Source organism: Haliotis asinina, chromosome 6, assembly GCF_037392515.1.
Source record: "Haliotis asinina isolate JCU_RB_2024 chromosome 6, JCU_Hal_asi_v2, whole genome shotgun sequence".
In the NCBI taxonomy this organism is placed as follows: domain Eukaryota; kingdom Metazoa; phylum Mollusca; class Gastropoda; order Lepetellida; family Haliotidae; genus Haliotis; species Haliotis asinina.
Window position 1 is genome coordinate 2,882,950 of NC_090285.1, and position 234,585 is coordinate 3,117,534.

A 234,585-nucleotide genomic window follows, 5' to 3' on the forward strand; every position below is an offset into this window, starting at 1 on the left:
CTGCAATATCAGACGTCACTAACTGACATTTAGTACGCTTTATTTCTCAAGAGCACATGTCCACTTTAAAGTCCAGAATGACCCCAGACCATTTCGTACTTTCAGCTCAAAGCTGAGGCCATAAAGACCTTGCTCAGTCATCCTAGCCGCGAGTCTACTTTCACCTTCCTCGTACGACTGTTATAGACACGTTCCCGAAACCAGACATATCATTTTGTATTACTCACCAACTCTGTGATGAAGGGGATAAGTTACCACCGAACTGCTGTCGCCATCGTTATTAAAACAGGCCAAATGAGGCTCAACCATAAATTAGTATTGCAATCAACGTCGGTTCTATAAGAGCTGGAATGTAATAACGACCTTATCATTCAGCTGTATCAATTCAGTTACCGTTAAAACCATATAGCATACCGTGGAAAGGTAAAACATGAAGCTACTGAACGACGGAGACTGCAGATTAACACAAAACAGGTGTCTGCATATATATCACTGCATCGGGTGGCTCTGTTTGTCTGCAGGTTCAATATGGTGGTCAGTGATGGTGCTTTAAAGATATACATATATTGGACAGCAAAAGAAAAGCAACCCTGGCTTTTGTCAAGTTTTTAAATCTAATAAATAAATAAGACATATACGTGAACCTTCAGTGTAATGAGATTTTTTCTGGACTGTGACGTTTCTTTTGCTGTTCAGTATAGATATGGTGGTCGGTTTCCGTAATTATTTGGGTCAGTGTGGTAGTTCAGAGGTTAAACCTCTTGCTCGTCACGCCGAAGGTCTGGGTTCGATTAACCATTGTGTGAATCCCATTCCTGGCGTCCCCAGCCTTTATATTGATTTAAAGTGTAAACGTGAGATGTAAGGTAAGTATTTGTATTGTCTCTCAGATCTGCTCTCATATAACGGTGTGTCCTCGTCCTGCCGACATCTTCCGCTGCGAAATTAAGGTGGCATTTTGAGGTCGACGTACCCTGCTCATTAATTCTGCCTGATCTCATGAGAAAAGGATTACACGCTATACTTTTACACATGACATAAAGATTACACGATATCCTTTTACGTAGCTTAGTGGGTCCATTGTTACAGCATTACCTATATACTCAACGTCACGCGGACGTGCAATGTCGTGATATTCATCACAGGACGCATGTTTTGCAACATGGCTGACTTAACCCGCATTTAACACCAAAGCGCTTGTACAAAGCACACCTAAATCCAACAAATTTAACACGGGCTGGCCATATTCAACTCAAGGCAGGCAGTGGACACAACGACGCTCCATCGTCCTCCCTTTGGCAAGACACTGACTGGGCAACGACTGGGCAGAGGTTAGAATCGACTTACATATAGTTGGTACTAACATCTAGATCTAATCCTTAAATATAAAATCATACAACTGTGACGCTGTAATTGAGTCTTGCAGTTCTAGGGGTTCCGGGTCCTTACTTATCTAACACGTAAAACTGCAAATATAATGTGTTCCTTGTCCTTATCTATCAGGATATTATCATAGGAGGCATTAATAGCCATGACACCGGTATAGTGTTACTGGGACTTTCTACGCACTTGGCGGAGTGACGGTGCAGATTTGGGGTACTCGTCATTATGCCTTGCCTCGTATTGTATCAAAGGTCGTTTTTCTATAAAGCAGTGTGTATAATTACAGTGCCCACTGTGTGACCTCTGTGAAGGACATACAGACATTGTGACAGTCCGTTATCTCGGTTAGGAACCATTCAAGGTCACGTTGCCCCACACAGTTACAGCCACATAGTGCCAATAAAAATTCAGGGCAATAAATACATAACGACATGAACGGACGACGACAGGCTATTGAATCAACTGATATGCGGTTAACTGGCATGTTACAGAAGCAACTCCGGGGGATTTTAGCTACCCCGCTGTAACCCTTCACATGTGGGGTGGGTTCTAGTTAACCCCTGTATCCCGTCACATGTGGGGTGGGTTCTAGTTAACCCCCTGTATCCCGTCACATGTGGGGTGGGTTCTAGTTAACCCCCTGTATCCCGTCACATGTGGGGTGGGTTCTAGTTAACCCCCTGTATCCCGTCACATGTGCTTTAAGTTGCATACCGATCCATCCTACTGATCTCCGCTATTAATTACTTATCAAAATGATGATGATATCAAAAGACGCAAGGGGTGTGGAATGGTTTGACTCTTTATTTTTGTACTTCTGTAACTGAAATTGATGCATTAAATAAAATTTATTCATACGGAATACACATATACAAGGATACTATATCTATATCTGCATTCAATGCAGTGGCGCATTACTTCATTAGCACATATTCAGTTTGTGGGAGTGTAAAACACAATCACCATACTCTGAGCAATTGTCTAGCACAATCAATGTAGCCCATTCATACGATGTCGCCTAATCTCTCCTTCTCCCGGCCTGTACCGTTGTATTGTCCCTTACACCTTAAGAGCAATTATAGTCGATAAAGTCAATTTATAGTCGATAAAGTTCCAGGATAGTTGTTACTGACAAGAAATGGTATTGGTATATTTTTTTGTTTCTCAGTATTTGTCTGCTAACCTAATATGAGGCGTATGGAAACTGCAGACACGTACAATAATAAATAATATTTCTTAAGCAGCGCATCAACGAGCAGCTTCTGAAAACCTTTGACAAAATATATGTAATTAAATGCGTGACGTCAGTGACTAATAGTCTTAAATGGGTGACACCAGGTAGGCCCTGGGTTTACCGTCGCTGTGACAATATAAAAATGTCCACTCACGTTTCATCACGTGAGATCTGTGATGCCATAATGGTTAATGAGCCTATTCAGCTGAAATCATGCCCCTGCATCAAAGTTTGAAAATAACGTACGCTTTGGCATGTCCCTCCATTTTTATATAATTTTATATTTTGCGACACCAGTATCGTATAGAATAATGTGTTTGTGGGGAGGAACAGTGTTTACCGTCGCCTTTATGTTTTTTGCTTATGTAACTCATATTGCGATATGAGTAGGTGCTGATGGGTGTCCACCCGTCCAGACTAATACCCGTTTCAAAGAGCTACGGCATTAATCGAAATGCCTCGGTTAAACGGGAGACTATAGCCGCCTCAGAGTCCTTATTTTGCCTCCTCATGGGCAGGGTAACAGGACGTGCCAGTATAACGTCATTTACGTATGACGTGGCCCTAGATCGAAACACCGACCTTCCTCACTCAGGGCTGGCGCTCTGTCCACTGCATCACCGAGGCGGTAGGTGTTCTAACAACATTAGATGTCAGTTCCTCCTCTGGTTCAACGAAAAGGGAAATATTTTGTCATATCTCGTCATTTCTGCTGAAATTAGGTTATGTGGTTATACATTCATCCATTTCAATTACCTGTTCGTGTTGATCTACCCTACAAACCCGGAATAGTCCCAAGTAGCGGTGTTCACCATGTATATATAATATCCTTGACCTTATAGTAACCTTTTTAGGGTTTATATGTGGCCTAGGATAATTATAATACCTAGGATTGTTGTCGGGGAATTAGCTTGGGACCGCACACCTTCAAAATAACCAAGAGAAGCATCAATTAGTGGCCAGTCTTTATTCGGTGCATTTCATGAGTCATCACATAATAAACATTAGCAAAACTTGTACAAATAATACATATGAAAGCCATGTGAATTAACAATTACACAAACCTTACTGACAAAATACCTTACAATAAACAATTGCAAGGATTACACGGAGGTGAAAACAGCGCAGCTGACAAATAAGCATAGAGACTGATGAGGTAACGTTTTAGTAAGATAAGTAATACATGTGTTATCAATAACTAAAATAATTTTCTGTTTGTGGAGGTCGTAAATGACAGGGAACACAACTTAAAGGGCGCAATATAAATACACAAATAATATACATGTCAGTGTGCTAGTTGAATCATATGACCACATTTGTACATCCAGATTATCGTGGAATACAAAAGATCATATGTCGAACATCATGCTATTGAAAGTGTTCAACGTATATATAATTAGAGCTTAACAATACTGAAAACGTAGCAATATTGAGCAGCAGAATGCAACAACAAGGCTTAAGCGCGCTCCCTAGTTTTGCGTGTACAGTATAGTTATCTCATGTAATACATTTGAATTAAAGGCACACAATAATCATTTAGAAACACATTCACTGGTATACATTTGATTGTAAACACGCAATAAAATATACAAGACGTGCACAATGATTTCTCTGCTTCCATGCCCGATTATATGTAAATGTGATTTATTAAAGTTAGATTATGCCTGACGCTACTAAATTATACTATAAGCTATTTTGACGTAGACTACATATTTAGGGTGGTGCTACATGGTCATACCTAACTAAAATATTCCCTGGTGTAGTTAGCCTATACTGCATAGTTTAAGTGAGAGTATATCGTATAAACTAACAGTACGGAAACGCAATAGAAAACAGAAAACATGAACATAATTTAGGAACATACATTGAATGAAATGAACATGGCTTACTTTCAAAATAACCAAGAGAAGCATCAATTAGTGGCCAGTCTTTATTCGGTGCATTTCATGAGTGAAGTACCCCGAATAAAGGCCGTTATATATACCACCGATGCTCTCAGAGTTCGTGATATGGACGCAAGTTCAACTGAGTAATCCTTAAACAATACTTACAAATGTTACTAATCTACACTGCGGCCTATCTGAATTTGGAGATTACCAGCGTAGCTTCAAAGACTTGAGAATGCAGAAATGACTAAAATTATCTATCTGTTTTCTCGGCGAGAGTGTTATCTTAGCGTAATCTTTACCTTTCTCTCTGGACATGTGTTCTTAACGATTAGTACATAACGCTTATCAAGTAACTTAGTAATTAAGACGAGCGCATATCTCACTGGCGGATTAATATACTTGGAACGGACCATGCCTGTAATCTTAAAGCTTAACACACAATGCTAATTATCGTATAACCTGGAAAATGAAGATCACCAATAACAGATACAGCGTTCGGTATTCTCGTTTTCTGAGAGAAATATACAAACTGTGTTGTTTAGTTCTATTCTATAAACTCAGAAATATTTATGTAAGACCGCGGGCTAGGCGGCTGACTTTGTGTGCTGGCGATTAGGTGCCTGACTCTGAGGGTGCGAGTTCGAATCCCGGATGGGACTCAACCGAAAAAAAGTACTAGAATTTGTACTCTACTAAGAAAGTGAAATCCCAAATATGACATATGTTGCATTTGACCACTTTCTAAATGGCATCGTGTAATCATAGCTTTCGGCCGTGGGAACCGTGCCAATTTACACTCATCAGAGGGGTACACAAAGTACGCAGTCTAGACTACCAGTTGTCCGACTTTCATTGGAAGTCGCGGTGGCTGAGCGGGCTAGTCGGCTGACTTTGTGTGCTGGCGATTAGGTGCCTGACTCTGAGGGTGCGAGTTCGAATCCCGGATGGGACTCAACCGAAAAAAAGTACTAGAATTTGTACTCTACTAAGAAAGTGAAATCCCAAATATGACATATGTTGTATGATATATACAAGCATTTCATTCCACCATCAGCTGCCTGCTGTAGGTTTATCAGAAAGCCCCATTAACCACATCCAATGTTGCGTAAACATTACTAGTTATAGCATGCGTGTACATGTATGTTTCAGTTATATAGCCAGGTTTGGATAATGAGGGGCTGTTCATGCCACAATACACACCCGGTGAATATCCAGTGATAACCCGGTAATCAGAGCGGGACCGATTTCTTTTCATAATGGTCCGAATACACAATCAAATGTTGTTGATAATGTCCTATACTCTAGTTATAGCCCTGTCGGTTTCCAGTGCTTCAGTCAACAATATGCCAGTTATTGGAAGGATGCCAGACACGAATATAGTCAGTTACCCAACCCACTATTCGCCGTTTACGATCAACATTGTACACGTGGAGCAAGATTGTTGAAGTACAGTGAGGAGCAAATGAAATACAACATCGCAGTTGATTGTATGTTCTGTTTGCACTTACAATCTGTTCGGTTAGCGATACTATATCCAGTATGATAGATGTCCACAGTAGTTTGCGAAATAGTATCCCACTGTTGTTATCCAGTCTGACTAGCCATGCTTGAAAAATACTAGCCCTCAAAATAAATCACTATACCGAAATTTTGATGTAGAAACTGAGCAAAAGATTACAAAAATGGATGAGAATAAGATATTGTCGGCACGACATGGGTTTAATCATTAAGTAGCTGATACGACGAACATTTTTAACAAGTCGGTGTGAGTGATATATTTACAAAATGACTCCATCAAAGTATACTAGCTAGCCAGACCGGTGACTGTGGAGATTTACTTGCAGCTAATTCGCACGCTGGTCCACGGCATTGTCAATGAGATTGGGCTAGGTACCTGTGCTCCATCTCTGATTCAACGTCCTGTAACACTGATATTAATATGTTTACTGTGGTCTCCCATGCGGTTATTTACCAGTTGACTGATACCAACTCACACGTGGAGCATCCCGTGAGAAGGCAGATAATGCAGATTGATACAGTCATTGTGTCGTGTAGCTCACGATACAGCATGACATATACACGTCACAGCATGACAATAACTAGTCTCCGACCACACACCAGAAACATGGACCATGGCTGTGACCTCGAGGTTCATAGTGCACGTATGAATATGTAAACACATACGTGTACCTACATAACTTCAAGAACTTCGAGTTGAAAAACACTGCAGAAAAAGCACGGACCCAAAAACTAATTCAATCATCATCCACTGTTTTGGTGTAAGGTTTTGTTAATTTTCACTGCTTTATATCGTTTACTGAAATCAGGACAATATTATTTTCAATTTGTTTTACATAAGATTAGTGCATGTGTAACCAACATCTTTTCAGAGTATAGAATATTTTGCAACATAGTTACATTTAGCTTAGAACAATCGCTTGGAGTAAAGAGCTATATTCACATTAGTGATACTAAACTTTAGATGGAAAGTACATGTCAGATATTCTATGATTTGGGTTGATTGCCCATCAGTTTTTGAAAAGTATCATGAGATAGCAACCGATCTCTTGCTGGGATCCAATTAATTCCACAGGACCAAATGTATCAGTAAGACCAGATCGAAAAATTACACAACTTTAAGAATTAAACTAGTAAATTGCAAAAGAGGTCGCTCTTGACTTCATACATATATCTTTCTTTATGCTGCATTGTCATCTAGAAATCTGCATGACGAAATGTCTACTGTGATGCCAGTAGGTGTACCGTAAACCGACTACTTAATGAAATATTTATTGAGTTGAGAGGGAGCGAGAGAGAGACGTATTGTTGGAACTGTGCACTGGGTGTCAGAGGACCCTGCAACGGATTCCTATAAGTAGTATATTAACATTTTTTACCACTGTCTCGGTATATATGTGATACAGAATGTTGTCAAATGAGGTCACATTTGGTTCTCTAAGTTTTGCCTCTAAGCCTTAAGCATTAGTTTATTCAGTTTGGAATCCATGTTGCTATGGCAATGCTTTGTACCTATCACGACACATTTCGGTGAGTTTGTGTCTGTGCTTTTGTGGTGCGTGTGTCTGAAAAAAAGAGGGATGGAGATAGAGAGAGAGGGGGTGGGGGTGGGAGGAGCTAATTAGCGAAACTGAAATTCATGCCTTTGAAGGGCCCAGCACGTGACATTGAGATAACGCCACATCCTCAAAGGGGCCTCAAGTGACCCGGATGTTCTATGACGTCACCGTATTGCTGTGACCCAGCGCTCGACTATAAAAGCTGGGTCGCGCAGCGTGTTTAGCAGATGTTTGTCTTGCTGCGTCAGTGAACGTACGGGCAAAGTCGACGCTATCAAAAGCACTTCTACAAATCCCATTTTTATCTCATTTGTTCCCAGTTGTTAGTCCGAGAATCTAGCAAGATGGCCCAAACTCAACCCCGCCAGAACTTCCATGTGGAGAGTGAAGCCGGCATCAACCGCCAGATCAATATGGAGCTGTACGCCAGCTATACCTACCAGTCAATTGTAAGTATATACCGCGCAGTAATGACAGCCTGTTACCGATGTAATCCAGGGGCTGCCCGTCAACGCCCATATATTTTCTAAAAGCTTTACTGCGAACTTATATGTAATACGTATAATAGATGACATTTATACCCCAGACGTGATATAACTGTCGCTTATATTCAATAACTAGCGATGCTTGTACAATTACAAAGCTGTAATGGACAGCGGTCGCATTCGGTATTGCGTCGGCGATTTTACATGAGGTGATTGTAGGTAGTTGACTGACTGTCATGGAGGAAGAAGGTGTTGGGACGAGGATGTGTGGTTCTCATTGGCGGTGTGTCAATCTATCAGGGGCATTTTCAACATGACGGCATTTCGACAGTTACACGCACACGTATACTGACCAATTGTGACACATCCGGCATATTTCTACTCAAGTCCTATTATATAAATATCGAAACTGAACCCCATGATGAGAGGCGCTATATTTACAACCTCTAGAGAAGCGGGGAAGGTCGCGTATCACGTGATCGACCCTGTTTCAACTCACGGGGCATAACACGTGACTTCCCATGAGTGAAAATATTACGGCGTTGTGCTTTAACATGATATTTACTCTTTGTATACATGAACACGATTTTGACGGGACAGTGATCAGAGCTGTGTCAAAATAGCATGTACGTATATGGCTCGTGACTTATGAATACGTCATTCTTAACGTATCCTATTACTGAATAGGTGAATTGAAAAATGTCCCAGGTGAAAATGGCCAGCCTGTTATCGTTAGAGGAAGAATGAATCACCACTGCGCGTCCAATGTCGTGTTGCACTTTCATAAAAACAAAGTTTGACTAGGTCTCTGATGATTCATCGCGGAGAGAGCTCTAAGACGAAGCATCACACATCACGAATTGTGTCACCCATTATCTCAAATATGACACATTATCTCGCACATCACACTCCATGTCACTCTTGCTTACATGCTGTCATACACATCCTATGATCACAAATCGCAAATACAGCACACATCGCCTCACCACACACTGGTTCATATACCACATCACCAGTAGTCTTACATAACACTCACATGACACATTGTCATCACTCATGTTTCCAACTGTCACACATTTTCACACTTCATCACACATCTCGTTCGAATCATATGCATGATATCATACATTGTCGCACCTACAATACACATACTCACATGTGTGAAGATCCGGATTAGAATAGGTCTTCACCAATCCATGCTTGCCACAAAAGGCGACAATGCTTGTCGTAAGAGGCACTAACATCATCGGCTGGTCAGGCTCGTTGACTTCATTGTGACGTCTTCGGTTTTCATTTGCATAGATCAATGCAGGTACTGGATTGCCTGGTCCAGGCTTGATTATTTACAGACCGCCGCCATATTGCTGTAATACTGTTTAGTGCGGCGTAAAACTAAACTCACTCGCTCACCCATTCATCACCCATTTTCTCAATTGTCACACATCCCATTCGATATTATACAAATGCCACACATGATATCACACATTCTCGCACATACTGTACTCTCACTATATCAGTTATTACCAACCTCACACATTGTCAGACATAACACCTCACAAACTATCTGGCATATCACACACCCTTGCCTCACTTCGTTTTAGACGCCATTGTATTGGTCTGTACGATATTACAACTGTGTTGCCACATGTCCTCTAGCTGGCCATACCAGCACACACTAACATCTAAACTAGTGTATGACCACTGCGTGCTGACGGGTCAGGATAAACAGGGACAACACCATGACCAGTAAGACCATGCACAATCACTGAGCCACGGTCACACGTTCAGTCGACAGGTTACACACACGGTGTACTTAATCTGGCAAGGTCCATAGACAGCATCTCTCCTGTTACCGAAACCCTATTTATCGACTAAGTGTCATGGTGGATACACAATCATGTATTTTCGAAAAAGATCAATACGTTAACGGTAATAAATGTGGTTAAAATATAGACCTTCAGTATCTAATCAATAGACCCTCTCCCGACGTCTGTGCGTCACACCAGAAGGAAAGAAGCTGTCTGTCCCCGAGGAAACAGCGTACACAAGATTCTTTCATATCCCCGTTTACCATGGGCACAAACAGCCTATTCACAAATCGGTAACCGTCCGACCATCAAACGGCCCAAGAGTCTTGTGTATGTTTACCCATGTAAGGTATTGCCCTCTCTTGAAACATTAATCATTTTTGCTTGGTCGAGTCTGCCAAGACTTTCGTGTTCGCAACGTAAATACTGATCAATAATAAATAGCCTTCCTGAGGGAGGATTATGTGTATGTAATTAAACATAGAAGACGTTTCCTGTCTCCAATTTGGAAATCATTTAGCTGCCGATTCCGTATTGTTAATGTTACAAATACTAAAATGAATGAGTTTGTAACCAGTTGCTGCACCCCTTTTGCCCATCCCACATTACCACGCATGTTTCCTGAACGTCAGATAATACAACAGAATCTCGAACTCTCTAATCAAGCTAATAGTTATTAACGTTAACATCGCTTTTCCGACCCGGTCGTCATCTTATGAAGGGCTTTTGTAAATAGGCCTGAAAGTTGTGACAAGTGGACATCTCTGTAATAAATGCTTGTCATGTCCCGTACTCGTGACATGACTCACAGCCTCGTTCTGATCAGATCTGCTATGTAGCCGCCGCCATTGTTGTAATCGTTAAAATATATATGTACGGGTGTGGTTCTCCATGTCGGTTTAACGTCAGTTGCTGTTGTACCTAAGACTAGGAATATATATCAATACGTGACTTTAGGGCTTACACAGACAAATATCATGGGCGTGTTCTTGGTCACAATTCACTGAATGTAAGTCCCTTAAAGATGATAAGACATCTATTTAACACCCTTCAGCTCAGTTAGGCAGGCAGCACCTTTTTGTTGTGTGGACAACTGCACAGGATTGTGCAAGTAGGTAGAGGAGGATTTAAGTCCCCACCTGGAAAGGGTGTACCCTGATTAAACGTGTGACTGTAGACTGGGTACGATACCACTAACAGGAGACCTTTGCATCTTCTAATCGTTAAACATTCTGATGTTACCATGGAAACACCCGGGAAGAACATATACACTGCTCTGTGCCTAAGACACGGTTTTACATTCACTGACAGCGTGCTATGTCCCACAGATGCTGAGTCCCAACACCTGTTGCTGATAATTCCATCTTTGTATATTCCCAAGGCGTCCCTGTAAACCATAGACATATATTCCCAGGACTTGACTACATTCAGTGGTCATATTCTAGATTTTGCAGTGCATGTATTTGGTAGGCACATGTCAGTAGCAAAAGTTTGCTGTGCCTGAAGTCATCTGGCGTGCTTCGAAATCAGTCTAGTTCACTCTTAACACAGGAACCATGTGTGATGGTTGTGGTTTGTTTTGCAGGGGTTTTACTTCGACCGCGATGATGTTGCCCTGCCTGGCTTCAGCAAGTACTTCAAGAAGGCCGCCGAGGAGGAGAGAGAGCACGCTGAGAAGCTGATGAAGTACCAGAACACCAGAGGAGGTCGCATTGTCTTGCAAGACATCAAGGTCAGTTGACCACGAGATGTGACGCTGGGCGTAACGACATGGGACTGATTGTTTAGGTGGTATTCACTGTCTGGGGATACAATAACGTTCGACTGTTGAGAGTGTACAGCGGATAAAATAACAAGATGGCAGAGGGTCAGTAGGTGGGAAAATGTTCTGTATTGTGTTAGATGTTTTGGGGTATTTCCGGCATTGGCTACTGAGTATAGAAGAGTATTCTGGAGCAGAATCTTACAGTTTTCGTGTTTTGCAGAAGCCTGACAGGGACGAGTGGGGCTCCCCTCTGGAATCCATGCAAGTGGCCCTTGCCCTGGAGAAGAACGTTAACCAGGCCCTGCTGGACCTCCATGCCGTCGCCAACAAACACAACGACGCGCAGGTGAGAAGACAGTCGCACCTGTACTTCAGTCAAATCATCCTCTGTATTACGTTACGCCATAGAGAAGAACATGTCAGCTATTTGAATGTTTGATAACTATATAGAGCTAACCCATCAGTGTTTAAATTGTTTGGCTTTGAAGAGTTATGAACTGTTTTTGTTAAATTTGTCAGAAACTTTAATTTACGAACAAAGAATTGCAGAAATCTGCGTTTGTTAATATTTGTATAAAAGCGTTATTAAAGCAACCCGCATCTTGGACAGTTAACACTGGTCGTAAGTCTCCTTGGCAAACAACTACAACCACTCAGTCTCCATCACCCACCATTAGCGTCTCTCCAGCTGATCCACTCAGTCTCTATCACCCACCATTAGCGTCTCACCCCCGTAAGTGTCTCCCAACCATGACTGACATGTCCCTCCTTCCTCCACAGATGTGCGACTTCTTGGAGAGCGAGTACCTGGAGGAGCAGGTGAAGGCCATCAAGGAGATCTCGGACCACATCACCAACCTGAAGCGGGTCGGGACTGGTCTGGGTGAATACATGTACGACAAGGAGTCCATGGAGTAATACCCAATCGTCACGTGGACATAGCCGCTTGTCACAGCACCCAGTCAGCCCTCTAAAGCAGTCACCATCTCTGCCTGTAATTCTGGGGCCGTGAGGCCGTCCTTTTAATTTCGTTCATATTCTCGTTGATCAATGTTTTGTTTCTGTTGAACAATTTTATATGTTTTGTTAGGGCTGACATAACTTGAAAAAAGAGAATAAAAGGGTCAAGTGCATCGAAGTCTACTTCCTGTTGTCATTCGCAGGTTTTCTAGGTGTGGCGTTACAGGTGTCAGTACCCATGACCTACTGTAGGTGTTCTAGGTGTGGTGTTACTGGTGTAAGTATCCATGATCTACTGTAATTCAAGTTGTATGATCAGCACGCTAGAAACACTTTCAGCTGTGTAAGAACGCACACTAAAATTGTCGCTCTCTACAACAAAGAAGAAGTTGCCTATGACGTCACATTCTTTATACTTGCATCAAGGAGGAATTCCATGGATCAGATTCTAGATTTTAAATGAAATATTTTAGTTATTTCACTGACCCAGGATTGTGTTTGCTGCTTGGACTTGAGAACCCCCGCTATAGTAGTAGTCACGCAGCAGCTGTAGTAGTCACGCAGCAGCTGTAGAAGCCCCTAACTCGGGCTGCACCTAGCAGCCGCAGGCAAATATGTCGCCATCAATGCGGACTTTTGTTTCTGGCTAGTAATATCAGATATCCATATTCGTCTCACAAACAAGTAGCAATTCACTTCTACATTTGGGAAAAAAATCCATAAAAACATCAACGGCCATGACCTCAAAGTGAATCTTAGATCAAACAAAACACATGACGATTATAAACAATTCAGAAAATAGAAAATCAACAAAGCATCTGCCTCAGCTCACTCAAATGTCTGTCTGCTGCTGCCTCTCAGTCAATGACACAGCAGCGCAGGTTTGGCCAGATTGAAGTTAATGAACTTTTCTTAAACCTACACCAGAGAGGTTAGATGGGGTCCCTCCTAATCACTTGGCACCAAGGATATCTGTGGTAATACAAAACAGACTTTTTAGCACAACACCATCATCAGACAACGTGTCCACCAGGTAGATTTGGGGAAGTAAGTGTATGGCACCGCCTTATGTCACGCCCACCGGTGGGTGAAGAACTTGCACGTTGACCCTCTGGGCGTTCACTACAGGATTCTTCATAAGGGTGACATTTTATACTTGTGGATCCACTTTTCGTCAAAATGTTCATCATAGAATACTTACCTCCGTTACGATTTAAATCTGACAATGAAACTCTTGCAGGCCTCCTTTCTGTTTCCAAATTTATTACATGTCGCCGCTACGAATCGGCATCAGGCCGTGAATTTTGTGTAACTATTTGAAATAACGGAATACTTGCATTGTTTTCACTTACAAATTAGTTACAATTCTGCATTCCGACTCGGTCGGATATGGTATGTGCAGGACCACCGATGACGTGATCACAAAGGGTGTAATAGTGTAAGGGAGATAATCCTTACTGGACATTCTCATGTACCACTTTTGAAATATAGTGTACACAGCACACCAGTCGCCTCAGCACCGTCATGGTAATCGTTATGAAATCATATTCTGAAAAAGGAACTAAGACGATGTACAAATGTAGGCACAAGTCACTGTGCCATTGCAAACTATCACAATGCCAAGCTGGACGAAGTTCTGTCGTTGCTATTACCAGGCAGATTGCATGGTCGATCAGATAATGCATATTTGCAATAATTAGCCCAGCTAGCTGAAACTGATCCAACTCTGTAGTGAAAACAACAGCTGTCACTGTGACTAAATCATTGTTGTGACCTCGTGACCTTGCTGTGGACTGTATAACGTCGGCCCTGGTTGCGTGTAGTCCAATGATCATAGCTGCAGAACAGTCCGCTTGTATCAGAAACGGGCCGATCAATTGCACATTTTATCATTGTACAAAATTGCCACATAAATATAAATAGTACACAGGTTTATCATTTACTAATACCCAACAGCTTTCTTATATTTGAACATTTTCCGGATTCCACCAAAAAAGTTGTTTAATCATCTTTGAAAACGCAAACGTTGTTGTCTGTGGCAGTGGTGGAACTGATAGGTCCTCTGACACCCAGTTGGCAGTTCTGGATCTTCATGAAAGATGAAGAAAAATTATTTCATTGCCTGAAAACATAAAACAGGCGCGTACATTATAAATACAAGGTCGCCTTATATTCTCTGTAGAACATTGACGAACGTGTAAGACCAAATATACGCAGAACAAGTGATCATCATTAATACCCGAATTTGAAATCAGGAAAATATTCGGCTCAACTGGTGGTATGTCCTTCATTACATCGGTTACTACGCAACACATCGCGCTTTCCACCTTGTTCTTGCGCTCGCGTGGTCACCGGAAGTCTTCAAAGTAGAAATAACATGTGGCAAGCGCCGGAACCACTCACTTAAAGAGCGTTATAACATCGACGCTCTGGGATTTTAACACTGAGAAATAATATGTGTGGATGTTTCCAGAACCTATGGTGAAATGAGCTGTTTTCCCAAATCCAATCCAGTTATTTTTAGTTTATTCTGATTAACAATGTCATATGCGACACAGGGGCGTGTAACGCTAAAAGCTGCCATCAAGGAATATACATGTACTGTCACTAACGGGGTCCAGTGTTTAGCGTCGCAAGCCACTGTGATATGCAATGCCATCAGTGAGAAGCAAACGTATAATCCCTAAACTAAGCCAGATACAAGGTGCAAACGATGACAATACCAGACCACATCGAACTCGAATGATTAGGGACTTCTTGCAACAATATAATGTGCATGTGAGGCAGTGGCCAGACTATTCACCGGATCTACCTCCAGATGAATATCTATGGGACATTCTTGGACGATATATTAAGTACAATCATGGAATGGCACCGACTCTTCGGGTTCTTGTACAGTGTCTTCAGACGGAAGAGCTGTTGATTCCACAAGTTACCCCCGCGCCCTTGTAAGGCCCATGAGGCGCAGATGTACAGGATCCATCAATCAGCGTGGAGAACACACTAACTATTGATTCTGCGACTTTCATCCTTTTCCGCTGCTAGTACTGGAATAGCATTCTGTGATATTTGCCCATAAATCCATTACATGTCTTAAGAAAACATGTGGTATTTACCCTTGTAATAAACCGACCCTGTCACTTAAAGTTCGCTTTGTTATACTCTGAGATTTGGGTGTTCCAATACTTATTGTTGGTAGTATATTATCAATACACTTTATGGATGCCTCCGAGTTAACGACTTTACCAATGTGTGTAAACTAGTTAACACATATTAATGCATAAATTATGGCACAAGCCGATCACAAATAATAGAAAAAAAATCCATAAATAAGATTTAGACTCTTTACTGAGCTAGTGCTAAAAGAAGGTACACAGTGCGTTTTATCGAACTTGAAAACAAAAGTATAGACAACTTTTTAATGTCTACTTTTCAGTATCAGTCATTCAGTGGTTATATCAACAAATTAATCGTTGTTATAATAACATACGGATACGCATACTGTTCATACGTATGTGCTCGTGAAGATCAGGGTTAGAACTGATCTTCAGTAACCCATGAACTGAACAGGATCGGGTGATGAGGCTCGCTGACTTGGTTGACACGTCATCGCATCCAAATTACGAGATAGATGTTCATGCCGTTGATCCAGACTCAACTATTTAGAGATTAACACCACATAGACGGAGACTGTTGATTGCGGCATTGAGCAACAAGCAAACACCACAGGCGTGTGAGCCAACATCTGGAGGATTCATGAACATTGGGTACACAAGTGTGCAGCATGGCCTCGATGCTCGATTCATCTCACCCGTCGTTTTCTCTTTCTCACTTCATAATCTGAGAATCAACAAATAACGTCTAAATTGTGATACAAAATTCATAACAAACGTGACTGTATGTATAATCTATTTTTAACTGCGTAACATTTGAAAGCTTGGACAAATACAGTGTGTTATGTTGTGTGTCAGATTCTTAGACAAGCATGAGCCTTTAGTGCCACGGCCTGCCAGTCGTGTTGCCAGGAGTGACGGGAGTCCTTGGTATTATGCCTTTGCAGGAGGGATTTTGTGCGACAATCATTCTGTTTACACAAACCTTCGTAAATCCTTGCAATAGTCTTGTCGTTGAAATCTTGATCCAAGGGAGGTCATTCTAGATAACGTCGTTGAGAGGCATTTAGAAGTTGGGGCAGTAAGGAAGAATGGCAATATGTGGATGAACAATTTTATTGCTATGAGAGAGACGTTTCGATGTAGGTTCTAAGACCGTTATCAAGCAAGTGATGAACAGCATAAGAACATAGGAGTTAGGAAGACTTTGTACAGTGAAGCCTGAGGTATACATAGACGGGGGATATCAGTGATGAGGATGTAGACATAGACGGGGAATAGTGAGTGAGTGAGTTTAGTTTTACGCCGCACTCAGCAATATTACAGCTATATGGCGGCGGTCTGTAAATAATCGAGTCTGGACCAGACAATCCAGTGATCAACAACATGAGCATCGATCTGCGCAATTGGGAACCGATGACATGTGTCAACCAAGTCAGTGAGCCTGACCAACCGATCCCATTAGTCGCCTCTTACGACAAGCTGAGTCGCCTTTTATGGCAAGCATGGGTTGCTGAAGGCCTATTCTACCCCGGGACCTTCACGGGTTTAGACGGGGAATATCAATGATGAATATGTAGACATAGACGGGGGATATCAATGATGAGGATGTAGACATAAGCGGGGGATATCAGTGATGAGGATTTAGACATAAGTGGGGGATATCAATGGTGAGGATTTAGACATATGCGGGGAATGTCAGTGATGAGGATTTAGACATAGACGGGGGATATCAATGATGAGGATCTAGACATAGACGGGGGATATCAATGATGAGGATGTAGACATAGACGGGGGATATCAATGGTGAGGATTGAGACATAAGTGGGGGATATCAATGGTGAGGATTTAGACATAGACGAAGGATATCAATGATGAGGATGTAGACATAGACGGGGGATATCAATGATGAGGATGTAGACATAGACGGGGGATATCAGTGATGCGGATGTAGACATAGACGGGAGATATCAGTGATGAGGATGTAGACATAAGCGGGGGATATCAGTGATGAGGATGTAGACGTAAGCGGGAGATATCAGTGATGAGGATGTAGACGTAAGCGGGAGATATCAGTGATGAGGATGTAGACGTAAGCGGGAGATATCAGTGATGAGGATGTAGGCATAAGTGGGGGATATCAATGATGAGGATGTAGACATAGACGGGGGATATCAGTGATGAGGATGTAGACATGAGCGGGAGATATCATTGATGAGGATGTAGACATAAGCGGGAGATATCAATGATGAGGATGTAGACGTAAGCGGGAGATATCAGTGATGAGGATGTAGACATGAGCGGGAGATATCAGTGATGAGGATGTAGACGTAAGCGGGAGATATCAGTGATGAGGATGTAGACATGAGCGGGAGATATCAATGATGAGGATGTAGACATAAGCGGGAGATATCAGTGATGAGGATGTAGACGTAAGCGGGAGATATCAGTGATGAGGATGTAGGCATAAGTGGGGGATATCAATGATGAGGATGTAGGCATAAGTGGGGGATATCAATGATGAGGATGTAGACATAGACGGGGGATATCAGTGATGAGGATGTAGACATGAGCGGGAGATATCATTGATGAGGATGTAGACATAAGCGGGAGATATCAATGATGAGGATGTAGACATAAGCGGGAGATATCAGTGATGAGGATGTAGACATAAGCGGGAGATATCAGTGATGAGGATGTAGACATAAGCGGGAGATATCAGTGATGAGGATGTAGACATGAGCGGGAGATATCAGTGATGAGGATGTAGACATAAGCGGGAGATATCAGTGATGAGGATGTAGACATAAGCGGGAGATATCAGTGATGAGGATGTAGACGTAAGCGGGGGATATCAGTGATGAGGATGTAGACGTAAGCGGGAGATATCAGTGATGAGGATGTAGACATAAGCGGGAGATATCAGTGATGAGGATGTAGACATAAGCGGGAGATATCAGTGATGAGGATGTAGACATAAGCGGGAGATATCAGTGATGAGGATGTAGACATGAGCGGGAGATATCAGTGATGAGGATGTAGACATAAGCGGGAGATATCAGTGATGAGGATGTAGACATAGGCATGAGTTGGTAGTAAGCTGGAGATATGTAATAACCTTGGTGGCGGTTGATCTATTGCTGAAGTCTTCTCAATACTGTGGTCGTGGTTGTCTTTGATGTGATCTGATAGGGCTGATTTTGAGTCAAGTTTACTGAGGTCTGATGCCAAAATGAACTAGATGTCAAAGTGAACTAGATGTCAAAGTGAACTAGATGTCAAAGCGAACTAGATGTCAAAGTGAAGTAGATGTCAGAGTGAACTTGCCGCTGACAGTAGCTAGTTTGCATATGACACGACATGAGTGTTCCCCCTGACGGTAATTGTGTAATCATAGCAGCATGTGCTGTCCACATGTGTTTTTGCATAATAATGAGATATGCTCTTTCGTCTCCGACAGCGCGAGGTATGGCATTGTTCCCAAGCTTCCACATCCAAGCAACCGTATCGATGGCCATTCTAATGTATCCCATCCCTGCACAGGTAATCTTGCAAGCATTGGAAATACAGGACAATACATACACACAAATAACAAATATTTTCACTGAGGGGTGACCATTTCCTAACATGTTTATTTCCATGTGTAATAATTTTTAAACAAAATTACAGAGATGACGATACAGCAATTTATTGAACAGAATGTTGTGAGATGTAAGATGCAGGTTGTAACATTACTAATATTTTGGTAAACATTTTCTTTGAGACCAGAAATTGAATTAATCTGCACAAGTAGCCAGCTTCGCAGGTCTGTCGTCTTCGCGAGTTTTGTGTTTCTATAGGCATAACATCACATTTTGTGGTACATTGTACATTTTTGCCATAGTATATCACGTCTTGATCTTAAAATTGTTCACATACATTCTTTTTTTCATTTTTTTGTTGCTGCGTTGAAATCCATATGCTTGTGTCTAAACACGATGTACTGTGAGGAGGTTAAACAAGGTCACATGTACTTCAATGTCTCTACTATTTCAAGCAACAGTGATACATCTTGCATTACACAAGTTTAATGTTCTCACACATATTCTCGATAAATGTCACTTAATTTATAGTTATATTTCTATTTACATTCAACAACATAACGTGAGAGAAAGACAAAGTTTTTCATGGATGACATTGCGATGCGACGATTTCGGAACAACTTCCTACACGGTTGTGAGGCAACCACACCACAGAACAGACTTAATTGTCCATCTATCATAGGGATTAACAAAAACAACATCGCGGAATCCACGAAAAGGACAAGCAACAACAACAGTGGGTATTGATAATCCATATAGCGGCAACTGTTCTTCTGTTCACCATGTTGCTGGTATCGCCAACCCAGCATTAAGTGTAGCACCGATTGGTCTGTTAGTGGCGTGGGAAATCAACAAATGAGCGAGTTCAGTTTTACGCCGCTTTTTGTCGCAATGTTCCAGCAATATCACATCGGGGTACACCAGAAATGGGCTTCACTCATCCCACCCATGTGGGGATCGAACCCGTGTCTTCGGCGTGTCGATCGAACGCTTTAACCGCTAGGCTACCCCACCGTCCTTATATGTGGCGAATCAAATTGGCTGATAACAGCCAAGACATCGAGTTGACATTGCGCAAACCTCGGCAGTGGATTCAAGAGTCAGGTCAACATGCGATTGTGTCGCATGAAATGTGGCGACTTTTTTATATCCAGTGATAAATAGTTTCTGTAAGATCTAGGTTATCAAGTCAGGGCATACGAAAAAGAACACACATGTTGAACCGAAATATCAGAAACTTCCACGCCTGACAGAAGCTGTTCGCACCCACGTACGATAAAAATGTATATGTGTCGTCAAAATGGCTTTCATAATATTTAACATTCTTTTGCAGCTGTGACTGGTTCTTTCATACTCGTAATGTCATTTAGAATCAAATTGTCAAAAACTTTCTGACCTTGTGCTTGAATTCTGTTTCCTCGCACTGGTTACATGAAGGGTTATTGAATAGGGAACACAAACACAAATCACAAATCAGTTGGCTCTTCAACTTCCGGTTTCATACCTCGCAACGGTATCATAAGCCTCGACTGTCCGACGTCAAGCACGCTTCCAGTGTTTCACAAATTGGTATCTTGGACCAATTCGGCATTTCAGAAGTCACCAACCTTACCTCTCCATCATTAAGCAAACAATTTCTCTTGTTTACTAGAGTGGGAGAGTTTAGTTTCAAGCCTCATTAGGAGAACCATATCGTGTATTTGGGATACACACTCTGAAAGGTACTCACTCAATGAAGATACGTGTGTCACCCGCAATGGGGCCAGTTTTATTAGTTACGAGATTGCATTCTCTTCATTGTTTCCCTACATTTATAACGTTGACAGGTAGGTAGGTAACGTAGGTATTCACGGTTTATCAAACCATTTCCCATATTGATCTGTTGACATATCTGCTGACACTAGCTGTAGGTCTATAGTGACCGCAGTCCTAATGACACTTGGATCAAATACATGTATGTATGGTCAAACGACACAGAAAATAAATTTATTTCACACTTTGAGCATCTGTCATTAGTTATTCCTGTACCCGTCAAGTCTGTGTTTTGAGCCCACTTATCTTTATTACTTTCAAAAATAAGTACTGCAGTCTTATGGAGCTGAAAACAGGTCAACTCTTGACTCTCACCTCACTTACACGAAGGCCAGTGTTGAAGGCGATTGTTCTCTCCTTGCACACCCAGCCTAGTTTGGATGCCTTGCCATAATCGCCACTTTCGTATCATACTACCTTTAAATTTGTAATGCTACACTATTTTGTTCTAGCGTTATGGTTAAAAGAGTTCGTTTGTCACGCCGAAGACTCGGGTTCGATTCCCCACATGCGTACAACGTGTTAAGCCCATTGCTGGTGTTCCCCGCAGTGATATTGCTGGTGTTCCCCGCCGTCATATTGCTGGAATATTGCTAAAAGCGACGTAAAACCAAACTCACTCACTGACTATTTTCTGCTACTTGTAAAGTGAGTTGTATTAATCTACAAACTTAGTTACTTTGCAATACAGCATCTCAACTCGTGATGATAGTTGGTTTTACTAGTTCTCTTACTGAGGGATTCCCGATTAGACGGAATTAGCGGAGCAGGGCACCCCGATGTCAAAGGTGATCATTGCTCTAAACTGATCGCAATTATCATAAACTCCAGAGTGCAACAGTTTACAGGAACTAGATCCAGATTAAATTTGTACAGCTCATTTATAGTTGTTCCAGGCACCTATATGCACGAAATAAACTTGCAAAGAAAGGTTCACCGGCAGATATATATTTATTACGTTCCCAACCGAATCCCCTGGGTCTGGCCCTAGTTTCCGAAGCTGGCTTTGCGCCAAGATAGTCGTAAGTCTATGAATGTATGGCATGTACGCCTGTCGTAGCGCTAAGAGAGCTTCGAAAATCTAGACCCTTGTCGTTGTGCGTGATATCAACACATTGTCTTCCAGACGACGGGCTCGCATGTTGACTCTCGTCTGGTTTTAAAGATTTGCACCTCCTAGAATTTACACTCTGTGTCCAGATACAAGTGTAGAAAACTGTGTGTGTTTCAAAACTTTATGTCTCCAACCATGAATGCTCTGAGCTTACTGATTCTGTCACCTCGTGAGAACGCATTGATGTCCCCTACAAGTAGGCTCTTCTGAAGATCGGGCTCGAATTTGGCGGCTGGAGGGTTGCGTCCGTAGGCAATGGCGACTTCCCTCAGATAGTAGGAAGCGCTGCCACAACACAGACCGATGTACTGTATGCCTAACTCCCGCGCTTCTGCAGCAAACTGGCGGATCTCAGCTCGGGAACACTGCAGGGGAGATAACTCTGCAGGGTACGCCTTGCTTCCTAGATAGAAGAATGATATATCCTGATCATATCCATGATACACTTATTGTTATAGAAATTAATATTTATAAAAGTTTACATCTTGCCCACAAGATTATAATGAAGCAATGGAGACACATTTCACCTGGTCATTGGAATTAAGGTAAAGACTGCAGCAAGAACGCTTGATTACCTGTGACCGGGTCTGTAAGACACTGGAAGCACTTCTGCTGAGGCGTGGTGCGGAAGGTGACAGGAAGTGCGGCAATAGGGCCCTGGGTAAAGAAAATAGTACAGCATTTAATATATGATGGCAAGCTTATTCAAATCTAAGATGTTATAGTTTAGGTAAAGTTCTGAATTTAAACCGTTAAATGTACAAAGAGACACTACACTGTCATCAACCAGGACTCGCCTTTCCTGAATTCGATCGTGAGCAAACAGACTCCATACTTTTGCACTAAGCAGTTAGAGGTATGTTTACAGACCCACCAGACGGTGCATTCACCTTACAAGCCTGTCGGATCTGCTGACCCACAAGAGAGTGTACTCATCTTACAAGCCTGTCGGATCTGTGGACCCACATGAGAGCGTACTCACCTTACAAGCCTGTCGGATCTGTGGATCCACAAGAAAGTGTACTCACCTTACAAGCCTGTCGGATCTGCTGACTCACAAGGGAGGGTACTCACCTTACAAGTCTGTCGGATCTGCTGACCCACAAGAGGGTGTACTCACCTTACAGACCTGTCAGATCTGGTGAACCACCAAAGAGCGTACTCACCTTACAGACCTGTCAGATCAGGTGACCTACCTGAGAGCGTACTCACCTTACAGGCCTGTCGAATCTGTAGATCCACAAGAGAGCGTACTCACCTTGCACACCTGTCCGATCAAGTGACCTATCTGAGAGCGTACCCACCTTACAAGTCTGTCGGATCTGCTGACCCACAAGAGGGTGTACTCACCTTACAGACCTGTCAGATCTGGTGAACCACCAAAGAGCGTACTCACCTTACAGACCTGTCAGATCAGGTGACCTACCTGAGAGCGTACTCACCTTACAGGCCTGTCGAATCTGTAGATCCACAAGAGAGCGTACTCACCTTGCACACCTGTCCGATCAAGTGACCTATCTGAGAGCGTACCCACCTTACAAGTCTGTCGGATCTGCTGACCCACAAGAAAGCGTACTCACCTTACAAGCCTGTCGGATCTGTGGACCCACAAGAGAGAACACTCACCTTACAAGCCTGTTGAATCTGCTGACCCACAAGAGAGAGCACTCACCTTACAAGCCTGTCGGATCTGTGGACCCACATGAGAGCGTACCCACCTTACAAGCATGTCGGATCTGCTCACCCACATGAGAGCGTACTCACCTTACAAGCCTGTCAGATCTGTGGATCCACAAGAGAGTGTACTCACCTTACAAGCCTGTCGGATCTGCTGACCCACAAGAGAGTGTACTCATCTTACAAGCCTGTCGGATCTGTGGACCCACATGAGAGCGTACTCACCCTACAAGCCTGTCGGATCTGTGGATCCACAAGAAAGTGTACTCACCTTACAAGCCTGTCGGATCTGCTGACTCACAAGAGAGGGTACTCACCTTACAAATCTGTCGGATCTGCTGACCCACAAGAGAGCATACTCACCTTACAAGTCTGTCGGATCTGCTGACCCACAAGAGGGCGTACTCACCTTACAGACCTGTCAGATCTGGTGAACCACCAAAGAGCGTACTCACCTTACAGACCTGTCAGATCAGGTGACCTACCTGAGAGCGTACTCACCTTACAGGCCTGTCGAATCTGTAGATCCACAAGAGAGCGTACTCACCTTGCACACCTGTCCGATCAAGTGACCTATCTGAGAGCGTACCCACCTTACAAGCCTGTTGAATCTGCTGACCCACAAGAGAGAGCACTCACCTTACAAGCCTGTCGGATCTGTGGACCCACATGAGAGCGTACCCACCTTACAAGCATGTCAGATCTGCTCACCCACATGAGAGCGTACTCACCTTACAAGCCTGTCAGATCTGTGGATCCACAAGAGAGTGTACTCACCTTACAAGGCTGTCGGATCTGCTGACTCACAAGAGAGCATACTCACCTTACAAGTCTGTCGGATCTGCTGACCCACAAGAGGGCGTACTCACCTTACAGACCTGTCAGATCTGGTGAACCACCAGAGAGCGTACTCACCTTACAGACCTGTCGAATCTGTAGATCCACAAGAGAGCGTACTCACCTTACAAGTCTGTCGGATCTGCTGACCCACAAGAGGGCGTACTCACCTTACAGACCTGTCAGATCTGGTGAACCACCAGAGAGCGTACTCACCTTACAGACCTGTCAGATCAGGTGACCTACCTGAGAGCGTACTCACCTTACATGCTTGTCGAATCTGTAGATCCACAAGAGAGCGTACTCACCTTGCACACCTGTCCGATCAAGTGACCTATCTGAGAGCGTACTCACCTTACAAGCCTGTCGGATCTGTGGACCCACAAGAGAGAGCACTCACCTTACAAGCCTGTCGAATCTGCTGACCCACAAGAGAGAGCACTCACCTTACAAGCCTGTCGGATCTGCCTCAGAAGTGGCAACATCGTGGCCGGCCCCCGGGCACAGTTCAGCCCCACGACCGCCGCTCCCTCCTCTTCCAGCCTCCTCATGGCCTGGGGGAAGGGGACGTCGTCTGTGGTTCTGTCTGGGACATACGCCGCCATCGTGATCACAGCTGGAAGACCTGGGTGATAAGGGGAGACAACAGATATTGCTATTAAGTGCCTGTGGGTCAGGTTTTAAGTGGAAAAGCTATAATTGATGTCCGACAGAGGCATTGAAACTATCATGATTGTTTAAGTACTAGTTGATAGTATGTGCCAGTTGTCTTCTACATAAAAGATTGGCACATTTACCTTTTCCATACTTCCGGATGGCCTCCAGAGCGAGGCTGGCCTCACTGCACGAATCGAATGTCTCCGCAATAAAGTAGTCCGCCTTGCCTTTAACAGCCCACTCTACTTGTTCCTGGGGTAAGTATATTTTTCAAATAAAAATGGTTGGTGATCCACTCTCAATTACCAGGAGTCACAGGATGTTAATGCATTAAAGATTATCAAACTCAAACACTAAAAAATTATATTTAGCAATAGGCCTCGGTACGCGTTCCCCAAAGTGACCAGTGTAATTGGTAATTCAACATTCGCTATTTCAGTCGTTAGTTGATATCAGACTACATACCTTGAATATAAACTTAACCTCTTCCACAGACTCAGTATTATCAGGGTCATATATTGTTGTGTTACAAAGGTTTCCGGCCATTAACTTTCCCGTTCTGTCTGCAACATCTCGCGCGATCTCCAGAGCAGCGAGATTTAAGACCTCGAGATCATCTTCCCTTCCAACCATTCGTAGCTTTGCCCGGTGGCCGTAATACTGAAGACAAGGAATATATCAGCATCATCGTAGGTTCGGTGACCTTAATTCTAACGTGGATATCAAACTGCATGAACCTGAAGTTTGTTTCTCACTATATAGTCGGTCATCTCTCGTTTTCACAGAATAACCGCATTCGAGGTTTTTGTTTTGTAGGGACAGGTTTTACTATTTTGCTAGAAAGTTTTACTTTTCGTTAGTAAGACCTCTTCCCAGGTTTTACGTTCTGTAGTCATCTTTTCCTAGCTGAACATCTACATTCAAATTATACATCAGTGTTTGAAATCCACTGAAAAATATCGTTCAGGATTAAGGTCAAAGTGCAAATGATTTCCTAAGCAAAAATGGAACTGCATCTCTCCTATTTGTAGGTAAGCGCTCTACCGCAAAGCCACCGGACCGACGAAGAAAATGGGGCTGAATTATCTATTCACAGTTACTGTCACTAAATCGATTTTATGTGAGGTTCAGTTATTGTTTATGTAATTTCAATAAATGATCATCTACATTGTAATTATCCATCACTGACGGTATATATGTTAGAGACACTTCTCGGGATTTTCTCCCCGTCGGGTTTTATATTGTCTAACAAAACCTCGGAGGCATATTTTGTCCTGTACTACACAAACCTTCCAACCTGAGCAAGGTTACAGAGACCTAAAAGCCAGAGTACCTCATCAGTCTGCATTCACGTACAGTTAAGTGACATCAAGTGCTATGTATGATGAGCTGGGAAATAAGCATTGGCAGCCCTGGCAATGGATAAAAGAGATTCACCAGAACATGTCTCCATCTGCAGAACGGATTACACAATGGACAATAACAGACACTAATAATTGACTTAACGAGCAATATATACCGTAAAGGCCTCCACAACGTCACTCCCGGCATGGACAAATTCTTCATGGAGATTTCGAACTCTCTCCGGATGGTCTATCACCACTTCAGGTGTAAATGCCCCGGATTTGAGAAAACCTCTTCTCTCCAGCTCCCACATGTATCCCTCCGCGCAGATGACGTTCTCCCCATTTCGTAGTCTTTCCACCAAACCTTTCACTTGAAATATAATTGTTTTGGGAATCAGAACAGACGACGCAGAGGATAACGATTGATCGAAGAAGCCTTTGTTGTAATGGAGCAACACAATCGGCGATGATATTCAGCCAGGGTCTGTACAGAGCTCGACTGCTGTATACGTGCAGTTACTTATACTTACCTCAACATATTTCTTCTAAACACCAATGTGGGAAAGACACCTGGTTATATGGTAAGTTGAGTCAGTTAGGTTCTGTCAAGCAAACGTGTCCTCTCCCCAACTTCTCTGAGTGACATTTTATAAGTTTGGAAGTACTTTAAGGATGGCAATTTCCTCTTCTGTACTCACGAGATAAAAGAAGGGGCTATCTAGACAGTCTGTTCTATATTGTTCTCCTTGTACAATAACATGCAGCACAAGGATCGACGTTAGTCATGTCAGTCACCGGATTGTCTCGTCTAGACAAATTATGTAACGTCTTGATTACTTGACCTGTGACCTTTCAAAACATCTATCAAACGATCTCACCATGGTTGGAAATATTGAATGGAAGAAATGTGTCAATAATACCTATAATATTTGTCAAGGAGACTTTATATGACTCCCCGACAGAGCCGATCGTACAAAACTTGCTGCACTCCTGTTCTGTGGAGCTGCATAATGTACCAGCTGATTGTATTGTCAGGATTTCAGATTTTGGAGGGCCTATGTAGACTGCATAAAACAAAACGCCTGCCAATCGTAACTGCTCGTCTCTTTGCGTAACCTAATCGCGCGTAGCAAAAAGCATTTCAAAACTTGAAATTGGCGGAACCGCTGAACTTTGAAACTTCGCTCAACTATACCAAGCACAATTTACACATGAACTTTGAACTATATGATGAACAGCTTTCGCCACTGAAACATATTTGCAAAGGGTATGACCGCATTGCTGTTTTGCCCATGGTCACATGTCCCCCAAAACATCAAGTACATATTCAGCTAGTTTGCCATACAGACCTTGGAACAAACATATCGACGAAAACCCATGCAAGTCAAGATTATGTGGCAGGTCTAGATTTACACAGCTTCAGGGCTCGTTTTCATTATATCACATTTTCGAGGGGTTTTTTTTGTTTGTTTTTCGGGGGCTTTTTTGTTTTTTGTATTTGTGTGTATGTGTGTGTTTTGTTTTGGTTTTTTTAGATTATTTGTTATAAACTGTTTTTCAATGAAATATGTTCATTTTAGAGTGGGAAGTAGAGTAGCTTTGTGGTTAAGCGTTCTATTTAGTGCAGGCTCTATTTAGTGCTCGACAGGTCAAGGCCAAGGTCGTCAGTGGCGAACGGGAACGACGTACTTCTGTTTGCGATGAATATATGTACGATGACTATATGTACATCAACTCATTATGACAGTGAGGTGTGAGTGTCTCCGAAAGAAAGGCGATTAGCGCGTTGGCAGGTGTCATCAGTTCAACATGTTTTTGTGCACGCCGTTTGTGTATACTGCGAAATGAACAAGAAAACAGGTGCGTTACCAGTGCTAATTCTGAGCAGGGAATGGAGAAATCACGATTTTTCGAGCTTCCATTGAGGCTTGCTCCCAAAGTACTGCTTCGAATTTTGTGCTGTATGTCTCACATCGTAGTTATCTGTTGGCTTGAAATGTGTGCATAGTTTTCATAGGATACATACATTGATCATTGCTGAATTATTCCCCCTGAAACAAACTTGGGGTGTTGGCCCACATCCCTTTCCTTTTATACAGCGCTTAGACGCCGTTAGTGAAATTACATACCTTGATGGCAGTTTTTAACGTTGCAAGTCCCTGTGTACTGAACCACTCTTTCAGGTATCACAATGGGGACATAACTTAGCGTCCATGTAAGCTGCCAGTTATCTGGATTAGCCCCAGGTATCCTTGACATATAGTCAACCAGTTCTCGCTGATTCCAGGTGACCCAGATTCTGTACTGAGTGCGGCAATTACCGTAAAGTCAGTAAACACTGTGCCAGCATTGTGTGTCATTGTCCGTTCATACGTATGCAGCAATTCCAAAGTGGATTTTTTGCACTGGAGAGGTTCCAGTGACGTATATTTGTATTTTTCAATTATCCAACATATTAAGTTTGGCAAATATGCAGTAAATATACATGAGTGCAACACATGTCGATTGTGGGAGAAGTATTTATGCGTTACACCTGTTACTGTTTCCCACCAGCACTGGGCAAGGTGTTCAGCAACTGTATATTTGGATCAGCCTTAGACAACCTGACACCTTAATGTCAAACAACCTGTACCAGTATACATAGTTCAGTTGGAATCCAGGGATAAATTTGAACTCATCCATGTTGTAGGTATTTCAACAATGTACATGTTTATAGAGTCGGAGTATTCGCTAACCAAAACACACCACATGTATCAGATCTTCGAGTCAACTCTCCGAAGTGTGTATGTCCATAGCTGATATGAGGATTCTAGCCTGACATGTGTAGAACGTAACGCAGTCTTTCAGTTAGGTGGCGCTGTTCTGTAAAGTACCCGCCTATCTCGGGCGAGCACAAAAAAACCAAGGAGACTCCTCAGTTCAGGAAGTGGCGATGTCATAACATTGTCTGTGTGTTGGAGGACAGGAATGAGGTGGGAATATGCTTTTTGGGTGTGCATTTATTGAGGAAGTGGCGATGTCATAACATTGTCTGTGTGTTGGAGGACAGGAATGAGGTGGGAATGTGCTTTTTGAGTGTGCATTTATTGAGGAAGTGGCGATGTCATAACATTGTCTGTGTGTTGGAGGACAGGAATGAGGTGGGAATATGCTTTTTGAGTGTGCATTTATTGAGGAGAAATATGTGCATCATTTGCGTAGTGAGAGAATATCTTCAGAAGACAATATCGCAGTCTTGGCAAATCAGTAACAAATGTAACAGACATCAGAAGTGGGACAAGAATAAATGCACTTACGTGGTGTCTTCTCTCAATACCAGAGAACATGTGTACGACAAAAAAAAACGACATAACTCGATACACCCTTAACTGACGGTGCCCGGAAGTGAAATAGATTAATTATTGCCTGCTTGCATTCGTTATATAAATTGTTTTGCATTATTCTGCTTTGATTGCGTGTGACGTAACATATGTGCCCCGTATAAACACATAAACATATAAACAAAGACATTTTGCGCTGAAGATTGTTGCTAAAACACAAGACATCACAAGACAACATAAAAGTATGGGAGACCGAGGTTCGGCCAACCGATTTATGTGAGAAGACCGTATGTGTCAGCAGACTGCCTGCCGTTATCTACCACAACTCGGCCACGTGTCGCCACATCATATTGTATATATTGTACTTTTCTAAATTTCGGGGAAACAGAGTACCAGAGGGTGAATTTGTTTGCTTGACCCTTCCCTCGCCAGCGCATTTGTCTAAATGTCAGAAACAAACAGTATGTATTCGTGAGTTAGCGCAAAACTGAGATCAAATTGAATAAATATGTACATTTACGCAAAATAACGGTTTACTATCAGTGTTGTTGTCGGGTTACATCAGAAATACGTTAAGTACATATACGTATCGTGTTGTGTGCTGCAATGATAACGTCAGCAACATGAGACCCGGGATGACTAGCAGTTTATGAAAGTCCTACAGGTGTTAACCTAATGGACTGTGTTAGTGACCAAACTTACCTGTCGATGCCATGTTGTGTCTGTCTCCACCAGACGCTACAGACCTTCTGGTTTTGTGTGCCCACCACTGTGTGATAATGGTAGGTCCCAAGTCACGTGTTAGTCTATTGTTTCCGGGTAACAAAACGATCGCTATTTACACAAATGTCAACAGAATATGTTTTATGAAACCAAACAAATGATTGAAATGAAACTCCTCTGTAATAATGGACCATCTACTCATGTGCACAGCTCTAATATGCATATACAATATAATGATGAGATCTGTTTACCATGAATTATCTGTTCATCTGTTTGCATATCGTTAAATATGAGTGGAAAGTGCAGTTATAGCTACTATGGCACACTAAAAGAATGAGCAACAGTAACCTACCTGTTTATTATATGTCACCAGCATTGGACACAATGTTGGGCATTATATTTTTAGGAATGTCTGAATTGCAACTAGTACGAAAATTCCGAAGAAACACTAAAATTGTTGTCGTGCTAATTTAGTAAATATCCAAAGACGATACACTGACTGTGTACTTGTTGGCAATTGTGCACGTGTGAGAGGGGAACGATTTCATCACTAGGCTAGTCCCAAAACACCTGCGTCGGGACTACCCTCGATCACCCAGTTTATTGTCTTTATCTATTAGGCCACATTGTCCAAGGTCTAGACAAGAATTTTAATCGATAGTGTGGTCACATTTTCCCTTCACATACTCAAGTCCCTTCGATGGTCGCGGGAAAGACAATCAAGACAGTTACACTCAGCGTTCCAAACATTAACCTGGATCGTGGCATGACTGAGCTTATTTTTTGCCGCTCTCCCGAAATAGGCCATCTGAAGTGAGGAGACTAGATCTACACTATACGACCATTGTCTTCGTCCTAGTCTTCTGAAGGAAATCTCACTTCAAACTGTAATCTAGCCGCAGACTGGTCGATAGCTACCACATAACAACTAAATCTCACTTCAAACTGTAATCTAGCCGCAGACTGGTCGATAGCTACCACATAACAACTAAATCTCACTTCAAACTGTAATCTAGCCGCAGACTGGTCGATAGCTACCACATAACAACTAAATCTCACTTCAAACTGTAATCTAGCCGCAGACTGGTCGATAGCTACCACATAACAACTAAATCTCACTTCAAACTGTAATCTAGCCGCAGACTGGTCGATAGCTACCACATAACAACTAAATCTCACTTCAAACTGTAATCTAGCCGCAGACTGGTCGATAGCTACCACATAACAACTAAATCTCACTTCAAACTGTAATCTAGCCGCAGACTGGTCGATAGCTACCACATAACAACTAAATCTCATTTCAAACTGTAATCTAGCCGCAGACTGGTCGATAGCTACCACATAACAACTAAATCTCACTTCAAACTGTTATCTAGCCGCAGACTGGTCGATAGCTACCACATAACAACTAAATCTCACTTCAAACTGTAATCTAGCCGCAGACTGGTCGATAGCTACCACATAACAACTAAATCTCACTTCAAACTGTAATCTAGCCGCAGACTGGTCGATAGCTACCACATAACAACTAAATCTCACTTCAAACTGTAATCTAGCCGCAGACTGGTCGATAGCTACCACATAACAACTAAATCTCACTTCAAACTGTAATCTAGCCGCAGACTGGTCGATAGCTACCACATAACAACTAAATCTCACTTCAAACTGTAATCTAGCCGCAGACTGGTCGATAGCTACCACATAACAACTAAATCTCACTTCAAACTGTAATCTAGCCGCAAACTGGTCGATAGCTACCACATAACAACTAAATCTCACTTCAAACTGTAATCTAGCCGCAGACTGGTCGATAGCTACCACATAACAACTAAATCTCACTTCAAACTGTAATCTAGCCGCAGACTGGTCGATAGCTACCACATAACAACTAAATCTCACTTCAAACTGTAATCTAGCCGCAGACTGGTCGATAGCTACCACATAACAACTAAATCTCACTTCAAACTGTAATCTAGCCGCAGACTGGTCGATAGCTACCACATAACAACTAAATCTCACTTCAAACTGTAATCTAGCCGCAGACTGGTCGATAGCTACCACATAACAACTAAATCTCATTTCAAACTGTAATCTAGCCGCAGACTGGTCGATAGCTACCACATAACAACTAAATCTCACTTCAAACTGTAATCTAGCCGCAGACTGGTCGATAGCTACCACATAACAACTAAATCTCACTTCAAACTGTAATCTAGCCGCAGACTGGTCGATAGCTACCACATAACAACTAAATCTCACTTCAAACTGTAATCTAGCCGCAGACTGGTCGATAGCTACCACATAACAACTAAATCTCATTTCAAACTGACCTCGTTTTGTCTATGCAATATGTCATACACCAGGACATATCGCTACATGTGCAGAATACACCAACACCATAACATGTGTTTTTTATCCTTCTCCATCATTGAGATCCGGTATCTGTAGGGTCTGGATTTTTCAGCCAGTTATTTTATTTAACCAACTATGCGAAGAACCCTCACCTGCTCCATCCCCACAATGTACGCCAAATGTCTTCCACAAACCTTTGGAAAATTCTGCTATGGCCTTCAATTTTTGTAACCCCCTATCCTTTGGACTTCCTGGTGTAGGTGCAAACCCCACCCACACCCCCACACACACCCAAACCCGCACCCTGCCATAGAATGTTTAATAGCATGCATGTGAACAACAATTCCAGATTTGCGACGATAATGATGTCAGTTGCGGAAATTCAGTTCTTGTCACGAACGGCCGGTGTGATTAATGTTACATAATGATGCATACATAGTCGCTCATGGTATACACGGGATGGTGCAAATGTTTGTAACTAATGTTTCTTATGAATCTGGAAGTGGTTTTGTCGCTTTTCCAACAAACTGCTTGAAGGGTAGCCATGTATGTATTTTATTTGTGTGAACATTCCGATGTAGGTCATCTAGGTGTCCTCATTGAAAGAGAATCGTGTTGAGCAATAAATGAGATGTACTTTTCTAACGGATGATAACAGATTAATGTAATCATCATACTGGGTCATGAACAAGATATCAAACATCAACACCAAGATACTACTCGATTGTAAACTCGGGAAGAGGCAAAGAGCTTCAAAGGAAAAGCGCTACTCTACGAGTAGCACGATGCTTGTCGAAGATTCGACTGTCATGACAAGGTGGTCAGGCTCGCTGGATGACCAGTTATATACATGTGATAGTATTCCATCTGCGTCACATAGTGCTCCTGGTATCGGTCACCAGATTGTCCGGACCAAACTCACTTAACAATTCGATGACGTAATATATAAGTGAGAGGTTGCTGAAAGCATTGTTAACCCCATAAAAGAACAACCATGACATTCAGCTATACAATGGTCATAGCTACTTGAATATGGTTGTAGATTTGTGACTGAATGAAAATCATGCCAAACCGTTTACTCGCTTTCCTCCTACTTCGCCTATTTTTTATCCTTTCGGGTTCGGAAAATGAATAAGGTGATGAGGGTATGTCATGCCTGGTTGATTACTCAGGATAAGGTGGGTATGGAAGAGTCCATATATTGTGATCAGAGGGGGTTAGCAACCATTGGGGGAAAAAGGAATGACTGAGAGAGTGAGTTTAGTTTTACACCCCATTCGGCACTATTCCAGCTATATGGTGGCGGTCTGTAAATAATCGAATTGGGAACAGACAATCCAGTGAGCAAAGGAATGAGCATCGATCTGCACAAATGGGAACCGGGAGCTGGCATGGGTAATGGAGACGGTCTGATATACCACGAGTGGCGGTTAAAATGTTGAATAATACACATTTCACGTGAGTAATTATTAAACATGGGATTGGAAATCCGAGTGCACAACCAAGAGAGGAAATGGGAGCATACCTTCGATGATGGCGATATTGTATTGTGATATAAAAAAATATTTTTCGAACCGAAGCGAGGGAAGCACGTTGCCAACCTTTGCTCGCTTCGCTCGTATATATGAAGACTGGTTATATTCTCTACGCTGCGCAACCCCATTTGCGCTACGGTTTGCATGTGTGAACATGTGGGGACATGTCAACCTGCTCGATTGCTTTTTCCTAGTCATTCGTACAGACCGAGGCAAATATATCCAAGAATGCCCATGCAAGTCTAGAAAATGTGGCAAGTCTATATTCCCTTAGCTTTTGAAAATGAAGAAAGTCTCAGGGCTCCATTTCATTATATTATCATTGTTTTAAGTATGAACGTTTTACAGTAACATATGTTCATTTCCCAAAGAACCAGGGTCCCGAACATACTACCTCATAAACGGTAACTCAGTCATGATTTGGGGTGGGCAGGCCATATGTGCTACATGGATGACATTCTGACAGTGTACGCGAGACCATTTGCTGGTGAATGGAGTCGGACTAAATTTCATCATGTACAATAACTCGCAACCCCACCGTGATAATTGGCGCAGATGACCCTTATCTTCATGGCATGGCCAGTTCCTAGTCGAGACCCCAGCCCTATTGAACGTGTGGAAGGAGTTACAGATCGCCCACTCACGTCGGTACGTTGTTTCGGCAACTGTGCGGGAACTCATCAGTGCTCTTTCTGAAGAGCGAACAATCTTTCCTTGGCAACCGACGAGACATGTATGTTCCTAGAAGACCTTGTCAGACTGTGATTTATTCATAAAATCTGTCGACAGGCAAGGTTGCCTTTTGCCATACAACAGAGGCAGACAATTAATTAACTTGTATTGCAGTGACGCTTAGTAAATTTTGAGTAGTATATGTTAACAAAGGCTCCAACAAGCAACGCAACCCCACAATGTTGTAAGGTCTATTTGCTTTGTAAGGGACCTGCCTGCCACCACTATCACTGTATTCTGGAGTGATCCTGATGTGACCCATATGCCTGCACCCAGTGCGGCCGCCAGAACCGCAAGTCACGATGAGTCAGCATATACAACTGACTGACGAACTGTTATTCTGTCTTCTCTAGCTTACCGTATTCTTCCATCATGGGACCTTTGAAGATCCGAGTTAGAATTGATCTTCAATTACCCATGCTTGTTGTGAAAGGGGACTTACGGGATATGCTGGCCAAACTCGCTGACTTGGTTGACACATGTCACCGTATCCATAAAAAAGTGTAAAGTGAAGTAAAAGTGATTGGCGCGATGTAATTCTCTAACCCCTATCTTACCGTGTCCTTCCACCATGACTGATGAAGCAATTGTGGAATAAATATTCACGTTGCATTGTGTGACATATTTTAAGCATAGATTTGAGGATGACAGAAAGGTTGTGGTTACCATGGCATCTGTTGCTCGTCCACTACTATTCCCTCATGTTGTACATACATCTCAATATGTTTGCATTCCTTCGGAACTACAGATTATTGCGTCCATGTTTCACTGTGTCTAAATGTCACGTGTCTACAGTAAGAGGAGCCGTGTGACACCATGGCTACATTTCATCAGTACCTTATGGCTTTTGAGAAATTCAAAGTCTGAAATTGTAGTCGGCAGTCAAGTGATTTTCCTCATATTGTGATCAATAGAGTAATGTACGTTCCTCACACTGAGTCGGTATTTCTTCTTGACTGCGTTCCAATTAATGTACTTACTTGGCTGTATACTTACTTACCGACTACAGGGTCAACATACTAATGTGTCAACATACCAATGTCCTAACATACTAATGTGACAACATACTAATGCACTAGCATACTAATGTCCCAACATACCAATCTCCCCAATCTCCCAATCTCTTGACTGCGTACCAATTAATGTACTTACTTGGCTGTATACTTACTTGCCGACTACAGGGTCAACAAACTAATGTGACAACATACTAATGCACTAACATATTATGTGTCAACATACCAATGTCCTAACATACTAATGTGTCAGCATACTAATGCACTAGCATTCTAATGTGTCAACATACCAATGCATTAACATACTAATGTCCCAACATACCAATCTCCCAACATACTAATGTGCCAACATACTGATGCACTAACATACCAATGTGTCAACATGCTACTGTTCCAACATACTAAGGCACTAACAAACCAATGTGTCAACATACTAATGTTCCCAACATACTAATGAACTAACATTCTAATATGTCAACATACTAATGTGTCAACATACCTATGCATTAACATACTAATGTGTCAACATACCTATGCATTAACATTCTAATATGTCAATATACCAATGCATTAACATACTAATTTGTCAACATACTAATGCACTAACACACTAGTGTGCCAACATAGCAATGCTCTAACATACAAATACTAGTATGTCAACAGACCAATGTGCCAACATACTAATGTGTCAACATACTAATGCACTAACATACCAATGCTCTACATACTAATGTGTCAACATACCAATGTGCCAACAAACCAATGCGCTTGTAAACATACTAATGTGCAAACACACTGGTGCACTACCATACTAATGTGTCAACATTTCTATGCACTAACATTCTAAAGTGTCAACATATTAATGAACCAACATACTAATACATACTAATGTATCAACATACTAATGTGCAAAGTTACTTATGTGCAAACAAACATTGCAAGAAGAATAAACTTGAGTGTCCTCGGTGTATTTCCCCTGCAGTGTTTATGTGAAAGCAGCGTTTATGCAGCTATCTAAAAACGAGGGGTTTGTCCATATCGACGATGAGCAAATCGGTGCTGATTGACGGCTGTGCGTGTGTCTCGGGCTGTCATATTCAGCTGTCAATAAACACCGGCAAGCAAATCGTCTATCTCGACAAACCTCGAGTGAATGGATAGCATAACTGCTTTGTTCCACGCCCTCAATGCATGTTTTCAAAATCTGCGCGGGAAGTTTGAATTTGAAATCATTCTGTTTCACACTGTCGCGATGTCAAGTCACGAGTGGGATGACACCATTGACGACATCACATTCTCACAAATATGGACGAAACTGAAAGTAAACTACTTAAAAAGAAACGCATAGGTAGCACGGTATTTTTCCATGTAACGTTTCGAATTTGAATCATTGGTGTCTATGTAATCAGTATATCTATGGTGAACGCTGTCTGCAAACATTTCCGAGTTTGAATCCATTGTCATTGAGGGCAACTCGCCAAAACGCACCAAAATCTGTTTTCCGCAATAAATGGTGAACGGGAAGAAATTCGTGTGTTTCCATTTTGCAAAGTCGGGGTTTTCAATGCTCTTGCGACAGTTGACAATCTTAAATTTGGCGTTAAAGTCATGCCTTGACTTACTGAGGCTCAGCGCAACAATGCGATTGATCATTTGGAAGCTGGGGGTCTCAGTATGCGATTACAAGCCAACTAAGTGTGTCACAGAGTACCATAGCAAGAACTCTGGCATCACTACCAGCAGCAAGGGTCAACACGTGATCGCCCCAGGGAAAGTCGACCCCATCTGACCAGGTCCGCTCTGGACAGTTTATTGGGCTTTGACATTTGCGGAAAAGGTTCCCGACTTCAGTAGTGTCAGGACTCAGAACAATTTCCATTTTCAGACTGTGAGGAACCGCTTACGTGAAGCTGGTATTCATTCCAGAAGACCTTCGCGAGGACCTGTCCTTACACGTCAACATCGGCAACAACGCACACGGTGGTGTCGCCAACATCTCCCATGGCCATTGCAAACGTGGAGAACTGTTATCTTCAAATTGTATAAATTGATAACAATTTTCATCTATGCGTTTCTTTTTTGAGTAGTATATATAGTACACTGGAATGGGATGAGACAAACGAAGACACAATTCTTTCGTAAACTGCTGAGGTTGTGGAAACTCAATCAGCTGTGTTAGATGGGTTGACTCAGTTGTCAAACACTTGACTCAGTTGTCAAACACAGACGGTGGCGCAACGTTTCCTGAACTTATTGAGGTTATGAAACAATATGACCTGGGCATGAGCAATCCAACTCATGGGAACTTTCAACTTGATATGTGGCATGAGTGGTGATCAATAGGCCAATTACCCATGATTATGTTTAGATGAAGTTTTAATCAATTGCATGTGATGGTAGCGTGGTGATCGACAATGCAGGCCTTGTCTAGATATATTGTGCTGTGAAGCGTTTCATGTCGGGGGCCATGTCAAAATGATTTGTATTTTTTTTAAAATATTCTTTAGTCCTCGCAATGACAGGAGGCCTGTGCGTTACCGTCTCTGCTTTAAAATATGAAGCGCACGTAAAATTGCTGTGTATCCGACACTGCACTGGCAGCTTCCAGCTAACGATGTTTCTGTTACTGCGATTACACATCTGTAATTGGATTCACATAGGTATTATTTGTGTTTACTCTATGAAATAAATACTGGCGTCTGTTTAGCATTAGTTCCACATCGTGTCAGCGAGTGATTATAATTAATTGTTTGAAAACAATCACTTTGTAAAGACAAATTAGGTCTAATGGACCTGACGAAAGTTATATCAATAGGTTTTCCACTGTTTATTGTTTTACTCTACTTCTCGGTAAACTTCATTTTTTCAGACCACTGGTCCTGTAGGACATCGATGGTGTTCACGATAGGTCAAAGACGTATATTCACGACTATAGATGCGTCTTTTGGTAGGTGAAAGAAACACTAGTAAAATACATAGCAACTATAAAGGGGAAGTACTCATTTACAGATGGCGCTGTGCTTCCAGCTAAACCTTACGACTGGGTACATGTCTATGTTTCACTTATAGTCAATCTATGTATTGGAGAACCCGTAATCCCACGGTGCGACCGTTTTAAGTTGATTGACCCTATTTCTTACTGTTACACATTTTTTATTTATGTTTCATAGTAATAATACAACTGTATCATATCTACAGTTGTATCAAAGGAAAGATTCTATTTCTACGTTTCAAGAAAGCCTTTCCCATAATGCAATGGAGATTTGCAAAACAATCATGGCGTCGAAATTTTCTCTGATGGTCATCCAAGCAAGTTTAATCTGAAGCCTCAATTTCGTCTCAAAGGGCGGATATCCACTCCTCTTAACGTAAGCTTACATGATTATAATATCTGAGTTGTTTTCAGTTACATAAACCATTATCAATGTGGGGAAATCCACTCGTTCATTGTGGATATTGATGTTGTGCTCCTGTGACTGGGCTGTGGAATTTTCAGGATGCTCTGTTCTTGTCTCTTTTCGGGTAAAATAAATAGAGTCGTTTTTCCTGTGTGATGTCAGTTGACAGAACAAATTAATCCCGTCTCCTTCACGGTATTTGTTTTCGTGAGTACTCACAAAGCAGGCTCGACCAGACTGACATGATTTGCCTCTTTGATCAGACTGACATTTTAAACTTTACGTTTTAAACATGGGTCGAAAATGGTTGAACAATGACACTTAGGCCTATATAGTACATTCGATGGTAGTCTGGATGAACTCAAGATCCCAAGCATTCCGTTGCTTGTATAAGACAAGTACGCTCATCTGATCTTGTTCTGTTACATACTGATATTGTCAATGTCATCATATCCGAAAGGCACAGAATGCTCCTGAAACTTCAGAGTATCAACCACATATATTTATTGTCCAGCTTTGGTGTAAAACAATGAGAAAAATATGTATATATCAGTATCAGCCCTCAACATGTATGCCCCTTAAGCACCTAAAAATAACCTAGTGACTCATTTCTATATTTACTGTAACATGTGGAAAGAGTAGATTCTCGTGATAATGGGACTACATACACGGATTTTGTGATTTTGTGATCTTGATGATGTTCCAATGAATCAAAGTGAAACCAAGTTTGCTCACATGGTTTGGGGTCAGATGTTCAGAGCAAGGATTTAACCTTGCTACTTTGTTTTTCGAGTATTCATTTTCAACGGTATAGAAGGGCAGTTTTGTCTCACAGAATTTCTGGGGATTGATTCTTTGGCATGTTCACAAAATATCATTTTTATTTCATCATCTGCTTGTTAGACATGGCCTGTTCATCCATTTTCTGTACCAAAACCTGTTTCCCTACAATTACCTATTTTATTCCAAGAGGCTTCATGTTACACAGACACAGACACACACACACACAGACACACACACACACACACACGGAGAGAGAGTTCAGCAACACATATATCTCTCTCTCACACACACACACAGAGTTTAGCAACACATTCCATTTTTGTAATATATTACGTTTTGATCATGTTCGCTCATGTTCAAACTCTTCAGTTGTGTTAATGTATGTTAACTTTTCTCCTTAATCATTTATTACGAGTAGTGTCTTTTTGTTGTGCATATCATGCATTAACATTATAAAGTTCTTGTAGGGTACAAAAGAAAAAAACAAAGCAAATTATTGTCATATGTTTTATCATGGGCCTTACCTTGCTCATGTTTAATGAGTAAAGAAAATATTTATGAATGTCAATGTGCTTAGCCTAACATACCTACTTGTAATGAGTGGTAAATGACAGGCATACTGAATTACAGACTTAACATGGTAACCTTGTTTTCTTTGACAGAATGTCCAGACAAACAACTGATTGGTTGTATGGTCCAGTCATGTGAAACTCTCAAGGTTCTTGTGAGTTATCGTCATTAGAAAAGCAAATATATGCACCCAACTACATGTATAATCAATGTCTAACTGCAGAAAAGTGCACTGATGCATTTCAAGTACTGAACTTTACAATGTTTCTGACTCTAAGTTATAAGAACACTTGTCATCATGCTCATGTGACTGTCATTGATGATAATTATTTGGATGAGTGCTGCACTGAATATGTTAATGCCTTCTTTGAATATTTTTAAGAAACAGGACAGTCTGAATTGTCTTTTCATATTCAATGTGCATTTTTGGTTTGGTTTGCTTGTTTGAAGTCCCGATCATGATGATAACCAAGTAGTTAGTCATGAAAAAATGAGATAAATATGCTAGAGCCACATGTATTCTGCAGTGAGACATACATGTATCCCCAACCCTGCAGGTGTATTCAGTGACATGTACATGATAAAAGTCATGCCTAACACCTTGCTTCATAGATGCAGTTAATCATCATAATAAAAATTCATCATATGTGGATTCAAGGTTAGAGGAGGTTCCCAGAAACCCATGCGGGTCTGATTTATGGGTATTCTGGGTTAGAATTGGTCCTGAGCCAAGTTGTCCAAGGCATCACTAGTTGTTGTACAGAGTAGTGTCCCTTGGGTTCAAATTCAGGTTCGATACTTTCAAAGGTTTGTTAGCACCAAACCCGTACTGGTAGGTTTCACCAAAACTATAAACTTCTATGTATCATTTCAGGATTTACTTACTCTACACAGACATTAACATACTGGTATGATCCAGTTGGTTGAGGTGAAACGGTATGCTCTTACCACAGTACACTCCCTTCGATTCGGTCCATTTTGGTTCATGAGATATGATCATAATGCAGAAAATTAACAAGAGCCAAACCTTATGTTGTTTACTAACTAGAGCTGTGACAATATATTGTAATATCGTTATTTGTGATACTTTATCAAATGATAATTATATCGATGTGTTGTTTCATATCGTGATGCGTGTCGGTGACCGTAAAATTGTTAATTTTCATTGGAAATTGACAGTTATGTCAAAATGTACACTGTTACTTGATACCAAAATATACGTTTTAAAGAAAATAACTAAAGATAGCATATCGTGATGTGTATCGAGTCAAATCATATCATTCCAAGATATGATTTCCTCTATCGTCACACCTCTATTACTAACAGAGATAAAATGATATTTTAATATATTTTATTGAACAAAACTGACATTTTATGATGAAAATAAAAAATACTGAATTATTGGATTGCATTGAAAACTGAAAAGATATTACCATGGTACACCGTTTCACCTCAGCATCTATTGATGTTGAAATATTTCTTCTCTTTAAGATACTCTGGATATACGATGTTATCTAAATCTAGTCTGAATACACATATACCATGCAGTAGGTTACTTGACTGACTCATCTTACCATGTTTAACACTAATAACAGAGTATTTTGAAAACAATTCAGCATGTTCAGTGAGAAAGTTGAATATCTATGCAGTTTAAACTCATGTCAATGATGTCTTATCTTGTTTCATAATGTGGACTGAAATGTAGTTTACTTGGACAATATGTAATCCGGCTAGATATAATTCAGATATGATCTGCATGTATTCAAAGTTCAGATTTGAATGCAGTGTACAATTATGTATGCTCGAGTAGATTACAAAACAGAGTATTTAATGAACATGATGATCTTTACCCCTTTCTGATCCATGGTGCTTGTTGAAAGTCTGCCTAGAGGCTGGTCTAGCATGATAGTGGTGATAGGTATTGATAGAACTGATGGAGAGCCTCCCTGGGGCTCGCTTTCCTTTATGATATAACACGGTGATATTTGCCTATGTCCACTGGCCACACAAGGTGACTCATGTCAGGCCTCGCTGCCCATGAGGAGAATGTGCTTTGTCACATCACCACTCACTGGATGTCTCACTACAGGCTTTTGTGATCGACTCCACGCTCTGTTGTGTTTATGTCTCCACAACAGTATTGTTAACATCAGAGTTGGTTGACATGACAGTGGTAAAGTATCCGGTTACTCAGTTCACTGTTTATTTTTACTGTTTACCTACTTTCTTCTGATCAAACATTGTTATGTAGCTGGAGTTTGATGTTACGACACTGATGGCAGCATCGTCATGCCTTGGTAGGTTCTGCTGATTTCTTGTGTGTTTATTAATGTTGTGACCTTTTGCATTTCGAAGGAGGACATCACAGTTATAATTTGCTGGATTGTTGTAAATTTCATCATAATGTCTGCCAAAAGATGAATGCAACTTGGTGTTCCGTATGCTGAATGTCATTCATCTTGTTTTCAGTATCTTGACGTGTTCAATAAGTCCCTTCCCACCCCAAGATTTTTTAACCTTGTTGAGACTTATGTCAAATTGTTGTGAAGTTTGGAATGTGAAGTTTGGAACATAGTTTTTGAATGTTAACAAGTTTATGTAGCTTCACACATGTTGCTATGGTAACCGCTTACTACCCTCTATGAACAATTTATATATTGATTTGTTGTGCTACTGAGCTCCATTGTGCTTTCCCAACACCAATAGATTCACATTTCACAACATGCAGCACTAACTAACCTACAGTTTACTCTGAAGTAAAAATATCCAAATCTTTTCTACAGCATTGATATGATTTCCTTTTCAGAACACTGTCAACATGTAGTGTTTGTTTGTGAGTTAACTTTATGTACGTTTGACAAACAAAACAGATTAACATTAATGTATTAATAGATGAATATTATGTGTATTCAATTGTTTCAAAATGTTCTCATCACATGCTTGTATCTGTTATACCTGTGTGTGTTTCAGAATCGGGGCTAGTTAAGCATACCAGCTGGCCAGCGGACATTGCCGTCGTCAGGTCCTCCACTCTAGCATTAGGAGCAGAACTGGGATGGCCTGTCGTAGGCATTGCTCACATAGTCATAGGGAGCATAGAGACCATAGAGACCATAGAAGACTATATGATAGTAACAGTGATGAGGACACAGACTTCTCCGAGACGGATGACAGAAAGAAAACCTGCATAAAAAGAACAAGGTATGATTGTATAATACCATAGTTGTGGCCTCTCAGGTTCAAATGTATACAGTCGTGCCACATTTATCCGAACACTGTGTTTTTATTGAAATTGTCCAGATAAGCAAATTTTCGAATATCTGAACGGGCCATATACACAAAGAAACATATAAAAAAAAAACGAACATAGTAGGCACCAGACATAATCTTTATTGATTACACATGAACATATATCAGTGCATACATAAAATGTCTCATACCCATGTCTTCTTGTGGTCCTCATTTGATTGGATAATATCCACATGACAAAAGCAGTTAGCAATTGTCTTTTCGCTCACATCTGTCCTCACAGCTGTCAAAATTAACACAGTGTCACCTTGCTACTCAGAGGTAGTCAATCTTCTCACGCTTCAAAGACTGATGACCTTTTTCATGTTACGGCACGTGAGGCCCTTGGTAATTGCATGTGTAAACATACAGGTGCTGAGCCATCCGGATATATGAGACAAAAATGCACATAATTTAGTGTTTTGTATGTGAAAATGACCGTACGGTTACGGAAACCGGATTTCTGGATAGGTGAGTAATTTTACAACATTGTGAATTCGTTAGAAGGAATATTTGTTCGGAAGGTGAGTTTTCCGGATATCTGAGGTTCAGATAAACATGACACGGTGGTATAGGAGAGCTGTAAAAGATTCTGCAGTGACACACTGAGTCACTTGACTGTGTGTAATTGGATCTTAACAGCATTTATCAGGGATGAACCAAGGTTCCTCTGATGAAAGTTTGATATGTAAAAGGCCGCTGTCATGTGGCTGTCATGCTGCTGAGTATGGCATGAAGTATCAAGTTTCCAAGCACCATTAAGTTTGCAGAGGCTGAGATAGTGGAATGTGAATAGTTGTTACTGCCTCATGATGTAAGAATTCAACTGGCCTACAGTTTACCAGTCAGGTGAGAGGCACCCAACACCTAACAGTACTTACTACTTGATATTTTATTGACTTTATGTGGTGTTTCTGCAGGACTAGACATGAGCTCAGCCATCAATAATGAAAAGAAAATCAACCAGTAGACCCCACCCCACCACTTCAAATACTAAGTTTGATAGACAGCTATTCATTCTGTTCTCTCCTCTGGGGATAACAATGGACATCTAAGACTTATGAGGGGCTGAAAATTATGTGTGCTGCGATACTTTATTCAATGTATATATTTCTTGCCTGGAGTAGTGTTAGCACTGATACTGAGTTATGTAATACATGTCATGTTGAGAACTGCAGCTTAGTACCTCTTTCTCTCACCACCCCGCTCTGTTTTCAGTACAATTGGACAACCTGCCAGATCCAAGCCTTGTCTGGTAAACCGTGTACGCTCTCTGAGCTTAGAGAACACGAGCAGCAACGAGGAGGGTGGGGCATCTGATGGTCGTAGTGCCTCATCCATGCCTTTCTATATGAGTCGCAGCTACATGCAGTCGGGAGAGGTGGGCTCAAGTCGCAGTCAGAAGGTGTGTTCACGCTTGTCTGGTTCCTCCAAGAACTATTTTACGCTGGACTACGGGGAGCAGGCAATGGCGGCTCCTAATTTGTCCTGCAATGTGAATATGAATATGAACATTAAGATGAATGGACCTTGTGCTCCACCAACAACCAAGGGAGAGAGACTTACACTTGTTGTGGATGAGACACGATTTGTCATTGATCCTGAACTCTTCAGGGCAAGGCCAGAAACTATGCTGGGAAGGTAAGATAGGAAATGTCATTTACTGATGACGCTGAGTATTTATATCACTATGACCACCAGACAGTGTTGCCACACTCATTAGTGTGTGTCACTTGTTTCTAAATATGTGTTGTTTTACAGAATGTTCACGTCATCACTTGAGAACAAATTCACACGTCCAAATGAGAGGGGAGAGTATGAAGTAGCTGAAGGGATCTCTGCAACAGTGTTCAGGGCTATTCTAGTAAGTGTTATCATCCTCAGGGCTGTTGTAGTATTTCTGCCCATGTTCAGGACTTTTCTAGTAAGTGATATCCTTCTCTGCCAGTAATCAGTGGTGTTACTACTGTTAGTTTTCAGTTTTTCCAGGACTGTAAGCGATGTCCTCTGCCACTGTTTAGGGCTATTCTAGTAAGTGATATTCTACTCTGCCAGTGTTAAGGCCTTTTCTTAAGTGATAATTCGCATATGTCACTTTTCGGGGCTATTCTGGTAAGTGAAATCCTAGTCTAGTGAGTGCCAGTGGTCAGGGCTATTCTATTGATATCCTTCTCTGCCAGTGTTCAGGGCTCTTCTTGTGTTATCCTATTCTGCCATTGTTCAAGGCTATTTGAGGAAGTGATATCCTACTCAGCCAGTGTTCAAGGCTATTTGAGTAAGTAATATCCTACTCTGCCAGTGTTCAGGGCTTTTCAATTGAAACTTATCCTTCACTGCCACTGTTCAGGGTTAAGCTAGTGATATCCTTCTCTGCTAGTGTTTACAGCTATTCTAGTGAGTGTTATCCTTCACTGCCTGTGTTAAGGGCTATACTAGGAAGTGAGATTGATATCAGTTAGTGTTCAGGCAGTGTATGAGACTGAAAAAATGCCAGAAAGCCCACAAGGCAGATAACTAAAAATGTTTTGCTGGCCCTGTCAACATGTAACCAGCCCTGTATTAAATATAGGAAACTGAGATAGGGTGGAATTACTTTTTGTGAATTAAAAGTAAACATGTGAAAAGCAAATTTAATAAAAACATAACTTGGTGGCCACTGTTGATTCATTTGGTATCACTGCCATCCGAATCAGAAAAGCGGAAAAGAAAGACTTTGTTCATTGGCTGAAAGGTGATAGAGACATTGTTCTTTGATCACACAATGCCTTTGATTTAGAAAGTGGTCAAATGTAACAAAGGTCTTATTTGGGATTACACTTACTTTGGAAAGTACAAATTCGAATTCTTTTTCTTTGAGTCCCATCCATTTTTCGAACACCATCCATTTTTGTGAAAGTCATGATGGCTGAACAGGCTAGGCAGCTGACTTTGTGCGCTGGCGATTAGGTGCCTGACCCTGAGGGTGCGGGTGTGAATCCCAGATGCGACTCAACCAAAAAAGTAGTAGAATTTGTACTAGATTATCTAGACCAGTCACATTTAGTGTTAGATGAATGGGAAGTTATGGTTTGATTGACCATGAACTGTAGAGTTCGCCTAGCGACCACAATTGTAAAATATTTCCCTTTGTCAATGACATGATCAAATGTATGCCCTTGGAAAATGTAATGTCCCACAGGGCTGGCTTTAAAATAAAGTTGTAAGCCCGCCATGTAACTAGCAAGCAGCGGGCCAATAGGCAGACGCTATTTCATACACTTTCTCTATAGTAAGTGACATCCTTCCCTGACTAATGTTCAGGACTGTGTAATTGTGCCATACACAGTATACTACAATCTGTGTGTATGTGTGTGTTTCAGGAGTACTACAAGACCGGCCTAGTGAGGTGTCCACCAAGTGTGCCTGTCCAAGAACTCCGCGAGGCCTGTGATTACCTCCTCATTCCATTCGATGCCAGCACAGTCAAGTGCCAGAATCTACGTGAGTAGTCACTCCCTTGTTCAACAATATCTACACAATACTCTATACACTTTTTACAGTCATCGCCTTTACACTCAACTCTGCACTCTCATCCTTTGCATGTTCATCACTTGTACCATCATCATTCTACAGGTAACACTCATTGCTTTTACACTCAATACGTGCACAATCATCACTTGTAAACTCAACCTTTATACACCCAACATCTGTACACTCAACACTTGTGTGCTAAACTTTTGTACACACAACACTTGTGCAATCATCACTTGTAGACTCAACATGTGTACGATCATCACTTCTACATTCAACATGTGTACAGTCATCACTTGTGCACTGAACGCTTTTAATCAGTCATCAATTGTACACATGCACATGAAGACTCTTTTCATCCAGGAGAATTCTGTCTAGCGTACGCATATCTGACTGAGAGACATAGTCATAACTGACCAAGTGGTACATGAGTCAGAATTGTGCCTAAGGAGGCCATGTTTCATTGTATGTGATGTCTGTCTCCAGGTGGTCTTCTCCATGAACTGTCCAATGAAGGTGCTAGAAAACAGTTCGAGGTATTCCTAGAGGAACAGATCCTACCAAAAATGGTTAATAGTGCTCAGGTGAGTACCATGTATATTTGTTTCATTACTTAACTGTGGCCCAGGTGAAGGAGGCACTGTCATTTGCTGTGCAGAGTTCTCTCCCTTGGGCATGTCCGTAAGGATGTTAAATGAACTTTATAACTTACTGCTCAGTGTGGAGAGCTTGATTAATGCATTATTCACTCACATATAATATGTATCATTTATTTGCAAATTAGATATCTCAGAGAATGATATTTGATAAAATAATAATTTTTAGATCCTTACTCATGCTTATTATATTTATCCCCTCCCTTTATGCGAAGATAGTGGAACACTTGAAGTTCCCTTCTTTTAAAGCGGATGTACAATCACATTGACCCACAGGAAGCCTTCCCGATTTCTACCACATCAGTCACAGGACCAGTCCTGTTTGTGATGCAGTTTAGACGATGCACTGTGTGAATGCACCCGTTCACGAATACTTTCACTATCAGCTGTATCATCTCGATGCAGTTTAGAAAACGTGCCCTTCATCAGTCGGTGAGTGCACACATGCATGTATCTTGCTACAGCCACAAGTATTCACCGACTGCATGCTCGGTTCGTCACAGATGTCATCAATGTTCATCCTCTTCATCGGATGCGGCCTCCACACGCAGGCCTATGTGAAAGTATTCACAGAATGACGATCACTCAAGGGATGCACGCAGACAAGAAGATCACTTCGATATTCAGTGCAGGCATTACGTTCACTGACTCTTTCAAACACTTGTGAATGCATTCATAGGAGAAATAGAGATGACTCATCAGAGAGTCTGCGGCTTACATGAGAGCATCCTCGATATCTCCAGGGTATGCGTTCCGATAAGTCTCCACTATACCCTGGACGCATCTACAGGTTGGCCCGAGAATTTTATTACCTCCCTTTGCAGGCTCCGCATTCTCACAGTAGCCAAACAGCTAGGCCACCGTTATGGCCGAGCTTGCCAGTGTCAAGAAAGGTAGCAGTCGCAACTGCGAAGGTTTGTGAAGGATTTTTTTGGAAATCATACAGACAGCTTTATAGGTCCGAAACTTTAATAACATACAAGCAAGGACTCCTTTTACCTCTTTCAGAGAACCTCTACATGGTTTGCGTTGCCAAGCTTAATCGGTTAGAGATAATTTAAAAAGCGAAAGTGAGTTGTGATTGGTTTGCTCAACTTTTCAGAGTATACACCTGATTGGATAAAAAGCCAGCCAAGGGAGGTAATAAATTTATCGGGCAGAGCCGTGGATGCGTCCAGGGTATAGTGGAGACTTGTCAGAACGTATACCCTGGAGATATCGAGGATGACATCAGAGTGGGTGGGGGAAGAAGTCATCTTCTTGGATTCAGAGATTACATCTTGGATTGTGATTGGGCTAAACCTCACTTCACCTTTGAAGTCTTATGATACCCTCACATACACGATGATCTACAACAACTTGACATCTTGACCTTTCCTCAGATTATGCTGATGACCATGGTACCTGACAACATAATCTACGATTTCCCATAATGTGACGAAGTATCAGCATCGGCACATCCTGTCCTTCAGCCCTCAGAGATTTACTCCACAACCGACTCGGCAACTGCCCTCAAGCACTTTCAACATTTCAGCAGGAAGGGTTCCCCACATGCTTCATTAGGACACTTTGACTTCAGATACAAGTCTTCTTCGCCATTAAACGTGGATCTTCATCCTTCACAAGAGCATGTGTGCGAACTGTTCTACTAGACTGACGCATTCGGAATCAGCGTACCAACATTCACCGTTTAACGCCAGAAGTTTCTGCTTCGAAGAAGATTAGATGATTTATCTATTCTACTTACATCAAAGAAGTATCAACAATTCATCTCCAAGCATGTGGCACTTAATCAGGTTGTCGTGCACCAGTAGTTAGGATTTGAACAAGATTGTTTCGATGCTTCATGGAGCCCAGTTACTAGTCAACCAACATGGGAGAGTGTACCAACATGGGGACGCATGGGAATTGCTGCTCAACATCTCTATAAGATAACAATGGTATAATCTTCAGTTAAAAGAACACCGACACAACAACTAGGACAGTCTACCTGCGTCAGTATTTAGCAGCGGAAGGTTTCGCGCGCTTCTGCTCAGTTATCTATATCCATGCTCACTCGTGTGCTCACTCCTGAGGGAATCACAGACTCCACAAGATTTCACGTTGATCATTTGGCTGCAACACTGATGAAGTCAGATCTACAATGTGAATGGTCCTCGAAAGATAACACCCTGCACAGAATGCAGCTGTTGTTCACCTGTCAGGAAGTCGTTTAGAGATGTAAACAACTCTTCAACGTTGGAACCTTAGTTCTGCCGCTACAGCCAGTTAGCTATAAATAGACTTGAATCAATGACTTGGGTCTCTACATAAAGGTATGGCACATCCAAGGTGCATGCAACATCATGGCAAATGTCATATCACGTCCTTTACAACCATCTCCAACGGAGTGGATACATCAGGAGGCATTTTGACTCGTCAGTCAGACATTTGGATAACCACAAAAAGTCCACACATATCTCCAGTACTGGATCTGTTTGCATCAGCAACAGTGGCTGTCAGCATCTCATGGGAAGGAATGAATGCTTATGCGTTCCCATCTCCAGTCGTACTACTGAAAGTCATCAATAAGAGAAAATAGACAATGCTGCAAGTGACTTGTGTCAGGTTTCCAGTACTCAAGGAACTATTACAACCATCACTGAGACTCACAGAATGGTTGAACCTACTCGTCCCTACACCCATCAAAAACGAGTTCAGACTTTGCTCAAACTACACGTATGGATCGTGTCAAAGCCTTCTTGAAACATCAAGGATATTCCGCTAGAGCAGCAAAGGCTGTCACTTTAGCTCAGTGTAGATCTACTTGCTCCTTATATGACAATAAATGGATGCGATTTAAGATATACACCAAGCAGAAGAGCTTCACTACAACAAAATCCACACGTCCTCAAGTAGCGGACTACTTACGTCACCTATGGCATACGAGAAGACTTAAAGGTTCTACACTTCACATCCCAGCATTATTGACAGTCCTTAGGGGACTACATGATACACAGGATTTATCATTATGCCCAGTCAGAGCATTGAAAATACATCTTCAATGAATTTAGTCAAGGAGACAGAAGTTCAAACACCTATTCATCCCACTATCTACTGAGACACCATCGGATGTATCCTGCAACACTATCTCAGTATGGATGAGAACTGTTTTACAGAGGACCTACAAGGCAGCCAGACTTGAGCTCCCAACCACCACGAAGTGAGAGCCTTGGTCTGCATGGAAACGCTCACTAACATCTATAATGGAGGGCTGCTTTTGGAAATCAGATTTAGTGTTTGCCAACCACTACGAACGGGACATCGCCATGTAGGACATCACTAATAACAAACTAATGTTTCCACAAAGGTGCTGAGTTTCACTCACCCTTTTATCACATGACTTGTTGAGACCAAGATGCTGTGTGGAGTATAATGGTTAAGAGTCCATGCACACACCTTGAACAGGCTAGCATGAGTGATGATGACCCTGAACTCACAATGAAGATACTTGTACATCACCACTGAAGACCTTGCTGGCATTCACTCATTTGGACCACTTGTTGTACCACAACAACTAGCAATTCCACACAGGCGCTGAGTTTCACCCACCCCTTTTTATCAAGAGTGTTGATGACCCTGACTTCTTTATCAGCTGACTTGTTGAGACTAAGACACCGTGTGGAGTAAAATGGTTGAGAGTCCCTGCACACTTCTCGAGCAGACTAGCATGAGTGATTATGACTCATTAGTCGTAATGAAGATACTTGTACATGTGAAGGGTCACAACCTGTCTTGATAGGAATCTTGACATACAGTTGCATGAGACACTAGCAAGATGCCAGCTGATCTATAAATCATCACGTTCCAGTCAGCGATCGCCTTCACAAGAAGAGAAGTTTAAGTGGATGTGATCCTCCCTCTTCACCCCCCTGGAAGAACAGGACCAAATCACCGCTAGTACAGTTCCCGAAGTGGGTAAATACTAGACATACTCTCATGTCAGTCAACAGAATTCAGCGTGGCCTGAACCACCACTGCCGCCGTCAGATTCTGTACATGTAATAAGCATGAGTCAGGATAAGGAAAAATATGTAATTTTCTGAATAAAATAGATATTTTTCACTTATCCTGATGTATGACATCAAGCCCTCCTTACCAGCCCACTCAGACACTTTGTATTCTCGTGTGTGGCTTATGGAACTACAGAGAGAGTGACAAACAGGGCTGGTCATCAAGCCCTCCTTACCAGCCCACTCAGACATTTTGTATTCTCGTGTGTGGCTTATGGAACTACAGAGAGAGTGACAAACAGGACTGGTCATCAAGCCCTCCTTACCAGCCCACTCAGACACTTTGTATTCTCGTGTGTGGCTTATGGAACTACAGAGAGAGTGACAAACAGGACTGGTCATCAAGCCCTCCTTACCAGCCCACTCAGACACTTTGTATTCTCGTGTCTGGCGATGGAACTACAGAGAGAGTGACAAACAGGACTGGTCATCAAGCCCTCCTTACCAGCCCACTCAGACACTTTGTATTCTCGTGTGTGGCTTATGGAACTACAGAGAGAGTGACAAACAGGGCTGGTCATCAAGCCCTCCTTACCAGCCCACTCAGACACTTTGTATTCTCTTGTGTGGCTTATGGAACTACAGAGAGAGTGACAAACAGGACTGGTCATCAAGCCCTCCTTACCAGCCCACTCAGACACTTTGTATTCTCGTGTCTGGCTTATGGAACTACAGAGAGAGTGACAAACAGGACTGGTCATCAAGCCCTCCTTACCAGCCCACTCAGACACTTTGTATTCTCGTGTGTGGCTTATGGAACTACAGAGAGAGTGACAAACAGGGCTGGTCATCAAGTCCTCCTTACCAGCCCACTCAGACATTTTGTATTCTCGTGTGTGGCTTATGGAACTACAGAGAGAGTGACAAACAGGACTGGTCATCAAGCCCTCCTTACCAGCCCACTCAGACATTTTGTATTCTCGTGTCTGGCTTATGGAACTACAGAGAGAGTGACAAACAGGACTGGTCATCAAGCCCTCCTTACCAGCCCACTCAGACACTTTGTATTCTCGTGTCTGGCTTATGGAACTACAGAGAGAGTGACAAACAGGGCTGGTCATGTGACCAATGTGGAGGGGAATGGGGAGGCTTCCTCTGGGTGAGTGTGATTGTAAGAAGAATGCAACTTCAAGGGATTTCAAGTGTTCCACTATGTTCACATAGAGGGAGAAGATAAGCATAATAAGCCTGAGTCAGGATAATTATAAAATATCAATTATATTCAGAAAATTACATTTAGGATGTTCCATCATTATGTGTTATTGTACCAATATGGCACAGCTGTGAAAATATGGTTCTATATGACATATGGGTTTTGTTTATGTTTCAGCATGGTGACCGTGAGTGTCACATCGTAGTGCTTACCGAGGAGGATATAGTAGAATGGGACGATGACTACCCTCCTCAGATGGGAGAAGAGTACTCCCAGAGTAAGTGCTTGTTTTTTGTCTCCTGTCATCTGAAATATTTTCAGGACAAAGCACTACCACTTATCTAAACATATCACTGAAAAACTGAAGATGTTGATAGGTCAGCTTTGTGCCATGATGACACCAGTACTTTACATCTGGGAAATTGCCTCAGCTTGTATAGAATGGAGGAAGTGTAATGTCAGTATACTGTCATCAACAGCTGTAGTAAGATTTCTGACTTTCACAACCTGATGTTCCTTTCTGTATTTCATTTTCTTGTTAATGACAAATGATCTAGTTTGGTTCATTCTTTTCCTTTACAGTTATCCACAGTACAGCTATGTACAGATTCTTTAGATATATAGAAAATAGAGATGTTGCCAAGCAGGTTCTCAAAGAACGTGGGTTGAAGAAAATAAGACTTGGCATAGAAGGTGAGGAGGATGCTTACATATACACTATGCTATTGGGAAGTGGCACTGTCCTGAGCTCCATGCTTGTCATCAAAAGGCAGTTATGTGAGGTTGAGTTTGCCTAAGATCCAGTAGCTAAGGTTACCTAACCAGCGGAGGTTATCCTGCCTGGGTCACGGGAGCGTTCACAAGACCCAATGTAGACCAAATTGTTTGTAGAGGTCATGTAGGTAGAATTGGGACCTCTGTAATAGGATGCTACTACAGAGCAGATGACAATAAACATTTGAAACCTCGTTTCCTGTTCAAACATTATATAAGATGAATGCTACGTCATTGTTCCTATATATATGTCGTACATCTGATATTCAGTGACAGTTGGCTGTACCTGCTTGTATGCAGCATATAACACATTAGATGACAGTTGCTCCTCTATGTATGTAATACTTGTGACATTCCCAACTTGTGTTCCAGGCTATCCAACCAACATGGAGAAGGTGAAGAAGAGACCCGGTGGGCGACAGGAAGGTATGTTAGTGCTCAGCTGTAGGCACTTTACTCCAGCAGATGTGTAGAGGTATTTCAGGGTGAAATTAGGATAGAGTGATGCAGGGTCTCTCACTGTCAGACCTCCATAAATTCTCTAACAGGTGTTCAGAGACGATCTGTCTGACTGACTCTAGCATCTGGTCTCCTCATATTCCCCAAGGTCAGGAACACATTGGCCACACATTGTCAGGGACACATTGGCCACACATTGTCAGGGACACATTGGCCACACATTGTCAGGGACACATTGGCCACACAGTTCTTGATACTGATGGAAATTTATCAGTGGGGTGGCACAATTTCTGCTAAGGTTACACTAAATTATCATTCACTTTTTTTTTCCCACTTGAAATAGGTTTACCCCCAAGTTTTTGTTCATGACATAAAAAGAGGCGATTCGTCGTGCTCAAAATTCTAATCATAGCTGTAATTCACATCAAAGCCTAATTCCTGGAGCCTAAAGCCTAATTGTCTTCATATAGCCAATACGATTGTTCCATAAACCTTTTGCTTTGTTTGTTCTTTGCCGAAGATGTCATTATGTGTCAAAGGTGTTATATCAGTTACACACTCTTTTGACTCGCTGTTTGCCTAACCTTAAGCTCTTAATAGGTTACCTGTGAAGGTCCTGGGATAGAATAGGCCTTCAGCAATCCATGCTTGCCATAGAAGGCGACTATGCTTGTCGTAAGAGGCGACTAACGGGATGGGGTGGTCAGGCTTGCTGACTTGGTAGGCACTTGTCATCGGTTCCCAATTGCGCAGATCGATGCTCATGTTGTTGATCACTGGATTGTCTGGTCCAGATTCGATTATTTACAGACTCACTCACTCACGTAATAGGTGATTCTGATACTTCGGCTGTTAACACAACACCCACTCCCTCCAGTGTTAATCCCATCTCATTCACTCTCATCTATCTCCTACAGTTATCTACAACTATGTTCAGAGGCCTTTTCTTCGCATGTCATGGGAGAAGGAAGAGGCCAAGAGTCGCCATGTTGACTTCCAGTGCGTTAAATCAAAATCCATCACCAACCTAGCGGCAGCTGCTGATGCCTCACACGACCAGGGTATTGTACAACAGGACCAGGATGGAACCATCAACGTTATTCCACCCCAACCCTCCCCTTCCGAGCCGTACCCAGATGTACAGCTGCCACCAGAGGGCGATGCTGACTGACTAGCTGGAGTTCATTACTGCTGCTGTTTCGCAGATGCATGTTTAAAGTAATTGTGAAACCCTAAATGCAACTTTGGAGTGTTCAATGTGCTTTTCCAGAAAATGTTATGATACAGTCTCATATGTGAAGTAAATTTCTATGTCGGCTGATTGTAGAGAAGACCAAATTATTGTGTTTCTTGAAATAATGGTGGCGGTAAGCTTCTGAACAACTGGTTAAACAGATGAATCTGTGTCCTTCATACAATTGCATCCTTCAAAAGTCATAGCAGTCACTGTTGCATTTTGAGCTTCATATAGAAGGATGGAAAGAAAAGAACATGTTTCACATATAATACAGGTAAATTGTTGTGACATTTGTTAACTTTGTGTCACATGTCCAGTTTCTGTTGCCAAGATAGAGTGGTATCTCTGTTGCAAGTCTTGATGTGACCTGTTTAACACTTGTAGCTGCTAGCCCAAAATGAAGTATGTTCTTTTCTTCATCCTGACAAAAACAGGCAGTTCCCAGTTAAGATATTTTAAAATGTATTACATATGTCAATGTGTTCACTTCATACTATTACATACGTCTATGATATGTTTTCCTTTATTTATCTGTAAATGTTGAGTATCTGTTAATATATATATACATTTATATATATACAAGTTTTGGTGTTTGATCAGAAATATATACCCTTAAAAAGTGTGTTATGGTATCGTTTAGACGAACCAAAAGTAGAGTTTTTTTCACAGCCAAATATTTCCTGAAAATTTGAAGATTGAGTTCTTTCATTTTGATAAATTAAAGATTGGTTTGTAAGTTCTCACTCATGTTCAAGTGTCATTTTCAACACTTGTTGTACTGGACATAAATTTATTAAAGAAGTTCATTTTTATTGATTCCCAAGAGTTTGAAAAGTTATGTTAAATATCTGTCACAATGTCAAAGGTGTTGATGATGTCGTCACAGAATGTGATTTGTAGTGTTAAAACTACTTACTAAGTAAGTAGATAAGAAATACCAGCTTCAGTCTCCTCCAAGTATGTGTGGCCAACCACTTGATGGTTCGTTATGTATGATTGTCATCTATTTACGCACAATATATCTTTAATAACATTTGTTAATCATTTTGAATATAGCCAATTATAGTATTTGCTGCTGATTTTCATCCTGGTATATTTTCTGTCCATCATGATGATGTCGTACTGTGGAGTGAGTCAATGTAAATGGCATGTACCATGGAGTGACATTTTTCAGTGTGAGCTGTGGTTGTATGTCTCACAAGTTGATTCATATTGCATTGTTGTACTTAAGATATTATACACAGAGTATGTCCTTTGTGTGGCATTTAACTGAGTCACATTGGTCAAGTCCACCTTTATGGTCTCTTCCTACAAAAACACTGGTCATACAAGGAATTGTTGACATAACTTAGCCCGAGTGAATTTCAGGATGAGATAGAGGCAGAGTTGAGCTCACTTAACCTTAAGCTTAACCTTCCGTCAAGCTGATAACCTTAAAGTTTATTCTACATTCAGCCTTTGGCAATTCACATTTGCACATTATATTCCTTTAGCCCTAGACTATTACAGTCTATAGAGGACAGGTAGGAATACCTTTGGCTTGTAGGTTTTTAGGGCTATAATTTAGAACCTGTTCAGAACCTCATCCAATGAAAGTCAAGCAGGACTGGCTGCCAATCTAAGAACTGTCTCTAAACTTCAAAATATTTTTAATTTCTGTGACTGTTTTTTTTTTCACATAAGGACTTTTTATTTATTTCTTGGGGTGACTACTGTTAGTTATTATCTTACATCATCCCTTTTCACACATATTTTTAAATTTGTTTGTTGAATAACAAGGAATTCAGGTTTTTTTCTATTCCTTATGCTAGATCTTGATCTCTGCAACATAGTGATGGACGACGGCCTTCAAGGATGTTTCCAACTGTGCTGACAGAGCACTGCTTTGAGTGTATATCTTCAAACCATGTGTGTTAATGCACTGATAAGACTCTTGCTTTTTGAAAGACAAAATGTTTTTGCTGTTTTGCTTTTGAAAATATGTTTATTACAAACCAGAATCTATTCAGAGACTGTCTGTATGACATGTCTGTATTAGTAACATTTTTGCTCAGAATATCCAGATTTCTTTTTATGTTAATACATTTTTTCACTGTACGTCCAGCAAGGCACTGGAACACAAGACAAATTTATCAGCCTACTTGTAGTGATATGTAATTGCAACAGATTGTCATTTATATTTAATCTAAAGACCTACATGTATGGTATAGTCAAAACATGAAAAAGTATTATCATATAGTCATGGGGAAGGATGTTATGTAAGTATCACAGTGTTCAAAATAAAAACGCTACATTTGCTGGCAGGACATTTTGTAGTATCATTAGGTGCAACAACCAGTCAGAAGTCGTATTTCATAGACATTGGACCATGTTTGGTGTAATATGGAAGCAATGAAAGTTTTTGTTTATTGCAAATCAGGCGAGAAAGCCCAGGGTAGTGATGGTAAATAAGGTATTAGGTGCATATTGTGCCAGTGTAAGTAGAATGCCTGTTGAATCTGACCCCAGAGACCCCATGTCTCTAACACTGCTGTGTTAATGAATTCTGTGGAATAACATTGTCTTTTATGTAACACAGCTGTGTCAATGAAGACTTGAATAATGTTATCTTACATGTAACACAATTGTATTAAAGAAAACTGTGGAATAATACTGTTGTGTTAATGAATTCAATGGAATAACATGCCTTCTTTGTTAAACAGCTGTGTTAATGAAGACTTTAATAAGGCTACTTGTAACACAGTTGTGTTTCAGAAAACTAAACTGTGGAATAACACTATTGTGTTAAGGAAAGGCTGTGGAGAGTTCAATGGTGCTTGTATTACCTTGTATATTTTGTACAGTTGTCTCACTAGTATGTTGTCTTGTATTCAGCTTTTGTTTATCAGTAGCCACCCTCTTACAGGGTACTAGATAGTGCAAACCAAACACTGATATAGACTGACGTTTCTTGTGATGGTTTACCAAAGACTGCCAGCTTAGTGTGTATGGTATTGTGGCTGTCTTGTGAGCACTGACAGAGGAGTTGGCCATTAGTGCTGTCCACATCTGACTAGAGTTGTTTCGGTTGTGAGTGATGCCAACTGAAGGACTGTTTGCTTTGATGCTTGACGTGTGTGTATTTTTACTAAGTGGATACAATATGAGAGGTAAATGCTTTGAAATGTAATGAATGATCATGTAAGAATTCTGTCGTTATGTTACTTTATACACATGCAACATTGGTACTGACATCTTGTAACATAATGATGGTCCTTCATAGAGTTTATAAGATTCAGTTTAAAAACAGATCCTTAGTACTAAATGTGATGAGAAAGAGTTTTATTCAAATCACCGAAGGAAACTAGTAATGCCATTTGATGGTGTTGTACAATAGCACTAGATGGTTGACATCGTGGATGTCAGTGACACAGTTGTACATAAGGTGACTCACATCTCACTGAGGACACAGCATCCAGTCATGTAATCTCACTGTCATCTATATTTCACAGCCACCCACCCATGATCACACTCACTTCTTTACCTTCGTTGTTGATACCCACATGCATACAGATCTGATGTTTCACTGTAAGGGAATTGTCAGCACATGGTTGATGTGGCCTTGTACAACACCATACCCAAAGCATAATCACTTTTTCAGAAATGTTGCCAACACTTTTCTTCTGTTGAAACACCCCATTCTTTTCTAAATCTTTCTTTCACCACTGTTCCTAACTGCAGAATATGTTAAATTGCCCCATCCTCCTTGCTACCAACACCACAGGTATGACTGACCTCAGCTGGATCCGTCTTAGCCGTATGTATCTCAGTACATACTTCAACTACAGTAGACCTGTTCTCCTTACATGTTGCAACTGGAGCAACTTTGTCCTCAGAACTACATTTTACAGCTGCAACTACTTTGTCCTCTGTACAACTTGCTACAGTGTCAACAGCTGCAGAAGCATCGAGCTATTGCACATTATCATTGTCTAATAAAACATTAATCACTGACTGAGATTTTGTCGTTTTGTTTACCAGTGGAAGAAGACCAACGGTGCTGACGGGAGTCAAAGAAGAATTCCAGCGTGTATAGAGGCTCAAACACTGATCAAGTGAAAAAGCCTCAGTCGTGTGAGGTTGCCGCATTTCTCAGGTGCTGCTGGTTTTCTTACTGTGTAGGTGGCAGTCTCAAGACACATTTTCAGGGGTTGAAGGAAAGCAATATTTCTAATCCTTGAAAAGCTTAGTATACTTTACTTTGATGAAGGCAAAAACTTGCAGTATGAGTGGAATACAATAAGTCGTGAATATCAGCTATGATGGAATGTATGCTCATCATGACTACGGCACCACTCTTGGTGTTTCGCAGTTTCAGAAACAGTGATTGTTGTGAAGCACCACTGGCGACCTTATCAGTATCTGTTCTGCTTACCCTTGGGCAGAAGAGATCAGACAGTCGCCTCGTACGGGCAATCAAGCGTCGAATTCCCAACATCGGAATTCTTTTCCATGGGATGCCCGCGTCAATCCCTCACATGTTGAACATATCGGAGTTTAAACTTGACGTCCATGCTGGTCTCCAAGAGGTTCCATGGGGATACTTCCTGCGATGGTGTGCTGCGAACATCTGTGAATACTGGTGTACGTACTGTCAAGAGGGGTAATTTTGAAAATGTAGCATGACGGCGCAATCCAGTTCTTCTTGTTCAAGTTGTTGATTGCGCTGACTACTGAGTGCCCCTGGTAGTGTGATCTAAAGAAAAGCAACCCCACAACATCACTGAGCAACCGCCAAAGGGTCCAGCTGCATGCAATAATCTCCTGATCATGTTCCTTAGTTCCATCCGCGACAACGACCAGAATAGAATTCTAGAATACAGCGGCTTTGTCAGACCAATGAACCTTGAGCATTGTCCTCAAGGTCTGTGAGACCAGCAGCCCGGAAACTCCTACCAATGGTTCTGGTGGAGAGTAGGACCGTGTCGTCGTACAGCATGTGTCATTAGACGTATTGCCAGACGTTTTAGTATTCGGTCATCACGGTTATTGGTCGTCCTTGATCTTCCAGGTTTAGGCAACTCGGTACATCACCGTAAATTCCTCACAAGTCGTCTAATAACTGCGCTGGCGAAACTCAGCACCGACGTTGCTAAAGGATATCCCTATCATGCATGGAAACGACAAAATGGTTACTGTTTAGTACTGGGTTTCTTTATAACAGTTCCGACAACTGTATCGAAGATACTGGAATTAAGGAATTTCTACCCCCATACGCTTGGCACCTTGGCAACATGTCAACATATCATTCGTAGATGTTCATTATCCTCTGGAATGGTCGTCTGTTTCGACGAACGTATCACATTAGCCTTGGGTTGAGGTGGTGCTAAATATATTAATGCGTATCTGTATGTTATTAGAAGTGTGTCCACGACAGTGTCACAACATAGTCCTTAATATGTATGGTACAGTGTCGTCAATACCTTGACAGAAATGGCCAGTAAAGTCGGACACATCATCAAGTGTTGTAAAACTAATTTAAAGCACAATGCCGTGGTAGCGTCCGTACAATGTCGGTTACAGTCAGTTCACTGACGAGTATAGAGTCAACACAGTGTCAGTACAGTGCTGGTTACGGTCAGTTCGGTGCCAATACCAGGTCAGTGTCGGTTTCAGTGTCAGAACAGTACCAGGGCAGTGTCGATAACAGGACATCGTGGGGCACAGTTTGTGAACAGAACTGGAGACGGGCGTGGCCGGACGGCTGAGTGGAGTATTGTGTATTGTGGAGGGGTGGTCCCATACTGGAGAGAGCTCCTCTGCTGTGATTTATGACTCAGCGTGGCATGTTTATTGAAAGAATGTTTCCCTGTTACTCTTTGTAAATAGTTTACATTATCTACCCTTGACACATGCCGGATGCCAGTTTTCAACACCCACACTAGTGACATCCAGCAGGTAGCGTGACTAGGTCATCGGGCTCGAGGACTGAGGATCGGGTGGCTTGACCATGTGGTTCTGTGAGTCATTGTACCCCGATGTGCATCACTCTATCAACCACTGGGCTGACCAGCCCGGTGACGACTATATCAACAATCGAAGCGAGAACATGAATGGTTGGTTTCGGTCTGTGAATAATGAAGTCCGAAACAGATAAGCCAGTGATCAACAGCATGAGCATCGATCAACGAAATCGGGATACGATGACATGTGACGTGTCTACCAAGTCAGCGAGGTGACCACCTCATCCCTTTAGTCACCTCTTACACCATGCATGGGTTACAGAAGACAGTTCTATCCCGAGTTCTTCACGGGTAGCAAGTACAAGGATACGGTATACACTTGAACACCGTATCGCATAAAATAGAGCCCCAAACAGAAGTTTGATGCCTACATCAAGTACCTGACCACCGAATATGCATGGTTCTCAGGCAATATCACATACATGTGAAGAATCAGTGCCCAGAAAGGAATGAGTGAAGAGTGAATTCTCAAGTGTATACTTTCATTACACTGGTACTGTATGCATTTAGTGACGTAGCTGCTCTCGGAGACCATAACATGGGCTGCTGTGGGACAACCCCTACGCTTACTTAGTAGAATTATTTATAATTTTAGTGTACTGACGACATTGTTGTTTACAGGGGGGACACCCTGAAATGTACTACATACATTGTACCTATGTGGTGTCAACCAAAGAACTGTCTCCTCGTTTCTGTCAGGGGCGGTCTACTGGTCTAGTGGTCTAGTCTAGTGGTTACAGTGTTCGCTCGTCACACCGAGGGCCCATGTTCGGTTCCCCACATGGGAACAATTTGTGAAGCCAACTGCTGGTGACCGCCACCGTGATATTACTGGAATATTGCTGAAAGCGGTGTAAACCATACTCCTACACACCTTTCTGTTAATGCATTTGCATGCAAAATCCAGTAACAGGAAACAAGGAAAGAGTTTATTTACTCCCTGCACATGTTTTAGAACAAATGACAATGTTAAACAATAAGACTTCTGCCACAACTAAATTGTTATGACTCACCGTTTGTTCGGAATGACTGTTAAGAACAGCCCAACAACGGTGAGTGGACGGGTCGACAAGGGCGATTTCTTTCTTTCTTTCTTTTTTATTTATTTTATTTATTTATGTTTTTGACGATTTGAAATATCTATCATCAACAGGATTGGTGGACAACACATAGTCTCCTTTATGAGTGTATATGAGTACCACAGGGCGCTTGTTTGTTAGTATTTCTTATATTACTTATTGCTGCATATAATGAAACACAATAGGAATAAGGTGGGCTATGCTGTATACAATACCTGACACCGCTCTACATCCACTGAGGCGCGGAATGTACCCATCCCTGGTGTATCGAACTAGGGCGACGTGGAATAAACTCAAGTGGTGGTTCAAGAAGCCACAAATCATCTGAAGGATCGAGCCCGGGCAAGGTTGACCATAACACTCCAGAAAGTGTCAGTGGGCGGAGGTGTACAGCCATTATGGCTTGAGCATACCTTCTTGCTTTTAGTTTGTTATATATTAGTTTCACCTTGTAGTACCGCACACGAGGTATAGCGAACTAGGGACGAGTCTTCTGTGGGTGTGAAACAGTCTCTTTCGGCGATAGGTGGCTACCAGTTCTACATCTGTCTGTTGTCTCTCGGGGTAAGTGTTCCTACCTAACATTAGGTCCCTCTAATCCCGACCCCCTTTAACCGACAGTCGGCTTTATCTGACGCTATTGTTGGTAGCAAATCGAATGAATTTAGTTTCAATTATTTAGTCCGACATCTTCGTTAAGCCGACAATTTGCCGTGTAATGATGATGTCGGATGAACGACTTGACTGTAAATTAATCCTCTGTTCGATTCGCATTGTTGGTATTTAAAAGATATTGTCCTGATTTGAGTTAAGTTTTACGCCGCTTTTAGTAACATTCGCACATTGTACCCATGTTTGGATTTGACCCGGGTCTTCGGTGTAACGAGCAAGTGGTTCAATCCCACCGCCCCACTCCTGTCGTGAGCCGTCGACGCTGGCCTCGCTGCAATTGAATAAATGCTCCTGCTGTCGATCACTGGTCTATTCTGTCTGTTGATCTGTATGTTTATCTTTCACAACAAAACTGGTGCCAGCTGGTGTTTGGGGTATGTTCACTCATTGTACCTGGGTGAGTAAGTTGGGTAAACACTATGCCAGTGACACGGTGCCAAAACATTGATTACATTTCCTGTTGACTTGGTTCTGTCCTATAGAGCAGCTTAGTGCAATAATCAGTCCAGAATATTTAGACTATCTCATTTAACTTGATGCATAAACATTAATCATTATGATTCGATACATCTTTAGAAGCACTTGTATATTGCAATATTACGCTCCTTCTAATCCTTGCACAAAAATCCTCGTTCAGCGTCTTCTGGAATCAGTATGGAATTAACGAAGGGGAAGTCAGTTTGGACCAAAAGGAGAGGAGATTTTATGAACATAAATTGTTTGCATGACAGGAGAAACATTCAATTTTGTGTCGGTATTTCCCTGTAATTGTGCATATGAAGCACCTGTGAGACAGCTTCTGGATCACCACCACAGTCAGTGTTACTATAATGGCGCTACTTTGCTACTGGCCGTACTGTGTGGACATGTTGTGTGAACAGCTACATCGGACCCAATCCCTCGTACCAAGATATGTGGCTTTCCCAAAAGATGATGACCTTGAATAGGTAATTATGGGATTTGAATACGCTTGGGGCTGCCCCAATTGTGGAGGAGCAATAGATAGTACCCACATCCCAATCCCTGTACCTGTTGCTTATAGTGATTACCTCAACCAAAAAGGTTGGTACTCCATTATTCTACAATCAACATGTGACTACAAATACATGATCACAGATATCAACGTGGGTTAGCCAGATCGTATGCACGATGCACGTGTATTTGGGAAGTATTCTTTAAAGTAGAAACCAACGATTATTTTTCCTCTCGACCAAAGGCACTCTGCTGCCAGGATACAGTGATAACTCTGTCCATCATTCTATTGGGAGATGCCGCATTTTCGTTGATGACCTGGCTAGGGAACACTTACACTAGTGTCCCGCAGGAGCTCAGTGATTATTTAACTCCAGGTATAGCAGGGCAAGGATGACCCCTGAGAATGCCTTTAGTCGTCTTAAGGGATGAGGGCGTCGCATCCAGAAGAGACTGGACATCGACGTCGAGTTTGTCAGCACATGGTCACTACATGCGTGGTGCTCCATAATCTTTGTCAAATGACACATCGACGTCGAGTTTGTCAGCACATGGTCACTACATGCGTGGTGCTCCACAATCTTCGTCAAATGACACATCGACGTCGAGTTTGTCAGCACATGGTCACTACATGCTGCGGAATGAGACACGAGAGGTTTGTAGACATGGTGACAGATGCTGACTACGGTTATGACGGTGGTGACGATGACGTTGTACCAACAGCAAACAGCCTTAGAAATGATCCGGCAACGTCTTTGTAAATGCATAAAGAAGTATGTGTAGATGGAAGTTATTTCTATATGACTCTTCATACAGTATTTTCAGTACTCTTAGGAAGCTCGTTTACACTTTGAAGTACACTTATGGCCATTTTATGTTGCAGTGTACACTATTTGAGCATTAAAAGAATACTTCAGAGAATTTTTGCGTTTTATTCCACACCAAACATAAGAAAATGTTTTAACCATGGGTGAAAACAACAGATAGAACTGCACTTGTAAAAGGAAAGAATGTGAAAGAAGTGATATTAGAATATTAAAATTATGAAGAGGTCTGAAACCAACAGAAACACTGTAACATAATTCTGGAAGTCTGACAATGCACTCTGAAAAAAACTAACGGTGCGCTCTTATCAACAAACACTAAAATATACCTTTAAAAGGAAATATTGTATTGTAATTGGCACATTGTTATCCGTAACCCTGAAAGAAAAACATCATTCTTTTGAATTATAAACTGGTACTTGGAATACAATAGAAATGCCCGCATTTTCAGCCAGTATTCACGTGGCATAATAAGAACTGCCACTTTCACCACATGACAGAGAAGAGTAGCTGTAGCTTGGTGGACATGCATGATTACAGTCGCTACTGCCTGGTTACATGTTGTTTTGTGCCATGAAAAGATTGCTGCCCATTGATTCTACCAAGGGATCACTTCCATCATGCGGAACTGGTGCTGGCGCGGCGCGCTTGTCGCTTCTTCTCACACTTGTGTTCACGTTCCTCACGCTTCTGACGTACTTCCGACTACAGCTTAGCTATATCATCATTTTCACTGTCATATGGAGGACCAAATGTGTTGTCGACAACGACGCTGGAGACATCGGCCATTTCATCCATCTTCCTTGTCACTGTTCATGGCATCCTCCTGCTGTGTGTTTACTTCTTCCTGAAAGTTTCGTGTAAAATGTACCCAAATGTTTACCTTTACCGCTTGTTTTCTGTTGTTTCTTATGCGCTCTGATTGAGTTCTTAAATGTATGCATTCGAATTGTGCGTTGATGATTAGATTTCCCAAAGCCACTTCTGTTCATCTCTTTGAGACCACTGTGTAGACTGATCACGTATTTTTTTGCTTTTGTTTTTTGTTGTTAGGGGGAGGGAGTTGTTTGTTTGTCTGTTTGTTTGTTTGCTTGCTTGTTTGCTTGTTTGTATTTATTCTACGGGATAATTTCTACATTCCTTCCATGCCAACAGCAGGCACTCACTTTCCTCATCAGTCTACAATATGTCACGCTATGTTGTCCCTTTTCAAACCATACTGTTACAAAAAATAAATGCAACTGACTGCAGCCAAGACTACACTCATTTAAACCAGACAGGTCATGTGACGAGCGCAGTTTCATTGAACCCAGACAGGTCCTGTGGCTGTATACTGAGCCATTTTACGTAATGTATGAAGATTTTCATGGACGTGATGCCATTATTTTGCTTATAAGAGTAAACAGTGTGAGATCGTTTATATGACAGCATATACTTGTGGAGTAAAATACTCCAGGAGTAAGTAAATATAATTATATAAGCAAAAATACTCACGTAAGTATATATGTGCATGTGAAAAGGACTTAGGTTAAAGATATGCTGCTCTCCACAAAATATACAAATCGATGTTATTAAAGTTTAAAATTAAACTTCATTTATGAATACCATTTTCTTAGGAAAGTAGAAATTGGTATTCAGTATAACCAGAGTTGGTTGTGGTGTCTACTTTCACTTTCACATGAGAAACTTCAGATCGACTAAAATAGGTCATTGTCTGAATAGGTTAACGAGACTCGTGTTTTGGCTAGCAAAGTGAATCAGGTTTCAGATGTGTGTCAGCTTCATGCAACGGACGAGGAAAGATATGGTGCTGACAAACCTGGACACGCATTGGGAGAAAACTGTGGATCTGTGGATCCTGGCGTGCGTAAGGGACGCGACTCTATACAGCTACGTGGGCGTCCCAGTCACCATTAACGTGCCAGAATAGCATACTTATCAACGGTTGCCATTCTTCCGTTCTCTGTTATCCGTGTTTAGATGAGTGACAAAGTATGTTTAATATCTGTAATTCATGAAGTAGAATTATAAATTGTGATTTAACTTTGTATAATATAAAATGATGACATTGCATGCAGTGCCGTGTATGTTTCAGTTGGGTCGTCATGATGGCAGGAATGTACACAGCCATGGGGTGGCTCGCCCCACTTCTTCTCCTGCTCCCCCTAGCTTCTGGGTGTGGTCGGGGTGTCATCCACATCAAGGACAATGAGTACCGAGGAATGCTTATCGCTATAGAGGAATCGGTGGCCGAGGACTACTTGCTCATAGAGAAATTGCAGAGCATATTCACCAACGCGTCGCAGTACCTGTACCAGGTCACACGGTAGGTGTCTGGTTACCTGTACCAGGTCACACAGTAGGTGTCTGGTTACCTGTACCAAGTCACACAGTAGGTGTCTGGTTGACTGTACCAAGTCACACAGTAGGTGTCTGGTTACCTGTACCAAGTCACACAGTAGGTGTCTGGTTACCTGTACCAAGTCACACATGAGGTGTCTGGTTACCTGTACAGAATCACACAATAGGTCTCTGGGTACTAAGTCACACACTATGTGTCTGGTTACCTGTACACAATTACACAGTAGGTGTCTCGGTACCTGTTCAGAGTCTCACAGTAAGTGTCTTGGTACCTGTTCAGAGTCTCACAGTAGGTGTCTTGGTACCTGTTCAGAGTCTCACAGTAGGTGTCTCGGTACCTGTTCAGAGTCTCACAGTAATATTGAAAGTTTTCATGGTAACGTGAACCCGAGGAATTCACTTGCTTCACCGAAGGCTTCAGCAATGCAAGAATGGGCATGCAGTAGGGACTTTAATGCACTCCACGGACTGTGAGAAAGTCAAAGTGGTGTCCTGATGCCTGTCCTCATTTTCACTAGTAGGTATCCAGGTACATGCACCGAGTTATTACCTGTTTAAACGTGGGACTTGAGTATAGTGACTATCCACTCGTCTGAGAAACACACCAAGATGCGGTGACCTATCCTCAATGGATACGATTTGTACTACTTGTATTTGTGTTTCATTTTTCAAGAACCACCTTCAGGTTATCTATTGCAACATATGTCATATTTGGGATTACACTTTCTTAGTAAAGTACAAATTCTAGTACTTTTTTTCGGTTGAGTCCCATCCGGGATTCGAACCCGCACCCTCAGAGTCAGGCACCTAATCGCCAGCACACAAAGTCAGCCGCCTAGCCCGCTCAGCCACCGCGACTTCCACATACTCAACCGAAAAAAAGTACTAGAATTTGTACTTTACTAAGAAAGTGTAATCCCAAATATGACATATGTTGCATTTGACCACTTTCTAAATGGCATCGTGTAATCATAGCTTTCGGCCGTGGGAGCCGAGCCAATTTACACTCATCAGAGGGGTACACAAAGTACGCAGTCCGACTTTCATTTTGTCTAAGTCGCGGTGGCCACCGCGACTTCCACTTCCACTGAGCGGGCTAGGCGGCTGACTTTGTGTGCTGGCGATTAGGTGCCTGACTCTGAGGGTGCGGGTTCGAATCCCGGATGGGACTCAACCGAAAAAAGTACTAGAATTTGTACTTTACTAAGAAAGAGTAATCCCAAATATGACATATGCTGCATTTGACCACTTTCTAAATGGCATCGTGTAATCATAGGTTATCTATTGTTTCTGAAGCGTATTAGAACAGAGCGTGCCCTACACACGTCCCGTAAACACACACATGACTATTCAACTTCATACACCATCTTTCAGCCAGCGAGCATATTTTAGTGACATCACCATCCTTGTTCCCAAGTCGTGGTCAGACAAGCCTCAGTATGAACCACAGACGAAGGAGACTGTAGACAACAGCGACGTTCTTATTGACCACGCAGATGACAGATTCAGCTATGGCAACCGACCTTTCGTAATAAAGACGACACCTTGCGGCGAGTTGGGGCACTACATGCACCTGACCCCAGCCTATGTCCTGAACGACACAGTTGCAGATCTGTACGGTCCGTACGATAAGGTGAACAGTACTCATAGAGGATACATCTAAACGGTGATGCTAATGTCAGTACACAACTGTACTCAATACCCAACTTAGATCAGTGGACTATTGACAATCTGATATGGTGTCTTGCATTGCAACGTTTTCACGGTCTTCCGGTGTTCTTTAACATTTTTTAGAAGAATATATCAAATATTTTGCAGCCTCCATTTCGAACATCTTAAATTACGAACTTCGTTTATTCACAGACCATTAAGTGGGTTATACCAATGTATGAAGTTCAATAGTGCATTCATTATATATTCATAGGTCATGTTGTGGTGGTTGATAGTGAAAGGCTAAAACAAACTTCGATTGACGTATGTTCCTACTAGTGGCTGTGTGCCTACTAAAACACGAATCCCTATGTCTGTCTGTCTGTCTTCCTTCCAGGTCATTATACATGAGTGGGGACATCTGCGATACGGAGTATTTGACGAGTACCCGGATGAAAAGTCTTCGCAGCAGTTTTATGCAGCTAGTAATGGCGAAATAGAAGGAATCCGCTGTTCAACGGCGATACGAGGAAAGATATATATTACATCATTTCTATTGTACATGGCATTCGAACATTCTGTTTTCTCAATTCTTATTCTTCTTTTTTTTTGTTTGGTTGTTATTGTTTTTTGTTTGTTTTTTGTTTTTTGTTGGTTTTTTTTTGTTGTTTGGGGGGGGGGGGTGTTTTGTTTTGGTTTTTTTTTTTGTTTATTTGGGTTTTTCCATGTCAAATCCATGACAGATTAATCGCAACAACACTAAAGAACCAGGTATTCATCGTATCAATCAGTTAGAACAATCTTATCGTACACCGCCACATGACTGAACAAGGTCGGTTGTCAGAAAGAATATTGGCGTCCTTGACTTCTTCTGAATACTATGTGCCATGACCCTGTGATATCGTTATGCCTGGTGTCGTCATGCAGGTCGCTTCTATGACGTGGTCAGGCAGACGGAGGGGTGTCAATACCAGAACGGACTTCCGGACAGCAACTGCCGGTTCCAGCCCTACACAGAAAACATAGGAGGAGAGTATGGCTCCCTGATGTACTCACAGCAACTGCACCATGTGAGTTCTAGCGTTCTATAAATCCGTTATTGAGTGTTGTAATTGATGTTATTAATGTGAGAATATTAGAGTAAAAATCTGAAATATACTTCTAAGTGAACGGGGCATTTCAGACTAATCAATATCTGTAAGTGACCACATAATGAATAGTCTGTCAAGAACTTCAGTTTGTTCAGTTTGAACTCTACTTGAGAAGCAATTTTCATAGGCTCCCCAACGTTCTTTCATAGCATCTATGATTTTCCCTTTGTGTCACCAACATATACAGGATCGCATGGTCAGGCTCGCTGACTTGATTTACACTCGTTATTGTATCCCACTTACGTTGAACAATGCTCATGATGTTGATCGCAGGATTGTCTGGTCCAGATTCGATTACTTACAGACCGCCGCCGTATACAATGTAGCTGGGATATTGCCGAGTACGGCGTCAACCAACCAACCTGTTATATGTGCTTGACTCTGTTTCAGATCGTCCACTTCTGTGACAACGACCCTTCCTCCCCGCTCACCCTCCACAACCGACAGGCTACAAACAAACAGAACCAGATGTGTGACGGTCGGAGTGTGTGGGAGGTGAGGTATTCTTTTTCATGTCACTTATATCCCTGAGGTCAATGTGTCGTATGTAAGATGTGCGCTGCTGCTATCTCCTAAATTCTGGAAATTATGCGTAATCCCTAGTGTCACACAGAATACAATTACACCGCAATGTTGAACATTCGGTCCTCTCACACAATACAATTACGCCTCAATGTTGGACATTCGGTCCTCTCACACAATACAATTACACCGCAATGTTGGACATTCGGTCCCGTCACAGAATACAATTACGCCGCAATGTTGGACATTCGGTCCTCTCACACAATACAATTACGCCGCAATGTTGGACATTCACACATACTTCCATTCACCAGTATTCCTGATACATTCCCTTGTCCCGCCCAAGGTTCTGGTGCTTGACGAGGTAAGATAAATTCTCGGTCCATGCTAAAGATGTCTGTTCTCTTACACGCTTTTTCAATTCAACATTTGCCAAGGTGATGAGAGAGCATGGCGATTTTGAGAAGAACTTCAACCCTCCCCGCAACGTCACGTCGACAGCGCCAACGTTCCGACTGGTTAAGGAGAGCACCAGGCGGACTGTATTGGTACTGGACACGTCCGGGAGCATGGAATCCTTCGGAAGAATCTCCAAACTTGCCAGGGTACAATTGGCCTTCAGCAACACATAGAGAGATTCAGTGGTCTGAGTGACTGCCATGGTTGATGCATGTCCTATTTTAGTTCCGTAGGTAGAGATCCAGGAGTTTAATCGGTGGATTGCCTGGTCCAGGTTCGATTATTTTTAGACTGTCTTCATGTAACGGGAATGTAGCTAAGTGTGGCGTTTTACGACAAATACAAAACTAGCTGCATTACCCAACATAATGTAAGGCTCACAATTGCAAATTTCCGGTAAAACATCCGGTTGGATCAATAAAATGCCTGGTAACACGATTAGAATAATGGACCTATGCTTTAAGTGGAACAGTATGAGTATAAAATGACATAGGGGTGGTTTCATGTCTGCACATATGTCTGTACTATATATACTGTTTCTGTTTTCCCCAAGGCGGTATCGAACTATATCTCTCGCGTTCTCGAGGACGGGGAACAACTTGGGATTGTCTGGTTCGACAGGTATGCCACCATCAAGTCGCATCTGCTCGTTGTGAACAACGTGACCAGGACTGAACTTTTACAAAATGTTCCAAGAACTGCAAGTGGAGCAACTAGCATTGGAGACGGTTAGTCGATACGCGCTGGATATGTAGATTCAGGGACATGATATGCGATATGTACGTATGCTATATGCACTCACACGCGCCTGGGTCTAGATTTTCAAAGGTCTCTTATCGCTAAGACAGTCGTAAGTGCCATACATTAACATTGACTTATGACTATCTTAACGCTAAGAGAACTTTGAAAAATCTAGACCCTGACCCGGTTACAGAATGTTGTATAATACGCAGACCATCTCGTCGCCTTGGTGCGATAGGGATGTTTGGTAGAGGTATGTGTCAGGGGAAGTAGAAACTACAGTATTTACGTTACGCATTTTTGCAGGCATCCTGAAGGGTCTGGAGGTTCTCGCATCTACCCAGGGTGGAAACATGATCCTTTTGTCGGACGGCATTGAGACCCACCCTCCCTACATCCGGGACGTCATTCAACAGGTAACAACAACCCAATGTCTAGGTGGTATTGTGTTGTATGACGCCATATCTACATGGTACTGTGTTGTGTGACACTATGTCTAGATGGTACTGTGTTATGTGACGGCATGTCTAAATGGTATTGTGTTGTGTGACGGCATGTCTAAATGGTATTGTGATGTGTAAACGTCATGTATGTCCAACAGGTGACAACACCCACTCTCAATGTCTAGATGGTACTGTCTTGTGTGACGCATGTCTAAATGGTACTGTGTTGTGTGATGCCATATCTAGATGGTATTGTGTTGTGTAGACATCACATCTAGATGGTGCTGTGTTGTATGACACCATGCCTAGATGGTATTGCGTTGTGTAGACGTCATATCTAGATGGTACTGTGTTGTGTGACGAAATGTCCAGATGGTATTGTGTTCTGCAGACGTCATGCGTGTGCCACAACACGTCACCAACTTCAAGTCATGGAGTCTAGTTCAGTCTGAAGCTGCTGCCGATGAGGTCCATAATTCTGACACAGCTAGATGTGAGCTCTCGATGTAGGTTCTGTGTTTCAGATTGCCGATGCTAACGTGACGGTTGACACGATCGCTGTAAGCGCCAACGCTGACGATCAGCTAGAGATGCTGGCGCAGACGACAGGCGGCATCAGTTTCTTCCAGTCCGACAGCGACATCTCTAACGCGCTCAATGATGCCTTCATAGCCTCCGCTGAGCGAGGCAAATGTACGTACATATGTGTTTGGTGTCCTTCTGGAGTATGCGTGACACGATACACCTCGACCATACAAGCTGAAGAACCTGAATTCTTGGCCAACCTTCGTTAACGGTTACACTTTCCCATAAACCAAATCCTTAGGATGCTAAACGGCGAACTGAACGCAATCCCGGAAGCATTCGGGCACGATTAAGATTTCCGTGACTTTGTTTGTCTTTGAAGAAACTCACAATATTACAGCTGAAAAAAGGAATACCATACAATCATATTTCTTGAAGGTGGGCGAATCAAGTGTTCACTAACAATACTAGTATTACATTCAATTCTCTACATCCTGAAACCGTTTCAAAGGGATGTTCAGTCCGCCTTTGCTGCATCTACAAGTTCCTGGCAGGTAAATGTGAATAAACGAGTCAAAGAGAGAATATTCAGATTTCCACAATGTCATCTCTTCTCTGCTGCAGCTGCCCGTCAGAGAGCCGTGCAGCTGCTCAGCCAGTCCTTTCTCCTACAACCAGGGGAGAGCTATACTGACGTCATCTTCTTTGACTCCTCCATCGGTGTCAACACTGACATCTCCATTGGCTACAACACTACGGTGCCGGTCGTTGTCATGGTGACGCCTGGTGGCCATGTACTGAACTCCTCGTCCCCTGAATATACCAACGAGGCATCCTTCAACACGTCCAACTTCCACCTCAAAGACTACAAGGAGGTGAGGATGGCTGGATTTTATCTCATATTGATGAGGCTGCCAGCCACCTTTTGGAACGGGAACGACTTTACGCGGGACGTATCGGATGGCACGCGTTATGAAAATATATAGGTGTTTCGTACGCAGATTCTACATTTTGGAAAAGACAATGATTTCATCACCAATATATCTGTTTTTAGATAGTTTACAGTAATTTTCACTACGATTACACCTTTCCATACGTGTATAGATTTTTGTCAATGACCGTTATTCTTCCATTGTTGAGTGAACTCTGACTCTTTTGGCACAAAGCAGTTCAAGAGTTAATCGGAATTCGGGATTCAGGGTTGAACAAATGAGAGTCCTAATGCAACATTAGGCGGTACTTACGACTCAGGGCTGTGTTCAATGGGTGGTACATTCTCTACACCTTAATATACTCGGTGAGGTAGCTGGATCCGTGTACCCGTTTTAGACCTCGTGTCCCCAGCTACCTGTGCTTGCCGTCTTTAGTCGGGTGTTCAAGCTCTGTGTGACTGCATAACATCATACTCCTTTGGACTGGATCAGTCACTGGCCTGTCTGGTCCAGAGTCAATTATTTACAAAAATAGTCACCAGCGAAAGTTCGTTCGTGCCAAACATGGAATCACTCAAAGGTTTATCTATCTACAGTTTATTTATCAACTTTAATTTTGTGTGTCGTCACTTCCATCTGCAACGTTTTGAAACATGAGTCGGAGCAGGTGGTTAATGTCAGAAGGTATGTAATTTATTACCATGACGACTTCAGAGACTCTATTCTTCCAGACGGGAGGTCTTGCTGTGAACATCACCAACACACACGAGGAGGTCCAGGTGATGGCCTTCACCGTATCATCACGAGTCAGACAAGGGCAACAAGCACCCATTCTGGCGCATGCGCAGTGGGGCAGATCAAGTGTCGCCTTTCCGCTATTTCAGAAACTGTTTATCAGCGTGTCACAGGGTAGCCTACCTACTTCTGATGATATACAAGTACATTCATGTGAATTTTATATCTCCTGTGTCCATGAAATGAATGGGGTTGCGTTCATTGGAAGTTCTCGTAACAGACCCAGACATATTGTGAAAGATATTGTAATGATAATCCAGTTTAAACTAAGTTTCATATATGAATGACGTCGTTTTACATACCCTTGGAGTTCGGCCTGTCGAACCTCAATGCCCCACCGCCCATTCTGCCTGAAATAACATTTTTGATCGAATAAAAAGGCAACACGTTACATTCATATCTACATTCTTTATACATCATTTCAGGGTTATCTCCCTTACTGAAAGCGACGGTGAACGTTACACTGGAGCAGCCAGGACTGACGTCCGGGGAGGTGACAAGCGTTCCACTCATGGTCAGGGACAACGGCGCAGGTGAGGTGGCCCGGGTCTTCAGACTCCGCCATGCACTTGATGGCAACAACAAACCTGTACGTATCCCACCGATAATTAGCTGGGCGCCTTTATAGTGAATGGGTATTGTTTTACGTCGCGTTTAGTAATATTCCTGCAATATCACGGTGGGGTACATCAGAACTTAGCTTCACATAATGTATTTATGTGGAGACTTCAGCGTGACGAGAGGATGCTTTAACCACTCTTCTATATATTGTCAACTATGAGGTTAAGCAACAAACCAAACAAACATACTCATCTGAGGAACGCTGTTTGTTTCATATGACAAGAGCCTATTTGCATTTCATGTATGATACAACCTGGCATGAACGTTAAAACAGATGTTGAAGACTGGTTCTCACTTATTCCACGGTGATACGTCATGGGTACATCTGTTTTGCTCAAAGAGCGACCATCGGCAGACGAATTAAGTGTATGAGATGTCTAGACGTTAGCCACAACATACAGTCGCATCTCGTGTGTTTACTGATGTTCTGTATCAGGCGCTGATGCGACAAAAGATGATGGCATCTACTCGGCTTTCGTCACCAACTTCACCAACAACGGCCGCTACTACGTAACCGTGACTGTCAACGACAATGCGGCGACTGTGGTTGCTACTGATCGCGTGGTAGGCGTAGGAGCAGCAGTGGGGGATGTCGGCGGGAAGATGGAACACACGCAGCAGAACGTGGGGCACTTCCAGAGGTCAACATCCGCCGGCTCCTTCAGTCTCACTGGCTTCGCACCTGGTGGGTTGGTCATGTGGTCAAATATGTGTGAAAGCCCAAGTTTGATTCAAGATATGGTGAGAATATGTTGTGTTGCTATTGTCCCCACTCTGATATTGCTAAGATACTGTCTAGGTATTAATAATAACTGGTTATGCCAACTCGTTTTCTCATGAATATCCATTGTGCCCAGCTGTGACGTGGATCCACCTCCCGCAGTCAAGTGGATGGCGGATCTGGGCAAACGGCGGTTCGATTCCCTGCAGCGTCACGTCAAAGACGTTTACAGGTGGTGCTTATGGCTAAGTTGCCTTGGCATTACAAGGAGGAAACAAAGACTGGTCGGCTCCCAGTACAGCACCCTTTGTGTGAGTTTCTTGCTCACAGCAATAAGCCAGCTGTGTCTGTACATGTCTGGACCAGAGAATTCGGGGACTGAGCATCGATCTACGTCATGCATCAGCCAAGTCAGCGTGTCTGACCTCCCCATACCGTGTGTCCACCATTCTTACCTAGAAACACATGTGAGTGCAAAGACATTACATTTCACCGCGTGGGCAGACACCGGGATGTGACTAGATTGTCTTCCTGACCAGTATATCCCAAAACGGAACATTACTAGGGGTTTTGTGCTGTATTTTATAAAGGTGTTAATGTTTCAGAATTAAATGCACATCTTAAGATCCGTAAAATAAATATGTTAATTAGTTTTCATTATGTACTTTCTGTGGTTTGTTCATTGCGACTGATGGCGTGTGTTGTAGGCAGTGACCTGTTCCCACCTTGCAAGATCTCCGACCTCCAGGTGACTGTCGTAGGATACAAGGTGGTCCGGCTGGAGTGGACGGCGCCCGGAGACGATCTCGACTCTGGCACAGGTAAAGGTCGGAGTTAGGTACACAAAACTCCACTTCCGGGTACTACCTATCTGTATTTCGTGCCCATTCTACCACACATACTGAATAAGACGGGCATGTTAATACCAGGGTTCTGGGGCCCAATCCACCAAACGTTCGTAAAGTTACGATCTGTCGTAACTCTAATTTACGAATGTCGTAGCGCTACGAACGTTTTGTGTGGGTCAGAACCCAGGACAACAGAAGGGCTGCGGTGGATGTGGCCATGCAAGCACAGTCCCTGGACCTTGTCATTGGTCCTTCTCTCCAGCTGTGACTGTAATGTACTTTAGTAACAATACGAGATACTTCAAACATTCAAGAGCATCTATCCTACTGAGTTGTACCCAGAGTCAGACGTTCTTTCACAGTTAAACAATTGCAGAAACTAAGCGCTAGTCTCAACGACCACGGCACAACCTTTGCAGTTTCGTTAACACGGGGCGTACCCCTCACCTGCAGTCTAGATGGTAGCTGTTTCTATATACAGCATTATAATATATCCTCAACTGGTACAGTATGCCCTTGATGACATCTATGGTATTGACACGGCTACTAGTTGTGACCTTGTGTTCCAGCTGCCGGATACGAGCTGTGGATGAGTACTGAGTTTGACCCGCTGTATGACAACCACACGCTGACCACACTAGTGACCAGAGACATGGTGACCGAGGGGGATCTGGACAGCCCAGCGGCGTCCGGGACGCCAGAATACATCGTTGTCAAGCTGGATAGGGACGGTAAGGATTGTGAGCAAATGTAAGCATAAAACAAAAGGGAAGAGACAAATTACATAGTGGCAAGTTAAGATCAACTCCTTATTTACCTTGACTCGCGGCTGTATTATCATGGAGCATCGTAATGTAAAGCCCAGATTTTCATTTTCCACAATCTGTGTCATGTATACATGGCGTGGGAACCATATGAATAGGAATTGGTACAGGAATGTGAATTACTAATTAATTAATTAGAACCAAAGAATTCCACGGTATTCTACCTGCTAAAGATTTTCTTTATGGGAAGAAGAATACAACGGCGGTTGTTATATGTATGATTCAAAATTTTAAGGATGTGATGTTGACATTTTAATTATTATCATTGATATGATCTAGGTGATGTGACGTATTATTTCACCATCCTGGCGACTGATGATGTAGAACAGCGAGGACAACGCTCCAACATCGTCAGCGTCTCCATGAAGCACGTGCAGCGCCCCGACGACGTGGACGTGGCACTGATTGCCGGGGTAGTGACGGCTGTCTGTGTGGCGGTTGTAGTTGTTGTTGTCGTCGTGGGCGTAGTGATATACCGTAAGAAGAGACGTGGATTCATTGTGACCATCAGGAAGAAGTACCTGGGCTGATGTTAGTCATACAGCCTTGCAGTTCAATCTAAGCATTTACATGAGGCCTGGCTTTCACGAAATCAGTTAAAGGAACAGGCTCAGGATTTAACGAGTATCATCTGGAGTTCAGTGGCGATCAACCTGTAAATATCAATGTGTTCTGGGTTTTCGGTGGTGCAAAACCAACTTCTGGAAGTCGGATTTCCTATGCAGTACGCGTACATGTACACACAAAACCAACTTCTGGAAGTCTCAGAGTCCCCATCGTAATACAAACACACGGGCGCCCACACACACTTCATGTAGGTCGTCTTTAGTGAAAAGATAGTTTAGTATTTATGGAATTGTTGCAAGTTCATTCCCAAGTTAAAAGTTAACAGAGACATAGATGGGTACATAACTGAAGTGTGGAATACGTAACCGCGCGAGAATAGTGAACAATCAACCAATCCGCCTGAAATACGCAGGATTTGGTTGAAAGGCAATAACATTACTCAGCAGCGATGTAGCAGAAGAAAAAATTCCTTGACGAATTTTCAGAATCTGTTACAGTCGGATGTCTTGTGTAAGACACGTGTCCCGTTCTTGAAACCAGGAACCTGTGGAATCAGGCACCAAAGACACATGTCATCTCTGAACTGTGATAAATCTTAGACATCTCCCTCGAACCACTCGTATGTAGATCACAGAGCACGGCGTACTCAAAGCGTCTCCTGTGATCGGGTGACAAGAGATCTTCTCGCAACGTTCTCAATATTGTACGAGCGCCTCAATCAAGTTTCTGTCCCGGACAGTGAACAGCATTATGAATAAAGTCATGCCACCTGTTAGTGTTGTCGAGCATGTAACTGTAACAGGACATGGTATTCTTCCACGCATTCTTCATTAATGAAACCAGGTTTTACCAGTAACTGGGATACAATGACATGTTAGTTGCTCTTACGCATGGGTTACTGAAGACCCTATCCCTGATCTTCACGGGTCCTGTAAAGAAGAAGTGGTTGTCATTGGTCTCGTGTGTGTATTGGAGATTCTCCAGGTCTTCCAGATTATTTACTGTCATACAGGCGACAATATACTGATTTTAATGCCACCGTCGAGTTGACCGTGAAGATTGATTTCTTTAACAAGCCGTGCCCGTGGTGTGGTCCGCTTTGCTGTGCATGTCAACGTATGCCAGCTGCGTTGGTCCGTACACATATGAATGTTTACAAACCGACATCCTGTAAAAAGAACATGACTGCGTGTAGGTTAAACAACAAATAGATGCCATCTATACTAGACTAACACTTAATCTTGAGACGAGGGTGGCCATGTGGTTAAAGCGTTCACTCGGCCGGCACACGATCTGGGTTTGAATCCCTACATGGATGCAATTTGTGAAACCCATTTCGGGTGTCACCTACGTCATATTGCTGTAATATTGCAAAATGTGGCATACAATCTTATTCACTCACTAGGGCTCTGAAAATATATGAAGGAACTAGCAGCTACATCTCACTTGAAGAGGAGATCCAAGGAGTTGGGACGGTTGAAGGAGACCTGAACCTAGATTTTCGAAGCTCGTAAACCTATGTTAATGTATGACACTTACGACTATCTTAACTCTAAGAGAGCTTCGAAATTCTAGGCCCTGTTTAGTATTACCACACTGAATGAGCGGAAGGGACAAAATATTATACCCCTATTTCACTGGGCCGCGACCTAATTGCAGAAGCAAAAAATGGTTCCATTCCCAAATTTTCCGGAACATTTCCCCCATCTTCCCTGCCTTTCCTCGAGGGAACGCAGTTATTACGTAAGTGTTCCTCTTCGGTAATCTTCCGGCAGACCAACATTTCCCACAATGTTCAAAAGCACGTTCGAAAAAATCATCCGTCGGTGTTCCGCGGGGTCAAAGGTCAATCCGTAATTATTCCGCCTTTCCGCATGTTGTTCATACTCATTCCTTTTATGAACGCAGATATCGCAAGCCTTCCGCGAGTACTGCGCTAACCTTCCTTCCCTTTCAGTGTGATGTAATTCGGCCACGGGTTAATTGCGTTTACGCACTGATGAAAACACAATACTCTCGCTCACACACGGAAGGAACGGAATATACACGGAACACCGCGAAAGGCACGGAATACACACGGAACACCGCGAAAGGCACGGAATACACACGGAACACCGCGAAAGGCACGGAATACACACGGAACACCGCGAAAGGCACGGAATACACACGGAACACCGCGGAAGAATTACGGAGGTAACGAGGAACATGGAGGAACGTTCACGGAACTATTCCGGGGTGGTCGCGGAACACAATGACCGTTTGCGGAAGACGGAAGAATTGCGGAATAATTGCTCCTGGCATAAATACTGCCGAGCTTGACTGTCTGGTATTGATTTGCAAGACATCTCTGCTGCAAGTCACTATGCCCAGAGCCAAGAAGAAAGGTACCAAAAGAGGGTGGCCACCGCCACCAGAACCCTCTTGAGCTCCAGACCTCATGTATCAAGGGTATCAAGGGTTCCTATGTATCAAGGGTAGCGTTCAGGTAGCGTCAAGGCAAAAGGAATATGTTTGTCAGCGAGCCACGTGATGGACATATAATAATAAGGTACAAATACAGTGTTCCTTAGATACATCTGGAACACACTCACGTATCTTGATCATACGTTTACTTATATCATAACAACATACCATGACACTAATACTGATTCTAATACTGAATACACGCGACATTGATGCAGAATCAGATGTTGTTGGTGTTGTTGCTGATGCCACTGCCACTGCCCGGAACAAGAAACCCAGAGTTTACATGAAGCTGAAAGATGAAGAGGCCATGGTGGATTTCATCTCAGGGTTAACGAATGTATGTACAACATGAAACACCGATCCTGGCGTGACAAGCACCAGAAAGCGAAGGTATGGTCAGACCAGGCCGATCGTATGGGGAAGATTTAAGATGAACTGAAGCAATGGTACCTGATTCGATTGGGGAAATTGTAACGGTGGAAATCTGGACAAGCTAATATACAGATGTCTGACAGGAACAGGTGGATTCATGACAGGTTCATCTTGCTCTGCCCACATATCGTAGAGGTGCAGAGGAGGAACGCTGTGTCCCTCAAAGCGAAGATCGTTCCTACAGCTGGGTCCAACACTTCCACATCCTCAACCCCTGAAGAATCACCATCCACATCACAGGAAACAAAGGACACACCACTCGACATAGAGACCAGACCGACATCTATCCACGGGCACCTTGTCGAGTAGTTGGCGTCTACCAGTGGTAATGTAACGATTGAGGAGCAGCCCTTGCCGTTATGACACAGGCTTCCACCTGATTGTGGTTTTCGAATGGCGACATGCTTCCCATCCGAGGCTCCCATGGCATGAGGTGGGTTCCATCTATCCTGGAACTCCCAGCTGAGTGATCTCCATTCCTGTTCAGTGTATGGACACTGTATGACGTGGTCTTTGTATTGATCAATAATAGCCTGACATGCCTCGGATAGTAGTGTACCCTGACGTTGTAGGCCAGGGTTGGCCGTGAGCAACTCGTCAAAGAGGTGAGGTAGGACCCGGAGATAACTGAAGAAGGATTGGTAGTCTGCGTGACTTAGTTCTTCCATGAGATTGTCACACTTCTCATGACCTATTCTTCGCTCCACCCTCGGACATAGACGTACCCAGAAGCGTTTGGACATGTATATGTCCTTCGCCTTTGTCGTCTTCTGCAGTGTATCACTATGTCACAAACTCCTTCATTGTACTCGTAAGACAACATGAGGTGGAACAAGTCAGTGTTCTCTGTAGTTGGGGGAGCTTCTTGAAGTGTTACTGGGACATCTACACTTGCAGAACTGAGCTTCCTGGGTCGGATCCGTGTATTTATAGACGGAATCAGGTGAAAATCTTTTGATCTTTGCCGATTTCATCTGTAGGAATAATGCATTCGTTCCGAAATTAAACGTGGTTGACGATGTTATTCCGCGTGTTTCCGCAATTCTTCGGACGTTCTTCCTTCTCAGACTTAGTACCGTAGCTATTCCCACAATGCTCCATGGTTTCCGTTTGTGCCCCCCTAACACTCCGAAACATCCTGTAACATTCCGCACACATTCCTACTTGTTGCGCATTTCTTCTGTGGGATATTCCGTCATTAATCGTAGGTTCTTCCGTAGTTTTGTCGCAGTTGCTTTGTGTATTCCTTAAAAATCCGAAATGTATTCCGAAGGAGTATCAAATTACAATTATCCGTAGGATTATAACCGATTTTCCGTGCAAAAATGCCGAAGACTATCCGACTATCGGCGCACATCCGCGATGCTCCCTCCACGCCGCCGTCCAGTGAAATGGGGGTATTATTATATTTCGAGGAATTTGGGACAAAGTAAATGTTAACGGGCATTTATAGTGCACTAAGAGAATCGATCATGGAAGACCAGGCATGATGTGTCCTTGATTTGCCAGCACCATGGCTGCCAACGTCGCTTCCACCAAAGACGTAAATGCCTGCGGTCTGATACCGGATACCAATATGAACACCCAGAAACATACAATCATATTATGTACATGGACGGTGCTTCCTCGTACATGTTGTTTTACACCGCAGACCAAACCGTTACATTTATACAGTCTGTCAAGTATACCACTACATGACATGAAGTGAATGAGGTTAGTTTCACGCGGTCCTCAACACTATTCCCGCTGTATGGCAAGTGGTCTGTAAAGTAGCTAGTCTGGACCAGGCAATCCAGTGATCATCAGCATGAGCATAGATCTGCGCAGCTGGGAACCGATGACACGTGTCAATCAAGTCAGTCTGACCCCCCGATCCCGTTAGTCGCCTCTTATGACAAGCATGGGTAACTGAAGAAATGAAGTACGGGTAGATTACAAGCGTTTCATAGTTTTGAGGAATACATTACGGGATTATAATACAGTAATTATTAGACGGTTGGAAACACATTTTGTATTTGTGTAATTAGCCTTGTTGCTCAAACACTTCCGAGATCTGTGACAAAATCAATCATTTCTTGTTAATAATGATAACGCACAAACAACACATTAAAGATTCCGACAAATGTCTGACTTGGACTTGTCTGAATCTTAGTGGTTCACGAATGTTGATGAATAAAAAAGAGCGTGTGTCCGAACTGTCACTGCAACATCTGTTTGGATCAAATGTGGGTCACCTTTACACAGATGAATGGAAATAAAGAAATAACCACTCACGAGATCAATAAAAGCTTTCATTGGTCAGTGTTTCTGGTCACGGCGCACGTGCATGAGCGCGCAAACGGCGTCAGCGTTCTGATTGACACCGGTCAGCGGTCGCGTGTCCAGTCTCTTAGACAAAGGGTGATCGATGAAGATCAAATAATGTCCCTGTCCGCCCCCTTCGTCCGAGACCCCTGGGGTATTCACAAACAGTCGGCATTTGTCTGTTGACTGAATCGTCATTCTCTATGGTGCTAACGAGAGAGGAGACCACAGAATGAAAACGAAGGTCACGCGCCAGTTGTATACTGCAAATAAGGGTGGTGGGAAAGGGCACGTGCATGAGAAAGACTCACCTGACGGTGGGATTAACTGCGCATGCCCTCCGTCCAACCGGCACCGTTCAATCAATAGTTTTGGTCTGAATCGTAAAACAACTTGGAAAGAAAATTAATTCTTGTACACAACTGAATGTCTTTGCATTTGTGTGTATGTATCGAGTTTCCTGCAGGAGGCCATACAACACGTCGGTTACGTCATTGCAGGGAACGATTATCACACATCCCTGGGAACGTCCTTCTCCATGTAGACGGGACTCCGGGGCAAGACTACTATTGTTTAATTCGTTGGCTCATCATACTGAATCATTGGTGACCAAATCGTGTTATTCCGGGACGAGTCGCATAGCGAGCTGACGGTAAGGGTCGAGTGGTGATGAAGTGCGCCATCGTTCATTACCATTAGTTTTTCAGACACAGGTTAAAATTATCAGTGAATCAAACTTCTTAAATGTCGACTGGAGTATAATAAACATTTCTTGAGGATCCAAAATGCAAGAAGTAAAAAAACTGGCTTGCAGCTGAAGCTAAGGGGAATAACTCTATTATCCTTAACCCTCTCGGCCAACGTACATGGTTTATACTCGCTCATAACCTGAAATCCAGAATGTGCACAGCACTGTGGGCAGAATCACTGCTTCAAGTAGCCATCCTTCATGATGCCGAGAGTCGAAGAGTGGAGAGATATGTTCAGACGCCATATATAAGAGGCCAATCCACTGATAGCTACAAAAGGTTATGAGAAAATTCAATTTAGCCCATTGTGCACCTTCTTATTAGTAGGACCTTCGAATGGGAGTCTTCTAATGTATGCACTCATGGAATCGGTTACAGTGACATATGCTGCCCTGGCTATAATGACTGATAGTAACCGCTAGGGCAATCAGGTCTACCGATATCTTTGTCTATATCACTATCCCTAATCTACTGTTTATCCCACTGGTAAAATCGTTCGTTTGTTACGCCGACAATCAAGGTTCCGTTCACCACCAGCCCTGCGTACAAGGTGACTGCGAAAACCATTTCGGGTGCCGCTGTGTGATGTTACCGGTACACTGCCAAAAGGTGCATACTATCTTACTCATTCACTACCATTGGGTCAGTGAGGATCCGGGTTAGAATTCTTCAGCAACCCATGCTAAATTATTGTCGTAAGAGGCGACAAGCTGGATCAGGTGGTCTGGTGCGCTGGCTCATTTCACCGCATCCCACATTAAATGCCTTGATCGATGTTCATGCTGACGACCACTGAACTGTCTGCTCAAGATGCCGTTATTGACAGACTGCTGCCATATAGCTGGAACATAGCTGAGTGCGTCGTTAAACAACAACCAACCACTACCAGTTAACATATTTTGCATATGACTAGACGTAATTCATTGACAGAAAGATTTAATTTACACGACTTAAAAGCATGAAGTTTGTATATTTTTGAAAGCGGCGCACAATCCCCAAGTGCTGACTTGTATAGGGCCACACGTTAAAAGGTGTAAATGTCATGTTACTCTGACTTGCGGTCATTAAAATGACACGACATAGACTGGAGCGCACCATACTGTATCACAGGGTACTGTTCATAATATTTTACCATTGTATGTGGGTGCGGTGGCGTTCTTTGTTTTTGGGGGTTTTTTTAAGTTGCGGGAGATCTAGAAACGAGTTCCGCCTGTCCGACAGCCCGTGCTTCCGCATACTTTGTCCGAAGCATATCTCCTAAACTACTTGTGACAGCTTAACCGAAATGGGTACACGTATCAAGCATGATCCCTAGATGAGCCTTTTCGGGAATAGACCCAGATATGAATTTTATTATTTACGGCTTCCATGGAAACATGACTTAGGCTGTGATTATTACAGATGATGAAGATGTGATCTAGCACGAGGAGATCTTCCAAACTATACATCCTAGCTTCATCAAACGTAGTACATATATCAAGCATCAGCCCAACATGTGCCTTTTTGGGAATTAGACCAAGATATGAATTTTATTTTTTGCAATTTCCAGTTAGCTGTGGCTTTGAGGATGTTATCTTGTCCGGAATTATAAATGCTAGCTTCATCAAGCTTCATCAACGATTTTGACTGAAATTGGTGGTTGTGCCCTTTTCCCGGAGCAAAACTTTAAAACCGTTCACTATTTCATCACCAAACTTAGATAGGTCTGGTCGGTGGGTGGGTGTAGATTTCTGTATATTATTTCATAATTTTTAATATTGTTTTTCCCTTTCCATGGCAACAAGTTCGACCTCGGCTGAATTTGGTGGTAGCGTTTTTTCCAGGAGCATAGTTCTCAAACCTTACAATACTCTTCTTCCACTCTGCCATATGCACACCAAAACATTGACATACTGTAATCGTAATTAGTAGACTTATCCATGAAGAGTATTTGGCCGTTGCGGGGGATATTGACGACTTTGTTTTCTGCTTGTTTTGGGTTGTTGTCGGGTTTTTTTATTTAATCTTCTGTGAAGTATACACACTGTTGGAAATGAGTGAAGTGCCGAATCTCTCTGACTTTATAACTACTCTCAAGATCAGTATAGACTTGTCAATTTGAGTCCCATGCAGTCCCCAACCTGTACGAGCAGATCCCAGCGTTGCTGCAGGCGACAGCAGTGTACAGAGCTCGTCCCTTTCATCCTCCCAGATATATTGATGACGATCTAATTATACTAAACTCTCTTCAACCTGCAAGCTATAAACATTGCGTGTGCACCTGTACAGCGCATTACGAGAGCGTGTGGGTATTGTCACTTAGCCCTCAGGATATTCGACGTCTTTGTAACCCCCGGGTCACGTGACGTCACGACATTGTGTTTTGCAATACGTGTGGCATGCGGATGTTGCTGACAGCAACGTGCATCATTGATAAACATTAAGCGGAATACAATTATCGACGGTCGTTAATTAGCATTTGCCTATCTGCGGATTGATGGCACGCGTTGTGAGTGTTGTAAATAATAGGAATGAATACTGGTGCTTCCTAATTCTGGTCATAAATCTAACTTCGCATGACGAGCTATACTGCTCAAAAACGTTGCGGAACGTTTCACTGCCATTTTGCTGTAATTAACCCGTCGCCAGATTTATGTTATGACAGATTTACTATAGTAACATGCACGAATGTTCTGATCATGTCCTCTCTTCCAGTGGTGTTACTGTAGAGGTCCTCACGTACTGACCACTGACACAGATTCTGTTCCAATAGTGTCTGTAAATGTTCCATGCTGATTAAAGCAAAACTCACAAACTGTTGTTTTCAGAATACTGAAAGATAGTATATATTCTTCGAAACACAACAGTATGGCTAACACATTCAGTACAAACATTAGGTTCGTTCAGTTAGAGTTCTAGTTTAGTTGTAAACGCTGCAACCATTCCGGTCGTGATTGCCGTCTGAATGTATGTGCAGACATGAGAAAATGTCCTACACTCACAGACATACGTTTGATTTATGTATCACACTTTAGTCCATAAAACAGCATCCTAGAATTGAATAGATTAGATATATTTGTACACGCATATACATTTAGTGATTGGTTGAATTTAGTCGGGTGTTACGCAACTTTTAGCACTATTCCGGGAATATCACGGCAGGGGACTCCAGAAATGGGCTCCACAAGATACATGCAGCTTGTATTCAGCCACTATGGCAGTGAACGAATGAATGTCGTAAAACAAACTCTAGTGGAAACTAGGCTGTTTCATTTAGAACGTGATGTGCGCTCAAAGCTTTAGGACAATCCAGTAACGGGTTCAGTTCGCTTAATGTGGTAAATGTAGTTTGTTGTTGGTTGCCTGTACATGCACGTGCATTACATGATGCCATATATCTACATCAGTCTAGTACATCACATACACCTACACGTGCTAGTAGACCGGTATATAATAGACGGTGCTAATATTGATTTGAAGTACCGCATACTTCCTCCCCACAAATCACAATCACAATAAGACGTTTAACGTATATTCGCGGAATCCAATACAAGTCGTGGTTCTGATAGTAGTACCTAGACTATACAGACGCCAGTCTGACTGGACAGGAAATACTTCAAAGTATCTTTATCAAAACACTATTTCTGTCTGTACATCTTGTATAGGGCTTCATACAATGAGTACAATGCGCACCTAAAACTTTCTTTCCACTGTCCGTTTTAATACAAGGGTGAAGTAGGTCTTATTTTATCTACCCATTCATGCGAATCGGACTGTCGGTATTCTGGCGTATCCGGTCCGTTCTTGCACCCTGAGGGCAGTTCACTTCTACATGCATGGTGTTAAACTCCTTGGTGTTCCTGTTTCCTCGACATTGTAAAGCACTGCGGTCTAGTACTGCAGGACGTACACTCTCACAAGAACAGCTTTTAAGTTGTCAAAATCCACACTCCTTGAATGGGATAAAGCTGTCGCTGCCGTTCGCGTGTGTAGTGTACCTGGACGTGTGACTCCACGTTCTGTGACTTTCCAAATAAAGTCCACTCAATACTTTCACTGATTCCATTAAACTACAAGTATATTTCCCTAGTTACGCCCACGTTTGTAGTAAATGTGAAGGCACTGGTTGGTATCACAAGACATATTACCTGTTTTGGTTTTAAAATATGTATTTATGAACGTCATACAACTAAGACATCAAGAGAACCTGCTTGCTTATGTTGGAAAGCAAGTACGAAAAAATATAGTATAATCAGGTTACGCAATTTAGACCCTTTGATGCAGTTGTCCCTTGTAGTTTGTGTTGAAGTTCAACTTCCTGAGTTACCACGCACTGGACGCAAATACCAACTTATTACTGTAAAATCTGAGCTCGTTACCTTCTGTGTGTTGTTTGTGAACATGGCCCTCACGGACTCCACTGAAGCATAGCGTGTACTACAGTCATATACCTGCCATAAGGACTCGCTATGAGCAAGTTCGACAGGATGCGTATACTAGGTGAAAATGTGTGTTGGTGTGCGGAGCGACATGACCACGTGGTTATGTGACGTGTGTGACGTCACAGGGACTACAGGAACGATCACAACTGGTCCAACGTCACCTTGTTCTGCATCATGTGATATATACTGTTGTAGACTAGAGAACGTTCAATACTTTATCCTAAACTAAACTTTGTTCCACACATTATCGTATTTGTTATTGCTGTTACAGCATCCTGAGAAATGTATCCCATCCAATATATAAATATATTAGGTTAGAAATAAACGTTTGCGTGTCTGTATGTAATAAGGATGCTATCACTGTATTCTTGTCACGTGTTACATGCGTCCCATGGTGGAATAATTGACTTTGAAAGACAAATAGTTTCCTTTGCGTTTCCCCGACAAAATTATAACACACAACGCCTGCCAAGCCCTTCTGATATGCAGGATATGTATAAGTATTCTATTGTTTTATGTATGTGGGCCTCCATTACCCACAACTATCTCAACTCACATACATTACCCAGACTTAACAGTATCGTACCATGACTGTTCCAAGGCTGTACTGAGTGCTAGGCCACGCATGTCTTGGTGAGCGCATAGAAAATATGGACTTCATACACTTTTACAGAAATTATAATTTAAACTATTGATTAGTACCTTGTTTACATGAGCATCGTCGATGTGAGTACTCGTAAAAATTGGAAACCTTCCGCTGCCATATTGCATGAGAAAATAGAGGACGTAAGACTGATTTCCGTATGATCGTGTTCACAAATACCGCTACAATTATATCATATTTATCGATTAATTAATGCCTAAATACCTAATTTCGGGATTAAGTGTTGGCGTCAGAATGTACAAATCCTTGCAATTAGTGTCATGCTACACCGCCATGGACGACGTCATTGTAAACACAGCCATCTGCCTCGCTATTCATCCCCTCAGACCGGGGATGACCAGGTTATGGAGCAGACACTGGGAGAATGCTGGAATTAATTCATAGAGGAAGACTGAAGGCAATGGTGGCGTCAAGACATGCGTTGTCTGCCCCCATTTTGTTTAATCCGGACAGCGTGCTCCTGGTGCTGATAACCGGATTAGACCAAACTGGACAGCTGCGTCAGGCGAGTTGACCAAGTCCGGTTTGTTCCCAGATATGTCCGCTTAATTCATTTGTTACATTTTTTGCCTTCGCCAAAGCCTTTCATTAATGAATTTAGCTCATCGTGCTGTTTATTTATTCCTGATTTGATCTCAGCGGGCTGTGGAAATTAATGACAACACCGCGTCCAATTAACTTAGATATTAGTTATCGAAGTTTGAAAGAATGGGGAGTGTTTTGCAGGGGCCACGTTTTAATTTGTCATTGTTTTCTTTCATGCTGAATCACATTTCGGTATGACTGACAGTTGTGAATCACAAACAGACGTAGACAGTTTTAGTGCGTGCGTGCGTGCGTCCGTCCGTCCGTCCGTCCGTCCATCCATACATACATACTGTACTCACTTGTAGTGCTGAGGGTCATCCCCGTAGTGACGTCATGACAACACTATTTAGTTTCTTTATGATTACCTGATTCAACACTGAATACAAGCATGTTACGTTCATTGTGCATTCTAATATTCATCGGGAAATTAAACTTTCAACTGTTGATAAATATCCTAGAATCAATAATGAAACTCGATTTGAACAGAACGTTAAGCAGTGGCAAACGTGTTTGTCCCTCGCGGTTGTGTACGGCAATGTACGCAGGTTGCACTTCATTTCTTTGTTCATTGTGTAGGTGTCGTCACAAAGCTGTTTTCTGTGTACACCGTGTGTTATTGTCGTAAATGATTACAATATATAACTTTCACGATGTACATATTTATTCAGTGCCCTTAGATTGTATGCACAATATTTTTCTACTGATAATAAGATACTGAAGAAACCAAACAAAGGAACACAGGAAAATTCTCATAATTTCCAGATTGAATACGGTTGTGGGAGGAAATTAGCCTGTCATACAGACCCTGAAGTAAATATTTCCAGGAAAGCCAACACAAGTCTAGAAATGTGGCAAGTCTAGATTTCCACAAATGAAAGTCTCAGGTGTCCTTTTCATTATATTTTATTTTTTCACTATGATTTTTTGTTCTGTAATGTATGCTCATTTCAGAGACCAGTTGCTAGTCTAGGAGAAATCTGAGAATAAATACATGAACACATCCATGAAGTGGTGTTCCTTTACTTGTTTCTCTCAGTATAACATGGCCATGTTGCTTGCTGAATAATAGAGAACTGATTTTTCCTAGTTACAATACATGTATTTCAATTTCTGATACTACCGCTTAGCAAACGCATACGTCATCAGTTGTCTCTATTCAAAATTCCAATTTTTCATAACGACATGACAGTTTTATGGCAATGTTTTTATTGCTAAAAAGGAAAAATCTGTGTACTTAACTTTGTTTTATTGGGATTGTTTTAAGGCAAATGATGAGAATATACGATCATGTTTCACCAATAAAACGAAGTTTACTGCAATGTGCCGTGACATTCAAGGAAACTAGTCATTAACAATGATTATAAATGCAGATAAAATTACATCAGCTAACAAAGCTGAGTTTGTTCCTTCGGTTACGTAATTTATGGTGGCATGAAAGAGTTGTATGTTATTACAGTAATGTGTGAATGAATTAGCGACCCGCATTTTAATGTCTGTAGCATTCTCGCTCGTGTTTACATTTCTCCACGAACACGTGTTATCAAAGGGAAATCCCGACAATAACAGAGGTAGTTCCCATGACGTCACGTAACGGGGTCTGCGCACGCATCGCACGAGCCTTACTGTGTGTAATCATTTGTAGCAGGTTTCCATCCATGGCGCAGACGACAGTGGTTAGCTTGCGAGATGTGAATGTATTGAGTGAAAATCTGCGACAGTTTTTGTAGCGTGGATGCAGCAGAATGGCGGATAGCATTGTTGAAGGATGGCTTCGTTCTTTGAATCTTGTACACTACACACAAGCGTTCTTAGACAATGGTTATGACGACTTAGAGGTGTGTAAACAAGTCGGAGAGGCGGATTTGGATGCGATCGGTGTCACCAAGCATGATCACCGAGAAAAGCTTCTGCGCGCCGTACGGATACTGAAAGAAGAGGGAGGAACGGCAGTGTATTTCACTCTGGAGGACCCTATCTCGTCGGAAAACAGTTATGAGGAGACAGTCGTGTTCGCGGATCTAGGCCCTGCACCTGAATCCCCTCCACAGGGTCTGAGCGCCGAGGCCTACGACGCTGGGAAGACAGCCCTGTTGACGTACCCTAAACTTCAACTCAAACATATATTGAGGGACAAGTTAGTTGAAGATGAGATCGACTTGTCTAATCCGCCATTCACTACGACGGTAAGTTATGTTCCTTTTAGAATCTGATTTTCAGTGAAAGTGTGATGCTGCCTCGTGTTGAAAATTGTCTGGGATCGGTTTGTAAAATAATGGATCAAATCGCCTTGGGAAAAAGGGACTGAAAAAGAGACATAATCGATGATAGTTCACATGTAAGCGTTATCACTTTTTCTCTCTTTTATTCCACCGAGACAGAGGATCCTTTTTGTATATTGCATTAAATTCCACACTGTGCAACAAACCAGTAACGAAGTTGCCATTCCCGTACAGGGTAGTGACGTGATCAAAGACATACTTAACGCGGTGATAGCAACAATGGAATGATGTTCTGAAATTATATCATTTATATCGTAGCAACTTCAAGGATTGATTTGGTTCCGGCGGTGGTGAAAATACCGACAACGATCTTCGGATCTGCTGGAAAAAACGAGCCAAGACCTTATAATCCTTCTTTTTCTGAAGAATCAAATGTTATGTTTATTGTACTCTTTTTGCGATCTTGGGAAAGCGGTAATATGGCAACTCTTAGACCATCCTTCAATCCGCAAGACCAATTCATAATCCTTCAGCGTAGAGAAAACTCGGACATCGTCCAACGTAAACAAGCAGGGAATATCCTATCCTTCAAGCAAGAGTGCGAAACGGATTGTTCTGAGATACTGTTCTTTTCCCTGATACAATACATGTTTACACATAAATGTGTGAGGTCAGTCTGTCAAATCCCGACCCCCCACTTAGTCTGGACTCGCCATCTCCCCGGGATCGACACGCCAGGCGGTCTCTTTTGAAGTACAACAACCGAGTCAACTTTCGCTAATGTTTCCGTCTACCCCTACCCCAAGTCATCATCTTTTCACCCCCTTATGGTAATCAGATTTCGTTATAGGGATCATTGTTCATTCCTGTTCATTGAGGCATGACTGACTTGGGTTGACACATTGTGGTTTGGGACTGATTAGATCAGACACGTATATGATACCTCTTTGTTCAGGGTTGTTTCTAACCAGTACAAGTGTGGGAGAACAACATTGTAAACCTTAAGTTATGGTCTCAAAGCAAAGTCAGGGGTGTAGCTGCCACTGTGAAAAAAGAAAAAAAAGACCTGTGCTTACTCATGACTTAGGGGCCATAACTTTTGCTAAAAAGATTTGGCAAGCTCTCAATACTCTCTAGATATTGCAACCTATTGTCTTACATGAAAAGATGGCTTGCTATGAGCCTGAAAGTCTGTTTGACATTTTGTGCAACATCCATACCGAAACATCGCATCATATGCAATAAAGAAGTTGTTATCCATTAAGAATCTTACCCTCTTAATATCAGATTTGTTGAGTTATTTACAGATAATCATGGTATATAATCGTAAAATAATCACCTGAGCTATCTACGTTAATGTTATGTAATTCAGAAGCCATTCATGTTAAGTCCTCTTTAGATAGGCTAAGGAACCTCATTGATAAGATGAGCATGTTTAAGATATGCCCATTTCTTCAGTGGCCTCATTGGCACTTCATCAGGGGCACTTGCTGATAGTAGTTATTGTCTGTGAAGTGCTTATCCAGGTTGATAGCCCCAATGATGATGAAAGAAAGCTTACTGCACTGGTTATTGTTAAGAAATAGAACAAAGTTTAGTATGTCATATAGTTACCATGACAATGAGAATGTAAGCAACCACAATAATAGTCAATGATAAAATACACAGCTGCCATAATCTCTGGCATGGCATATTCACATTAGTGAAATGATGTGATATTAACTTTCAAAATTGACAGTATGGCATTATGAACAGTACATATGCTATCTCCCACTGCTGTGCATCTCATTAGAAACCTTGATTTGTACTGTCTTAGTTAATTAATTCTGCACCTATCTGAGATGTGCATTCTGCCAATTCAGCTATACACTGAGGCAGTTTTCTGAGTCAGTCATGTGTAACTGGGTGTGAGGTGGGATTGACAGAGGATTGAAATAGCATTGCTGTGGTCTGGTGACTATTTTGTACACTGTTGTCAGTTGATTACCATCATCTGTGGCTAATTGCTGTTTTGTCAGTCACCCAACCATAACACATTTGTTATTTATATGATAGTCCAAACGTTAACCACTTCAGTTTATCAAAACAGTGAGTTAATAGTTAATGAGTGTGTGTATTTGTGTTAAGATTTAAAGCTGTGTAGATTTTAAAGCTGTATTGTTAGCAAAGGAAGCCTCTAGCCTCAGGCCATCACAGATATAAGTGTGTAGTTAAAAGTCTATTTTCTGTGTCATAGTGTGAACTGATAAATTCAATAACATGCAAAACTTTTCTATGTGAATGTATTTGTCATCATAACTGTTTCATATATACCGCTGACAGGTTTAACCACTGGCTAAGTGACAGCATGTGAGGAAAACTATTCAATGAACTAGTAATAGAGGTGTGACATCACACTGGAGAGCTATGTAGAAATAGTCAATGAGTAACAGTGGTATGACATCACAATCGTAAGCGAACCATGCCAGTATGGTGACAATGGTTTGACATCACAGGAAAGAATATATGACCCAGGAGAGACACTGTTGTCATCACAAGTGGGCTACATATTCTGATCAGGTATTTTATATGCCAATGTTTCCTGCTGTGAATACAGTATGTAAACTGAGATGTGACCAGCATACCTCCTGGCATATAATCATACCTCTGTTGTCTCAATCATGAACAAGCATGGTTAACAGTGGAGATAAGTAGGGAATGGAATGAATCATGTTAATGGGGATCTAGTTGTTTGTTTTGAAGCAAACAAGAATTACTTTGATAAATATTTCATGATATTCACCAAATGCAAGTAGACTGGCAACCAGATACTAACTGTGGATCCACCCACACCATTGCAGAACCTTGATCATGTGTACAGTCATGGTCTGGCTCTGAGTCTGAGTACCTTTTTCATTACAGCTTTCAGTGCTATCTCTAAGAAAGACATTTCCAACCAAATACAAATCAATTACATTTTTATGAATTATGTCAGCTTTGGTTAATTTTGAGAAAAATGGTTATAGGAATGATTCATCAAGACTTTGAAATTAAAAACTGTACAACCATAAGACATTATTCCTTGTCACTATCCAACATTTACTTCATTTAAAACTGAGGAAATTCAGGGTTTTTTTCTATGAACTTTCTGTGAAAAACGTTTCAGTTTTGACCAGAAATATACTACTCAAAAACCTTGATGATCATCAGAATAGTTTTTACTAATGTCATGCTCTTAGTGACAACTATAGTAATCTGAAAGGATCAGCTGATCCTTAACTAGTTTGAGTCATACAATCAGGTCAATCAAGTCAATAGAACTTATACATCAAGTGAGGCCTTTATTTTTGTAGTAGTTCCTCACAGGTAGTGTCAGCTTGTAAGGTGACCTGAACTTTGTGTAATCTGCAGTGGAGGACATCCATCATAAAGCCTATTCAGTCATATTGGGACGAGAGACACCTTTACCTGGTGCTATGACAGGTGGGGAGGTTTCCCTCTTGTTGGGACAGGTGGGGAGGAACTGTACAACAGGACACCGCCTACAGCGAAGGCATAATGTTTATTCATGTCCAGTCAGTTATGTAGTCTGGTGTAGCTGCCCATTCTGGCTATTGTATTCCTAGGTATTTGGTCTTGATATACAAGTGTAATTTAGTTGGAGTGGACTTTCACCTTGTCAGTGTTTCCATATTTAAACAAATGGACTTTTCATTGATTAGTTATTCATTTTATTTACTTGTGTGGTAAACAATTTCCTTAATCATAGGTTTGTGATACCAAGCTTGTTGACAATGACATTTAAAGGCATATGCTATGTCCTTGACCAGGGTCAGACATTGTTCCCCCAGGTAAGAATAGGAAGCAGGGAAACAAAGCTGTTCAGAGAAGGTTGAAGACATTGTCATTTAGCAGATAAAGTGACTTGGGCCAAGTTTACAGCCACCTGAGAAAATGCATCATTTGGAACTTGAAGGCATATAAAACACTTGTCCATATTAACAACATCCATGGTTCACTTGATGGAGATATTTTTAATTCATTAACTCCCCCCACATAATTAGGAATTTCCTTTGCCTTCTAGCTGTGTGACCTAGTGGGGCCATGTTACCAGCACACTCTACCACCAAGATGTGCATATTTAATCTCGTTAGCCCGCATGCTCAGATCACATGTCCCGCCTCCAGCCAACGCTAACTTTACATCTCGCTTAAAACAAAATTTAATCATGGAACGTTGAAGTTGGTTGGAATCTGAACTTGATTGCATGCTTTAGCGGTGGGTTCCTTATGATCAGGGGAGAGTCCTATGTTTATGTAGTATGCGGAGTATGAAGATGAGTATTGATTATGTAGATGATCTAAATAATATGTATCAGCTTATTTCACGCTACATATCGAAGATGCATTGTTCTGCTTCTAATAGTGTTGTATGTGGAACTATGTACAGCCACATATCACACAGCCATGACATGTCTGTATTATACAGTGTTACACATTGTCCATTTATCACATTGTAATATCTACATTGTATTAATTCATGTATTGTTTTTATATCACATTGTAATATCTACATCCCATAAGGTTGTGTACTGTCTTTATGACAGCACTAAGTTACTGGAGTGTGCTAAACGATTAAAACATACATGTATATAATTTCTGGTGTTTCCTTCCCACTGTGATATTGCTGGAATATTGCTTAAAGCAACATTAAACAAAACTCACACACTCACTATACATATACTAGGTGAAAATAGCAGTAACACATAAGTTCAAGTTTTTTATTCTTCTTACATATGCCAGTATACAAATTTTAGCAGATGGTTAGATATATATGTGTATGGTCAGGTGTAAATTGAACCAAACTGAATGTCAAAATACATCACCATTTACAATTACTAATTGTTTTTAAAATGATCTAATAGAAATATCACACATCAATGTTGATCATGATAATTTGGGGCAGATATGCAATCTATGCAATCAAGACTTATTTTTCTTGGAAATATGATTCAAACATATGTTGGTGTGTGGTGTGTTCATATGTGAGTGTAACACTGACTTCATGACAATGCCTGCCCAATGTTGTTGTATTTAATGCTGATCATATTATCAGATTAAATCCTGAGAAAGGGAGACTTTGCTGCCATCAGAGAAGAAACTCCAGAATAGTTTGATGCATGCATAAATGTGCTTTTGTATGTGTGCAAGAGTTGTGATTTATGTGCAATAAACAATTTTATTTATCTTAATGTTTTAGTGTGATATACATGTTTCACAGACCAAATGGCCAGATTGCTATGTAAACGTTTTAGTCCTGTCATTATGTACCATTTATTAGCATGTGACACAACTGTAAAATGTTTTTCTACTTCAATTTCTTCCATAATATTGTCCTGAGATTGCAAATGTTCAACTGCGATCAGACCCAAGTGTGACCAGTTTTAAATCCCAGAAAGAATGCTGCTCCTGTGAGCTGAGTGATAATCCTGGGTGTCCATCTTGCACGTGTTCTAGGATATGATGATTTGACATCCACGTTAGCCCCACAAGGCTAGTTAAACAAAAACAATACAAAGCCTACCTCTAACATGCTTAGTGTTGTTTTGCAACCTTTTGTTGGTTTTGAGCAGTTTAATTTTCAAATAATGGCACTGGCCCCCACCGCATTTAGTCTGTTTACTCAAAAGACAGGGTAAATATGGCAAGTAAACACAAGGGCTAGCTCCTAGAGGGTCTGATGTGTCAGAGTCTGAAGTTTCTCTCAGAGCTGAGGTATCTGTAGAGTGCAGCCGCATGTAGATGTGCAAACTCAACTGCATGTCTGTACTGCAGCAAGACTTGTGGATAATGTCTGTAGATATGCCACTCAAAACAAGATGAGCACTGCCCAAGTCTTTCATATTCCTGTATTTTATCCATCATGAGAGATTCATTTTGCCTCTATCTGCTCATTTTCTATTGTGTCACATGTGAACGTTATATTGAAGAGCTGAACCTGTTAGACTGATAGTACAGGGAGGTATTAATATGATGGAATCAACGAAAATATCATTTTTTATTAGTTATATAACAGTACTTTTTGAAAAGCTCATACATGTTGTGTTTTTATTATATTTATATTACTGATTCAAGATGCAAGATATTAGTAAATGTGTAAGTTTATTTTCCATGCAGGAACTGTGCTGATATTCTTGAAACTGTAACTGTTTCCATAATAGGTCATGATAAGAATACAAAATACCAGTAGTGTGTTGTATTAGCATCATTTCTGAATAACAGCCCCTCAACAACATGGTATAAATCTATTATATCATAGCTGCATGAATGTGGTATTGCATAATTCTATGAATAATATATGAACATAATAGCTATATTGAGAGATAAAGCCTGTACATTAGATACTATTTTGTGGGTGTTATGAATATGCAAATCATTGATTGGTTTTCTCTGTCAGCAGCGGCTGTGTCTACAAGTGCATTGCTATAACACCTAGTTTCTCCTGGGGGCTGTTTTATGTCCCGTTTAGTTGTGATTGCCGGGAGATCCTTCTGCAGGAGCAGTCCCTTCATTAGACACAATTTCAAAAAGCGAGGCTTCATACTGAACGAGTATCGACACACGAGGGGGCTTTTGTTGAAATCGCCTACCGTTTCCATGGCAGCCATCAAAATGAAAATCATCGGTTTTTGTACCATTATTGATTCGGATGGGATTATTTTTATGAATGAGTTTACAGGTGAATTTCCTCAAGTTAAGAAATGGTTTATCAATACCCGGCAGCAGTTTGCAGTGGTTGAGATAGGGAAGAGTGATAGGCGTTATCATTGGCAATTCACTGTCGATTCTGGCATCTGTGACTTGGAGATATTGACAGGACTTGCCTCGCTTTATAGAATTTTCTTCATACTTTCAAATGATTAATTAGCAACAGGATAGATGTCATAAAGAAAAGTATTTTTCTTACTTTTCAATCTTATCTTAGCCAACAAATGCTTGTCAAAGTGCAGACAAATTTGATTGGATGGTCAGGCTTGCAGACATTGTTGATGCATGTCACCACATCCCAGTAACAGATTAATACTCACATTGTCAGTTTTTTGGGTTTTTTTGTTGTTGTTTTGTTTTGTAAACATATTATATTCATGATATGGAAATAACATGAGTATAGACTGGCACAACAAGCCAATGGCTTATGTGACTATTGCTCCATTAGATGTAACAATACAGTCAATAATTAAATTCAAACAATTATGTCAATCTCCAGATTGTCTGATCCAGATTATTGACAGACACTTGGTATGAGGCAAACACCCAAACAAAATTTGTTAGTTGTTTTGGTTATAAACATTAAATTGACAGCAGATGGTGAGTCTGGTATTTTTCACAGTGGTAGGTGTCTGTCTGTATAGGGGCTTATGTAATTACAATATTGTATGATACCTTATTATGTACTGACTCAGGTCATTCTGGGCCCTGTGGAAACAGACTACTATCCATAGTTCAAAAAGGACATTCATTTTATCGTCACTTAGTATTGAGTCATTAAATAATCTGTTAATTACAGCTTGTATCTTGAGTTAATCTGGATGGACACTGTGTGAACCTGGGTTTATCAGATCAAGGCGAAGCAGCTAGATTGTGACCAGGGCACAATGACCTGAGGAACACAGGTCATGGTGTTGGTCAGTTGACTGCTGGGATTACTGCCTCATGTAAACCTACATCCTGGATCATCAGTAAATTATGTTTATGGAAGAATGTCACTTGTGAATTATTTTCTGACAAGAATCAAAGTTAAATCTTTGGTGCATCAGATTAGAGATACTTTCTGACCCTGCTTGAACTTTACAAACCATTGTGCTTACCAGGGCATGTCGAGGATTTATTTCAGAATGGTTTGACATTTGAATAGAAGGATTTACTTTTGAACAGTGGGAATGATTCAGATAAGAAGAAAAGCTTTCATCTTTATTGCCAAAGTAAAGTGAAAAGCTCGTTTGTCAGTTGAGATGAGACAGTTAGTTCCTCTGTAGACAGTGCAGTGTTCTGTTGAGTGGTTGTGTAAGTGTAGCATAGAAGTATATAAGGCAGATGCTGGATCTGATGTTCTGTAGTCCATTATGTCAACTGGATGGCTCACAAACACTCAGTAGACTAATGAAATGATGTTTAATAATTCATAAAACCCACAGGAGAATTGTTGACATCGCAGTGCTTTCTTTTTGACCGAAGTAAATGAGCTTGGTTGCTGTGCGATGATATGCGCTTGCTTCAGTAACAGTAAACAGCTGTTTCACCAACCTCCACCAGGACAGTAAACGGTCTCATCAATAACAGTAAACAGCTGAATCCCCAGCCTTCACAAGGACAGTAAACAGTCAGTGCAGGATATGCAGTAATGTCCTGTTAGTATGGATATCTTGCACCACCCTACACTTAATGCAAGAACTTCTACAAGATGGTCTACAAGTTGCTAAGTTAGAGTTTCTGAAGTGACATGAATCAGTGTAAGTGCAATGAGGTACATGGTTGCAACACATTGCAACTGTGTAGCACATGTAAGACTCTGTTAAACCAATCAGGAGCAGTGTTACATCACACCTGGTGACAGCCACACAAAGGACCTGTCACAGATGGTATACAGAGATGTTAGGTAATGTTATAACACGAAGGCACTGCCACAGGATGGGGCAGAAGGTGGGGAGGAGGGGGACAAATGAGGATTAGTGTGCATGTTAGTAGATCAATGCAGACAGATGTGCATGTTCTTAACATTGCAGCAGTTAAAAGTAAAATGAGTAATGTGTTATTAATCGCAACTGACTTTTTGTTGTAGCAAGAAACGTTCATTAGCCGATGTAGTTATGATGTAGTGTGATGTTTGTGTGTGTTTTTCATGTGGCAATTTGTCATAAATTTTCAGACATGTATTTCCATAAGGTAAATTTTGTTTGTTTTCATTCGAAATATCTGACTCATGGTGATAGTTTCTGAAATATATGGTTTCAGTGATTTTTCTTTCCTGACATGTTCTTGGAAAAGAAATTCCTCCAATGCGGGTGACATTTTTTACATTTGTTGATATATGAGTAAAGTGAAATTTGTGTAACTTTACACTTTGAGAAAGGAGAAGTTCAGCAAGAACAATTGATGTAACTGAACATGAGTGTGTTTCGCAGCCTTATACAATGCACAGCATAACTGCGACATTATCAGGGGAAGCCATCTTGTCTGTAGTGTGCCCAGACCTATATTGTGACAGCCTTGCCCACTTTGTCTCCAACAACCAGGATCACTTTCGTGACTGTCAGATCAGTAGAGGATGTAGGTTGCTACATGAGGAGGGGGTGGGGGGTGGGGTGGGGGTGGGGGTGTTGGAGGGAGAGGAATCTTGTAACCATAATGGTAGATTCAGAGACCTGAAAGTCATGTGGGCGAAACATAGGGCAGAGTTTAACTGTAAAACCTTTGACAAATCATTTGTACAAAGTGTGGGAAATTGAAACAATGTTTGGACGTGGGCATGGTTGGGACATGACATGTTTTTAAATGGCTCTGTGTTTGTGTTATCTCAGAACCACACCATGATTTATGAATCCTCTTGAGTAAAGTTCTTTGAGTTAGATTGTGTGTATGGCTGAGCATTGATTTTATCATTGGCACTATTCCAAAGCTGACATTTAAGATTAAAAGTTTCAGATATTGTGTTGTTTTTACAAAGAGTGAGTTGATTTTTCAAATATTCCTTTACTTTGTAGTGATTTCCAATGCTGAAAGTGGTTTTTAACACTTTCAGAAATGGGAAATATCTCTCTTCTTAAACCAGGGAGAATAGTTTTATGCCACTTCCCTGCAGTATTCCAGAGGAGACACCAGAAATGGCTTCAGACATTGCACTCATGAAGATATAGGCCAGAAATGGTCTTCAGTAACCCATGCTTGTCATCAGAGGCAACTAACCCCAATTGTGTATATAAAAGACCATGCTGTTCATCACTTAATTGTCTGGTCCAGACTAGATTATGTACAGACTGCTGCTATATGGCTGGAATATTGCTGAGTAAGGTGTAAAACTAAACTTAGTCTGTCGTACAGACCCTGAAGCAAATATATCCAAGAAAGCCCATGCAAGTCTAGAAAATGTGGCAAGTCTAGATTTCCTTAGCTTCTGAAAATGAAGAAAGTGTCAGGGCTCCATTTTATTATATTATTATTTTTTAACTATGAACTTTTTTCAGTAAAACATGTTAATTTCAGAGACTAATTGTTAGTCTAAACTAAACTTACTAGCTTACTTAAATCATTAGGCTACCCCATCACGCCTCCAGCTGAAATGATAGCAATGTGTACTGTCTTTATTGCTGTCACCCATGCTGCTGCTGCTGCTGCTGCTGCTGCTGCTGCTGCTGCTGCACCAGGTATATGCACTCCAGGCTCTAACTACAGCAAACTACCACTTTCTAGTGAAGACCAGGCTTTGTTTTATGCAGATCAATTAGAGGCCTCCTCGATGCAAATACACATGGGTTCAGAAGCTTCTTCAGTCTCCCTATTCTTAGCTGGAGAAGATGTTTGGAGTAAGTGAGAAGTCAGGGTTATGATCCACTGTTTGTTTTTCTGATAAACTGCATTTAGATGAGTCCTGTGTAGAATGCATCAAGTGCTAAAAGTAGCATATCTAATCTGAGCTCTTTGCTTGATTACTTCTCTGTATGACATTACATTCCACTTCTCTCTTCTATCTGTTAATACACAGTGTGGTAGAGTAGCTAAGTGGTTGAAGCATTTGTGTGTCAAGTCAAAGATCCAGGTTCAATTCCCAAATGTGTGAAGCCCATGTCTGGTGCCCCCAGCCGTGATATTGTTGGAGTATTGATAGAAGCAGAGTAAACCCAAACTCACTCACTTTGTGGACAGACTACTTGGTGGGATAGGTATGTGCATCAGGTGGCTCCTCATTATGAGAATGATTGGACATTGATTCTCCACAGGGGGGAAGTATGCAAGTAACTCTCCTGATGTCATCTGTAGCCTGTCCATCACTGCTTGAATAACATGGTGAAATGTGGCATGAAAACATACTCATGTTTACGAATGTGGAAATTGTTCTCCTTGGTTGATGGTTGACATGTTACATGAAATTGGGACTCACTCACCCTGTAAGAAGTTCACATGTACTGGTGGTGAGCATTACAGAGGCCCCTTAGCTGACTTGTGAACCTGCAAAGCGACTCCTGAAAGGCATGCATAGGAAGCACTCTCACAAGATAAGGTTTTCTCACTAAATTTCATTTGATGATGTGGTAATCTGAAGGCTCAAGCCTGATTTGCAGGCAAATGTTGTGATTATGGAGTAGGGATTGGTCCCTGCTTCTGACCTGGGGTTCACCTGGACAGGATTTCCATTAAGTAATGATGAGGCAAAACCTGGCAAATGAGCAAATGGTGAAAAACATTTAGAACATGAATTTTCAACCGACTTGGGATCTGTAGGAAGTGAGAATCAATTTTGTGAAAACAGTTGAGAACCAGGAAGATGGAACACATAATGAAGACACCTTATTTTATTACATCTGGATGGCATTTACTTCTTGCCAGTGCATTGGGGGAATGAAACCAGAAGTGAAGTATCTCTATAACCCTGTAGTATGAATGTTAATGGATATGTTTGTTGTTAAAAAACAACTCTCAAGAAATTTAGTGTTTGACGTATTCATGATTGGAAATATGTTTTACCCACATTGCACCTGTTCCCAAATGGATTCTTACTGTAGTATTGTTTACCAGGTCAGTGAACAATGGTTGTTCATAGTATCTGTTTCTTTAACAGTCGGTTAGCTGAGTGTATAAAGTGTTCGCCTGTCACACAGTATACCTGGGGTTGATTCCCCACATGGGTACAATGTGTAAAGCCCTTTTCTGGTGTTCCTTGTTGTCACATAGCTGAAATATTGCTAAAAAGCGACATAAAATAAAACCAATTTCACTCATTTAACTGTTGTGAGTATATTCTACTGAGACAGGTCGCCCTGATGACCTGTCACTGAGGTGATGAGAGGTCAGACAGTTGCTCCAGGTCATGGAAATAATTCCAGTGTATATTGTCAGTCTTGTGACACTGACAGATGTTTGCATGTACACTTGTGATGAAGAACAGGTCATTCTTCTTGTCACCACTCTATCATGCCTATATACTAGACTTGGTATTTAATGTCACCCTCTGTAACCCGTACATGAATGTGTACAATGCAGTGCACATGGTTCTACCTACAATATGCTGTAAGTATGTTTGGCTTTTAATTGGTATTCATCATGATCTGTTACCAGCCTGCATACAGATACTGCATTGACCATTGCTGATCATTGGGTCTACCTTTTTAAATATTACAGGGTACATTGCATGTTGTGGCAATTTTTGTATATAATGTTGGTGTAGGGGTGGGGTGAAGTAAGAACATACTTAACGTTTTGTATATGTGACAAGAAAAGTCAAATGTTACTTGCTTGGCAGTTCTTTTATTTAGCATGAACTGAATGATAACGAATTTATTACCTTGTTGAGACAGCAGTTGAACAATATTTCAAACTAATTATGTTTTGACATGTGCACTTTCACTTTTGACTGATCCTTTGGTAAGCCTCCAGCAGTTGCTACATTGTGTATACAGTATCTGAAAGTGAGGTGGTAACAAATTTATACCCAACAGAAGACACACACATATCAACATTGTATACAGTGTTTATTAGTGTGTAGTGACATATACAAAACTACTCATGCACATGCAGATTGCACAAGCAAACGTTGGTTGTTGTTTAACATTGTATTCAGCAGGATTCCAGCTATGGCAGCAGTCTGTAAATAATTGAGTCTGAAAAGACAATCCAGTGATCAACTGTATGAGCCTCAATCTATATAGTTGGGATTCAATGACATTTGTCACCGAAATCAACAAGTTCCTTTAGTCACCTCTTATGACAAGCGTGGGTTACTGAGGACCAATTTAGACCGGATCTTCATGGGTTCACAGACCAAAGAAGTGACTCAGAATCTCATCCCTTTAACTGTTGAGTACATCTTGCTTACCCTGGAAGGGATCATCGTTTCAAACATGAGAACAAGCCTTCTGAGTGCATAGCATCATGTCTTCAGGAGCATTCATAGTTAGCACAGTACATTAACAACTTCAAGTTAGGTTACCAGCTGGAAAAGTTGAAAGGGAAAGTTATTGTGTGTTAACAATGTAAAGAATTAGACATTTTAACATACATTAGTCATTCCTGCAAGACAGTTAGAAGTTTAGGTTACGACAACAGGGAGGGGAGGGGAGGATACTTGCCAAGCAATTTGTCAGGAGGATGCATTCCGGCACAGCTGCACTGTGCTACCATGATTCTAATGAAGCTTCTGACATCAGACTCGTCAAAACCTCAACATGAACCCAGGAGAAGCATGCACACAACAGACATAAACAAATTGGTTTCTAACAAGACTAACAGTAAAATATTTACTGTTGAAGCCTGTGTTGTCATGGGAAGGCTGAACAAGGGGCATAGTGGATAAAGGAGCCTGACTTATCTTCAGCTGAAACCAGGGACATGACAGGTGATGATGGTAGTATGTGGAGGGCTGCTACCCTGGTCAGTCTGTCTGTCTGATGAACTGATACCATGTGCCACTGGCCTCTCAGCAGGAGGTGATTGACAGAGTCATTAGTGCAACAGAAACTATAAGAAAAACAGAAGGGGGCCTTGGTCAATGTTGATAATGAAAATACTGTTATCAGGGAGTAGACACATCCCAATATGTTACTTTGTAGCTTTTTTATATCAGTATTGATCTTGGAGTTCCTGTGTTTGCGCCTCTTGCTGCAGGTAGAGAACATTGAGGTCATGCATATGGCATGCTGCTTCTGAAAACTGGAGGGAGGATTTATGATGGCAGGGCAGGATACAAAGCATGAACATGCCTAGTTGTTGGGAAGAAAATGATAACGCGTGGAGGTATATGGTGTGTATCTTAATGGGATATTGGATAACCTCGTGGTTAAGTCATGCATCAAGTGGAATGTCTTGGTTTAATCCAGCACATGGTCTCCATGTGTCACGCTGAAGATCTATGTGTTGTGTGACTTAATGCTAGTGACAAACCCAGCTTACTGCACTGTCCTGCTCTGTTTGAACTATATTCACCCATAGTTTATTGTCACACCAGACTGGCCAAGGATAGAGCCAGGGCAATCAGGCATCAAAGGACCAGTATGTTCATGGTGGGGAAGTTTGTAAAGGTTGTGTAAAAACCTTAATCAGTCACACTTGAGTCATCTTGACAGGACCTGCATCTGTTGCTTATGGGTGTAGGGAGATAGTTCCTGCTCAGGCAGTTTTGATGTCATTTTGGATTAGGTTGGACAGTTAGGTGTCACCCAGACATGAAGCCCCAGTTCCTCCATGTTACCGTAGATGATGTAGCATGTGTTGTATTATCCCAGAACGTGAAGGTGATCGCCACCATTACGACAAACAGAAAAGAAGAAGACTATCTCTTTACAGCTGATGGGACCTCTGAAGCATTTTATGAAGCAATAACAGAACCACCTGAGGTCACACCTCGTAAACAGTGATTGATGTATGCCCCTACAAAACAGTGAGTGTTTCGGTTGCTTCGGGACTGTGAGTGAGTGAATACATTTCTGTGTCTGACAGGGATGTAAAACAGTGATGCTGGCCGATAAGTCCCTGTTGAGTGAGTCCTGTTGTCTGGTTATGTTCTCCACTTAGAGGCTAAGTGGTCCTTTAGCATACTTTGTGTGATATATGTAGAAGTTCCTGCTTGTGGTCACTGCATTCCAGTGGGATGAGTTCAATCCTGGATGAAGCAAACTGTTTGGCAAAGTTGTAAGCAAGACTCCAGAAGTAACAACTAGTCTCTGAAATAAACTGGTTTACAGGAAAAAAGAACTTAGTCCAAAAAAATAAGATGAAAAGCAGCCCTGAGACATTCGTCCTTTTCAGAACCTGTGGAAATCTAGATTTGCCACATTTTCTAGGCTTGTGTAGGCTTGGGTGTGTTTGCTTCAGGGTCTGTGTGACAGAGTAGCAAGACTGTGAATTCTGTGGCATTAAGGGAAGGAAGTCTAGATGACATAGAACCCTTTAGTGTTGAATACAGTGGACTGGTTTTATCACAGTTGTGTTTTCAGAGGCAAGTAATGTCTGAATATACTCCGTACTACCTAAACCGACATCTTCCCTTCAGAATGTGATGATGTTATTACAAGTAAAGGTGGCCACTGTTTGTATGTGCACTTCAACGGTATATTATTTTTGTTGTTTGGTATTTAGGAGTTGGTGTGATGAAAAGGATATACAACTTTTAAATTACAGGTTTTGTACAATTTGAACACCATGATATGTTCTGATTCTTATATACATTAAGGAAAATCAGTTTAGTCAAATCAGTTTCATGAATGACAGCCCAGAGTATTTAGGAGAGGATCTTTTGACTGGCATCATGCACCATGGTCTCATCATGTGTTAGATACTCGCAGGTGAGCATGCCTTGCTGCAGGGGAGATAAGATGCCCAGTTGATGAAGGAATGGTGCTGAAGGAGAATTTAATGTTTACTGTTACATCTTTCCACCCCATCACCCGTCTCCCTCTTATCAGGTGTATCGCACTGATGAAGGAAACCAGCAGACTAGAGTGTATTGTGTTATCTCCTGTGGAATCCTGTAGTTCCCATGTCAGAGTCCCAGCAGGCCAGCTGCAGCTGACCAGCACATCCCATGTTGGCTGATAATGGTCCTGAGTAATTCTGCTGTGGGCTATGGTCAATTTAGAAAACAAGGAGAGATAGGTACAATCTGGTTTTACTTTGGTTATCCATTAATGTTATTTTCAGCTATAATTGTGGTCATTCTTTCTATTTGTAGTTAGTAGAATATTGTTGCTGTTTCTTCATGGAATGCTGTGCAATAAATATCTTATCTTTGTTGATGTTATAACTGGTAATGACCTTTCTGTGTCTGTGTTTTGTAAATTGTGGGTCTTTGTGGATTTGTTTTGTTTGGTCGAGTACAGCCTTGCAAGTGATAGTGTGGTGACCTGACATCATGGGTATAGTAGCACCACTATCACAAACAAATGTGTTGAGTTGTTGTAATTGGCACAGTTGTTGTAATTGGCACTTTTCAGATATACCTTCACGTCAGGTGTTGGACGTCACTGAATTGTCTACTCCAGACTTGACTGTTTACAGACTGATGTCATATGGCTGGAATATTTGATAAGTGTGGCGTTAAAAATGAAATAACCATTAGGAAATATCTTGAAAATCAATGATAACGAAGGACAGTGAATTCTGAATAGATTGGTAGCTAATTGCCCAGACTAATAACAGTGGCAGTATGCTACATGCATGGTAACAGCCCAGTAAATGAAGCAAGTGAAAGGAGCAGATGTAGAAGCAAGGGCATCTTTAATAACATGTACCGTATGCTACCATGCCAACACCTATAAAATATATATATATTTCCTAAAATGGAAATAGGATTGATAGAAGTAATGTAATTTCCTTTGGTCGGTAGATAGGAGAATCCACTGATGAGATTAGTCTGTGGTACGTTGTTGACTAGTTAGGTGAGTGTCTGTCTCATGTCTCACAGTAGCATCAATCTTCTGTGCCTCCCAGCGGCTACATCCCCAGGGCAGGGAATTCCAAGTCACTCCACATTAATCCCGGAAACACAGCTGATTAAGGTAGGTCCGTGACTCTATACTGGTGACATCTCCTGCTCCTCATGTAGGTCAGTTGTCTGTCAGATATACACCTTTTGTCTTTGGCTTTTGTCTATGGCTGGTCAGTGGATTATCCGAATGGTAAAGGTGTATGCTTAACATTACTGAAAGATATGGGTTTGATTCCCCATGTCCTGGGTGCTGTTGTATGGAACAACCCTAGTACTTAGACTACTTAAGTCTGTGTTAAGATACGGGAGTTACAGTCATAGTAGCTCTAAGATCGCTTTGTACAAAGACACCCAGATGTCCCCTGCCTTGATATCCGTGAATGTTCATACAGTATTGATAAAAAGGGTTGTAACAAAAGTCACTCCCTCATTCATTCTTTCACGCATTCCTCAGCAAAAACCTACAGATGTATGGATGTACATTGTTTTGTTATGTATGTTGTAGTTCAAGCTTTGTGTAAAACATGGATGAAATGTGCAATTTTATGCAATCGTTTATGCAGTGTTATTTCTGTTGCACTCAGACCTTGTGCTGTTATGATAATTAGAATAATGAATGAGAAGTCAGTGACAGTGTTGGTTCCATTATTAATAAACTGCAAAAACACAGCGTGCTTCAAAATTCCCACATAACTCAAATAAGCATTAAAATCCAATATTAGTCAGAAATACAGATTTAAGTTCCAATTTGTCATCTTTGTTAATATCTGGCGCTCATTTGGCATTAACGAAGCAATTGCTGTCAATATTACCATCCATCCATGCCATGTTGGAGCTGCTAGTCACACACAAACCACCCCTGTGGACCACTCCCACCATCACAGGCTCATCCCCGGTCAGTCCTCCATGTTCTTCAGCTTCCAATCTATTCTGACAATCCAATATGCCCTGTTGACCCTTCAGGTCACCGTGACCCTGGTCATGTGACTTCCAGAGATGGATTCTGAGATGCTGGCATCGTCTGTCTTCGGTTTCTGGGGGATGTTTCTGACGATCTGGTGGTCTTAATCATGTTTGCCTGACTGTGCGGATGTTGATTAATTTATGGATGATGATTTATGACGCAGTGTTAGACTTTCATTGATTCTAATGTCAACAGAAATGAAATGACATATCTTGAAAAATATGGATATTGCTTTGCTGCCATCTATTGATATTACAGGAAACAGACAAAAAACTACCCACAGAAGTATGAGCATTTCTGCTTTATCAGCAATAATATGGGTTTATCTGCTTTGAATGTGTGTGTAGTTGATGAGACTATATTACTAGTACTCCTGTTTTTATTAACATTTTATTGACTGAAGTATTGACAATGAAAAGTCAGTTTATATAAGACATGATGCTGATTACGTGACTGATGACTAACAGCTTGTTAGAACATGTTTTTACAGAAGAAAATGCTTTCAGTTAACAAACTATGCATTAAGAAAGAGTCAGAAGATTCTCTTCCTTTTCAGGAGTGAAATTCTGATAAACTAGACTTGCCAATCACTCTAGGCGTGCATGGGCACATTGGGTGTATATGTGGAATGGCCTGTATCACAGACTAGCCATAATGACGATAGTGAGTCTTATGCTGCTTTAATGCCCATGCCTGTGTACTCCCCCACTAAACAAGGTTGGTAAGAATGTATCTGTGAACTTCATTGTATTAAATATATCAATAAATCCCTCACTTTACAAACTACCAGTATCAGTCTCGCAGGGATGTTCGCCATAGAGGAGGTGCCACAGTTGGCAGCACATAATGGACCCAACTGGTGTATTGAATTCTCATATAATTCAGACATTATACAATATTTTGCATTTAAGTGCATCTGGCCACACCTCCAAACAAAGGAGTTATTGAAAGCCAGATTCTGATTGACTTCCTTTGCAACATTTCAGAACATTCTGTCATGTTATAGTGTCTCTTGAGTGTCCTAATGGACTGATTCCAAATCTACAAAAAGTTTGTAAGTCTAAAGGGTTTTTTTCATGTGTGAAGTAAGTTGATTTAAAACTTATTGTATCAGCTTAATTTACTAGAAGAGTTTTTATTAGACATGGTGTTTTGACTAGAGGCCAGCCCTGCAGACTGCTATATCCCCTATTCATTAGCATCCTCAAGAATACAATTCTCAAGTGTATATTAAGCTGAATGATGTCCGCTATTAATGTGGAATGCCCTCCAGTTAAGTAGATTGTTCTGTAGGGAAGTAGAGTGAGAAATTCAGATTTCCTGTTATAATGGCCTACAGTCTTGTTATGTGCGTTATAGGAACACCTATGGAGGGGAAAACCGATCACTGCTGTGTGATGAAAGCATATCAGTGTTACCCACAATGCTCGGGGAGTGTGTCCCAGGAGCCGTGTGTTGTGCAGGTGTGGAGGTGCTGTGTTGACACTGTTGCCACATATTAATGAGCCACCTACTTCCACCTAGACCCAGGGCGATGTAGTTCCCACTTGACCATCTCCTCCAAGGAATAACTGTCTGATTTCCATGTATATTAGGTCTTGTAGTCTATTCTGGTTATAATGGCCTTATCACCCAGCAACGTGAGCTCTGAAAAATACAATCATGTGATAAAAATATTGAGGCACCATCTGACATGTCTTATTATTAGTTACATGCTGTAGGCAAAAAGGTTATTACAGTCTGAGAGCTATTGAACAGATCAGAACCTTTCAGCCACTGTACAGCTCCTCTATCAGTAATAGAATGTAATCAACAGACTTTTGACATATTTTGATTGTGTGAAGGTGTGGAATTTAGAACACTGATTTCTTAGCTTAAAGACATATGTGAGTTGAAGAAAGTGAATATTTCTTTAAAAGGATGTATCAAAAGACATTCCGTGATAACAGAAAGAAGTTGGATGTTTCATATGTAAATGTAAAACTCATCAAGTGAGAGTTGAGTCAGTGAGTGAAAATCTTATTTGACCTGAGCACTGTTTCAGCCATATAGCAACAAGACCAAGTCTACATACATACACAAGCCCAACTTCAAGGGAAACAGGTGTTGTCCTTATGACTGTATATCAAACAAGGCCAGGACATAGAATGTGGACATGTTCAAATTAGCTTGTTCCTAGAAATACATAAAATATTTCCTCAATCAACATGCCTGTCAAATTATGAGAAGCAAAGACCTCAGTGGCACTTAACACAACAGGTCTTGAAAAGTAAGACCATTTATGGTAGCAAATTCCTCAATATCAATAGCGTCTTGATCTCATTGGAGATTTGGCAATTCCCCGAGGGATGACTCAAATTGGTTCATCTGCATACAGGAGGCTGATGACTATTGGTAACTCCTTCGTCACTTTTCTTGGTCACTGTGTGTCCAGCTCGTGTCCAGCTTGTGGCCACAGGCGGGGCAGGCCTTAATGAAAAGCCTTCATGCATAGCAATGAGCACAGTGTATGGAGATAGAGACAGGCAGGGTGAGGTCAGCCATTATTGGCAGCCCTCAATCAAAGACTGACAAGCTTTGTCTTTTATTGTGAGGGTCACGAGGGATGGGGTGGGGATAAGAAGGGAATTTGATTTACACCCATAAAGTAAACATACAATGACATTTTATTGCTATCTGGCCATATTTTGGTAATGGTTAAGATTGTGTCGGCATGGAGAATGGGCTTTTTGTGCATTATCCTGACATTCTTAATGGTTAGGTACAACAGCTGTGCTGAAGGCTTTGTAGTTAGTTATACAGTTTACTGTGAGGATGGCATTCTCAATTCTTACTACTATCTGTTTGGTAGCTGTAGTCAATAGTTTGGAATGAATTAGAATATTTTTTCTATATTTGGAAAATATCATCTGTCCGAAGAAATTGATTTTGAAACTGATGGATTTGTTTCTGTCATTTTATGGATTTGCATAATCTTCAAACCAGTCATGTAAAAATACGTTTTTGGAGCAGTGAGGGATGAAATCGGAGATCGAGTTATGCAGTGTTTTACTGATCTTGTGCAGCCAGGTAGATAGATGTATCATGGATAATCAGACTCTTCTATTGTAGAGGAATGTATTAATATACCAAGTCCAATTCATACATGAATATACAAACAGAGAATTGTTTGAAGTGTTTTGAAATGGAGCCAAACACAAAAGCCACGATCACAGATGATCACACAAGTTTCACACATTGATCAGCTGATGCACACTCCTGCCTGTGCCATATATCTTTCGGTAATTCATAGTCCAGACATATAAATGTATTTTGTAATCCTATATTCCCAGTTAAGATTGTTTCGGTTTCAAATTGGCACCATGATGTAACTGGAACCATGGTTCTGCTGAGAATGGTATTCACCAGCTGCTGTTATGGTATATATCACTTTAGCCAGGACCAAGACTTGAACAATGACATAGTGAGCTGTATCAAAAACATTGGCATTCATATCATGCCTGGCCAATAATTCCATTACCAATGTTCATCTCAACTGCAGGGCTAGCTGTTACGAGCAATATCACTTATCTTGGGTGTAATTTATGGCGTTTCTTTATAACAGGCCATCATCAGTGACATAGAACTATTGGTCAATAACACTTTAATCATGTTAGTTGTTGCATCATGTCATCACAGCTTGTGGCCAGATCCAACTGGAGCATCCTTGCAGTAGCAGGCTTCATCTTGGCATTCTTGACCCCACTCCATATGTCAGTCAAGCCAACGAGAGCAACTGTTATTGAACAAAAACTTGTAATCTGCACTTCGGAAGACTTCCACAAAAGATCTAGCCATTATTTAATTACTTCTGAGAGCAATGAGTCTTAAATTTCCTGAAAGATTTCCAAATTGCATTTCTGTTCTGAAGGAACAGTCGATGAACTTTTCTTTAAGAGTTAAATTTCTGCACACTCTAATGCTTCCTATGAACATGTGCAGTATCTGTTAAAAATGAAATTAAGCTTATCCAAGAAACATTTCTACATGCACTTCACCATTTAGATTAAGACTTTGTTATAAATATAAACACATTCATCTTCTCTTAGATGGTGGAAAAACTTTTGTCTACAAGATGTGTCTGAAATTCTTAAGTGCTACAAAACTTAAAAGCATAGTGTGATTGCTAGAGCTTGCGATGTAAACTGAGCTACATTATCTCACATTTAACCAGACCATCTCCACAAGAATGTTGAAAAACACCCCTATGTCCAATTAGGCCATTGCCTAACAATGATACTAAGTGAACAAAACATTGATTAACACTCTGAGGACCCAGATATTTATTGCATTGCATTCCATGAAAAAACAGTGACAATATTCTATAAACTACAAATATAAAGACATTAGTTACAATAAGTCTTGGGTTCTTTTTCTTGATTTTCTTGTCTTAATTTCGTTTAAAGATAGTGTGATTGACGTTTTAGTTTTACACACAAGATGGTAGTGTAGTCTAAATATGGCACCAGTGGTGTTTGTTGAAGAAGTGGTTTATGGCTGTGTGTAGCTGTTAACATGACCCAGGTGATATAAGCCATATATCACTGGGTGCCTCCATGTCACAGTGCCAGAGTACTAGTGTGGTCAACTGTCAGGTTTTGGAAGATCTGCATCAGGTGGTGAGGTTTGAGACATCTTGCTTCCTAATGAGACTAGATGTCAGGGTTGGAAGAAGCAAGGCCAGGCTAGAAGTTTCTGACTGTGTACCTGACATATGTAGCATATAGCTTCTAACTGTTATGATAAGGATCATCTATGTATATCTATATAGTGTTGTACCTTTTATGTTTATATTTGTAGGTTATAGAATATTGGCTCTGATCCTTAATGGAACGTCATGCAATAAAATATCTTATCTTAAAGTGTAGATAATTCAAGAGTTTCATTATCCTTATCACAAAATGTATCCTATTATTTCATTGAATGTCATCCTAGTTTACACAGTTCAGTGGTTAATGATGCCTGTGTTGGACCTGGCGTTGGTAGGTGGAGTGGAAGCATGTCAGTATGTTTAGGTTATGGGATGAGGCTGTCTTCACGTGGATGGAGTATAGACTTGTTATTAAAGAAATAAATCTTCAGTTGCGTAGAAGGGTGTGTATTAGAACAAGTTGCTACTTTTTCATTGCTGACTGCAATACTTATGGAATGTTAGCAAGAATTGACTGCAGTATATACAAAATGGATTGTGCACTCAATCAAATTTGCTGACTGTTTGTATATACTTTACCAAAAAGAATTTTCTTAGTTATAATGATTCTCAAGGCTTCAGTCCATCTGTATGTAGAATGGTGCAGCTGAGTTTTTGGCAAATAATAGCAATAAATTTCTCATCTATATAAATTTCCTTGAACAAAGACAAAATGAATGGCATAGGTCTATATTGGAGGCATAAGTGAGGTTTACCTGCCCATATATCACAGTTTGTAGTGTCCTCTGAGTCACAATGGGGGTGTTATCACCTAATTGGATATAAAGGGTGATATGATCGGCGCCACTGGTGGAAAATGGGCCAGACGAAGTTGTAAACGATAGGAAGGGTATCGATCACGTGTGACACAATTCAAGTTAATCAGACCCATCCACAAAGAAGTGCATGAGTCTTGTTCTGCTGCCATCTCAAACTGGTAATTACACGGACAGCCTCTTGACACCTTCAAAAAGACAATAGTCACCATTAATGGCCGAAAAACAAATATTGAAAGCACTCAAGTGTCTGTGTGGTGCCAAGCTGGCTGAGAGTTCAATGCAGTGTTCTGATTGTCCATTTTGACCACATTCACTGGCTGGCTGGTGCTTGCCGCTGACCTCTTCAGACATGTCCTAATGACTGACCCAAGACTGTGACTGTCATAGAGATTAACTGACAATATTCCCCTTATCCTCAACACCAGAGTATATTTGAGAATTTAAATAGCCAGAAACATCCATACAGACACAACAAAGGGATTGGAGTATATATCTGCCTAAAGCGTGACATGACAACTATTGAGGGACCTTAAGAAATGTAGTGAATAGCCAGAGTAAGTATTTGCTTGACTGGGCACCAGTGATCTTGTTCTGCTGGTCATGAACTCAAAGTAAGAAAGAAACAAAACATATCATATTGTAAAACTGCTTTCATCTGTGTTTTAGTCCCCACTGTTCTCTGATATGGATAGCCATGGTTTGTTTTGTCTTGTCTTGTCTGTGAAATCCTATAAAGTGTAAAAATGTTGGCAGTTGTATTAGATAGTGGAGGCTGTTGAGTACTGCATTAACTAGGGTCATCATGGTCGTAGTAACAGTAGAATGCATGGGATTCATCAGAAATTCATTTTGTGTGTTTGGGAGTATCTAATAAGAGATGTAAGCTATCTAAAAAAAAATAATTTAGAAAATTGGTTATATGTGCAGTCTCCCAAACTTAAATGCAAACTTAACTTTTTGATTGTTAGGAGCTCCAAGGACTAAGATAGCAAAGTTTGAAAGTTCAAGATTCTAAATATAGCTCTTGCCTCTTAAACAGTGAAAGGTTTAAGTTACCTCACAGTCAAGGTCTAAATGTGACCAGAAAAGGTGAGGAAGTTAGTGTAATGGACGACAGCTGTGATCAATAAACTGCACTCTTCACATTAAGATATTCATATACTCAGAAACATGTCATAGTGCAAAAGTCACTCAGGTGATAATTGATAGTTTGTGATAATTTTTATAAAAATTATAAATAACAGACTGCGGTGCTTAGACAACATAACTAGACTTGCCTCTTTGAATTGATATAATTACTCTACATCTATATGCTCAACATTCTTACAGACTTGGTGCAAGACTAGCCCAATGTTCGAGGTCCATGTTTTGAGTTATACATCATATTTTGCTACGCACTAGGGATTTCAATCAGAAATCCCGAAACTATGTCTAAAATATGCCATGACATTTGCAATTTTCAATGAACTTTGTGTATTACCTCATACTGTTTCCATGTTGTTATACTACATATGATAAACTGTTGTAGTGTACATCATTTGTGTATCTGTATTCCTACATGTTTGTAACTACTGTGTTAATATTTGTCATTTATAGAATATTGCCACTGTTTCTATGTTATCAAGGGATAGTCATGTCATCGGACCATCAGTTTTGTTATCATGGCTACCAAGTTTGATGATGAGTTTGATGATGGCCAGACCTCTCCTGTGTTTTGCCTGGTGTAGAGTACACTCTTTAGCATTAGCCTGATGGTGACATAATCACCTTTAATGTTGCTTCACAGATGTTTTGATTGGTTGATCCAGTGGTGTTGTTAGTTGAATGACAGTGGTATGGAGATGATCTTCTGTAAGACACTCACATAGAATAGAAGCCCCCAGGGTAAAGATACTAGTCCGCTGACCAATGGACAAAAGAACTGTCTTCATCCCTGACTCTGTGTATTGAAACCAGGATAGGGCCACTTTTCTATGTAATTTATGACTTGCAGTTCTATAGAAGCTCATAATACTGCTTGATTAACATAAAGAGAAAATAATATGGCTGATGTAGAATGATAAATTACAATAATCAGTAATTGATTTTTTCACGTCTTTATCCCTTAATTGCCTTTCAAATCGAGGATTTGGGATAACAATTGAACTGAAGAAGAATACCTTCTCTAGATGTTGTTGCAGTGCATGAAGATACAAATCCCAGCATATCTGCCCTGACACAATTGCATTTTACAAATGTCATTACAATAGACACTGCCATGGCACGCCAGCTCGGAACACTCATGTGCACATGGGGAAATTCAATGTGGAGTATTTTCCTTCTAACTCTGCACTTAGTAAATCTAATATGTGGAAACTGGCTTTCAAAAAGTCCAGCCTGCTACAGTTTTGTATTGATTACCAATGGAGTACCATTGCATGCTTACTGTTGTTGTTGAAGCCAGAGGAAATGGAATACAAGACAAGCATGTTCATTCTGGAATTATTGACAGATATTGTCGCCCTGTGTTTCATGTCACTGAAACACAGGTTTCACGTTTCATCATATTAGAAACGCAGATAGAGGAGTGTCTGCAGGCAGAGAGGTCATCTTATAGTCAGAAACTCTGAGGAGTGTCTGCAAGCAGACAGGTCATCTTATAGTCAGAAACTCAGAGGAGTGTCTGCAGGCAGACAGGTCATCTTATGTCAGAAACACAGATAGAGGAGTGTCTGCAAGCAGACAGGTCATCTTATGTCAGAAACTCAGATAGAGGAGTGTCTGCAAGCAGACAGGTCATGTTATGTCAGAAACACAGATAGAGGTGTGTCTGCAGGCAGAGAGGTCATCTTATAGTCAGAAACTCAGATAGAGGAGTGTCTGCAGGCAGACAGGTCATCTTATAGTCAGAAACTCAGATAGAGGAGTGTCTGCAGGCAGACAGGTCATCTTATAGTCAGAAACACAGAGGAGTGTCCTCAAGCAGACAGGTCATCTTATAGTCAGAAACACAAATAGAGGAGTGTCTTCAAGCAGACAGATCACCTTATGTCAGAAACACAGATAGAGGTGTGTCTGCAGGCAGACAGGTCATCTTATAGTCAGAAACACAAATAGAGGAGTGTCTTCAAGCAGACAGGTCATCTTATAGTCAGAAACACAGATAGAGGAGTGTCTTCAAGCAGACAGGTCACCTTATGTCAGAAACGAAATAACAGTGGGAATGATGAACCATTTGTTTCATTTTTCATCATGGATGAAGGTCCTGACTGCTTCATACCTTGTGGACGCTACATTTGACTGGATAACATTAGTCGATCATTGGTCATTTTAACAAGTGCAGATGTGTTCAATACAGATTTTGAAATTCCTTGATTGGACTGGGCTAGACTGCCTTCATCAGAAATATCACTGGGGTACAAGTAACTGTGCTATCAAAATGTGTGGGATAAGTGTATAGTGCTTGTGGGCAAGGGGGAGATGTTAGTGTTGGTCGCATTTTCATTTCCTATAATTTCAGTGTATCTTTGAATATGTCAGGGGACAAAGCACAGTGAGCTGACCTGGACATGACACAATGAGCTGTTTCTGGACATGACGCAATGAGATGACATGGAAAGTGAATGTGGCACAATGAGCTTTCTCTGGACATGACACAAGGAGCTCTCTCTGGACAAGACACTCTGTCCTGACTTGGACATGACACAGTCAGCTGTCATGAACATGACACAAGAAGCTGTCTCTGGACATGACATAATGACCTGACGCAGTGATCATGACACAAGGAGCTGTATCAGTGGAAATCACTATGATCTCTCTCAGTGACCTGAGTGGACATGACATGATTAAAGCTTATTAGCTGAATCTGTACATGTCATGATGCGCTGACTTCTGTCGACATGTACTGACTGTCTATAACAAGCCTCAGCTGTCAGACGCATGTGCTTCAGTAGACGGTAACTATCGTAGGTGTGTAGCACAGAAAGATATGGCTTGCAAGCAGCAGATGCAGGATGTGAGCAAATTGATTATTCATGCTTGTTTATCAGGAAGCAATGGCGTGGAAAACTGCACGGTTATATCAGATATTGGCCATCGTTCTTCATGGCTAATGACTGCATGGTAGTCCTGTAGTCTTTGACATACACTACTCTATGTTTCCTCTATATTGCTATGCTTTGTTGAAGATGCATGTTGAGGTAAAAACATTTGCATAATTCATTACTAATGTCAGATTTAGTTTAATTCAGATGCCAGGAAAGATATATATTTTTTGTTTTTGACTGGTTTACAGACTTTAGTATGAACAATTGTGTATTTCATCATACAAAGAATCATGGAAATTTTCACAGTTTATAGTTTTGATAATGTTTGACTGACACCTACCAGAACTGACTTCCGCAGTATGCAGTAGAATGCCTTTGTTAATTCAAGGTACTGGACATGTCAGGCTCCCACCATCAGCCAATTAACTCTAGGAATATAATAATTCATTCTAAGATTATTGATTGGTTCTTGTTCACACACGCAACAACCAATGTTGCCTATTTCAGCACATCGGTAAACATATATTCCTTCAGATTCTTTGATTGACATCAGTGTATTGACTCGACCATTCAAAATTAGCAGAACCAAGACATGAATATAGTGGCGAGATTGATCCTTCATGCCCTGATGTTTACCGAGATCCTGGCACGTTCTAGCAGACAGCATAGATCACAAGATGAACAAGCTTTGACGACTTGCAAGCACCTGCATGTGGATAAATCACCTTAATTAATGTGTATTACAGCAGTCGGTGGATGAATGTCACCATCAATCATGGTAGCTAGACCTGTGGACACATCAGTACAGCTCATTGGGTGATACAGTTAGCAGCATAATATTTGCTTATTTTGCAAGAATTAATGAATGTTGGCTTTTTCTTCACCTTAGTCTGACACAACATACTTGATTTCTTCCAATCATTGATCATTCTATTATGTTACTGTAGGCGGTTTGTATGGTGATTCAAAATGGCAGATCTATGTGTTAGAGACCGACTAGAATCTTGCGCTTGCTGCTCACAACCTTACATGTAAAGCTGTTTTTTTAAATGGGGCAATATGGCATCTATACTAAGCATGCCAAACAGTATATGACTTTGATAGAAACATGATATATGTTGGAAAGGAGCCTTTTTGAGAGGGGAGATTCTGTGAAAAAAACTGGAGTTGTATCATTACATCGAGTGGGCAGAATGGAAACTAGGGGTATAGTCGATTTATGTCTCACTAACCTTTACAACTACATGCTGGTTAAGTAATATAACCTTTATCATCCAAAACAAGCTCCCTGGGAGTTAAAGCCTGATCTCCCAGGAGATATCACTACAGTGAATTGCATCACAATGCTTAGTGTACCATTGTGACATTGGTTACCCTGACACTACACTCAAATGACATCACTGATTTGTCTGGTGGAGAACGAAGTTATGGGTTATTAGTGTCAGAAAGAAAAGTTGGAAACATGACTTTGGATGAAAGTATTCATCTCATCGCCATGTCCATACTCAAATGTATGTAGGCTTTAAGTAAATCTGTCATTCACTGTCCTCACCAATTCAACAGTTCTGAATATTTGGGAAAGAAAAAATTCAAACACAAAGATACTGTACAGATTTTTAATCTCATTCTGTAAGTTTGGCGATGAACTTGAGCACATTAGCATGTATTCTCTGATTTTTCTGAGAAGAAAATGATTCTTTGATAGTCATATTTTTGTTTCGCATTTGTCAGTGTATGTCCATGTACACAGAAATCATTCTTCTCCATCAAGATTGTCAAGACTATCTGCAGTTTATAAATATTGCAGTTTAACGAGATTGCCATGGATACAGCATATGAAGACAAAGTAGATAAAATATAATTGGAAGTATTTACATTCAAAGGAGTTTGAATTTATCAAGGCATTGTAATACCATGTTTTTACCAGTTTTATCTTTATTTCTTCCATCACAAAATATTTGGTTGATGCTTAGTCCTTTCCATCAGTGTCTGATGTGCTAGATGGTCAAGGTGATTCCTTGTCTTGTAAATACATTAAGAAACAACACTGATTCCAGAGTCTTGCTGCTGACTGTTAATGATTTTTTTAGCTCATGACATTTATGATATTGACTTGTGGTGGAAAAGACGGGGGCAGTGACACTTGATTGAAGGGGGAAGATCTCTGAGAGGATATCAATATAAAACCTATCACAGAAGGTATCGTAGATGGTTTGGGCTCAAGTGCCTCTCACTGGCTGCTGATTAAGAACTGACAGTTTAATCAATGCAACAGGAAAAAGTTAATCGATTTTAAGGGGAAACACTTGGCTGTTCTGGGTTCCATTCTCTCTGGATTTGAGGAAAGTTGTGCAGGTGGCAAATACCAGAAGGTCCTGTGGGAGTTGTAGGGTGGCCGACAAGGCAATGTTGTCAGGTGACAGGTTGAATCCTCACAAAAGTGTTGTCATGTGTTTTTCATTGTGTCTTCTGCCATGATATTGATGCAGTTTTCATCACTCACTCAAGCATTTTATCATAAAAAACATCTTACTGACATTTGGGGATAAATACAGTTGAACTTAATATGTAATGGAGGTTATTATTTACTGTGAAAACAGAATACCTCTTTGAGAGGCGGTGTAGCATTATATTGCTGGCTTTCAGTAGGAGTGTGTGGATTGTATTGCAATTGTTGGTGCAGAAACATGTCCAGGGAATGGAGAGAGCACTTTTTTCCTCAGGATCAAACAAGGAGTTGGAGTACACCAGTAAGGGACTCAGGGGGGGAAATGTTACAGGATGTATTTTTGGTCTGTTTCATAGATCAAAATCAGAGGAAGGGCATAAAGCACATATTTGAAGATTTACTCATTTCTCATGTTTCTTGAGGTCATCAGAGGTGAAGGGTTTGGGCGGGAGGTCGCTGAGCTGAACCTTCAACCAGAGTTCATTGAGCAGGAAATATTGATATGCCTGCCCTTTTACACATTGTATCAATCCCACACATCTCCACTGGGGATTTCATACAGACAGCCGCATCTGAGATCCAGCAAATAGAAACAGTCGATTTCCTCCAAAAACCATTGTGAAGTATGACTCTTGTTTGTTTTTAATTACCCATGATTCTTTGTCCAAGCCAGATCGTGGTCTCCCCTGTGATGCGCACAGGATTCAACTGCATCTGGTCAAGGAGAATCCGAGGTTTAGTGTTGTTGCAGCCGGTGGCCAGCAGTGCAGTGTTTGGACAAGACTGTTCATCAGTGGAAACATGTGCTTACACTAGTTCTAGAGTACTGTTACTTTCCTGGCACTTGTTGAATTTTCGGGAAGTGATAAAATATTCCTTCCAGACTTAGCTTATTTGGCTAAAAGCTTTCATAAGTTCATGAATGTTTTGGTTGCTGTTTGGCAAAACAACCCGTTTTTTATTTATACATTAATTAAACCATTGTATATATTTATTTCAATGTTGTGGTGTTGCTATACATACATACAAGATTTATTGCTGAACGTTCCATGCAGGAACACTGACAATCATCCATTAACTATATAGACATACAGAGTAAGTGATATTTGGTTGTATTTTGTTAAAATGCATGAGACTGACTGATTTTGTTTTAGTGTGAGCAAACTAGCTGAAGCAGTTCTTTGGATCTCAGTTGTAGAAAAGGTGGAACATGAAAGAAAGTAGATTAAGGGGAAGTATGGGAACTACAGCATGTCAGAGCCTCACTATGTGACTACAGCACTGATAATGGCCATCTATAGTTTCTGTCAGCAACACTTCCACGCACACAAACGCATCCTTCAAACACTGAAATATAGAGACACAAGACCTTCCGCTAATGCTATTAATGTTCAAGAACATTAGAAAATTGATTAAAAGTTTGGGTGAGATAACAACAGCCAGATCGCTATGATTAATTCATCACCAGTGAAAATAGTGGGGCATCAAGCGGATGCAAGATTGGTGGCCGTTTCTTAGCGCCTATCTGAAGGTGGTACAGTCAGCAGCTTTCAGGGCTTTATCATTGCTGTCGAGCACCACTTGAAGCCAGTGCAGATGTTTGTTGTAATTAATTATTTTGTTACTGAAAAAAGTCTCAAGTGTTATGAATAAGGGATTAGTTAATTCAATATTACAGATAGCCCTTGACATTGATTTTGGAAGGAGAGATTAGTGTAAGAAGGATATTAATGAGCTGTGGAATACATCTCTGGTATTAAGCTTGGCCTTTATGATTGTGATAAAGAATGTTGGGGTTAACTAGTCCCACCAAAATTAGTGAGCTGATTATTATATCTACATGATGCTTATTACTGAAGGTGAAGACTTACCCTTCTTGATGTTTATTTCTTTCCTAAATCCACCCTGACCCAGCATGTGAGCCATGATTTCAAAGCCTATTTGTTGGAATGTATTTTTATCAGCAGTGCCATAATTTCATGAGTGTTTCTGCTTGTGATGCAAGAAGTGGGTAGGGGAAACAGAAGCCATTAATTGTGCCATGGTCGCAGATCAAAGACAGGCTGGCAAGTGTGTTGTGCAGAGTGCTGATCCAGGGCCGACCACTACATGCTAGACTTAACACTGGTTTCCCATCAGTGAGCCTTCCCCAGACTCAATCAATGTCAAACTGTAAAGTGTCATTCTCTCCAGCAATTTATTTTATTCTTCTGTTTAATGCTGAAATGATATTGGCGAATTATCTGACGTTAAATACCTCTTTGTATGAATGAACTATTAAATGTTAATTTAAGTTATTCTGTGATCTTTTATCTGGAAGTGATAGTGAAGTTCCTGTATTTACAATAAAAATCTGTCAATAAGACAAGCAACCACTCCCCCTGATCCATAGAGAGTGAAGAATTTAAGTGCTATTTAAGTGCTGCCTTTATCTTCAGTGCTGTTACTAGCACGATAGGCAACTAACAAACTATCAGTTGGCAGATCTCTGTTCATAAACCCACAAGTGAACGGTTTTCATTGAAGGAACCATTATTTTTGTTGCTGCATGTAGATTGGCTGAGATCTAAAATTAATTGACAATTTGTTTCTTCGTGATTATCAAGAAGCGATACCATCACAGGGCTTTTCCTGACAGAATAGATACATCAAAGGCCGTGCCATCGGAAACATTTCCTTTTTACAAACCACTTTTATTAGTTAACGTTTCTGGAGTTCTTCTGTCCATCAGAGTTATAGATTTCTAAGCTGGGCTGAAGCCTCCTTGGTTTCTACTAGAAGCGCCTCACACACAGCTTGCAGTATACTATTTACCTAACCACTTTACTCATCATTCAGGGGAACTGCTACATCTTTCCAAACCACTAGTCTTTGGGAAATGTCATGCAAATGTGGCTGATTTATAGAGACTTTCTATCAAAGGAATTGACCAAATAATGTAGATTGAATGAGTCATATGTTCAGAAATACTGCTGACTAGCTCAGTATCAATGGGCACTGATTTGGTCAGAGCCTGCACATAGCTGTTGCTGTCGTGTTTCCGTTAACACTGGATGACAATAATCTCTTACTCTTCCAATTCAATCTTATTTGTAATATCCAAGTAAATAAAACTGTCAAAATGTGAAATTCACTCAATTTCTCAGGGAAGGCAGGATGACAGTAAAGTGAGCACTATCTCATTCCCTGGACCATTAGAGAATTTGCTCCATCAATATACTGTAATAGCTCAAATAGAAATGGAAAATATTCAGCAAAGCAGGTTACACATTCAGAACCACTTTGACATTAGGTCTCTGTAGTTCAGTCTTTGTGAGCTCAGTGACAGTTTAGTATCAGTCAAGCAGTTTGTCCGAGCGTAAAATCCTTGGTTGTTCCTTGCATAGTAAAGAACATTTGGTCCTTGCATAGGAAATGCCCATAACCTCAGAGAGTAGTATTGTCCCTGTCGTATGTGATCTGACATATGTGACAAAGACGGTGTGTACCGCATGGACACAATCTGTAGCTGGTGTTACAATTGTGTTTATGCATCATTCTCTAGCAGTGCAGAGGCTGCACATTGTCAGGCAAGCAGGCAGATGGCGTCAGCACTGCAGCGCTGTTGCAAATTAAACAAAGAAAGTCTGTCATTGTCCATGGCGAGTTGAATCTAGTGGCTTGGTCATCGAGGAACCAGGATAAATGCTCATTCTATTTTTGGTATGTTCATTTAAAACAAATGATAGATGTTTTAGCTGTAAGACATAGAATATATTTGGTTGGCAGGTTCATGAATATGTGGATGCTCAAGCAGGGACAAACAATTTCACTAACGATTTGTTGAATAAAATTCTATTTACAAGTAAATATTAGCATAAGTATTTGTTGAATATGTGAGATCCCCATGCAGGCAGTAAACCTGAACTTGAAAACAGTGACTTGCTTAGCTTGAAAGCTGTTGGTCCTCATTTCAAAGAATGGTAATGTGTGATGATAATTTGTTGTCAGCTATTCAAAGCCCAGATCTCCATTCTTAGGGCTGGCAGGAGGGTAGCCTAATGGTGAAAACATCAACTCGTCACACTGAACACCCAGGTTCAATTCCCCACATGAGTATTATGTGTGAAGCCCATTTCTGGTGTCCCTGCCATGATATTGCAAGAATAGCACACTCACTCACTCACTCACTCCATTCCTTTGAATCGCGACCCATGAAGGTCCCCCGGTAGAATAGGCCTTCAGCAACCCATACTTGCCATAAAAGGCAACTATGCTTGTCGTAAGAGGCGACTAACGGGATCGGGTGGTCAGGCTCACTGACTTGGTTGACACATGTCATCAGTTCCCAATTGCGCAGATCGATGCTCATCTTGTTGATCATTGGATTGTCTGGTCCCGACTCGATTATTTACAGACCGCCGCCATATAGCTGGAATATTGCTGAGTGCAGTGTAAAACTAAACTCACTCACTCACTCACCCTTTGAATCGCACAGCATGGATTAAAACCATGGTTTGTTCTGATTGTCAGCACCATATATGCTCATGAATTTTGAAACAGCCTAGGAGTCAACTGGCTTGTACGTTCAGTATGCATAATGTTTCTAAGATTTACTCTAGCTCTCTCTTCCTTTCACATTTGAAAGTTCATAAGCACAAAGGTAGCAGCAGCTCTCAGGTGTGTGAGTCACATGCCAGTGCCTGATCTGAAGTGTTCATTGTCAGTGTAGCAATGACATTTTCTACCAAACCACCTGGCAGGTAGATTTGATCCATACTAACAATTTATTATCGGACAGGACACAGGAAAGGCAGTTGTTTTGGACACTGCTTTTTCTGAAACCCATGCAAACCAACTTCAGTTGCTAGTGAAATAGTGCATTTCATTTCATTTGAAATTAGGAACAGGAATAGCTAGACTCAGTTTTGGTTTAAATACCAAAATGTCAAGGAGGTACAGGAACAGTACAAGAGAAATTACTGCACAGTTAATAGGCTGGAAATTGCATTGATCAAAGGTAGCAAGTCAATATTCCCATCAGTCCTGAATTGATTAATGGCTTTTACTCATTGTAGCAGTATTGGCTTAATATAATTATGGCACATTTATGCATGAAACATTTCACTATTATTTACAGGTAGATACTGACATGGATGTGTTTTTGACATTAGATATATAATGTAGGCTCTTAATGCTTGATATGTTCGATTTGCAAATTGTGTCTTTTCAATGAAGGTTATAAAGCCCAGGAACAAATTCTTTGGTGCTAATGGTCGAGAGCTAAATGGCAATTTGTTGCTGGCTGCACTGTTAGTAGAAGTACATGCCACATGATTACTGAATAGCACTCTTCCTTTGCTTCTTGCCAATATGACAATCAGGGGCAGCTGTAAGCCCGTACTCATTCTCAATGTTTAGAGCTGTGGGTTTATATGGCAAAGCTGTTTGCACTGAATGGTATCAATGGTATGTGCATGTTTGTCACCTGTGACAGAGAAACGAGGATCAAAATGTCTATTACAGCACAGATATGTCAGCTTAATAATGCTCACTCTAAAGCTGAGTTTGTGTAATTATGGGGAATTAATACAGATATTGTACTCTGTAGCCACAAGCAGTTGACTTTTTAATGAGGACTCATCTTTCAGGGCAGCCATTCAGTTGCATACCTTTTGTCAGTGCCTCAATGTATACAATATGGGGGTCTTTGTAATGTTGGAAATAGGTTTTCTTGAATACCCAGGATAGCACAGAAATACGTCTTCATAATGACAAGGCTTGGGGCAGGTTGAGATTAGGCTGCTACTTAAATAGGACACAAGGTAAACTTGGACACTGAATGTGTCATGAAGTCATTGTAACAGGTCGCAAGATGACAATTCAATTTATGGGTTCAGCTCACAGGGATGAACAGGAGGTTCTACTGGCAAAACATTGTGGAAATATAATAATAATAATATATGTTATGAGAAATTGTATTTGGTGTAACAATTTTAATGAAGCAATTTGTGTATCTGTGTTGCCTGCTGGTAGTTTATCTTTTAACCTCAATTTGCATTGGGCATTTTAGTTGAAAAATTGTTAAATAGAAGTAATGTTTTCAAATGTAGTCTGTGCCCAAAACATGACAAAAACCTAAGAAGATGGGTTCAAATCCTGGTTTACCCTGATTTTCCAGTTTATCAGCATCAAACCTCTTCCAGGGTTTCTTAACAGTCGTAAGCATCAAAACCAGTGCATCACTGTGCACTCTCTTACCACATGAAGTTTTGGTGTAACTTGAATACATGATTACACGATGCCATTTAGAAAGTGATCAAATGCAACATAAGTCATATTTGTGATTTCTCAGTAAAGTACAAATTCTAGTCCTTTTGTGGTTGAGTCCCATCCGGAATTCGAACCCGCACCCTCAGAGTCAGGCACCTAATCGCCAGCACACAAACGGTGCAGGTTCGAATCATGGATGGGACTCAACCACAAAAGTACTAGAATTTGTACTTTGCTGAGAAAGTGAAATCCCAAATATGACATGTAACTTGAATACAGTTCATATAGCAGCATTAACCCACACCAAATTTCTCACACAACTGAAGATCCGTATGGTAGAAACAAATACCATGAAAGAATTCTGTAAGATAGTGTTGAGATGAATTTCCTCATTAGTCACTGTGTGCACACTAGTATAAGATAAGATTTTGCATGTGAAAGACCAGAGATGCTATTCACAAAGCATTTGTAGAACTACATCATTCATAAGCCAAGAGTATAGAGTTACGATAGGAGTTAATCTTACAAACACGTTGGACCCTGGTGCTTAACTCCGACTTCAGACTAGTGGCTCCAGTGAATGAGAAACTGGTATTTGGACTACTCAAAGCCTGGGTTGACGAAAGTGTTTGTATGTATGTGTGGACAAGCTGAGATCCCAGGTGTTGACTCTAACATCGATGTGTTAGTAGACTCTGAGGATGGTGACTCTTCACCTGATGAACACTTGTGGTGACTCAATAATTCACCACGAGGTTAAAAATCTGGCCTCCTAATGACATTAAACTGTGAATGTTTGCCAACTGTAGGTTTGGTGTAAGATACAGATATGTACCTGTTTGTCAAAATGCCAAAATGTTCCCGTTATCCTGAACATGTGAGTTCATATTCTTCAACCCGAAAACTAAAACTCTTGATTTAAATAGGAATGATATAGTGCATCACAAATATTTGTCACTGTGTATGTTTCTCTACCATGCAGCTGAACACATCTTGTGCAACAGTATGACAGTTCTGATCAAGAATATAGTGCATTGTGGAATTGACTTATCCTAAGATAGGGGTGGTAGGGGAATAGTCAAGTGGTTAAAGTGTTTGCTTGTCAAGGCTGGGGTCTGACTGCCTACATCAGTACAATATGTGAAGTCTATTTCTGGTGTCCTTGGCTGTGATATCGCTGTAATATTGCTAAAAGCAGCACAAAACTATACTCACTCACTCACAATGAATACGAGACAGCTTATATATGGGATGTCTTCATAGTGGCTTTCATATCAGATAGAGGCAATCTAGATGCGTTTGATCATAAAACTTGCCCCATATTTCTCACATTAGATTCCATCAACAGCAGAAAGTTAGTGATTGGTGGGCATGGAGCATTTTTTACCTCTCTTGTTGTATCTTGTACTTGAGTCATGGCTAACCAGATACACTCACTCACTCACTCACTCACTCACTCACTCACTCACTCACTCACTCACTCACTCACTCACTCACTCATTCATTCATTGGTATGATTGTGACTTTGGCAAAGGTGTGTTTCTGATTGTAGAGGTTTAGTGTAAGGTGTACACTGGAAATGGAACCTGTTAGAAGTACTTGTGCCTACAATGACATCTTCGGATACAGTTACATAATGTTCACGTGGAAACTAGACTCCAGTAGTATGGGTGAACACACTAACCACAAGGCTATTCTAGTATCCCCTTTAAACCAGCATCTGTATACTGGGTCCAGTTAATATGAGTTTCACTGATCTGAGAATAAAATACACCCATGTCTCTCGTAGCGACATCGATTAGGCCAAGTTCTGTATACATTTGGCGCATGATGTTTGCGGCATGGCTGTGCTGATCCTCTGGTGTGGGGGCAGTTCATTCACAGTTTGGATTCAACCTTCTGAATTTTAGATCAGAGGCTTTGCTCAGGAACTAATTTCAGACAAGTTGGAAAGAGATGAGAATCTGTTTGAGTTGTGCAAGACTTGCACTTCTAATTTGGTTGTAAGTGTCACACATGTTAAAAACCTCCCTATTGATTGGTTGAATAACATCACATGACCATAATACATTGAAAGCAACTTCAAGGATAGCTGCATTTGGACGTCTACTTGGACGATGAGGTGAATTGTTGATTACACCCGTCCTCAGCTTGGTAAACACTGTTTAGCAGCCATATTGATTAATGTCCTGAATCAGGATAAGTGTGAAGCTGTTCTTCCTCCAGTGAAATGTGAGAATATCCAGGTCAATAATTGGTCGAGGTCTGAATGGTTCTTTACCAAATATTTTAGTAAGACTGTCTCTGATTGAGCCATTTAATCAATTGTAGTGGAAGAGGCACAGAGGAATGAGCCGTGCATGTTCCTTGTAGAAATACAGGTATTGCAGCAGTCAGTTGTTGCTGAACTACCAAGAGGGTTTCCTGAAGGTGTATAGAATGTCGTTGGTGGCACGACACACATGGGGGGAAAAGATCATAATCTTGCGGCACTATTAGAGATTCTGTTTACCTCACGCACCTCATTTACAGTGTTTCATAGAAATCCTGTTTTTGTAGTAAATAGAATGATTATTCTTTTCAACACTACAGATGACATGACAATCTCTTATGCTTTAGGAGCTTTCCCTATGGTTGAGTTGGCACAACTTGCAGTGTTGCATTGAAACTAACATATAGTCCCCAAAGAAAGTTAGGTATCACTTCAAATAACAGTAAATTGGGATGTTCTTGTTTTAAGGAACCCTTAAATCTTGTAATTTTAGTATCTGAAAGGAGTGATTATTGGCTGCTGGTGAACAGATAAGCATAGGGGTATATGATGTATGCAATATATGTTCTGGGATAAAGTAAAACCGAGTTGCCAGGGTCTGTTTAGCAGTAGCGGCAGCATCAGTCAGTTCAAGTGGAACTAAGGTAAACATAATCGGATTTCTCATAATGATGATACAAACTGAACATATATTTGTACAAAGTCAGCACTGTCGTACACAGGATGAACAGGTTGGTTTTGGGTAGTTACACTTTAAGGTATGTTTGCTGTATTTTGTTTCTTGTATTTATGTGTTGAGACTGATTGAGAAAAACACTTTTATTAACAAGGCCAGATGGACCATTATCACATTAAACCAGGCGAAACATTGGTGTTTATGTTATTAGGGAACATCATCTTAAGTTTGTGTAGGTCGGTCCTGCATGGACTCCATTGGAACTTCCCCTTAACGTGTTTACCCCTACAGTTGTCATTGAGCACAGCCGTTTTGACCACTGAAGAGTGCAAACATGACCAACCTTTGATTGTGTCAGAGACATTTGAGATTTACTGCAATGCTGGAATCCCAAGTAGTAAATACAATCTAAGTTTTAATGGCTGTAAACAATCGATCCCTCCTAGCGGCTTCTGATGAAAAAATTTGTTCAGAAATATATATCAATGTTTGAGCTCAGTTGTCGTGATGACTCTCAAATGGTTTTTTTTGACTTCTGACATTATTGCTTTGAAACATCAATGAAAGCAAATCTTTGTAGTTTTAAATTTTAATTGTCATACGGTTTAAATGCTACTTGCCATTCTGGAAACAAAATTGTGACCACGTTTGAATTGTATCCATTTGGCAGAGCTGATAAAGGCTGGCTTTTATCATTTTTCTATTTTTCAATTTTGAATTCTTCCTTGTCAGGACATAAAGAGTGCACTGACATGCATTACATCATACTGCCTCTGATTATTATTGAAAAAGTGTTGAATGTCACAAATTATTTCAAGTTTTAAATCCAATTTCTTTGCTTCAGATGATTGAGTTAAAGATTTTTGACAAATAACACTAATTTGCTCATTTCACAACAGAGAGTGACGTTTATTGTATTAAGGCTTGAACTATCAACTGTCAAGTGAGCTCAGGCAATTTATTACAACAAGTGGACTCTCTGGCTGGCCATAATGGACACCAAGGATAGCTTCACATCTCCCATTGGATACAATCGACACTTTCAAATGGTTCCATAAAGGAACACAAAAACTGCAGGCTGAAGCAAAGAAGTGCAAGTGAGCACCTCGGAGCCACACTAGTTGTGAGGCTGTAGGATATGTGAGTCATTGGATGGTCGGAGGGGAAGACGGTGTTCACTTGGAAACATTGTGTACAGCCAACAGCGTTTTTGATAAACTTGTGTATCGATACATTATTTAATGATTATGATACAGCCACAGGGTGGAAACATGGAAAGACATCTTTCAACTATCACTTTGGTAGTGCAGTTTCATAGACAATCATACTATTGTTCATTTGTTAGGTTTGAATATTGATTGCTGCATATCTATTGGGCAAAACAGGAGCGTATTGTTTGAATTAGCCTGTAGCAGTCACGTGACAAATTGTTTAAGTCAAAAAGACTCTTTGGGTCTTTTTGGTAATTAGGTTTTATCGATTATGAGTTTTCATTAATGGTTTTCATTTAACAATTTTTCACATGTGCATTCAGCATAATGAGACTAATTTGTTGTTTTCTTTACAGCAAGCAACATCAAGTGACACTTTTCCATTGGGGTTTGGAGGTATCTCGGGTATGGCCTGGTGCCTCAAACAAACTTCTCAGTGATATTAAAACACTGGTGAAATGCAGATTATTTAAGTGACATCAATTAACAGAATGTCCCCATGTGCACAGACACAGTTGCGACAGGCAAATGATTCGTGGCTGTTTGACAAACCATGGCTAGATTGAATGATACATCTCACGGAAATTACCTGTCTCACATCTCCAACTAACAGAAACAGCCTTTGATTATCTCTTCTGTTGTGCAATTTCTTCACTCAACCCAAATGGACTGATTACATTTAATTACCATGGGTCATTTATGAAATTGATAATGGGTATGAATTGCTTAGGTTTTTCTTAAAGAAGAATAATTAACTATTGTTACAAATACGATCTGTGGACATCTTCATCAAGTAACTCTGGCTGGATCTGTCTGGAACGACCTCTCTTAAATCCAAAATCTCTAGGAAGGATGATGCTCTTTGACATCTTGTATAAGACAATGGACATATCATGTCTTGATGAAAGGAAGTAGAGGGACTACAGAACTAATTGATTACTCATAGGGCATGGAGGCATGGAAATCAGCCTGTAATTAAAATCATGTTAAAGGGGTCTCAATCAAATTGTCAGATGAAACCAACTTGTTCTACACTTTAATGTCCTGTGGGACAGACTTTGTCAGAGTGATGGCCGAGGGTTTCCTTAGTTCCATTCAACAAATAAACCTGACAGAGGCTTCTGTCAAATGAAGAGTGGTTGCTCACGTTTTGTGGACAACTGGTTTTCAGAAGAAGGGGCGTACAAACAGTTTTGAAGTTGTAATAGTTCAAACAACAACTTCAGAATCTGTTGTACTAATTATGTGCTGCACTGCACACAGTAAGCCATTGCTCAACTCCTCAACTGTCTGCATCATTGGAAAACCTCCATCGTCAAGCCTTGGTTTTAGTGTCAGGATCAAGAGCTAGGTTAAGAGTAGTAAAGAGGAAAGTAGTACCACACTTTGTTCCATGCCACTTAGCCACATTGATTCACTAGACGAACTATTCATGGTTTAGAAAATGCAATTTTACACCCCATTAGTCTGGTTGATTTAGTTTCCTGATGTTGTAGTTAGATTTGACAGGAAATATGCCTTTTCACAAATGAGGAATATTTGACATTTCTATCAACGATATAAAAAATATTTTGAGAAGAAGTTCATATTTCATTTTTGATGTGATGAGTTATTGATACATCCAAGAGCTGCTGCTTCTGTGCCAATTGCCATTAATTCCATGTCAGTCTTTAACTGAAGTTGAAATATTGCTGACATCAGCATTAATGTCATGCACCAACTCTTGTCTGTTGGAGACACAGTTCAACTTTTCCCACTGGGGCCATAATGTAGAGAGCTTATGTGTCTAGGATATACACACAGCCTGGTTAGATTCTGGCACCAATGATAACCATAGTACCACTGGCATTCCCCCCTGGTATCTCCCTCAACCACTAGATGATGATGGACTTATAATATGAGACTGGGAAGCAGTTGTAGGACTTGTGGCCCTATGAACATAAGATAGTATTTTGGAAAACCCTGGCGCCAATGGTGACCATGGTACCACTGGCACTTCCTGCAAGAGTTTAACTAGAGCACAAGGTGATGACGGACATCTAAGGACTGGGAGCAGTGGTGGGGCCTAGGGTGCTATAAACATAAGCCATGATGTTGGAATGTTCCTTATAATCATGGCTTCAAGTCAACATGACTCTTCTGACAGCTGATTGATTGCTTAAACAGGCAGGCAAGGTCAATGGACTGAGAGGTTAAAATGTAACATGCCATTGGAGAATTCAATTGGGACAGATCCATTCAAATTGGCTGAGTATCCTGAAATTGAATCTGTTGGCATGTTGATAGATGGGGGCACAGGTGTTGAATGTGCAGATACAATGAACGTAAGGGATCCTGTTAGGGACAGGTCTCTGAAGACATTGGTAGAATTATGGCAGGACTCCTGGAATAATGATAATTACGTGGTCCACACCATTTGTTAACTGGTCCACAGCTATATCACAGAGCTATATACCATAGTAAGTTAAGGTACAGTAATATTTATTGCAGAAATCATTCCATTTTGAAAAGATTGACACATGTATAAGTTTTCATTCAAAATGTCATGTCAGGAAAACGGATGCTTTGCTTTTGTTGAAGGAAACTGTAAATTGTTAAACAGGAATTTTAAGTAGGTGTAAAGTCCTGGTTTTTTAACTGTGACACATTGTAATGATATGTTGCGATATGTGGACTATTTCCTCTGTCTGGACAATAGATCTTCACCTGTGTCATCTGTCAGGCCTGTGTGTAGCCAGTTAAGTAACATATGGGGGACCAGCTCCTATCAAATGTTGTGCCTCTGTGAGCAGTGTTAACTGTGTAGCCTTGCATGCTCTAGTGGATACACAGGGGTGGGCAGCTTACAGGTGCTCACGCAGAACATTGGTATTCAAAGAATTTGCCATTAAAAAAAAATATGAAAAAAATATCAAATTAGATATATATTCTTCATGTCATCATTTGAAGTAGGTGTTACACCTTGCCATACCCTTTATACATTTACGAAGTCCTCACTACACTGTATTCTTATTGGCATACCAGTATTGATAGGTGTTCCAATACTGTAGGTGTCATTTGTTGCCTAAATTCCACAAGACACTGGTAGCTATAGGACTGAAGCAAGTGTGTTTGTGTCTATGTTTGTCTTAGCGTGTAGGTGACTTTGTAGAAAATGTTATAGTATCATTTTCCCCACTTGCTTTAAGTTTCCTGAAACAGTTCCACTTGTAACTGTCTATGTCTTCCCATATGTGACTCTGCACAACAATTAACTGCATGTTGATTATGGTAACAATAATTTATGACCCATATTTATCAAACTATTCCACACACTCACAGCTGATATCACACAGGTGTGTGTTAACAGTTTGTGCTGTTCCCCACTGAATGGCATGCACGCCTCAAGGATGAAACAAGTAAAGACATAACACCAGGATTGAATACAGATGTTCAGCACCACAGAGATTTATTGCACCCAAGATAACTGTGATATATTACACCCAAAGCTGCATGAAATGTTCAGAAGATGCAAGATTGTTATAGTGGGAAAGCTGAAAAATGGGCAGAAAGAATGTGGTAATTGTCAGATGTGAGGTCTTGTCATATAGCTACTTAAGATTACTGTTGTGAACTTGTGGTTATTTTAGAAATTCAGGATATAAATTTGAAAGAACTTTGCCATCTCTGATAGGATGTGTGACCTTTACAACATTCACGCCTCTTCGTGGTATGCCCTTAGTTGGCATCATGTAGAAGTTCCAACAGATTAACTGATCAAAGTAGGGAATGTAGGAAGGGTAGTACGCTGTAGTGCTGTAACATGAAGGTGCTTGCCTTGACACCTGCATGTTTACACCTGCGAAGTGGAAAGTGTTGTATGGTGCTGCGGTGAGTGTTGGTGAGCTGTGAACATAGGTGGTTCCTGAAGACATACATGCAAACATGTAACGTACATCCGGGTTGGACCTGCGTCTTGGATGATTGTTTTAAACGCTCATGGCTCTGCTTCTGTATGCAACCTTTATTGCGCATCTCCTGCACAAGGTATTCTCAGGGACGTTGGGTAATGGGCTGGTCTAGTGGTTAGAGTGTCCACCTGTGAAGCCCTGGGTTTAATTGCCCACATGGGCACAATGTGAGAAGCTTATTTCTGGTGTTCCCAGTTGTGATATTGCTTCAAGTTTGCTAAATGTGGCATTAAAACTCACTCACTCACTCACTCACTCACTCACTCACAGCCAATAGTCGCTCACTGACTCACTAGACATTAAGGATATTGATCTGGTTACATCAACCTTGCCTCATTCAAGCCCTACGTTGGTTCAAAGGATGGTTATGAACTGATATTGAAAATATTCAAATGAGATGAGACATGCACTGAAAATATTTTGCACTCCAATACGTATATTTCCCAGATCTTGCCTCTGATAAATGTACATGGACTGGGGAAAAAGACAGGAATATTATGAATATGGATGTCTGTTTACTCTCAAGAGTCGGGAGTATGTGACACAGACCGACCACACCCTCTGTGTCACCTGGGAAGGTATAGGTATTCAACTCTGTAGGAGGTATGCATGCCAGGATCTGTGTCAGATAGTATTAATGGCTCATATTTGATCACATACATTCTCACAGCAATGGGAGGGTCTTTTTCATATTTTGTTGACTTAAAAATGTGTATTTAAGTATCATGTCTGTTTTGAATATCGTTGATACACCAACAAAATGATTCATCTTGGATTACGTGTCAGTTTGATAAATGTTCAACTCATGAAACTTACGACAGGGAAATCCAGGTGTTTTCTAAACCAACAGTATTAATTCACGATCATGAATGGGGTACATCCATATGTTGACTCAAGCTTTTCAAACTACCATGTAATCCCATATCAATAAAGGCTCATTCAGAAATTACATCTGCACTAACACTGATATCGTCTTAACCTAAACTTGTTTGATTTTCCTCGTCTAAACTGACATTGTAATCTTTGTTTCATCCACAATAATGTAAATGTCTCTTTTTACTCTAAGTCTGGATTAGCGACAAAGGGGTTCCTCGGCACTAACAGTCCCATGCAGTAGAAGTTCGCCTGTCTCCCAGAGACCAGGGCGTGCATCAGTCCACATGTCTCCAAGTCGAGTAGATAGTTCTTCACTACCAAGTGTTATCAATTGTACATAGAGTTTCTTTCTTATCGGTATAAAGTTCTTTTTTTATTACACAAAAATAGAAACCAAAATTTTGCAACTAGTGTGTTACAACCACAGCTGTTACACATGACCAAGTCCAAAACATTCAAGTTTATTATGCCTGTCAGTTTGTTACAAGCGTGCTTGTTATAAATACACCTAAATGTTTATGCAACATAGCTTCTGACACCTTTCAATTCTAGTGAAATAGAATATATGTACAAACATGTTTACTCTCTTCTGTTTTGAGCAGCAAAAGACTGAATAAATTTCTGTTTATAAGTAACACCAAAAGATTGACATAACCTTTAAAAGGATTTTGTAACGCCTACTCTGGATTATTGTTAAATCCGTTGGGGAGACGAGGTTGCAGGTATCTCGTTTCATGAATGGAGTCTAAGGAGGGAGTTATCAGACTTGTCAACGTATAATCGTACTGTTATGGCACCAGTATGTGGGGATCCCCCTATCTGTGCACAAGCCATGTCTGCGTAGACTTAACAGATTAGTTCGCAGCACAACAAAACAAACTCTTTGAAACCCAATCAGATCTATCAACTTCTTTATTGGCATCATGTGAAGTAAACCAGCAAGGCCAATATTTGTTGAGAATTAAAACATTTTGAGCTGTTTTGAAGTGTACCACCTAGACATAGACTGGATTATGTATCTTTAGAAAAGGTAAGAAAGGTCAAAACAATTCTGTAAGAGAATTTGTTTATTGCAGTATAAAAAATGAACTCCTTTGATTACATTTACTCGTACCATGCACTCCGAGAGCAATATTGCACCAGGAACATGGGGAATAATCAGAGTGGTAGCAGCTACCTGTTCTCAAATAACAGTTAATTGCTTTGTTTATAAAGTCCAATTAACATCAATATTAATGTCAAGGTTTATGAACTTCTTTGTCAGAGGTTGATCTCCTGAAGGAGATCGTCACCCTTCCTCATTCAAGACCACTCAAATGGTCTCCTGGGAGCTGTCGCATCCATTACAAAAAGCTGTTGTCCGCTGGTGATCTTATGAGCTGCCAATAACCTGGTGTTATGATGATCTTTAAGTGCACAGATAACTGTATACACAAATAAACCCATACTGATTGTCATCTGGGTAACTTCTTTGATCCATCTTAATGAGACAGGTAATATGAGGTGTGTACTTTGCACAGATACAGAATTAGTGTCATTATTAAAGGGCCAGATGGAGTCCTACAGAGTGGACCCGGTCAATAGGGGCCAGAGATAGGGGAGGGCCAATGTTACACACACACACCCCACACACCCCACACACACCCCACACACACCCCCCCCCCCCTCCCCCCCCACTATCAATGTCTTCCATAAATGTTCACCTGATAACAAATGACCACCACCTCTGAATCATTGCCATAGAAACCTATATTCTGTCACTTTGTAGACCATGCTCACTGCTGTTGTGAAGTCTAATGGTTTGGGGTTCTTTCATTGTAGCTCTTACCATAATTCAGTGCTATCTTTTATGCTACCATAACTACAATTACAAGTTTTGTCATATGATGAAGTATTACAGTTCCATATTTGATGGAAAATATAAGTATCTTCAATGCATTCTCTTCCTGGGAACGATATACGTACTAAGGATCAGAGTGTTTGAACTGCTGTTGGTTGTTGATCTTTAATGCACATTACTTCTAAACCTAACAGAAATAGGCTCCAACGGGTCAAAAAGCACCATACTTAAAAGATCATTGGCAAGAATTAATTTAGACATCCATTCCAGTGGAGCTATAAAAGTTCCAAGGTAGTTGTGGATTGCCTCACTGTAAATTAGAATTTGGAGATTTTCAGTTCTGCACTAGAAGCATTTCTTTTGAGTTTGCTTGGAAGGACTGCCCTGTTGATCATTTGCACCAGATGACAGATGCAGCTTACAGGTTGGGATGTTTTCATGGACGGGTTGGTCTCACGCTTACCAAATGTGCCACTTGTTAAATGCTCAGATGAGGAATTACAAAAAGATCTGTTTTCCGCCTCTCCGAAAAATGTTTTCCTTCCAGGCAAATAAACATGTGTAGAGAGTGAGATGGAAGCACTGAGGGATATGTGCAGAGGTTGGCGGTGAAAAGAGTCATGGACCAAACCTAATCTAGGGCCCCCAATGGCCAGAAAAGGAATAGCCCCAAGCTGTCAACATGTCAAATTTAGAAAGTCCTTACATGCTGGATCCTGTGCACCATCCTGTCTTCCCGATGGCATTGACTTGTTGTAAGGATATAGGAATTGGAACAGTGAATACCTAATTGCCCTGGGAATCAAATTACTTAATATTCAGGATGTCATGCCTACAAGATAGGATGCCTGTTGAATTAACACACAATACCAATTTCAGTTGATTCAGCAAATTTGCATGTAATTGTTCAAAGTTCATGTCCCTTTAGTCAAGTCGACATTTGCAATAGCACAAGTTACATGGATTGACGAAGTTCTCCCCATTAGATAAAGATCTTGCTGGGACTGAGACTGTGAAATATTTGATTCATATAGCCCTGTATGTAATGCATGCTCTTCTACTCGTATAGTTAGCATTGCTGTGCGTCCCATTTCCTGAGGAGAATCTGTGAAATGTGCATTTTACAGCTGCAATGACAGTGTGGGGTGATTTGTTTCACTTAGCACATTTGAGGAATTTTCAGTGTGGGCATGTGAAGTGATAGGGTTAGAGTGGCCTACAGTGAACCAGGGCAGATTTGTTGACTGGATCTGTGAAAGGGGATCTTGCTGTGTCAGTTGTGTAAACTAGGGCACCTGTCAGTATAAGGACTGTCAGTATAGCATGGACAACATGGCCAGTTGTCATGTGACATAGCAAGGGGTGGAGGAAGTCCTGCTTTGACATGTCACAGGTTTTCTTTTCACTTATTCCAGCAGATTTTGATCCTTACTGTTTAGATTGGATTTGAGATAACATAATTCCAGTTTCATTACAATTTCGGAATGTGGTATAAAAGTCATGGAAATTTACAGCATTAGTGAGTGGATAAGTGGTGAATCTTAACTTGCTAGACAGAAATGTGATGTTTATTTATCATATCATCAACAAGTCAGGTATTTGCTTCGCTCACAACAGCTGATAACAACTTGACCAGGACCTATGTATCTGAAACAGTAATGTCTAGTCAGTATCTATTCCTGAAGCATAGTGTAATTTCTTTTGGTCTAGCAAGTTCTGCAAATACAATTCCATACATAGAATTTTATTTTTGTGACATGTTATGGGTAGTCTGTCTCACAGTCCCTGAACTTCATTATTTTCCCATCTTCCAAGTCTTCTCTGCAGTGCTGAAGCCTTAAATGAAGCAAGTCTAGATTTCTTCAGATTCTGAATCTCTTGTCTCCCTGGAGCTCCTTTTCAATTTTTATGGGGTAGTTTGTTACTATCAAAATTATATATGTATTCAGAGACTAAGCATTAGTCTATGTTATTGGTAGCATTCTCACACAGCAAGAAAGACTGTCAACTTAGCAGGTGCTTGCTTGTGTCCTCTATTGAGAAAAGATTGTCATGCTGAATGTGTAATTGTACTCACTTGAATATAACATTATAAAGACATTGATCTATGCTACCTAACTCAGACTTATACAGTAAAGCTTGTTTGGTTTGTGTCACATCACAATTAAAGCCTGACAAGTGTCCACCCTTTGAATAATCATTGAAAAGTAACAAATGCACAATCATGTGAAAATGTAACACGATCCATATGTCCAGATGAAGTGATTTATACCATGATGAAAAGACTCTATGACAATAAAGCGATGGTGTCCCTGACTTTCATTTGGGACCTCCACAGGGGCAAGACCTCACACTGAGGGAGAATCAGTGAGACAATTGCTCAGCACAAAAGCAGGTTATCAGGTGTCAGATTAGGTATCAGCTCAACCGCATGTCTGTGCTGCTGTAGGCGTGCAGCAAAGACTACCTGTAGGCAAATGTGTGGGTGGCAGAGGTCTTAATCATTTGTCAAGGTCCCTGACGAGGGATAATAGAAAATGGACATGTTCTCAATGAACTGATTCAGAGGTAGGGTAGCCCATGGGTAGTTAATTAAATCATAATGTGTCAGTGCTTGTTATCATTTCATCAAAAGTTCCTGCTGAAGCATGTTTATTTTTCTGAACATGAGTCAGATAGCCTAGTGGTTAAGGCATTTGCTTGTCATGTTGAAGGTGAGGGGTTCAGTTCCCAATGTGAGTTAAATGAGAAGTCTGGTGTGTCAGTTGTGATTTTGGTGGAGCATTTTTGAATGCAGCATAAAACTCAGTTGATGTAAACATGTAACTGCTGGAGGTTTTCTGAGCTGGCAAGTGAAGCTGAATTTCTTCAGAAGAGCAAAGGTTTTTCTGCCTCTGAGCATACTTAAATGTTGTTCCATTGATTTTTCTTTCCAGAATTTTCATATAGTCTGTCCTAAGAAACTCAAATCATGAAATCAGGACAGCAGGGGTCCAGACAGTAGATTTAAGCATGAATTGTTCCTGGGTAAAAGGTCAAGTGGAGGAAAATTTTTGATGTTAGGAGATTCTCTTGCTTCATGTTTCAATATAACATTATTGAAAATACAAAAGTGTATTTGGGAGTTGTTGTTTGCCAGGGTTAATTCAAGATGATGTAGATCCTAATACGTTTGCAAAACAAACTTGAAACTTCCTGAAGGTTTGTAGCAAGATATCAAATGTATTTTTATTTTTATTTTTCACCAAATACCTATTCAAAGTAGCTTTTGGGGGTTTGTAACTGGCACCAAGTATGTTAAACAACTTTAAATCAGACTTAAAAATAGGAAGTCAGCATTCTAAGATTTGTCACTGCTTAAATGGGATACAGTAATAATGATCATTAATGTCTTGTGTTAGTTGTGGACTGGTGGAATTGCAAGCATCTTGGAACATAAGACTGCTCTCACTGCATCTTGAAGGAAATGGATTGTCTGGGAGGAGGTCTGGACAAGGAACCAGAATTAATCATGTGCTCCCAATTCCTTCTGCTCCCCTAGACACATGACCCTCCCCCTATTGCAACCCCCCACCCCTTCATTTCAAGGATCAATTGAAGTAAAGAGATTGATGCTTCTGTTTAAGACTTGCAGACTAGTCTGTCCATTTAGATATAGTCTAGAGCCTGACTGGGTAGCCTGTACAAGCACTGATTGGTAACAGTGACACCTTTAAGAGGATGCATAAAGAGGCAATGTTGGACCAGCTTCAGTTCAGGAGTTGCTGGTAGAGCTACTGCTGCTATAGATGAGACTCCCACGACAACTGGACCAATGGTTCAAGTGCATGAAAACATAAAACCTCCAAATACTCTTATAGGAACTGCTGAAAATTTTGATAATTGATTTTCAGATTATTGTACCTAATCATTTCGTGAGGTAAATGACACAGGTAGTGAATATCTTAGTGATATCTGCTACTGAAGTACAAAGCTGTTTCATTGGCTACTCTCATTATGATAATTACCACAATCCATCATCATTTCTTCCTGACAATAAAATCTGATGGATGATTGAGCAATCTGACTGGCTGACAATCATCATGTATTTTGGTGGATGACTAATCAAGATGTCTGCTGCCAGTGGTTTTTGTCCTTCTCAGTATAATATCTGCCAAATACACATGCAGTATATGAGGTGTGATACAATACGTATTGTGACACTAGTTATGTCATACCTCACCCAGTAGATGGAGCAGAGCAGGATGCATGGGTCAATATTTTTTTTCTTATTATAACTAATTATTCCTATGGTTCTACTCCAGCTGCAACATGCAGGCCAACCATTGTACTGCAGTGAAGATGCTCTGCATGATACAGCCACTGCATCAACACTTACATTATGAAGGCCATATGGTTGCCCGGTGTTTATGAAGGCATTACTCCTAATAACCCAGTAATGTAAGCATAGAATGTTGAATCAACATGCCATGAGGTCATCGATGCTCCAAGTCAACTTGCCATGTAAATGATGCGGTGAAAATGATAGATGATTTGGCGCAGATTTTCTGGTGGAATAGAGATATTTTCTTGTACCAAAGAGAATAAGTGCTGTTGTTTTATGTGGAACTGACTGATCCCTATTGACATTTATTCCTGGTTTTATGGGCACCCCGGCTTGGGCTATGTAACAGGTTAATTAACAAATAATCAGCTGCCACATGGTTGCAGTGATTCTTGATGTGACCTTTGGTAGTTACTGTTTTTACTGAAGAGGAAAATGAAACAAGTTAGTTACTTAGCATGAGCCTTTACCATGAAGTGGCACTATTTATGGTAATGATGTACAATGTGAAGCAAATCATGAAGAACTGATAAAATGATAAAAGTGGAACATCAGTTGATCATGACAGACAACTAGTATACTTGGGTTATATCATTCTGTTGTCAAATATGTTGGAATGTTTTTCACTAGAGCCAGAAGAAAGAGTTTTTAGTTAGTCTCTTTATTTATAAATGTCATGTGAAAAGTGTACACAGAAACACCCATGGCTTAACACAGCCACGTGTTTGGAGGCAAGACCTCACATATTTTCATATGCCTGGCGTATAGCTTTGTTTACATGCGACTTTATGAAATACACCTATGATATTGTGTTGACCTAGTCTATAATCTTGCTCACATACATTGAACCAATGGAAATAATGTAAATCTCTCCTTTTAATTACCAAGTCTAGATAAAGCATTCAGGTCATTGGGAGAGGTTATTGTTATTATTTATGTCATCTATGAACTACGATTTATCATAGTAATCGTCACCTTAGAGACTTGTGTTAGTCTATCTATGACATGATGACCTTGTGCATGTGTGTGCCATCTCTCCCTTCTGACCAGCAGAGTTTTGACAGCCAAAGCTGTCATTGTCAACTATTTGCTGTCGGGTCGTGGAGATATTGACTCAGTGATCACTTTATACACTGTCAATATTCCCTCTTCTGCTCACAGATAATGTATTATTAAGGTATGTAATCAATGCGATCAGCTCACTACAGGTCATGCCCTACTGATCCAGCCTGTGTGTTTGTCAAACAGGCTGTTTTACAGTGGTTCCATCACACTAAGTTCCCAACACTGTATTGATTTATGTACTAATATGGTGGATATACTCTCATAAGTATAATGGTTGTGACTGTTTTTCTATGCTTTGTCCAGATAGTGAGCATGCTGTATACAGCTAATGTTCACCCTGTGTGACAGTCTGGAGATGTTCTTCCGATAGTTCACTGACGGGTAAACTTACATCAGTTCTGAAGACATAAATGTCAACAGGAAAACAGTATCTCTTTCTTATTAAAAATGCAGTAGAACTAGAGTAGCAAAGGCCAAGTTTTGTGCACTTGCAACTCAACCACTTGTATGTCAACTAGGTATGTGCAATGGCCATTTGGTTCTTGTCATGCTGTGTGGAGTGTCTGAGGTGTTTGAAGAAGCACTTAGTGTTGGCACTGCCTGATCTGATTCTTGTATTGGTCCAAAGTATGTTTGCTTGAGGAGGACTTGAAGTTGAAAAGAGATGTCTTGATGTGTCATTCACACAAGTGTAGCAGCAAAGAGGCATTGATATAGGTATTCCCGTGTACTCTAAGTAACATTGAACTCAATATGTCATAATGGTTTTGAATGAAAGAGATATGAAAATGATGATGCTCACCAATGCAGTCATTCCCTGACTTGTCTTTGCATGTACAAAGATGTACACTCTTTGACAAAGCACAGGCATAGATGTACACTCTTTGATGAACCACAGGCATAGATGTACACTCTTTGACAAAGCACAGGCATAGATGTACACTCTTTGATGAACCACAGGCATAGATGTACACTCTTTGATGAACCACATGCAAAGATGTACACTCTTTGATGAACCACATGCAAAGATATACGTTCTTTGATGAACCACATGCAAAGATGTACACTCTTTGACAAAGCACAGGCATAGATGTACACTCTTTGACAAGCCAAATGTAGGGATCTACATTCTTTGACACGAAATATGTATGGATTTACTCTCATTGACAAGTCACATACATAGATTTATGATCTTTGACATCCAGATGCATAGATCTGCACTCTGTGACAAGCCACCCTTATGTATGTATGTTCTTTGACAATCCACTTGGATACTGGCTTCACTCAGTTACATGGCACATGGATAGGTGTTCACTCTGTGATATGGCACGTAGTTTCACCATATACAGGTGCGAATCAATATTATCACTATTGATAGCTGATGCTGATATAGTGTGAATTTGAGGGTGTGTACACATGGGCGAGACAAGGGTGTATGGTTGCATACCCGGACAGAGCAGGGTGTGGACGGACACCTCTGTATTAATCATGCGCGGAGCCATGGTGGATTATTGCTAGGACATGGCCTGTTAGGACATTCCATTTTAGAAGATATTGATTAAACTGAGAGGAGCAATGTGAAAGGCATTTTATTTTTGTACATGTTCAGAGTAGTCTACAGTTTCACATTGAAGACAAAAATCTGAAGGTAAAAAACAATTATGAAAGTTTCAAATTTATTAAAATGCTAAACGTAGCATAAAATCTGCGGAACAGCAGACACTAAGTATCACTTAACAAAATGTAACAGCTTGCATATCATATTCACCTCTTCTAAACAGTGCAGGTATATTATTGTCCTACAACATGTTATTCCTGGATGACTCTTACAAGCAACATTTTAAGTATCATGTAATGATTCACAAAGGAGATGCCGCATCGGTGAAATGCGAAACAGTAGACTCGTTAATGGCATCTCACCTGTCCCTGGCTCATCACCATCTCAGTGTGAGGCTTGTGTAACATCAACACACCGCCCCTAACACTGAGTGTAGACAAACAGGAGCTCCACAGTTATCTCGTTATCTGACAGCCTCCTACCTAATTCAACAGCCATGTCTCTGAAGGCTTCTCGACTTCTTTGTAAGCAGATTGTAGGAACAAATCAGCCAGGTATCACTGTTACCCCACAAGTCAACACCATGTTGATGAACTAGATAAGATAATAAACAAGCACCTGCTAAGGCCCCATCTGTGTGTGAACCTTACTGCAGATACTTCTGTAAATTAAGATCTGTCATCTTGTCTCAGGGTCCCATGTCAAATATTGATAAACAAGCTTCTGCAAGAGCATTCTAACTGTGCATGAAGCTCACTTGAACACATTCCTTAGTAGTCAAAGTTAAACACCTTTGTCTCAAACTGTGACATGTCAAATTGATGGTTGTTACAAAATACAAGCTTGGTCCCACTTCTTTGTGTGGCATTTTAGGAGCTGGGAAGTACAATATAAAGCAAACTTTATGGATAACAACTTATTTCATTCGTGAGAGCAAAGTTTCGATACACATTCTTGTACTGTTGTCAAGCTAGCATGACAATGGGATCAAAATGTTGCTCTCACAAATAAGAGAAGTCGTTATCCATAAAGTTGGTTATATATTGTAGCTTGGTCCAAGCATTTTCTTTATTTAGTCATTCCTTTGTTGTGTCAGACTTCTGATAGCTGAAAGAATTATCATACATGCATTAAACTGCAACATAAACATGTTTGACTATGCGTCAGTATTGACAAAGTGTTTCTAAATTACAGACGCTTAGAATTAACCTCAAATATCCTCATGTATTTAAGCTCTTGACATTTAAGACACGGTTTGAAAGCATAAGATTACAGATGTCAGTATTATAATGTTTAATATTTAATCCGACAGTACAATGTTAAAAGGAATAAATTTGTGGATTGTCAGAAAAATATGTCTTATGTCAATTGTCTCAAAAACATTTCACAGTCTGTTGTGGTCTTTGAAGAAGGGAACAGATATGTTTGATTGTTGGGCTGTTCGATCATTATGTTAAGAAATGTGTCTTTAAAATAACATTCCAGTGGTAGTCAACACATGTGGCCTCACATGCTCAGGGATTGGATCCATTTAAATGAGACAGCAGTCCAGCACAAGGTTGAGGGGTTGGAGGTCAGAGGTCAGTAGCTGACCACATGGAATATGACCCAGCAACCTAACACTTCCTCATAAACAGGGAGCAAACATTCTCTTTTTGTCATCTTCCCTTTGAAGTGTAAGGTTAGGTGTTTCATTGGCTGATAATGACTGTGGTTTGTGCAGTAATGGGAAGATGTTTCACATATTTGGATTCTCCCCATGGAGCAGAAAGTCCATTTGCAACTTAATTGGTCAATGCTGCAAAGGGAATGACAGTAGGGGTAGGGGAGATATGAGTGGCAACAGGTCAATAGTGTACAACATTCCAATGCTTGATCTGTGGTGCATTTTAATGAGCCATAAACCACTCTGTGTCATGGTTGTTTGGGACATCAAGATTCACCAAAATATTGATGCGATTACTCAGTGATATTTTCAAACAATACAATTTGAGAAACACTCTTACTTGTATCTTATATGTATTTTTTTTTTAAATTCTGTATTCTTTCACATTATAATCCCATATTGTTTCACAAATGTAACATGCAGAACAGGAATGGTGTGACTAGTTGGATGAAAGGGATCCCACCAATATTTTATTTACCATTTTGTGCCATATCTGCACTATACAATGTATATAGTTTTAAGAATTGAATTCTTTCTTTTTTTATCACTTTATTTCTTTATGGTGGGTTCTAAGAATGAAATTGGAGTCTAGTCCTTTCACACGCTGACTTAAGTTTTTCAGTTTTATGAGAAATGAAGCATGGTATTTACTGAATTAAGGCATTTATAGTTTGTGAGACTACGATTCAGTCCATATTTGGTAGTTTTTGTGTCCTGCCAAGTATAAAAATTCACGAAATAAAGTGGTGAATTAGATACTGGGATATATATCCTACTGCAATAGTCATATCTTGTCATCCTTTATAAAACGAATTATGTGTACATTTGTATGTAATAACACATGGCAATATTTGACAAATACACTCACTCATACTGAAGTTGTTTTGACAGTAATTTGCTTCTGTGCCAGCCCAGTGTTAGTCATCCTTGGGAATCCCAATAAATATGTTTTCAGTCATACGCTGAATGGCCTTAACTAATTGATGGCAAGTGTAGGGTAAAAAGTTTCATTTAGAAGGTGGCTGCTTCAACAGAAGAATGTGTCATATGCACGTTCTTACTATCATGCAGGCATTGCACAAAGAAGGGGAAAAATATCTCCCTGAGCTGTGGCCATTCATCTTTATTTACAGAGAGAACATGGTGTACAATGACATATATTATGATAATCATAATTATTTTTTTTTTTAATTTCATTTTAGCCATTGATGCAAGCTTGTCAGCCTGAATGTTTCCTTTATGGTCATGGCTGACAGCACGATGTACTTCATTGGTTTGACGAGTTATACAATCTTGTTTGAGAAATGTGTTTTTGATTCCAGGAAAACACCTTATGCCAAAGTAGCCTGACTGCACTGGCTGTCAAATATGCAAAAGAAATCAAAACTCATTTTGCTGATGTATGGGACCGACTGGAAGACCTGTGGAAGGTGGCCCAGGATATCGACAACTTCCAGGTAAACATACCACCCCTATGGACACTTTTCTGATTAATATGCAACCCCACAATTAACATCTTTCCAGTAGATATATATCTCCATATCAACATTATAGTGTATAACCAAGGAATGGTCCTTGACAACCAACCCATGCTTGTCTTATAGAAGCTACTTGAGGGATTAGGTGGTGAGTGTTGTAACTTGGATGATGCATGCCCTCATATCCCATGCATGTAGATCAATGTCGTCATGTTTGTCACAAGATTGTCTGGTCCAGAATGGATTATTTACTAAGCACTGTCATATTGCTGGAAAAATGCTGACTGCAACATAAAAACCAAACAAACATGAATATAATACACTTTGCATGTGTGTATGATGGGACAAACCATGTTTGTTACATGTTCCCTTCAAATGAATGCTTTTGTATCTAGAGTAGTAAAGATATCAAAACATATTTCTCTGTATGGTGAATTTTGAATTTCCATAATTCTCAACAATTCCAGAAAATAGCTACAAAATTGTGGAAATAAGCAATATTCCTTTACTGGATCAAACTGGCTGGTAAGTAAGACATGTCAATAATGATATATAATCTTTTGTCTTGTTGGCTGTCTCCATGATCAATGGGCGATATCTATATATATTGTGATGATGAAGTAACTCAGTCTACAGGACAGTATAGATCAGTCAGCTTCCACCAATCAGTATATGACAGGTGCCCTGGGACAGTATCTAGGTATAACAGACAAGAATTAAGCACTCATGCTGGTAATGATGTATGCCTTGGGCTTTATGAATAGGTCTTCCTTACATGGCAATAATGGTCTGATTATTGCTAGAGCTGACATGGCTTTGCTTGGTACATAAACATGAGGCCTTCCTTGTGTCTTTATTGCCGTACATAGACTGGAGGACGAGTGGTTCATGTTTTTGCTAGCATCCTATCTGTGTTTGCCTCTGCATAATTAGACTATTGCTTAGTCTGTGAATGTATGTAATTTTGACAGAAACTAATAATTCCTTTCAAACTGAAAAGGAGTCCCAGTGAAATGAGAGATTCAGAACCTGAACATGAGGAAATCTAGACTTGCTGTAATTAGGGCTTTAGCAATGCAGAGAATGGCAAGGTGGGATGGAAAATAATGCGGACTAGGGAATGTGGGTCTGACTAGTCAGTGTACGTGGCCCAGTGGTTTAGATATGCTAAACAAGAAAGTTAACACAGGGTTTGTTTACATGTGATCATTCAACTGAACGAATATTGTCACTTATCTTTTTTCTTGATATCTGTATTTTTGTTGTGTGACAAATGTGGGCATTTGAACTAATGAGCAGAAGTTCTCTTTGACACACCCATTAGACAATTTGATTGGCTCCAGACTCAGTGAATAAATATTGGTGTTCTCACTTTACTGTAGTGTGAAATATTTGGCCATTTACCAACCCAGGTAATTGGTGTTGTGAATGGTAAGTGTGGTGCCTATTGTCAACAGGAATGACCTGCAAATGCTTTTCTTTGCAAGGAACCACTGGAAGTGTAATTTGGATCATAATGTGGTCTTTACATGCAAACAGGATCAAGTTTCCTGATATCAATGATGATTGGTGCCTCTTGTTCAGATTGGTAGAAGATCTCACTTGAGAGGGTAGGAGTATAAGAGTCTTGTCACTGAGCCTGTAACATGTCACAGCACCATTGATCTTGATGTTGTCTGGAGGTCATGTTTCTCAACAGGGGACTGGAAGAGAGGCCTATCTCATTCATATCCTGTCCATCAGCTTATTGGACTTTTGATTTATTACTTTGGCTGAGATGAATATCTTCTGTTCATGGGATAGTCCACGGGTAGCTGCAGAATTCACAGAAAGTAACTGTTTCATAATCAATATTTATTACATACAGTATTCATTTATGTGATATAAGTCTTCCTTGTGGTTAGGTTTTATCCTTGTGCTACAATCGTTATTACGGTGGTTGCTGCTGCCTTCTTGATCACAAACACAGATTAGCCTTGGGAATGAACCCTAGAGAACAGAGACATCCCAGAAAAATCTCTATAAGGGATCTCTATGAAGAGGCTCTGGAATAAGAAAGATCACTATCAAGGTGCTGTCAAAGAGCCTCTAGAAAACACTATGGAATGTGTCTATGGGGAGGGATTCTGGTAAAGGGGCTACTAAAGGCTTCAGAATTGATATTCTTTAAGGTTTCCAGGTAAGGTTCCAGAATGGCTTGTGAGTGAGTTTCCTGCTTAACAGAACACAACAGAAGCTGTTGTCTAATGCTCTGTTAGCAATATTCCAGTTGTGTCACAGCGACATAGGTAGTATTGATCTGGACCTGACAAACCATTCATTGAAATTCTGTGAAACTCCCCATTGGGTAGTGCAGTCACTGATTCTACAGAATCTGTAGATCAGTTCTGTGTAAGACGAAGCATGAGATACTTGGATCCACCCTGATCCAGACTCCTATAAGGGTGGTCCCCCCCAAAACACAGTCAGACACTGGTTGGCTTGGAACTTACAACACTTTATGGACAAATGATGTTTCTTATTGACACATCTTATTTCTTCTCTCTCATAAGGTGAATTGTAGAAATGTCTTAAACTGAGGTCTGTTAATGAAGGAGCGGTGTTGGTGTTGGTAATGAAAGAAGTTGTAGTGGTGTTGGAGGAGAGGTTCTAATGGTTAGTTAAACTCAGCACACCTGGGCATTTACCTCAGCTCACCTGTTTACCACACCTGAGTTAGCTATGGTTACCTTGCTCTCATTGTCAATACTCCTACTGTTTTTGTTATGGATCATTACCATTTATTACAAAACCAGCAACTGTTTATCAACTGTCAATCAGTCTGTGGACTGGACTGGAAACTCAAACCTTGCAGTGAATACAGTGTACCTGTTGGACAATAGACATACCTGTGGAGGAATTAAGCCATTCCACATATGGTGCAACCAAACAATGCTTGGGATATAATGATAACAGTGTATACATTCTGTTAATGCTCCTTTTGTGTTCATCTGTTGCTCAAGAACAGGTGCTTAGGTGCTTCCTTTAATAATTGGTTTTGATCAAACGTATTTAACATGTATGTATTTGTTGAAGAATAATGGTAGTTGCATCCATGTAAAATTTAACAAAAATGTCATTATAGAAACAAATGGTGCCTGGCGTCTTATTCCCTGCCACAGGGGAACATTTTCAGTGTAAGATAATTTCATTTTTTTCTCTTTCTTCCAGAACAGAAATAACTTATTAACATTCACCAGAGACCTCTTTTTGAATCCTTGAAAAGGAACGCACTTAAATGTAATTACTTGTTTTTCATGGCATGTGGCTTGTTCGTTTCAGAGTGTATGCAGGAGCCCTATGCATAGTATCTATGGTGGATCAAGCCTGTATGGCTTCTCACCCCGTGGAGTGCCACCACCTCTTCCTTCTTGTCCACCGGTAAGTCCCAATATGTGGTGGGTCACAGACCATCCCCTGCCCTTCCCATTGGTTGTCCCAATACCTGGTTGGTCACAGACCATGCCCCACCCTAGTGTGTCAGTCTGTCAGGCTTCTCACAGACCTGACTCCACCCTCCCCATATGTGGTTTGGATTATCTTTGATGCTTAGCCTCTGAATGTATATAATTTTGATAGAAACAATTAATCCTACTTAAATTAAAAAGGAGCCCCAGTGAGATACAAGATACATAACCAGAAGAAATTCAGATTTGTTCCCTTTGGGGCTTTAGTATTGCAGAAAAGGTTGAGAGGAAGGGAACATAATGTAGTTGAGCGACTGTGATGTCCAATGGAAGATTACAGTGGTAGATACCGTATGTACTGCCCCTCCTCATCTCCCCTCCCCCAATGAGTCATGAGGCTAGGACTTGACCTGTCACACGACCTGTCACACAGCCAGTCCCACCATCAGGATATAAAGGTTCTGTAGGGGTCAATTATTTTAGCTCAACTAAGCAAAGGTCCATGTGAGCATATGTCAGGGTGCATAATATGTCATCAACATTAACATTTTCTGCCCTATCAGCCATTTTGAAAAAATGTGATTTTCATTGTTTGTTTGTTGTCTGCATTTGGATGAGCTGGAAAAGTTGATCTCAACAGAGGTGTCATAATAACAACTCATTAAAGCCATATGGAATTATATGAATTACCTTAATGACATTTCCAGAAAATCAGTGTCATTGCCCATGTTTTGATGTGCTATTTATAAACTGAAATAATGTTTAAAGTAGTGTTAAACCAATCTCACTTACTCACTCACTCACTCTCACTCACTTACTCACTCACTTACTCACTCACTCACTCACTCACTCACTCACTCTCAAAGGTACATGGCCTTTGGGCTTCCACACAGAGACCTTTGTGTCATGGTGACCCAAGGTATATCACATGGTGATGATACAGGGTCAGGCAGTGTGGAATTGTGATGTAGAGGCTGGGTTTGCAGCAGACTCAAACCAGACACCCAGAGGAAACCATACACTGGTTACAGGGTTGACTTGTCTTCAGAGAAAATATATCAGATAAGAAATGAATCTGCACTAGGATGGCCAGTTTTGCAGGATCAGAAAATGGAGACAACACATTCGAGGAAGACAAGTAGAGGTTTTATTGACATAATGGGGAGATGAAAAAGAAAAATGATGCATAATAAAACGAAAAGTTAAGTGGTTATGGTATGGTCACTCGATAAGAGAATGAATAATACAATGAATACGAGACAGCTTATATACGGGATGTCTTCATAGTGGCTTTCATATCAGATGGAGACAATCTAGATGCGTTTGATCATAAAACTTGCCCCATATTTCTCACATTAGATTCCATCAACAGCAGAAAGTTAGTGATTGGTGGGCATGGAGCATTTTTTACCTCTCTTGTTGTATCTTGTACTTGAGTCATGGCTAACCAGATACAAAACCAGGTACTTGTACCTCTGCATGTGTTGGCTTGTTCTCATGTTCAGTAATGTTACCCCTACTTGCCCACCAACCCACCCAAGCCAGCAACATCACCCAGCTTTTTGCCAGAGGAAATTATTACTTTTTAAAACAGGCACACACATGTGTACGCTCGCTCCCTCCATCCCTCCATCACTCACTCACTCACTCACTTACTTTCACCCTGATCTTCCACTCATCCAGGCTATTGCACAAAAGTACATAAAAGGTGTATTTTGCCTCCATATAATACACTGCTGATAAATACAACCTACATTCGATGTTAGGGCACTCACACAGAGTGTAAAGAAGTATATTATTATACTCCTTGCACATACGTGTAGGTAATTGCCCATACAGTCTTCTCTCTTGTATATAATTTGTGTCACTGTGTATTGATGAATGATACCTTTGTCAAAATTTCTCATTATTGTTCTGCATACAGTACTTATATCATGAAACAAAAGTGAAATGAAATGATCAGGAAATTGTTTCTTACCTTAAAGCTCCAGCTGCACTGTACATTTTGAGTTCCTCATGAGATTGTGTGCGCAGGGATGTAGTTTTTGGCTGCTCAGTCTGTTATTATGATTAAAACGATGTCATGTGATAAATCGATAATGCAGTTAATTTTTTCTAATTTTGTTCATTTAAAACTAAACCTTGATTTGCAGCTGTTCGGGGTGTTTTACCTGAGTCACAAATCTCTTTTGTTTTGTTAGTTTCTGTATTATTTTGTTAAACAGCAATATTAGCTGGCAAATGTTTCGTTTTTCTAGCTCATTTGACAGGGACAAGGCTTTGACTTTTCCCTCTTAGACTTACACTTAAATGTTGATTCTAATTTAACAAATTCTTTTACTTCTCTCTTGAAATGTCAGGAAAACAAACTACCAACAATTTATTGGTTCATCCCAGCAATCAATGTTGTTCTTGTAGTAGTGCCAAAACTGACAACAGCCCTAAAGTTGCGCTAGTGTTTCCAAGACGAACATGTACACTTGAAGGTAAACATGCTAATTTCCCAGTGTTAGGATTCGCTCTCTGTTAGATTGGCTTACAGGAAACTGTGTAATGGTTCCAAACAAAATTAAACTGCAACAAACACACCTCTCCTGTTGGAATCTGAGAAAACAGTTTCACACCAGCAGATGTTATGGACCGTTCTTGGGCACACACACTGTCATTTACAAAGATAGAAAAAGTGTCCCAGGAAATGTCCAGCGAGTGAACTCAAGATGCACAGGTGGACTTCGGTTGTGTTGTACTTGGGTGTCTTTTCTCAGTGGCAAGATGTTTTATGTGCACACCTCTTCATCTCATTCTGTTGACTATGTGGAGGGAAATTAAAAATTGTTTTTGCAATTTACTTTGCGCTGAAATTTCTGAGTTTATGTTTTTGAAGCCTAGTGTAAATGAATTAATGCCAAGCTGTTTTGTGATGCCCCATGGGTACATCAGTGGCCAAACATGTTGTGTGGAAAGGAATATCAACTATCAACCCCACTGAACTTGAATATCTGTGAAATGAATCCATTGCTGTCCAGTGGTGCTGTATCACCACCGCTGTGATCTTAGACTATCACAAGTGTTGAAGTGTCTTATTTTTCAGTTAAATCAGTAACCTGTGCTTGTTGTGTTTCAGCCATCCACCAGCCATGTTGACAGAATGCCTGAACTCCCCATCTCGCCATATAGCTACAGGTAATACCTTTTACACTGCCTGACACCATCTCACCTCAACACTACAAAACATTGCTGCAGCAGTAATTTTGGCCCAGGTCCTGGAAATGCTAATACCAAGTGCAGAGTATATGTATAGACCAAGGGTCATAATTATGGTGAATCCAAGGTTGAAACATGTGGATCCTACCAGTAAGGGTAGTATTCTTGTCATTATGTTGAGTCAAACTTTGATTACACCTCCTGTACTTCTCCCATCCTTCCACCACCATACTGACAAGCTCTGAACAATGCAGTGACACATCTTTAACAGGCATATAGGTTTAATTATGGGCTGATCCTGTACTGAGAACAGTGCATCCAGCTGACCTTACTGCACTCCTTAAATCTTCCACTTGCTATCAGGAGGCCAGTTTGTCAACATTACCTCATGGCGGACTGTAAGTCTTTATATTCCTGCTTGATGGAGCAGCACGTTGAGATGAAGTCTGTGCATGCAATATGGCCGTCTGATTAGCATGAATGACGTGAGGTTATCATTAAAACAATGGCATTTATGAAGTCACAGGATAAGAAATGAGCCCACTAAGGGCAGTTCTGAGAGTGGGTAGTATTTCTGATCTAAAAGTATTCTCAGTAATAAGTATCCTTGGGGTCCTTGTGATGTCATTCTGACCTTAGGAGGTCACCTTATCCTCAAAACTCATCATTTCTTCTTTATGTGACAAGGACCTTAAATTGAAAAGCTAATGTTTTTACAGACATAGGATGCATAAAATATTGTAGCATTTGGCTAAAAACACCCACAAATATTTAATGTTTTTGTCAGTTAAATCAATTAAAAAGGGATTTAAATATTTGTTGTTATGGTAAGTGATTCCTATTAACTGAAAATCAACACTTACCCTACATTTCCTTCTTTGGGATTAGTATGGATGTGGAGAATTAATTAGGTAGGCCCATTAACAATTCAAATAACAGGATAAATTGTTCAATAAATTTTCAGGGCAGTTCTTTACTTTGCGTGAATAAATGCACTCTAAGGAAGAACTAAAGATCATGAACTCCAGACAAACCTTTGGAGAACTGGTTTCTTAAAATTTAAACAAGAATGTTTAGTAGCATTACAGAGCCTTCAGGGAGCTGCCATTGTCATGTGTTGAAACAGGTAAACAATGCTTGTGCCTTGTCGTCAGAACCAGAGAGTTCTCTTTGCATCAGTTCCTGGACAGATTCAACACAAAACATCCAGCATTAGTGATGGAGAAAATAAGTGCCAATGCTTCCTTCAAACCCCTGTTTTGCGGTTGCTGTTGAGATGCTAAATGGTGACGCAGAGGAGACAATGGCTGACACTGGTTCTTGTTGGTTTCCAGTGCAGCGATGATAATATTGGTGTCAATTGAACTGTTTCTCTGTGCGTTTATGATAACTCCTCTCCCTCAGCTTCCCCCAAACGTTTTGCTTACTGGTTATGTTAAACCATGACAGAAGTTTTGCAGTGTTAAACTTAAACTCACTCACTCACTCACTCACTCACTCACTCACTCACTCACTCACTCACTCACTCACTCACTCACTGTTTCCACATCAGTCTGTAGCTCAGTCTATGGACTTAGTGGACACACGTTTGCAGCTGGGATCTGTCTTATCCTTGCTGATTTCATATGATCAGGAGAGATTACTGCTATTTATATGCTAATGCCAATGCATCAGCTGAAATCATCTTCCAGAATATTGTTAGGTTTCTGTAATGGACGATTCCCCTTTGAATAACCTTCGTTTTAAGACTATGACACAATTGAGTGAAACAACTGCAATTACTACATAATGGAACAAAATATCATGTAATTCATTATGGAAGTGGCATCTTTATGAAATTTTATTTTCTCGTTCTGTAAGGATTGGATAATGTGGGCAAAAGTAATTTATTCACATAAATCATATTATGTCTTGTGCATCAGACAAGACTATTAAGTGTGTTATATGTTATGTATAATAACAGCTTTGTGTAGGCATATATTGTATACCTTTCATTTGAAGCAGAGAGGATACTAAGATATTGTAACCTTTTGTTATAAGGTCATAAGTTAATAATGGACTTTTTCATTTGTATGATTTCAGCCAACCTTTAAGAAAATTGAACAGCAAAGAAATGTGGGCAGTTGCAAATATGATAGGTTTGGAGTTAAAATTGTATAAAAATTGTTACATATAATCATAGATAATTTGCCATCACTATTTCTTGACCTTTACATGTGACTAATGCATCATATTCATTACTTCCAATATTCCACATTGAGCTGTGTCATTGTTTTGTCGTTAATCATTATGATTTGTGCCCAACAAAGTTAATAATGTCAGTTAGCAATCAGGAGGCAAAAATATGGCTTGGTCATAATTGCAACTTTTGTTTTTGTTGAAAATATTTTAACATTCTTTTTTGATGGTTTTCATGTTATTTTTAGTTTTGAGTGCTCTACAGCCATTATGGTAATGGTGGCCATGATGAAGATCATTGTAGTATTTAATACCATGACAGGCTAGGGAACACAAGACAACACTGTTATCACTCACCAAATTACTTTTAGAATAGATTCCTTAATATCATAGAAAAAGTCTGATTAAATGATACCTCCCTGGAGCCATCCTCACAAAATCAGGAACTGAACCACGCCACCATATTTAATGGACGATCAGCAGTTTGCAACATCCGGTCTGTCTGCACATTCAAGATAATACATGCGATGAGTCGTAGTGTTGTGTCAGCTTCCTCTCCCAGCTGAACATTGGAGCTGCTGCAATGCATGACAATAGAGACAAAAATGGCTGACTGGTGATTGTAGCCAAATGGCCATCAAGTCATTACTGCTATCTCCATTCATATCTGTTGGGAATATATTACGTCACCAAATACCTGTGTTGGTGTTTGACAAACAAGGAATATTGTTTTTGTTGCTGTAATGTAAACTTTAGAAAGAAATGTAGTTTTTATGTTTGCATCCAACGTAGGTTCAAATATTACATTTTTTTCACAGTTTGATCAAATATTGACAAACATTACAGAATTTTCGTTATCTAAAATTTTGATGAAACTGTGTTTGAAATCAATAAATACAGAAAGGTTCAAGTGTTGACATTTTGCATGTGTGGTTGGCCATTATCCCAGAGAGGGGAACAACATCATATTGTTGACTTAGGGAAGCTCCTGATAGAGGGGGACATGTTATGTTTACTGATACTTGCCTCAAAACTTGCTTTCATTTCCTGTCAGAGACCTTAACTGAATTATGTATGCTGATTTTCCTTTTCGTAAGTTTTGCCTTTCTAATGATTGATTGTCTATTTAATTTCTTTAATAAATTTCTTAATAATGGCTGAAAAAAACAGAATTTAATATGGAAATGATGTTGAAAAATAGTTCAACAACACTCTGGGCAGCGTGACATAGTGCCTCTCCGAAGGATCAACCAGAGTCAGATCATCAAACCCCCTACTAACCAACATGTGTTCCTTTGGGTGCTCAAATTTATCACAGTCAGTTAACTCTTTGCCTCAAAGATAAGAGAAATCATCATTTTCCCCAGAATGGTTTAGAGTTATGTCCCTTCTGCTCTCTGATCAGAAATGGAGGTCCATCTGGTCCGCAGCCAGTATCAGGAACTTGCTGCTAATTGAATTATTTGGCATGATTTAGATGGTATGATGAGCCACGAGGATGGATCAGTTTAGCCAGGAATATTTCAATTTGCAAGACAGCCATAAGTCAGTGCATGGCAGTGAATTTCAGCCTTAGTTTGCAGCTAAATAGCACAAACCAGTTGACATGGGCACATCATGGTCAGAAATTGCCAATTTGTCAGAAATTTCTGTTGCTTCCACAAATTCAAATTTAGTGAGAAATATTTAGTGACCAAACTCTGTTGTGTTAGGTGATAGCTTAATGGACATCGTCGATAACAGAGCAGATTAACATTTAGCTCCAAAGTTTTCTTAATAAAACATATATATCAACGAAAACATGTAATATATGTTAATGTATCCCAGGCATATAATCCCGTGCTTCATTATTGCCACAATTGTCAATAGACTCATACAAAATACAAAATATTTGTCCCATTGGAGCAGGACAAGTTGCACACTTTGAGGACCAATGAAAGGTCTCAGTAATCTAAAGTTTCTTTCTCAAGCTCTAAAACATGTCCAGGACTTGCTGTTAAACCTTTATGATCATGAAAGCGTCACATTCCTCTATTGTGATACCCATTTCAGCCTTTCACACAACACAATTTATTGTTGGATGTGGTTTTCTAATTACTATGATACGGTTGCTGCAGTATCTGTAATTAACCTTTCTTCTTGTGTTTCAGTCAAGAGAACTATGTGGCCATCGATGGAGGTAGGTTCATGTGTGCAGTCTTCGAGTTAAATATATTTGTGTTTTTGTCAAAAAGTGGTCTTCTATTGCTTTTTATTGAGAATGACCAAAGTGTACACAATTGTGCAAAATCATGAGCCAACACAGACAGCTCTTTGAGCGATACATGTATCTAGCTGTGAGTGTATGAGGCCCAATACAGAGTACCAGCTGCTGAGCTATCTCCAGCAGGCCAAATCAGTTTTATTGTTTGGCTATGGTTTTTTGACCAGTTTTGCCAAGACACCATACCCTTTCGCTTTGCCATCAAGGTGGGTCTAGGGGGCAGTTGAGGTAGTCTAGTGGTAGTCTCGTCACAGCAATGACCCATGTTTGATTCCCCACATGGGTAGAATGTGTGAAGTCCATTTCTGGTGTCCCCTGCAGTGATATATCTGGAATGTGGCTAAAAGTGGTGTAAAACTTAATTCACTCGCTCACTCACTGTATTTGGGCCATATAACACAAATCAAACTGTCCCTTATCAAGCACTTACCATTGTGAGCTTTGGTCATTCTCAGCCTGAAACTTGACTGCTTTGTTTCTGTTTGAATTGTATATATTTTCCTATATCACTCTGTTGTGAAGTTAGTCTGATGACAATAATCCTGACAGTTTTTCTACTGTTTTTCTGTACGTAATTTTATGGTGTAATTGATGAACAGTGTAATGATGCTTCATGAGACTGTCAGTGATGTTTCCTCTATTTGATACTTACCCTCCCCAACTCCCCAAAACAATACCTTTTTATCATCATCATCATCATCATCATTAGCTCTTAAATTAATGACAGTCCTTAAGATAACCTCCTTTGTTCCATAAGTGAAGGGGTGGTGGTCTAGCCTAATGGTTAAAGCGTCCACTTGTACGCTGACGACCCTGGTTTGATTCTCTTAACTGGTTTGCACAGCTGTGATATTTCTGGAATATTGCTAAAAGCGGCATAAAACCATGTTCACTCACTCATTCAATTCACCAATCACTATTATGCTAGAGAATGTAATGTGAGTCAATCATTGTCCTTTTAGCATATGTTTAAGAAATACAGTTTGTTCTACCACCATGTATAATGTAATAAAGCACACTTTCGCCCTGAACTATTATATCGTGAAGCATTCCGATGCAAGCGTGCTCATGGTAGAATGACATTTTATCCTTCAGAAAACATAAACATACTGTTTCCACTGGTGATGTTAGCTGTGTGATGTAACTGCAAACCAAGGAACGGGATGCAATGAAGCAGTTTACTGTGGGAGGCTGTATGAGGCGATGGCAACTAACATCCAATCGTGACATCAGTTACATTGTGACATAATGCCAAAAAGTTCAGTTACGAGGGGGCAGACTGGAATGGCGCAGTGACGTCAACACATTTTGACGAAATGCAAAAAGTGCACATTATCATCTGATAAAGTATTGTCGGCACCTTTGATCTTTCATCAAAGCATCTTAGAATCTTCCTTCATACAGTCATTGACATTTCAGCTCTCTGTGTTCTTCCTTCATGCAGTCATTGACATTTCAGCTCTCTGTGTTCTTCCTTCATGCAGTCATTGACATTTCAGCTCTCTGTGTTCTTCCTTCATGCAGTCATTGACATTTCAGCTCTCTGTGTTCTTCCTTCATGCAGTCATTGACATATCAGCTCTCTGTGTTCTTCCTTCATGCAGTCAGTCATTGACATATCATCTCTCTGTGTTCCATCAGTCATCCCTGAAGAATCCTCCCATTGTTGCACACTTGCCAAGTAGGAGTAGTACTTATGTAGAACTTGCTGTATGACATGCAACATAATGTATGGCATGATGTCAAATGAAGTGTATGACATGATGTCATACTCCAGTGATGTGGAAAGTTGCACATCAACTAATTTACCAGTTAAGGAAAAAGTAGACTCAGATATGGTTTGATCACTGTCTGATCTTTAATTGGTCAAAACCACATTCCCTCACTCACTCTATCGCCCAACTTATTATGAAATGGTTGTAGTTTTTGAAAACTGATGCCAGATAGTTCCCATCAGGTATATTGTGTATGGCTTGGTACTCACATCAAGGCAGCCGTTTCTCGACGAGCGGTTAAAAAGGGCCATAAATTTCTGGAACAAATTCAGCTACTAATTGAGACTTCAATTGTTATGGATCTGTCTAAGTGGAGCCATTATTCCTGAGATTATTCTGATCAACTTCCCCTTTATGTATTGACCAACTTGAGCAGTTTTGTAAGAAAAAGTGGGAAAAAATAAGAAAAATGTGTTTAGGCAGAGATGTATTGTTCAGAAATGGTGACGGAATTGATCACATAGTCACAGCTTGGATGAAATGCTCCGATCCTGGTGACTCATGACATTGGGATTAGTCTCAATTCAGAGGGACTTTTTTAACCAATACAAATAAATTGAACAAGCAGAATAATTCCCTAGTGGGTTGTTTGGAGCAGTGATTTGGAAGTCTTAAACCCATGCTCACCTCTTTGATGACGAGCAGTAAATTTAGTTCTTGATAATTTCAGTGTCATTTGTAGATTGGAAATATTGATGTCTTAAATTTGAGGGGTTAATGCGTACTTAGCTCACTGCATGACCACGCATGTAGTGAGATCTTCTACCATAACAATAACTTCCTGAACGAGAAGTATGCCTCTAAATTGTCTGTAATCACTGACTAGATTTTCTGTACAGACCAGCAATATAATGATTATTGTAATGTTTCATGTTCATCTTAAGTGAGGACTATTCTGATATCAAGGCCAGTGCAAAATAGGCAGAGGAACATAATAGACTGGGAAGTATTTCGAGAAATAAAGTTATCCCTATTTAAAACCAGAGTCACCTTCTAAGCGTCAACCCAAATCCAAATAGAGCCTATAACAACACTTAATTATAGCTGAGGCAGTGTAGACTTGCCAACACATTCTAGATGTGAGTAGGAGATGGTAATGGTGTCTGATACACGAAGACTGGCCTGCCTTGACCCTAAGGGCATTCATGCTACTCCATGGTAAGCTGGTACTGCAGCAGTAGCTCCCCTGAATGCACCATAGTAGTGATCCATGGGTTCTGTCTCGAACCTTCTTCATTCTGATAGAGACCCCATAAACATATTGGCAGTCCATGCTTATCAGGTCCATTGATTCAATCTGAATCTTGCTACACAGCCCTGTGTTGTCATTTGTCATCTTGAAGCATCAGATCAATCAGCAGCCATGTTCTCACTGTATTCTGGACAGATCGGCACTCGCTTTGATTGCCTGTCCATCATGTTCCCATCTCCTGCTCAACCCATCCTCTCTCACATACCCACTGCATCTTCTCACACACCCATCCACCACTCACATACCCACCCCATCCTCTCACATACCCACCCCATCCTCTCACATACCCACCCCATCCTCTCACATACCCATGCACAACTCACATACCCATCAACTCTCACTTTATGCCACCCCACCCATCATGTTCCCATCTATGTTACCTCGTACCCATCAACATGCATGTGAACTGCCCATCCACATTCCCAACCTCTTGACTATATATCTTCCAATGCATGCAGCCTGGCCTTCCGATGTGAAAACCTCCCTGTGAAAACCTCCCATCTACAACACTGTGGAGATAGTCCAATGTATAAACTGTAGCTGCTTTGCGTGTTGTCATAGCTACTAGACTTCCTTGTATGTTTATCCTGCAGGTGTATGTTGTCTGTTTTCTCGAAAAATCACCAGGCCAGGTATTTTAAAGTTTTTCTTGCACTTTTGTTTGGCATCCTTTTATGACATGCATACATTGTACTTGCATAATATTCCATCTTAACCATGAGGCCATTGTTGATTAACCTGAACCCTCAGCTCACACTCAGAGTTGTACTAACAGTGGCCTTGCATATGTCCACACACAAACTATCACGTGCAGGGAATTGGGTAAAGAATTGTTTTAGAGAATACTCATGTCTGACAAGAACAAACCTATGTACTATTTTCAGTTGTAGTAGATTGAAGTGAAGTCATGAGGATGAGATGTGTGTGGATATGTGCAAGAACATGCTCCCAGCCTAGTTTTGTTACCACTAACTCTCCCTCTGTATTGGTCAGCTTCGGTTAAGCTTCCCCAGGGTCAAAATGAGTGGTTATAAAACCCATAACCTCCTATTTGTCATAACAATATTTGCACTGTAAACATAATTAAACATTGTTCAAAATATCTGAACTGAGTGTGTAATGCATATAGTGTTTCAGCAAAAATCTTATGTGATAATTTAGTGTAATATTGACTGATGAATAGTATTACATTTATACATCAATGCAAATTTTAGAAAACTTACTACATTCTCAGTTAACAGTCTCAGTATCACAAATTTAATTCAGTAATGAAAAGGAGTTTCTTAAGGTGTATCTAAGTTCCCACTGCATGCTTGTGTCAAGTTTGTGACATGTACATTATTCAAAATGCTTCTTTAGGTTACCTTGTGCCCTGATATACAGTTAATGGGTTTTTAACCCCCAAATCAACTGTAGTCTAATGTATGGCTGATTTCATATGGCAGAAAACAAAGCTTTTTGCCTTGCCCTATCATATATCCAGTGCTACAAGCTTAAGTAGATGGAAACTACAATTAGTGCATTAGCATTTTACCATCATCAAGATTTCATGATCTTTAAGTGCCTCAAGTTGAAAACATTTCTCCATATTACAAAGCTTAGTGCACATAATACCAGCACATTTTGTGAAATGGGTAATTGCATCTTGAAGACGAGAACTCAATGGATATTTTATGGATGTGTATATTTTGGTAAATTGTAATAATATTTTTTCAGTCTTTGTGAAAACAGTTATTATGGAGAAGATAAATATTTGGATTGATTAAGTCTTAGTCTGATCACACCAACATCAAGGTTTGATTCCTCAAATTAGTGCAGGACGTCTTTCATGTAGTTTCAACAGTGGCATTAAGAATGTCTTTTGTTTCACTTTCTTCACTTCCTGAGATGGGACATGACACATGTAATTGCTTACAATTACAGCTGTAACATACAACCAAACAGTATATATCATATATACTGTCCATGTATGCCTTAATATGTCACTGTTACAGGTCAGTTACATATACTGTGTATATCATTTATACTGGCCATGTAGGTTCTAACATGTCACTGCTACTTGTGAGATACAGCCATCATTGCACACACATTGTATCTTGTATCCATGAAAGCTCTTTCCTTTCCATGTCACTGTTACCTATCAGTTTCAGACATTCACATAAACAGTTCATAACATCTGTGGAAGTACTAACATATTACTATCAGCTATCAATTGTGAACATTGTTTAACGCATAATGTAAGTTCTATCAGTGGAAATGCTTAAAATGTCACTAACATTGAAAATGGTTTGTCACTCTTAAATGTAGAAAGAAATTCAGTACAAAATGTGTTATTGAAGCTTTAATTTTCATAACAAATTCAGAAATTTATTTAGCAAATGGGTGTGAAGGTGACAGTTAGAATAGCCTCCCTTACATTTCTGAAGTGCTAATGGTCAATACATATGTTATTCAGATTGGTGAATGTTGTACTTTCAGATGTACGGGACACTGTGCTGTCGGAGGGCAAGAAATCATCCTCATTGGGCAAATTTTTACGAAATATTGGGATACGTCGGTCAGGAAGAAAGAACTCATACAAACAACATTCGGGTAAGACTGAATGACATGTGTTTGACAGACTGAAAGGTGGCTTAAACTATCTCAAAACTGCAAGGCTTACATAGTATATAATTTCACAAGTTTTATGACATGAAGACATAGGTAGCGAAATCTTTCTGACAGCATTATATGCTACAGCATCATGTGTTGATTCTAATTATCCACATATTACTGATCAGCACACTTCTGTCAATCTTGAAACCTGATCAGACATAGTTCAGTCACCAGGAGAGGGAAATGGTAGCGTGACAGGTTTTAGTATTGAAGAAGTAATTGTGGTGGGCCATAGCAGGATGCCTGACCACGGAGATTGTCCAAAATAAGGCCATCTCTGATCACACAGCAGTACAGGCTCATTTACCTGTCCAAAATAAGGCCATCTTTGATCACACAGCAATACAGGCCCATTTACCTGTCCAAAATAAGGCCATCTCTGATCACACAGCAATACAGGCCCAAATACCTGTCCAAAATAAGGCCGTCTCTGATCACACAGCAGTACAGGCTCATTTACCTGTCCAAAATAAGGCCATCTCTGATCACACAGCAATACAGGCCCATTTACCTGTCCAAAATAAGGCCATTTCTGATCACACAGCAATACAGGCTCATTTACTTGTCCAAAAAAAGGCCATCTCTGATCACACAGCAATACAGGCTCATTTACCTGTCCAAAAAAAGGCCATCTCTGATCACACAGCAATACAGGCTCATTTACCTGTCCAAAAAAAGGCCATCTCTGATCACACAGCAATACAGGCCCAAATACCTGTCCAAAATAAGGCCGTCTCTGATCACACAGCAGTACAGGCTCATTTACCTGTCCAAAATAAGGCCATCTCTGATCACACAGCAATACAGGCTCATTTACCTGTCCAAAAAAAGGCCATCTCTGATCACACAGCAATACAGGCCCAAATACCTGTCCAAAATAAGGCCGTCTCTGATCACACAGCAGTACAGGCTCATTTACCTGTCCAAAATAAGGCCATCTCTGATCACACAGCAATACAGGCCCATTTACCTGTCCAAAATAAGGCCATTTCTGATCACACAGCAATACAGGCTCATTTACTTGTCCAAAAAAAGGCCATCTCTGATCACACAGCAATACAGGCCCATTTACCTGTCCAAAATAAGGCCATTTCTGATCACACAGCAATACAGGCTCATTTACTTGTCCAAAATAAGGCCATCTCTGATCACACAGCAATACAGGCTCATTTACCTGTCCAAAAAAAGGCCATCTCTGATCACACAGCAGTACAGGCCCATTTACCTGTCCAAAATAAGGCCATTTCTGATCACACAGCAGTGCAGGCTCATTTACCTGTCCCTGATTATCAAACCAATGATTATGTTTGTGTCACCTGATCTTGCCCCGTATGTTACTTGTGATCATTTTGAGAAGGGATTTCTCAGTAATAATGTGCCAGTATGAGAAGTATCTTAAGTTGCTTATACTAGGCTGTTTCCTTAATTGATTCAAGGAGGAACATACTCCATCTTGCAAAGGCAATATGCTGAGAGTAAAACTTACCGTGAGATGAAGCTTTTGCAACATGTTCTGGGAATTTGTTTTATGTCTAGCAACCAGCTGAAACTTGTTGTATGCAATGTAAGACCATGACGATTAGGATGTTCTAACATTGCCACTGCATGCCACAAGTGTCACTACAAGTCGCCGTGACATCACACCTTAATGGAAGCTGTCTGTTTCAGGGAGCAGGGAGCAGGGCATAGTGGGAAACTACCACATGTATTGGGGATTTCAGAGTGAGTGAGGGACTTGGGTGATTTGGAAATAGTGCAGCCCTAGTGGCTGGGTGGGTTAAATTCGAAAGCCTGTAAAGTATGGCCTCTCTGTGTTTTAAGCAATGTAATAAATGCCTTTGTGAAAAAGGCACTGATATTTTCCTCATAGACTCATTCTCCCAGTGTTACGGTAAACCAAATGGTAGAAATATGAGGGCAGATGTAATGTTCTAACATTGTCCTTGTTGAGGAGTGACCTGTGGTATTTCCATCAATAAACACAGCCTAAATGGTAGATGCCCAATGCATGAACACAATCATGATAAGTGGTTTTAGTTTAGAAACATGTCTAGCTGTTCACCGTCCTAGCTGTTCACCGTCCTAGCTGTTCACCGTCCTAGCTGTGGGATTCTTTGTGGAACTTATCAGAAGCATATCTGCTGTTTGTAAGAGCAACTTGATTGTTAAGTGGTCAGACTGGATGGTCTGACTGGATGGTCCGACTGGATGGTCCGACTGGATGGTCCGACTGGATGGTCCGACTGGATGGTCCGACTGGATGGTCTGACTGGATGGTCCGACTGGATGGGCTGACTTAGATGATGGCATGCCATCATCCCAGAAGGATAGGATCATCTAGTGATAGGTCTCTAGTGCTGTCCTGTTTAACATGGTGTTAAAATTCTGACATTCAGTCAGGCACACATGATATTCTCTCTCGTGTAGTACGTTTTACTGTCAGAGTTACACAATATGTGGACATTAGTTTTGTCCATTTCAGCAGTTATAGTGGTGTTAGCATGAATATGTATATGTTGGAATATGAAACCACTGTGTGCTTGAATCTGTTCAATACATATTTGGAAACTTTTGTTCCTTGATAAACTGTCCACTTGTTTGTATGGAAATACACTATATTAAGAAATATGCTGATGAAAGGTTGAAGAGAATATTTGCATAACAGCTGTGGTATAATCCCAGGCTGATGGCTCAACATCAAGGAGGAGAATACGACCATTAACGCCTGCCAACACACACCAGATGGTTTAATGGAGAAACAAGGCATATGATGTATTAATTATCATTCCAGGAGACCTCCTGGCCTCTGATATCACCATGAGCGATGAAGACCGTATTGCCCTGATGGTGATGGTGAAGGAAGGCAAGATCTCTACAGAAACAGCTCTAGAGGTGGTGAGTTGTTATATGCCTGTGTATTTGCAGCTTTATTTGCTTCTTTGTGGTACTTCATTGTCAGTGTCATACTTTAGCGTGGTGAAAAATCAGTTTCTAGTCCATTTTCTGTGAAGTGATTTTGTGGCCTGACTGTTCTACCAGCTGATTACCGTGTTTTGGGCTTGAGTTCGTACATGGTGGCAGTATAGCATCAGCTTCTAGAGTAGCCAGTATTGCTGGATTCAGATGATGTGAAACAAACATTATATTATCATGACAGGATATGCAATAAAATGAATGGAACATTTGAGATCTTAGAAGATCTTCTTGGACAGGTTCACCGAAAATATTGTGTTTAACAGTAACACGTCTGTTGTGCTGAACTTGTTCTTGAGATTCGAACTGCTGCCCATAACCGATTTATTTGATAACAGGTTGATGTGGTATAACAATAATACTATATGCCATTTATTATGAAGCTTACATACTGGATTAAGCCCAACATGTCCTGCTTTGGGCTAAATCATATGATGCTATATTTCATGTAAGTGGCATTGGGGATTAATCACTTCTCCAACTAACGACCATCTGGCACTTACTGCTGCTTTAATATGCTTCCGCAACAGAACCTTTGATGTCATAGAAACATACACACACATGGGATATAGACGTTATGTAATGGTCTCAGTCATGGTTGATACAAGTTGATGAGGGACTGAAGAATAGTTCAGTCCTCGTGCTTATAACTGTTGAGAAGGAATGTTTAGTGTTGACACTATGGACATACTGCATGTGTACTGGGATGTTTAGTGTTGACACTATGGACATAGTGTACTGGGATGTTTAGTGTTGACACTATGGACACTGTGTACTTGGATGTTTAATGTTGATACTATGGACATGGTGTACTTGGATGTTTAATCTTGACACTTTGGACATACTCTGTGTGTAGTGGGATGTTTAGTGTTGACATTATGGACATAGTGTACTTGGATGTTTAGTCTTGACACTATGGACACGGTGTACTGGGATGTTTAGTGTTGATACTATGGACATAGTGTACAGGGATGTTTAGTGTTGATACTATGGACATGGTGTACTTGGATGTTTAATGTTGATACTATGGACATGGTGTACTTGGATGTTTAATCTTGACACTTTGGACATACTCTGTGTGTAGTGGGATGTTTAGTGTTGACATTATGGACATAGTGTACTTGGATGTTTAGTCTTGACACTATGGACACGGTGTACTGGGATGTTTAGTGTTGATACTATGGACACAGTGTACAGGGATGTTTAGTGTTGATACTATGGGCATACTCTGTGTGTACTTGGATGTTTTGTCTTGACACTATGGACATAATGTACTGGGATGTTTAGTGTTGACACTTTGAACATACTGTGTGTGTACTCGGATGTCTAGAATTCACACTATGGGCATACTCAGTGTAGTGATGAAACATCCCAGTACACTCAATCAGCAGCTTATCTTGAATAAACTGCTATATGGACTAGTTTGCCTCTTCCTACAAACAACTCCCTGCTTTGGATATTTAGTGTTTTCTTGTGTATGGTACTTTGAAAAGAGCTGTACCTTCAGTGGCTGATTCAGCTGATATATGGACAAACAAAAAAAACAAGTTACGTCCTACTTTTATGGACTTTTTATGCTCATTTTTTATACTCATGTGTCTGTCTGCAAGTTGACTCTTCAAATATTTTGGAAATGTGATTAATGTGTGCCTTATTATTTCAACAGTTGTCTTTGAGTGAGCTATTAAAACTATTTCTGGACAAGTATTGGCATTTTTGTCTGAAAAATATATGATTTGAATCCTTGCACCCAATGTGATGACCTAAGGCAGTATTTCTCAGTGATCAATACCACTTTGTATTTGAGCAGGGAGTATGTGTATAAGGGCTGATCCCATGGCGAGCCAGGGATTACGTTCAAGAATCAAAACTGAATAATGCCCTTTTACATGAGAAATTAACATCAAAGCAAGCAGAGGGGATATTTCAGATTTGGAGAGACAATAGAGTTGATCAATCCAAGACACCACATTAGAGCCTCAGACCAGTGGATTTACTCCCTACCCGCTCCTTTGTTCCATGCATAAAAACAGAGTTCAAGAAAAAAATTGAAGAGAGGCTTCGTTTTTCTGATTGGCCAAATCAATGAGAGGTCTGGATTTTGTGCAGTGTAAATTTTCATGGTTTCATGAAAGGTGGCAAATGTATTTATTCAGACGTATTGGTCCTCACAAGCTACTTAATAACTGAATTCGTTCTCCCTAGGGAAGACTGGCAGCAATTGATGTTGGAATTATATTGATGATATGATTCCCAAATGTTTGCCCAGAAAGTTGTTATATGCAGTTCCGATGTTCATGTTCTGTGTGGAACTGTCAGAAAATTAGCATGTGCTATTCTTGGAGCTAATGGATTATTGGATTTATATCTAAAGTAAACTTTCTTAGCGAAAAGGGTTTTTTACAGTTAGCAAATTCAATAAATCCAAATGCAAGAACTTGCTCAGGAAAGTTGTTTTTAAATATTGGTAATGATTTTCCTTTTTTTTCAGATCATGAATGATATTTATTTCACATTTCAGGAATTTGGGTGGGTTCAAGTTGTTTTCATCATAGAGTATTTGATGTAGGAAGGAGATTCTTGACAGAACATGCACAGGAAATCTGGTATAATTAATGTTCTACAAATACCTCCATTTGTCACATGCTGCAATGTTTTAAAAAATACCAAATTATACACGGTTGTTGAATGTTCAGCATCTGGATATATTTCTGAAATTATTCTTTGCTAATGGACACTACTTAAGAGCTTTGAAGACAGACATCAGAACTTCCCCGTAGATCCCCTTAGAGACAGTTTATGCTCAAGCCAATCAGTGTGTGCTATTGCTCCAGCAACAACAGCTTCACTTACCATTTCCATCTGTGCTTGGCGCCAACGGTGTATTTGTGCAATGTGACTGTCAACGCCTAGGTGCTTGCATACTCAGGTCTCTGCTGTTCACACAAGGGTGACGCCTTGAACATAGCAGTTAATGTGACAGGGTTCGGGGTTCATCACAGATGATGGTTGCATATCTACAAGAGCTGGAGTCTTGTAGAGAGATTTTTCAGTGTTTGAGTAAGATGGGTTTTACACAGTGTTGTACAGTATTCCTCTTATATCCTGGAGGAAAGCCTAAATTGATACTGGTTTCAGACAGTTGTCATTTTGGTAAAGCTGAGGAACACTTGTATGATGCTGTGATACATCATTATGGCCGACTGGGAGAGGCTTGTTCTCACCCTTCAGTGCAACTGTGCTGGTGCAAGTCTGACTTGTTTCCATCTTTCATGGATTCAATACGAATTGATGGATTATCCCTTGGTGAGACATATCAAATAACAAAAGAGATAGGGTTTGTAATAAAAGGTTACTCTGTTTTTGAAAAAGAAAATAAGCCATGGATTGTTTTTGTCTGGTCATATGAGAAAGTCAACGATTGATGATTCTGTCATCAAGGATGGCATTATCTGTGGAAATGCTGTGTTTAGGTCTTGAATCTTCTTTACAAGACAGATACAGCCCTTACACAGTATTTTAGGTTAGTATTAAAGTTTCAGTGATTTATGAAGGAGCCATAGAATTATGCATTTGATGTGCAAAGTGTTGTCCAGTAATACCTCCCTGCCTCCAGCATTTTCTGTCTGCCCATAGCCCTACCATATTAACCTGTTTCCTTGCTCTGTGCCTACACCTGTCACTGTATGCCTACACCCTTCAATACGAGTGTCTGTGCCTACATCACTTACAACAAGACTGTCAACCTACACCCTTCAGTGCAAACCTCTATGTTGACACCACTCGGTGCAGGGCTTTCTGTCTACACCCTTCAATGCAAACCTCTATGTAGACACCATTTGGTGCAGGGCTTTCTGTCTACACCCTTTAATGCAAACCTCTATGTAGACACCACTCGGTGCAGGGCTTTCTGTCTACACCCTTCAGTGCAAACCTCTATGTAGACACCACTCGGTGCAGGGCTTTCTGTCTACACCCTTCAGTACAGACATCTGCACTTCCGCCACTTACTACAAGACTGTCAGCCTCCACCCTTCAGTGCAGACCCTTGTGCTTACTCATTACACAGCTGTCTGCATCGACCCCTCAGGCCGCTGTGCCTACACCCCTAAATGCAAACCTCTCTGCCTACTTTCCTCATTACAGGTCTGTGCCTACACCCCTCATTGCAAACCTCTCTGCCTACATCCCTCATTGCAAACCTCTCTGCCTACACCCCTCATTGCAGGTCTCTGTGCCTACCTCCTTCATTGCAAACCTCTGTGCCTACACCCCTCATTGCAAACCTCTCTGCCTACACCCCTCATTGCAAACGTCTCTGCCTACACCCCTCATTGCAGGTCTCTGTGCCTACACCCCTCATTGCAGGTCTCTGTGCCTACATCCCTCATTGCAAACCTCTCTGCCAACACCCCTCTTTGCAGGTCTCTGTGCCTACAAACCTCATTGCAAACGTCTCTGCCTACATCCCTCATTGCAGGTCTCTGTACCTACACTGCTCAAGGCAAGGCTGTCTGCCATAAAAACACATGTGCAAGCTAGATCCGTCACCACACACATTACCTCGACAGAAAGACCCTTAGAAGCATGTTTGTCATAGACATGGTGTTATTTGTGAAGATTCCTTTGCTGCCACCATGTGTTACTAATGTGGGGGTGACAGATCTAATAACAGGCAACAAGCAGCCCCAAACACTTCACTAAAACTACCAGATGTTCTTTGTTGCCCAGATTGTTCACCGCCTACTCAAAGTTCAGTCTATGTCTTCAAACTGCTTGTGCAAATCTGACTTTTGTTTTAAATCTGGTTGTGTGCCTTGTCACAGCCAAATAACAGTAGAAATATCTGCTCTTCCTGGCAACCAGCATAACTTGAATTCTTTGCCATTTTGCAGCATTTCTTGCCATTAAAGCTCAGGCTCAAATGAACACAAATTTCTTTTCATTTGTTCTCAGTTTTACTATCCATTAATGTACATTCATACCCATTTCACTACTATTTTCCATTCAGTAATCAGTTGAATTTGGTTCCAATGGATACCTTTTCTGAAGTATTTATGTTCTACATGTATAAGTCTGCAAATTTATGATTCTTACATCCAAAATACATCCACCCCTTTTATCCACTGATAGGACACAACATTGCAGTCTGACCGATAAGACTATGGACCCCTAAAGACTATCTCCCAATATATGATGTATAACATTGATATGCCACACCACTGCAGCCCAACAACCTATGTGTAACATGATAGGCCACAACACTGCAGTCCTTGAATGAACAGGAAACAGACTATGACCCTTAAAGACTACCAAGCTATGGCTCCCTTGAGGTTGTCCCACCATGCAGGATAGCTGTGACATTCTGAGCTGTCCTCACATGTGGCTGATATCCAGGATCTGAATTCTCTCAACACCCACATTATGCAACATTTAACACAACTTCAAGTTACAGGAGATATAATTTTGGGTGTAATCTGATTCTGGGAAGCTTTGGGTTGCCAGGCCAAGGATTCTAACAGGGAAGGCATGTGATTGTGACACACAAAGTGTTAGTGTGTCATGACTCACAGTGCCGACTTAGACACATAAACAACACACATTCCTGGGGGCACGGTGGCCTTGCTCTCTGAGGCAACTCAACTTGGGCTCTGGTGGGATTCCATGAAAGAATCATCCTAGGCAACACAGGCTGCTTTAGCCTTGCCCCCAGACTCTACTGAATGATAGGTTCAGGGATGTATCAGAATAATTGGTTCAATAGACTTTGGACTTCAGTCAAAAGGGACAACCTATTTATGAAAGTCTAGGAACTATGATCTAAAATTATTATCATTGTCGTAGAAACATGTGCTTATTGAACACATCATGAAAGAAACAGATCAATGGATCATATTATCAAGCTCACTTACTTGGTACATTGATTGTCATCATACCCCAGTGGGATAGTTTCACGCTCGTACCAGTCACCAGACTGTCTTGCGCAGACATGATCATGTACAAGCTACATTCATGTACAATATACAAGCTACATTCATGTAGCTTGCATAATGTGGTCTTAGCACAACACAAATTCAGTACTCAGGGATATGTCTATATTTGCAAAGATTGGATCCTGTTTTCGTTAAGTAGAGCTAAGGGGATTATTTTACTTAATATTTCAACAGGGACTTCCAACTTTCTTAGCACTGAGATCTCTTTGTGGAATGACTGCTGATGATGGTTAGCTGGATTGTGTCCCTTAGCTTCACTATATGTGTACTAATTCACCTACAGGCATTTCTTCCCACTGTCAGCTGTGCTGCCATATGGCTGAAATAATGTGTTCTCATCGCTACTATGACACTGGAAACTTGAGGGTAGTAGCTGGTTGTGAATAATCACAAGATGTTGTGGTTCACATGTCACATGCATACAGCTTGCTTGATACGCAGTACATTACTATTTCATCTTGTTCAAGGTGAAGAGATTTGAAGATGACAAGAGAGCTGATGAAGTGAAGGAAAACCGCCTGGTAGGTTACCTCGTTACCATAGTTACATGACTACAAACTTAGGAGGCGAAATAAGCCCCATGTACCCCATTGTTGGAACATGTGTGTATGAAAAGGTGACTTGATATGGCATGTGTGTTTGATGCATCAGTCACATACGTCACCCATTGGTGTGCCAGTTATTACTGTCATCCTTTGTGCGGCTACCGTGGCTGTAATATCACTGGGTGTGACTGTAAACAGCAAACAACAGTCACACAAATCATTACCTGGGCGTCCTACAGCTGATGCTGATGCAATATACGAAGAACTTAACTGATAATAGTCATGGAGAACAGACAATTGTTTTAATAAGATGTACCATACGAACATACGACTTGATGTGACTAATTTTCCACTTGCCCTGATTTTATGACACAATGTTTAATGTTAATGTTTACTGGACTATTTATAGAATAGTGATAAACTTCAAAGAATGATACCCCTAAAATATTATTATTGTGAAATGTAATAGCTACAAGTTCATTTGCTGTTTAAAACCCTAAGTGGAAATTATCTAGTAGTCCACAGACAAGTATTGTGCCATTATTTGATTGCCTGAAATGAAAACTGACTTGTCCTGGGCGCTGGGCGATGGGATTTTTTAACCACTGAGCCATGAGTAATGTCATCTTATTGTACACATTTGTCTTCTTAATTGATTGTAGGCCATTGTGGTCGTCATTTTGAATTGACTTATTTCTACCTTCTACCAAATCTTAATTCTTGTTGTTAGCTACCTGAGAGAAGGTGACCTGAACCACAAGTTGTAGCTACATCATGTGAAAAACAAATTGCCTGCTTTTGAATTTGGTGCTAGGACATTTTCCTGTTTTAGATAATGCTCCAATGAATTTATATGTTTTAAAAATAAAATTCATTTGTACTTTGTACTTAAAATGTGTATGCAATCAGACTTGATCTTGTGACAATTTTGCCGGAATATTGACTCAAAACCCTACTCATCTCACCAAATCTAAACTCACTCTCTTAATTCACGTTTACTAATTTAAATATGTTTCCAAGTTAATGTAGTTCAACAGGACATGATTTTAGTAGATTCTGTTTAATGAAATGGATTTAAGCTGGCACTGAAGATTGAATGTGTAGGTCATATAACATTTCAGTATCAGAGGAGAAAGGCAGGAATGTCTCATTGGACATCTTTAGGCATTTGAATTAATATGAGAACAGATGAAAAATTTGACTCCATGGTAATATCAACTGTCAGGGCTTCTTGCATGAGTCATGATAGTTTTAATCTGGTAGTTTTAGATTTTTCCTGACTTTATTAAATGTACGTTCAATCATGTTCCCCGTGTTGATTCTTGAGTCATCCATTGATCATAGATTTGGAGATGATCAGCTAGGAAAACTCCTGCAGGCAGCCTACGGGGATCAGGTGTCGCTTCACGCTGCCTGTTGCTCATGCAACAACCAAACACAGTTGTCAGGGGAATGTCCCCTCGCAATCAAAACTGTCAATTATTGCAGGAGACGTGCAGATCAAACATTTCTAATTCCATCTCATTACTCAGTGTAAATGGTGGCCATCTCCATGTTATTCATGCTCCAAATCAGGAAGGATTGGTGCAGAAAGCCATTACAAGCTATTTCACATGCCATTCACCTTAGGGAGGGCTGTATTTTTTTAGTCATAATGATCAGTTGTCAAGGAAGTATCACAATCAATTTATTATGAATGATTTTGCTGGTTGGTCACTGAGTGAGTTGTTAGAAAAGTGTTGTGGTGAATATGATAGAGCCAATTTAACCCTGATACCATGGCCTCAGAAAGATAATGTTATTCCAAGGGCCTGGAGGTTAGCCTATTCTCTTCAGGGAATTCCATTCAGTTTTATCTTGATCTGCTGTGAGATTCAGAACTAGATGACAAGCCCCTGTTTGTTTTTGCTGGCCATTATTGGTTTAATGCAGTAATATCTCAGCTGCCAGATTCTATCAACATTTAGCCAAAGTTTCCTTTGATCAAAATTTTAGTAATTTTTGTGAATTGATGCAATTGAAGACTTCTTCTTCCTAAAGAAAATTGTTCCTATAGGGAGGTGCAAGACACTTTCATTGATTAATGCAAACTTTATTTAATTCAAGATTCAAGTTAAATATGACATTCTTCACAGCACAGGCAGAAACTTGGCTTTCACACAAGGGTCAATAAAACACACATTTATTCAAGGACATAGAATTAGATTATGTGGAATGAAAATTGGAAACAATTTAAGTTGGGCATTTCTTTATGGGCAGTACAGTGTTTAGTTTCCTGGTGTGATGCAGTTGGAAAACAAAAAATAATATTTTGTGACTATAGATAACAGTTGTGGTCACTTCTGAGATTAAGTCTGCCAGTCCTCACCTCAATTGTGACTAGTGGTTTAATTAATGTAACTATAATAGGGAGAAAACCAGGAGGCCCGTCAGATTTTCTTGAGTCTCAGAACTAACTTGTTAGGCATGAAAATTTATGTGAGTGAGGCATGAGACATTTTCCCATGAAGACATTTAATGATTGTTAATAAGAAGTAGGGATATCCTGTCGGTTACAAAGATGTCTGACTGCCATGATTAACTGCATTAGAGCATAGGATAATTCTTGTATTGTGATTGAACTAAGCTTGTGTTAGAGCATAGGATAATTCTTGTAATTGTGATTGAGCTAATCCTGTGTTAAAGCATAGGATAATTCTTGCATTGTGATTGAGTTAAGTCTCTGTTAAAGCATAGGATAATTATTGCATTGTGATTGAGTTAAGTCTCTGTTAAAGCATAGGATAATTATTGCATTGTGATTGAACTAAGTCTCTGTTAAAACATAGGATAATTCTTGTATTGTGATTGAGCTAAGCCTTTGTTAGAACATATGATAATTCTTGTATTGTGATTGAGCTAAGCCTTTCTTAGAGCATCGGATAATTCTTGTATTGTGATTAAGCTAAGCCTGTGTCAAAGCATAGGATAATTCTCATATTGTGATTGAGCTAAGCCTTTGTTAGAGTATAGGATAATTCTTGTATTGTGATTGAACTAAGGCTTTGTTACAGCATAGGATAATTCTTGTATTGTGATTAAGCTAAGCCCCTGTTCAAGCATAGGATAATTCTTGTATTGTGACTGAGCTAAGCCTGTGTTAACGCATAGGATAATTCTTGTATTGTGATTGAGCTAAGCCCCTGTTCAAGCATAGGATAATTCTTGTATTGTGACTGAGCTAAGCCTGTGTTAAAGCATAGGATAACTCTTATGTTGTGATTGGTATAAGTTTGTGTTAGAGCATAGACTAATTCTAGTGCTGCAGTTGCTTCCTAATATGGGTGCTTTATTGGTACTGTTAGATATGGCTTACTCTATATGTGTTTATGTTTCTTTAGGTATAAGTATGACAAATCATATACTGCTCAAAAGATGTAAAGGGTCACCAATGTCTTCATATTACCATACCTGTCAGATATGAAAGGATCAGTAGGTCTTTGACCTCTTTTGAGTAGTATATGACGTGTTTATGGATTCTTGGTATTAACCAAACAGCACTAGAGTAGTGTTAGTTTGACAAAGGGTGGACTAATCCCCATGTTGTTGACTGATACAGTAACATCTTGTGTCATACCGAGTAAACACATGTAGTACGTCAAGAGGGTTTCAGGAACTCATGTATATTTCTCTTGTGAAAAATTGAATGTGAACCTTGATTATTTTCTGAGTGAATACAGATGGCTGAACTGTGATTTGAACCTGGTTGGATAGAATGTTTAGGAATTGGTAAGTTTATGTTTTATGTAGTTTTCTGTCAAATAGTTTGCCAATTTGTTCTCTTTCAGTTGGATCCATCAGCATCCCGGAAAGGTGGGAAAGATAAGAAGAAAAAGGCAGGCACTGGAGGGAAGCCAACCAAATCGCACTCAGCCGTGTATACTGGTATGAAAATTTAACCCTCTTGTCTCACTATAGCCCCTGTGATTAGGTTAGAAGGAGTCTCCAGAATCTCGTGCTTGTTATAACAGATGACTAACAGGACACATGTCATTGATTATTCATGTATCCATGTATAGGAATGAGGTTTGGTTTCTTTGCTGTTTGATTCATGTTTGTGACAATATTCTGTTAATTCCAGATGAAGCACCCAAGTGTCATGTCTGCAAACATTTAATGCTCAACCAGGACTACGAACTACCCCTTCCACCACCACCAACTGATGGCCAGCCGCTGTATGAGTGTTGTCGGCACCGACGAGTGCACAGTGTTGGCCACATAGACTTTCCACAGCATCTACATTCCCCGCCATTTGTGCGAGCATTTTCGTGTTCACCCACCCGCAACGCCAACCAGTCTTCAGTGGTGAGTTCTGCAGGACCGACTCATAGCAGACTGTACTCCCCAATACTGTCACAGGCACCCAGGATACCCCCAGTTACTTCTCAGGCAGGCATACCTCAGGGAGTGGAGAATCTCAAAGAAAGGCTCTCAGGAAAACCACAAATATTCCTTCACAAAACCCCATCAAGGACATCTTTATTGTCCTCCGAGTCGGACCATTCTATGGAGTGTACATCACATGCCCAACTCAAGTCAGATGCTGTGACCACGCGTAATGATGACACGAACTATTGTAGTACGAACTCTACTGTGTCCATGAGTTCTGATAACTCTCCAGCTCAAGGGAGGAAGAAAAGTGAAAATGCTGTGAAAGCTAAAGGTCATAGGGTAAGGATCTGGAAATACTGTTACACTTCTGATTGCAGCAATATTTTTTTGTGGTTTACTTCACATGGCTGACTGACTTGGTGAAGGAGTGGGTCTAGCTCATCTTTGGTCAGTACTTGGTTGTATGACAGAGTATCAGTTTGAGACATTGGTTTAGGTCTTGGATACTTACACCTCTGGTGAAACACACGCATTGTGCTGACATCTGCTGGATGGAAAAAAAATAAGAGATCACATTAAAGCACACGTTCCTATTTTTTGTCAAGGTAAATATACAAGCTTAGTATGACATTGTGAAGAAACGTGGAAAAAATAAAGGAACACTTGTTCTTTCATGTGATACCTTATTTTTTCCCTCAGTATATCTAAGAGCAATCGGGGCAAACCGAGATCAGAAGCAGGAACATAGGTTGCTGGCATGCCTAAGGGAGGCAAGTCAGCACATCAAACAACTCCAAAACAGGCATCTGTCCAGTCCGGCAAGTTGTCAACACCGGCATAAAATCTGAGTCCCGTCTGTGAATAGTCCGTCATGTTGTCTAAACTGGATTATTTCTTCAGTCCCGATGAGTGCCGGTTTAGACAGCTTCCACTGTGTTATTTATTGCCACATCAGTTGTTGACTGGGTCTAGGTGGTCACAGAGTCTTCTGAATCTGGTCAGAAAATCATTGGATTCCTACTCAAGGCTTAATTGTTTTACATATGTCTTGGTGAAGATGGAATTTTGCTGATTGACAATACTGGTGAACTTTCTCAAAAAAACACTCACAGTGTCAGTTGGCTTGCAGAATAGATGGCTGCAAAAGAATGGAGGCCATCTTGGAAGCATCATGTGTCACATGAGTTGCTGCAGTTAGAAATGAGTGAGACCAAATGTGGACTACTCTATACATGAACCAATGTGATTTCAAAGTTGGTCATATATGAACCCTTAGTTTCCAGTCTTTGCTTCCATGGGACCTGTATGCCCTTAGTATCTTTTAGTACCAAATATGAAAACTCGGCATACTGATATTTCCTGATGCTCATGTCTGCCTTCTCAAGATTCACATCAGTGATCTGCCCAACATGGCAGTTACACTTATTGAAGAGCAAGACATCACATGTTAAAAATAAGGTAGACTCTCCCCGTAGTTATGAATGAGACAGATTGCTTTGCGGATGTCCTAGGTTTGCTTTTATTCATGAAACAAATTACAAAAACATCTTTGATAATTGCTTTCCTATGTGAGCGTTTTCCTGAGTTACATGAAGCAGTGTATCATGCAAAGGGAGAAGACAGCAAGCAAGTCATGTCTATAAATCCCTATAGTTTCCATTAGAGATGAAGCTGTCGGGAGAAGAGATCAGGCTGCTGAGGACAAGTCGAGCAGAGCTTCTGAATAGACAAAACACATTTATTTGTTCCCATTCAAACTAGCAATATACCAAATGAAGCTAAAGTTCAAATCCATTATTACTGGAAATAAAATTTCATGTGTGCTATTCTTGGATGGGTACAAGAGTCCTATCTCCTCCAGACAGAATTATTGATGCTTGTAATCTAAACGCATCTGCATCACATAACTAATGTGACAGAGCTTGAACTTTGTCAGATGGCAACAAATTGTTTCACTTTGACAATCTTAGATCCTCTTTTGACCTTTCCTGATAACTCAGCATGCAATTTTTATACCTTCATTGTGAATCATGGAACCGTATCATGTTGTGAATTGATATTTTTGTCGAAGCGATTATGTGGTTGTTCCCAATCTGTTTTGAACGTCATTTTGACGTCAACTGCATATATTCTTGATTAATAACCTGTGTGGGTTTCTCCCTTGGCGGAGCTGCAGACATGGGGCTAGCAGATAGAGATTGAAGCCACAGTTCGTGAAAGTGCTCACATATCCAGTATTAATGTGGAGACAGTGCTGAGAGCTTTCATGGCCAGTGACGTACTCAGATGGCATGTTCTTGTTGCGATGATCAGCTCGGTAACTCCCTCCATATACTCTGAGATTTAGTCTTTGGAGAATATTTTCCTGTCGAAAAAGTGTCTTTTAGTTTATTTTGAGATCAAAAGCTGAACGGAAAAAAGAATGTGTTCCTTTTATGTACAGTTTTCAGTGTCTGTGGGGAGGTAGAGTGCAGCTGGTCCTCCCAGTACGGATTGCAGCTCAGTTCAAGGTTGTTCAGATGACAGTAGTCCCTGCTTGGTGTGAATATTATGCACTGAATTACCATCAAGAATGGTTGGGTCATCTCTTGTTGTCAGATGTACAGTTTGGACCTCACACATGCCCTCTTAGTCAGAGGTGACCTTACCCAGGTGTAGCGTTCACACCTCACAAATGCCCCTGTAATGAAATGTGACCTTAGCCAGGAGTAGAATTTAGACAAATGCCCTTGTAGTCAGCTGTGCCCTTACCTAGGTGTAGAGTTTGGACCCCACACTTGCCCTTGTAGTCAGATGTGACCTTTCTCAGATGTAGAGTCTGAACCTCACACATGCCCTTGTAGTCAGATGTGACCTTACCCAGATGTAGAGTCCGGACCTCACACATGCCCTTGTCAGCTGTGCCCTTACCTACGTGTAGAGTTTGGAGCCCACACATGCCCTTGTAGCCAGATGTGACCTTACTCAGATGTAGAGTTTGGACCTCACACATGCCCTTGTAGTCAGATGTGTAGTTAGGACCTCACACATGCCCTTGTAGTCAGATGTGGAGTTTGGACCTCACACATGCCCTTTTAATCAGATGTAGAGTTTGGACCTCACACGTCCTTGTAGTGGTCTCCAGATCCTGTTTAGAGGTTTGAAACTCTCTCAAACTCTTTATTCAGAGGTTGCCTCAGTCTCCCCTTGGACGTGGAGACTATAGGCTAACATTCTAACATTAGGCTTACATGTTGGTTCAGAATGTCTACTTTCCACCCAAACACTCACTCAGTCAACCAGATTACTCAATCACTCTAACTCACTCACCCTGACTAAGTGACCCATCACCTTTTGAGAATCTCTTACCGATTGAGCTTGCTTAAAGTCATTCATGTGATTTCTGCACCCTGTTTTATGGGAGGGCATCACAAGAGACTCGCAACAACACAGGCCCTCATGCCAGTCATGCTGTAATTTCTGTCCCATGTTCTTTGGGAGGTCTGTACATGTAAGGGACCAGCTCCTGCAATGCAGACACTGGTATCACACAGTTTAAGAGAGAATTTTTCTCCAATTGGCAGCCAAGGAGTAGAGATATTATTCAAGTAGCAACATAGGTGCCTAATGACTTGGAATAGGCAGCACTCAGACGGGAACGCTTTTGTGAAGAGTCTGCAATTTCCCTTTGAAGTCAGTATTGATTTTCAGCCAGATAAGCTATTTATCAAGGTCTACTCAACCTTCATTATTTGTGGTCCTTTTCTGCTGATGTTGATGTACGGACAGGTGACTCTGGTAGAGCGCACAGTCATGTAGTGATCCGGCATCCGATGTACAAAAGGACAGCATATAGATATGTAATATGCAGAAAAGCCATGCTTGATCTGTTCTATATGAAGGCATCAAATGGTGCAAAAATGTGGAGATTTTTGTATTGTTAGATATTGGTAGGATGTTTACTTTGATGTGCTTTCATGGACATCTGAATTTGTTTTTTTATCGGCTGTGCAAGTAGTTATTTTTATTTTTAGAGTATGTGTGTTATTCTGTGAAATTATTTTGTAATGTAGACTGACTGAAGATGGAAGTTGTGCGTACATATTTGTATGATAACATATGATCACTGTGATCATTAATGTGTTTCAGTGGCATCGGAGCGCCAGTTACAGCACAGGGGATGATGGGATATCTTCGGAGAATGACGATCATGATGATGCAGTAAGTAATAACACACAAACACAGCCCTGATGCTGCTGGAATATTCTGAAATTCACTGATTAATTGTTCAGTTCTCCATTGTGGATTCCACACCAGGAGGATTATTCATGCTAAAGGTACAGGGCTTGAAAGGTTTGTTCTCTTAAAGAATTGCCTTGATGAAAGAAGTGAGTGCAGCAATGGACGCTAGAGAGTAATGAGCCTAGCCCTGCACCAGTATAGCTACCCGAGTAGAGTCTGCCTCTGCAGCATGGGATAGGAGGTGTAAATATGGATGTACTCTGTGTGTATTGGAACAGAGGCTCCCGGTGAAAGCGTGATCACAGAAGAAGATCCATTAAATGATGGCGATCTTCTGTCAAGAAGAGAAGATGAGCTGGCGACTGCCGAGGGAGACAGGGGGCAAACATGGTGTAGCAGGCCACTTGTTCTCGGGGGCGCCATATTGATTGCTTCCAAAGTCAATTATACAAATACTTTAGAAAGGACCAATCAATGATGCACGGATTAATGGACAATTGCTCTGTCTGGCTTTTTTTTTGCTTGACTGAACTCTACATGACTTTTTGAGAAAGATGTTCTATGGTTTTGTTATTGGTGGATTATATAGAGAGATCAGAGAACAGACAGTATTATGTAAACCTGAAGGATATTGCCCTGTAGACAAAAATTGCAGTTAAAAACTTTTGTTGGGCCACAAATGGAGCATGTACAATAGGATGATTACTGATGTTTGATTACAAAGCCAAAATTGGAATGCAGTTTGCAGAAGTTAGTTTTTGAAAAGGAACATTTCCCCAGGGAAATGCTGACTGTAGGTTTATTGAATTCACTAACATGAAATTGAGATTCAGCAATTGCGTTTTCAGGCATGTGAAATAAATGTTGAATACAAGGTGATATTGTCAGTAATTACAGCATTGTTGGTCATGGATATGGCATGGAGAAGTGCTCACTTGGTCTCTGCATGTCTCCGTAAATTTGATCTTGTAATCAGTCAGCTAATTCAGTGCTCATCAACAAGCTCATCAAATGCCAACTCAGCACAATTTCTGCTGCATCAGCAGTTATTCAGCTGCACAACCTTTGGAGAGGATGTTGTTTTTTGTGAAAGGAATCACCACAATACCAGCCTCAGCTGACATGCAAAGCATTAACCTTGCTCTCTGAGGCCACAGTGACACACTGGATCACAATTCTCAGCTGCAGGCTGGTCGCTTCTTCAGGGATCACTGATACAAAAAAATCTGTACCTTAGCCTTTATGGCAAAATGTGAACGTAAGGCCCTTGAATCCCCACAGAGGCATTGTAAGGTCACATCAGGGAAAGCGGTTGAAGCATTTGCCCGTCATACTGAAGTCCTGTGTTTAGTTCTCTGCATGGGCACGAGGTGTGAAACCCTTTTGTCGTGTCTTCACAGCATCATATTGCTGGTGTATTTCACAGTGATTAAAACCTCCTACACTTCAACTGGAACATACTCTTGTCGTAGTGACATTTCCAGGAATACAGTATGTACTGACTGGTATACTGCTGAGTGTGACAGTTAATAGAAAACTACAGAAGATACTGTCCTGTCTTGTGATAATGGCAACTTGGTTCACTTTTGAGTTGATTTCATATAATCCATGAAATATACTCAGTCTTCGTTGGTACGCTACGTCTGGAAAGATGCTGTGACACATGTTGCTCTGCATGTCTGACAAGGGTCCTAGTTTGATAATGCTGGCTGCTTCATCTGACATGTTCTAATTTGTTTCAGCATCTCCTGGGTGCTGTGAGTCGGGATGTGTGTCGTAATGGTGGCAAGCTGAGTGGCCGACTCCGGGACATGAAGAACAAGGTGCTTAAGGGAAGAGAAGGCCACGCAGCAGAGGTGAGAACAGCAGGTGTTTGCCGTCGGGTGGATTGGAACTGTGGGCATCCATTTGTGCCTCAGTATGCATTCAATTGACATTTATTGGTACACCAACAAATTTTCAGTAGGTATTTACAACATGTGAAGATTATTTCTGGTGTCCTCTGTCACAATATTGCTGTTATCAGTTATCAGAAATAGACGATCCTACTGCTTGTGAGAATTTATTTTGTTGCTGGATTGACATGCTACCTACGTATTGCAAGAGGAGCCTTTGCAGAGTGACATGCTACCTACGTATTGCAAGAGGAGCCTTTGCAGAGTGACATGCTACCTACGTATTGCAAGAGGAGCCTTTGCAGAGTGACATGCTACCTACGTATTGCAAGAGGAGCCTTTGCAGAGTGACATGCTACCTACGTATTGCAGAGTGAAATGCTGCTGGAAATGAAGTTAACATACCCCTCATAACAAGATGTTACAGAGGTATTGTGCTGACATAGAATTTTCTGTTTCAGTTGGACTTCAGGACAGCTCAGATAGTTCACCGGCCACCACTAAGAAGAGAGAACTCCTATGGAGGGACAAAGTCACCAAGTAAGACATCCCACCTTCAATAGTTGAACACAACTTGTAGCTCAGTAATTTCACCAACTGACTGATAATGATAATGATGTCCTCCTCGATGGAATTCTGCACGGTGCTTCAACCAAAATCGATATACTTCTATGTTAGGCGGGTAAAGTACAAGCAGGAAAAATCAGCAGAGCCTTTAAGGAAACCTAGGTAGATCATGTCCCCAATATCCTCTCACTTAAGCCTGCAGAGACGGGGGCAATAAATGGGTGACAATAACACACAGCATTGGTCTTATGGTCTAGGGGAGATAACTCTATGACACAGGCCTTCAGTGTCATGTATTGTCTCTGATTTAGAAACACAAAGCCATTGCTTGAATTATTGACTTTGCTTCTGCTGTGTGTGCATGTTTGTTTAATGACGTAGATGGAGTGGAATACTTTGAATGAAACACTGATTTTTCTCAGTGATTACTTTAAGTTGAAGGTTCTAGTAAAGGAATTTCACAATTTGCAACTTGACAATTAATGTTTGTGTTCATCACTTCCAGTCTACAACAGCCACAGCCCAGTTGTCTCCCAACCCCAAGTTGCATCCACACCAGACAGGCCAGTGTATGCCACAGCCCCTATCCTGGGGCGTGCCCGTGTCCACACAGACTTTGACCCCCAGTGGAGGGAGGATTTCCTTCCCCTGAAGGTGAGCTTCCTTTAACTGTTCTAAACTAGCTGGACAGTTTCCATCAGTGTCTGTTTTTTAATCAAGCAGAAATATTTGAATATAGATTTTTTATTAGGATTGGAGCTTTTGGAGATCTGTAAATATGTGCTTTCTGTATATTCCAGAGAGGTGATGTGGTCAATATCATCAGTATGGGTCACTCTGGAATCTGGAGGGGCGTCCTTAATGGGAGAGTGGGTAACTTCAAGTTCGCCCATGTGGATGTGCTTGGAGATGATTGGCTGAAGACACAGCGCAAGGAGAAACAGTTACGGCGTCATAACTCCCGCAAGTCAAAGCCCAAGTCTGTGGAGGAACTTATGCAGAGAATTGGCCTGGAGGTTGGTGAATGTTACCAGTGTGATGTGCATACTGACCAGTGCTTTCCTCGTATCACTATGGCCACTGTTTTGATAGCCAGTATATGGATGTCAGCTACAACCATCATAGCCCTCAGTCTGAGTCCTGTTCTACAGACTGTAAACCTAGGTTGGATTCCTCAAACAGTTTTGGACCATGAACCAAAATTTTGACCTCCACTAGTGTGATGTTACTGGGTTGATATCAGATGGAGCATAAACCATTTTCTTTCTCGTGAACTCATACCAGGGCCCTGTTTCACAAAGCTCTCGTAAGCCTAAGACCTCGTAAGTTTTATCGTAGCCATTGTGCCTCCTATGTTGTAACACATGAGCTACGGATACTACGCGAAACGTTACGAGATCTTAGGCTTACGAGAGCTTTGTGAAACGGGGCCCAGGTCCATGCTTAATGCTATGTGCAGTATAGCTAGAACTTGGGTAGAGTGCTCTTATGGTTACATCTGTCACTTTTCAGCACCTTACCAGTCTTTTCATGCTGAATGGATTTGAGATGTTGGAGACTTTCTCAGAGCTGGATGAGGATGACTTGAACACTCTCAACATCACTGATCCTGAGCAAAAGGCCAAGCTCCTGACAGCAGCTGAACTACTGAACGACTGTGATTGTAAGTTGAAGGTTGGAGATTGTGGATTTCAGTCCATGAAGCACAGTGGTGTAGTGGTTAGCAAGCTGGCTTCTCACGCTATAGGTGTGAGTTTGAATCCTGGGCGAGACACCAAAAGTTTGTGACCTGAGTCTCCTCCTGTGTTGTGTCCCTGGGCAAGGCACTTCATCCACACTGCATGCAGTCCACCTGGCTGTTTAAAAGGGTACCTGAGAAAAGCAGATGTAAAGACTTATAAAGTCAAGAAAACCACTTAGTTGTGGCTTTGAAAGAACAATTCTGTAACAATATAACACCAGATAACAGCACTGTGTTCGTTTGTAAGCACATAAAATATCGTTATCATCACTGTAATATTTAATACATTGATCAGTCTGGAAGCCAGGTAACCATGCAAGGATCTATATGTATAGCTGTTGATGCTTACTTCAGAATACACTGGTTCTGTCCCATGACCTGTTACCCCCATATACCATAGTCGTGCCCAGTCAGTGTCGATGTCTAAACTTGATTCTATTTGATCCTTTCTACAGTGTTTTTCTGAAGCTTCTTGATACTTAATGATGAGCAGTTCTAAAGGCAGTCAGTCACTCTATATGTCATACATTCCTGTAAACAAACAATCATTATGAACCACCACTGAAGATACCACTGTTTAATAAATCTACAATGTTATTACACACTATGTAATAACACAGTATGATGACAGACATGTGATATAATGCATCACAGTTATGATGTCACAATGCCAATACCTCTGTCAGAATGGAATTTGACCTTGCTTGACACGCAGAAAGCTGAGAATCATCACACTTTTGGCAGTTTCTATCAATTTAAGTTAAAGAAAGAGTAATGAACCAGGCCCAAGTTAAAGAAAGAGTAATGAACCAGGCCCTTATTTTCAAAACCTTTGTAGCCCTAAGAATTATTTGGCTGTAGCCAATGTGCTGAGAATGGGCTTGTCAAGTTCGTACAGTTACATACTTTTCATGAATAGCTAGCCAGACTACTAGAACTCATGAAAGATTTAGTAACAAACTTCCTTGATGCCACATCATGAACTCGTTTGATAAATACAGCATTACACAGATGGTCATTTAGTATACTCTGTGTATTGCGCCAAGCACAGTCTAGATGGAGAGCTGCAGTTGTGGTTTGATGAAAATATCAGTGCTTCTTGTATGGCTGTTCTTCCTAATACTTCAGTTCTTTCCTTGCAGCCCATGATGCCTCCGACGGCCACACTAGAAGTGACCGATCAGGATCAGGGACCAACTCCTCAGATACACCATCAAGTCTTTCCCCTGCCACTGTCACTGGAGCAGAACATGCACAGGCAAGGACAGGTAACTCCAGCAGGGACTCTGGATGTTATGCCAGTAATGAACAGTTAATGCTCAAGGATGCTCAAAAACCCCACTCTAGTCAGCAGGCAAAGGTTGTCATGACAACATCATCTCAAGTGAAGCCAGCAAACACTGCGGCAGTTCGCTCAGATGCCGACTGTAGCGGTCACACATGTGGTATGTGTGGTAAGCCCAGGGTTCAAGGTCAATCACCTCTGAGGGAGGATGAGGGAATGGAAACCGATCGAAGTGATAAGGAATACACAGAAGAGGACAAGGAGGTGTTTGCTATTACCAATGGATATTTGCAACAAAGGACAGGTTCACCTCCTGATAAAAGTGGCAAGAATTCAAAGAAGATGAGTGGATACTGTAAACATTGTGTTCATAGTAAAATGCCAAGCAAACCAAAGATGTCACATTCTCCTTCAAGAGGAACCCCTAGTGCTAGCAATTCCTTGTCCTCTGACACAAGTACCAGCACGACCTTGACCTCAATCCACTCCCCTAGTAACCCCAACCTCCAGTGCTCAGTGTATGGCTCAAGTACACAAGCCAGGAGGAAAGTGAAACCAGTACCACCACCCCGAGCGCCTGGCACCGAGATAACATCAGTAACAACACCAGAATATGCTGCAAGGGACATGTATCCACAAGTCAAAAACCAACGCCCAAAGGACATCAATCCAGGAAATGTGTATGGTCGCCACCAGACGTCGGGGCCACAGCTGCAGATGCCTTTGTCCATGTACTACCCAGAAAGGATTGCCTCCCCTCATGGTAGTGTTGTATATGGCCAAGGCAGGCAGGTGGCACCTGAACCCATCTATGGTCAGGTGACCATCAAGAATGTCAGTCGGTCCCTCATCCCTCTGGTGTCTACAAAGCTGAGTGCTGAGAAGATCGATCTGAGTGAGGAGCCGTATTCATCTGAGGTAGGTGCATCTTCAAGTCACTCGAGCAGATGAATAATGTTTTGAACCATTGTTTTTAATTACTGTAGGATTGTTAAAACTGAACGTAGAAAAGTTTCCTGTTATATTGTTTACATGGACAGTCTTAATTTTAAGTTTTACATCTGGTGTGATATGTTGTGAAATTGAAACTTTAGACTGCCCATGGTTAAACTTGAAATTTTCATAGAAATGAAATGTTGGATGAAAGAGAGTTGTAGTATTCACTTATTAAATTCATGAGGTATCTCGCTCAGTATTTTTGAAAATGTGTCATGTTAGATGTAGATATGAAGTAAGTTTGCCTGGCTACAGCTTGGCATGTGTGGCATCCCACCCCTACTGATCCAGCGGTATGCGGAGGAGCTGAGGCAGGACATCAACAGTGTGTCCCTGGTGCTGGAGCAGGTGCGACTCTACCATCTACAGAACCACCAGAGGAACTCTGTGAGTTATGATACAGTCACAATCCTTATTGGTTAACATATTGAAGCATCTGTTATATATTGCCCGGCTGGGGTATATATTTATTGTTCTACCAGTCAAACAGTTTTGGCCTGTTGGTTAATGTCTAACTAGTTAGTTATAATATAGATAGATTGACAGTATGTTATCCATAAAAACATATCATGCATGTCGTGTTTGGCCAACATCTAAATGTTGTTCAAGAACTACTATCAATGGTATGAAATGCTGTCTGCTATATTTATTATCTTTTCTAACTGCATGTGTCTTTCGCAGATTCCCAACAACAAGTTGGCTGACAGCTGCAGCAATGCAGTAGACCTGAAGATATCTTCCATCGAGGACTTCTTCATTTCCATTGGCCTGCCCATGTACATTGATCCACTGTATGAGAAAGGGTGTTGCACGATCCAGCTGCTGCTCAATCTATCAGAGGCTGATCTCAACAGGATAACCGGAGCTGATACCCGCCATCTCAAACGCATGCAGCATGCCATTGACTGGGTTCGACATAAATTACAGTCACCAGTGAAAAGCCCAAAATCTCCAACCAAAAGTCCAACTTCTGCGAAGCAAGGCTCTGTCAGAGACAGAGTTTAAGGACATATTTTAGATGTTGTTGTGATGTTTTATACATTCTTCCTGCAGCCATCTGGAAAATACGGTCTGACAAGGTCTGACAACCTTTAGAGCTTTGAATGTAATCTAGTCACAAGCTGGGGACTTCCAGTCTTCAGGTACATGGAAACTGGTGGTCACATGTGAATAATTCTTGTACATTCAAAGTTGTATATGTGATGACATTGAGGTTGTTGGCATGCAGTCATTTATAAATTGTATTGTTTTTATCATCAATCTGATATTTTAATGTACTGAAATCAGATGTCAGTATACACTGTATGCATAGATGGTTGTTCATGTGGTGGATATTGGGCAGGATAAAGCGCTCGTCATTTTTAACGTCACATTTTTTTAATAATGACCTTCCTGCTGAACATTTTGTGATTTATTTACTCATGCATACAAATGAGGTTTATTGTTTGAAGGCTGGGGAAATTAGGAAGTCTCACAGTCTAATCTCTACACATTTTTCTCTATATTCTTGTACATGTATCTGTATGGTACAATTATATCGCCTCTGCCTGGTCAGTATATCCAGTACAGTGATAGTACAGTAAGTATGGCATGGTTTACAAACATAATCGACATTTTCTGTGAATAATGTATAATCAGTGGATCATTAATTGTGATTTGGACATTTCTACATTGGTAGTGTGTACATTTATCATGACATTATATGATTGTGAATGGTGATTACTTCAAAACAGGTTCACACTGTTATAATGCAAGTTAGTGCCATCAATTGGGAATACTAGTTGATTATTGGTGAGGATGAACTGAGATATGGAATAACAGCTGTGTAATAACAGCTGATACTGCCCACTGGCATTGTTTGACTTATTACACTGAGGAACAGTTGCTTTAAGTGTAAATAGCGAAGAAACTTTCTGTTTAATTGTAATATAGACACTTATTGAATTGTTACAGTCACATTATTCTCATAATGAATTTCTAGTCGGAAAATGTTACTGCATTTATGCATGATCCTCATGTTCATGAATATTCATCATTTATCCTTGTAAATGGTAGTGCATCTCTGATGAAATAGTGCTTGTTGATTGAATGGCCTGATTGAGAGTTGAGTCCTGAGATGTTGTGATAGTACTGGGATCACTCTCAAGAGTAATCAGACCTCATTATGCTGTTATACAGCAGGTATAATGACAAGTGCAACGTTTCACAACAAACTTCCACTAACTGTTTTGTAGGGCAAACTAAGTGTAAAAATATTTTTCTTGTGCATGTAGTGGAATTAGTACATTTATTTGTGGGAAAAGCAGGTTACAATAACCTTCATTTTAAAGGAAAATAGTAAAATTCTGATGTTTGAGGGCCAGAAATATAGTTGGGCATGCTAATCTAGCTATCTTGAATCTCCAAAGTGAAGCTGTACAACTAAGATCTTATTACCTTATTGTCAAGTTTTAATCAGATATAGAGGCAAAAGAGATCTTAAGGCATTGTGAATGAATTTTGATGTATACCTTTCAGCCATATTGGTTGTTTTAAGGCATTTTAAGTTAAGTTCATGCCTACTATTGTTTCTTATTTCTATCTCATGTTATATTAGAAGATAAGCATTTATATGTGAACTACACAGGTGTTGAGTACTTTTATATATACTTTCTTAAACACATTACACTGTGATCATCTTAGAATCAAGCATGACATTAGATCAACTGTTTGGGTTTTTTTTGTTTTCGTGCGCTCTTAACATTATTCCATTGAATTTCCAAATATATTCATCAGTCATCCAAGCAAAAGATACAGATTCTGCTAAACAGGTGTATAGTGTGTCAGGTCATTATCTTCTCTTCTGCCGAATCTCTCCTTGGTTAGGGACCAGTTATTATGAAGTGGAGAGGGAGTGTATGGTAAGAAGATGTTGCAGGCATACAGATGTGCTCAGATAAGAGATAAATCTAATGTGATGGTTAGGAAACATTGGCAAGCAGATATATGATGGTTTTGCATATGGTGGGTGATGTCTTGATCTTTGAATTGAAAGGACAAAACATCAAACACCCTTTCCCTTTCCATTAAATGAATGGCCCCCAATGTGAGATGAACCACAAGACTGTTAACAGATGTATACAAGATGTGATATTTGCTTGTATTCTGGTTGTTGCATAAAATTATGAATTCTTCAATTTAGCCCTGTTGGTAAAGTAGTTGATAGATAGAGAGTAGTGTTTAGTGTAAATGTGAGGCTAATTTATAGACCAGTGGAACTGAACTGTCAGTGCAATATTTAACTGTATTCACTTGCTCCACCTTCCAGTCATAATGGCCCTGCCTTTCTTTATACTGGGAGCTGGCTGTCATGATTGGTGCTGGATGTGGGATCAGTATTTTTATAATATTTTGGACATATTGCGATGGACAGGTGCTTGTCTGTCTCTCTCTCCTTGTTGTTCACTCGTTCCGAGAACAGTGTTGGAAATAAACCATTTGAACATACTCAAACTCGTGTCTTATATTGACTACTCATGAGTGTCACAAACACATTATTCTATTTATCTTGACATCAAAAGTGACACTTTGATAATGATTTATCTAGAAATACTAAGGTGATGACACAAGGGCCTGTGGTTGGGCTATAAAGGCCTAACAAAGAAGGAACTTGGGGCATAATGACTGAATAACAACAGTTGTCAGTCATCTTCATTGTTATGTGGTGAAAATAATGCAGATGCGATGTAAATAATAACTCACTCATCAACAAAGGAATCGAGGGATATAAGACCATATTGCACCTCAAACACATATAAGAATCCAGGGATGTATGTCTGAATAACACCTCAACTTCCAACAGGCATCTAGAGATATTTTATGTAATAACAGTATCACACAGGAATAGATCTACCTGATAACATCACTGCTACCCAGTGATATAGTGATATCGGGGTATGTGACTAAATAACACTCATCCCACAGTCTCATTTCTCTCTGCTTTTCAGTCATTTATCCCTAATTTCCTCTGTGTGCATAACAGTCATTTATCCCTAAATTCCTGTATGTGTATAACAGTCATTTATCCTATGATTCCTCTATGTGCATGACAGTCACTTATCCCTAGATTAATAAATGTGTATAACATATAGGAGTGAGTGAGTGAGTTGAGTTTTACACCACACTCAGCAATATTCCAGCTATATGGTGGCAGTCTGTAAATAATCGAATCTGGACCAGACAAACCAGAAACCAACACCATGAGCGTCAATCTGCGCAACTGGGAACCGATGACATGTGTCAACCAAGTCAGCAAGCCTGACCACCCGATCCCATTTGTCGCCTCTTACGACAAGCATAGTCGCCTTTTATGGCAAGCATGGGTTTCTGAAGGCCTATTCTGCCCAGGGACCTTCACGGGTCTATAACATATAGGAATCTAGGGATAAGTGACTGAAAAGCACCTCAACTGCCAACAGGGATCTAGGGGTAGATCATGTAATATCATACATAGGGATGTATACACATGGAGTAGGAATACATGAATAAAAGCGACAAACATGTTAAATGCCTGCAGGAAACTTTCTGAATAGCTTTATTCAATCGCAGGATCTGGTGATGTATGACAGGATAAGACCCTCAATCCAACATAGGGGCCCTGTCATGTTTGGCTAGATAACACCATATTGAAACTGGTACACTGTGATACAATGCAGGATAACACCAAACTGGAACATAGAAGCCCTGTGATATATGACTCACTCACAATAAAACATAGGAGCCCTCTAATTATATGGCTGGATAACACCCACAATGAATCACAGGATTCCTGTGATATATGGCTGGATGACACCCACAATGAAACATAGAAAGCATGTGATATATGTCTGGATAACATCCACAATGAAACATAGGAGCCCTGTGATATATGCCTGGATAACACCCACAATGAAACAGGAACCCTATGATATATGGCTGGATAACACCCACAATGAAAAATAGGAGCCCTGTGATGTATGGCAGGATAACACACACAATGAAACATAGGAGCTCTGTGATATATGCCTGGATAACACCCACAATGAAACATAGGAACCCTGTGATATATGGCTGGATAACACCCACAATGAAACATAGGAGCCCTGTGATGTATGGCTGGATAACACCCACAATGAAGCGAAGGAACCATGTGATGTATGGCTGGATGAAACCCACAATGAAACATAGGAACCCTGTGATGTATGGCTAGATAACACCCACAATGAAACATAGGAATCTTGTGATATATGGCTGGATAACACCCACATTGAAACATAGGAGACCTGTGATATATGACTGAATAACACTCAAAAAGAAAAATAGGAGCTCTGTTATATAGCTGGATAACACCCACAATGAAACATAGGAACCATGTGATATATGACTGAATAACACAAAGAAACATAGGAGACCTGTGAGATATGTCTGGAAAAAACCCACAATGAAACATCAGAACGTTGTGATATATGGCTGGATAATGCCCACAGGTAAACATAGGTACTCTGTGATATATGGCTGAATAACACCCACAATGATAAATACGAGTTCTGTCATGTTTGTCTGGATAACACCCACAATGAAACATAGGAACCATGTGATAGATGACTGAATAACACTCACAATGAAACATAGGAGCCCTGTGATATATGCCTGGATAACACCCACAATGAAACATAGGAACCCTGTGATGTATGGCTGGATAAAACCCACAATGAAACATAGGAACCCTGTGATGTATGGCTGGATAACACTCACAATGAAACATAGGAGCCCTGTGAACATATGTCTGGATAACACCTACAATGAAACATAGGAGACCTGTGATATATGGCTGAATAAAACCCACAATGAAACATAGGAGTTCTGTGATATATGGATAACACCCACAATGAAACATAGGAACCCTGTCATACATGGCTGGATAACACCCACAATGAAAAATAGGAATGCTGTGATATAGAGCTGGATAATGTTCACACTGAAACATAGGAACCTTGTGATATATGGATGGATAACATCCACGATGAAACATAGGAGCTATGTGATATATGGATAACACCCACAATGCATCACAGGATCCCTGTGATATATGGCTGAATAAAACCCACAATGAAACATAGGAGTTCTGTGATATATGGATAACACCCACAATAAAACATAGGAACCCTGTCATACATGGCTGGATAACACTCACAATGAAAAATAGGAATGCTGTGATATATAGCTGGATAATGTTCACACTAAAACATAGGAACCTTGTGATATATGGATGGATAACACCCACGATGAAACATAGGAACCCTGTGATATATGGCCGGATAACACACACAATGAAAAAGGGACCATGTGCTATATGGCAGGATAACACCCACAATGAAACATAGGAGCCCTGTGATATATGTCTCGATACCGCCCACAATGAAAAATAGGAACCCTGTGATATATGGCCGGATAACACACACAATGAAAAAGGGACCATGTGCTATATGGCAGGATAACACCCACAATGAAACATAGGAGCCCTGTGATATATGTCTCGATAACGCCCACAATGAAAAATAAGAACCCTGTGATATATGGCTGGATAACACCCACAACGAAACAGGAGCCCTGTGATATGTGTCTGGATAACACCAACCATGAAAAGGAGGAGCCCTGTCATGTATAACACCAAAACCATGTTGAGGAAGGGGACTTGTGACTGAATAACACATTGTGTGTGTACGGGAATAAAGGGCGATGTGACTAGCTGTAACAGCTTCATTGATGTACTGACTGCACAACACTGTTTTAATGAATGTATGCGACAGTTGCACTGACCTAGACCAATACCTTTAGTCTCTGAATATATATAATTTTTTGATAGTAACAAACTAACCTGTATAAATTGAAAAGGGGTCCCAGGCACTCCTGGCCCTGAGGAAGTCTAGCCTTGCTTCATTTAATGCTATAGCATTGCACAGACGTCTTGGCAATAGAGAAAATAATGTGGTTCAGCAACTGTGACTCACTGAGGGCCAACCTCCTGAGCTGTATGAAATCATTGTACCGACTAAGGCTGTGCTACAGTGTTTGTATGACATAACTGTACCGACTAGGGCCCTGCAGCATTGTGTATGACATGACTGTACCGACTAAGGCGCTGCTGCACTGTATGTATGACATGGTTCGTCAACTAAGGCCCTACAGCACTGTGTGTATGACATGGTTTTACCGACTAAGGCGCTGCTGCACTGTATGTATGACATGGTTCTGTCAACTAAGGCCCTGCAGCACTGTGTGTATGACATGGTTGTAAAGACTAAGGCCCTGCAGCACTGTGTGTATGACATGGTTCTACCGACTAAGGTCCTGCAACACTGTGTGTGTGACATGATTGTACCGACTAAGGCGCTGCTGCGCTGTATGTATGACATGGTTCTGTCGACTAATATCCTGATGTACGGGTTGTATGACATAATTTTACCGACTAAGGCCTTGCAGCGCTGTTTGTATGACATGGTTATAAAGACTAAGGCCCTGCTGTACTGGTTGTATGACATGGTTGTACCGACTAAGGCCCTGTTGCACTGTGTGCATGACATGGTTCTACCGACTAAGGCCCTGTTGCACTGTGTGTATGACATGGTTCTTCCGACTAAGGCCCTGCTGTACTGGTTGAATGACATGGTTGCACCGACTAAGGCCCTGCTCCCCTTTGCGTATGACACAGTCGTATTTTTGATTGACACGGATTATTGTTGTTCACAGTATTGTCTTCGCCAATGGGTTATGTGTTATTTTACGTCCGCTTCAGCAAGTTGTTAATCTCTCGCCCATGTATGAGCCATTTGCCTAGAATGAATTTCTACAATATTGGTTGAGGTTATTGTAAAATGGGGTATTATATTTCAGTACATACACTACCTATGCATTGATCGGCATTCTCGAATTCTAGAAAATGGTGGGAAATACTTAAACCAGGGATTTTCGACATATCAGCCCTGTGATGTACGGCTGGATAAAACAATGAAACGTGACTGTATATAGTCTCCCTGCTCGTACATACGAGGAATAAGGCTAGACGTAATGATGGCAAAGTCTCTCTGCAGTCACATGCGAAATAATGCTTGGTTCATCAACACTCCACGATGTACTCGGTGTGACTTTGTTTTCCAAAAGTTAGAGAACACCTCACTGTGCCGGCACCTATTGTTGTAGGTGTAGATGCAGTCGGCTATGTCAGATAGATAAACAATAAGGGGATTAACTATAGTCTGACACAGAAAAGTAGGCAGAGGGTACAACTTTGTTCATCACATTTATTCACATACTGCATACAGAATAGTACATTATGATAATAGGTATGTCATCATACATCAATTCGAACTTGCATTTTTTCATATATTACATACATAATAGTATAAAACAATGTTTATTCACATATCAAAGCATGTGCATTTACATACAAAATAGCACATAATGAAACATCACATTTCATATATATATATTCATTCATTCTCCACCCACTGCTCTGTGACATAGTCGGAGAATCTCAGGATTCTGGCGTCGTCGAGGTCTACGTCTTCAATGGCAACCAGCCAGAAGTCGTCAACGTCGTTCGGGTGGATGAGGGGCAGGGCAGAAGCATGGCGGATGAGTCTAGTCACGTTGGGGTCGTTGTTGAACAGCGTCTGCAGGCCACACTTCTGAGCATTCCTCCAGATTGTTTGGCGAAAGTGGAACATACATCCCTTAAGCTGACAGTTGAAGTCAATAAACATGGTCATTGGCGCCAAATGGATTCTGTTGTCCGCAGCCTTCTGCCTAACAATCCGGAAAAAATGGCTCATAGGTAGTCTGTCGCTTGTCTGGCAGCAGTCCATACACAAGGGGTAGCATCTTGTCGTTCACAGCAGCATGGATGGTGTAGAGCTGCTTGTAGATGTCTGGACACAAGTTTCCAAATGTTGGGAAACCGGGAGTACACTATTCACATGCGCGAGGAGCCGTACACAGACGGAATATCTACATGATTTTGACCACCCACACGACGTTTCCTGGAGCTTCCTTCCTATACATTAAGCCCACAATTCTTGTAACCCTGGGATCCACACCGGCATCAACTTACATTAGAGTAATGAATACCATCTTCACATACCATGGATTCCTATCTCTTAACTCTACGGGTACTTGAGCGACATGGCGTTTTGAGAAAGTGGGCTGCACACTACTGAGACAAGGTGTGTTTGTGTGAGTGTGCGTGCGTGCGTGCGGGCGTGGGTGCGTGCGTGCGGGCGTGCGTGCCTGCGCGCGCACATTCTTCATTTCCCCCGAGTTTCAATGGTCATTTAGCAACCTTTCAGGACTAAAGGGATGATGCGAACGAAGTCCCCCAATCACCCCCAGTTGGATTACATGGGAGCTCAATAGGAGGCTAAATAACATAGCTTCCATTCCCATTAACGTAAAGCGTTATTTATTTCAATGCCACTATTCCGCGGCACAATATTTGTCTTCAGTGACGAGTGAGTGATTTTACGCCGTCCTTAGCAACATTCCAGCAATATCACGGCGGGCTTCACCAGAACGTGTATGCCGTACTGCTTGGCAGTTAGTGGGGACTGCAGCTCAGGTATCCCCCAAGTATCGTGCTGCAGATGTGTACCCCAGGAACGTCTCTGTATACAGTAATGTACCTTGAAGAAGGTCAAAATACAATATCACCATCCACCGGTCTACCACTGACAACATGCAGACTGCAAACAATGGCACATGTACGTCCACCATACACAATGTATCGGAAACAGAAAACAACGAGGACCCCATCAACCCCAGAGTCGGCTACTGAAAACACACGGAAAGAGCAGAACGAAATCTCAACCCTCAACCTGACAAACCGTGCACACGGAGAATCATACAAGTACTCGTCACTAGCATATCCTGACTGACCAAGCATGCATTTCCATTTACGGGAGAATAAATCCATTCTCTGATTTCAAGAGAAAGATGACGACGAGCATCGCCAGTCTGAAGTCGTTCCGACATGATCTTGCAACAGAGACATTAAAAAAACGACATAGTGCGACACGTGGTCTCTTGAAATGTTTGTCAAGGAGGTATTCTTACGGCTTTGGTGAGGCTACCAATGGCTTTCCTGCATGGTAGACACATACAGGGCACCTGTAAACTGTACGCAACACCAAAAACCGAGTCGCCGAGCATGACCACCTGACCTCAGGTCCTGAATGGTTTAGTGTAACGAATGGTATAGCGTAACCAAGCACTCGCGGGTGTTCAGGCCGTTCACGGGAAGGCAATGACGCTGGCATTCGTGGTCCTGTCGCCTTTTCGCCATCACAAAAACAAGCAAAGAGTGGTAAAATTAATCAACGTGCGATAATGCAACTACGCGACATATTTTGCCCTTGAAAACTGTCGCTATATCGCTCTGTGGTTGAATAAAACAATACTAATTATTAAAACAACGCGATAATGTCACTTCTGGGATTCCACAGCTTATCGCTTCATAGCGAAACCCTTTTCCAGGCTTCACGCGTGACTACTTCACGCATATTCAGGATTATGTAGAATCACGAAGCTCTTTTTATATTCGTTGCGCATGAAACGGAACGTGGGTATTCTGAGTTGTGACTGGGGGATTGTCCTTCACGCATCCGTGATTTGGTGTTGTATTCTTGTTGTTGTATGTCTGTCACTGAATATATCATTTGTTTAACGTGTAACTGTGCGTTAAAACCATGAAATGAGTGGATAAAAATGCAAGATATTCATCAAACCAGGGAGCCTATATAGAGAGGGGAGGTGAAACTCCTCGAAAAACCGCTGAACGTATGTCTCGCTTTGTCACGTGACCAGTGGAGACAATATGGCGGCAGCTTAGTATTTAAAGGGGCACTGATGCGGAGCGAATAATGTTTCTCGGCAACGGTCTAATTACGAAACCAAACCGCAAATTGGTCAGCGCCCGCTCCTTCGACCGTGACGGACAAAGGAACTGGGCTCCTGTCCATATTAGCACAATTTCTTCGCCTAAACAGTCAGGAGGCCGGATGCCCATCATATGCCATTTGTTTAAAAATATCCATGGTATTCCTTGTCTGATCGTAACCAAATATCCCAGCAGTGTAGTTCTTTTCGGATGCTTGGATGGTATAGTTACTGATCCAATTTGATCCTATTTCTGTGTTTTTAACCTCGATATTTAATCATGTTACATAAAAATATGATGTCTACAGGCACGTAGCAAGCCATTTGTTTCAGTACGGAAGATTGCAAAGCTTTATATTTAGGTAGTTTTGAGTGTTGGTTCAGCTGTGATAGCAAATATCGCACGTAAATTTTGGTAGCTATGGTAGCTACAATGGTTTATTATTTATGATAATAAAAACACACAGTTGATTTATTTGAATTCGTAAACAAAAAACGATGACTTTGCCTTTGGTAGAGAAATCTGAAAATTTTCTTACGTAAAAACCCCTTATTTCACCTATTTACCAAGTACACAGCAAATGCCTGTGTGTATTCCTTATGTAACGAAATTCAGTTGGTATCCTCAAAACAGTATCGGCCCATAAGTGTTTTCAGGCTGCATGCGACACAGAGATTACATCTTCCTTGCTGTAACTCGCGTTTGAACCTACACGTGTTATTTGTCATCATTCTCTGGATGGTCAATTAACGAATTTATAACAGGTATAATTAGTAGTAACACCACTTCGGTTACTCAACAAAGGTTCCCATTTGGCATTTCTCCTGTCTGGAGTAAATACTCAACATTATAAATTAAGGTCTGTAATGGCAAATGTATTGTATGTTATGTAATATGTGCATGTAAGTGATGCAAGAGGGTTTATCAGCTGAGTTGCAAAAACAAACATCGATCAAAGGATTAACCGATAACACACTGATTGATTAATTACTTTTATCTCCTAGCGGATTTGTCAAAAGGCAGTGTGTGTAGATGACTACACCCTGTCGTAAAGAGTGAGTGCAAAAACAACATCCTCCCTTCAAAGAATTAACCACCCTTGCGCTGATTGATTGATTGTTCATTATTGGTTAACTAAATTACTTAGAATAGTGGACATCATACAATTAGTTGCCAGGTGTGCTATCTTGGGAGACCAATGAAAGGTTTATCTGGTTTTCACTAACGAAAGACGTGAAACGATGTGTTACTTTTTCGCAAACTAGACAGTTGTAAGACGCGACACAGAGCAGGATTATTTACCAGCTGCAGATGAATGGAATACGATTTCTTTTACGTGGATATTGATGGATGCATTCCTGAACAAGGTAGTAGCCTGACATTGTTGCTATAAAATTAGTCTGTTTTACTTTCATTATTTGCATTTTGTTTTAATTTATTTGTTGTAGCATTCAGCAGAATCTGTATGACAGAAAACACACACTACATCGCGTATGTGTGTGAAATAGGATCCAAATTGACAATGTATAAATGTTGCTGTTATGTTAGAAATTTACTATGAGTATAAGCAGATCGTGTGTTCTTTCATTAATTTTCAGAATCATACAAATATGACAATAAACTAATCAGGGTTATGAGACAAAATATAGAGACGTACATTGGCTTCGTTATTGTTCTGTCCTAATAGTTTTTTTACCATTTCTACCACTGGCAGATGATTAACCTTCAAAGTGTTTCATTTGTTTTCATAATACATTTGTAATGAAGTACAATTGACTTCACCTCAGTTGATCTGTCTATAATTAAACTATCAGTTGCGTTTACGGAATGCGCAGCAGAGGTCACGAACCAGTCACGAATTCTGGGATATCATCCGGGTACTCACGGGAGAAAAACAATAACAAACGTTTACACCAGTCCACGGAAATTGCTCCGCATCAGTGCCCCTTTAAGATTGAGCTCGGTTCATTTTCAACAGCTGATTACATTCGCTGAGTGTTGTGACAACTCGGAACCTACACGTAGAAGGTAAGCCACCTGTTCTGTTACTTCAGTTCTAGTCACATATTTGTAATTAGTGTCAGTATAAGAAGATATGTTTGTAGTAAAGTTTCAAGTCGGCATCTTGTAACTCTCTGGCTTCAATTATCGGTACACAGCGAAGATAGACTGAGTTTCGTCAATAAAAGCTTCTTTCACACATTCCTTTATGTTTTAGCAGGGAAATATACCTTTAATTGAGAGGTGTCTGCAAGCAATAGTGATAGTTTTGTGACTTAAAAACATGTTGGGGTTTAATTGGGGTGTGTGAAAAATGTGGCAGATCGCCGATCTGATCTGATCTGATGCGCCATTGAAATACTACACGCCGTTGTTTGAAGTGTGTCTAGATATTGCTCAACACCGTCTTTCACATACACCTTTAATTTTTATGAGGGGAATTTACCATCAGGCGAAAGGTGTTTGCAGGTAATAGTGATAGTTTCATAATCTAAAATAAATTGTTAGGATGTACTTGAGGTGTGTGAAACATGTGCCATCTCACCGATCTGATCCGATCCGCCATTGAAATATTGCACGGCGTTGTTTGAGTGCTTTTGTTTCAGCTTCAAAAACTTCATTCACATACACCTTTAATTTCCATTAGGGGAACATACCATCTAGTGAAAGGTGTTTGGAGGTAATAGTGCTAATTTTATAATTCAAAAAAATCGGTAGGGTGTTTTTGAGGTGTTGAAAAATGTGCCATCTCGCGGTTCTGTTCTGATCCGCCATTGAAATAGTATAACTTTGAGTGTTTCTAGTTATTGCTCCAAAACCTCTTTCACATGCACCTTAAATATCTATGAGGGGAATATACTATGGCCCGAAAGGTGTTTGCAGGTAATATTTATAATTTGATAATCTAAACATATTGTTAGGATGTATTTGAGGTGTGTGAAAAACGTGTCATCTCGCTGATCTGTTCTGATCCGCCATTGAAATACTACACAGCATTTTTTGAGTGTTTCTAGTTATTGCTCAAAAAACTTCTTTCACACACACCTTTAATTTCTGTTAGGGAAACGTTCCATCTGGTGAGAGGTGTTTGGAAGTAATAGTGATGATTTTATGAATTAAAAAAATAATTGGAAGGGTGTATACATTCACAAGTATTTCATGTGTGTGAAAAATATGACATATCGTTGATCTGATCTGATCACTCATTACTACAAGCCAATGTTTGAATGTGTTTAGTCGTCCTAAAATTCATTTCTTTCAAATACACCTCTAAGTATTGAGGGGAATATTCTATCTGGTGAAAGTGTGAGGTATGACATATCTGATCTGCTCTAATCTGCCATGGATGCCTTTGATGCTTGAATGTTTTAGTTCTGAAACTATTGTTGATATTTGACAAAACTGCAAAGGACGTTTTAACGCTTTGTGATGGTTTTAAACTTTCTGTTTTTTTAGGTGGGAGTGACTGTGTCAGTTGACATTCTGTCAGTATCCATGCAATTGCGCACATGCAGGAAGACATCTGGTCATCTTCATTAACTGCCCTCTTGCCACGACCGTCCATTTGTCCATTATAGACTGAGTGTCTGTAAGAATGAGACTGACTGAATCTACAACTCATTAACATGTGCTTAACTTTCCAAACTGTATTCCTGAAGGAAAAAGAAATAAAAATGTGTTCCTCCCTTGTCACATTTTTTCTATCAAAAATTAAAAATCAAAGTCTTACTCGTCACTTTTGAAAAGAATGTGCCTGAGAAACATATTTTTATGCAGCCTAAGCATTCCACACAAACAGAAAACCACTGAAACATAATGAGACATTTTAATTGTGTAACAGATCATTTCAAATACATATAATAACAGTGTTTGCTGTTCTTTAGTTTGCCATTTGGCCATCAGGGCTTGCTGCCACTTGCAGTCTTTAAAGTCTGCATACCCATTTTGTTGAAATCAAACCAATAAAAACAAAATAGTCTTCATTGTAGAGAGTTTCACAGTCCCTACAAAATCCATTAGTGAAGTGTATGGAGCACAGAGAAGTTTACATTAGTTATAGACTGCTGACATTCCTATGCGGCACTGAATATATAATACTATGAAGTGAAACTGGAAGTTATCCTAACATGAAGGATCAGGGATAATTCCTGAACATTAATACAAATTATGGGCAAGATGCTAGTTGAAAAGAAATGAGATCTAATTGACAGAAGACCACAAGGGCCTGCAGATAACTGAAACTGTTGGCCTGATACATTAACAACCGACGCTGGGCCTCTGGGCTGGCGATCGCTTCGAACGCTGTATCAAAATTGTCACATAAACAGAGAGTCTTTGAACAAGGCAATGTGTAAACACATTCTCAAGTCCTCTCATTAATCCACACATGCATCATTCGGCGACAGGAAGATGCCGATAGTTTCCGACAATAAACTGGTTGAAATACTGCTAAGCGCAGCCGATTTGCGCTGAGAACAAACCAAGTCGACGTGTGCAGTGGAGCATGACGAGGCACACGTTAATTAGTACAAATGGTAAGGAAAGCAAGCGAGTGACCAATCCCTGTTATAGAGTATCCCTGATCAAACATACGAACAACCTGCAGATGAGTTATCACTATTGATCGACAGAGGAATAATTACTTACAGGGGCTGGTCGACGAAATATGACTACAGCAGGTACGTGGTCGCATTATTTGTTATAAAATGCTGTTTGTATAATACTGAATTCTGTATACATCATACAGAACACTAACTGTACAAATCATAAAGAGGTCTGATAGTAAACTTTGGTCATCTGTCAGGATGCCACTGTGAACTTAGAGTTACTCGTTCTCTATGTCGGTACTGCTGACGGCCTTGTTTGTTTCGTGTATGCCACTGTGGGAGGTAGGGTCAGTGTTTCTCTATACCCGTACTGGTGACGGCCTTGTTTGTTTCCCGTATGCAACGGTGAACATGGGGTCAGTTGGTCTCCATGCCCATACTGATGACGGTATCTTCCCATTATGACTACTCCCAGTTTGACTATTAATGAACATGAGCACATGATGAAGCACCCCTATACTTATTACTGTACTGTAGCTGCATAGCTGATTACTCTCCGTTTGTCTGTCCTTTGAAATAAACCTACAAGGGAGACTCACAGGGCCTATCCGAGGACCCACCCAGCCGCGCGAATATTGGCGGCTCTGAGGAGTTAATTGCGCTTAAACCTAAAATCATACATATTGGCGCCCTAGTTTCGTAACCCTTGCACCCGAACACATCAATATCAATATTGGCGTCCTACATCTGGTATGCGCGGTATGCACGATACACACGTTAAGAACACGCTCTACTGTGCACGGGGCAGCGTATTGGGGGGGATACAAAACAAACCATGTCAGGCGAATGGGGTTGCTTGAGCAGTGTCTTTTGTCACTCAAATACATTTTCTGAAGCTTTTGAATGGAAGCACTTCGAGTGTCAGTTTTCATGTGAGTCTGAAAAGGGACAAAAATTATGTAGATGCAGTTGGGAATTGTTCTTCTGATGAGGATTTGCTGCTTGAGTCGAAAAACCAAATGAGTAGTTGAGCAGATGACGAATTGATGCACAGAAAGTGTACTGGGTATGGTGGTTGTTTAAAATCTTAAATTAAAAGAAAAAATCATATAATTTAAAAAATATATATGACTACGGCTACAGTGCAACTTGTATGCAATGTATGTACATACTGACTGCAGATCAGTGGGTTGTGATGACTGGGAATCGAACCCGCACCACAGGCACTATAACCACTAGGCTATCTCACTGCCCGTAGACGTAATTAATACGTAAGTGGTGCAGCCTAGGGGTTATAGTGCTTGCGGCGCCGGTTCGGTCCCCGCAAAGGTACAAAGTGTAAAGCTCATGCGTTGTGTTACCCTTTATACTGCTACTGCTGCCAAGTCCGTACACTTCGTTGTGGAACATGACGGTGCTTAATTGACATTTGGCAGTTAATGAATGGATGAAAACATTGAGTTTTTGTTTCCGTATTTCACTAATAGGGGTGTTAGTGTTCTGATTTCTGCGTTAGGACAGATTCAGTTTCAGGGCGCCAGTATTTGAAAGTAGGACTCCAATATACGCGCTGAAGTCGCCAGTGTACGAAGCTAGGTCACCAATAAACGAAGCTAGGTCACCAATAAACGACATATACTGGCCTCCTGTTTCGTCCTTATTGGGGGGATATGTCGTCAGTTTTAGGTTTACATAATGATTAGAAGCCAAGTGAATCGGTGAGTGAGTTTAGTTTTACTGAGCCGCACTCAGCAATATTCCAGCTATATGGCGGCGGTCTGTAAACAATCGAGTCTGGACCAGACAATCCAGTGATCAACAACATGAGCATTGATCTGCGCAATTGGGAACCGATGACATGTGTCAACCAAGTCAATGATCCTGACCACCTGATCCCGTTAGTCACCTCTTACAACAAGCATAGTCGCCTTTTATGGCAAGCATGAGTTGCTGAAGGCCTATTCTACCCTGGAACTTCACGAGTCAGTGAATCGGGAATCTCGTGATCAGTGATTGCTTGTATTGATATTTGGATATAACTTCTCTACTCGGACGATATCTTTGTAAACCTATAGTTGTTCCAGTGACTATCAGCTCTACACATACGTTCAATGTAAGACACGTTTTATATAACTTGATCTTCGGCAGCAGCTCATTTCGTTGCTAGGCATAACCAACACCATGGCCAACCTATTCATTATTCAATCATTTACAGCGTATCTGTTTCTATGTCTCGGTATTATATTTTTGGTATTAAATTATTCCAATTATGTACCCAGCTGTTGGAACAATGTACTGGAGCGGAGTTTATATAAGCCACTGGGCTTGTTCCTCTATCCAGGCTTCTGCTTTGACAAAATAAAAATATATTGAAACCACATTAAAGCGCCAGAGTATCATTGAGCTGTCAACGGCGGAGCCAGCACAGTGTTTATAAGTCTCTGTCGCTTGTGTTTCCCATACGTGGAAACATACCACACTAACCATGTAGTGAACATGATATATCGTGTAACTCAATATGTGTGAAAACTCTTTACAACAATGATCTGTGTAATTAGCTGAATAAACGTTGGTGGAACACTGTACCTGGTGGAGGAGAGAGAGCTAGTAATTAAAACCCACTTGACTGGTGTTTTGGGCTGGTAGTCAAACTGGGAGTTGTCAAAATGGGAATGAATCCTCCCGATGGCCTTGTTTGTTTCCTGAATGCCACGGTGAACATATTGTCAGTTCTCTGTGTCCGTACTGCTGACGGCCTTGTTTGTTTCCTGTATGCCACTATGCACATATAGTCAGTTGATAGCGATACACGAACCCATCCACTGCTAGCAATGGAAACCTAACAAACTTATCTGAGAATCATGATTACTGTCAGCAGTGAAAGGTTTGGTGGAAAGACTACGAGATGGGGAGAACGTCATCTGCGCGGAGGGCTATATGTGGGAGCTGGAGAGAAGAGGTTTTCTCAGATCCGGGCCCTTTACACCGGAAGTGGTTATAGAGCATCCGGAAAGAGTCAGACAACTGCATGAGGAATTTGTACATGCCGGAAGTGACGTTGTGGAGGCTTTTACGGTGAGATACGAATGCAATGTTAATGTTGAAGTACTTACTTTCGATCGACTGCTATGAAAATCATATAAATGGACCTCTGAAAATCAGTGATGACACCAGGTGTTCGCGAAAAGAATAGTCTAAAGAGTCCGTCTCCACTCTCCATTTCCGCCTCAGTTCCACGGCATGGGCTATGTGATTGTGTCGTGCTATACGAGGTTGTCAATGTCGTTGGTCTTCCAAGGTCTAGATCTAGGACGATCCTTTACTTCGCCGATAACCACGTGCTTTCACGAGCCAAATAATAACCGTGAGGCTAATGTTCCAGTTAGCACCGATATGGCGTCAAGGCATCCCAGTTCATGAAAATCTCTTTCCCGCAAGTTGGTATGGTATGCGTTCGTGTTTAAGAGACCCTCTTCCTTTCAGTATTACGGCCACCGAGCAAAGATGCGAATGATTGGAAGGGAAGATGAACTGGAGACGTTAAATCTCGCAGCTCTGGAGATCGCGCGAGATGTTGCTGACAGAACGGGAACTCTAATGGCTGGAAATCTTTGCAACACGACAATCTATGACCCAGGGAATATTGAAACGATTGAGGAAGTCAAGTCCATATTTCAAGTGAGAGATGGCGACGTTAAATCTCTTGTATTTAGTATCTCGACTCATTGGCTCTCGTGTGAAGAGGGTAACACAACCAAATCGACAGAGAGCAGTTTCATAATCAGAGAGACATGCACTCTGCTGGAGACAGAGTCTTTTTAACGATTTCAGTCAAATACTAAGACTATTTTACAGCAAAAGTGACAGAACCTGTTCTATAATCATAATCTTAAAAGCGCTGGTAAGGACAATTGCGACCTCAAGTGCATAATGTGTTGAAGGATATGTATCGCAGAGAAAAAGTGATGAAATTGAAAAAAAGGACATTCGCTACTGAACTTTGAGTATTGGTGCCTGCAGCAATGCGTAACGAAATTTACCTCTGTTGTTAAGTTGACGTACCATGTCATGTTCTGTTATTACCCTTTCCCCAGGAACAAGTAGAGTGGGCTGTTAAAGGCAAGGCGGACTACTTTATTGCGGAGACGTTTAACTCGTTCGGTGAGGCCAGCCTCGCTCTGGAGGCCATCCGGAAGTATGGAAAAGGTGATGTTTTATATAGATGCGTAAATATGTGTTGATCCATAACAATATTTATAAATGTTGTAAAATATAAATTCAATCTCCTTTACACCCCAGGTCTTCCAGCTGTGATCACGATGGCGGCGTATGTCCCAGACAGAACTACAGACGACGTCCCCTTCCCCCAGGCCATGAGGAGGCTGGAAGAGGAGGGGGCGGCGGTCGTGGGGCTGAACTGTGCCCGGGGACCGGCCACAATGTTGCCACTTCTGAGGCAGATCCGACAGGCTTGTAAGGTGAGTGCCCTCTCTGGTGGGTCAGCCGATCGGACAGGTGTGTAAGGCGAGTGCCCTCTCTGGTGGGTCAGCCGATCGGACAGGTGTGTAAGGTGAGTGCCCTCTCTGGTGGGTCAGCCGATCGGACAGGTGTGTAAGGTGAGTGCCCTCTCTGGTGGGTCAACCGTTCGGACAGGTGTGTAAGATGAGTGCCCTCTCTGGTGGGTCAACCGTTCGGACAGGTGTGTAAAGTGAGTGCCCTCTCTGGTGGGTCAGCCGTTCGGACAGGTGTGTAAGGTGAGTGCCCTCTCTGGTGGGTCAGCCGTTCGGACAGGTGTGTAAGGTGAGTGCCCTCTCTGGTGGGTCAACCGATCTGACAGGTGTGTAAGGTGAGTGCCCTCTCTGGTGGGTCAGCCGTTCGGACAGGTGTGTAAGGTGAGTGCCCTCTCTGGTGGGTCAACCGTTCGGACAGGTGTGTAAGGTGAGTGCCCTCTCTGGTGGGTCAGCCGTTCGGACAGGTGTGTAAGGTGAGTGCCCTCTCTGGTGGGTCAACCGTTCGGACAGGTGTGTAAGGTGAGTGCCCTCTCCTCCGGAGAGTGGGTCAACCGATCTGACAGGTGTGTAAGGTGAGTGCCCTCTCTGGTGGGTCAGCCGTTCGGACAGGTTGTAAGGTGAGTGCCCTCTCTGGTGGGTCAACCGATCGGACAGGTTGTAAGGTGAGTGCCCTCTCTGGTGGGTCAGCCGTACGCACATGTCTGTAAGGTGAGTGCCCTCTCTGGTGGGTCAACCGATCTGACAGGTTGTAAGGTGAGTGCCCTCTCTGGTGGGTCAGCCGTACGCACAGGTGTGTAAGGTGAGTGCCCTCTCTGGTGGGTCAGCCGTTCGGACAGGTGTGTAAGGTGAGTGCCCTCTCTGGTGGGTCAGCCGTTCGGACAGGTGTGTAAGGTGAGTGCCCTCTCTGGTGGGTCAACCGATCTGACAGGTGTGTAAGGTGAGTGCCCTCTCTGGTGGGTCAACCGATCTGACAGGTGTGTAAGGTGAGTGCCCTCTCTGGTGGGTCAACCGATCGGACAGGTTGTAAAGTGAGTCCAGATTGTCCAGCAGATATCAAGATATTCCATCCACGTACTATGCCCCAGTCAACCACGTCCAGTCTTCTATGTTAAGGTCTCTTCCTTCCATAGATGTGTACATCTTCAGTTTCTATACATTGTTAATTCACTGGCTTTAATCAACTTACTGCACAGCACATTATGCTAATTTTGCTGATTCTTTATAACACTCAGTATATCCGTACATTTGTCTGAACCTTCTTAAATGCCACTGAGAGAAAATCGAGTCATCCGACCCGACAGACCTGTGAGCTCAGCCTACTCTAACAGACCTGTATTCAAGTCTAATTGCTGGCGGTTCCTGACATTTCTTGGCGGAATTAAAGTTGAGGACCATGCGATCTTCGTCAGATTTAGTAGATTCTTTGTTGGTTTCGTCAAACGGAATTTACTGCTCAATACTGTGGGTCATCACACTCTAGGAAAATGTTCTAGTTGTTTGTTGTCCTGAGTGAATTCATACTCAGTTAACATAAGAATTTGTATGAAAAATAATCATGCTTTGGAAACAATTGTATTGTGGCCGATGCTTCTTCATATATAAACTAGAAAGGATGTACATTGCTTCATAAAGTAGAAAAATATTTTACTGCCTTCATACTTTCATACATTGAGTATTTGTTTTGTCTTTAACACGAATGCTATCTATATTGACTGACCATGGGAAAAAACACACCAGAAATGCATATACATGTACCAAGAAAACCAAATGGCCTCGTACCTTCAAATGCCTATCTTTCATCTTTCGTTTGCACTGGGTTACACATGTAAATGCATTGTGCACACACATGTTCTTGGTAGAATAAGAACTAGTGGGTTGTTGATGACATTTCCTATATGGCCCTTTTCAGTATATCAGAGAATGAAATAAACCCGCTTTTGCAATGTGCTGCATAAATTTGAGACTGAATTGTGTGAATGCTATGTATCAGTTTCATGCAGCTGTGTGTGAAAGACCGACCTCTTTAATTGTTTTTCATTATGATGTTATAGTGAGAGTTAGAACAATTCGATATGTATACACTCTCATATTCACGCTGCACCATACATTGTGTGGCTTGATTCTGTATTGCATGTCTAAGGCTCCATTGGATTACAAACACCATCGTCCAGCTGTGATACTGTGTACGATACTTATAATATCGTGACAATCTTTTTTTTTATCCATTTATTATTATTATTATTTTTATTTATTTATTTATTTATTTTGGTTGACCTGTTAAGAATGTCTTGCCTTTTTTGGTTTGGTTTTCTTTTCCTTTTGCACTCCTCATGTGTAAGGTCTCAGACATTGGTTGAATGTCTTGCCTTGGACATGTAATGGCGTTACACAGCACTGAATACGTGTATCTGTATAAAGAGTAGTAATGATAAATATTTACTCGAGACGACGTGAAGGAATGGATAGGAAAGAATGGGATATCCAAACTGCGACAAAGCTTATGGAAAGTCAAATAAAGTGTTTTTATACAGTTGTAATTATAGCACATCTCATTAAAATATGAGTAAATATATAGAACATGGCCTCTTTGATACGCCGAAATTCATAAATATTTAACATGAATATCCACAGACAAACTTTGTCTTCAAACGACACATGTATGTCAAAACCATAATTTAATTCTCTACAAGACATGTTTAAAACATACCTATAAATCCAAATACATGATTGGTTGACCGACGTTTCTAAGATCAATGCACTGATTAAACTTACACCTTTCTAGAAGTAAGACTGGTTTATTGTCTGTGTGCAGGGCCCTATAGCCGCTCTTCCTGTCATCTTCCGCACCACGCCACAACAGAAGTGCTTCCACTGCCTCACAGACCCGGTGACAGGTAGGAACAGGTGTTCATTGTGATACCACCCTCCGCTGTGTGAGACTATTCTTTTATAATCTGAGTAATCGTGGTTTTTACAACTCCATGCCTGCTCAAGATATGATGTGAAGATATATTTTGAGAGTCTAAATACCATTTTCTTCCCAGGAGCCAAGGCGTACCCTGCAGAGTTATCTCCCCTGCAGTGCACCCGAGCTGAGATCCGCCAGTTTGCTACAGAAGCGCGGGAGTTGGGCGTACAGTACATCGGTCTGTGTTGTGGCAGTGCTTCCTACTATCTGAGGGAAGTCGCCATTGTGTACGGTCGTAACCCACAAGCTGCCAGATTTAAACCTGATCTGGCCATGAATCTGGCAACAGGAAGCGCACAGTTATTTGAAAGAGGAGATCATGTAAGAAAAGCACGGGCCTTCATGTTTGGGAATATAGAGTAATATCAACTCACAGCTCTATGTCTGTACAAATACTTGTTTCTGCATCATAAATGGTTAAGAACTATATCATGCAATCATGTGGTGATACACATGTCTCTTATTATTGATACACCTGTATCCTTGACACGAACAGTTTTAAATAGGGACCGTTCATAATTTATCACCAGGGGAGGCGACGAGGATTGTCAGGGGGTGGGGGGTCATTCATTTTTTAATATAGGGGGTCAGTTGTTTTGTACAGATATTTTAGGGGGGTGGGTGTCATGTGTTTTGTACATAGAACTCCGTTGTGGGGGGGATGGGGGGAGAGTGTGTGAGTTGGTGTGTGTGTGTGGGGGGGGCTATTTGTTTTGACCCAAGTGCTACCAGATTTGTACGGGAAAAATATAAAAATCCTCATCACCCCCCACCCCCTTGTGATAAATTATTAACGGTCCCTTAGTACAGTTGAAATATTGTTGTTAATCACCCGGTCCTTTACATAATTTGATGGTTGAGCTGGTCGCCATCCTCAATGGGAGATGACTCCTGGGACGTATGTACACCTCACCTTTTCTCTCTCTCTCTCCCTCCCTCTCTCTCTCGCTCTCTCTCTCTCTCTCTCACGTACCGAGGCTCTCTACCGTACCGATCACTGGATCGTCTGGTTCAGACGCGCAAGTTGAAACATTACACAACAGTCTCGTTTCCTGTTGACTGGGTTCTGTGTTATGGCTGCAATAACCAGTCCATAAGTTTAGACTAATTCTTTTAACTGGATACATAAATATTAACCAGTTACGATTTGATTTATCTAAGCATCTGTGTATGGCAATACCACGATACCTCATCAATGATCTGACGCTGCTTGAAAACCACCAAAAAGCCAATACCTTTCATCTAGCCTCTGTTCCCTTGAACGTGGAAAAGATGATACCAGTGATACGGCTTTGCCTGTTTCATGTACAGACCTGTACGTACAGGCTCATGGTTACGGAACCACTGTTCACGAGACAATGAATGACTTCCCAGTACTCAACTACTTCTGTATTGTTCCTTTCTCACAGCTGTCTGTCAATCCACTGTTGCTGTATTATCCATTTGTTGTTATTAGTTAACCTGTTCATGTTAATGCCTCTAGTGTACACGTGATGTTGTTCATGATTCACTCGTCGTATATAATTTATTATTCACTCTTGCTAGTCATCGGTATAAGGATCTATAATGCTCAAATGCCAGTGATACAGTGTAATAAAGAAACTGTTATCCTCATCCCTTGGTTCACTTTGTATGCTCTTGATGTTATAATATTTAACATAAATGTTTCATGTGGTCCTTGTTGTTGTATTTAGTGTGGACTTTTACAACATGTATAAAATAGTGGTCCAAATATGGAAGTATGCAATATTCAATATATTTTCTCTATTTTGTTTCCAGTTTGTTGTGTTTTGACAACTACCTAGTTTATGTTTATGTAGTATAATCTGCCTCACGTTCTACACAGTATAATCTGCTTCACGTTCTACACAGTATAATCTGCTTCACGTTCTACACAGTATAATCTGCTTCACGTTCTACACAGTATGTACATGTTGGCTGACTAGGCCTCGATGAGTAATAACGCACTGTGTTGTACTGACAGTTTATCAAAATCGTTTATGCGTATTTGTATTCAATTTACCATCACCATGTTACGGTGATTGATTTTGTGTGTTTTGAGTAATTATGCACCTTATCTTTTGATATGTTGTCATAGGTGCTTCACATACTCCAAGTGATATAACAGTTTATATCATAAAACAAGTACAAAGCAATCAGTGTGCCGAGGGAAGGGCAAATTCAGATTCTGTTCTTTTTGTGTCACTAGAAGAGAAGGCGATATCCATTGCTTGCATGGTCAGCTTAGAGTACGGTTCATATTTTAATGTAAAACACCTTGATTCACTAATTATTTTACTCCAGCCGTTAAATATGCGTATGCAGAATATGTCACTGACCAAATGGCCCTGCTCACGCTGCTACAATAGATGGCCCTGCTCACGCTACTACAATAGATGGCCCTGCTCACGCTACTACAATAGATGGCCCTGCTCACGCTACTACAATAGATGGCCCTGCTCACGCTACTACAATAGATGGCCCTGCTCATGCTACTACAATAGATAGCCCTGCTCACGCTACTACAATAGATGACCCTGCTCACGCTACTACAATAGATGGCTCTGCTCACGCTACTACAATAGATAGCTCTGCTCACGCTACTACAATAGATGACCCTGCTCACGCTACTACAATAGATGGCTCTGCTCACGCTACTACAATAGATAGCTCTGCTCACGCTACTACAATAGATGGCCCTGCTCACGCTACTACAATATAATTATTGGTTTTGTTTGGAAACATCAGTTAATTCTCCTGCCTCAATTTAATCTGAATTTGTGAGTCGGCTTAAATGCATTTATGAACAGAATGGGTACAGTTCACTTCAACACGGCAGCACTTCTATGTCGTAGTCTTACTTCAAAGTGTCATTGTCCAGGGATTTGCATTTAAATGTAATTAACATTAAAAAGTTTAGAGTAGCACACGCTCAGTTTAGATGTTTTCCACATCAGTTAAGCTGGAAGGTATTATGATGTAGACAGAAAATATAGACTATGTTTACAGTGCGACATTTACCCATAGCCTATGCTGTCAAGCCAGTGTAAGCTGTAAACTTCAAACACGTCAACATCGGATTGCTTATCCGATCCGTCAACATCTTATTGCTAATGCGCCTATCTTCATATATCATGCAGTGCATCTAAAATCAAAACTTTGTATTGCACAACCCGTGTTTTTTTTTTTGTCACACACATCTAGTTCTAGGTCTATGGTTTACATTTCTGTAATAAACGAATTGAAAAAAAATGATTTTGTGTTACTAACTAAATATTTGCCTGTTGTACCGCCATGCTGTGAACTCCCTGTGTATGTTCACTTTACTGAATTAAACTAATACAAACATCTAACATTTAGCTCTGCGGTTACATCTGCGACTGTGAGCAGGAATGCAGGGCTTAGACTAGACTGTCTCACAGTCCCTAAACCACATTATTTTCCCTACAGTCTAGCCCTCCCTGTAGTGCTGAGGCCCTAAATTTAGCAAAACTACATTTCTGTAGGTTCGGGTTCTGAATCTCTGGTCTCCCTGGGGCCCCTTTTCAATTAAAATCCAGCCACCACCCCACTACCCGAAAACAAATTTCCCTGGGGAGCATTTCCCCGCAGGTAGCCGTCGGACTTTATGATCTATAAGTACGCCGCTCCTCAAGCTTGATGGATCCGACCCAGTGTGTTCTGCATATTTGTTCCCATATAGAATCCCCCAGTAATTGCTCTCACCACAGTTGGATTTATGTCCTTCTTAACAATGGAACGTCATGGCTCAGGGAGATGACGGTGATGATGAAGGTGCAGCTTTAGAAGGTGTAGACGGATACACTGGATTCAAGTGAACAGCTCCATTATGTGGGTCTCAAGGACAATAGTATGTCAGAACACTCAACCTAACGAGCCGACACAGGAGTTGTTACAAAGGCTCCCGTGGAAATTCTAAGAGCTCAAGATTGAATGCGATCACATTTGATGGAATAACCGTTAGATGCAGACATGTAGACTTTGCAGCCATAGTCAATTCTCGACAAGATCAGTGCTTAATATGGCAATAACACAGTAGAAATATTAGCTCCCCATTTTGTTTTCAACACAGTATTCAATAGATCAATGGCCGTGTTGCCACGGCTGCAAAGATAGCATGTATGTTTTGACCATGTAAGTCTCTGATAAAACACACACACACCTTTCAAATCCTGCGGGAATTCTGGATACAAACTTGTTTTAGCGGTTGGCAACTTTATTTTCTTGCGTGTACTCTAGAACTGGTTTACCAGACTGTGAGATTGTCCCAGTTTACAGTTATTTCCACAGCAGAAAATGGAGGCCTGTTATATGTGCCTTTGTTGTTTTTATCTTAAACAAAATCGACTTTAATGGAGTAAGCCCATTCATTGTAGAGATGAACGACCTCCAACTTGAGTGTTTGGTACTCCGAACTCCGAAACATCAGTCAAATCGCAATTGTAAGTTTTTTTCTAGTCGTGTTAACCACTTCACATTCCTGATTCGACCAATGTTAGGGACTTCATCTTGGCTTGGTCTAATATTAAGACTCTGTAAATTTGTAATATTTCATGTTTTGAAAAGATATTGCCCAATTTCCATCGTGAAGAAAATGGTGATCTCCAAGTTTTGGCTTACTTTGAAGCCCCGAGTGGTAACAGCAAAAACAGTCTTACTTATAAGGCTTTATCATCAGACTGGTGCCAATGTGAGAAATTATGTGCTTTCATACCTGCTTTAAGACTCCTAAAGAAACATAGTATGAGAAATGAATACTTGTGAGAAATGCATATTGAAGGCAAGTCTGAAAAATAGAGAATGGTGTGTGACAGTAGATCACAGCACCTGTACTCTTCTCTCGCGACTGTTGCACTCAGTAATAGTGGAGTTTTTATGAACATGGATCATTTCATGACAGCATAGTCTTGGGCACTTTGCATACATTCATATATACCCCTGATCATTCCTTAGTGAATCATGTCAAAATTCATGACGAACACAACCTCGATGTCCATGTTGATTGTACTGATGGATCTGTACTGCTGGATGGTACAGAATCCAGTATCAACAAAGCCAAATGCAACATCAAATGTACACCCTTTTCCTAACAGTTCATCAGGTTGATGTACAGTGTTAAGAAGAACAGTAACAGTTGGATGGTCTGAAACATGAAACAAAAAGCTTGCTTGTTTGGTCCTCAGAACCACTCGCTTCCGGTTCTAAACTTTCAATCTTATATTTAGTTAAACATGAAACGGTACATTATGAAATGAATATAGGCAGACTGCACATCACCTAGATCTCCAGTCAATGTATATTGAGCAGGCTCCATAACTGTATCATCATTTTCACCATATGCTCATAATTTTGACTAAAATGCATATCTAGGGCACAAAACAGAATATTTAGTGGGCGTTATTGAAATTAATATTATGTTTATCCTCCTGCGTTTATGATCCCAAAAGTTATGAAAACCCACCTGTGTATTTCCATCACTCCATTGTCCCAAACATGAAGGTTCGTACTTTACTCGTATGATCTCCTCTTTCAAATAACTGTACGTTTCCTGTTGCTAAATTCATGGAGAGATTAGGCTCAAATTTGGCAGATGGAGGGTTACGGCCGTACGCAATGGCGACTTCCCTCAGATAGTAGGAAGCGCTGCCACAACACAGACCAATGTACTGTACGCCTAACTCCCGCGCTTCTGTAGCAAACTGGTGGATCTCAGCTCGGGTACACTGAAGGGGGGATAACTCTGCAGGGTACGCCTTGGCTCCTGGGCAGAAAATGGTATTTAGACCTTCATATCACATTTTGAGCAGGTTGTTGAACCACTAATTCTCTTATTAATGAAATAATCTTACATAGGAGAGAAAACCACGGAAGTCAGCATCAACACCTGTTCCTACCTGTCACCGGGTCTGTGAGGCAGTGGAAGCACTTCTGTTGTGGCGTGGTGCGGAAGATGACAGGAAGAGCGGCTATAGGGCCCTAGGCGAAGAAAAAAGTTCCACAATAGCGTGTCTTAAAAAGTACGGATGCGACATGGAACGTGTAATACCACTGCACTGTGTGAGAGAGAGAGAGAGAGTGACCATGGAGTGCACTCACTTTTTACAAGCCTCACCAAAGACGTAAATCACCTTACAGACCTGTGAGATTTGGTGTCCCACCAGAGAGGGCACTCACCTTACACACCTGTCAGATCTGGTGACCCACCAGAGAAAGCACTCACCTTACAGACCTGTCTGATCGGCTGATTCACCAGAGAAGGCACTCACCTTAACGCCTGTCAGATCTGCTGACCCACCAGAGAGGGCACTCACCTTACAAGCCTGTCGGATCTGCCTCAGAAGTGGCAACATCGTTGCCGGCCCCCGGGCACAGTTCAGCCCCACGACCGCCGCCCCCTCCTCTTCCAGCCTCCTCATGGCCTGGGGGAAGGGGACGTCGTCTGTGGTTCTGTCTGGGACATACGCCGCCATCGTGATCACAGCTGGAAGACCTGGGGTGTAAATGATATGTTCCTCGAAACCGATTTAACTGTTTTCAAAATGTACCCCAAAAACTGTTTACAGTAAATTAGGTTACTTACGAGACAAGTAATAAATACATATTTACCCATCTGTATGAAACATATTACCTTTTCCATACTTCCGGATGGCCTCCAGAGCGAGACTGGCCTCACCGAATGAGTTAAATGTCTCCGCAATAAAGTAGTCCGCCTTGGCTTTTACAGCCCACTCTACTTGTTCCTGAGGAAATGGTAACAACAGTACATGGTATGTCAACACAAAGTAATGTCTGACTGACAACCAAAACCCGACTATTTACCTAGAGGGATTCGGCAGCAGTGTTCCCAAAGACAAAACGTGGTGGGACATGATACGACCATCTATTTACGGGATTCACATGATTCGATTAGTACTTTTCTGTGATTCTTAAACACATCCTTTGACTTAGCACAATTCTTAATATGAAGATTCTAGAACGAGCTCTCATAGATTATGGAAATGCATCTATTGTGAAATCCTCTTCATACGAATACCAGTGAATCGGGATATATAATACAGAGGGACGTCACCTTCACTCACTTGAAATATGGACTTGACTTCCTCAATAGTTTCAAGATTCCCTGGGTCATAGATTGTCGAATTGCAAAGATTTCCAGCCATTAGAGTTCCCGTTCTGTCAGCAACATCTCGCGCGATCTTCAGAGCTGCGAGATTTAACGTCTCCAGTTCGTCTTCCCTTCCAATCATTCGCATCTTTGCTCGGTGGCCGTAATACTGAAAGGGAGAAAGTAAGTCTTTTAAAACAAAAATGTATGTCACACTAACTAAGAGAGAAAGTGAAAAATACAATCCCAAGAAATATACACATAGCATCAATAAAGCAACACTTGAATCAAAGGGCATTTTTGTCAAAATAGACGATCATGCCCAATCATACTCTAATGCACAATATCTTAAAACTCAGTGGTTGCATGTTCTCGTGCTGTGAAGATACCAAACGCACTGGATGTATAAATATCACAATTGTGATTTCTGCACTACAGAATTGGGATGTCCTGCCGCCATATCGATGCTAACTTAAACATTAACCGCCCGATTAGTCTTTCTCTTGTGATGAAGCACGTGGTCACCGGAAAAGCAAAGGATTGTCCAAGACCTGGGAAGACTAATTACCTTCACAATCTAGTCTGACAAGAGGCAATATCATGGCCCTTGCCGTGGAACTGTGGCTTTATATTTTCCCGAAAACCTGGTGTCAACATTGATTTTCAGAAATCCATTCGTTTTCACAGTAATCTATCGAAAGTAAGTACTTCCACATTTTCATTGCATTTGTAACTTATCTCACCGTAAAAGCCTCCACAACGTCACTTCCGGCATGTACAAATTCTTCATGCAATTGTCTGACTCTTTCCGGATGGTCTACAACTACTTCCGGTGTAAAGGGCCCGGATCTGAGAAAGCCTCTTCTCTCCAGCTCCCACATGTATCCCTCCGCGCAGATGACGTTCTCCCCATCTTGTAGCCTTTCCACCAAACCTTTCACTGCTGACAGAAATCAGATTTCTCACATCGCAAATACCGACGTTTAGGATCCACAGTGTTCTTCACTGCAAGACGGGCACGGGTGTAGAAAACAACTGACCCTATGTGGCATGCAGGAAACAAACAAGGCCGTCAGTACTACGGGCACAGAGAGCTACTGACTCTATATGTTCACAGTGGCATACACGAAACAAACAAGGTCGTCGGCAGTTCGGGTATAGAAAACAACTGACTACATTTATATGTTCATAGTGGCATACAGGAAACAAACATGGCCGACAGCAGTACGGACACAGAGAACAATGACCCTATGTTCACAGTGGCTTACAGGAAACAAACAAGACCGTCATCAGTACGGGTATAGAGCAAGAGTGATGAAGTGAGTGAGTGCAGTTTTACGCCGCAACCAGCAATATTCCAGCTATATGGCGGTGGTCTGTAAATAATCGAGGCTGGACCAGATAATCCAGTGGCCAACAACATGAGCCTCGATCTGCGCAATTAGGGAAACCGATGACAGGAGTCAACCAAATCAGCCAGCCTGACCACCCAATCCCGTTAGTGGCTACTTACGACAAGCATAGTCGCCTGTTATGGCAAGCACGGGTCGCTGAAGGCCTATTCTACCCCGGGGACTTTCACGGGTCTATAACATATAGGAATCTAGGGATAAATGACTGAAAAGCACCTCGACTGCCAACAGGGATCTAGGATTATATCACGTAATATCATACATAGGGATGTAGAAAATGACTTACAAGGGTACACTATATAATATATTCGCTACATGGTATCTAAAGACGTGTGATATACTCAAGTTGAAACATATAACCCTGTGTAACATGTAACCCTATGTACAGAATCTATATGTTTTATACGTCCCTCTATATCGTATACCCCTATATATGATAAAGATATGCTATATATAATGATTTACATAATGAACCAGAATACTATAAATGTGGCCTACCTGCTGTAGCCATATCCCATCGCCGAATAGACGTCGGCACTCCTTGCTCATGTAGTACAATATTCGTTTAACAGACGCACGTCTACACCTGTTTTTATGGAAGCGTAGTAGGACCACTGTTTTCTGATAAGTCTCATTATCTCCTATGTAGGACTTAATATCTCCTACGTAAGACGTATTACTTAGCATCTCTAACGTAGAATTTCTTCTCCATAGAATTTAGTATCTCCTTCTTGGGACCGAGTATCCCTTGTAGGAGATTAACGATATATGTTAAAATACATTAATCTGATCAATTTATTAATCTCTTCAGTTTGCTCTGCTGTTACGCGTTGCAGTTAGTTCACTGTTTTATGTTGCCCTTTCTTACACGTTATTATTACGAGCTGAATATTTCAGAGGTCGTTGCACATGAGTCATAATCTCCGTGCCCAGTCCTTTCTTAAACCATCGGTGGCAATCCATCCGTACTTATGCCCTTATATTCACACAAACAATTCTAAGGACATTTTGCCTTTTTGAATTGTTTTACGCCGCGCTCAACACTTCCCTATCCCAGTCAAGTCTGCTTGTGAACAATCACGAAAAAACAAACCACAAACGAGCGCGGTGTGAATATTCAAAACTCCATTACTGCAATGACGTCAAGGTCTGCCCTAACACTCACAATAACACTGTATAACAACACTGCGTCAGTGTCATACATTTCTTCATAATCCAAACCTTGAAAAGGATATACTAAGTCCTACGTAGAAGATACTGAGTCCTAGGTGAGAGGTAATATGTCCTAAATAGGTCTTGATAACTCTTACGTGGGAGATAGTATGCCCGATGTAGGAGATACTGACACCAAAAAATATTTTCATCGTGGCCCGACTACGCTTCCCTATGTTTTCTGTGTGATGAATACAAATTAAGGATGCTATCATTTCACAGGATGAGGCACATTTCAGTAATAATCTAAGCGAGCTCACGCTGCCCACATCACCAGCACATCGTGACTGCAATGTAGTTGCTACTATAGTATATAGATGAATTCGGAAGCAAACAACAAACACGTCATTAAGGGACGGACGAACCTCAACCCTCACGTTAACGTGTCTTCCTACCTTAACTGTCATCAGTAAGTTTAGTTTAACGCCGCTTTTACCTTTATTCCAACAATATCACGACAAGGGGCACCAGAATTTGGATGCACATATTGTACACAGTACACAGTCGAACCCGGGGTTATCGGTGTGACGAGCGGACGCTTTAGCCGCTAGGCTACCGCACCGTCCCTTACCTGCCCTGAGCAGCGATAGATATCTGCATACAGATATATGTGAATTGACCTGAAAAGTCGAACAAGAAGGGTTTGGCCGTAATGGAGACGCACTTGCTGAAAGAGTACTGACACAGGTGCAGGGAGGTGCTGCCTGAAAGGGATAGGTGTGTCCTACTGGGGACACATCTGTCAGTTTAGTCTGGCATCAGTTCCAAGTCATATTCAAGAGGTCTTACACATTACGTATGCATGCGTATAGATACCAGTCCGCTCGTCACGTGGAAACGTAGGCTCTCTTCCCCATGTGAAGTCACACTAATACAATTATACTAAACGTCTGATATTGTTAAAATGTACTGCAAAATATCACTTGCACGCAGTTTACTCGTACAACAAAGATGCGCCAGATGCAAAGTAAACAGAACAGGACCCGGCCACCCTGTTTGAAACAACAATGTTTGGTTGGTTAGCTCATGGTTTCATGGTTTCTGTGCTCTTCTGCGGTACGTTTGGGGCACGATGTTATCATTTCATGGGGAAGATGTGGAAGCGACATTTTGAAAGCAAAAGTTTGTAAACCAATATATGTATGTATGTTTTTGTGTTTTGTGTGTGTGTGTGTGTGTACATGGATATATATATGGAAGCAAATCCAACTTTTGGCCTTTAGCAAATTAATATCAATAATGATGTCATTTCTTAACGATACTTATGTACATGTAGTTTCTGATGAACTCTCCTTGCTAACCTGGGTCATCAGCAGCCCATGCTTGTATGAGGCGACCAGCAGGAACAGATGCTCAGGCACATACTGGTACATACCCTATTTCCATAGGTCAATGAGCGTGATGTCAATGCCCGTGATGTCAGTGCTCGAGTGTTTGGAATGTCAGTTATATAAAGACCGCCATCGTATATCTGGAATACTGTTGCTTGCGACGTTAAACAGCATCCAAACACATCAGGATTTTTTTCGCAAAAGGCTGATCACATCTCTGGGATGAAACTTTAGATTGTCCCACACTCAACGTCACCGATATGTGTCAGTCCTCAGCTGAACACTGACGCCGAGTATTTCTGCTGGGCAGTCAAAGCTGTTAAGGAGAAGTACTTTGATTACAGAAGGCTTTGAGTTACTCGTAGGTTATAGCTTCACATTCTCCACTGAAGGAAATTCTTCGCGAATAATGATCAGCATAAAAAGACAGTCTAAGTAAACTTCGTCTCAATGTATTTCGTTACACTCCACCACTGAGTCTAACAAAACCTAGCAGAAGGTCGCGTCAGGTAACCCTTGAGCAAACAATGACAGTCCAATCAAATGCGAGACGGTTAAATAGATTTAACCAATCAGACAACGGCTACTATTTAGGGATCGGAGGGACTTTCAAAATATTCAGGTCACCGACCCAGATCTCTCCACAAACAAAAATCCGCCTATAATACAGTTATTTGACCTGCAGTATATACGCTTTGGGTTTTCTGTTGACATGGTTACCATTAGCTAATATTTCCGCAAGATAACATCCTTGAATATTGTCAAAAACACTATTTTCAGCGACTGTTTACTCACCGTTGTCATGGCAGTACGTACGCCGTGTGCATCACCCGGAAGCGATCGTACGCTAAATAGCATTCGGAATCGTTCGGGTACGAACCTTTTCGAGACAAAAAGTTCATAAGGGATGTGCGAATGTGCACTTTCGCGATTTGGTAAGCTGTGTTCTAATAGGTCAATCTCAAAGGTTACCTGACGCGACCTCCCATAAGGTTTTGTTAGACTCAGTGGTGGAGTGTAACGAAAAGTACTGAGGATAAGTTTACTTAGACTGCATAAAAAGAAAGTTGACTATTGTCCTCAAGTTTGCAAATGTGTAAGACGAATTTATCAACTGTCCCATATGGTACACAACAATAAATACCCTGTACACAAGAAGTCGGGTGTTTGTTATTTGTAAACTCATTACAGGAAGAAGTTGCTTAAGAAACTGTCAAGTTGTTATATGGGTGACATCTTTAACGGTGGCGGGCAATCTTGACTATTCCCATGGAAGAATGGCCGAGAACATCATATGACTGAACCACTGAACACCAGTGATGAAACCAAGTGGTCGCGAAAAGCATGCAAGCCTTCCGTTACAGGAAGGCCCACCTAAAAAATTACAGCAGTACTATTCACTGTAGTACTATTTCAGGGTTTGTTTGGGTTTTTTTTTTAAAAAAAAAAAAAAGAAAAAAAGCCACTTGTCAAGGGACAAGCGACTTTAAGAAAGTAAATTGTCCTGATTCATTTTCCACCTGCCCTGATCATGCTGATGTAATTATGATTAACAAATCAACACGTTACTTGATATTATTGTTTCCTGGTCTGTTTATCGAGAAGTGATAAACAGGAATGAAATATAACTTTATTATCGAAATTAAATAGCTGCATTTTGAGCAGATATGAACTGAAATGCAAGTCTATTTGCGAATTGAAACCGTGAGCAGAAATTATCTAGTAGATACCATTGTTTGATTGCTCGAAATAACTGACTTGGGCGATGGGATTCTTGAACCCTGTATTTACAGTACTGTTGCCACGAGATGGTGGCCTGTAAACAAAGAAGACATTACATCAACTAATGCAGTGTGTCCCGTTGTCGGCCACAGAACAACAGCTAATCTAACAACAAAGCGTCAGCTGACATTTTCCCAGTGTTGGTCCAATGTGTTGACCAAACCTTCTGTTCTGTGGGTTAGGTGAGTGAACAGGTATATCTTTATTTAGACTTAAAATTATCTCGACATATTAATTCTCTATATTTCATATAACTGGGTTAAATGAGTTGTGTTTGGTATTGATGTGATGAAAGGTTATTACATGTTTAGTGTTTAATGTTTATGATGGATGATTATTTTCTTTGTATTGTTAATGTCCGTTCTACGGCGTTAATAGGGCCACTATCGTGGTCTGGTTACCAAATATTCAGAGAATATCTCCCAAACTGTTGCTGTAGTTACGGTCGGGTGTTGTCTCTACATTCGCCCTTGAGTATGTCATTCATTAATAAAAAATGCAACATCAAAAACATTAAATTTCCAACCAACTAGCAACCCTAAATATCAGTGTGGATACGTTGTCAGTGCATATGTCAGAGGGCAATCTTTTTACTCAAAAGTTACCATGCCATATTCATTTGGCGTCTCTTACATAAGTTTCCTATGGTGTCTTATAATAAGATCGCAGCAGGGATGGTTGTCTGCTCTGTACAGCAAAGCAATGATAAAAAGTGAAATTCTACGTCTGAGACCAGATCATTCATATTCAACAGGTTCCGTACCATGAGCTTTGTTTGTTTGGCTGCCATTATTTGACGTGTTAGGAAATCTATTAAACTGAACCCATAACATGATTTACTGACATCGGCTGTCCAGTATTTACAGTTATTGGCATATCATGGAATCAATGGAAGGATAACGTACCAAACGATGACGTCAGACACTTGCTTCGTGCAACTATCATGACAAACTTTCCCATCTCAGGGATCGACTTCAATCATCTTTATCAACGACTGCTAACACTTGTGATACTGGTGACCACATTAAGTGATGACCCTTGTCAGAAATGGTTACCAGTAAGGAGCGGCTGGTGGGATCGGGTGGTCAGACTAGTGGGTTGATGGGTATGAGATATCTATATACTGACACTTAGGAGCCATACAAGATTATTGCCAGGACGCCACAACTTCCAAAAGGCGCCACTCTTGCGACCGTTGTCGTTAGTCCGTGTCGATTGTCCGGAGACATCAACATGACAAAGGAGGCCACAAGGTACAGAGTTTCTGCTGCCATTGACGGAGTCGCATCAAATGACTGAACCTGTCCGCTACTGACATTACCAGGAAAGCATTTCTATTATTAAAATACATTTCCACTACATGCAGACCCCATTGTACGATTCCGACCATGTTATAATCATAAGTCAGTGTAAGTAGTGGTAACACCACATATCCTGCTCGGGACCCGTCACAAGTTCATCCTAGACAGATCACTCGAAGAATCTGTAACAGTTCTAATGCTGGGTGTGGAGGATACTGATATGTCATTCTTCTTACTTACAGAAAAAAACATTGGTGTCATCAATGAATTCGAAAGGTTTGGTGGAAAGACTACGAGATGGGGAGAACGTCATCTGCGCAGAGGGATACATGTGGGGGCTGGAGAGAAGAGGTTTTCTCAGATCCGGGGCCTTTACACCGGAAGTGGTTATAGACCATCCCGAAAGAGTTCGGGACCTGCATGAAGAATTTGTCCATGCCGGAAGTGACGTTGTAGAGGCCTTTACAGTGAGAGAGTGTTGTTATGTCATTTTCGTTGTAGTCTTTTGTTCGTTTACGTTTACGTGTGACACACAATACATCGGGGACAAACCATTCTGTCCATGTTATTTTTATGAACATGAAATGAAGTTTCCCTATTACAGTATTACGGCCACCGAGCAAAGCTGCAAATGATTGGGAGGGAAGATGACCTCGAGGCCTTAAATCTCGCTGCACTGAATATCGCACGAGATGTTGCTGACAGAACGGGAACACTAATGGCGGGAAATCTTTGCAACACAACAATCTATGACCCAGAGAATCCTGAATGCCTTGAGCAAGTCAAGTCTATATTTAAAGTAGGTGATTTGATAATTGCGAAGAATCTTCTTCGGTTCAGTATTTCCAATGTCGGTGATATTGATGTCGGTGATGTTGATGTCGGTGATGTTGATGTCGGTGATGTTGATGTCGGTGATGTTGCCGTGTTGGTCTTCATGGTTATGCCACTGTATTCTTTCCCCAGGAACAAGTAGAGTGGGCTGTTAAAGGCAAGGCGGACTACTTTATTGCGGAGACATTTGATTCGTGCAGTGAGGCCAGCCTCGCTCTGGAGGCCATCCGGAAGTATGGAAAAGGTAAATGTGCCAATCTGTTATGTAGAAGACAACTCAGACTTGGGTACTACCAACTAACACTTAAACAATCATGATAGTTTCAGTGCCAATGGCGGACATCAGCCATACCTTTTCCACTTGTAACCTGACCCACAGGCACTTAACAGCAATATCTGTTGTCTCCCCTTTTCACCCCAGGTCTTCCAGCTGTGATCACGATGGCGGCGTATGTCCCAGACAGAACCACAGATGACGTCCCCTTCCCCCAGGCCATGAGGAGGCTGGAAGAGGAGGGGGCGGCGGTCGTGGGGCTGAACTGTGCCCGGGGGCCGGCCACGATGTTACCACTTTTGAGGCAGATCCGACAGGCCTGTAAGGTGAGCACGCTCTCTTGTGGGTCCGCAGATCCGACAGACTTGTAAGGTGAGTCAACAGATCAGCCAGACAAGTAAAGTATTTTATGGTCACTCTGGAGAGTCAACAACAAATGAGGCATCTATTGGTCACTCTGCTGAGTCAACACATCAGCCAGACAAGTAAGGTATCTTTTGGTTACTGTGATGGGTCAACAGATCAGTCAGACAAGTAAAGTATTTTATGGTCACTCTGGTGAGTCAACATGACAATGACAATATCTAATAAGTCAAACGATCAAATGAGCAGGTGTGTCGAATTGTGGTTCTTGACAGAGTAGTGAATCTATGGAGATCAGTGGGTCTACAATGTTAGATCCAGAGTATGCAAGGCCAGTCATTGGTAGTGTCAGAGTCGGATCGGTAGAGAGTCAGCTGATGGAGCAGATCTGTGAGCTGTTAGTGTCCATATGCATGCATGTGATTAGGATTGTTGGACGTTTTTGTTAGAATGAATTATTGTGTGATGTGTACATGTAGTGACGTAGCACGTCCCATGCCATCCTTCCAACAACCATCCATACACCTCAACACAAACTGTTGTGGAACTATTTTCTCTTTCCAGGGCCCTATTGCCGCACTACCTGTCACCTTCCGCACCACGTCACAACAGAAGTGCTTCCAGTGCCTCACAGATCCGGTGACAGGTAGGAATGTGTGTTACTAGTGTCCGTATTTTCACTCGGCTGTTCTATTAAAATGTGAGTTACGGTTGTTTAACAGCTTCACTGCTGAATATGTCGATATACTGACATATAATTACAGAATAAATACCATTTTCTACCCAGGAGCCAAGGTGTACCCAGCAGAGTTATCTCCCCTGCAGTGTTCCCGAGCTGAGATCCGCCAGTTTGCTACAGAAGCGCGGGAGTTAGGCGTACAGTACATCGGTCTGTGTTGTGGCAGCGCTTCCTACTATCTGAGGGAAGTCGCCATTGCCTACGGCCGTAACCCTCCATCTGCCAAATTTGACCCTGATCTTTCCATGAGCATTGTAACAGGAGGAGTACAGTTATTTGAAAGAGGAGGTCGAGCGAGTAAACTACGATCCTTCATGACTGGGGATATTCAGTAATGAGAACTCACATCGAAATGAAAATTCAGATTCTAGAAACGCAGAAACTTGTAATCAAAGACAGGATATAATAAAGAACACATCAAACTTCGTGGGCTGATTGCAGATATTGTTGCCGGTTTAAATACAGTATATATCATGTGATAACCACGTGATGGTCTGGACTGTCACACGCCAACTGATTGATTCTGTGTGCTGCGATTGTGTGCCTGAGGCCGGGGGCCTGAGTCCCGGATGGGGCTCAACTCAACAACAGTACTAGTATCTGTACTTCACTGAGAAAGAGTACATGTAGTCCCAAAAATAACATGTGTTACATCTGACAACATTCTAAAAGACATTGTATATTCATAAACCTCTAAAGATTTTAATACGGAGTATCTTCGAATTCAGCCGCTATCAGCAACTGGCACATTCGGGAACAAGATAAGGCAACAGTGTGGTTTAAACGCAAGCTCGTCAGCGTAAATTATGAGAAACCGATCCCACGAGGACGTTGCTTGAATGCTGAGTAAAACCATACACTTATTCATGTACAGCATAATTTCATTGTGGTTGAGGCGTCCTATAAATCCTCGTTCCAAGCAGGCTGTAGAAGAATTCTGAGCTCATGCGCCAAAAAGAAACGATCACCGACTAATTGGTTCTTTCTCATCATTAATTAAACCTCCTTCCGCAGACAAAGAAGCTTGGTTGGGAGCAACTTTGAACCAATTTGCAAGAACACCCATTTTGACATAGTCCGGCTTTAAACAACGGGCAATAGTCTCACTAGGGCAAGGCCAGTACGCTCGTTGTATGACTGGAAACTCAACAGAAGCCACAACAGCAATGTCGGTCACATCAGAGATCATACTGGACAAAACTAGTTAGGGATATATCTAAATTTTGAAATTATGAATTATGATCTGTCTACTCCTTGACACACTGATAAAATATCAATCATTAAAATACCGATATTCTTAATTTATTTTGTCTCGTACAGAATACGTTACTCTGTTTCATGGTCTCTGGTCACTGAGATGACAAGGCTGTAGGACACATGCATCTCATAAAAATGCCAGTCATAAAAACATTGGTTCGTTTGCTGACCACACGCACTGCACGAGTTCGCTTCACATAATGTTGGCGTTATTTACAGCTTGTCCTAGGTTGTCATGGAAACACTTTAATATTAATTTGTACAACAATAATAATGTGTCATACAAACCGCATGTTTAAACCTCCCCCTCGCTTGATCCTGCAGGACATAATTGTGCACTGAGATACCCATTAATGAGGATCAGTACCTACCTGCAGTACCGTAGCGTGGCTGGTATCGAACCGTAATTCCAGGATGGTTAAACCACGGAGCACAGGTATGATACCTACAACACATGTTTGGGGAGAACCGGTATTTGAACCAACAATCACACTAGAAGCGACGTCATAGTTTAAGATATGACGTCATTCGTCAGTTCTGGTTTTCTGTGATGGTCATCATTTTTCTAAGGGTAAAGATGTCAAATAAAGAAATTATTACATATTATTAATTTGACTCACATGTTTGCATAATAAACTGTGTATAGACCGTCTTATTATGGGGGTTTAACGATTCTGAAATGTTTACAAACTTTCCAGGCATGATTACAATTACCCAAACATACGACACAAAGCTCCTGTCCCTGGACGTCTTATAAGACTAACAAAATTATCCCGACTTAAGATATATCACCATGATGCCAACAGTTGTAAACTTTCCATGGGGCGGTAGGTCGATTGCTGTGGAGACAGTGCCTGCTAAAGATAGTTTAAGTTACCGTAGTAGAAACAGCAGGTTTTTTTCTTGAAATATTCTGTAGTGTTGGATTTGGTAAAAATATCAATGGCCAGTAAAGGGACAGTAGTTGAAAGTCAGGTTTGCGAGTTGCGAACGATGCCATAAAAACTGTAAGTTAAGCCGTTTCCTGAACAAGGCGGTAGGAATGGGAAAGGTTATTGTGCAATATTTACTCCATGTCGCCAGTACCGTCACCAAGAAAGATGACACTGACATCACAGCCTATCATATCTCTTCAAAAGTAGAACTGTCGCAAGAAGAGAGACGTTTTCCCCTGAGCGAATGACGTGACACTTCTGGTTAGATACCAATATATTGTTCCCGAACCATCTTGGTACATCGCCTTCTCCTCGGTGACAGGGGTTATTCTTTCTGGTTCAGCGATAGAGAAAAACAATGTCTTGTGACCTGCATAATTGCAGATAATTTTAATAAAAAAATAACACACCGGGAGAACGGAATACATCATAATATGAAGTAGAACAGGGTCTGCAGTGGAACCATGTAGTGCAATCTGGACTATCTATCTCGCTGTTTTCTGTTGCTGAGACTCTGGGGTGGTGCCTGCAAGCCACGAGGCAGACAATCAACAGCTTCATCTGTATGAAACTGACGTGTGCATGGTTATCAATGGCTCTCCTACCGTCCTTGCAGGTTTAACAGCTCTGCTTCAACGGAGAAAAATAGCTGTTAGATGTCGTACCCCGCTCATTGTTTCTTTGTTACTTCATGAGAAAATGTTCATTAAGCTGGGAACAAGAATGAAAGTCATATCGAGCGTAATATGCATCACTTGTTACTGAGTGTACGCTAGGGATGCTAATCTGATCAAAACACCCCTGAAGTTATTATTCTGTACACGACCGAACTGTAATGTGTATTGCGGGCAATTAAAACACGGTTGTTGGCGAAGTCGTTCATAAAGCACACATTGCTGCAGACACAGAATAACAACCGAGAAATGGCGGGGCACATGTCCTGTAGTGCTGGTCCAAACTTCTGTCTGGAGTGTTTCGCCGAGCGTCAAACGGGTGGGTTTCACATCTCTCAATATGTCACAGGCCGGCGTCTCATTCTTGCACGGGTGAGTGAAAGCGCTAGGGCAGTACTCTCTGGAGTGTCTGGAGAGTGTCTGGAGAGAACGAGCTCCTCTCCCATCTAGCACATAATGGCGGTGGACCATAAGGAGAAAGAAGGCCCCAATTACATACTTTGTGTTGGTGTGTAACGAGAAAGAAGGCCCCAATCATATACTTTGTGATGGTGTGTAACGAGAAAGAAGGCCCCAATCATATACTTTGTGATGGACCATAAGGAGAAAGAAGGTCCCAATGATTTACTTTGTGTTGGTGTGTAACGAGAAAGAAGGCCCCAATGATATACTTTGTGTTGGTGTGTAACGAGAAAGAAGGCCCCAATGATATACTTTGTGTTGGTGTGTAACGAGAAAGAAGGCCCCAATGATTTACTTTGTGTTGGTGTGTAACGAGAAAGAAGGCCCCAATTATATACTTTGTGTTGGTGTGTAACGAGAAAGAAAGGCCCCAATTATATACTTTGTGTTGGTGTGTAACGAGAAAGAAGGCCCCAATGATATACTTTGTGTTGGTGTGTAACGAGAAAGAAGGTCCCAATGATATACTTTGTGATGGACCATAAGGAGAAAGAAGGTCCCAATGATTTACTTTGTGTTGGTGTGTAACGAGAAAGAAGGCCCCAATGATATACTTTGTGTTGGTGTGTAACGAGAAAGAAGGCCCCAATTATATACTTTGTGATGGACCATAAGGAGAAAGAAGGTCCCAATGATTTACTTTGTGTTGGTGTGTAACGAGAAAGAAGGCCCCAATGATATACTTTGTGTTGGTGTGTAACGAGAAAGAAGGCCCCAATGATATACTTTGTGTTGGTGTGTAACGAGAAAGAAGGCCCCAATGATTTACTTTGTGTTGGTGTGTAACGAGAAAGAAGGCCCCAATGATTTACTTTGTGTTGGTGTGTAACGAGAAAGAAGGCCCCAATGATATACTTTGTGTTGGTGTGTAACGAGAAAGAAGGCCCCAATGATATACTTTGTGTTGGTGTGTAACGAG

At 41.0% G+C, this 234,585-nt stretch overlaps 8 protein-coding genes and 1 long non-coding RNA gene across 16 annotated transcripts; 7 read left to right on the top strand and 2 right to left on the bottom strand.

Annotated features, from left to right (window-relative positions):
- The first annotated feature begins 7,727 nt into the window (after positions 1–7,727).
- LOC137286237 (soma ferritin-like) lies at positions 7,728–12,779 on the top strand. The gene is made up of 4 exons (XM_067817967.1): positions 7,728–8,032; positions 11,462–11,608; positions 11,862–11,987; positions 12,422–12,779. The coding sequence occupies exons 1-4, from the start codon at positions 7,928–7,930 to the stop codon at positions 12,557–12,559; spliced, it is 516 nt and encodes a 171-aa protein (XP_067674068.1). The 5' UTR covers positions 7,728–7,927; the 3' UTR covers positions 12,560–12,779.
- Positions 12,780–22,039: 9,260 nt separating this feature from the next.
- On the bottom strand, positions 22,040–30,848 carry LOC137287378 (betaine--homocysteine S-methyltransferase 1-like). The gene is made up of 7 exons (XM_067819636.1): positions 30,761–30,848; positions 26,912–27,108; positions 25,858–26,052; positions 25,533–25,644; positions 25,182–25,360; positions 22,797–22,878; positions 22,040–22,624 (listed from the first exon to the last, which is right to left on the bottom strand). Exons 1-7 carry the CDS (start codon positions 30,771–30,773, stop codon positions 22,335–22,337), a joined length of 1,068 nt encoding a protein of 355 aa, XP_067675737.1. The 5' UTR covers positions 30,774–30,848; the 3' UTR covers positions 22,040–22,334.
- An 8,819-nt stretch (positions 30,849–39,667) lies between these two features.
- Positions 39,668–60,286, top strand: LOC137286495 (BTB/POZ domain-containing protein 10-like). 3 transcript variants are annotated; one of them, XM_067818395.1, is made up of 11 exons: positions 39,668–39,781; positions 41,257–41,318; positions 44,135–44,365; positions 45,671–46,093; positions 46,214–46,316; positions 47,812–47,932; positions 48,449–48,546; positions 54,001–54,100; positions 54,406–54,516; positions 54,970–55,023; positions 55,974–60,286. In XM_067818395.1, the coding sequence occupies exons 3-11, from the start codon at positions 44,220–44,222 to the stop codon at positions 56,225–56,227; spliced, it is 1,410 nt and encodes a 469-aa protein (XP_067674496.1). In that variant the 5' UTR covers positions 39,668–39,781; positions 41,257–41,318; positions 44,135–44,219; the 3' UTR covers positions 56,228–60,286. The 3 variants fall into 3 exon arrangements, with proteins under 3 accessions (XP_067674496.1, XP_067674497.1, XP_067674498.1); XM_067818396.1 differs by lacking the exon at positions 41,257–41,318; XM_067818397.1 differs by lacking the exons at positions 39,668–39,781; positions 41,257–41,318 and adding an exon at positions 43,409–43,461.
- A 1,556-nt stretch (positions 60,287–61,842) lies between these two features.
- Positions 61,843–79,007, top strand: LOC137286731 (calcium-activated chloride channel regulator 3A-1-like). Its single transcript, XM_067818713.1, has 17 exons — positions 61,843–61,931; positions 67,938–68,168; positions 69,578–69,836; positions 70,251–70,381; positions 70,779–70,923; positions 71,395–71,499; positions 71,964–72,131; positions 72,539–72,713; positions 73,033–73,142; positions 73,694–73,862; positions 74,319–74,569; positions 75,358–75,535; positions 75,847–75,954; positions 76,479–76,727; positions 77,471–77,584; positions 78,181–78,342; positions 78,715–79,007. Exons 1-17 carry the CDS (start codon positions 61,843–61,845, stop codon positions 78,963–78,965), a joined length of 2,895 nt encoding a protein of 964 aa, XP_067674814.1. The 3' UTR covers positions 78,966–79,007.
- Positions 79,008–92,247: 13,240 nt separating this feature from the next.
- On the top strand, positions 92,248–194,476 carry LOC137286568 (SAM and SH3 domain-containing protein 1-like). Of its 4 annotated transcripts, none has more exons than XM_067818493.1 (21): positions 92,248–92,809; positions 149,475–149,609; positions 152,952–153,050; positions 156,201–156,259; positions 160,609–160,637; positions 164,342–164,380; positions 166,227–166,340; positions 168,072–168,125; positions 169,195–169,298; positions 175,837–175,890; positions 179,742–179,838; positions 180,035–180,624; positions 184,414–184,485; positions 186,249–186,362; positions 186,863–186,941; positions 187,474–187,622; positions 187,769–187,984; positions 188,481–188,631; positions 189,852–190,912; positions 191,246–191,377; positions 191,672–194,476. In XM_067818493.1, exons 1-21 carry the CDS (start codon positions 92,369–92,371, stop codon positions 191,993–191,995), a joined length of 4,113 nt encoding a protein of 1,370 aa, XP_067674594.1. In that variant the 5' UTR covers positions 92,248–92,368; the 3' UTR covers positions 191,996–194,476. The 4 variants fall into 4 exon arrangements, with proteins under 4 accessions (XP_067674594.1, XP_067674595.1, XP_067674598.1 ...); XM_067818494.1 differs by having other exon boundaries at positions 169,195–169,295; XM_067818497.1 differs by lacking the exon at positions 168,072–168,125.
- Positions 194,477–203,906: 9,430 nt separating this feature from the next.
- On the top strand, positions 203,907–205,725 carry LOC137287379 (uncharacterized). Its single transcript, XR_010957028.1, has 3 exons — positions 203,907–203,966; positions 204,545–204,618; positions 205,395–205,725. It is a non-coding gene; the product is annotated as an uncharacterized lncRNA (long non-coding RNA).
- Positions 205,726–206,442: 717 nt separating this feature from the next.
- On the top strand, positions 206,443–214,503 carry LOC137287376 (betaine--homocysteine S-methyltransferase 1-like). Of its 2 annotated transcripts, none has more exons than XM_067819634.1 (7): positions 206,443–206,617; positions 209,361–209,560; positions 209,969–210,163; positions 210,580–210,691; positions 210,785–210,963; positions 213,809–213,890; positions 214,041–214,503. In XM_067819634.1, exons 1-7 carry the CDS (start codon positions 206,605–206,607, stop codon positions 214,325–214,327), a joined length of 1,068 nt encoding a protein of 355 aa, XP_067675735.1. In that variant the 5' UTR covers positions 206,443–206,604; the 3' UTR covers positions 214,328–214,503. The 2 variants fall into 2 exon arrangements, with proteins under 2 accessions (XP_067675735.1, XP_067675736.1); XM_067819635.1 differs by having other exon boundaries at positions 209,364–209,560.
- Positions 214,504–219,459: 4,956 nt separating this feature from the next.
- Positions 219,460–223,020, bottom strand: LOC137286733 (betaine--homocysteine S-methyltransferase 1-like). Its single transcript, XM_067818715.1, has 7 exons — positions 223,001–223,020; positions 221,834–222,041; positions 221,065–221,259; positions 220,614–220,725; positions 220,297–220,475; positions 219,880–219,961; positions 219,460–219,746 (listed from the first exon to the last, which is right to left on the bottom strand). The coding sequence occupies exons 1-7, from the start codon at positions 223,018–223,020 to the stop codon at positions 219,460–219,462; spliced, it is 1,083 nt and encodes a 360-aa protein (XP_067674816.1).
- Positions 223,021–226,776: 3,756 nt separating this feature from the next.
- On the top strand, positions 226,777–230,765 carry LOC137287159 (betaine--homocysteine S-methyltransferase 1-like). 2 transcript variants are annotated; one of them, XM_067819322.1, is made up of 7 exons: positions 226,777–227,009; positions 228,371–228,595; positions 228,733–228,927; positions 229,095–229,206; positions 229,384–229,562; positions 230,164–230,245; positions 230,387–230,765. In XM_067819322.1, the coding sequence occupies exons 2-7, from the start codon at positions 228,392–228,394 to the stop codon at positions 230,671–230,673; spliced, it is 1,059 nt and encodes a 352-aa protein (XP_067675423.1). In that variant the 5' UTR covers positions 226,777–227,009; positions 228,371–228,391; the 3' UTR covers positions 230,674–230,765. The 2 variants fall into 2 exon arrangements, with proteins under 2 accessions (XP_067675423.1, XP_067675425.1); XM_067819324.1 differs by having other exon boundaries at positions 226,983–227,021.
- Positions 230,766–234,585: the final 3,820 nt, after the last annotated feature.

Excerpts from the sequence above, each read along its gene's own strand:
- LOC137286731 (XM_067818713.1), top strand. The coding sequence starts at position 61,843 with ATGTCGGTTACAGTCAGTTCACTGACGAGTATAGAGTCAACACAGTGT. Across the intron at positions 72,132-72,538 it reads GAATCTCCAAACTTGCCAGG|GCGGTATCGAACTATATCTC; the intron begins GTACAATTGGCC and ends GTTTTCCCCAAG. Across the intron at positions 75,536-75,846 it reads GTTTATCAGCGTGTCACAGG|GGTTATCTCCCTTACTGAAA; the intron begins GTAGCCTACCTA and ends ACATCATTTCAG.
- LOC137287376 (XM_067819634.1), top strand. Across the intron at positions 210,164-210,579 it reads AAGTCAAGTCCATATTTCAA|GAACAAGTAGAGTGGGCTGT; the intron begins GTGAGAGATGGC and ends CCCTTTCCCCAG. Across the intron at positions 213,891-214,040 it reads CCTCACAGACCCGGTGACAG|GAGCCAAGGCGTACCCTGCA; the intron begins GTAGGAACAGGT and ends TTTTCTTCCCAG.
- LOC137286568 (XM_067818493.1), top strand. The coding sequence starts at position 92,369 with ATGGCGGATAGCATTGTTGAAGGATGGCTTCGTTCTTTGAATCTTGTA. Across the intron at positions 160,638-164,341 it reads CTATGTGGCCATCGATGGAG|GTGTATGTTGTCTGTTTTCT; the intron begins GTAGGTTCATGT and ends TTTATCCTGCAG. Across the intron at positions 187,623-187,768 it reads AGGATTTCCTTCCCCTGAAG|AGAGGTGATGTGGTCAATAT; the intron begins GTGAGCTTCCTT and ends TGTATATTCCAG.
- LOC137286237 (XM_067817967.1), top strand. The coding sequence starts at position 7,928 with ATGGCCCAAACTCAACCCCGCCAGAACTTCCATGTGGAGAGTGAAGCC. Across the intron at positions 8,033-11,461 it reads GCTATACCTACCAGTCAATT|GGGTTTTACTTCGACCGCGA; the intron begins GTAAGTATATAC and ends TTTGTTTTGCAG. Across the intron at positions 11,609-11,861 it reads TTGTCTTGCAAGACATCAAG|AAGCCTGACAGGGACGAGTG; the intron begins GTCAGTTGACCA and ends CGTGTTTTGCAG.
- LOC137287378 (XM_067819636.1), bottom strand. Across the intron at positions 26,053-26,911 it reads ACGTTGTGGAGGCCTTTACG|TATTACGGCCACCGGGCAAA; the intron begins GTATATATTGCT and ends CCTTGTCTTCAG. Across the intron at positions 25,645-25,857 it reads AGGTTAAGTTTATATTCAAG|GAACAAGTAGAGTGGGCTGT; the intron begins GTATGTAGTCTG and ends TACTTACCCCAG.
- LOC137286733 (XM_067818715.1), bottom strand. The coding sequence starts at position 223,020 with ATGGGATATGGCTACAGCAG. Across the intron at positions 221,260-221,833 it reads ACGTTGTGGAGGCTTTTACG|TATTACGGCCACCGAGCAAA; the intron begins GTGAGATAAGTT and ends TCTCCCTTTCAG. Across the intron at positions 220,476-220,613 it reads CATCCGGAAGTATGGAAAAG|GTCTTCCAGCTGTGATCACG; the intron begins GTAATATGTTTC and ends TTTACACCCCAG.
- LOC137286495 (XM_067818395.1), top strand. The coding sequence starts at position 44,220 with ATGGCCTGTCGTAGGCATTGCTCACATAGTCATAGGGAGCATAGAGAC. Across the intron at positions 46,317-47,811 it reads CAGTGTTCAGGGCTATTCTA|GAGTACTACAAGACCGGCCT; the intron begins GTAAGTGTTATC and ends TGTGTGTTTCAG. Across the intron at positions 54,517-54,969 it reads AATAAGACTTGGCATAGAAG|GCTATCCAACCAACATGGAG; the intron begins GTGAGGAGGATG and ends CTTGTGTTCCAG.
- LOC137287159 (XM_067819322.1), top strand. The coding sequence starts at position 228,392 with ATGAATTCGAAAGGTTTGGTGGAAAGACTACGAGATGGGGAGAACGTC. Across the intron at positions 229,207-229,383 it reads CATCCGGAAGTATGGAAAAG|GTCTTCCAGCTGTGATCACG; the intron begins GTAAATGTGCCA and ends TTTTCACCCCAG. Across the intron at positions 229,563-230,163 it reads AGATCCGACAGGCCTGTAAG|GGCCCTATTGCCGCACTACC; the intron begins GTGAGCACGCTC and ends TTCTCTTTCCAG.